The sequence below is a fragment of the Urocampus carinirostris genome, chromosome 12, assembly GCF_059441175.1.
Source record: "Urocampus carinirostris isolate Australia breed hairy pipefish chromosome 12, RoL_Ucar_1.0, whole genome shotgun sequence".
Taxonomy (NCBI): Eukaryota; Metazoa; Chordata; class Actinopteri; order Syngnathiformes; family Syngnathidae; genus Urocampus; species Urocampus carinirostris.
Genome location: NC_142360.1, coordinates 11,771,618 through 12,059,975, shown reverse-complemented (window position 1 = coordinate 12,059,975; position 288,358 = coordinate 11,771,618). Strand labels below are relative to the sequence as shown.

At 40.7% G+C, this 288,358-nt stretch overlaps 9 protein-coding genes and 3 long non-coding RNA genes across 22 annotated transcripts; 7 read left to right on the top strand and 5 right to left on the bottom strand.

The window, feature by feature from the left end:
- Positions 1-3,370: 3,370 nt before the first annotated feature.
- On the top strand, positions 3,371-22,551 carry LOC148354953 (desmoglein-2.1-like). Of its 2 annotated transcripts, none has more exons than XM_088349394.1 (14): positions 3,371-3,431; positions 9,079-9,207; positions 9,290-9,445; positions 9,545-9,686; positions 13,892-14,052; positions 14,122-14,256; positions 15,726-15,911; positions 15,980-16,245; positions 16,459-16,601; positions 17,345-17,566; positions 17,628-17,870; positions 20,040-20,170; positions 20,240-20,473; positions 20,543-22,551. In XM_088349394.1, exons 1-14 carry the CDS (start codon positions 3,390-3,392, stop codon positions 21,464-21,466), a joined length of 3,114 nt encoding a protein of 1,037 aa, XP_088205520.1. In that variant the 5' UTR covers positions 3,371-3,389; the 3' UTR covers positions 21,467-22,551. The 2 variants fall into 2 exon arrangements, with proteins under 2 accessions (XP_088205520.1, XP_088205521.1); XM_088349395.1 differs by lacking the exon at positions 3,371-3,431 and adding an exon at positions 8,025-8,210.
- A 9,773-nt stretch (positions 22,552-32,324) lies between these two features.
- LOC148354952 (desmoglein-2.1-like) lies at positions 32,325-45,568 on the top strand. The gene is made up of 14 exons (XM_088349827.1): positions 32,325-32,395; positions 36,283-36,405; positions 36,519-36,677; positions 37,705-37,846; positions 37,925-38,085; positions 39,373-39,507; positions 39,597-39,782; positions 40,312-40,772; positions 41,065-41,207; positions 41,706-41,927; positions 42,000-42,242; positions 42,435-42,565; positions 42,636-42,878; positions 43,317-45,568. Exons 1-14 carry the CDS (start codon positions 32,348-32,350, stop codon positions 44,445-44,447), a joined length of 3,528 nt encoding a protein of 1,175 aa, XP_088205953.1. The 5' UTR covers positions 32,325-32,347; the 3' UTR covers positions 44,448-45,568.
- Positions 45,569-50,740: 5,172 nt separating this feature from the next.
- LOC148354951 (divergent protein kinase domain 1A-like) lies at positions 50,741-78,209 on the top strand. The gene is made up of 5 exons (XM_088350552.1): positions 50,741-50,936; positions 57,607-57,741; positions 57,823-57,930; positions 61,604-61,783; positions 73,830-78,209. The coding sequence occupies exons 1-5, from the start codon at positions 50,838-50,840 to the stop codon at positions 74,631-74,633; spliced, it is 1,326 nt and encodes a 441-aa protein (XP_088206678.1). The 5' UTR covers positions 50,741-50,837; the 3' UTR covers positions 74,634-78,209.
- Positions 57,509-80,787, bottom strand: LOC148354950 (uncharacterized). Of its 2 annotated transcripts, XR_015852316.1 has the most exons (6): positions 80,701-80,787; positions 77,309-77,441; positions 59,622-59,777; positions 58,998-59,086; positions 57,835-57,961; positions 57,509-57,708 (listed from the first exon to the last, which is right to left on the bottom strand). It is a non-coding gene; the product is annotated as an uncharacterized LOC148354950 (long non-coding RNA). The 2 variants fall into 2 exon arrangements; XR_015852315.1 differs by lacking the exon at positions 77,309-77,441 and having other exon boundaries at positions 80,701-80,783.
- A 158-nt stretch (positions 80,788-80,945) lies between these two features.
- Positions 80,946-87,080, top strand: LOC148354949 (dynein axonemal intermediate chain 2-like). Its single transcript, XM_088350551.1, has 12 exons — positions 80,946-81,236; positions 81,488-81,649; positions 82,728-82,849; positions 82,935-83,074; positions 83,139-83,252; positions 83,319-83,458; positions 83,538-83,660; positions 84,258-84,481; positions 85,268-85,403; positions 85,482-85,628; positions 85,701-85,868; positions 86,153-87,080. The coding sequence occupies exons 1-12, from the start codon at positions 81,054-81,056 to the stop codon at positions 86,162-86,164; spliced, it is 1,671 nt and encodes a 556-aa protein (XP_088206677.1). The 5' UTR covers positions 80,946-81,053; the 3' UTR covers positions 86,165-87,080.
- Positions 87,081-90,318: 3,238 nt separating this feature from the next.
- fbxl5 (F-box and leucine-rich repeat protein 5) lies at positions 90,319-107,637 on the top strand. The gene is made up of 11 exons (XM_088350558.1): positions 90,319-90,484; positions 91,268-91,483; positions 95,611-95,706; positions 95,997-96,201; positions 96,946-97,131; positions 98,413-98,538; positions 101,185-101,339; positions 101,482-101,564; positions 106,043-106,576; positions 106,841-106,989; positions 107,087-107,637. The coding sequence occupies exons 1-11, from the start codon at positions 90,401-90,403 to the stop codon at positions 107,161-107,163; spliced, it is 1,911 nt and encodes a 636-aa protein (XP_088206684.1). The 5' UTR covers positions 90,319-90,400; the 3' UTR covers positions 107,164-107,637.
- On the bottom strand, positions 101,037-101,651 carry LOC148354948 (uncharacterized). The gene is made up of 2 exons (XR_015852317.1): positions 101,463-101,651; positions 101,037-101,382 (listed from the first exon to the last, which is right to left on the bottom strand). It is a non-coding gene; the product is annotated as an uncharacterized LOC148354948 (long non-coding RNA).
- cc2d2a (coiled-coil and C2 domain containing 2A) lies at positions 105,587-149,681 on the bottom strand. 4 transcript variants are annotated; one of them, XM_088350554.1, is made up of 41 exons: positions 149,501-149,681; positions 149,280-149,364; positions 146,447-146,500; positions 146,268-146,345; positions 145,958-146,078; positions 145,223-145,314; positions 145,044-145,145; positions 144,819-144,902; positions 144,541-144,729; positions 142,831-142,990; positions 141,269-141,405; positions 141,060-141,191; positions 140,791-140,994; positions 140,230-140,336; positions 140,013-140,153; positions 137,722-137,878; positions 137,350-137,609; positions 134,764-134,941; positions 134,414-134,567; positions 132,354-132,501; positions 132,140-132,272; positions 131,293-131,496; positions 131,092-131,184; positions 130,805-130,896; positions 129,881-129,985; positions 129,061-129,228; positions 127,451-127,508; positions 127,276-127,385; positions 127,099-127,195; positions 126,905-127,003; positions 125,511-125,687; positions 124,063-124,077; positions 123,792-123,986; positions 122,395-122,484; positions 121,564-121,677; positions 117,612-117,746; positions 116,313-116,435; positions 116,161-116,219; positions 113,119-113,317; positions 109,426-109,625; positions 105,587-106,267 (listed from the first exon to the last, which is right to left on the bottom strand). In XM_088350554.1, exons 1-40 carry the CDS (start codon positions 149,512-149,514, stop codon positions 109,440-109,442), a joined length of 5,049 nt encoding a protein of 1,682 aa, XP_088206680.1. In that variant the 5' UTR covers positions 149,515-149,681; the 3' UTR covers positions 105,587-106,267; positions 109,426-109,439. The 4 variants fall into 4 exon arrangements, with proteins under 4 accessions (XP_088206680.1, XP_088206682.1, XP_088206681.1 ...); XM_088350556.1 differs by lacking the exon at positions 129,881-129,985 and adding an exon at positions 129,686-129,700; XM_088350555.1 differs by lacking the exon at positions 124,063-124,077.
- A 5,819-nt stretch (positions 149,682-155,500) lies between these two features.
- On the bottom strand, positions 155,501-178,526 carry cpeb2 (cytoplasmic polyadenylation element binding protein 2). Of its 3 annotated transcripts, XM_088349276.1 has the most exons (10): positions 177,579-178,526; positions 175,965-176,231; positions 172,385-172,475; positions 166,295-166,345; positions 165,772-165,795; positions 162,938-163,102; positions 160,970-161,178; positions 159,356-159,470; positions 159,103-159,284; positions 155,501-158,294 (listed from the first exon to the last, which is right to left on the bottom strand). In XM_088349276.1, exons 1-10 carry the CDS (start codon positions 178,290-178,292, stop codon positions 158,067-158,069), a joined length of 2,046 nt encoding a protein of 681 aa, XP_088205402.1. In that variant the 5' UTR covers positions 178,293-178,526; the 3' UTR covers positions 155,501-158,066. The 3 variants fall into 3 exon arrangements, with proteins under 3 accessions (XP_088205402.1, XP_088205403.1, XP_088205404.1); XM_088349277.1 differs by lacking the exon at positions 165,772-165,795; XM_088349278.1 differs by lacking the exons at positions 165,772-165,795; positions 166,295-166,345.
- Positions 178,527-200,488: 21,962 nt separating this feature from the next.
- Positions 200,489-213,202, top strand: ndnf (neuron-derived neurotrophic factor). Its single transcript, XM_088349766.1, has 4 exons — positions 200,489-200,662; positions 207,678-207,884; positions 208,098-208,222; positions 210,517-213,202. The coding sequence occupies exons 2-4, from the start codon at positions 207,679-207,681 to the stop codon at positions 211,899-211,901; spliced, it is 1,716 nt and encodes a 571-aa protein (XP_088205892.1). The 5' UTR covers positions 200,489-200,662; position 207,678; the 3' UTR covers positions 211,902-213,202.
- LOC148354943 (uncharacterized) lies at positions 202,880-234,421 on the bottom strand. The gene is made up of 5 exons (XR_015852231.1): positions 234,327-234,421; positions 234,095-234,246; positions 231,571-231,668; positions 229,329-229,456; positions 202,880-204,002 (listed from the first exon to the last, which is right to left on the bottom strand). It is a non-coding gene; the product is annotated as an uncharacterized LOC148354943 (long non-coding RNA).
- Positions 222,758-282,813, top strand: prdm5 (PR domain containing 5). 4 transcript variants are annotated; one of them, XM_088349764.1, is made up of 17 exons: positions 222,758-223,078; positions 224,867-224,933; positions 225,014-225,072; positions 225,461-225,583; positions 229,044-229,215; positions 229,355-229,532; positions 229,737-229,832; positions 231,578-231,699; positions 232,495-232,574; positions 233,944-234,028; positions 234,108-234,265; positions 236,165-236,258; positions 237,835-237,995; positions 246,553-246,646; positions 270,156-270,241; positions 279,988-280,092; positions 282,181-282,813. In XM_088349764.1, exons 3-17 carry the CDS (start codon positions 225,064-225,066, stop codon positions 282,343-282,345), a joined length of 1,728 nt encoding a protein of 575 aa, XP_088205890.1. In that variant the 5' UTR covers positions 222,758-223,078; positions 224,867-224,933; positions 225,014-225,063; the 3' UTR covers positions 282,346-282,813. The 4 variants fall into 4 exon arrangements, with proteins under 4 accessions (XP_088205890.1, XP_088205889.1, XP_088205888.1 ...); XM_088349763.1 differs by having other exon boundaries at positions 224,998-225,072; XM_088349762.1 differs by lacking the exon at positions 224,867-224,933 and having other exon boundaries at positions 224,989-225,072.
- The last annotated feature ends 5,545 nt before the right edge of the window (positions 282,814-288,358 follow it).

The following is a 288,358-nucleotide window of genomic DNA, read 5'->3' as shown; positions in this document are numbered from 1 at the left end:
AGTTTGAAAACGCTTCAAATATAATGCTTAGCATTTTATGGAAACGTACAGCAAAATGCATTACTGGCTAGTATATGATGTCATTGGATGTTGATATCCTTGTGGAGCGACAACATACTACATTTCTAGGGGGAAGAGGGAATATTTAGAGTACCTTTGAGAAGTATTGCCCCTCCCAAGATCTTTTTGAAGTATTGCCATATTTCATGCTTCAAACTTAAAAAAAACAACTCTAAAAATATATAAGAATCAACAACACGTGAAGCCGACATCATGACGTTGTGAGGAGGAACCAAATGCCCTCAATATCTTGAATCGTGCTAACAAATGAAAAATGTAAAAGTAGGCGTTGCAAAAATATTGTCTCCCTTTGAGTTAACACTTAGTACAATCTAATTTTGCTGTGATCACAGCCACGAGTATTTTTGATTTGCAAATCTTGAAAAAAAAAAATGTTTGCCCATTCTTCCTTGTGAAACAGCTCAAGGTTTGATGGTGTTCGTTTGTGCGCAGCAATTTTTTTAAATCTGGGTCTCTTGCTCCATCAGTCTTCCCATCAACTCTAAAGATCCTCCCAGTCCCGGCTGAAAAAAGCAACCACAGAGCATGATGCTGCCACCACCATGTTTGACAGTAGGTATGGTGTTTTCAAGCTGATGTGCAATGTTATTCTTACGTCATACGTAAAGCTTTGCATTCGGCCCAAAAAGTTTTAATTTTGGTCTCGTCTGACCAGAGTTTTTTGTTCCACGTGGTATTTGCAAACACCATATGCACCTTTCTATGATATTCTTTCAGAAAGGGCTTTCTTTTTTCCACTCTTCCATAGATGGGCAGATTTATGCAGAATACGACAAACAGTAGTCTTATGCAAAGATTTTGACCATTTAGTTGTCATTGTGAGCTTGGTTGTTTCTCTGATTAGTTTTTTCCCCATTTGTGTCGACCAGGTCTTGGTGGGTTTGCATTTTTTTTATGCTCTCTTCATTTTGATATTTTTGCTCCGAGATTTGAGTTGTGACATCTTCTTGTATCCTATTCCTGCTTTGAACTTTTCCACAATTTCATTCTGGACCTGCCTGGTGGATTCTTTGTCTTTAAAATCCTGTCATAATGCTTCATAACCCTGTCTGTTCGGGTGCATTTAAACTGATACTTGATAACATAGAGGTGTACTCTGTTTGTCATTGTTAGTCACTTACGTCAACATTGGATCATTCAGAACATTTCAGCAAATCCAACTTTTCCGTTTTTTGGGGGGTTTTTTGGCATTTGTAAATATCATATAAAATGTTGAAACTAGGTTCCACTTCAGTATTGTGTCTCACATGTTTTTGATTCTTTATTTCTAGGTTTTTAGCTATAGGTTTGAAGCCTGAATTTGGCGAAATGACAAAAAGCTCTTGGGGGCAAAATAATTTTGCTAGGCACTATACTTACCAGAGCAGACTAAATAAAAGGTTTGTGAGAAATTCAAAAAGAGATTAGGAAGAGAAAACGACAAAGCTCTGTAGAACACAATTGTACAAACACAAAACATTGTGGAGTTATTAACTGGCCTAAATCTTAAATACAGGAATCCCGGAAACATTCAAGAGACACCACATACAGTAGGACAGTGTACTGCAGGGAAAGTGAATATAACATTGTGACACATGATACATTTGCTGATGTATCAGACTTGATCCGTCTGTTTTCATAACCAGGAAAGCCCCGACAGGTTGGGCCAGGTTAAAGTATCTTCTAGTGAAATTGCTGGGGATTAATGCAGGACAAGCTTGACTGATTATTGTATGAAAAGGCTTCAATTTGTTCTTCTGCCTTTTGTTAGTGTCAGTAGCATTTAAGGACATGTTTCAGGTAAACTGCCTTAAAATATGTATTGAATAAACACATGTTGAAATCTTTTTGTGTACGTATTTCTTTTGTTGCGTCTTACTCATATTACATGTCTTATTTACATAGAAAAATTAAGATGGGTGAGTACTGATAGCAGGTATCTATGCAAGCATTATTTTTAGGCATCGGTAAGCAAAACAGAAATGGTGGCTGGAACCAGAATCGGCTGAGACTAGTGGACATTCTACAATCCCAAAGTTGAAATGAGAAGTTAGAGGATTCATTTATTCTAATCAATTTCATGTAAAACAAGCAAAGGTATTAAATTGGCACTTAAATGTATTTCTTCAGTCTTTTCTTTTCAAAGGGGACGAGGTTATTGTGGGATTGGTATCGACTACATGTGTTGAGTGTCAGTATTAGTCGAAAAAAAAAATTGGTATCAAATGTACCCCCAAAAAATAAGACCGAGGGGTTACCAAACTATGGCCCGCAGCCTGCCAGATGATGCTGAGAGACGCATCAGAATGAAAGCCGCTTCTCTTCAAACAATGATTTGCCATTTTAATTATGTCCACTGAATTCGCCGAAGCCACGTGCCACTTGAAAATTAGGATATAAATGTATATTTTGTGTGTTTTAAAACCAATTAGATGGAATATTCCCTTTATAAACAAATAGGTAATAAAAAACAATGACAATGAAAATGCCAATGAGAAAAAATGGATAAGCTTATGTTATCTATTTTCTTCATGTATTGCCAAGTTATCGGATTTCAATCTCTATTGAAAACTATGCAAAATGGTCACTCGGACCACAAAGACCTGCTAAAATTGATTCGCTGTTGCCTTGAAACATAGTTACACACGTACGTATTATTTTTTTCTTTTTTCAAACCAATGCTGCCCATGGCTCAAGTTTGCCCACCCCATACAGTGTATTCAATAAAAAAATATGAATAAATATTTAATTAAAAGATCATAATGTATGTAAATGCAACTATTATAAAAGGCTACTCTAAATTAAATAAATACGAAATCTGAATTTTAAAAACAACCTAATCTTTAAAAATCAAATACAGAAAATAACAATAATAAAATGCTGTATATGTTTTTTTAGATTATGAAAATATTGAGACTCAGACTTGATTATGCCTCTAATTCCTGTTATCATTTGCACAATTGAAACACGAATGGGATTTATTCAGCGAGTGTATTGCATATCTTAAAATAAACACTGGCACACTTTTGAGACAACTTTTTAATACTGAAGAGTTCGTTAGGAGTGCCAATAAAGTATGGGCAAAACTGGCTGATAAAATGAATAGCTAAAGTGATTTTTTTACAAGGGTTTTAAAGTTGATTATTGATAGGCAGTCTTAAAGTCACAGGGTCACATTGTTTTATAAGTGTTCTCACAAATACACACAGGCACACAAAACTAACCCTCCCCGCACCCCTACTCCCTCCTGAGGGCGTTTTGCTGCACAAAAACCTCCCTCTACTCTTCTTCAGCACAGACTTGAAGACTACCTCCTGCAAGGCATCATTATGATCCGGCTTCTTTTTCTTGCAAGCGTTTTATTCCTAGTGGTGAGTCATAATGAAACATTGATATACAGTATATATATTTTATAGGTTACGGAGGCTTTGGGAAGTTTGGACTGGTGTATACTACTGATTTGTACCCATACATAAGAAGAGCTTCTTTTGATCTTACATAAAGTTGACTCCATAGTATGACAATATATTTTTTGTTACTAACCAGGTGGACAGTGTAAAATGCACTTTGATGACCTTTGAATTCATTTAGAGATGCGAGACTTGGAGTCTTAGGTTTGCAGGTGGACAGAATGGCCGTGACCTACTCAAGAACAATTGAGAATTAAATTAATTGTGGGGTACAGTGTACTTTTCCCTCACTGGATGTATTGTCTGATTAGACAGCGGTTGGGCACCAGAGTTTGGTGACGGATGGTTATGTGTTCCGGTGGACATAGGAGTGGAGACGTGATGTTCTTGCGAAAAGAAGGAAAGCTAAAAGTCAAAAGTCTTCAGCTTCAATTCCTTGGCAAATACAGGCAGGTTGCCATGGTGACCAGTCAGTTACATTACCGGTTGTCTTAAGTTTCGCACGAACAGAGCAGCATTGACTGACTTTTCATGAGTGGGACTATAGAAGTGTATTTGGTGTGTATAGCGTCAGTGGACAGAAAATTAACAGACGAAGCAGCCATTCTGGAAAGTTACATTTTGCAATGATTTATGGTAATTCATGGGAATTTCTAGAGGTGCTTTAAAAACAAAAGCCATTTTGTTTATATCCAGCCGCCATCTGGCGCCATTCACGTGCAACAGTAAATTTTCTCTTTTGGCGGTAGGTGTGTAGGGTTTTAAAGAAAACCGGTACGGCACCAAAGTCATTGAGTACCAAGATTGTTTTAACCTTTTGGGGATTGGTCGACAAAACCGTGTGTGAGGCATAAGTGAAAATGTCAGGATGCTCTTTTCCAAAACGCATGCTCTCTAAATACAAAACACCACGGATTTGCCTGAAAATATTTCAAGACACTTTTCTGGAGGATAAATTGGTGAATTCTTTTGGCAGCATAATTCAAATCATTTATAACAGGAACCAAACAGGAGGTTTGACAGTACTTTAATAAATATTTACTATCTACTCGCAATGTTTCAACATTTTCATCAATCAAGCAAAGTCCTCAATTTATACATCTGTATTGAAAAGAAGAGAAGTTATCTATCAAGCACATAACAATTCCCTTTTGGTTTTATCTGAGCAGTGTTGGGACTAACGTAAAAGCATTACTTTTCCAGTAAGGGGAATCTAACTCATTACTTCTTCTGCCATTACAAGGGCGTTATCGTTGATGACAATCAAAAGTGATGCATTACCATACTTTGGCTGCAAAACGCCAACGCCGGCGTTTCCCCGCACGCCTGTCGCTTTTTTCAACGGCGCGGTTTTTCCCTCTCCGAGTTTGTTACATCACAATTTTTTGGGATCATGTCACCACTCAAAATAGCATCATCACTATCATGAAGTTAGACAGCGATTATGAATACAGTACCCAGACGCTTCCCTATGAACGCATTCTACTTATGATAAACGGTAAATACGAACATTTTTTTTCGGGATGTCGAAAAATATCCAGACATTGCTGTAAGTTAGATTTTGTATCAAGTGCCCCTTTTTCCGAGTACAGGACATTACGGTAGTGCTTCTTTCCACTGCTACCGGCGTGTGGCGCTGTGAGAGGTCACCCAGCATCCACCCGGGAGAAAAAAAATCCGCTTACTCTTCCTATTTCGTGTGTAAATATTCTAAACTGTCTACACCATGTCTATGCTATCTCCACCGCGCTAAGAACTTTGACATTTCCATTGTTTAAAAGGCCATGCATCCATTCAATATGGTTGGTATAAAGTGTAAAAAAGAGGGAAAGCTGTTTCTTTTTAAACTAAAATGGAATAAGAAAGCTTGATGTGGTTGAGAAAATGGTTGGATTGCTTTTTTTTCGGCCACTCCAACACAGAGGAGGACCTTTTGAAGCTTATCTTCCAAAAGTTAGTTACATTTAATTTTATTTATCTTTACAGAGCATGTTATTTTATGAAATGTTTATTTTTAGTCCTAAACAAAACAGGTTAATTATGCAATCCATAATCATACTTAAACAAACCTTAAACATACAAAATATAGCACTGAAGCAACTTACGAACGAATTCAACTTACGAAAGATCGCCCGGAACCTATCTCGTTCGTAAGCAGGGCAGCGTGTGTTATTTACTAATGCACCAAGAGAAAGGGCAACCGACTCAAGTCGTTCGTAACCGAAACGGCTCTATGAGCCATCTCTTGAAAGTGGGAGACGGCTACCTACCAATCACGAGCCGGTTCTCTTCGAGACGCTGTTTTTATTTTGTGATTGGTCAAAATGTATTTTTTTCACTGATTCTAAACTGCTGACTTCAAATGTGTTGAGGATAAAAAAAGTTAAAATTATTTTGTATTTTATATTTTTTTATCAAGATTTGTACCTATTTTAATTTATGTTTCCTATATTTTTCAAGTTTAACGTGTGAGTAGTACTTTTGCTTGATTTTTCCCCTTTTTAATTCTTTCATAATAATAATAAAAACGGTAATATATGGACGAAACAACAAACACAACCAGAAGAGCCATTTGACAGCTACAAGAGACGACTCTTTTTTGGTGAGCCAAGCCGAAAAAAGCCGGTTCTCTAAATAAAGTCGGAATTAACATTTATACAACGGCCCATTCAAGTTAGATTCAAATGATAAAACTCACTTTATATTGTTTACTGCAGATTTTTTTATTATATTAATTTTTGTTTTTTTATTTGTTGTTGTTGCACATCAAGTGGAAGATAAATATGTTGCTGGTGAGAGGCAATAAATATTACAAGGTTCTATAACACAACTATCTGTTCTTCTTTATTCAACTGACTTTAATACTGCTCAGAAAATTTCAAATTCTTTGACATACAGCTTATTTTTAATGTAACGAAAATAGTTAACGTCCCAGGTATCTAGTTACTTTTGCTGTAGAGTAACTTTTTGGACAAAGTAGTGAGTAACAATACCATACCTGTCAACCTGTACGTTTTTGCCGTACAAAGTACGTTTATTGTGCATTTTAAGACATGTACGACATACAAGAAAATCTGTACGGAAAAATGCAAATTTGTCAATGATGGGTACCATCCGGTATAAACGGACTATCACGAAACGGAAAATCAATCAAGTCAAACGAGTTCAAGTTGTGTAGTGAAAGGAAGTCCGTCTCTTTTTAGAGAACCTTTTTTCAACTCATTAAAGAGAGCCGGCTCTCAAACGGTTCACTTGCTTTGATGCATTATATTACGAATTATTATGTTGTATAAAGAAGTTAAGAAAAAAGGAAATATAAAAGAAGAAAATGAAAAAAGACAGGTTTGTGGTTATCCCTTTAATCAGTATATTACCGACAATAATTTAATGCTGAAAATGAATTAATAATTTAAATAAGAAAATGTATTATTCTACTTAATTATATTTCCATGTATTTTTTCCTTCTACAGTGAACGTTCAAGCTACTTAATTTTTGAACTTTTTTAATAATAAACCTCGTTCATGTCGAGCAACTCAGTATCTCACAACAAAATGTTAATTAACAGTATATATATAACGAAGGCAGCACGGCGGCGCAGTGGTTAGCGCTTGTGCGGCACAGTTCATGTCATGGGAACCTGTCGTGGGTTCAAATCCAGCTCCAGACTTCCTGTGCGTAGTTTGTATGTTCTCCCCGTGCTTGCGTGGGTTTCCTCCGGGCACTCCGGTTTCCTCCCACGTTCCAAAAACATGCATTTCAGGTGAATTGGCCGGTCCAAATTGTCCCTAGGTGTGAATGAGCGAATGAGTTGTCTGTCCCTGTGTGCCCTGCGATTGGCTGGCAACTAGTTCAGGGTGTCCCCTGCCCACTGCCCGGAGATGGCTGGGATGGGCTCCAGCGCCCCCGCGACCCTAATGAGGATAAGCGGTATGGCTGATGAGATGAGATGATATAACGAAACACATGTACAATACAGTATAACATGTTAAACTACATAAATAAACACGTTTGAAAAATATTTGGTGTAAGATTTGTTTGTATTTTGTAAGGGAAAATACGACAGTTTCTAAGGGCATGGAGCCCTGGAGCTTGACAGGTATGCAATACAGTAACTGATTACTTTTTTAAGTAATTTGCCCAACACTGTATCTGAGTCATTGTATTGCCTCTAAGAGTTGACTTTAAACGAATAATGTGTGTTATTTAGCGCCTCCCAGTGTTGATTTGGATAAGAGGCACAAATACACGAACTATCCATTATGCGCCGCACTTAAATACACGAACTAATACATGTTTTATTAACACTGCTATTATTGCTGTGTATACACGTGCATTTTTTTAAATACTCATAGGTTAAGAAATGTGTATTTATTTTAAATAACATGAGCCTCGTGTAGAGGGAGCTGATATATTTGTCTGCCATATTGCTTATAAGAGTAAGACCAAAAAACAATAACCCTGAAAAAGGCTGGGCCCCAAAACAATGGTAGAAAATTTGTTTCGTTTGGTCACTTTGAGTCTCCGTAGTATGTAATCTATTTTTTTGCTTTTTTTGGGCAGCACTACACGATAGAGCAATATCTAGTGGTTAAATATTTCTCAGTGTCCTTTTAATCCTTGATGAACGATGACAAGCGAATGCAATTTGGTCTGATACCGTGGCAACCACCAATGACAGCGCAATAGGCGTCCTGCAGCCAATGGCGTCGACACGAAAATCCCCACGCTAATGGCATGAAGTGAGGACGGTGTTTTATTAGCACAATATTTCGCTGTCTTGAGTAGCACAGAAATATACAAGGGGCGATTTTAGGTTTAGATTTTTTTTTTCTCTGTTTCAATTGAAGGAGGGGTTTCAAACTCAGGGTCCACTTGCAGCCCCCAGGATGATAATTTAAGGCTTTAATGACAAAGTTAAAGGTACAGTGTGTATTATTTGACCACTACATGTTGGAAAATTCTGTTGCGGGACCTAAATTTTTTGTTAAAAATAACAAGAAAGAATGAAAATCATAAAGACTCAAGGTGACCATAAAGCTAGGAATCAAATCGACTGAACCATTTCAAGGCACTTGCATTGTTCACATTTTGATTTTGTTTTAACTTTTTTTTACATTTTAGCGAGCATTTTTCATAAATGTAGTTCTTTCCTGTCTTTTATTAAGGAAAAGAGAGTTTTTAAAATGCTATAATTTTGGAGGGTGCTTGGGTTGAATTTGGGGGTGCTTGAGCACCCCAAAAACGGCCTGATTACGCCAATGTTTGTAGCCAAAATTAACATGTCTATTTGGGGGAGGCGTCATTTTCGGCAACATAAAAAAAGTTGTTGAGTTTTTTTGTTGCGAAGAATGAATTTTGATATAATTTTGAGGGATCCTTCGAAGTCACTTCACAAATTTCTGCCCTTTTTATACTGATACTAGCATACTTTGTTTTCAATATGTGACCAGCAAACCTTTGAAAAAACAAAAAACAAACCATAAGCTGCTAGAAGTGGAACAGAAAAACAACAAATCATGCTGAAATTGGAGCTTAAAAGAATTCATGAGTACTTGAGTGGGCAACCTGCTCTAGTCCTACTGATGTCTTGGACTTGTTTGTCCACAGTTCCAGATCACACTTGTCCAAACACTTCACTCTGGTCCTAAACTCATCCGAAAAAGAAGAGAATGGATCATCCCTCCAAGGCAACTCAAGGAAAATCAAGATTACACGGGAATGGACTACATAGCCAAGGTAAAAAGACTCTAGACCCTGCCGGTCGGTGTTTAAAATTTCAGTAGTTTAGGTTCCGTTTTATCTACTGCGTTTGTTTCAGATTCGATCCGATTTCGAGGTTGACACAGACATCAGCTACACTTTGGAGGGCGTCGGTGCAAGCGAGTTCCCCTTCAATGTTTTTGTGGTGGACTCCAAAACCGGATTTATTCGTGTCACCAAAGTGCTGGATAGGGAGGCCATCGACACCTACAACGTAAGTGACTATTTAAAGTTAAAAAAAAAGACTTTGAATACCTGAATGATGATGTGAAATAGGCTATTTAAGTAAAGTTGCTGGAATTTGTCTTATCAGCTGCAGGGCATCGCCAGATTCAATGATGGCACAGAAGCCGAGAAAAAGATGAACATTCGGGTTAAGGTGCTAGACGAGAACGACAACAAGCCACAGTTTGAACCCATAAAGCCCGTGGATGTGTACGAACGCAGCCCTGCAGGTTTGAGCAACACAACACTAACATTTAATGGGAACAGTGTTTATGATTTAGCGCCTCCTAGTGGCAGAAAAAAAACTTAATTCGTTTGAAAAAAAACTATACATTCGAATAATAATAATAATACATTGTATTTCGAAGCGCCTTTCATGACACCCAAGGTCGCTGTACATATGAGTAGGACACAACAATAAACAAAGAGGAAAACAAGAGTAAAACAAGCTATTAATAAATCGCAAATAAAACACATTCGAGTTTAAGGGGCGGAATGTGAGGCTGATGGTCCAGAAAAAGCAAGTCTGGGGAGGTGAGTTTTAAATCCGGATTTGAAGGTGGACAGAGTCGAAGAATTTCGGAGGTCAGGCGGCAATGAGTTCCAGGGCTGGGGGGCAGAGCGGCTGAAAGCTCTGCTCCCCATGGAGCTGAGGCAGACAGGGGGTATAGTGAGATGGAGGGAGGAAGATGATCTGAGGGTGCAGGATGGCGGGGCAGTGTAAAGGAGGTTGGAGAGGTAGGGAGGGGCAAGGTTATGAATGGCCACTTAGGTGTAGAGCAGGATTTTGTAATTGATTCTATGGTAGATCGGGAGCCAGTCGAGTTGTTGAAGGACAGGGGTGATGTGATGGCGAGAGGGGGGTTTGGTGATGATGCGGGCAGCAGAGTTATGGACCAGCTGAAGTTTATGGAAGGACTTATAAGCAAAAATGAACTATCGAATATAAGTGCACTATTACATACATGTGGTTTTAGATATTTGGATCTATTTTACATAACATAATGCTCACATAGAGGGAGCTGATTGTCCACCGTCTTGCTGCGACGGCTACCCCCAAAAAATAAAAACCTTATGAAAGGAAGAGCAAAAAGTGGTGCTGTTTGTAATTATTTTGATTTGTAGCACTCTATTTCAGTTGCATTACACAATGCAGTGACATCTATTGGTCAAATATTACAATGTCCCTCTAAGACCCATCAATGGATTTTTTCAGTTTGATTAATGACCCTGGCTTGGTTTGAAACAAAGTCCCATACCGTATGAGTCATACAGGACAGAGAAGCGTTCACGTTCACATAACAAAAAAGTACTTACAATTAAAACGCTATGTTTAAAAAATCAATATCTGAATAATTATTTTAAGTATAAAAAAAAATACTTAAAATGTGAGCAAGCCTGCCACCATCAGCCATTTCAGATTCATTAGCTTAAAATAAGATTTCTTATTTTATGGAATTCTAAAAATAGATTTCTTATCTACTAAACTAAGAAAATGAGTCTCCATTTGAGCAAAATTATCTGAAGGTTCAAGGTCATTTTGTTTATTTTAATGAAGAAGTGTAGATCATTTAACTTCATGTAATGTGTAGACTAACTGTAAACAAGTGCTAAAAGACACATTATAAAATACAAACTTTGGAAACTCAAAGTGACTAAAAGCACATCATTTATTTTTATTTTTTTTCACTATCCTCCTTATTAAACGATAATAACCCTTATTCCGCTTAGCCGTCCACTAGTAAAGTTTTTGCTTTTTGGGGGACCTGTAGCAGCAAGATCAGCTCCCTTTAGGTGAAGTCATGTAATGTAAAATAAATGCAAATGTAACCTACGAGTATTTTAGAAATACAGTCTATGACAGTTCAAGTAATTTTGCTTATTTTTTGTTTTGTTATTTACCACTAGGAGGCGCTAAATAATGCAAAGTGTCTCTTTAAGTGTTAATATTGTGTCTTTTTTTTACAACACAAAACAACAACGACTAACAATTTACAAAAGGAAATTACAAAATATTTGCATATAATTAACTGTACAATAAAATAATAAAATGTGTGACTATAAGCCCAAAGGGATTAATCAGAGGCAGACGCTTTTGATTGCCTCGTTGTTACTATTTATCTGCCAGGCAAGACAGATTCGAAATTTAAAAAGGTAAAAACAAAACCCAACCCCCCAAAATACACTTAAGGCCAGCAATTGTATCCCTTACCCCTCCTAGAACACTCTTGACATATTTTCTTTAGCACATTTATAAAAAATAGTCATATCATACTTTATACAATGTTTTAAAATTAATTTTAGAATTAATGTTTTTTTCTATTAAAAAAATATTTATTTTCCAAGGTGTTAGAATTATTTTAGTTTTCAAGTAAACTAAAAAACGTTCTCAAAATTAGCGATGGGGTAAGTTTTTTCAAGAATTATCCCCAAATTAGTTGCAAAGACAAGAAAAACTATTTTTAAATTAACATTATTATCTTTTGAACTGCGTCATCAGGCTATGCCAAGGAAACTCGAACTAAGCCAAACATTATTGTTCCACTTCTATCCTGTAGATGGCAGTGCGGCATTACATACTGTAGGATGTTCCGAATGCCTACCTGTCAACTTTCAACCCATTATTAATCATTACAATTCTCCTTATTAAACGATAATAACCCTTATTGGGGTTATCAGTCCACTAGCAGCATTTATCACTTCCTTTTTACACGGAACAAAACAAAAATAGAGGTATTTTCTTGACGATTTAATCCATCCAGCATTTTCGTTGAGGAGAGATCCCCATTCTTTTTTGTTTCGACCTGATCCTTGAGTTACTTTCTTTTCTTAGTTGTCCCTTCTTCTATGCTCATTTTCACAATATTAACTTGTGGATTCTTCGATTATAACACGCCTGACTTCAAAATGTACGGAAACCAGTGGTGGGCCGTGGGTTTCAATCCAAGGCTTTCAGTAGGCTGAATCAATCCAACCCTCATTAACTATTTTATAACTATAAAACATTGCCAGCAGCTAAATCTGTAAAACCTATGAAAAGCATCAATAATACCTCATAAAATGTCAAGATTATTTAAGACTATAGCCAAATTTTATCCACTCAAAATAATTTTTATTTATTCTCAAAATTCATCTTTGAGAAGATTTCAAATACTCTGTCATACAGATTATCCATACGTTTCTCATCCATCAATAATTTTTTTTTCTATCGCCATTGAATCTAATGCTGGGAGTCGAGCCTATCCTGTCATATTCCTAGCATAAGTTTTTTATTCGATTTTAGCCTGAAAATGTCCGTTCGACAGAAGCAGTGGACACGGGAATACTATTTTTTCCTGACCTTTTTGGTGATACATTCGTTACTGCCCCCTAGCCAACTATAGTTTGTGAAACCACTGAGTTTTCGTTACGCCTTCTAGCAAGCCCTGACTCGCCAACTCAGAATCTGATTGGAATAAAAAACAGCTTTATTGTCCCCTATTTTATGCCTCAGGGTCTGCAGAGCTGATTGTGAAGGCCTTCGGGTAGATTTCTGACCCTGGAAACAAGTAATGCCTGAAATTTGATTGGTTTAATGCTTGAATATGAAACTACACGTCTGAGAGTAGAGCATCCAGGGTTTAAGCAATAAAAAGGACCTGACAGACGATTTAGAATTATTTAATAAGTAATCATGGATAAAATATAATTAACATCACTGCAATGATTACAGATTTTAATCACCTGTGCCCGTTCATTTGGCGCCAACTGTCGCAGGTTCTGATTGACTCCCTGTCACTATTTGAACGCAGTCCTGTCTGTCCCCTGTTGTCAGTCCATCTGCGAATCTCAGTGAATACTAGGCAAGCCTTTTTTCGACCATGACTCCCAGTTCTCCTCTTTTTTGCTCCCGTCTGTCCCCGGCTACGACCTGTTTTGATCCTGACCACGTCTGCTTTCCCGTCCCGGCTTACGACCTTTTTGTGACAGCCCACCACTGATAGAAATGAATATAAAGCGACGTATGTGCGCTTATCATGTTTTAACGACAAAGCCGGAACACATGCAGCAAAAAATGCTTGATTGAAGAAAACATTTGTTGGTGTACCGCGACAACATTAGCAATCTACGATGACGTTGTCTGCTACAAGTGACCAAGACGATCTGGATAAGAGCCAAAATGGGCAAGATGAGATCGATCTAGTGAAAAAGAGTTTGTTTTTTTTCCTTTTTGTTGTGGTTATGCAGCGTACACAATTTGAAATGGTAAAAAAAAACCTTATAAAATATGGGGAAAAGGTAGGAGTAGACAGGTTTGCAATTGACAGCTCAGCCATGGGTATTCAGGGTTCAATGTAATCTAGTCTTTGTTTGACCACGTTAGGACCACAGACATGTTTCCTTGATATTGGCAAAGACATTTGAAATACTTGACATGCTCGTTTTCATTTTGCAGGGACGCCCCTCACGACAGTCACTGCGACCGATGCCGATGAACCGGGTCACCTCAATTCTCAGCTGGTCTACACCATCATGAAGCAGGAACCACCCCACGGCATGTTCCACATGAACAGTGTCGGAAACATCTATGTGGACAAGTCCACTTTGGATAGAGAGGTGCTTTTCGGCTTCACACAAGGAAATCTTTTTCCAGAAATGTGTGCAACATTTATTTTGTGCTGTCAGATGGCAGATCGGTACCTTGTGACGGTGCTTGCTCAGGACCTCAACGGGGACCCTGAGGGACTCACAGGAACCAGTACATTGACCATCAATGTGCTGGATATCAATGACAACTTGCCAACATTGGAAAAAGACCAGGTGCTTGCTGAATTCTAAAAGACTTGATATGACAAAGTTGCTCATTTTAACTATTAGATTTAGAGATGTTCGAGCAATCGCCTAATCTTTAAGTATAGTCATCAATATCAATACCACATACCGACACCATTAGTACATTAAATTCAATTACAAAAAATATTAAATATTTTTAGAGAAATTCCTGTGAATCCTAACAATATATTTTTCTTAATATTCAATCCATTTAACAATTTCTTCAATTTCAGGTTACTGAGTTTTAAAATGACCTCTACAACGCAGCCAAACTTGTATATTGGCTACTGTGATTAACAATACCTTAAAGAAGCTAACATCGGCACTGATAACTGAAACTTGGTATTGGTGGCTGACCATCTTTAATATTAGGAATATAATTCTTAAAATGTCATTATTTAAAATAATATGTTTATTATTTTACTAAAAATACAAGTAAAATAAATACGGCAAAACCCCAAAAGTATTCAAGCAAGAATCTGGTAAGAATTAGTTGATAATTATCATTATGAGTTTTTCAGTGCATAGATGACTCAAAAGATGTGAAATCATACTGCCCCAAGATAAAATATTATTAATTATTGATGAAATACATTTTAATTAACAGTTGTACAGTATTTTATTATATTTATTCAGATGTCAAGGTAAAAATAGGAATATTAGTATTTAAGTATTAGACAGAAGTAAATGGAAGGAGACCAAGAGGAAGGCCGCGATTGACGTGGATGGACGGTGTAATGAGTGCACTTCAGGAAAGAGGTCTTAATTTAGTGAAGGCTCGAGCTCTTGTTGGTGATAGGAATGAGTGAAGGGTGTTGTGAAAGGATAGTAGGATGTTTGGACGCATTCTAAGGGACGGGCAGGGCACCTGTATGATGCGGCAGGGGTAAACCAGTGAAAGCCTCCTGTTGAACAAAAGAGTGTGTTATGTCACCCTGACACGAGTGACATGGCCGCTTTCTTGTGTCCCGTTTCATCTGGAGGGACAAAAACATGACCAACTTGAGTGCCGAGGTGCTTAACTTGTTTGGGTGTTTGGGCAATTGGGTTGGCAGGAAAAAATGAATAAATAATTGTGTGTTTTTTGCTAGTATTTCCCTTTTTCATTTTCTTTATTTTTGTGTAGGTGTTTGTCTTGCTGTCAGTCACCCCTCTCGAGGGATATGACCAGGGTAGATAGATAGAAGTATTAGACAGATCTAATTATATTGTGTTTGAGTAGTTTTTTCTCTTTTTTAGCGAAAAAAAAGATGTTTTTTTATTTGAAGAAGATGATTACTTTGAGAAAATGATCTGACAATGAGAAAGAAAGTTAATTTTGCAGTACAAGGTGACTAAACGAGCTCGACTAAGTTATGTTTTGGATGGACTAAGTTAGTGGAAGATGAAAAAAGCCATGTCAGTATTTTCGTCAATATTCGAAATGATAAACAATCCGCTGTGTGTTTTTGTTGCAGTACGAGGGCAGCATCATAGAGAACACAAAGGGTGTGGAGGTGATGAGGTTTAAAACCCAAGACTTAGACTTGAAGGACACTGAAAACTGGCAAACCGTGTTCGATATTGTGAAGGGCAATGAGGCCGACTACTTCAGCATCAAAACAGACACCCAAACCAACGAAGGGGTCCTCATGCTTGATAAGGTACGTGTGTAAAATAATCGTTATTATCTGTGTGCTCACAATTTGAAATAACTGAACTATATCCCTAGCCTGTGGATTACGAAGACGTGAAAGATCTTGAACTTGAGCTGACAGTGAGAAACAAGGCTCCTCTTTATGAGGGTGTTCAGCAAAGCAGCCCATCTAAAACCTACCCGGTCAAAATCAATGTACAAAACCAGTGGGAAGGTCCATATTTTGATCCCAAAGTCAAAGTGGTCACCATCTCTGAGGGAAGCGACCCTTCGAGTGCTGATGTCATAGCTCACTACCCGGCCCTCGATGGCGACACTGGGAAACCAGCTGAAAAAGTCAAGTGAGTGCCTCATTTTTTACCAATACGGTACTGTATTATCTTTAATAGAATCTCTTATATTGTAATTTCATAGTACTGATAATCATAGTTGTATTAAGGGGTGGTGTGACTTGGTTTAGTGGTCCCTACCGATGTTTAAGGTACCAAATGCACAACGCACTAGTGGGTGTGTTTTGCACTGGTATGAATCCAGGTAATTGATCTGTGTTGCAGATATGTTAAAGGAACTGACCCTGACAACTGGCTCACCATTGACCCAGAGACGGCCGATATCAAACTGAACAAAATGCCTGACAGAGAATCGACTTTCTTGGTGAACGGGACTTACTACGCTGAAGTACTCTGCATTTCCGAAGGTATGCCAACACGAGGATAGCGCTGCCTAACCACCCTGTTTGTAACAAAAAAGCACTTGCATGTTTTCCTGTTATTATTATTCATAATAATAACAGTGTCAGACGGCACAGTAGGTGACCGTTTAGCAAGTCTGGCTAAAGTTTAGAGGTCCTGGGTTCAACTCCAGCCATGGGTTTTCCCTGGGGACTTCGGTGTCCTCACACATTCTAAGAACCCGCATGGCAGATTGATTGATGACTCCAAAGTGTCCCTATTGATGCATATATGTGAATGGTTGTCTGTCTGTGCGTGTCCTGTGATTGGCTGGCAAGCGGTCTAAGGCAGGGGATTAAAACTCATTTCACTCAGGGGCCACATAGTTTTTCTCATAAGGGTCTGACAAGTAAATTAAAAGTATAAAATGTTAGCCTTAGCAGCGGGGTTGAAGGTCTTTTCGGAGGCTCACAATTAAATAATGTTTCAGGTATGTAATATTTGCTCATTGGGTTTTTCTTCGCCACAATTTTTTTACATCCTTTATAAAAAGGAGCTAATCCTTTCTTTAAACTGTATTGCCTTAAAGAGCGCGTATGTGACTTTTATGTCAGGTAAAATTACATCAGGATGGGGACTGTATTTCAATGTTCCCTGGTTAATTAATGGCAGGCTGCAGATACAGCCACAGTGGGTGCTTTGTGAGTGGTGCCTGGCCCCCGAGAGAATGTTTTTCCTAAAATGAGTTTGATACCCCTAATCTAAACAGACACCCCCTCGAGCACCGCCACTGGCACCGTGGCTATCCAAGTGGAAGACTTCAATGACCACTGCCCCACCCTGACCAACACCCTCGAGACTCTGTGCGTTCCTGGCGACGCCGTCATCGTCACCGCTACCGACCAAGACGACTTTCCCAACGGGGCTCCGTTCACTTTTCAAATAATCTCAGAGGAACTCAAAGAAAAATGGCAGGTGGAGCATCTCAACGGTGAGGAAAAAGGTTTGTCAATGGCTTGTGGCCAAATCTCATCTCACATTTTTGCCTGCAGATACTGCAGCCATCTTGAGGGCCCAGCGCTCCTTGTGGTCAGGTCCCCATGAAATTGAATTAATGGTGAAGGACCAGCAAGGGGGGGCATGCCCAGAAGCACAGAAAGTGACAGTCCAGGTGTGCACTTGTGAGGACGGAATCATTTGTGGGAGGAGAGGCGGAAGTGGTCAGCCGGAGAAGAAATCCGAGTTTGGACCTGCAGGCATTGGTCTTCTGCTACTGGGCCTGCTGCTGCTACTGCGTAAGTTACCTTGTGGGGGAGGAGGGAAAACTGCACACCCTGATAAGGTTCAAAAGTTTTACAACTAGAAAATAAGAGGCGGATCCAGATACATTTATGTGTGTGTGTTTGCCTGTATGGGGGGGGGGGTGCAACATGTACCCCACCAAAAAGTTGGCCAATAGGATCTTCATGCCCTCCCGTGTCTCCACGGGTAATCTGCTGGTGTAGAAAATGCAAGAAAAACTACAAAATGTCCCTTTGACTTGCTTATGGTAAGTGCGAACTTGATTGTTGAATGGAAAGCACATACACTATTTTGCCAGTAGGGGACGCTTTCGTCGCAAAGATGACTGTGACGTGTATTGATCATTTGGTTGCAATCCTATGTCTTTGAGGGTTTCAAGGTTTGACTTAAAATCAAATGGAAGGTATCTTAATTTCAAGTTGTTTTATGTTTTCAAGGACTGTCTTCAACGAAACTTGTTTGTGGGTCTATTTAAAGGGAAACTGCTTAATATTTGACCACTAGATTGACTACAACCCTACTACATACACAACATAGATGTCTTAGTGCAACAGAAAACGTGTGCTACAAAGCTCAAGTAAATATACAAACTAACAAACCACATTATTTCCCTTTTCATTTTTTGTCCAGCCTTTCATACGGTTTGGAGATTTCGGGGGTACCCTTAGCAGCAAGTGAGCAGACAATCATGTCAGTTCTATCTAGATGAGCCTCTTGTGTTTTTAAGTCCAAAAAATACAAATCTTTCGACCGACGAATATTTACAAAAATGTATGTTTACATGACAGTTCACTTATCCCATTATTTTATTTATATACTATTAAGATTTTATTTATATACTATTAAGATTTTATTTATATATTATAAACATATTCTTATTTAATGATGGTGCTAAATAATACACTGTCCCCTTAATGACACACATGCCCACCAAGCTTGATATTAAGACAGAGAGGATTTATACTGCACCTGTCCCCTTAAAATAGAAAAATATTATCAATTCAGATATTTTTTTTATTTAGTAAGTATTTTTCTTACTCTTAAAATTGTCACCAAAAAATTATACTTTTTTTGTAAAAGTAATAACGGCTTTAAAATGAACATAATTATTTGAAACAGTGTTTTTTTTTATCTCAATTGAAATACTTCTTGAAACTATTTGGAATAAGAAAATAAATGTATTTATACATTTATCAAACTTCATTTTACAGAACTAGTTTTACTAATAGTTATTTTACAGATTATTATGAAAAATTGTCGGATAAAAATCTATTTATCTACCTATCTATCTACCCCGGTCATATCCCTCGAGAGGGGTGACCGACAGCATGACAAACACATACAATAACAAAGAAAATAAAAAAGGGAAAAAGTACCAAAAAACACACAAAAAAATGACCATGGCCAACCCAAATGCCCAAACACCTCAAACAAGTTCAGCACCTCCGTATCCAAGTTGGTCACGCTTTTGTCCCTCCAGATGAAACGGGACACAAGAAAGCGGCCATGTCACTCGGTTTAGGGCCCGACAGCTTACCCTGGTTTACCCCTGCTGTATCATACAGATGTGTGCCCATCCCTTAGAACACGTCCAAACAATTTCTGTTTATGATATCTATATTAAACAAACACTTTGATATTTGAGAAGTCAAATTAAGTTCATAGGATTTACAGAAATGCCTATGCCTTAGTTATGCTAAAGCATATTAGCAAAAAAAACACACACAAATTTTTGGGGGACCATGGCCAACCCAAATGCCGAAATACCCAAACAAGTTAAGCACCTCGGCACCCAAGTTGGTCATGCTTTCGTTCCTCCAGATGAAACGGGACACAAGAAAGCGGCCATGTCACTCGGGTCAGGGTTACACAAGGCACCTTTCTGTTTAACAGCCGGGCCCGACAGCTTTCACAGGTTTACCCCTGCCGTTGAACAAGAAAATGTCAATAAACGGAAATTCAAATTTTCTTTATTGACATATTTGGGATTTTTTGTTGCTGCCAAATGTTATTGCAGTACTCTTTATTGCACTATTATTACAACTTCACCAGTCACCAATCAATACCTTTTAAATCATTTTTCCATTATTCAATAAGAAAATTGAACTCAATATAATAAATATCATATATTTATATGATAAAAAAAATCCAAATTTTTACAGTCCTTCCGCTGCTGTTGCTCTTTTTCCAATGTGGAGATAATTTGGGGCTCCCGTGGAGTGCTGCAGACATCCCGTTTGAAACCAAGTCCCACTTGGTCAACTACTGCACCGAAGGCCAGGGAGAAAATACGGTTAGTTGTAACCACATATCCAGCTCTTGAGGTCACCAATCTGCTCTTTGACCTTGGTTTTGTCAGCAGGCGGTGCCATTAAACCTGATCCCGACACATCAGTTTGCAGAAGATGTGACCGACCACATGAAGAAGTCGGTCTTTGTTGACAATTTCCAGGGAAACATTGAGGAGTCTTGGGCAAGAAAGCAGGCCAACATGAACACATTCTGGTTGGGGGGCGCATCAGTTGGACGCCAGGCCAGGGCAGAGTATGACAGCATTGCTCTACCCGACCACCTGATTGCCCAATATTACCAACAGGTGATAACCAATCCACTTTGACCTCCGAGCTATCATATTTGCTAAGATATCTTCTTTGTCATGCAACAGAGGGTGTACGGAAAAGGTGGCCGAGCCAACCTGGCTGTGAAGGACACTTACCTGAAGTACAGTTTTGAGGGCCAAGGCTCCTCGGCCGGCTCGGTAGGCTGCTGTAGCCTGCTGGAGAACGACAACGACCTGCAATTCCTTGACGACCTGGGTCCCAAATTCAAGTCCCTGGCGGAGCTGTGCGGTGGCAGGAAGATCCAACCAGATATGACTCCACCTCCTACAAAATTAGTCATTGAACCAAGGCTGAACCCCCCCGACCTGCCACCAGTTGCCTCCAGTATAGGACAGACCGCATCTCAGGTGGTAAAACAAACTATGGCGGGGCAGAATCAAGAGATGACTGCATTGAATGAAGCAATAAAAAACCAAGCCCAGGTGTTCATGCTTCAGCAGCAGCAGCCCATCTACTACACCGCTGCCGCTCCCATGCAGTATGTCGTCCAGCCACAAGTCCAGAATACAATGTTTCTGGCTGAAGGACCAGCTAATCTCCAGAGTGTGGTTCTAGCAGCACCTCCGCAAGGACTGCTCGTGTCTGGCAGACACTCCAAGGATGCCAGTGTGGTCTTGGTAGAGAATCCCAATGTAATGACCGAAATCCCAAGCAGAAATATTGCAAGCCTTCAGAACATCGCAGTGGTGGAAAAACTCCCCGCAGTGTCGGTGAAAGTTCACGGAGGGAGCCGAAGATCGCTTGTACAACAGTGTGGAGATGCCGAAGGGATTTCCGGAGCTCACACAGTTGTTTTGGTAGAAGGATCATCTGGTGTAAATGAAGCTTCAAATATTAACCAGAAGAGAAACAACTCTGGATCTGTAAAGTCTCTCAGAGCTCAAAGCACCACCGGAAAGCCTGCAGGACCTCAGGTGGTTTCTTCTAGAATGCACCGGAGGGTAGTTGTGGAGGAAACACGCAAATAATGTTTTTTTTTTTTGTTTTTTGTTTTTTTGGGGGGGTGGCGCGGCTATATGGTGTTCCTTTTGATTGTATTTGACTAATGGATCTTTTTTCAAATGGAATAGAAGTTAGTCCTGTTAACTGCTTGTATTACTATGGACCAAATTCCCTCTTTTGGGGGAGCTTATGTGTTTTTAATACACTCCAAACTCTAACAACAAAGGGACTGTACGGGAGCTTTTATAGTTGACATTTGCATTCTCTAGTCCAGGGGTCTCAAACCTTTTTCAAGCGGAGAGCTTCTTTTTTGTTACTTATTGGTGCAAAAGGCACCCAGTCTGAGATGCATTTCTAAAAAAAATATCTTGTTATTTCTGTGTTGTTTCTGTGTTATTACCAGGTTGATTAGTGAAAGTAGCGTTATACATTTTCGTTAACCACTAAAAACATCGGGAACTTAAACCTTAGTTTTAAACAGTGATTCTAGCGCCACCCTTTTTTCAGAACCCTAAAACAGGTTTGAAACCCTAACTTGCAGCCCAAACCCTCACTCCTAACCCTGGCCCTACACCTAACTCTAGCTGTAACCCTAGCCTTAACCCTGTTTCAAACCGTAACCATTGTTTTAAACATATTTTGGAACCCAACATTCAGTTTAGAACTTAAATATGGTGCTCAAACCTTAGTTCCTAACCCTAAAACTGCACCTAATAATAGCTGTAAACCCTAGCCCCAACCTTATTTCAGAAGCCTAAAGTCCCTTTAATACCCAAATACGAAGCCTAAACCTTAGTTTCTAACCTGAGCCACGATCTTATTTCGGAACCATACAATTATTTTGGAACCGTTATTTGAAGCACAAACCCAAGCTCCTAATCCTACCCAAACACCTCACCTAAAAACATTGCAACAATTTCAAGCATTTACAAACACATTACCCAAAATGTTTCAAACCCAGCACTCGTGGGCTATTTTCAGAACAAGTCCGCACGCACCTCAACTTTCCTCAGGGCCACCCTGGTGCCCATGGGCACCACGTTGGAGACCCCGCCTCTAGTCTATATCAAATGAATGGTGTCAATGATAATTGTTGTAATCATGTAAGTTTACTCAAAGTAAACATTTTTTAATAATTGTAATAAATGATTTTGAATTGGGGGCAGCACGGCGGCGCAGTGGTTAGCGCTTGTGCGGCACAGTTCATGTCATGGGAACCTGTCATGGGTTCAAATCCAGCTCCAGACTTCCTGTGCGGAGTTTGTATGTTCTCCCCGTGCTTGCGTGGGTTTCCTCCGGGCACTCCGGTTTCCTCCCACATTCCAAAAACATGCATGTCAGGTGAATTGGCCGGTCCAAATTGTCCCTAGGTGTGATTGAGCGAGTGAGTTGTCTGTCCCCGTGTGCCCTGCGATTGGCCGGCAACCAGTTCAGGGTGTCCCCTGCCCACTGCCCGATGATTGCTGGGATGGGCTCCAGCACCCCCGCGACCCTACTGAGGATAAGCGGTGTAGCTAATGAGATGAGATGAGATGAGATTTTGAATTGGTACATTTAAGAAAAGCTGCACAGTATAAGCCTAAAAAAGTCAAATATATTTTCGAAATCACCCAATCAAATTGTCTTGCTATGAATAAGAAAGACATTTTACTAATATTTACACTAATAAATGCAAAGTCTTACTTATAAATATTTTCAGTTAATCGAGTGATGTGATGATAGGAGAAAAAAATATGAATTGGTAAATGGAATTTAATAAGTTTAAACAAAAAGTCAGTTTAATCACCACGTCCATTTTAATTCTAAGGATTATTAAATAATAGTTGAGATTGCAAACACCAAATAAAAGAAAGCAAACGGTCGGTGCATACAAAACACGAGGGCTTTGGGTGTGTCGACTGAGGTTATGTCTGTGCATGTGCTTCAGTTGTAGAACCGGTTTGAATTTTTTTCAACCCCCAACAAATGCACGTACATGCACTTCACCGTCACTTATTTGCTGTCACTCTTGTCAACAGGAGAGTTCCCGATTATTCATAATCAGCTCGTTTTATTAAAGGAATGAGTTATTTATTTTTCTATCGTTGTTTTGCATGATATGAAGACATCTGTAGTGTCTTCCATGGAGATGATTTTTACTGTCAGCTCATTGACTGCTCAAACTCAAGAAACACCTTGTGGGGAAAAGGGGAAAAACTGCACGCTTTAAATCCACACCATTTTGTCTATGCTCAAATGTTTTGAAGGATACGGAAGAAATACTGCAAAATGTCCCTTTCACAGTCCTCAACAAGGATTCTAAAACAAATGGATAACACATGCCAAACTCAAATGTTACTCATTTCTGTCGTTTCTGTTCCTAATCCGAAGCACTAACCATTTGGGAAAACTTTCTGGCCAAATCAGGGGGAAGCTATTTTGTCATGCCCTGCGCTGAAATACGGCCGCGCTCAGGCAACGGTTGACACGGTTGACTAATTTTCTGATTATGATCATGCAAAAGCTCCAATAGATTTTTATTCGCTGGAAAGTGTCAGGCCAGGGCAAAATTGTCACCCTACCAATGAGAAGAGTTAGCTTTTGTTGCTCATTTCACAATGTCCATACTGAAATGGTAAATGGTCTGCATTTATGTAGCGTTTTTCAAGCCAATGAAGACCTCCCAAAGTGCTTTACAATGTGCTTCACACTTATTCACACACACACTCACACACCAATAGGGAGTCAGCCATGCAAGGCGCCTACCTGCTTACAAATCAGAATCACTGCATCAACATATGTTTTTGAATTGACTTGGCTTTTGGCGGTCAAACTCAATCTTCAGTTCCAGTTTTGGACCTTAAGGTCAGGCTGTCCTAGAAAGGAATTTTAATTCTTCTCAGATTTAAGATGGCTGATCCCATGAAAGTTCAATTGGCCCCTTATTCCCCCCGCATTTGAAAGTGACCAGGGTGGACAAATTGGTGAATCTAGGTGTTACAATGTATGTTAGTGAATGTTATGTATTGTGTCATATGATTTATTTGACAGGTGTGTGGACCAAACCCAAATCTGAAGGAAACAACAATTCAGATTGAAACTTTATAAATCGGCAACCTGTGAATAACCCACTAAGAAGTCTTAACAGTTGAATTTACTCACATGCAAAAAGACCATTACTGTATTCTGAGCATTTAAAATAGAGTCACCAACTAGCAAAACAAGTTGTTTTGATGGACGACTTGCTTTGGGCGTGGGAGCGACTCTGAAACTTTCATCCACACTTGGTCTTCTCTTCAGTCATCATCCAGGTGAGTCAATTCAATGTGACTCATCGTCTCAAGTCCTTGTTTTTTCTCTCTAGTCTTGGAAGCATTGATGACAACTCCTAAGGGGTTTGGCTACTTTTTGTCAAAACAGAAGATGCCAGGCCCAAACAGAAGACTTGCAGCCCCAAATGGTAATGGAGTCAAGAGATCATACTACGTTTCACAAAATTAACAGGCCACAAGTGAATGAACACCCTAGAAAAATGAAACACCGATTCTGGCAATCGATGAACTGCAATGAACTGAGGATCAATTGTACTTTAAACATTTGGGATAATACTGTACTCCCTTGAAAATCTGCATGTTGGCGTAGGCCAAACAATGATGTCCTATTTTGTTATTTCAAGACCCTGTGGCTTAAATCCAACAATACATATCCTTTTTCTTTGTCCATTTGAACACCTATTGAGACTATTGAGGTTTACAAATCCCTTAACCGCCAAGGTTGTCAGGACACCACTTCCTGTGGTATGTCTTGGGCAAGTACAGCCGGGCGGCACCCATTACCCTCCAGGCTGTTTTTTTGGGGTAAGGGTTGGCTTCACGCATGTAACAGATAGCACTGGTTTCCATGGTTACGAGTAGCAGGAGAAGCCTCCAGCTCTGACTCCGATACAGCTGCTTCATCATCTGTTCGCAGTTGATTTTCAGTGTAAAGCGCCATCTGGCTCTTCAGAGATGAGCTTGGCTTACGTATTGAATGCCAGCGGCGTATTATACTGATTTGAAGTTTTTCCTCTGTGTTTTTTTTTCTTCAAATCTGGGTTATGAGCCGATAGGTCGGTCAAAATAGAGCCTGGGGTGAGCATGTCCTTGATGGTTTTATCACAGATTATACTGGGCATAAATGAGCAACAGGCAAAGTCCGTAGAATTTTAAAAAAGCAAAGACTAATGTGGTTTATCTAAATACTTACTCAAAAATTGCACTCTATAAGATGATTGTAGATCCATTATATAGTTAAACATTAATCATCAAATGAGTACCACAGTTAAACAGAGCACTGTCCTAAGGACAATAGCGTCGTCATCCTTGTGGAAATCTTGCTCATACCGCTCAACATTTGCCTGAGGAAATCAATTGTATTTGGTTAACTGGGACAAAAAGATTGACTTTACTTAACGTGAGTTTCCGCACTGGAATTATTGCGCTAATTACATCTTTTTATGAGCTAAAAATGTCTCTCAATATTTTATGCAAATAAGTAAGGCAATAGAGTTAATATTGGAGTTAAAGGCTATTTCCGACTATATGATAGAACACAATTGGAATGACATAATAAAAACCAAATAAAAGGAGAAGATCGAAATGAAAAAATGTATAATTATGACTAAATATGGGCATTAACATATTCGACAATAACAACAAGACCTAAAGCGCCGAGCAACAGATCACATGTCCTAAGTGAAACTGATCCGATGATACATGATCCGGCAACAAAACAGGCCCGACCAAGCGGGCGTTTGTCTTCTAACAGCAGGCGGGAGCCCGAAATGGAGTGGAGAATGCATTTATTTTGCTGGAAGTAGCTGCCGTCATTAACCCACCTACACGACTAATGGAACTCACTTACTCACAGTCTTTGGGCGTGTCAGAGGTTTTGGTTGAAACAGCAATTCTTACTCAAAATAGATTTAAAAGATAGATAAAATATTTGTATTTACATTTATTTAACCACTGTATTGACATATAATAAATACGGTATTCCTTTGCTTAAAGTTTACTTGTCACGGTTTTGCTACTTCACGGATTTGCATCGTGCATTGTGTTCTGCATTTTTATTGGTAAAACAGTCTCCCCGCTTATTATCGTTTGACGGTACAGTCCTTATTTCTAAAAAAAAAAACTACGTTAAGAAAAGGTTTATACAGTACTTTTAGTTGTTACATAAATGCCTGAGCCTGTGTAAAGGGTTTGTTATCTGCTTTCAGAGTATTAAACCGTATAATACCGGTAATAGTAAAATAAAATTGTCACGGCCAGAACGAAATCAGGACCCAGACACGTAACGTTAACCACAAGTTTATTGAGAGAAAGAGGAAGGGCAGCGCCCGCGATCCGGTGTTCACTGGACTCGGGTAGCCAGCCGCTCACAGAATCGGACCGTGTTCCGAATGGGGAAGTGGATCTTCCGGAGTGGGAGATGGTGGTGCCGAAGACGAAAAACAGGTTGATAGCCGGGACAGGAGAGCAAAAACGTGGTCGGGATCAAAAACAGGTCGTAGCCAGAGACAAACGGGGAAAAACGGGTGCAAAAAGCGGGACGGACGGGAGTCAGAGTCAAAGTGCTTGCCTTGAAGAAACAGAGGTTCGCTGACAGACTAGCAACAAACGAGTGAAAGGAAGAGCTTAAAAAGGACGGGGAACCAATCAGGTAGCCTGCAGCGGCTGGCGCCAAACGAGCGGGCACAGGTGATACTAATCAGTCATCATGAAATAAATAAAGGTTTCTACTTTATAGATTTCACCTATCATAGGTTCTTGCTGTAACCCAACCCCTGTGATAATGAGGGATTACTGTACCTATCTATTTACTTTTCTACCTATTTATCTACCTACATACCCATCTACATACCTACCTATCTACCCACCTACAGTACCTACCTATGCATCCTTCCATCCATTTATCATCTTTTACAAAATAAAGTAAATATGCAGTGTATGGATATGAACTATTATATGGTTCATTCAAATGTGATGCAAATATGCTAGTTGTTATAGGCCACAGGAAAATGATGTAATAAATCATCAAATCCGTCATTCTGACAATTACATATTTTTTAATCGATTTTTCCGCAATATTGGCAATGACATCGTAAAAGTTTTGGTACTGACCACAGGGGCAAATGTTGAAAAACGACACATCCAAATGGAGTCAAACTATATATAGTTGACCAAATGAGATGAAGTAAAGTGTCATAAATTGTGACGTCAAACTGTCGTCAATGGCAAAAATGTTGGTCAAAAAGTTTTTTTTCAATGAAATTTGTTAGTTTGCACAATTTTTTGTCAATTGGTTGCAAAGTGGGGCAGCACGGCGGCTGAGTGATTTGTGCGTTCACGGCACAGTTCTGAGGTCATGGGTTTAAATCCGGCTACCAGCTTTCCTGTTTGCATGTTCTTCCATGCTTGCGTGGGTTTCCTCTGGGCCCTCCCACATTCCAAAAACATGCATGTAAGATTAATTGTCCAGTCCAAATAATCCCTAGGTGTGAATGAGTGAGTGAGTTGTCCATGTCTTTGTGACTGGCGATTGGCAAGCAACCAGTTAAGGGTGTCCCCTGCCCATTGCCCGAAGATAGCTCGGATGGGCTCCAGCACCCCCGTGACCCTAGTGAGGACAGGTAGTGAAGATAATGGATGGATGGGTGGATGGTTGCAAAGTGTGTGTCAAATATCATGAATTCCTTTAAATCTTTGAAAAGACGTGTCAACTGTAAAGTGTGGAGTAAAAACAGATTATGTTTTTGGTTCCAGGGGAGATATGTATAAAAAAAAATATTACATGTACCATTAACCAAATAGGATATAATGTTTGTCTTCACTTATGTAAATAATTCAAACATTTACAAAACATTTGCATCTCTTGTCACTGCAGATGTACCTTTGTTGTCTCCATGGCCACAAATAATCCACAGACAACAATTATGTTTGGTTTTCGTTCCTCATCATATTACAGTAGACAAGAAACAAAATCTAAAAGAAAAGGTTTTGATCAATTTTAAAAGTTTTCCCAGAAAGATTTGTTTTCAATTAGGCTCAGAACATGTGTTCCTCCCCACAATTATAAAACTACGTTGCAAAATATTCCATGCGCTAGGGGAATCGAGAAATGTAGTCTAATGGACAGAAAGTGGACGGATTTGGCTCGTATTCTCTATAGCTGTGATATCATTGAAAAAACACATCACTTCGAACATGGTGAAACCCATTAACAAAACAAGTGAGGCAGATCCGAATTAGACAACTATTATTGTAAACAGGTATAGCATACTGCTCCTTTAAGCTTGGAAAAATTGTGATTTTGCCTACCCTATTGCTGGGAGACTTCTGACTGTTTTGTCAGAGTTGCGTGCTTCAAGCTCCAAAAGTTGTGTGAGGTAAGTTTACCTGCCGTCGTGACAGTGTGTGTTCCTTCTTTGCCTTTGCTTGCGTTTAGTTCTCTAATTGATGCATTTGGTTTTAATCAATTGGTTGATTTGCCAACCCATAAAAATGGGAACACGCTAGACTTGATTCTGACTCGAGGAGTTTTAACCTCAAACATTATGGTGTTACCGTGTACTACCGTTATCTCTGATCATTATTTAGTGACATTTGAGGTGCTAACTAAATGTAGTGTTAAAAAAGCTGAGGGATTTAGCGGACGCAATATAAGCACTGGCACAGTTTCTGAGCTCTTTGAACTCCTTCCTGGAGCAGTTGCGTCCTTTCCTAAATACAATGGCTCGATTGACTCACTCATGAATGAGTTCAATACCACCCTGACTAGTGTGCTGGATTCAATAGCGCCCATAAAACTAAAATCACGTCCTAAAAGACGCACACCTTGGTTTACTGATGAAACTAGAACCCTTAAAAAAGAATGCAGGAAATGGGAGAGAAAATGGCGCGCTACCAAGCTTGAGGTTTTCCATAAAACCTGGTGTGACAGCTTGTTAAAGTATAAAGCGGCCCTTGCCTCTGCAAAATCGGCCTACCTTTCGAAGGTGATTGCATCTCAAAAGAACAACCCCAAAGCCCTTTTTGACACTGTAGCATCCCTTACAAGGCAACAGACTATCGCAGATAGTTCGACACACTCTGCTCAGGACTTAATGGTCTTCTTCACTAAGAAGATTCAATGCATACAGGAAGAAATTGCAAAAGATATTGTTAGTACCACACGTATTAAAGGACTGAAATTTACAGATGCACGACAGGGTGGCTGCCCTGGGAAAATGGCCGGTTTTAGTGAACTGTCACTTGATGATCTCAAACAAGTGGTGAATGCGGCCAAACCGACAACTTGCCAGTTCGACCCGCTCCCAGGTTCACTTATTAAAAGTCTTTTTAGCGTCCTTTGGGCCTTCAGTTCTAAATATTATAAATACATCACTCTCCTCAGGTGTAGTTCCAGCAGCTTTTAAGTCCGCCGTTATTAAACCCACACTGAAACGACCCAACCTTGATCCAGAAATCTTAAGTAATTACAGACCTGTGTCAAACCTACCTTTCCTCTCTAAAGTACTCGAAAGAGTAGTGGCACAGCAGCTGAATGCTTTCATATCTGAGAATAACCTTTTTGAATCCATGCAATCAGGATTCAGGGCTAACCACTCTACTGAGACAGCTCTGATCAAGGTAACAAATGATCTCCTAATGTCAATGGATTCTGGCGCTTCATCACTTTTGCTGCTGCTGGATCTTAGTGCTGCTTTTGACACAGTGCGCCACAATATCCTACTAGAACGGTTGGAAAAATGGATTGGTCTCTCAGGAACCGTCCTCTCGTGGTTCAGATCCTACCTCTCAGATAGGACGCACTGTGTTAAATATGGTGAAACGACATCTGAGCCCTTTAATGTTACCTGCGGTGTTCCGCAGGGTTCAGTGCTCGGCCCCCTACTTTTCAACATTTACATGCTTCCATTAGGTGATATCATTCGCAAGTACAATATCAGCTTCCACTGCTACGCAGACGACACTCAACTATATCTTCCGTTGGAGGAATCTTCCACACTAAACTGTGGAAATTTGGAGATAAAACTGAGATAAAAGAGTGGATGTCCCTCAATTTCTTGCGTCTTAACTCTGAAAAGACCGAAATGTTAGTCATTGGTCCTTCTAAATGCCGTGACTTATTCTCAAAAACTGCTGTGAACATTGACAAATGTCACATCACACAGAGTGACTCAGTTAAAAATTTAGGTGTCATATTTGACCCTGATCTATCCTTTGAGATGCATGTAAAGCAAATTACTAGAACTGCCTTCTTCCATCTTCGCAACATTGCTAAAATCCGTTCAATACTGTCTCAGTCTGATGCGGAAACAATAATTCATGCATTTGTTACCTCCCGTCTTGATTACTGTAATGCACTACTCTCCGGTCTCCCGATGTCCAGCATCAAGTCTCTTCAGCTAGTACAAAATGCCGCAGCGAGGCTTTTAACTAGGACAAAAAAGTACGATCACATAACACCGATTTTGGCTAACCTGCATTGGCTCCCAGTTAGCCAAAGATGTGACTTCAAAGTTCTCTTAGTATTGTACAAAATCATACATGGACTTGCTCCCTCTTATCTTTCAGATCTGATCTGCCACTATGTCCCGGTCCGAAGCCTACGATCTGAGAGTGCTGGTCTTCTGATGACCCCGAGAGCAAAGAAGTCTTCTGCTGGTTCGAGAGCGTTCTCCATCCGGGCACCGGTGCTGTGGAATGCTCTTCCCCCTGAGATCCGATCTGCAACCTCAGTGGAAATGTTTAAATCTAAACTTAAAACTCACTTCTACTCCATTGCATACGAATAACCTACTCCTCTTGTCGGTTGAAAATAGTTTGTGTAATATAGTGTAACAATCTGTGAAGCCCTTTGAGACTCTTCGTGATTTAGGGCTATACAAATAAAAATGACTTGACTTGACTTGACTATTGGGTAGGCAAAAATGGTTTTCGTTTGTGTTTTTTCCCCTCATGTGTCGCGGTATACATTTGTTTGGCTAGCTCTTTCTATGTTTTGGGGCTGCCGAGGGCTTCTCTGTTCTGTTTGCACCCAGTTGGCAATCGTTGACTGCCTACTCTGTTGTTTGGCTGGCTAGCTTGGCAATAGCGCCGGTTTTGCCGTGTCTGTTGGTTTATTCCTGGCTGGCTTCCTGTTTATCGCAGTAGCCGCTTTTCGTTGTTGGTTTCCACAAAGCCTCATTGCATGTTTTTTGGTTGGCCGGCCTTGCACTTTTCCGCCGAGGCTTCTGACACCTTTCGTTGATCGGTCCCAGTTAGCCCCCTGTTGTCAGTTCTCCCTGAGTTACTTTTGCAAGTTTGCCCCTTTTGGTATGCTCACCCTTTGCGACGCAAACACCTTGGCATTCTCCACAAAAAACAGCAAACCTTTACTTAAAACACTCATAACCTTTTTGACGAATTAACATGTACAACAATATTGTTACTGGCTTGCTAGGGTGTTGAGGTTCCTTCAATGACGTCATAGCTCAGGATGACAAAGAAAAGACATGCTGTCTTCAAAATGCATTATCTATGAAAGTAATTGGAATATACCAAAGAAATTTAGAGATACTTTATGCAAAAAACAGGTATTATTTTCTCACATTTTGCATGTTTAAGTATTAGGAATATATTTAAACGTGCTCAAGTCGTGCTAATTAGTTTGAGAAAGTGCACCGCGGCCTGGACAGGACCGACGTGTTCTCACACTGCTGGGAGGAAAAAAATATTTCACCGCACTTTCTCATCTGCACACATAAACCCGTCACGGCCTGCCAGGTGTGTTTTTGTGAGCGTGCTGTAAGAATTGAATACTCCTCCCCTTGATAAAAAAGGCCTCCTCCCAAAGCAGGTCATGTCACATTATCAGGAAGCAACGCCGGCATCGGTTCATGGATGCGTGTCTCAATCATGATCCTCAAATTTGCGTCGCTCTTGTTGGCTGTAAGTATAACCTCTGATACCTTTGACACTTTTTGATGGTTGCTCACCGTGGCAGAAAACCAGCGTGGAATTTTGGATGGTGATGTGTAGACCTCCCGGGTATGTGTTACTTGTCCGAACTGAGTGTAGAATGCAAGTGACTGTAAAAATAGAATATTGGTTGGGAGTATGGTGTGTTTATTTGACACTTAAAAGTGTTGATTCCTTACAAAATGTTTTGTCATGGTAGTTTAGATGCAGTGTACTTAGGTGAAAATATAGTGTAACAAATGGAGTACAAGCATCAGGTCATCAGTTCTGTAGTATCAAAGTTGCATATCTTTAAAATCGATTAAAATGTATGTTCGAGATATAAACAAAGTAAAATGCATTTGTAAATATTACAAAATGAAAAAAAATTGGACAAAATTGATTCAAATGAGGTAAAATATTGGCTTCAATCGAGTAATATATCTGAAAATGTAAATAATACACCATAGTAGGTTGTGTATGTTATGTAATTGAGTCAGTAAAATGCTTATACAAATTTTCTCAATGGAGTCAAGTGACCTTCAAAGCTCCTTAATTCATTTGCATTTAATAGTAAAAACTTTTACCCAAATTTCAAAAAATATTTAAAAAAAAAAATGTCTGACCACGTCAAACAATCGTCTCCTTTTCCTCGGTTATCATCAAAAGGGTTACAAAACCGAAAGGTTTGCTTGCGCTCGTTAAAAACTTGACCCAAGGAAATATGTTTGTGTGGGAAGTTTAGATAAACCGTATCAAGTTGCAAAGTTTACGTTGATACTAACCACGCAATACTGGACAAAGATGTTGATTGTACGGTAAAAGAGCGCTTCTGTATACAAGTGATTGCTGCTGTATTGATACTGTATAGACAATGGATGACATCATATTGTTATAGGCTAGGTTTCAATGTGTTTGAGCTAGTTTAATCTTAGCTTTCTGAAATCAGGCACTATGTAATGTAGTTGAATTCATGTACTGCAATTGAACACCAGGCAATATTTATCAGTGTATTATAATCATAGTTAGCTTTTCCCAGGAAAAATATTCTTATGAAATGCTATTACGGCCTCTTGAGTTTAGGCTAATTGAGCATTAGCATTTGAGTGTTTTGGCTAATTTATGGTTTAGGACTCTAGGCTCTGAATTAAAGGCTAAAACATTTGATTATTTTAGTGTCAGTATAGCAAAACAAAGAGTACAAATTAGCATTTGGGCATGCTTTATTGATTGGTTAAATCTTAACACTCTTGGGTGAATAAGCATGAGTATAAATTCCCTCCGGGGAAGTTCTTTCATGCAGATACTGTACATTCTTTGCTAACTGCATGTGCTGACTTGATAATTTTAGCAGCCAATGGATGCCACGCCTGCTTGCGTGAGTTTTTGTCACAGACGCTCGCATGCCCCGGCATGGAGTTCAGTCGGCGGTACGGGCGTGGCAGGTTGACAGACAGAGGGCTAGCTTGACAGCTAGGTGAGTGGGTAACTAGGGTGTGTCGGCCACTCCTCTCTGTGTTCACGTATCGTGTCTAAGAATGACATAAGTAGTCATTGTGAGTGTTTGGGTGAAAGTTGATGGTTTGGGCTGATATCTGGCTGCTAGGGTTGGTTGTCTGGACTTTGAGGTGTGTGAGTGCGGTTCCAAGCGTAAATGTTAGCATAATAGCAGATTTAGAATGTTCAAGATAGATAGAGAGAAAAATTGAGAGAGTAGAAGATAGAGAGAACGATAGAAAAAAAGAGGGTGAGAGAGTGTGAGAGACAGAGAAAGAGAGAGACAAAGGAGAAAGAGAGAGAAAAAAGAGCCATTAATAAAGACAGAGACATTGCAAGGTAGAGACAAAGAAAGAAAGCAATATCTTATTTTATTTAATTTTTTCCCCTTTCTTACTTTCCACTTTTTTCTTTGTTTTGGGATTTGTACTTTATTTTGTTTTTTCTTCCTTCTTTCTTTTTTCTTCTTTTCTTTCTTTGCAAAGGGCTGTGCTAACATTTTTTTCGACAAATACTGCAGTCACTTTGGTCTCCATAATTTGTAATCTTTCTATCCGTTCATACCTGCACTACACAATACAGTGACATCTTGTGGTCGGAGATTACACACTCTCTTTAATTTAACTCATGCAAACTTATCCAACATGGAAAATGACAAAAATAGCTGACAAAAAACTCATTTAAGTGAAAATAATTGAAATTATTGATTAAATAATTAAAAGTATGTTTGAGATTTTTATTTCCATGACTTGTTTTGTAAGTAAATAACATCAAATGTTCTCTAGTTGATAATGGTATTCAGCAAATACTGCTACAGTTGCATTGGAAATCGGCCTGGCTTTAGTGACATCAAGTAGAAATACTTAAAACTGCAGGCCATTGCATTTTTTTCCCCATCCTTGCACTTCTCCTAGCGTTGTATCGCGGATCAGATTCAATCTGTTGACGGGCTTGATCTGGCCCGCGAGCCATATGTTTGACACCCCTGATTTTGGACTAGGTTTTTTGGGGATCTTTTAGTTAGGATTGCTAGGCTAGGATGTCAGTGTTCAGGTTTTTAGCTTGGTACTGATTGTTGGTTAAGGTCAAAGATTATTGACAGGGTTGACATTTTGGATGTTTCATCACAGTGCGACTAAATTGCATTAAAAATAATAGACTTTATGAAATCATTTGTTTCAGTATCATCATGAAAATGACATTATTACCGCGCTCCTTGGTTTGGAATATTAGAGCAGTGTGTACAACTAGTATAGTCCACCTGACATATTGTCACCTGGCTACGCCTCGACTTTCAGTTGCAAGCCGGACCGGTTTGTCTGCATTCAGCAGCCGGCTAGCGCCTAAGGCAATGGTGGGAAAACTACAGCCCACGGGCGATTTACTGGTTCTTCATTCCGCCAGCCAAACAAAAATAGTAAAAATATGATACTATATGATGAGACAAGTACGACTAATAAATTGTTTTCGTGCCACACTTATATAATTTGACAGTTTCAGAAGTTATTTGTAGAAAAAAAAGAAAAACTTTCATAAAGTATAGTACTTGTATTAGTTACACAAATACTTTAGCCTGTTAATTGGGTTTGTTCTTGGGGAATGAATAAATAATAATAATAGAGATAAATAAAGGTTTATATTTTGCAGGTTTTCACTATCGGTAATGTTTTTGGAGCGTGACACCCGCAAATGAAGAGGGATTATTGTATTTCATGATATATTTATTGTATACATCAAAATATTAATCACATTTCATGCAAAAGAGAAACACATTTCTGCCCTATGGCAATTTGAGTTTTGAATGCATATGATCATATTTGGTAGTTGAAAATGGGCATAAAATATTGGTTTGCTTTAATTCTGAGGGTTTTTCGAAACCAATTTGATGAAATTGTCGATATATTAACAAACGTAATGTGGAATATAACACGAACATGAAGATGTCTGCGAGTACATTAAATCATAAATACATATGAAGAAAAAATCTTTTTCCTCACGCATTGAAAATGTAATCAATTCGAGACTGTATTTTTTTTAGTCAATCAGTTCAAAAAATTTCCTCCCTTCCATTTTTGGCATGTGGCCTGCAACTCAAAGTTTGCTCACCTCTGGCCCAGGAAGATCAGTCGGTGCCTCAGGCTCACACAACAGCGGGAACAGACAAAACACACAAGCATTTTGCAAGATACTGGGGAATAAAAGACAGCAATATTAATGCCCATGATGCAACCGTGCATGCTTGTGAGCCAGAGGCATTGAAGAAGCAAACTTCTCCTCTGCGTCTTTTGAAAGAAAATTGCATACAACGGAAATAATAGTTATTAGTTTGAGGAGGTAAAAACATACATTCGGTATTGTCTTAACGTGAATTCTCTTCTCAGCTCCTGGCGATTGCCTCGGTGGAGAGTGGTGAAGTGCTATCCAGGCAAAAAAGGCATTGGGTCCCACCTCCGAAGCCTCTGAGGGAAAACTCGTTAGAACACGTCAATAAAATTGTGGCCAAAGTGAGTATAATCTGGGAAAGATCATCAGCGCCAGGCATGTGATTTGGCCCTATCGTGTGGCCACATTCTACACAAATGGAAACCATTGCATTCAATGGTTCTGCGTGTTACAGATCCACTCAGACTTCGACGATGGTAAAGGGAACCTGGATTACTCCCTGGAGGGCGTGGGTGCCAACCAGTACCCGTTCCATGTCTTCGTGGTGGACTCCAGAACCGGCCAAATTACTCTCACCAAAAAGCTTGACAGGGAAGAGATCAGCATGTACAATGTGAGTTGACAAGGACCACTCAATGCCCTTGTTTGATAGAATGGAGAAGAACAATCATCGAACGGATACCAGATTTCAATTATCAATTTTCGAGCCCTGACATTTGTTAGAGATAGTATTGAAACCTATATACGTAAGAACATCCAAATCCCTACAGTGATATTGTTAGGTCTATCACCTTAAATCTCTGGATAAAACACACCAGGAGAGATAATTATAGTATATGAGGAGATGCGAACAGTTTAAGCCCTGATCTTCATCTGAGTTAAACCTCAATAGCTCCCGTTCTTTATTGCAAACAGTTCAGTCACAGAATTGGGGGAGGAATAACTAATACTTCAAGGGAATGCAATTGTAAAAAGAGTAATACCAAGCAGACTCCGAAATTACACAAACAGGAGAATGCAGCTTGTCTCAGCAGACAAATGATTAATTAACAAGATTTTAAGACTCTGGAGCAAGAAAAATGACTCAACTGTAAGGTCCCTGTTTTGTTGAATATTTGTAGCAAATGCTGAATACATTTACAATAATCCTATCAGATACACTTAACTAGGTTTAAAACACAAATTAAAACACAAATTACACTGCAATATTTTGACAATGCCCCAAATCCCTATTTTGAACAATACTTTTTAAAATAAATCTTGAACAACAGTAAATACCCTATTCTTAGCTTGAGGTACCAAGTTTATAATCCAAACCATTCAGCAAAAATCTAATTTAAGGCCATAGAAAATACGTTTCTTGCCTGAAACCTCAACATATAGTTCAAACCTAATCCAGACTCAAAACCATCATTTCAAGTCAAGTCACATTTATTTATATAGCCCTTAATCACAAAAATGTCTCATTTCAAACTTATACGGATCTGTTAACCACCATTTTAAAACCTGATCAAGAATTGTTACCATATACCCAGTTAAACTAAAATCATAACCCAAGCTAAAACATTCGAAACCTTTCTTCCCTTTAAATACCAAATTTAAAATCCCAAATTTGCACTCACCTGTCTCTGTGCTTGCAGCTGTCGGGCGTGGCGACTTACAAGGACGGTAGACAGGCAGAGAAAAACATCGACATCCGCTTCAAGGTACAGGACGAGAATGACAACTCTCCCATCTTCGCCGTCATCCCTGGCGCCTCGGTGAATGAGCGCAGCGGCGTGGGTGAGCAGACAGGTTGCCTGGGTCAGGTCACCATCTTCATTGGTGTCTGTCTGATCTGTTGCCCGCTTTCCATTGCAGGGGCCTACGTCATGAAAATCAGCGCGACGGATGCCGACGAACCAGGGAATCCCAATTCCCAGATCGCGTACAGCCTGGTTTCTCAGGAGCCAGCCGATGACATGTTCTACATGGAGAAGGACGGCACCATTTATGTCAAACGGACCAATCTGGATAGAGAGGTACAGTCAGAACATGCCTTTAATTAATACTCTGAAACCCAGAAACTTTTTTGTGTTCCAAAGTGGGTTTTACATTGCCAATTGAGACAACAGTCACCCTTAAGTAAAACCACTAAGAATGGTCACATAGATTACATTTTGAAATATTACAACTGGTCATTATAAATTTGAGGCCCAATTTGTTTTCGGTTAAAATATGAGTTTCTATCCTAAAATCCATTCCGCATATAAAAACATCAAATTTTATTTTGAAGTAGCAGTGAAAAAATATGCACAAGCTCCATTAATCAGTTAAGATGTTTAAACATCGAATACTGAAGACACAGGCTGGTAGAAAGCATTACGAGTAGGAATCTTAATTCATCTCATCTCATCTCATTAGCTGTACCGCTTATCCTTATTAGGGTCGCGGGGTTAATGAAATCAAATGAATTGATCTGCATTTCTATAGCGCTTTTCAAGTCAAGACTTCCCAAAGCGCTTATTGGGGGTATTAGGGGTTCAGTGTCTTACCCAAGGACACTTCGACATGTGACACGGAGGAGTTAATTTGAATTGAACATGATAATTTGAATTACCCTCAAAGTTTTAAACCATAATTTGAACAAAATTTTAAAGCCGCACCATATTAAATTCTAATTGAAGCTTGAAACCCTAACCCTCAAAATACTCATTTGAATAACCTATATTTTTTTGTTGACAATATCTCTGTATTATTTGTAATTGCAACATCCATTGCAGCCTGGTCATCTTGAAAGGGGGGTTACCACATGTGTGGTCCCTTCTCAAGGTTTCTTCATTTTCCTCATGTTGAGGTTTTTGAGTTTTTCCTTGCCCTAATGTTTGTTTCAGATCAGGGGATGGTATTATAATAGTCTGATATAATAGTCTGTGCAATAACCTGTGCAGCCCTTTGAGACTCTTTGTGATTAAGGGCTACACAAATAAAAATGACTTGACTTGACTTGACTTAATTAAAAAACTGTATACTTAAAGGCTTAAAAACACAACCTTTCTTAAACCCTTAATTTGAAGGCCCATGCTGACTATTGCATTAAAATTTTAACCAATGTTTTAAGATAATACCCGAACCCCGGCTTTACTTTACACTCTTGAGAAAACATCATCATTTCATAAATTTCAAGTGCAAACTGCAAATACAGATTTTAAACCCCTAGTTGTTATGTCCTTGGCTTGAACCCTGCCAATGCCCCTTGTTAACGAAACCCCAGGCTTGAAGATGCATACTCAGAACTTCTGACCATGTTTTTTTTTTTTTAAATACAGAAAACAGAGCAGTACACGCTTACAGTGAAGGGTCAGGACTTGAACGGCGCACCGGGCGGCAACAGCGCCACTGCCACCGCTGTCGTCAAACTGCTTGACGTAAACGACAACCAACCCACCCTAGAAAAAAGCATGGTGAGTTATATGCTAGTTCCATCAGCATTTATTGTTACTTCATAATATCGCAGCCTCCGCAATGATTTTCTGTTGTGGTCTTCCGGCAGTACGAAGGCAATATCCAAGAGAACACACAAGGTGTAGAGGTGATGCGGATCAAAGCTCAAGACCTGGACGTATACGGGTCGGACAATTGGAAGAGTGTCTTCAAGATTGTAAAAGGAAATGAGGCTGGGTACTTCAGCATGATTACCGATTCAAAAACCAATGAGGGCGTCCTCATGCTCGATAAGGTAGGAACCATCATGCAAGGAAGTAATGGTCAGGCATTCCAAAGTCTTATAACCTAGTACTGGTTGTCTCTTTGAGCAATGTAAGCCTCTACCTCCATGCTTGACTTCAGTCTGTTGTTCATTACCTCTAGAGGGCTTAAAATCTTAATTGAAAACTTTGTTGGAAGCAAACATTTAAAATCACAACGTATGTTAGAAACCCTGGCGCAGTATTGAACCCCTAATTTGAAATCTTATTCTTCATTGGAGATCAAACTTGGTTTGAGATGCTGATTTGAAATATTAACATAAACCTAAAACCCTGCACACATTTTGAAACCTTAATTCTAGTGCTAAAACATTAAAGCCTCATAGGAACCACTAACCAAGTTCTAAGCATATTTTTATAAATGGGTATGGCTATTTTGGGATGAAAGAATTTGAAAAAAAAAACTTAATAAAAATGCAAAAATTTGCAAAAACCTGTCTATAACTACAAGGAGTATGATACAACGGAATAGACTTTTGAAGTTACTGTGTTCTGTTACAGCCTGTGAATTACGAGGACATAAAGAACTTGGACCTAGGAATTGCTGTGCTCAACGTGGTTCCACCTTTTGATCCGTCCACTCCAACATCAACAACAAATATAGGTTTTGGCGGAGGAGGAGGTGGTGGCGGCGGCGGTGGTGGTGGTGGCGGCGGAGGTGGAGGAGGCGGTGGAGGAGGTGGTGGAGGAGGCGGAAGTACCATGACCAGTACCAGTTGGTTAGATGGTTTCAGCACCGGCATGACAAGTACAACTGGGGGAGTGACGTGGAAAGGAACAACGTACAAAACATATCCCATCAAAATCAATGTCAAGAACCAGCGTGAGGGTCCACATTTTGAGCCCAAAGTCAAAGTGATCACTATGTCCGAGGGAGGCAGCTCTACCTTCAACACTAACAACATCATCACTCGCTACGCCGCACTGGATGGTGACACGGGAAAACCAGCTGATAACGTCAGGTGAGTAGCTTCTGTAGTGCTGTACAACCTCACTGATACCTGTAAGCTTGAATGTTAATTCCCACAGAAATGAGAGGCAGTGTAGTTGTACGTCCTAATCAGTGACAGCTTTAATGTTGATCTTCTGAAAGAGGGTAATCAAAGGTGGTGTCTGTCTTTGGACTCAATTTAGAAGAGGGTAATCAAAGGTGGTTTCTGTCTTTGGACTCAATTTAGATCCAGCTTTTGGGGAGGAGCACTGTTAAAATGTCAACAAAAATAAATCAAGCTGAGTTTATGAACTGTGTTGCAGGTATGTAAAAGGTTCGGATCCTGACAACTGGCTCACGATTGACCCAAAGACCGCTGATATCAGACTGAACAAAATGCCTGACAGAGAGTCCACCTTGTTAGTGAATGGCACCTACTACGCAAAAGTACTCTGCATATCTGAAGGTACACAATAACAGCCTGCTCCTGGGCCCAGTATACTTTTCCGTCCTTCAAAAAAATGTTAATGTAGAAATAGTAAATTAGTTTCTTCTGAACGAATGAGTATTTATTTGACCCATTTTTCTGTCTGAGGTAGAGGTAAGATCTGGCAATTAACCCAGCCTAAGCCTAACCAATTAACTTGATTTGCAGAACCGAGCCAAAGACAGCCGGATTTTCACATTTTATTTGGGTGTTTTTGGCCAACTTCAAAGTAATAGTGAAGAAGATTTACTGTTCGGACCAATATGACTTAACTCTTTTCTGAGAATCCGGTTCGTGAATTCTGTATGTCACCAATTACTTTGTATGTGTCAACTGCCACCATACAAATAATGTGAAGACAGCTTCAGACTTCTTAAATTCGAGCTTTTCTGCTTATTTTTCATGTGTTTTTTACATCATCACATTTGCGCAATCCTCCCCTCCTTATTGAAACTCTGGTCCATTCATCACAAACAGATGTACCATCCAGCACCGCCACTGGTACTGTGGCTATTCAGGTGGAAGACTTCAATGATCACTGCCCCGTCCTTACCAGTACAATTGAGACTCTTTGCCTTCCTGATGATGCTGTTATCATCAGTGCTGTTGACGGAGATGACTTCCCCAATGCCGCTCCTTTCACTTTTGAAATCATCTCAGAAGACAACAAGGGGAACTGGCAGGTGGAGCATCTCAATGGTGAGGAGACACCATCTGGTCTGTTTTAAATTTATTTCATCGTAAAGCTGATGGTTGCATTTATCTGAACAGATACGGCAGCGATCGTGAGATACCATGGGTCCTTGTATGCTGGTCTCCACGATGTGGAATTATTAGTGAAGGACGCACAAGGGGAAGTGTGTCCAGAGCCTCAGAAGGTGACAGTGCAAGCGTGCACTTGCGAGGATGGAGAAATTTGTGGAAAACGAGGAGGTAGAGGTCAGCCTGAAAAGAAGTCTGAGTTAGGACCCGCAGGCATTGGACTCTTGCTACTAGGCCTGCTTCTGCTACTGTGTAAGTTAAAAAAAAATTCTATTCCTGACTGTTGATATTCGGTACTAGTATGCACAAATCTTTTACACTGGTGGAAGGCACAACGACAATCGGTTTTATTTATTTGTTATCTTTGTTAATGAGGATAGAGTGTATACTAGCATGTGCAAAAATTAATAAATTAAGTCTTAACAAAATGTTTCATTCCGGCAGTATTCCTTTTACTGCTGCTCTTTTGTCAATGCGGTGGAGCTGCAGGCCTACCAGGAAACTTTACCGATATGCCTTTCGACACTAAATCGCACCTTATTAATTATCGCACTGAGGGACAAGGAGAGAACACGGTGCGTACTGAAAAATATTGGGATCTTTAGATAGGGATAAAATGTTCTGACGTCATTTGAACTGTCACAGGAGGTGCCTCTCATGAACATGCCGACACAAGTTGATGCCGTGGACATCTCAAAAAATGATGCACAATTTTACGTGGATGGCAGGAACATGCAGGGTTTTCAAGATGAGTACGCCAGTATCAAAAGAGATACTATGATGGGAATGCGAAACCAGCAAAGGATTTTCTCAGAGTACCAGAGAGAGTCAGCAGCTTACGATGACATCGGTCTGCCGCAACACATCCTTGCACAGTACTACGCTCAGGTTTGGACTTTTCCATTCATCTGTTGCAATCATATCTGTCAGAAATACTTAAACTGTTTATGAACGACTTGAGGTAGAGAAGGACTGATAGACATTGAGATACTGAAAATACTCCTTTGAAAACACTCACTGTCGTTTTAAGTGTCCTAAAAAAAGTTGAAGTTTAACTGTTTTCTCGCTAAGGGAAAATATAAATCAAATATATAAAAAAAGAGCTTGCACGTTCGATTCCCGGCTCCTCCGAGTTAAATGTCAAAGTGAAGTTACTTGGACGCGCATCATAAACAAGCTGACTTAGGCTGCATTAATGACATATGCCAGGAAATGGCGGCAACAAGTCAAGAAGTTCCAAATTCAGCACAGCTCCTATAAGAAAGCTGATGCATCCAATGCTTGTGATGACATTAATCAAAACACGACTTTGTCCTCCATCAACAGAAGCTGAGTGGTGGGGGAGAGGACCTGGCAGGCAAAGATGCGCTCTTGGTTTATGACAACGAGGGCCAGGGCTCTTTAGCAGGCTCAGTGGGCTGCTGCAGCCTCCTGGAAAATGACAACGACCTGCAGTTCCTCGACGACCTCGGCCCCAAGTTCAAAACTCTGGCGGAGGTGTGCGGTGGCAAGAAGATCCAACAAGAATTCACCCCACCTCCCACAAAAGTTGTAATTGAACCGAAGCTGGAAATCCCCAAACTGCCTTTGGTTGTACCCAAAGTAGACCAGACCGTGACTACAAAGGTGGTAAAGGACAACACAATGACACGGAACCAAGGGAGGACCACTGTGATAGAGGGTGTAGAAAACCAAGGTCAGATGATTCTGCTACAGCAGCAACAGCCAGTCTATCTTGCCGCTGCCGCCCCAATGATGCAACCAGTGCAGTATGTGGTCCAGCCACAAGTCCAGAACACCATGCTGCTGGCTGAGGCACCTGCTACCAACCTCCAGGGTGTGATGTTGGCAGCTCCTCAAGGCATGCTGATGCAAGGTCAAACAGTTGTGTCTGGAGGACAAGCTCAGGCCCCTGGCATGGTTCTGGTTACGGGTACTCCTGGATCACCTACACAAGGAATGATTGTCCAAGGACAGACGATGGTATCCAGTGGACAAGCCCGAGGTCCTGGCCTTATGCTGGTTAACCAGGGCTCACCAACACAAGGCATTGTCGTTAAAGGAAAGAGGATGGTGTCCAGCAATCAAACCCAGGGTCCTGGTATGATGATGGTATCTGGTACACAGGCAGGAACCTTACCAAGTGTGACAATTAAGGGAAGGTCCACGTTATCCAAGGGAAAGGTTCAAACCCCCCTGAGTGATGTTGACAATCTGATCAATGCAGGGACCCTCACAAGCTCCCAGACCATCATCGGGGGCACAGTGCCTGTGGGAAATGTTGTGAAGACGAGCCACACCTCCGTCCAACAAGCTGGCGTCCAACTGCCAGACCTCGGCTTGCCTCCGATAGGTAACATCTCCGGAGCTACAAGCATATCATCTGGCGCCAGCATGAGCAAAGTTCCAACATACCGCAAGGTGGTGGTACAAGAAGAAAAGCTCACTGAACTGTGACACGGGACAAAAGACTCTTGAAAGCAACTTTGGCTTATGCAGTTCCTCAAGTATTTTGTTACTGTGCCAATTTTATTGGTGGTGGATGTTTTGCAGTAGCTTTGGCCCGAAGCGAAGCAACATGTGCCTGATCATTCAAGCTATGTGACCCCAACCCACATTTTGATATTTTTTTAATTGCGCACCCTTAGTAGCATGTCGAGACCTTACCTAGCACTTCATGGAGAACTCGTATCACTTTGAAGAGCACCTGAGGCAATGGAATTTAAGTTTTTATATGTTTCTTGGGCTCTGGTAAGTCTTTGTTCGATTTATAATCTGGACCTCCATGTTTCTGCAACTGTTTTTTCGCTAGCTTCTATCACCAACTAAATCAACCGGCTTAATTTTGCTTTTACGTACTTTTCACAGCTTTCTTTCTGTCATCTTTTTGGACTAAAGTGTTGCAACACACAAACATTACATTTATTGTAAGTCTTCTGCCTCACCTTGTTATGGCCATAGTAAGGTTTTATATCACATGACCCAGGTGTCTTAACAGTGCTTCTGCAACAAGCCTTTGAAAAACGATTCCAAGGATCAAGTATTAAATTATTAAAATTTCATAATAGGACAACCCATTTGGTTATTTTCCCTGGTGAAAGCAGGCACTGTACAGTATAGGCAAATCTAAATGTACTGTTGCAAATTTTAAAAGTTGCTTTTTCAGCAACTTCTAAAATTTGTATGTCCTGTATTCGACGTAAAAAATATAAGCATCAATAGGAACTCGAAACTTTACTTACATTTTGATAGAGGCAAAATTTCCAACCCTGACAAACTGATCAATTAGTAAATGAGCTTGACCTAAATGTATGTATTGAATTTGGCATTAAGGATTTATACATTTTATATTTTCTAAATTTTCTGCCGAATGTTGAGTAAATTTCTACAACAATGTCGTATGTAAATAGAATAATGGATGCTTATGGATGTTTATTACATCAGGGTGGTATGATTGCATGTTTTTGATCTGTCAATAGAAAATTTTGATGGATTTTTTTAAAAACAGTGGTCCTTTTTCTAATGGTTTAAAAATGTTTTCTACAGCAAAATAAAAGGAGGAGGCAGCGAGATTCAAACGTGTCATTGCTTCTTCAACTCGTAAAACGCAAGGCAACTCGTCACGTCTACGGTAACTTTAACTACAGTAAAAGACATGGGGTGGGGAGTACGTCCACAAAGGCCTTTTCATACTGCACTTTTTATTATTTTAATGGCTCTAACCGAGGTGGTTAAGGGGGATGTGATAGTGTCCCTGAGCAAGTCTTGCCATATTTGGAAGTAGAGAAGATAGTCCATTAGTACAGTATAGGCAGTACATATTTTTATCAAACACTTGATGCCAAAAGACAACAGATATCCTAAAATGTAGCATTAATTATTGTTTGACCAGAGTTGGGAATTGAACCACCGGCACAAAAACAGACTGGCTGTTTGTGAATCCACAACTGCTGGCAGACCTTCTGCGATTAGATGTCTTTATGTCATTAAAATAAAGCTGAGCAAAGCTTGGGTCCCAGAATCGCCATTCCTGGTTGAAAGAGCCTTCATCACAGATAGCAGGTAGTTGCCTTGCATGGCTGATGTGTATCAGGTAGTGTGTCAGAGGGAAAAGTGGATGATTTAAGCCAATAACAAACTTTGTTATTATTATTGTTATTATTATTATCATTGATACAATTATAATTTGTATTATCATAACTGTTATTAACTGTTATTATCGCTATTGTTGATATTATTCCCATTATTATTCCTGCCTGAATGATATTTCGTGATTCATAGTATTGTAGAGTTAATAGATGAGTAAAACTAATAAATGATCTGGTATTTTTATTACAACTATTATGATGATGATTATTGTTACTGTTATAACTGTTATGTGACTATTATTGTTCTTCATCTTTAATGAATACTATTATCATTATCATTATTATTATTTATATCATTATTGTTATTATTATTATTTTATTTTCTGTATCAAAATAATGTTAGTGAGCAGAAGCCTGGAAGCTGGTTCAAGCCTCGGCCGAGTCATTCATTACAACATTGGTACTCATTGCATCCCTGCTTGGCGCTCAGCATTAAGGGTTGAAATTGGGGGGTTTGGTCACCTAATGACTCCCAACACAGCAGTTGGGTCTAAAGACCCGGCACCGATCGAAGGCGACGCGTCACGTTGAGAGGTTCGCGTGTCAAATGATTTCCTGTATATATCATGTTTATGGTTTATACTGGCTGAATAAATAAATACAATACAAAACAAAAAGATCCATCACGCTAATAAATTAACTTGTTATTATCGTTGTATATTGCTGTCACAATTATATTATGTAAATTTATTACAATCTCGATATATTTATAAACAAAACAATGAGGTGGAGTAATATGTTGGTGATGGTGGTTAAAACTGAACAAAAACTTAATAAATGGAGATGCAATCACATAAATATAACTTTCAATAAGAACACAAAACAGACATACTCTATACTGAACAACTCATAGGCAGACACGTGGGAGCATTGATGTTGGAGGCCATTTGCTCAAGCTCCAATGTTTTGTCTGTTTAATGCACAGATCAAGACACTTAGGAATGGGTGGTCTTGCTGCCTGGAAGCGGCCCCCCTCTAGCAGTAGGTTCAAAGATACTTTGTATGATGAACAACACATACGACAAAACAGTCACTTTCACTATCAGCACCAATGAGAATTATGGTTATTATGATAGATCACGGTTCATGGATCCCTTAACCGCATGGGTCCTCAAAGCACCACCGAGGACTTAACTCTGGACAGCTTTCTCCACTGTTGACACTTCCTAGCCTGTTTTTGGGTCGTTGCAAAGTTGGCACCAGTCCATTCCTTAATGTTGTCGGCCCAGTTTTTTTTCTGTCTTCCCTTCCTCCTGCCCCTTGGACTGTGCCCTGGACAATTATCTTGGTCAGTTCTTATAATCTTGTGGCCATATCACTAAAGCTCCCATTGACAACAGTTCTTCATAGGGTCTGATGGTGTTCACATCTCTATGGTCTGTTTCACTTTTTCTGTAAAAGTCCATGTTTCACAAGCGTGGAAGAAGATGCAAGTAACCAGCATTTGCAGGAACTCAGAGATATGGTCAATCACCTGGAAAAAGCATCAAGTAAGTATGGGATGGAAATCAGCACAGAAAAATTGAAAGTAATAACCAACAATCCCCAAGGTATCACCACAAATATCATCATCAATAATGGAGAGCTAGAACCTAATAAAAATATCTTGGAGCTGTCATATTAGAAGAGGGGTCAGAACCAGAAAAAAAAAATTAAGGGAGGGACAAGAACATAGCAGTGATTATAATTGATACCCTTTTTATCTAGTGTGCTGAAAATGTATGGAGACAATAATGATGATGATGACGATTAAGGTAAAAATAGTGATGGTGATGATGATGATCCAAAAACAAATGCTATAAATAAAATGGTTGTCTAGCAGGACGGTGAACAAGCTTGTCAGCTTCCTTTAGATGAGCCTCGTGTTATGTATTTCAATAAATAGTATCCTTTGTTGAGCACATCTTCCTCTATTCTGGCTTCCCTGCATTGGGCTCCATCTCTACAAATGTGACAGTTGGTTTTTTTTTTTAAATAAACATTTTCTCATGTTTTTCCCTGGACTGATCATTTTTACCAGTTTTTGAAATATTTTTGCTGCTCTTGAAAACAGACTTACCATAAAATAAGAGTAAACTCTTGGCACAATAGCAAGGGCATAGTTTTGGTGGGGACGAGTCGCCACCAACATTTTTGGATTATTTAAAAAAATTGTATTATGTCCCCACCAATGCAAAGACCAAAACTACACCTTTGCATAGTTGCCATTAATCAGTGATCACTAAATTATTACTATATGATGTGAAGCTTGATGACTACAGTTTCATTGTTTCAGTTTTTCGATGAGAAGCAGTTCCAAATGAAGTGGCCGTCTTCTTGTTGCTTGGTTTAATACTCCCACTGAAGTTGCGCAGCAGTTAATCATCCTTGTGCTGACATAATGACAGGAAATGAGTGTGTTTGTGCTCCACTTTGGCTTTTTGCACACCCACACAGCCGTTTCGTTGCTGCTCGCTGCTAAAAATATTTTCTGCAACATTTGACGTAATGTGCACTTAACGCATTGCAATTTTTTTCCCCGTGGTGATAAAAAAAAATCTATATTGATATCACTTGAAATTTCTACACAGCATCATCTCCAGACAGAAGAGCAGTTTCAGCGACAGAATGTTGTCACAGTCTTGTTCCACGGACAGACGGAGGAGATCATTTCTCACACATCTACATGTTCACTCATTCATTCATTCATTCATTCATTCATTCATTCATTATCTGCAGCGCTTATCCTCAGTAGGGTTGCGGAGTGCTGGAGCCCATCCCAGCTGTCTTCGGGCAGTGGGAAGGGAAAACCCTGAACTGGTTGCCAGCCAGTTGCAGGGCACACAGAGACAGACAACCCGCTCGCTCATTCACAACTAGGGGCAATTTGGATCGGCCAATTATCCTGACATGCATGTTTTTGGATGTGGGAGGAAACCGGAGTGCCTGGAGGAAACCGACGCAAGCGTGGGGAGAACATGAAACTCCACACAGGTTCGATCTCATGATCTTAGAAGCACACGTGCCAACCACTGCACTGCAGTGCTGCCCACATCTACGTTTTTTTTTTCAATATTTGGTTTTAAATAGATTAGTGTCATCAAATTGGTTGAAACGCTCACAATTAAAGCTAAATTATATATTTGATCTTCGTTTCAAACTCTAATTTTGATATTTAGTTTTGTAATATTACTGTAGCACAAAATTGTACATTTAGTTGTATTTTTGTAGTATTTCTGCAGTGGTATCTTTGCTGTAGACCAGAAGTCGGGAACCTTTTTGACTCAAAGAGCCATAAAAGCAAAATATATTAATTTTATTTTGGGAAAGAGCCACACCATATACAGTATTATGAGACAAATTTACTAATTGCTTAGTCTTCAGCACATCCATTTTTAATGATTTGATCAGAATGATGAAAAGAGAATAATGCCAGACCCCTTCTCCCAACATACCTCTTAAAATCTGTCTCTTAATTGCAATTACTCAAGATCGGTTAAACTCACTTTGACCCTTTTTTCATACATATTGGTTTCAAAACCAGATGCAAGCAGTTATTTTGTAAAAAATGTCACAACATTCTGCAGACAGGGAGCCTGATGTGCTTACCTTTGGCGCAGACGGCATAGGGCGAGAGATGGGAGGGAGTGCTTGCATTTTTTGCATAGCTCCACCCATCCCTCCCACTCACCCAATCAAATAACTTTAAGTTCTCTTCCGGTGTTTTGGCGTTTTACAGTTTGTTCTGTGGATATCATCATAAGGTATCTGAACACAGAACACAGATTATATAGTGAGCTTTTATATAAAGGATTTTTTAGCATTGTACAGCCAAAACGATTTTTTTTATTTTATTTTTTATTTTTTCTGTGACACCTTGACTGTAAATTGTAGTGAAAAACGTGCCCTATATATTCTGTGAAGTACTGGATTGTGATTCAGCTTTGGTTTGGCTTTGCGTTTATCCGAACAGGATTAATGGCTCAAGTTTTGAAAGAGATGGAGAAAATTTGCATGCAATCAAATTTGTCTCTGAGCCACAGGTACTCATAGAAAGAGCTATATATGGCTCGCGAACCGTAGTTTCCCGACCCCTGCTGTAGACACACAAAGGGAGAATGGGGATAAAGTAATCACCAACAAAAGATGTTTTTTAGGGATTACATCATTACATATTATATATACAGTATATATTTATTTATATATATATATATATATATATATATATATATATATATATATATATATATATATATATATATATATATATATATATATATATATATATATATATATATATACATATATATATATAGTCATTATATTTTCACCATTTTCATTTAGTGGGCCGGATGAAAAAGTGTGCCAGGCCGCATGTGGGCCCGCGGGCCTTGGTTTGCCTAACGCTGCTTTTAATCAACGTATGTAATTTTATATTTTCTTGCACATTTTTAAAGATCAGACTACTTTTTTAACGTAAAAAATGTTCTTTTGGGGAAAAAATAGGATGTAATATTGGTTTCGGCAGAGCGAGAGTGCGTGTGTGTGCTTGTGTGTGGTGGGTGGGAGTCAGTGGAGTGCATCACCAGAGATTGGAGCCTCATTTCTAGGCAAGCTCTCAACACATCGCCTCTGCGTCTTCCTTCTTAGGGTGGGCGGGGGTCCGTGCGTCACATTACGGGCAGTCCGGTGCGCTCGACGCCAGCTCCATGCCCGTCCGATGCCAGTTTGCAGCTCTGCCATGGCGAGAGCTCAGCTGCCGTGGAGTGTTTTCTTCTTCTTGATCTTCTTCTTGTTCCGGAAGCCGCTGCACACGCAGGTTAGTGTGTCGTTTTTTTCCCTGAGGGATTTGCTCATCTCCGTTGCTATGGCGACCGCTTCAATGTTGAAGCACGGATGCATCGTGCTCGTCATTCGGCGAGGGGTTGACTGACTTTTGTAGACTTAAGATGCAGAGGTGTCAAACTCATTGTAGCTCGGGGTCCATATGGTAGCATGACCATTATCCCAGGGGCCGGACTAGTAAATTAAGGATATAAAAAGTGTGTCTTAGCTGAAGGGCTGGAAGTCTTTTTGGAGGCTCACTGTTAGGATCCGGCATGCCATCTTTCCTCAGAAGGCGCCAATCAGAAAGCAAAAAATACCTGAGCCCATTCTCCCCACACATGTCTCCAGATATAATAGACTGCTCGGACACCACAGTGGGGTCAGGTCATTTGCATTTCCACTGCCACGCCAGTTCTTTTTGTTTTTCTGGTTTGTACATTTTGTCAGTAGTTTAGTGCTTTGGACCTTACTTTTCCATTTCGGTCTTTGTTTTCTGTTTGGATCATATCAGGTTTGCTTCTGTTCGGATATTTTGCTGTTTTGTGACATGCTTGTTTGTTTCTAACTTTGTTCCTTGCATCTCCATTTCAGGTTTGGTCTTTGTTTCTGGTTTGCCTATTGTCAGGTTTTATTTTTTGGACATTTCTGTCACGACCAGAACGGAATCAGGACCCAAACGCGTAGCGTTAACCACAAGTGTATTGATAGAAAGAGGAAGGGCAGCGCCCGCAATCCGGTGCTCGCTGGACACGGGAAGCAAGCCGCTCATGCAATCAGATCGTGATCTGAATACGGAAGTGGATCTTCCGTAGCGGGAGATGGCGGTGTCAAGGACAGAAAAAACAGGTTGATAGCAGGGACAGGAGAGCAGACGTGGTCGGGATCAAAAATGGGTCGTAAACCGGGACGAGAGAGCAAATGTGGTCGGAATCAAAAATAGGTCGGAGCCGGAGACAAACGAGGAGATCAGGAACGGACGAGTGGACAAACGGGAACAAAAACGGGACAGGCGGGCGTCAGGGGTCAAAATACTTGCCTTGTAACAACAGAGGTTCGCTGACAGACTCACAACCGGAGAGTGACAGGACTGGGCTTAAAAAAGGACAGGAACCAATCAGGTAGCCCTCAGCGGCTTGTGCCAAATGAGCGGGCACAGGTGATCCAAATCAGTAATCATGACAATTTTATTGATTTGTGACTCCGTGTTTGTCTGTTACATTGTTCCCTGTTTTGTTATTAAATACCATACTTTTTTTTAGCACCACTGCCTCAGTTCCTGCTTCCCTTCACTTGGATCTGCCCCCCAAAACGTAACACTCACGGATAAATTATTTGAATATAAAAGGATTAATGAAGGGTTTTTTGTCCCTCAATATTTTTTAATCTCTTCTTAGTCTTCATCAACAGTGCATTTGTTTTAAAAAAAGCAACAATTGAATTCCTTTCCAATACAATTTATTTAACTCTGAGAAACTCATGCTGACTGGAAAGTGGCGTGTAAACCATACAAACACTTATTGAAATGATTGATTTAATGATCTAAAAGTCTTTCTGCTTTTTATTTTTTCATGAAAATGTTAACCTGAATTTCGGAACTCCGCTGTTAGATTTCACACCTATTATTGAAAGGAGCTGGAGCTTCTTTAAAATTGTGCTTAGTTTCTGTATTGCTTTGAACACTGTGTCCGTGACTTTTACTTTCGTATAATAATCTCAAGATGGCGGCACAGCAGCTGAGTGTTTGGTACTTTGGCCCCACAGTTCTAGCCTCCCTATGCAGAGTTTGCATGTTTTCCCTGTGCCTGCGTGGGTTTCTTCTGGACACTCCGGTTCCCTCCCGCATTCCAAAGGCATGCATGGCAGGTGAATTGGCGACTGTAAATTGTCCCTGGGTATGAATGAGTGTGTGAATGGTTGTATGTCTTTGTGTGCCCTGCGACGGGCTGTCAACCATTTCCATACCCACTGCCCGAAAATGGCTGGGATGGGCTCCAGCATTCCCGTGACCATAGTGAAGATAAACGGTGCAGAAAAAATGGATGAATAATATCAATATGGGTTTTCTCCATGTTGTCGGGTTGATTAATGGTAAACAGCAAATACAGCAGAGTTTGACACGCATGACTTAGAGAAAAGCGATTGTGATTTATGTATAACGGGTCTCACAAAGACTCTCATTGAGTTATGTAGACTACATACTCTTAACTATAGGAGTCTACATAGTGTAATTTTATACACACTTATGGTACATATCTTCATATCAATTTACCACACTCACTTATTTTACAAAGGCTGTGTTCAAAGCTTTAAATGACCAGTTGAAAAGTTGCAGGATTTGAGGGTGACTTGAGGTCGGGAGGTCCCCGGCGGTCTCATAGCGGTCCAAACCACGGAAACCAATGTCTGCTGGGAAGCACCAAAAGCCTCGATAAGAGATCACAGACGGATAAGAAGGTCCTGTTTCAAGTTGAGGCATTCATTTTTACACGTTTACGAAGCCACACAACGAGGCATAATGCCCAATAAATTAGGATTTACACATTGAAAGCATTTTATTACTCTGTTCTTCTTCTGCCATGCATTGTTATGTCAGAAATAACTACATTTTAGTTCTATCAATCACAGCCCCTTATTCCAGAAAGAAGCTAGTTTGTTCTAAAATGCTTTAGCATGTCTAAGGCAGAGACATTTCTGTAAATCCTATGAACTTAACTTTACTTCTCAAAAATCAAAGTGTTTTTTTAATATAGATATGATAAACAGAAATGGTTTGGACGTGCTCTGAGAGATGGGCAGGGCACCTGTATGATACGACAGGGGTAAACCAGTGAAAGCTGTAGAGCCCCAAAGCGAGTGACATGGCCGCTTTCTTGTGTCCCGTTTCATCTGGGGGGACAAAAGCATGACCAACTTGGGTGCAGAGGTGCTGAACTTGTTTGAGTGTTTGGGCATTTGGGTTGGCCATGGTCAATTTTTTGTGTTTTCTGCTACTTTTTTTATTTTTTATTTTCTTTGTTTTTGTGTACGTGTTTATCGTACTGTTGGTCACCCCCCTTGAGGGATATGACCAGGATAGATAGATAGATAGATAGATAGATAGATAGATAGATAGATAGATAGATAGATAGATAGATAGATAGATAGATAGATAGATAGATAGATAGATAGATAGATAGATAGATAGATAGATAGATAGATAGATAGATAGATAGATAGATAGATAGATAGATAGATAGATAGATAGATAGATAGATAGATAGAAACAGAAAATTGCTGAACCAAACAACCAATAATTTATATTTAAGAAAAATCTTTAAAATTATTATTTTCAAAGACTGTAGCTCCTGGACTGTGACTTAGCATTTTCGGAGTCAACATTAGGTTTGCATAGAGAATCATGTCAAAAATGGACGAAGCAAATATTCTTAACAAATATCTACGCATTTGTGAGAACAAACAAGGCCCTCACCCAAATCAGAAATAATCCATTTCCAAGTAAATAAATAGCTATATGCTTTGCAAGACGATTTCATGTTTTACTCTAATGACATTGCTTCATGGAAATCCCCTCAGCATCCCTCCCTCTTTTCCTTTTTGTTTCCATTGGGAGCCCATTAAGCTGCAAGCTTTATCGCCATCCATAATGCATGAAGGCTGAACACTGAAGCCAAACGCGCTAGCTACCCATCACCTCCAAAGGCACCGCAAGAGTACGTTAGCCAAAGGTCACTTCATTAGGGACGTTTTGCACATAGGCACAGGCTGAGTGCTTTGAAAAATTAATCACCCTAAAGTAGCATGGACGTGATTAAAGGCAGAAGACTTTCCTAATTAATAGCGTTTGTAATCAATATGCGATCAGTGATCCGTCTCCAAATTGTCATAGGAAGGCTGCTGAAAGCCAATGGAAGGCCAAGAAAATCGATTGTGGCCTTGCGGTAGCTATGTGAAATAAATCATACAATCGTGTGGCCCAACATGTTTGTGGCTTCCAATGAGGTTTTGAGACTGGGCTGGGGTAGGAAAACAGTTTCAAATTAAACCATTAAATCAATGGTTCTTGGCTGGAAAAATCGTTTTTTCTGATGCCTTGATTTAAGTTTAGTTTTAAACACTAGAGCAGGGTTGAATTATGTATGCTTTTCTAAAATGACACGGTTGCCCATTGCCCTCAATTGGCCTCGCCCGTTTGGTGCCAGCTGCGGCTTGTTGCCTGATTGGCTTCCATCCTATTAAAGCTCAGTGCTCTCACTCACCCTTTGTCAGTCCGTCAACGAACGTCTGCACCCGCAAGACGTGTATTTTGCCCGGCATCCTGCTTGTGTATCCTGCCCGGTATTGGTCCTGTCTGTCCCGTCCTGTCCAGTATCGATCCCGTCTGTCCAGTATCGACTCGTGTATCTGGTATTGATCCCGTCTGTCTCGTCCTGTCTGATATCTGACTCCAGACTCCAGTATCTGGTATCGATCCCGTCTATCTCGGCCTGTCTGATATCTTGCGCCAGTCTCCAGTATCTGGTATTTATCCCGTCTATCTCGTCCTGTCTGATATCTTTCTCCAGTTTCCAGTGTCCAGTATCGATCCTGCCTGTCTCATCCTGTCCAATATCTTGCGCCAGTATCCGGTATCGATCTTGTCTGTCTCGTCCTGTCCGGTATCTTGCTCCAGTATCGTTTATCGATCCCGTCTAGCTCGCCCTTGTCTGGTATCGATCCCGTCTGGCCGGTATCTGCACATGTATCTGGTATTTATCTCGTCTGCCTCTGGCTTCTTGTTTTTCCGCGCCGGTCTTTTGTCTCACTTCTTCCACCTAGCGATTGCCGAATCACTGGCGTTTGTGTTCACTCGCATGACTGCCCCATTCCCGTAAAACAAATCTTGAGTGAAAACGTTACACGTCTGGGTCCTCCGTCCGTTCTGGGTCTAACATAAAACCTCTTGATACAAGCGCCTTTAAACACGAGAAATCCGGTATATGAGTTTTATTTGCAATAAAAATCTTGCCTGCTACACGAAGGAAATTACAGTTCATAGGAAGTCCCAGAGGCAACCACTAGAGACCGCTCAAAACCGCTCAATACGAATGCTCACTTCCAACATCAGCTTGTCCAGTTTGCAGATGCAAACTACCACTGAACAAAATGGGCTGTAAAAATTGTTGTGTGTACATTTAATCAAAGTTGCACCAATTTTAATTTTAAGTGTACAGTAAGTGCTTTCGTATCATCAACGGTCTCTCGTTCTAATACCTGTCAACCTCAGTCAATTGCTCCCCGTAATAATGGTTGCAATTCCCCTTATTAAGCGGTAATGAACCTTACAAATATAACACGGCACCTGTTTGTTCACAGCAAGACAGACAATGTACTATACCTAAAAAAATAGTAGCGATCTATAATGACGTTGTAATTTTCTACCAGTGACATAGACGATACGGATTAGAGCCGAAATGGGCAAGACAAAATCAAGACTTTTTTTTTCTATGGTGAATTTTGGTCACTTTTAGTCTCTGTAGCTTGATTTCTCGCCTGTGGTTTTCAGCACACATTTTTGGTTGCATTACACCATACGTCAACATTTAGTTGTCAAAAAATACACATTGTAGCGGATTCAGGGGTCAATAAATAGTTTAAATAAATAATCAATTGATGAAAAAAACTAAAAAAGTGGGTTTATCCTGTGAAACTTGTCTCATCTTCTAGGAGCACTGCATTTGTTTTTTGACAATTAAACAGGAAAACAGATGAAAAACCTTGTAAATGATCTAAAGGTTGGCTACAATTTAAAGTTAGTTGTTTTTCACCATTTATGGTTTTAAATAACTGGGCGTTATTGCAATTCGATATAATACCCCTGTAATCACACCAATCGATACCTGTGACTATTGGGATGCATTTTGCTTGTGCGATCGATTTGATGATGGTTTAGGACAGGTTATGGAAGGTCCGGGTGGGAAATTGCAGTGCGGAATCCTCAAGTAGCATTTTGGCGTCTGGCAGGTCCTTTTTTTGTCCTGTTGGGCACTTACTGCCGGCATTTGTAAAAATCCCAACGCTAAATTTTGGCCCAACAGGGGAGGACCGTGCAGGCTAGACTTTTTCAGTCATTGGCTCAATCAGACTTGAATCGTAGAGTAAGGACCGTCATGTTCTCGCCTTTTTCACTGGGGTCCAGGGTTAATGCAATCTAGGAGTTGTCTTTGAGCCCCTCCCTTTCTGCAAAACAGAATGCCGTCTAAAGTTTATTTTACCGTACAACTCTGTCCCTTCAATTTGTGTTTTAAATTACACAGCGGGATTGTTTTGAAACAAAATTTTGAATAGCGCCTTGGGTCACTGTATGGATTTTCATATAGGGGTTTCAAGACTGGGTTTGTACTGAAAATGAGAGTTTCAAATTTAAGTGGGATGAAGCCTTGCTTTCCAAGCAAAGTTTGGATTTCTTTGATTTGAATTTCAGGTTTCAAATCAGGGTTTTAAGGCCCTGGTTTCAGGTTAGGTTTCAGTATCAGAAAACAGTCATAAAATGGCATTTGCAGTTAAACATAGTGCTAAAAGTTTATTTGGTTTCAAACAAAGACAGGTTTTTTTCATTTAGATTACAGGCAAGGTTTCCTTTTCAATTTAATTTTTTTCTATGTTGTTCTTTCCACACCAAAAAGGTGCGTTTGTCGTCAGCACACCTAAAGTGTCTGTTCATATGCTGGCTGGCGGTGCTGGTGGGCAGCTGGGTGGTCTACGTGCAGTATTCGTCGTACTCGGAACTGTGCCGAGGTCGCCGATGTACCGCAGAGATGGTAAAAAAAAAAAAACACAGAAACATTTGTGAAACCTTTTTGGCAAGGCTTGTGTTGTCTAATGCTGGTGTTGTATTCAAGTGTGCCAAATACCAACAAGGCCTGGTGGATGGTGCAGCTTGCAGCAGCTTATGCGACAAAAAGACCTTGGTGCTCAACAAGTGCCTCAGCTCACACGCTACCAAACAGGTTTGATGACTTTTCTCATGTTTCATGACACCTAAAAGCCAACAGTGATGTTAGATATTAATTGTATCATTTATATTCATAATATAACGTTCAAACTCAGCAATTACAAAAAAGAAAATTAAAAAAAAAATTGAAGTTAACCCTCATGGCATGCAGGTACATATTATGCAAATGCTCATGCTTCCAGTATTTTCAAATAAAGAGAGAGCAGTAAAAAGTAAACACTTAGAATGTCAAAATTCCCATGGGTTCTGAGAACATGTGGATGTTTTGGCATTGTGCTGTAATTTATGTTATTCCATTTAGGTGCCAACCACATACCATACACAAAGCATGGCATGTACATTATTTGGACATGTAGACTTACATTATAATTCATAGTCTTTAACTTATCCTAAACCTGGGGTATTTCAATGCATTTCCTAGGATTTTGGTGTTTTTCTCTTTAGTGCCGTGGGGTCAATTGTATGCCAAATAAACATTTTAGTTAACTGCCGCGAAAGTCCAAATATAATATTAATAATCATAATAATGGTTATAATTTTACCTGCAAACTACTAACTGCAGCCCCCTTGATGCTGGTATTGCACATCGTTTTGCATCACGCGCACGACAATCCATTTGCGTTGCTCTGCAGAAACTGCTGCAAAGCGATGCAAAAGAATTTTCATGCTTTCTACCTCATCTCATCTCATCTCATTAGCTACACCGCTTATCCTCAGTAGGGTCGCGGGGGTGCTGGAGCCCATCGCAGCAATCATCGGGCAGTGGGCAGGGGACACCCTGAACTGGTTGCCAGCCAATCGCAGGGCACACGGGGACAGATAACTCACTCGCTTATTCTCACCTAGGGACAATTTGGACCGGCCAATTTACCTGAAATGCATATTTTTGGAATGTGGGAGGAAACCGGAGTGCCCGGAGGAAACCCACGCAAGCAAGGGGATAACATACAAACTCCGCACAGGAAGTCTGGAGCAGGATTTGAACCCACGCAGGAGGTTCCCAAGACATGAACTGTGCCCCACATGCGCTAACCACTGCGCCGCCGTGCTGCTGCTTTCTACCTTGTTGTAAAAAAATCCAGTGTAGTGAACTTGAATTGCGTAGGTGCCTCTTGGCACAGCCAAAGCATTGGGGGCGTGTTCACTCTGCACTGCCAAAAGATAAACAACTGATTAATGGGAAACAAACATCTAAATGCATACCTATCAACCTGTACGGTTTTGCCGTACAAAGTCCGTTTTTTTATGCATTTTAAAATGAGTACGACGTACAAGGAAATCTGTACAGAAAAACGCAAATTTGTCAGTCGCATGCGTCTGCCGCCTGGGGATTTCCCATCATGCATCATTCCGAAAAAAAAATATTGTGTACGATTATTTTGTATTGCTTACCTCAGTATATACTAGGCAAGCTTTTTTCGACCCTGACTCCCACCTGTCGTTTGTCTCCAGCTTCAACCCGTTTTGATCCTGACCACGTCTACTCGCCCAGCTTACGACTTCTTTTTATCCCCGACTATGTCTACTCTCCCGTTCTGGCTCACGACTCATTTCCAATCCAAAACACATTTTTGCTCTCCTGTACCGGCTAGCGACCCGTTTTTTTCGTCCCTGACACCGCCATCACTCTCTACGGAAGATCCACTTTCATGTTCGGATCACAATCCGAGTACGAGAGCGACTTACTTCCCGCGCCCAGCGAACGTCGGATCGTGGGTGCAGCCCTTCCTCTTCCCTTCAATAAAACTTGTGAGAAACGTAACGCAATTGGGTCCTGTTTCTGTTCTGGTCCTGACAGATGAACCGGGTGAAGATGTGGAGGAAGAGGACATGGAAGAGTATCTGGAACGAGAATGTACAAGATGATGTGGAAGAGTGGATAAAAATTTGGCGATCCAAAAATGAAAACATCATATGGTCTCCATCACACAAAGTGGCTGGCCACTTTTTGCCTCCGACAGTGCCGGACCACGGGCCAACTTTGTATGCCATTGCCCGCATCAGTCGGCCTTTTACTGAGGAAATTATTGACCACATAGTTGCAATGACAAATTTAAAAGCGGGGAGAACGATAATTCGCTGGACCACGATCCCCGCATAGCAACATTTTTAGGGCTTCTCATTTTAGCTGGACTGTACAAGTCAAAAGACGAGTCTACAAGGAACCTGTGGAACAAGGAACTGGGTCGTCCGATGTTTACTGCAACAAGTGGTTGGAAAAAAAGTCAAAAAAATATTCATAGATGACTTCAAGGTCACATCCAAATAATGTACACTGACATGCATTGTGCAAGGTTTGGGGGGAAACTGCTATTGTAAAAAAAAAAAATAATAATAATCAGCATTTTTTTTAAAAATGGCACAACTTTTTGACTAATTCAAAGCTTTACTGTAGTTAGGCCATATAAAATATTTACCTCAAAATTTTATGTATATGTATGTGCAGTTCTGTTAGTTTTCTCTATCGTCACTATTAGTAAATGTAATGTCCTAAAGGGCTAGGGGAGGAATAAAAAAATGGAAAACTATACGAGTATGGATAGGTCTGATGACACTGAACATTTTGAGGGGTTGGAAGTGAAAAAATATTCCTAAAAGGCAGAGTTATTAAACATCCAAATCATGCACACTGACAAAAATTGTGTCACCCAAAAAATGCATGCCTCGAGGGTAAATTGAGAATGCTGAATACATATGTATGTATTCTTGATTCTGTATTCCCATGATGACAGGTAAGGCACAGATTCACTTGCCTCACCTAACTTCCCATCACTGTTTTGCACAATAATTTGTAGTCTAATCACCCTTTAAAATGAGTAATGAGTAATTGTATTTGTGAGCTCCCTTTTTCTAAGTCCCCTAAAATAGGACATTCTTTATGGAGTGGTTAAAAAAGAACCTAAAACTGGTTTTGATGTGCAAGCCCTAAATTATGGAGGACTATGCCGTGTTTTGTGGCTTCGTATATTTGTAAAAATGAATGCCTCAACACGAAGCAGGACTGCCTTATCCATCCATTCAGTTCATATATCCGTGATAACTGGCATGGGCGTGACCAGCCCGTTTCTGGAAGTGTTCAAGCACTCCAAATCGAACTCAAATCTTGTAGCAGTTCTTTTCCTTAATACAGGACAATATAGGTTTACCTGACAAATGATAAAAAACACTAGATAAAAAGTAAAACATAATTGTGAACAACGCGGACATACTACACTGCCTTGATATTGTTTAGTTCATTTGATTTCTAGCACAGCTTTTGCCCCACTTCCCGCTCCTCTTTAACCCCAACTAGTGTCACTTGTGACATAGCGGCGGAGTCTGTGGAGGCGCAGGTGTATTACAGTGGTTATGTTGAACAATTATTTTATCACCCAAAACCATGACTTTGTTATCACCAACAGATATTAGTCCTCATCTTAGCTGCATTGAATTGAATGCAACATTAATCAGCCTTTCTTGTTGCGTGTGTCTAAGTTATGTCCTCTGAGCACTAGTATGGACATTCGCTCCTGAATCGCTTTGAGTAAAATGAAAATAAAATAACTAGCCAGACACTCTGGTTGATCAGCACCCCCAAATCTCTAAACCTAAAATCGCCCCTGATGACAGGCGATGATGACCTGCCTGCCCTGATTGCATATCCCTGGTGTTCTGCATGCTTTTTGCAGGTGTACTCGATCATATGGGGTGACTTTGAGGGCGTTGTGAGGTGTCAGGTGAGCGAGATTCCCACTTACGACGTCGGGAGCCAAATGGAGGGCGGGGCGAGGGCAGCCGCCCTCTTCGACAACCCGCCCAAGGGGACTTCCATGGAAAAGTTCAGAGAGATGATCATGGAGTATTTTAAGGTAAGCCGTCCTAGCACTTTTAACCACTCATGACTTCTAGGACAAGTATTAGGTAAGGTTCATTTACGTGAGTACAATGAGGAAAGATTCAGACAGGACAGCATAATATAGTCGTATAGTAATATAGTTATTTAAAGGGGCAGTGCATTTGACCACTACCTTTCACTGTATTGGGTCGGTCAACCAAAATCAAGCGCTAAAAGCACAAGAAAGAATACAAACTACGGATATTTAAAGTGACCGGAACACAGCATTGGTCTTCTTTTTTTTTACCCAGCTCTCCACAGATTTTTGATTTGTACATGTAGTAGCCTAGTGCTAGACAATCACATCTCCCTCTCTGTCAGCCTCATGTTATGAAAAATGAATACAGATTTCCTACGAAGTCAACGTTTACATTTTAGTTATTGATTTCATTGCTTATTATCTTACATCAATACTGTTTTTGTTTTACCATTTGGAGGCGTGAAATAATACACACTGTCCCTGTGAATGAAGCAACATTGTACACAACACAAAAATTTGAGTTTGAGGGGCAAAATGAATGGGTTGACAAAAAGTGTGATTTTGGACAGGCCGCATAATGAGTCAATGGATAAAAAAAATCTAATATAATTAAAAAATCAATCAATGAATGAATGAATATACGTGTAGTTATTTTATTCATCTTAAGTAATTTAAAAATGTTTTACTTGTAAGATAAATGTTTTCCATATGCCATTGTCTGTCTTTTTGCATTTATGATGGTTGTTTTTGTACTACAAATGGGACTTAAAAATAGCAAAATCGTCTGCTATGGCAAATACTTTTGCTGGGATTTATTAGTTCTGTGATATATAATTTTTTTATTGCAAATGAAGAAAAAAGGAAAAAAGAAAGGAAAAAAAAGTTTGGTTGTTCAATGATGGTCAACAAATACAGCTACAGTGGGTGCTCTGTGAGTAGCGCCTGGCTTTAGGGCCCGGTCACACAGCCGTTTGCGTCTGTATCGAGGCTTAATCACGGCCAGAAATTTCTGCCCGGGAAGCAGACGCTGTTGGACGCTTTGAGATCGCCATAGAGACGAGATACAGCAGTGCTTTACTCGCGGTCGGAAATTCACACGCGGTTGGCCGCGCGAAAAAGTTTTGCGCTGCTCAAAACTTTAGACCACGTGTTAACCGCGGGCAGCACACGTGGTACACACAAGGTAATGACGCGGAAATTACGCGGAACGACGTGCTATGGCCGCGGCCAGGGCGTGGTTACACGTGCGTAGGACGCGAAATTTCAGCGGGTAATTGTGGGTGGAGCACGGTCATAGCATGTTCTGCGCCTGTATCGCGGTGTTATTACGTGAAATTAGCGTGTTACGCGTGTGACGGTCAAACGCCTTTCTCCGCGTATATACAGCGCGATTTGCCGAGCACACGTCAGTTGTGCTCGAGACGTCAAGGGGTGAACATGGATCCCCGTCATCGTAGTGACCTCGTCTTAATCCATTTTTATTTCTTGACATTTATTTTCATTTCATAACAAGATAATAAAATAAAAATGAAAAACTATTACAATAATAACATATTGGCTTCTTCGGTGCCATAGCTTGAAATCTTATTTCTTCACGGGACTGTGTCTTGAACGGTTATGATTTCTACAGCCCGGTGTTATGCAGAGAAATGCATCCCTGCCGAGATTTGCATCCCCTCGCTACTACAACCACTTTTACCTCGTTTTATCTCACTTTTATATCACTTTTAGGGAATGTAATGGCGAACATATAACCAAATCCACTTCGTCTTGCATTTGTTGGGAATGTAATACGACTTAAACCATTCCGTCTTTGTTTTTGTTGTGAACGTAATTGAACGGTAATGCACACCGTATATAAATGACTTTTGAGAACTGTTATGCACTCTACCGTAAAGCTTATTATGCAGAAATAGGCTTTATGGTAGAGTGCATAACAGTTTCAATACGAGCGATTTACATAGAAAAAGGCAAAATAAACATGTTACCTGCTCAAAAGTGATTTGTTTACGGCATGCATTACCGTTCGATTACATTCACAACAAACGCAAAGACGGAATGGTTTAAGTTGTATTACATTCCCAATAAATGCAAGACGAAGTGGTTTTGGTTATATGTCCGCCATTAAATTCCCTAAAAGTGAGATAAAACGAGGTAAAAGTGGTTGTAGTAGCGAGGGGATGCAAATCTCGGCATTACGCCGGCTCAACAGCTTTTATACCCGTGGTCCACACGAGAAAATGACGCGGAAATGACGCGATGAGGACGCGGAACAGTCGCCGGCGTCTGTTTTGCGGGCATACCACCGATGAACAGCGGGTTGGCCAATTTTGCGCATTTTCCATCGCGGGCAACCACGGGCAAAAAAAAAAAACGCAAAATTTTACCCGCGATACAGACGCAAACGGCTGTGTGACCGGGCCCTTAGCGACATCCATATATATATATATATGTAACCGCGTTGTACGTGTCCCACCAAAGATCCACATTCACGCTGGACTGGATGATGAGGTTTTTATTATTACAGTTCTGCAAATGGATGAGTCACAACATTAGCTTTTTCTGCTGGGTCTGATCTCTTTGATCTCTTTGTAGTACTCTGGTAAAACTGACAACAAAGCATATCAAAGAGCTGTCTTTTCACTTTACAGAAAATACATTTTAGAATATCACAATACATTTATAAATCTTTGCATTTTAACAAGATACTTTTAACAAGAGATCGTATAGTGGATTTTTAACGTTTACAATGAAGTCAACATGTTTTTCTTTACTCTGAATTTTAACCAACATCATCCTTTTTTTTAATGTATATGAAAAATAGGAATAAAAACAATAATGAGTATAAAAATGGGTACAATTTACCTGCAAATGGATGAGTCACAACATTAGCTTTTTCTGCTGGGTCTGATCTCTTTGATCTCTACAAGGGGAATTAATATTTAGTAAAACAGAAACAAAACGAAAATAAACCTAAACAGCTTGACAATATCAATCACATTACTATGCATGGTGAGAGATTTGTCAGCTGGGGTTATAAAGTTTAAAATTAACTTATTTTGTGGAGCACCAAAAGATATGTCTTACCTTTGTAGTACTCTGGTAAAACTGACAAAACCCCGCCTCCTGGTCACATGTTAGAAGCCAAAACCAAACCCCACCCCATACCAGCAGATGGCACTGTTGGACTCAGCATTGCAGGACATTTACCAAAAACTATACACATATTTTAGCAGGAATTTCAATAAAATAAAAGTTATTATTACACCCGTTACATACACCCCCCTGAAATTCTGCTAAATATGGGAGTGCTACACTAAACAGAAAAAAAAATCACATGCCAAAAAAGCAAATACTGATGAAAAAGAGGACACGAAAACTGGTACAGTATTACAAGGAACAAACTGAAGTGCATGTCAGTTCTAAAACTCTCCCAAAAAGGAGTGTGAAAAGAAAGGAGGCGATCAAACTCCTAACTAAGCACAGACTCAAAGATGCCTGTTACATCTCTGAAATATCAAACATTTTTCCTGTAGTTGTAAGTGCTCACATAGGCACAATTCTTGTTTCTTACTCAAGCTTTGTTACTCAAACTGAAAGTGCATCTCTACTGGACTTAAACTAGGAACTTGCAGATATTGCGGACAGAGGATTGTCACCTACCACATGGTCATTCATCTGACAAATAAGACGACTAGAAGGCCTGATGGACTGGCGGACCCTAAGACCATAACGGTTAGGTTGAGCACAAATAACCTGAGCTTGAAGGTCTGGGGCAGTCAAGTCTAAACAGTCAGTATCAGGGGAGTCTGCGTCCAGATGGTCAGTGTTCAATGGGGTCTCGTCTGGGAGACCCATACCCAAAGGGATCATGTTTTCAGAGCACTGTGATGGGCTTCCCGTATTGTCACTTGAAGTATGGTCAACATCTTGTTCGGGGATGTGCTGACTTCCTCGACTGGATGTATCAACACTGCGAGAGTCGGACTGGGCATCAGATCTGCTGTCTAGTGAGTTATCCTCTACCTCTGGATGAACTTGCTCTTCACCTGCCTGTATCACCCAGTTTACTGTACGGACATCACTGTCTTCAACCGCGTCAGGTAGATCAGGGCATACATCACTTCCATGCATAGCAGCGTCAGACTCTGAGTGTTCAGATTCGCTGGCCAGATCATCCTCACAGGGCAAGAAGCTAACAGAGAGTAGCAAATTCCTGTGAACTACCTTCTCTTTGCCCGTCAGACAATCCTTGACTCTGTAGACATTGAGATCAGGCTTGACTGATATGACTTCATACGGGGTTGACTCCCACTTATCTGCAACTTTGCGTTTCCCCGGGACACCTCTGTTGGCGATCAACACCCGGTCTCCCACGACGAGAGGTGATCCTTTGGCCCTACGGTTGTACAGCTTGGCATGACGAGTCTGTTCTCTGAGAGTATTCCTCTGTACAATTTGAGCAGCTTCATGTAGATCTTTCTTCAGATGGCGTACAAAGTCAGAGTAGCTGACAACAGCATCATTGGTATTAGCATGTTGAAACATGACATCGACAGGGAGACGAGGGATCCTACCAAACACTAGGTAAAACGGTGCAAACCCTGTTGTCTCATGCTCTGTGCAGTTATAGCAGAATGTGAGCTGCTGCAGCATTTGTGGCCACTTTGCTTTGGGCTGAGGGGGAAGGGTTCTGATCATATCTCCCAATGTTCGGTTGAATCGTTCTGCGATACCATTTCCCATGGGGTGGTACGGAGTGGTATGGGATTTCTGCACCCCTGCCATCTCTAGAAGCTCTTTGATCAGTTTGCTCTCAAAATTAGCTCCCTGATCAGAGTGGATACGCCGTGGGAAACCATAGACAAGGAAGAAATCCTGCCACAGACGGCGAGCAACTTGTTTGGCGGTTTGATTTCTGCAAGGGAAGGCGTGCGCCATCTTGGAGAAATGATCAGTTACGACCAGGACATCTACAGACTTGTTCTCTTGCTCAGCAGTCCAAAAGTCTATACAGACCAACTCCATAGGCTCAGAGGTGACTATGTTCTTGAGTGGTGCACGGTTGTGTGGTTCCGGTGTTTTCCCTACTACACAGCGCTGACAGGATTTGACATAATTCACAACATCACGTTCCATGCCATTCCAGAAGAATCGTTGCCTCACCAGAGACAAAGTACGGTTCTGGCCTTGGTGACCTGCTGAGTCATGTAAACCTTGAAGGACTTTCTGTTTCAATGAATCAGGCACCACAAACTGGAAGATTTTCTTGGCCATGTGAGGATCTTTCCTTATTTTGTAGAGCATGCCATTCTGTATGGTGAGTCTGCTCCAATGCTTCAGTAGTTTCATCACACTAGGCGACTCGACAGCTCTCTCACGCCTGGTAGGTCTCTTGTGTCTATGCACAAAGTACATGGTTCTGCTTATTGTGTTGTCCTGTTCTTGTAAACCAACAAGCTGACTCTGTGGGAGTGCCGTTGACTGATCTCCCTTCTGCAGAAGATTGAAGTTGGCATCTGTTCCCATCACTTGACCCACGCCACCAGTGGACTGAGCACTGAAGACAGCAGCAACCTCTTCTGATGTCACAGAACCATTGGAGCCTGATGGAATTGCCCTTTTTACTGACTCGTCTGATGTCCCAGCACTCTCGTCTACAACAGCGTGACAATTGTTGGATACTCTGAACACCTCTTGCACAGTACTGTTGTTCACCCTGTTGACTTGGTCCAAGAGCGAAGTATAGGGCTCGGTAACAAGGCGATGACCCACACATGACCGTACAAATGGCTCACGGCTCAGAGCGTCGGCTACGATGTTCTTTGGGCCGGGAATGTACTTCAGGTCAAAATTGTATGCAGCTAGCTTCGCTACCCACCGCTGTTCACACGCATCAAGTCTTGGTTTGGTCAAAATGTATGTAAGTGGGTTATTGTCGGTCCACGTGGTAAAGTGTCTTCCTTTCAACCAATGGCTGAATTTATCACATACCGCCCATTTCAAGGCAAGAAATTCGAGCCTGTGTGCAGGGTAGTTGAGCTGGGAGCGAGAGAGCGTCTTACTTGCAAAGGCGACTGGTCTGGCTACTTTTCCACCAGGTGGCAGCTGTGACAGGACTGCTCCAATCCCATCAAAGGATGCGTCGACAGCCAGAATAAACGGCGCATCAAAATCTGGGTGGGCCAGAGTGACACCTGTCACGAGGTCGTGCTTCAGTGTTTCAAAGGCGTTCTGGCATGCATCGGACCAATCTGCAGGCGTCAGCTTCACTTGACCTTTCTTGCGGGCTCTCTTGCGCTTATGCTTGTCACCAGATTCAGATGTGAGCCTGAACAGAGGTTTTGCCTTCACAGAACATGCTTCAATGAAGCTTTGGAAATACATCACCATGCCTAGAAAAGATCTGATTTTACTAGGGCATGGCGTCTTGCCATCCGACTCCATTAGATCAGCGACTTGTACGTCATTTATCGCTCTCACTTTCTCGGGGTCAGTCCGAATTCCATCCTCACTGATGACATGCCCAAGAAATTTCACCGTCCGTCTGAGGAAAAAACACTTTTTGGGTGCGAGCTTGAGGTTGTGTTCCTTAAGGCGAGTAAACACCATCTGCAGGCGTTGGAGTGCAACTTCCTCTGTGGGGGCAAACACCATCAGATCGTCGAGGTAACATAATAGGCTCATGAAATTCTGATCACCAAATATTGACATCATCATCCTCATAAATGTTGCTGGGCTGTTGCAAAGTCCCTGAGGGAGCCGGTTGTACTCGTGAAGGCCGAATGGTGAGGAGAATGCCGTGTACTTTTTGTCGTCAGGGTGCAAGGGGACATTGTAGTAGCCTGACGTCAGATCCATTGTGGAGAAAAAGGCATTTCCCCCAAGTGCGGCCAAAGCATCAGCTTGATGCGGTAGTGGGTAGGCATCCTTTATGGTTCTTGCATTAAGCCTTCTGAAATCAGTACATACCCTTAGTTCTCCATTCCGCTTCCATATGAGAACAAGCGCAGATGCATAGTCGCTAGTCGACTTCTGAATAATTCCTTTCTCTTCCATCTCATTCAGAGTCGTCCTCAGTTTTTCATACTGACTTGGTGGTATACGTCTGTAGGGTAGACGGAACGGCTTATCATCAACAAGGTGGATACGATGTACAAACTCTTTGGCCTCTCCACAGTCCATCTTATGGCGAGAAAAGATTGACTCGAATTGTTCGATGATATGAAGGAGCTTGTCTTTACACTGCAGCGAAACCTCACATGACTTCAGGTCAATGTCTTGCAGTCCCAGAGCTTCCAATGCACGCATCATGTCCTCTTCTGACCTGGGTCGGACCTCTTTGCTCTGTACACTCTGCACGTTGCACTTGACCTCCTCTGCATTGGGCAGGTCTTCCGCTGCGATACAAGGAGACACATCTGCAATTTTCCTGTTTCTTCTCAGCACCACAACTCTGTCCGTGGGATTAAAGACTTTAACAGGCACCCATCCATCTCCCCAGAGTGGAGTAACAACTCGTCCGACAAGGACTTGTCTGGGCGCAGCCTTAGATTGGGTTGGCTCAACGACCACTGTGCTGCCCGCTGATGCCCCGGCCAACTCAGGTAACTTGCCCCAAATAACGTACTCGGTCCGTGGATTCAGCGTCACGCAACTCTTGATCTTTACTGTCCCTACCTTGTCTGGAATGCAATCACCTCTCCATCTCTCTGTGTTGGAAAGCATTGACAGGAATTGACTGTGGTTATCGGACAGACCGTTGTCAGGAGTGGAAACTAATCTCCAATAGCCATCAGTACTTTTCAATTGAGTCAAAATATATTTGATGGCATTGCTGCCAAGGATCATCTGTTCTGTCTGGCCTGGCACCACCATTACTGGTATTATCATTTGGCACCCGTAAACTGTGACGTGAATGTCGTACATATCTCTGGGAGAAACTTGGTGTCCACCGCAGCCTACAATGACATAATCATCGGCCGTGTAACTCATCATATCAGGGAATTGCTGCAGGAGGTACTTAGCTGTGTCCTCACTTACTGTACAAGCCATCGACCCGCTGTCCAACAGCCGCTCTGAAAGTGGGGCCTTCTTGCACAAGTACAGGTGTGTAAAACAGTTCGTCAGTCTCCGCTATTCTCTGAAACCCCTGAAAGATCAGCTTCTTCGATGGAGGTATCTTGTTGCTATACAACTCATAAATTGATTTATTGTCTTGCATGTCAGGCTTCACATTAGTGGTGGGAGGTATACTCAGTTGATCTGCACTGTTCTCCCCTAAGCGCAGATCAGTTAGTTTCCCTGAGGCAGCGGGACAACTTTCGTCACTGGACAATCACGTCGAGAATGCCCTGGGGCATGGCAGTGAAAGCAAAGGTTTTTGTCTCGGCAATGAGAGAGAGCACTGTGTTCGACTTCTTTGCAAATGATACATGGCTTGGCAGTGAAACCATTTATTCTGGCTCCAGGTCGCCTGGTTGGAGCTCCCCCTCTCTCTTGAAACTGGTTCGAGGTAACACGTATCAGAACTTTCTCCAACATACTAATAACGTCCGTTAGAGAGACATACTGTGGGCTCGAAGTCTGAGGTGGCTCGTGCACGAGGGTTGGACCATGGTTCACCTCAGCTTTGTGTACGGCAATTTCCGCTCTATTCGCAGGTTGTTGTAGGGAATCTGCTTTGTAGCTCTTCTCAGCGTGGTATTCATTCAGCACCTCTAGTACCTCACATGCTGACCACTTTTCGATGGTTTTTGATCTGTAAGTGAGTGACAGTTCCTTGCATGGGCAGTTCCTAATAAACATGCGAGTAACCTCTATTTCAGGGTTGTCAAATGTTTTGCCCTGCTCTCTCAAGCACTCAGAGGCAAGGTCAGCTGCTCTGTTTAGTCTCAGCCAGTAGTCATAGGGGTCTTCCTGGTCTTTGGGCAAAGTTGAATAAAAGTCAGCTAAAGGGACAGCAGAGTACTTGGTACAGCTAAAGTATTTCCTGAGAAGACTATAAATCATGTCAGGGCGGGTATAGACGTCTATATTACTGTTTCTAATGCTAAACCTAACTACATCTTTAGCTTTTCCTCTCAAATGTATAAGGATTTCCTCTGCTTGCTCTTCAAGTCTCACATCACTCCTTTTTATAAATGTCCTCATTAGATCTTCCCACTCATGTATTGTTATTGAGTCTGAGCCATCCCCAATAAATGACGGCGGTTCCTTAACCTTTCTCTGCGTAACCACCTGACTCAATCTGTTTGCTACATCTTGTGTGGCAGCAGCGTTAGGAGCTACTATATTATGTGACTGTATATTTGAGAATATGCTATCAGCCAATTTATGTCCTATCTCCTGAATAATATTTGTCATGTGATCAGCTAAACCCTCAGAAATTTCACTCGTGGAATTTGGCGTAGATGTGGGTCTGACCTGAGGTGAAGGTAGGCTAGCATGTTGGTCAGCTGCATTATGGGTGCTCACACTGGAACTTGCCTCTACTCTATGTGTAGCACCACCTGGGGTAGAACTATTATCAGAGGGGATGGGGGTAAACATGCCCCTGCCCCTGCCAAAGTGAATAGGTGTGTCAAATTGTGGAGCTAACACATTGCTCTGATTAAACATGTTTCAAAGATTAACAGAAAAAAATGTAAATAAGTCAAAATCACAAAATAAATCAGCAGCCTTCGTATCACTGTGACACTGCACTGTAATGAGCTAAACAATATCGCTCATGTAACTAAAATTTCAAATACTGTGAGCTCATGTGGCAGGTAGGACAGTCCTCGGTTCGGCGAGTTTGATAGAAGTCACGGGTCACGGCACCAATGTAACCGCGTTGTACGTGTCCCACCAAAGATCCACATTCACGCTGGACTGGATGATGAGGTTTTTATTATTACAGTTCTGCAAATGGATGAGTCACAACATTAGCTTTTTCTGCTGGGTCTGATCTCTTTGATCTCTTTGTAGTACTCTGGTAAAACTGACAACAAAGCATATCAAAGAGCTGTCTTTTCACTTTACAGAAAATACATTTTAGAATATCACAATACATTTATAAATCTTTGCATTTTAACAAGATACTTTTAACAAGAGATCGTATAGTGGATTTTTAACGTTTACAATGAAGTCAACATGTTTTTCTTTACTCTGAATTTTAACCAACATCATCCTTTTTTTTAATGTATATGAAAAATAGGAATAAAAACAATAATGAGTATAAAAATGGGTACAATTTACCTGCAAATGGATGAGTCACAACATTAGCTTTTTCTGCTGGGTCTGATCTCTTTGATCTCTACAAGGGGAATTAATATTTAGTAAAACAGAAACAAAACGAAAATAAACCTAAACAGCTTGACAATATCAATCACATTACTATGCATGGTGAGAGATTTGTCAGCTGGGGTTATAAAGTTTAAAATTAACTTATTTTGTGGAGCACCAAAAGATATGTCTTACCTTTGTAGTACTCTGGTAAAACTGACAAAACCCCGCCTCCTGGTCACATGTTAGAAGCCAAAACCAAACCCCACCCCATACCAGCAGATGGCACTGTTGGACTCAGCATTGCAGGACATTTACCAAAAACTATACACATATTTTAGCAGGAATTTCAATAAAATAAAAGTTATTATTACACCCGTTACATATAGATAATGCGATTTTTTTTAAAGGAATTTAAAAAAAAGTAGAAAAAAAACACGGAAAAAAGAAGAAAAAGTTTGTGTTGCATTCAAATAATTTCCAATTACCGGTATATCAAGTGAATCAGGGCAGCACGGCTGCGCAGTGGTTAGCGCGTGCGCGGCACAGTTCTAAGGTCTTGGGAACCTCCTGTGTGGGTTCAAATCCAGCTACGGGACTTACTGCGCGGAGTTTGTATGTTCTCCCCGTGCTTGCGTGGGTTTCCTCCGGGCACTCCGGTTTCTTCCCACATTCCAAAAACATGCATTTCAGGTGAATTGGCTGGTCCAAATTGTCCCTAGTTGTTTAGAGCGAGCGAGTTGTCTGTCCCCGTGTGCCCTGCGATTGGCTGGCAACCAGTTCAGGGTGTCCCCTGCCCATTGCCCGAAGACAGCTGGGATGGGCTCCAGCACCCCCGCGACCCTACTGAGGATAAGCGGTGCAGCTAAGGAGATGAGATCAAGTGAATCTTGTTGCCAACATTGTACTTCCACTCAAAAATGTGATTAAATACAGTTCTGTATTGTGCCACCGACTAAATACCCCCCAAAAATGTTAGCATTATGCGACAAAAGATACCAGGAAAAAAAAAGTGGAAATCTTGTGAAAGAATTGTAAAAACAAACGACGTTTGTAGGCCCTACAACCTTTGCAATAGTACAAATTGTTTCAGACATTGGAGCGAAATGATAGAAGTGGTCTAGCCCCTCGCACAGGTTTGACAGAAACACTGGAGGACTTCTGAACTCTGCTTGCCGGGCTAGGAGAAACAAAGCGCTAAGTGCTGGCTAGTGGGAAAGGTGAGAGGAGAGAGAGTGGGAAAGGTGAGATGGCACAACATTCATTTGGACAGGTAACTTAAAATTAGTTTTACCTGGTTATATCAGTATCAGAAATTATTTTCCCCCCATTTTATTAACACTCCACTTATTGAAACATGAATATTTTGTTTGTTTGTTTGTTTGTACATGATTCAATTGTTTGTTTGTTTGTACATGATTCAAATTGAATCTTTTCTTCCGGCGCCGTCACGAATGGCAGCCACTCCAGCAGCTCCCGTGTTATTTTCGATTGTTCTCGATTGTTCTCAGCTCAGGGATGCTGCTGGAAATGTGAATTTCCCTTCGGGGATGAACAAAGTATCTATCTATCTATCTATCTATATTTAAATCTGTAAGTCATTGTTTGATGCATGTTTCTGTTGTGCTTCTCTCAGCATTGTCTAGCAGGCCGAATAAAATGATGTGGCTAGCCACATTTGGCCTCCAGGCCATGAGTTTGACACATGTGATCTCGAATTTGCGTGCCAAAAGAACTTTTTTGTGACTCACTGAGAAAGATGTTTTCTTCCCAGGCTAAGATGGACGATGAGCAAGTCAACCTGGCCGAGCTGACGGCGCGTACCCTGGCGGCGGCCGACGCTAACAAGGACGGTCACATTTCCCTGGCGGAGGCTCGGTCTTCGTGGGCGCTGTTGCAGCTCGATGACTTCTTGCTGGCCTTGGTGCTGCAGGAACGTGGGCACACGCCCAAGATCCTGGGCTTCTGCGGTGACCTCTACATAATGGAGAACGTGCCTAATGCTCCGCTTTATGGCATCAGGGCACCGGCGTGGGCGCCAACTTGGTTGCGGGGCACCACTGACCACTGGTTCACACCCGCTTGGCCCCACAGAGCTAAGATTTCAATCGGACTCCTGGAGCTTGTCGAGGACCTGTTCCACGGAGCCTTCGGTAGCTTCCTCATGTGTGACTTGAGCGCTTCCCGGTTTGGGTACACAGGGCGTCATGATTTTCGGTTAGTGGACACCCAGAACATTGTGGCAGAGACCACCTTCCAAAAAGCCATCAGGCGGCAGAGCTGCGACACGGACGCCGACTGCATTTACGGCATGGACTGCCACACTTCCTGCGACCTCACTAAGCGCCGCTGCACACCAGAGGTGACGGAGCCCAACCTGGCCAAGGCTTGCCGTGTCTTGGAAGAATACGTCCTGCAAGGGGCGCCCTCAGACATCCACCAGGAGCTGGAGAAACAGCTGGGTGCTTGCACAGCCCTCCGGGGATCGGCAGATCAGGCCGAGATCCAACACTCGCTGGTCCTTAACAATCTCAAGACTTTGTTGTGGAAGAAGATCTCACACAATAAAGATTCTTAATTTAAAGCGATCGGAACTCAGATGGAGGAGGATTCTAGTACTGATCTGGAATTTGGTTGGAATCTTACCTTAGCCTAAAAAGACTGATAACCAAAATTATTTGGGATTTTGCATCTGGATCTAGATGCAGCTACAGATATACATGTTCTGTTGTTTTGAAGCAAAAACTCTGGAGAATTTAAAATCGTTTTTGATCATAAGATTCTACTTTAAAGGCAAGGTGTGCCATTTGAGGTGTGCTTAAAAACTTGAAAGTAGAATATTTTCTCCATTAAGTATTATGCCTAATTGAGATCAAAGAGCCCTTACCATTTTTCCCCCACCACGCCTATGTTCATTTAGCTTTGTCTTAGCAAAGATGTTCAGGGTAGAACACTTTTGGTTGGGGAAGGTGTGTGGATTTTTTTCCATTAGTTAGTGTAGCAGTGGCAGTAGTTGTGAAAGTTATAAAAGGCCGTTTCGAGTTGAGGCCAAACGACAACCGCAACCTCAACAAAAAAAAAAAAAAAGAGAGTTTACCTGAGCATGTCTCATGCAACATAAAAAGCTTTACAGAGGCGGCAATCATGAAACAATCCAGAAAATGGAGGCAGCGAGTGAAAAATTTTCAAATTCTGTACAGCTCCTTTAAAGACACTCCTTCTAGGTTGCCATCTTATTTTAACAAAATTGGTTAGCTTCCACTTCAAATGAGTCCTTTTCTATGAACAAATGGGTAAATTCTTCTTATCTCTACTTTTGTTTCTTTATTGGTGTAATTTAGTCCTATGCTAAGCAGAGCATATATTTGGGGAATCACATGACTGTTTAATTATTTATTTTCACTGTTTTTTGAATTAAGGTAAATATTAACGATGAGTACGCTTTAGAATATGCCATAACAATAGAAGAGAATATATCATATCAATAATTCAGTTGAACAAAATGAATCTACAGGAAGCTGGCCTTCTTTTAGATGATGCTGACCCCTGTGGTCCAATCCCACCATCCACAGGGAAAACCTTGTGTTAGCATTAGCAATAGCGTTAGCATGGCAACAGGCATTTAAGTAGAAGTTGTTTGCCCAACCTACTTAGTAGGTTTCTTTTCAAAAATATTGTATTCCTTTCCTCAAACTGAAACAGAAGATGAGTGTATGGCATTGTCTTGGAATTTCATACTCAGTTTACATGATTCCTGGTAATGTTTTCACTATTTTACTGTCATTTGAGAATGAAACTAATTATTATGTCAATATTTATATATCTAACTTTACTAAGAGAATTTAAATCTGGCGTGTCTGGGCTTTTTTGCTGAGCAAACTCCTGCACAAGATGGAAACTGAGTGAAAAACCCAAAAGATCAAAAAGGTTATTATTAACCTGAAACAATTGATGAGTCGGAGTTTTTATCAGAAACTCATTTTAGTGCACTGGCCTTTTGACCATTTGTTTTTAATTTGTTTTAAAGCAGTCCGGTACTTTGAATACAGCGGTTTTCTGCTCTCTTCAGAGTTGTTACATCACGTCTTTTGCGATCATGTCAGCATTTAAAATAGCAACTACCATATCGTAGGTTATCAATTACGAATATAGTATTTACTAAATTGCAGAAAGAAAATGCGTATGACGGATGGTGCGGCAACCTGAAGAGACATTTGGGAGCTGAAAGAGCAGGGCTGTTTTTAGTGAGCCAAGCAAAAGTCAACTCAAGTCAAGTCATGTTCATTTGTGTGGCCCTTAATCACAGAGTCTCAAAGGGCTGCGCAGACCACAGATTATTGCACACCACGACTATTATTACACCATCCTCTGATCTAAAACCTACATGAGGGCAAGCAAAAACTCAAAAACCTCAACATGAGGAAAATTAAGAGACCTTAAGAAGGGACCGCACATCCCCCTTCCAGGATGACCAGGCTGCAATGGATGTTGCAATAACAAATAATACAAATATATTGTCAACATATAATACCTGTATAAGTTATTCATATGCTATAGAATAGAAGTGTGTTTTAAGCCTCAATTTAAACAGTTCCACTGAGGTTGCAGATCGAACCTCAGGGGGATGAGCATTCCACAGGACTGGGGCCCGAATGGAGAACGCTCTCAAACCTGCGGATCTCTTCTTGGCTCTTGGGTCCAATCACGAGTAGACCAGCATTTTAAGAGCAAAGGCTCCAGACCGGAACATAGGGCTACCGGTAAATTAAATCTGAAAGATATGAGGGAGCAAGTCCATGCATGATTTTGTATACTACCAACAGAACCTTAAAATCACATCTTAAACTAACAGGAAGCCAATGCAGCTTAGCTAAAATCGGGGTAATGTCATCAAACTTTCTTGTCTTGGTTAAAGGCCTCGCTGCAGCATTTTGTACCAGCTGAAGGCTCTTGATTTTGGACTTCGGGACACCGGAGAGTAGTGCATTACAGTAATCGAGACGGGATGCAACAAACGCATGAATTATAATCTCCACATCCGACTGAGACAGCATAGGGCGAATTTTAGCAATATTGCAAAGATGGAAAAAAGTTGTTCTAGTAATATTCTTAACGTGTGTTTGAAAGGACAGATTGGGGTCAAATATGACACCTAAACTTTTGACTGAGTCACTCTGGGTGATAGCACATTTGTCAATGTTCAGAGCAGTTTTTGAGAACAAGTCACGGCATTTAGATGGACCAATAACTAACATTTCGGTCTTTTCAGAGTTAAGGCGCAAGGAGTTGAGTGACATCCATTCTTTTATCTCAGTGAGACAGGCATCCAAGTTTCCACAGTTTAGGGTGGCGGATTCCTCCATCGGAAGATATAGTTGAGTGTCATCTGCGTAGCAATGGAAACTGATATTATACTGGCAAATAATATCACCTAATGGAAGCATGTAAATGCTGAACAGAAGGGGGCCAAGTACTGAACCCTGCGGAACACCACAGGTAACATTAAAGGGCTCAGATGTCATTTCACCATATTTAACACGGTGTGTCCTATCTGAGAGGTTCTGAACCATAAGAGGATGGTTGCTGAGAGACCAATCCATTTTTCCAACCGTTGTAGTAAGATATTATGGTCCACATTGTCAAAGGCAGCACTAAGGTCCAGGAGCAGCAAGAGTGATGAAGCACCGTTGTCCATTGCCAGTAGAAGATCATTGGTTACCTTAATCAGGGCTGTCTCAATACAGTGGTTAGCCCTCAATCCTGATTGCATCGATTCAAAAATATTGTTCTCAGATATAAAATAATTCAGCTGCAGTGCCACAACTTTTTTAAGTACTTTAGAAAGAAACAGTATGTTTGACACAGGTCTGTAGTTACACAAGCTTCCTGGATCAAGGTTGGGTCGTTTCAGTCTAGGCTTAAAAACAGCTGACTTAAAAGCCGCTGTAACTACAAAGCCGATTCTCTGAAAAGACTCAGAATTCCCATCTCTACAACGGACCATTAGAGTTAGATTTGATTTATTCAACTCACTTTATATTGTTTACTGATGATTGTTATATTATTATATTGTTCACTGATTCTTTTTGTTGCACTTCAAGTATAGGATTAACATGTTGCTGGTGAGGTGCAATACATATTAAAAGGTTCTATAACACAACTACCTGTCCATTCTTCTGTATTCAACTTACTCGACTACTCCTCAGAAAATTTTAAATTCTTCGACAGAAACATCTTTTTAAATTAACAGAAATATTTACTTTCTCTAGTAACTAATTACTTTTATTATAGAGTAGCGCGGTTACTAAGTCAGTTACTTTTTGGAAGAAGTACTGAGTAGTTATAGCTAATTACTTTCTTAAAGTAATGCACTCGACACTGACAATGATACAACTTATAATTTATAATATATATCCGTCACTGTCTTGTACTGGAAAAACAAACTATTGTGTGAATGTAGACAGATTTTTTCTTCCTTCCTGTGTCCGAATCAACATCCGGGGACCGAGATGAGATGGGTAATAACAAGCGCTGGAGGAGCAGTTTTGTTGAGCTTTTTTTACAGTGAAACAAATGAAATAATAAAACAGAATATTCTGGCCTGTGGTTACATAACAAGGCTGTGTTATTTGACAAGAGGACTATCAAAATGGCTGACTATCATTTATATGCCAGAGGGGCAGAACATGGCATATTATGACAAAAACAAATCATTAGACAGTGGAAAATTCGTCAACTCTTAGCTTCACACTAATCTTTGTCCAGACCTAATCTGGTACTGTTGTTGTTTTGATAGGATTCAGAGCAACCCAACAGTAAATCAGAACACCACTTAGAGAGAAACATTGAGACATTCATTGGACAAAACAAGAATTAAATAAGTAAATAACTGCATTCAAATATATGGATGATCATATAGTGCATTAATTATCAAAATGATTAACTTTATCAAATATTAATGTGATGATTAAGATAATTAAAAGGAAATAACTGGAAAACGTGTACAATTATGATCAAAGACTGTAGGTTGACAGACACTGGAGCACAAATACACGTTGGTGATCGCAATCATTAACCCCCCCTAAACGCACACAAATTCAACCAACAAAATAACATTCTTTTATTTACCGCAACACAGTGTTTGCGCCACCTTGTGGAGCTTTTGTGTGGGACTTTTTCGACGCTGGTCCATATCAGGTAAGTAACAAAAAATGGCCGAAAATAATTGTTTAAATGACCAGTTAATATTTACAGTCGCTAAGTACACATACTAACCTGCCTTGGCTTTCACCCACCTTAAATACATTGTTCTTGTTGGTGGGATCAATAATAATGTTGGTAGGGTCATTGTAATTTTCTTCTATTATGATTTGTTTGTAGTGGCTGTTAATTCAACCCTACTTCCAATAATTAGCCTAGTAATAACATACTAACAACAAAGTAATAACATGATAAGTTGTTATTTTACAAACGCATATCAAACTGGGGGCAGCACGGCGGCGCAGTTGTTAGCGCGTGTGCAGCACAGTTCTAAGGTCTTGGGAACCTCCTGTGTGGGTTCAAACCCAGCTACGGGACTTACTGTGCGGAGTTTGTATGTTCTCCCGTGCTTGCATGGGCGTCCTCCGGGCACTCCGGTTTCCTCCCACATTCCAAAGACATGCATATCAGGTGTATTGGCCGGTTCAAATTGTCCCTAGGTGTGAATGAGCGAGCGAGTTGTCTGTCCCTGTGTGCCCTGTGATTGGCTGGCAACCAGTTCAGGGTGTCCCCTGCCCACTGCCTGATGATTGCTGGGATGGGCTCCAGCACCCCCGTGACCCTACTGAGGATAAGCGGTGCAGCTAATGAGACGAGATGAGATATCAAATTGGTAGCCCTTTGTGCTAGTTTGTGACAAAAAGTTGGTCTCTGCTTGAAAAGTGTTGAAGCCCCCTGCTTAATGTATTGGTGTTATCCTGTTTTTAGGCAACAACAAGAAAGTCCTTTTTGGTCAAAGCTACGGCGAGAGCTTTGGGAAATTGTACCAGAACAATGAAACCATAAAGAACACACAAGTAATGTTTGTCAGGATTTGTTTTTATTTCGCTATCTTACAATAAAGAATGTATTTTTCTCTTCATTATTGGACACCTGCAAAGGAGATTGATTGTAATGCTAGTGTTGTTCCCTATTTTAAATCATAGGCACTGTTTACATCATTGTCACTATCGGCCAATTGTGTTGCTGTTCTTTGAGGGCCACACCATAGCAAAGTGTTTGTGACCTAGCATAGTGTTGAGAGAAACACAATTTCAATTCTCTGTTTATGCTGCAGAATTGACAACAAATCTGATTTGACTTTGACTTTGATCTGCTTTTTGTAACCTAGGAGATTTTATAAAAAGAAAGGTACAGTCTCTCAAGTTCTCTTCTTAAGCTAAAAATGAATTGATGTCCTTTCTATTTATCTCAAGTGTTTATTAAACTATAAACTTAATGATTGCTCATTCAAGCCTGGTATTATACATACTAGAGGTTTTTGTCCAATACGCTTATTTTCTACTAGAAGCTCAATAGTTATTCAGATTCAGATTCAGATTCAGATATACTTTATTGTCATTTGTGTATACGTGTATACAGAACGAAATGTCGATACATCTGACCCGCACAGTTTCCTTGAGCGTCAGCCGGGATAGCTTAATGTCCTCTCTTATTTTGAGTGTCTACTAAATAAACTGCCAAAAGGGATTTTATATCTGGGGACTTTTTATTTGGGCCACATTTTAGAATTGAAAAAGCCAACATCACAAACATGTCACAAACATGTTTGTCTTTGATACGATGATATAACTCTGTGACAAGTCTCAGGCTTAACAAGGGTTAATGGATTGGTCATCGCTATTCTTTAGATAATGGAATTTGTCAAGGTCAATGTGGAGGCTAAATCAAAGATAAATATCAGACTGTAGAGAAACCCAGAGGAATCTTTGCTTCTTCACAGGCATTGCTGATCACAATGGACATTTCTCATGAGTATGCCAAGGTGCGCAGTGATTTTGGCCGTCAGTGCCTGTTTTCCGACCGCCCTACAGAGCTTCTGGTGGATGTGGTTCCGAACCCGAAGCTGTCGCAGCAGTTCTTCGTGAAGGAGACCAGAGATTTCGGAGTGCAAGGCTGCTTTGAAATGTCGGAGCACGAGGTGACTCAAGTCCATCTCTACCTCATCTAAGGAGAATCTCATATGCTTTAATACTGTCAAGCATGCCGACAACCATATCTGGCACCCATTTTCAATAGATTTTTGCACATGTACTCATATTCCAAATTAGGGATGTCAAAATTAAAGCTTCACTTCTTAGATTCTTAGACAGCTCTGATAACTCATCAAGTTGCGGGTTATATGTTCGAAAGCTTTTTTAAACAGGCCTACTGACCATGTTTTTCTTCCAGGTCAACTCAGAGAGGATTGAGTTTGACCATCAGGGAGTAAACCACGTAGAAGGAGGTTGGCCCAAAGACATCAACTCTCTAGAGATGGAACAAACTATCCGTTTCCGCAAGAAAGTGGAGAAGGACGAGATCTACATGAACAGCATCACGGTGCTCGGCACGGTAAGGCCACAAACGGGTCTGCATGCAGTTCTGCTTAACACAAGTCCATGTGAAGCTGTGCAGCAAATGGGTCTGCCTGAGTCCATGCTTCGGATCATTACGCGTAAAAGCTCTGTTCCAACTGGTCAGCTTTAAACAGCGTGAAGCAGTGCTTCAAATCAGTCCGCGGGAAATTGTGCTTCAGATTAGTTTGCATCAAGCTCCGATGCTCTGTAACCATGCTTTAAGTGTGTCCGTGTGACGCTCCACTACAAAAAAGTCCACGTTAGGGTGTGCTTCAAATGAGTCTCCATGAAAGGCTGCTTTATACAAATTTGCCTTGGGTCTGCTTCAAGCGTGTTCAAGTGAAACCGTGCTTAAAGTGAAAGCGTGCTTAAAGTGGGTCCGCGTAATGCTCCGAATCAAACGAGTCTGTCTGAAGCTCTGCTTCAAACAAGTACATGAGAAACTCTGCTTCAAATGACATTGCATAACGCTCCACTTCAAACGAGTCAGCGTGAAGCTCTGCTATGAACGAGTTAGCCTGAGGCTCTGCTACAAACAGTCCACGTGAAGATTTGCTTCAAACGAGTCTGCGTGGAGCGGTTTCTTAAACAGGTCAACTTGAAGTTCTGCTTTAAAGAGGTATATATGCGTGAAGCTCTGCTTCAAACAAGTCCACGCAAATCTCTGCTTTAAACGAGTCCACGCAAAGCTCTGCTTCAAACGAGTCCACGCAAAGCCATGCTTCTAACACATCTGAATCAGGCTCTCTTTCAAACAGGTCAAGTGAAGCTCTGTTTTAAACGAGCAACCGTAAAATTCTGCTTCAAATGAGTCCACGTGGAACTTCACATCAAACCAGTCTGCTTGAAGCTCTGCTTCAGGCGAGTCCAAGTGAACCTGTGCTTTAAGCGATGTAAGCGTGTCCGCGTTAAACTGCTACAAATTAGTCCACATAAAGCTCTGCTTCGAATGAGTCCAAGTGAAACCGCGCTTCAAGCAAGTGCATGTTAAATGCCACTTCAAACAAGTCCACGTGAAGCACAGCTTCAAGGTGGGCCTGTTATTGCCATTAAGACCAGATTCTCTGATTCAGCTTGTAGGACAATGTGTGGGTCAGAACAACGCTGTGGACATCTACCAAGAATACTTTCAGAATGAGATCTTCCTGGATGAGATCCAGGAAGCACCGACTGTCAAGTTTGTCAATAAATTTCGGTACTCTCGGCTTGGTGTTCTTAGCGAATCAAATCCTGTACATTATGCTAATAGAAATAAATATATGTATAAAAAATGTTTGCAGAGACCAGAACAAAGTGAAGCGGAACATCTCAGGTCTTTCTTGGCAACTGGGAGGCTCAAATCTGGCAGCTGCTTACTCTTGCCTCGATTTGAAAAAAGCCCCCCCTGACATCAGCAAAGACTCATATATCTGGGACATCGGTGGGTCATTAAAATGGACACATTGGATCCCTGTCAGTCCGTTAGAACTTTTCATGTTTTTTAGAGAACCCAAACTATCCTCAGATTATCCTCAAACCGGCATCGCAGCTCATCTGTTTGTCTTACAACCCTGAGGATTCAAATCTTATTGTCAGCGGGAGCCTAAATGGACAGATAAGTGGGTCCTGAACAAAATAACTTTTGTTCCCCATGGTTTTTATTAATGAGGTTTTGTTTCTTACAGTGTTGTGGGACGAACGTGCGGGTGGACACGCTGTTGAGGATTCCTCTCCTGATCACAGTCACATGGACCCGGTCTACAAGATCAAATGGTCTCAAGCCTCACGTGAGACGGAAGTCTTCTCCGCCTCAACCGACGGACAGGTGAACAAAGCATGAAGGGACAGCTACCATATGCCTTGTTTGGATGTGCCCGTTGAGCTATCTCTTTTTTTCGCAACAGATACTTTGGTGGGATGTCCGCAACATGAGCCAGCCGACGGATTGTCTAATCCTCGACATTACCAGGAAGGACAATTTAGAACTGGCTTTGAGGGCAGTCTCTCTGGAGTATGACACCAAGAGGGTCAGTTTCAGTCGTTCCTGAATGTTCACCTTATTTTCCCCTGGATGTTAAGAAAAAACAATGTCACACTGTTAGTTCGGGGACTTAAGTTGGTGGGGGCAAGTTTATAGGCCGCAAGAAAACCCCCACAGGGCTCAGGGAGATTACCAGTCTCTTTGGAGTACAAGACCACCAGCGTTAGTTTTTGTCCTTCCTCAGCGTTCACCAAATTTTCATTTGAGAAGTAAAGAACGAGTCCCACTTTTTGGGGCAAGTTTGCTTGCTGCCTAAAACCACCACAAAGATCAGGAAGTGTCCTCGTCTCTCTGTATTATGACGCCACCGGGCTTGATTTCTATCCTTCCTGAATGTTTACCATATTTTCAGCTGGATGTTGAGAAGTGAATAATGTGGCATGCAGTTAGGTTGAGGACTTTTTTGGAGGGTGTAGGACTCCCTGAAACTGCCACAGGTATCAGGAACTGCAGCATGTTCAACACTCGGCCTTATATTTAGATTTTTTGACAAATTTCTGTCCCGTTTTCTTGGAGACTTTTTACCTGACAAAAAAGGTCTGAAAACTCGAACCTCACGCCCAAACTGTCCTTGTGTCTTTAGCCAGACATGTTCTTGGTTGGGACAGAACAAGGAGCTGTGGTGAAATGCAACAGGGCGGCTGCCACACCGGCCGAGAAGATCGTGTGTACATACGACGGGCACCACGGACCGGTCTATTCCATTCAAAGGAACCCCTTCCTTTCCCAAAACTTCCTAACCGTGGGAGACTGGGGGGCTCGCATTTGGGATGAGGACATCAAGGAGTCCTCTATCATGTGGACAAGGTACGAATTTATTTTGGATAGTGTTCTCTGCTTTAATCCTGTCTTGGTTTAGGGCTGTGGTTCTTCAATGGTGTGTGGGGGGGTGTTGTACGGGAGACAAGGCTTCGCCAATGCAGGCTTGTTTGACATTGGGGATTTTTTTTTTGTTTACTGTCGTTTAATTAAGTGGAATTGCACCTCCACTTCATTAGTGGAAGTGGCGCTCTCATTGGCAAATTGTTTTGTTTGCATTTAGCATCCACACTTACAGATAGCACAGAGTATGAGTATGAAGTGTGGATACGAATAGTTGGAGACTCCTGAAAAATATGAGGAGATGGACAGCAAGAAATGGGGATGAAGAGGAAAACAAAACTCTCCCGAAGCGAAGAGAAGGTTTGAGTGTATTGAGCTCTTAGCTTTACTGCAACCACTGTGTTAGACGAGGAAATACCAGTGTGCTTGCTATGTTCAAAAATGTCGGCAATGGAAGGCATGAAGCCAAATAAATTAAGCCGTAGACTTTACACCACAATCACACTGATGAGACACGTGAATTTTTCAGCAAAAAATCTGCCAAAAAAGGCGTAGAGTTGGCATAGATAGATGTAAAGTGTTAGCACCAACATTGATCAATCATATTTTTGTCACCAATATTATGTGATCACATTGACAAAAACTACGTCTTTGGTACCAAACATTGCCGGTTAACCAGCGAGCATTGTTGGCATCAAAGAACTGAGCTTATGCATGACAGAAAAAAATTGAGAAGCAGTGGTTTAGGGCAAGAGTTTTTCTTGTGATCAGGCACCAAACAGCATACTTAACAGATGCCCGCTGGAGTCCGACCAGACCTGCAGTATTTTTCACCGTGAAGATGGATGGGGTGCTGGACATCTGGGACATCTTGTTCAAGCAAATTGACCCTACTCTCAGCATTAAGGTTAAGAAGCGCTCTTGTGCCGCTTGGAAGACATTTTTTTCCATTGTCTGAATCAAACTGGTCTTTTTTGCAATCCAGGTCCGGGATGAACCTCTATGTGGCATGCAAGTTCACGAGAGTGGAGCCTTGATAGCTAGCGGCTCTCGGCTGGGTGTCATCACACTTATGGAAGTCAGTTCAGGACTCAGCACCCGACAGCATCATGAGGAGATCCTGCTGGCGGAGGTGAGAACGGACAAAAATTGACCGATTTACTCAACGGACAATGTCAGAAATGTGTTCGATCTGACGAGACAGATGTTGGAACGCGAAGCCAGGCGAGAAACGATCCTCAGAGCTCAGAAAGGAGAAGCCCCGAGCGATGCCCCCGAAGAGCTTGAGGAGCTGGTCCTCAAACCCGAGTTTGACTTCCACAACCTGGTGGAGTCAGAGCAAAGGAGGCAGCAGTGGCAGTCGAGGCGGCGGGTAAAGAGTCTTGATTCTGTTAAATAAGCTCTTTCAGATACAGTATTGAATAGAAGATTTGAGCTGAGTCCTGTGGTAGCTGTGTCCTTGCTTGGCACTTTCTGATCTTGAGACACTGTAGCACACATTATGCAGTTTGAACCAGATAAGACCATTTGGTCACACATTGGTGAGGCTTAGTGGTACAATGACTCACAATGTCAAATATTAGAGCAGAAAAATCCTGTGAAATGTCCTAGTCAAAATGTAATTTTAACTTCTCGTTCTCTGCTCGCTTCTCACAGCATTACCCGTAGATGGAGATATTTGACAGCACATGACGGCCTAAGTCTGAGAAGAAGACCAAGCAGGGAAACTTCAACAAATTAGTGCATGTTTCCCCAAAAATTTTGTGATGAGCAGTAGTAGTAGTAGTTCAAAAGGTCCAAATCTCTCTTCTCTTTTCCAACTTTCTGTCTCTCTCTTTATTTCATTTAGTTCTCTCGTTTTCTTTCTGTCTCTCTTTGTCTTTTCACTCTTCCTCTCCCTCTTTCTTTCTCACTTTCTCTCACTCTCTCTCTCTGGCTATTTGTTTTCTTTCTTTCTTTATCCCATTTTTCTCTCTCTTTCTCTCTTTTTTTCTCTCTCTTTTTTCTCTGTATTTCTTTTTCTTCCCCCTTCTCTCTTTTTCTCCCTCTCTCTCTCCTTGACACTCTAATATACAAACATCGGTCATCAATGATGCCTTGTCATCACCTCACAAAAACTGTAATATACAACGCCCAGAATATATTCCGTCTTCTTGTTTTAGTTTTTTAGTTGTACTTTGTTTTATTGTAGTAAAACACAGAAGTACCCGGTTTTGATTAAGTAATTTGTATACTTCAACAACACCTATGAACTGGCCGTGCCCTTCATTGTGAAGTGGCTTGGGTGAGGACCGTGACGACTCGACTCATCATAAAGGGGAGAACTGTGATGAAAGAAGGACGCGATCAAACAAGAACTAAAAGCTTTGGTGGAAATAAAGAGAAAAGGCAGAATGTCACACTTTCACTTTACCTCCAGAAACCTTGTTAGAACATGATATGGTGAAATTGTGAATGTGTTTAATTGCTGTTAGAAGTGTTGATAAAAATTGTTCAAACCTCATATTGTTAGAATATGATATAATGAAATTGTGAATGTGTTTAATTGCTGTTAAAAGTGTCAATAAAATTGTTCAAACCAAAACACTTTCACGTGCTCTTTGAGTCAAACGCTATTGAAATTCAAGCTTGAACTTGAAAAGAAAAATTGCGTATATTTACTATTCATCTTTCCAGCCATCCTTCTATAAATGTAATGTATAGTATGTAGTGAAAAATACCATTGTTGCAACGAAACCATGAAGGCCGAAGACCAGCAAGGTTTTTGGCTGCTCCTGGGACCAGAAGTGACAAAGTTCAAAGTTTATGGCCTCTTAAATTACAGCAAACACGGAGAGCTGCCAGAACTGTGTTATCCATGACACACCTTCTTGTCTATAAAAAAATTACAAACTTACGGAGAACTGATCGGTCACTTAGGATTCCGAAATGACAATTGGTTTCGAGTTTTAAAAATTCCAGATTTTTTTTTTCAAGATTGCCATCCTATATAGTCTAGAAAATGATTACCAGAAACTTGAAGACAACCTCCTTTTTTACAAGTTTGTGAACATCTAGTCTCGCAGGCTCCCCACCAATCACAAGACGGCTCCCTGCAAAATGATAATGTGTTGTTCATGAACGTAACTTCTGAATGAGCCTGCTCCCTACCAATCTGGAGCCAGCTCCTTTTTAGATCGTTATGTGTCCTTGGCAAATTAAGGATCTACAAGGCAAATTTTTGAAGTGATTGAGGGAGCCAGTTCCTGACGAGATAGTGACATGTCATTAGTGAGCGAAACGGCTCTTTGAAGTGAACAATGGGTGTGGCTCCCAGTTTACACCAGTTTTTCACCCTTTTTTTTCTGTAGAACCAAGATGGCCGACATTAATGTCAGTTCCCTCTAAGTGAGCCAGACTCTCATTAACAAACCTACATGACTGTTCTTACTTACGTAAGTTTTTTTTTTTTTTTTAATTTTTCTTCCGGCTCGGCTCCCTAAAAAGAGCAGTGTCTTTTGCCTCCCAAACTGATCTTCAGATTGTTTTGTTGCTTTCATCCCATCTGTCTAGTCCTGATCTCCCCGTTTGTCTCCGGCTGCGACCTGTTTCGATCCCGACCACGTCTGCTCTCCTGTCCCAGCTTACGACCCGTTTTTGATCCCGACCATGTTTTTGCTCCCCTGTCCCAGCTATCGACCTATTTTTCTGTCCCTGACACCGCCATCTTCCGCTACGAAAGATCCACTTCCGTATTCGGATCAAGATCCGACTGCGAGACCGACTTGCTTCCCGCATCCAGCGAGCACCGTCCTCTTTCTAGTCAATAAACTTGTGGTTAACGCTACGCATTCGGGTCCTGATTCCGTTCTGGTCGTGACAGTAATAGATGGTATAAAAACTGATGTGTGTGGGCCGTGCAACCTTTCAAATGTTGCATTAGTCAATTCGTTAAAATGTGTAGAAACTAACAATTGTTGTTGGAAACTCAGAAAACTGTAACTTGATTTAATCCCAAGGTTTTGGAGATTTTTGATAATGATTTTGGTTGCAACACACAGGATTGTTGTTGCTCACTGTTGTTCCTTGTGATGCTCACAAGTTGATTAGTTGGTTGGATCCCTTAACCATTATGGCCGAAGAGGCACTATTACCTATGGTGTGTCTTGGGCAAGTACAGCCTAATGGCGCCCATCCCACTTTGTGTTATTGCTCAGACAGGTGGAAGCTTGGAGGGAACATTGGGTGCGGTGTGTTAGAACTCAAGGCTGTAATCATGACTTTAAGTCAAGAGATAGCGGCAGAGTAACATATTATGTGTGTGCATTTCTTAGACGCTGTCAAGGTTAAAACTTGAGATTGAATTAGGATGAAGAAAAGAACACACTCTGAGTCGGAGATCTAGGTTTTTGATATCCCTACCATCGGAGGCGCGTGCTTCCAAAATTGGTTAAGGAAGGAATCACGCTCCGCCTGTGGCTAGAGACTCATTTCTTGGAAAGCACAGGCAGAACAACACGTCTGAATGGCTGAAGCAAGATCTTATGGATACAAGAAAATAATCTTATTGGTTTAGACAGTAAACAAGTGTTTAAATGAAGTGAATAATTCTGGTCGTTAGATGGCGTGTGAGCATAAAAAATGAGCAGGAAGGAAAACAAAAGAAAGGAATGTAGGGAGGAAAACTCTTAAGCAGCAAAGTGAAGGCCATTTTGATTAATAGTCAGCGGGCACCAACATGATACAATTGTTGCAAGAATACAAACAACACCTGGATATAATCTTTGGCTTTCTTGAGGCACTTTTGAGGATAAAATCATACAAAGGCACATTCAAACTGCAATCAAACTATAATTTCCCATACAACGCGCTCGAATAAACTCTTCGTTATTCATCTTTTGGGGTTTTGTTCCACCTCTGAAATGCCTGACAAAATTAAGATAAAAGCAGATAGGTGTAATGGGAAATAAAGCATAAGGGCTACTTGAACACACTAGGGCATTGTCAACACCTACTTAATGGAAAATATACTTCACTTTCAACTTTTTGAAGACACCTTAAACTAGTCAAGTCAAGTCATGTTTATTAGTATAGCTCTTAATCACAAGGAGTCTTAAAGGGCTGCACACACAACAGATCATTGCGAACACAGACTATTATTACACCATCCCCTTATCTAAAACCTACTCAAGGGCAAGGAAATGCTGCACTCCCCTGTTGAGATGTGTCTGTGTGTGACCGTCATCCACGTAATGCAAAATTGTCTTTGAATCCCTGAGGCTCCTGACTTATAGTATATTTGTAAACAGGGTTGGGTAGGGTTACTTTAACTGGATTACTTTCAGTTACTTTTGGATTACTCCAATACCAAATATGCTAATAAAAGACAAAAGAAACTAAATATGAATATAATGATGACTCACAACACGTGTTAAGCTTTCTCTCCTGGCTTTGATATCTTTGATCTCCGGCAAAACTATCATAAAATGCGACAGAAACAAAATGAAAATAAATCCAAACAGCTTGCCAACATCATTTTTGCCATTCCGTGTATTCCATTACTCCCCAAGCCTGCACAAAATTTAGTAATTTCATTCATATTTTACTTTCTTTTGTCTTTTATAAGCATATTTGGTATTGGAGTAATCCAAAAGTAATTGAAAGTAATCCAGTTAAAGTAACCCTACCCAACCCTGTTTTTAAATACCTAAAAAGCATAAATACCCACGAATGACATCACAACGGTGGGTTGCCCATTCAAAATGACGACCGACCCTCTACGTTTATAAATCAGGAAACCGCATTCTAGTTGTCGTATGTTTGTGTGATCTCGACCAGAGACCGAACCCCTACTGTGACGTCATCGAGACCAGAGTTAGAGCTAATGCTAACGTCGCTAAACACACACCTTGCAGTCTGGTCAACATGGCTCCCTTTCCGGACGAGGTAGACGTATTCACGGGCCCGCACTGGCGAATGAAGCAGTTGGTGGGCCTCTATTCGGAGAAGGTGAGGGCTTAATAATTTATTTTCATTATTTGTAGTCTGAATCACTTCTTTCCCCCAAAAGACGACGTTCGCCAAGGTTAGCATGTTAGCTTGAGAGGCTAGGAGATTATGCAACAGGCTTTATTGTTATTGAACGGGTCATTTGATTGAATTCTGTATTTGTAATTCTGTATTTTTTTAAGATGACAACAACGCAATAACATGCAAACCTCAAGTCAGTATGTGAAAGGAATTATTTCGCGCACCATGACGTAACTGTTTAGTGCGAGACCGTAAACATGCTTTATATTTACGTTTATGGTAATCTCGCATTGAAAGTAAACCAAAATCATAATGGGGCGTTGCCATACATGTCAACCTTAGTCAACTCTCCACTTATTAATGATTGATATTCTCTTTATTTAGCATTAATAAACCTTGCAGACACAAGGCGACACCTATTTACTCACAGCAAGAACGACTATGTAGAATAAAAGCAAATAGCTTAAGTGAAAAATTAGATGATTTACCAAGTAAGCGATACAAACAACTCCTCCAGCATCTTTCTTTGTTATTTACCCACTTGCATTATGTTTAGTGTTGGGTTTTATACGTTGCAGTAAACTTAAAGCCACTCGTTGAAAGTTGTTATACGGCGTACACAATTTGAAATGGTCAAAAAACATGCAATTCTGGCAAAATGTAAAATTTGACAGGTATGCGTTGTTACTAATTTCCCCAAAAGCATTTCACTTGAAAATTGTTTGACTTCTGACGTCAATCCATTTTGATTTTGATTGGTAGCTGTCAGAGACCAACTTCTCCAACATCAGCGACTTCCGCTCTTTCCTCAAGTATTTGCTGGTCACCTTCAAGGAGTTCAAGATGCACGAACAGATCGAGAACGAATACATCATCAGTTTGCTGGAGCAACGCTGCTGCACCGTTTACAACATGCACTCGGATAACAAACTCTCTGACATGCTGCAGCTCGTTGAGAAGGGCCTGCACAATGTTAAGGTTGGCCCGCCATCTTGTTGCTGCTTTAGAAGTTTGCTTGTTGAAACTTCATACGCATTTTTTGCATCATGTTGTAGTCTGGTGATATCTCCACGCAGTGATGTTTGGTGAGGTTAGACTATTTTACCAACATCTTATTTATAATTTGATTAGCAGAGCAAGAAAGCATTACATAAACTGTCATACAGTGTAGAAAAATACAAGTTTTATTGTTTACCATTAACTTAAAAATCACGTTTTTGTGCTGCTCCTTTTGAATGAAAGCATCAAGAGATAAGAGTTCCCCCAGTATGCAAAAAGTCCATGCAACTAATTCTATCTTTTGGGGTTGAGGTGTACGCCAAATTAGAAACCTTGGTCTCACTATCGTCCTCTGCAATGAAGCAAGAAGATGATGTGCCTCATTCTGCATCTTCAGACCCCCTGCACAGTAATACATTAAATACCAATTGTATAATCACTAATTGATAATGTCAAGGGCAGCACGGCGGTTCAGTGGTTAGCGCGTGTGTGGCACAGTTCTGAGACCATGAGATTGAACCTCTTGTGGAGTTTGCATATTCTCCACGTGCTTGTGTGAGTTTCCCCCGGGCACTCTGGTTTCCTCCTACATTCCAAAAACATGCATGTCAGGTTAATTGGCCGGTCCGTATTGTCCCAAGGTGTGAATGAGCGGGTGAGTTGTCTGTTTCTGTGTGCCCTGCGACTGGCTGGCAACCAGTTCAGGGTGCCCTCTGCCCAAAGATAGCTGGGATGGGCTCCATCACCCCCGCGACCCTACTGAGGATAAGTGGTGCAGATAATGGATGGATGATAATGTCAAAATTCTGCAATTTTGAAATAGGAAATCAAAAAATTGTGAAGTTATATGCGATATTACTATTATTGAATCAGTACAACCATTACTATAATTTCATTTCTATATTCCAATTCTGCCTCTCTTGACTTCATGTCACCGTCTCTGTTGCGCTCTGTTGATTGGTGGTGGGAGGGCTCACTCACTAAGGTGACCGTGATTGGTGGCACACGTTGTTAGCACGTCAGCCATAAAACCTGAAAGGTACTGCAAATGAAATCAATATTTATGCTGTTTCTTTGGTGTTTTCATTCTGCTACTTCTGTTATTTGATGTGATGGCCCGACGCTGGGCCGTCAGACTTTTGATAAACAAATACGTGTCTGTACGCTGTCAAAAGTCACTGAAAGACGTCATGCAACATATTATTGGAAAGCTTGAACTATTGGGATTCAAGATATTATGAACATGTCAAAATGTACTCATCAGAGAAACTTCTTTGATTGTCAGCAAAAATAGCTTTGTTACATCAAGGCTCGAATCCAACCGTGTGAAGCATTTATTCCAAACACACGATAATGCCAACAGCTAAATAGGAATCCGCCGATAACATTTCTGCTTCATTGAAGGTTGCTTTTTGTAATCCGTTCGTTTCGCCACATTATTTGCGTTTACAAATAAACTGACTCGTAAAATTATTCCTAATGTGGTAGTTAGCCCTGCCCTTTCGATTGACGCTTTTCCCATGATGAGGGTACAGTATATTCATGCTAGTTTCATTCATGCATAAAGCGCAAAGTTACGTGAATTAAAACTTGCCTCTTCCTCGACACGTACATTCCACGTGTCTCTCTTTCCTTTACTGCTCAGGCGCCCCCGGGCGGCCGCTTAAAAAAATTGCATAAATTAGCCGCACCATCGCAGGGTTGAAAGCTTGGGGAAAAAGTTGCGGCCTGTAGTCCGAATTTTACGGTATAGATTTATATCTATATGGATGTATTTTTTTGTATTTGTATTCATTAGCACCTTTTTATTTTTACGTCCTATTTAAATTAGAAAATTATGGCATTACATTGATCTCTTTTTCCGGGTTTGTAAACTAATTGCCTAACTATCAAATGTGGACAAGAAATAAATCAATCAACCCAGGGGAATTATTTTTTTAGTTTTAGCCGACTTTTTGCTCATTTGTCACGCTTTTCGGAGAGGGAAAAACAAGGCCCAACAATCTCCATGTTTCTTCAAAAATCAAATGGGTGAGTGAAAGAAAAAATATATCTTAACCATTTTCAACCTCAGAACCACTTTTTGTTCCTAATTAGTGCAAATCATTTTTATATGCATTTCTCAAATGACAGCTTATCGTGTTATTACTAGGTTAATTATTGGAAGTATGGAGTGGGCATGGTGTGGTGTTGGAAATAAGGTTGCATGGACAGGCGCTGGAAGAAGTTTTGGGTATGAAATTAAATGTTTTTGAGATGAAGTGTTTGAGGAGTATGTTAGGAGTGACGATATTGGATAGATTGAGAAATAAAATAGTGAGAGACAGAACTGGAGTAGTAGTGGAACTGAGCAAGCGTGTGGATAAGAGAGTATTCGGTGGGTTTGGACACATGGAGAGGATGGATGAGGAGCGAATGTTGAAGAGGATCTACAGAGCAGAAGTCAATGGAAGAAGACCAAGAGGAGGTTTTTTAATAAATACCGTATTATGGTGAACCGTGTGAAAGGGCGCAGATTCCGTAGCTGTTTCTATTTCTGTATTGAACACATACAAATACACCTCACGATAAGACGCGGGAGCCCTCTGCTTGCGGCTGCGACACAACATCACAACCATACAAGTGTGCGTATTTAGAAATACAACAGAAGCAAAACGGAGTTTCATTAGTTTATTTAGATTCAGATTCAGATATACTTTATTGTTATTCGTGTACTCGTGTATACAGAACGAAATGTCGATACATCTGACCCGCACAGTTTCCTTGAGCGTCAGCCGGGATAGATAAGTTTAACCATGTCTTCGTCAGAATTATAGCGCAGCAGTTCGTCATCTCGCAGATTTATTATTGTTTACTAGGTAAAACACACTAAGAAACCAAATTTTTTTTTTTTTTTTTTTTCAAAAGAGCTGGTGCAAAAAAGTTTGGCACTCACATTTTTTACCAGTGTTCTGCCGAAACATCCTACCAATCCCTAGTGTGCATGCGCACAAGGCTGATTGTGATTTCCGACAGAGAGTACTTACAACTTTACTATAGATTTAGTCTTATTTGACTCTTTCCTTGCTTCTAAATACTGTTTTATGACATCGCTTTTAAGCCTATGTGTTTTTCTGTGGTAGCTTTTTGGCATGGTGTTTGTTGCCTACAGTAATCACGCACTGTATGTATTTGTGCCAACCCTTGTTATATTTCATGAGTAAAAGTTGTGTTGGCAATAATTCAGAATTTCAGTGTTGCCAGTTTTACTTAATAAGAAAGGAAGCCAAATTCCCTGTCAGATTAGCCTACGGTAGGACGTCTCGGCAAGGTAGGACGTTTCCACAGAACACCGGTAATCCGGAACATAACCGTCAAAATCCTCGTCCTCTGTTTCCTACCAGAACAGTTTTGCTAAATCTCGACTAAAGGGTTCGCTTTCTCTACTATCAGAGTAATTTTCCTAAAGCTCGAATAACATTCTCACCCAATCATCTGCAACACATTATTTTCATTATAATCCGCTGTAAATCTTTACTCCACCGCAGTCCTGGTCTGGGTGAAACGAAAGAATCAAGACGATAACAAATCCTTTCGAATTGCAAGCTACCCTACAGCGTTAATATCTCTGAGCGCTTCCACAAAGTATGCATTGCGTGTGATGTCAGGTGTCCTCTTCTGCTTGGGGGAATCTTGTGGCATTCACACGGGAGAAGGCATAAAAGTGACAGGAGATCGCGTAGTTAGATATGTGAACGATCTCACAAAACTCCAGATTTCACCCAAAAATGTTTTAGGTCTTAACTCAGCCAAGGCTCTAACATGTGACCTCCCAATCTCGGGAGCCCAACCCTAAAACAACTGAGCTGGTCCCTGTCCGCCATTTTACAGGAGACACAAGGCGCATTACACGATAGGACGGGTTGCACAAGTTAAAGAAAATGTGAGACTTTTATTCGTCAAGATAATACGCTATATTTATTGTACTTATTTTAAAATGTGCGAGCAAAAAAGTGGAAATAAATGGCAATTTATGACTACTTAATAATTCCAGCTACCAGCCGGCCTCATTTGGGATCTGCAGCCAATGCACTAATACAATAAACAATACTTGCTTGTATTTTTAGAGTGAATATGAGCAGCTCAACTATGCCCAGCAACTCAAGGAGAGATTGGAGGCTTTCACTCAGGACTTCTTACCACACATGAAGGAGGAGGAAGAGGTACCATCAGCAGCACGTGGGGTTTAGCGGGACATGGGCTTTCAGTTTTTAAGTTTAAAGAAATGTACATCTACAAAGCATTGCAAAAAAATATATATATATTTTTTTAAAAAAAGCAAATGTCATTAAACACTCTTCAGTCTCGGAATTATTCAGTGTTAACTTCCGGAATTCAGATAAGACTTAATGCAGTTATAATTGGCATAAGATTGGCTGTCATTTTTTTAGAAGGAGCGACTGACCCCGGTAAAAAGGGATATAAGCTTGAAGTTCCTGTGCGATCCTCACAGGTGTTCCAGCCCATGCTCATGCAGCACTTCAGCTACGAGGAGCTGAAGGCCATCAAGAAGCAAGTGATGGCACAGCACCACACGCATCAGCCATGGAACCGTGCATCTGCCGCTGCTGACGTCCTCAAAGGTTTAAGTCTGTGGAGCCGTGCCGAGGAGCTGCAGAAGGCCTTCAAATACGCCGACCATGAGAAAAAACACTACGGTCGGTATCACAACTTTATTCCTACTTTGTAAGAACAGGTTATCTTATTGGAACCTTTTATGAAGGCGTGTTTAGGACCCAATTGGGAATTCAGACTCTGAATCAGAAGTTGGGCACCTATAGCTAGAGAGCCGTTTATGCCTCTTTTCATGAGCACATATTTGGCTCGGTGATAAAATGCTACTCATGCAAATTCCTCCGAGGCGTTCCAATTAATATATCCGACAGAAGCGCTAAGTCACGCCCATGATAGATATCCTTGTATCATATGTGAAGCAAATACGGCAGCCGAAACGACAGCGTAGCGATTTAGGTTGCTCTTTCTGATAGCATAGCCGCACCGTTTGTTCCTTATAATGCAAACTTAACCCACAAGCGCCCAAGTGAAATTTATCTATAAACTTTTCGTTTGCAGTCATTTCTGACAAACTCGCAATTGAGCTCTGCTTGCACCTTGTTTTGAAATTATTTATGAAAAAAAGTGCAGGTTTTAAATGAGCCTCACTAATATTAAGTAACTATAGGACGGAGATAAGTTTAAAGTGGTATGTTTGTTAATATGAGAAAAAAGCTCTGGCATTACTATTTTTCTGACATATTATTAAATCATTTAACGTCACACAGAGAAATAAAATGCACTGAAAATTTGCATTTTGGTGTGTTTTTTGAATGTTGTCTTAAAATATATGGTCAAAATATTTTGCTATAATGGGTATGCTCAAAATGATTGTTTTTTCTCTACAGAAGTGGAGGACGACGGGAAATTTTCCATGCATGTTTCCCAAATTCCGTCCGAAGTCATCCTGAGGATCTTCGGCTTTCTAGGCCCTCAAGATTTGTGCAGCTGCAGCCAAGTGTGCGCTTCCTGGTCTGAGCTGACCAGGACCGGTTCCCTGTGGAGGCACCTTTACCCTGTACGCTGGGCCAGAGGTAATCCTGTCAGCACACACAACAACATATTACAGAAGTAGATTCTGTGAATTGAGAGTTGATTGAATTGTTTAGTGCTTCGTGTAAACGATTGCAATTGCCCGTGGAGTAAAGTCTACGAAATGTTATTCAGATTTGTAAATGTGTATCATGACAAAATGGGTACTGTAAATTCTGGAAAACAAGCCACCACTTTTTTTTCTACATTTGAAATTCTGTGGCATATAATACAATGTGATTTTTTTTTTTTTTTAATTATAATTTTTTTATCATTATACATGCCAAAACTAGTAACTAAGGAAGGGTACAAGTTAATTATCAGGCCGACAGTTATCAGAGAGATAACAGCCTAATATGATGTCACAGTTATCGGTCTGCAAGAAAAATAGACCCATAATTAGTCACCTTTTGCCACTCTAAAATATTCAATTAGCCGATACTACTTTTTAGGAAGATTCCAAGCATCCATATATAATATATTTTTTATGTAGTAGTGGCAATACTTAAGTTTCCTCTCACTTTGTCTTGTGCGCAAGGGATGGGAGAGCTTAAGATCAATTACATAGATGTTGTGATTGAATGGGCTTCTGGATTTGAGTCAGTACAGTATATTGAGTTTTGTTTTCGTCACGTTGCGGCGTATATGTCCATGGGCAATTTCATTAATATCGACCCATGCACTAGTTGACTGAGATTGAAAGCTGCAGACACAGTCCTCAAACAAGTGTCTTCTTCGTGGCATAATGTGTTACTTTTCTGTACAAGACATTTCTCATTTGTAAATGTAAGAAATGGACGCGAACAAGTATGTTATTATGGTTGTTTAAGCCTGGTGCAGATTGAACAAAAATAAATAAATGTAAGGTTAATTGGTAAATGGTCTGCATTTATATAGAGCTTTTTAGGTCAATGACGACCTCCCAAAGCACTTTACAATGTGCTTCACACTTCACACCCATTAACACACACACTCACACACCAATAGGGAGTCAGTCATGCAAGGTGCCTTCCTGCTTATTGGGGGCATTAGGGATTCAGTGTTTTGCCCAAGGACACGGAGGAGCTGGGAATCGAACCTGCAACCTCTTGATCCAAAGACGAACGCTCTACCTCCTGTTGGTTCTTTCTTAAATTTGCACATGTGGTCTTTAGTCCAGAGTTCATGGTATAAAATATTAAAGTTTGTCTCATGTGGCTATGGAACTGATGATACAACAAAAAAACTTCATGTAAATAATGGGGGAAAACTCATGTTTTGAGAAAAATAATCCCAATCTCCAGGGGACTATTACAAGGGCCCGCCGGGGGATTACGACCAGGAACCGGAGGACAGCTGGGTGAAGAGTCGGGAGATCGAAGTTCGCGCCTACCAAGAGTGGGACGAGGATGCCGACATCGATGAATCTGGTGACCTTCTCGTGTCTTCATGACCGTATACAGGACAGCCATACCTTGACCTAACAGTGGAATACATTCCCTTGCCAAACCAAATTCAGATCTTCTTTCCCTCTAGAAATTAATTGAAATACGATAAACGTGTTTCTGCCAGTGTTGGGCGTGCTACTTAAGAATTTTAATTGGTAACTCCATTTAAAAGCAATCCAGAAACCACAGATTACTGACACCAAAAAGCAGCGCCTTACTCTGAAAGTAACTAAGCAAAATTTGCCATGTGTACTCGCTTTGAAGCTTCCCACCTTAATCTGTTTTAAAATAGCCACATAAAAAAATAAAACGTGTACATCAATCTGTGAAAGCAGTTAACCCTTCATATTCAGTCCGGTGCAATCTTGAGAGCTTGCAAACGATACATTAGACAAGACGCTCCCTATGCATTTTGTTTCTGGGCTTCAAACACTTCAAAGATTTCCTTCTTCATTTCTTTCTACTTTTTTGCACGGATTGTATATTGCCAAAAACAGTTTTACAAATGAAAAGACCAAAATTCAGTACACTTCTACCGTAAATTCCGTGCTCGCGTTTGCCTCATTGAATTTCCATCGGTTTGTACAAAAGTCAATTCCATTGAAGTTGGGAAAAAGTTTAAAATGTCAGTAAAATTAGAATAGAATGACTTGCAAACCTTTTCTAACCCATATTTAAATGAATACACCACAAAGACAAGATTATCCATGTTCAAACTCATAAACTTTATTTCCATAAGCAAATAATGATAAACTTAGAATTTTATAATTGCAACAAGTGCCAAAGTAGTTGGGAAAGGGGCTTCTTCACCATTGTGTTACATCACCTTTCCTTTTAATAACACTCAATAAACGTTTAGGAAGTGAGGAGACTAGTTGTTGAATCGTTGATAGTGGAATCCTTTCCCATTCTTGCTTTATGTACAGCTTCAGCTGTTCAACAGTCCGGGGTCTCCTTTGTCTTATTCTGCGCTTTATAATGCGCCACACATTTTCAATGGGAGACAGGTCAGGACTGCAGGCAGGCCAGTCAAGCACCCGCACCCTCTTACTACGAAGCCACGCTGTCGTGAGACGTGCAGTGTGTGGCTTGGCATTATCCTGCTGGAAGAAGCAAGGGCGCCCATGGTAAAGATTCTGTTTGGATGGCAACATACTTTGTTCCAAAACCTGAATGTACTTTTCTGCATTAATGGTGCCTTCACAGATGTGCAGGTTACCCATTCCTTGGCCACTCATGCACCCCCATACCATCACAGATGCTGGCTTTTGCACTTTGCGTGCATAACAGTCTGGGTGGTTCTGTTCTTCTTTGGACCGGAGGACACGACGTCCACAATTTCCAAACACAATTTGGAAAACTGACTCATCAGACCACAGAACACTTTTCCACTTTGTATCAGTCCATTTTAGATGGGCTCGGGCCCAGAGAACCCTGCGGCGTTTCTGGATGTTGTTGATGAATGGCTTACGCTTTGCAACATAAAGTTTTAACCCACACTTACGGATATAGCGTCGAACTGTATTGACTGACAGTGGTTTTCCAAAGTGTTCCTGAGCCCATGTGGTGATGTCCTTTACACATTGATGTCGGTTCTTAATGCAGTGCCGCTTGAGGGCTCGGAGGTCACGGGCATTCAATAATGGTTTACGGCCATGCCGTTTACGCACAGTGATTTCTCCAGATTCCCTGAACCTTTTCACAATATTATGGACTGTAGATGATGATATCCCTAAATTCCTTGCAATTGTACTTTGAGGAATGTTGTTTTTAAACTGTTCAACAATTTGCTCACGCAGTTGTTCACAAAGAGGTGAACCTCGCCCCATCCTTGCATGTGAATGACTTAGCTTGTTCGGGTCTCCCTTTTTTATACCCAGTAACAACTCTCACCTGTTCCTAATTCATCTGTTCACCTGCAAATAGTTGGTTGATTTCCATTCATCCACTTTCTGAGTAGTTATTGACACCTGTCCCAACTATTTTGGCATGTGTTGCTGTCATCAAATTACAGAGTTGATGATTTTCTCCCAAAACAATAAAGTTTATGAGTGAAGACAATAAATATGTTGTCTTTGCTGTGCATTCATTTAAATATGGGTTGAAAAGAATTTGCAATTTACTTGGATCAATTTTTATTTGCAATTAACACACTTTCCCAACTTCATTGGAATTGAGTTTTGTAGTTCCTGTGTAAGCCACACCCGCTTTCTCAGGCGCTCCCTACCATTTGCTGCTGGTGGCACACAACCAAATATGCACATATAAGCTGACTCCCCGATTTCAGTATTTTATTTTATAGTTGTAAATTCAGCTTATGTGGAAGTATATACGTTAGGGTGAATAACTCCTTGAGGAAAAATCCAGTGTTCTTGTACTCTGTGCTTGAGACAGCGCTGCCGACTTTGAACATAAATGTGCCCACCCTTTAATAAATGGGGGCTTTTATTTGACCTCATTAGGAATGAGAGGACACTGCAATACATCATTTGCATTTAATGAGTAGCAGAGTAACTCCATTGTAGTATTGGTGAAGCTTGTAGGTCAAGGTAGCGTACCTGAATAAGAGTCATCACTTTTGTTATTCTGATATGAATGCCACCAAACGCGGTGCTGACCGTGTCACAGATGAGTGCGGCGATGCAGGGCACTCGTTGGCCATCCGCACGGCAAAGCGCGAGAAGAAGCTCCTGGACGGAATCGTCCAGAATCTTCTCCCGATCGTCGGCTCGCACGTTAAGTCGCTCGTGCTCGCTTACGGTTCCACCGTCTCCAGCAAAATGGTATGTATGTGCCTCTTGAAGCGATGACGTGACACCGATATTTCTTTGCATTTAGGAAATGACACAATTGTCAACATTTATGACAAATCTTGAGTTCCAAAATGTTAGGCCTGCGAATGTTACCCGAAATCTTGTCGAACAGGTACGTCAGATCCTCAGTCTATGTCCTAACTTGGTTCATCTGGACCTGACGCAGACGGATGTCACCGATTTTGCTTTCGAAAGGTAAACTGCAACATTGTGTCAGTCTCCATGTTTTTACTCAAAGTTGAGTATTTGTCATCATCATTACAAAATTGAAGACGTGATGTCGGACTGAGGGAACGTGTGGTGACTACACAAAGCCTGTTAGACTGAAATAATTCCTATACCTTATTGTGTAGACCGTACTTTGTTGCCATCTAGTGGCCAAATCCTGTAGGTTATTTCATCCCTCGTTTTTTATCTGGACAAATACTGTAATCTAGGGGTCGGGAACAAAGATCCATGTAAAGCATAATATAATGACTTTTCTTTTTCCGAGAGCCTTAACTTGTATTCTTTAACCCGCTCACCAGACAAGAGATAATTCTTCAGCATCTTTTATTTACCTGTGTGATGTTTCATGATTCGATAAATCTACTAAATGATAATAATGCCAGAGCCTGTGTTCCATATCGCCAAATATACAACTTAAAATGCGTTTCCCTCCCACTGAGGCTCTACTCGTTTTGTCAATTTTGCACTAAATAAGGGTTTAAAAGCTAGGTGTGAGCAAAGTCAGGTCACAAAATACTGCAAAGGAAAGGTACACATGTGTTTACCTTCCATGTAGAGGGCCCTTGGTAAGATATGCAGAGAGATCTGTTCAGCCAGACCACTTCCATATCCAGTCAAATTGCTTTGGGATCTTGGCTGCCATTTTCAGGTCTTTACAGTTTGTTCCATGAGTTTTGATCATAAAACGTTAACATACATTCTTAAATGCGCTTACATATAGAGATTTACAGCCAAAATGGGTTCTGTTTGCTTAATACAAATTACTGTAAACTAGCTGGAACTATGCCCTATATCAGGGGTGGCTAACCCTGTCCTCAAGAGCCGCATGTCCTGCATGTTTTTGGTGGTTTCTCTTCTCCAACTCAGGTGATTTAAATTTAAAGATGTTGGGAGCTTGACAATGACCCAGGTAATTAGACTCACCTGTAATTGAGCAGAGAAACTCCAACATGCAGGACATGCGGCTCTTGAGAACCGGGTTGGCACCCCTGTCATATATATTTTGAATATGACTAATTGTTTACGGCATTGCTTCGTATATACTTTACTACAATTGGGACAACACACTGAATATTATCAGGACCCTCATTTAATCTCCAAGCTAGATGTACTCATAGACATACGTTCCCGACCCCGGCTATAATCCATCGTGTTTGCAGTTAATGGTGACCAGCCACGCCCCCGTGATATGCAAGCTCCACAAAATAGTGCTGCCGGCCCGACTCCCCTCTTCCTAAAAAGTTCATTAACGTGTGTATCACGCAACCATAAATTTTAAAAATCTAAATGTACATTTACTGTATTTTCTGGACTATTAGTTGCTCTGGAGTACAAGTCACACTGGCCAGAGAATGCATAATTAAGAAAGAAAAACCATATATAAATCGCATCGGAATATATCGCAATTTTTGGTGCGAAATGTATTTGATAAAATCCAACGCCAAAAACATATACGTAATCTTGAAAGCTGATCTAAAATAAAAGGAAGCAACAAGTTGAATGAGATTGTGTGTTATACGAACATAACACTACATGATTGACATGCGATGTTACATATTATTCAGATAACATGCTTGCCAAATTAAGTTTGACTCTAAATCAGTGAATTCAAAGGAATTTTCATCCTCGGTGTCTCGGTAGCTAAAGTGTAGCGCAGGGGTCGGGAACCTATGGCTCGCGAGCCATATATGGCTCTTTCTATGAGTACCTGTGGCTCGGAGACAAATTTGATTGCATGCAAATTTTCTCCATCTCGTCCAAAACGTAAGCTACTAATCCTGTTCAGAAACACACAAAGCCAAACCAAAGCTAACATTGAAGTAGTGCTTGGCAGAATATATAGGGCACATTTTTCACTACAATTTACAGTCAAGGTGTCACACGAAAAAAAAAAAATCATTCTGGCTGTACATCGCTAAAGAATCCGTTATATAAAACCTCACTATATTATCTGTCTTCAGTGTTCAGATACCTTATGATGAATCCACAGAACACACTGTAAATACGCCAAAACACCGGAAGAGAACTTAAAGTTTTTTGATTGGGTGAGTGGGAGGGATGGGTGGAGCTATGCAAAAAGTGCTAGCACTTCCTCCCATCTCTCGCCCTACGCCGTCTGCGCCATAGATAAGCACATCAGGCTCCCTGTTTTCAGAATGTGACGTTTTTACAAAATAACTGCTTACATCTGGTTTTGAAACCAATATGTATGAAAAAAAAGGATCTTGAGTAATTGCAAGAAAGACACAAGTTTAAAGTGGTATGTTTGTTGATTTTGGGACACGGGCTCTGGCATTATTCTCTTTTCATAATTTTTATCAAATCATCAAAAATAAATGTGCTGAAGACTAAGCTTTTGTCTGGGGCGCGGGTTTAGCAATTTAGTAAATTTGTCTCATAATGTATGGTGTGGCTCTTTCCCAAAATAAAATTAATATATTTTGCTTTTATGGCTCTTTGAGTCAAAAAGGTTCCCGACCCCTGGTGTAGCGTGTCGTTTGGGGAAGGTTCGTGGATCACACAGCTTTGTTAGAGAGTTGCACAGTCAGCACCCATTTATTGAACTCTTGCAAGTGAAGCTTTGCTTCACAAGCTTCACCAACCCAGCTTTTGGGCCAAATATTATACTATAGCCCAGGGGTCGGGAACCTTTTTGACTCAAAGAGCCATAAAAGCAAAAAATATTAATTTTATTTTGGGAAAGAGCCACACCATATATTATGAGACAAATTTACTAAATTGCTAAACCCACGCCCCAGACAAAAGCTTAGTCTTCAGCACATTTATTTTTGATGATTTGATAAAAATTATGAAAAGAGAATAATGCCAGAGCCCCTGTCCCAAATTCAACAAACAGACCACTTTAAACTTGTCTCTTTCTTGCAATTACTCAAGATCGGTTAAACTCCTTTTGACCCTTTTTTTCATACATATTGGTTTCAAAACCAGATGCAAGCATTTATTTTGTAAAAACCTCACAACATTCTGAGAATAGGGAGCCTTATGTGCTTACCTTTGGCGAGAGATGGGAGGGAATGCTTGTACTTTTTGCATAGCTCCACCCATCCCTCCCACTCACCCAATCAAATGACCAAGTTCTCTTCCGGTGTTTTGGCGTATTTACAGTTCTGTGGATTCATCATAAAGTATCTGAACACTGAACACAGATTATATAGTGAACTTTTAAATAAAGGATTCTTTAGCGTTGTACAGCCAAAACGAGTTTCCCCCCCCCCCCCTTTTTTTTGTGTGACACCTTGACTGTAAATTGTAGTGAAAAACGTGCCCTATATATACTGCGAAGTGTTTCCTTTGCATTTATTTGGTTTGGCTTTACGTGTACCTGAATAGCATAGACATTCCCGGTTTTGAACAAAATGGAGAAATTTTGCATGCAATCAAATTGGTCTCTGAGCCATAGGTACTCATAGAAAGAGCCATATATGGTTCGCGAGCCATAGGTTCCCGACCCCTGCTATAGCCTGTAAGCTGCATGTTTTTCTTTACGTTGCCATTTTGTTTGCCACCTCAGTTGTTTTTATAAATGACCAGTGTATGCTGAAAATGGTCACCCTGTGTAAAATGAAGCCCCACCTCCACCAAACGTCACTTAAATGAATTCATAACTCGTATCTTAGAGAAATGTAATCGAAATGTTAAGCACAAAGTATTTGTTACTTGTAAAAAAAATCCTTTTTGAGCATGTTGAAAATATTTACTTTTGCGAAATGACACAGAATATTCCGAAAATTAGTACCCGTTTTGTAAGGTTAGGTTGTAAGGTAAGGTTGAAATGATCAACACGGGTGGTTCAGCGTGAAAATAATGTGACGTTATATACCTAGTAAAGATGTGTTAATAAGGTATAAATCACACCCTTGGACAAATAATGGAAAAAAAATGTATAGTCTGGAAAATATGGTGCACAGTAAATGGAATCCATAATACAATTGGAAACTGAGCTCTGAAAACATTAAATGGTAGCAAAGTGATATTTCTCTGGTATCCAATGTAAATAGTTTTTATTTTTAATGAATAATTTTCAATCTGCAATGCACCGAGTCTACAAAGTAGCAAGGGGTTGCGGTACAACAATTACTAATTTACACTTGTATGTCAAAGTCCATTTTAACAGTTTCACAGAAATTGCTTCCTTTCAGACATGAGATGAGCTCATTTTGTAGTTTATGATTTCATGTCAACTGGGGCTGCACGATTTTGGAAAAAAAAAAACCTAATTGCGCTTTTTTTTTTCCAACCCAATTTTAAAAGAAAACACTATCACTAACATGAAAACTACACAACCATGTAAAAAATGCTGTGTCTTGCGATTACACAATCGCACTACGTCACCTCTCAATATCGATTAGATTTCGGTTTATCGTGCAGCCCTAATGTCAACTATGATTAGAAAGTTCCTGACCAACGGACACGTTTTTCCTCAGCTGGTCATACGTGGGGGCATGCGCATCCCTGGAGCACCTGGACCTGTCCGGCTGCGACAAGATCACGGACCGCGCTCTGAAGAGACTTTCCCTGGCACTCGGCGATCTGGGGCCCCCGTGGCAGTCGCGTCGCCAGCGGCCGCAGCGGACCCTCGTCCTCAAGCGAGGGTCCAAAAGTTGGCTCCCCGAGGACATCGAAGACTCTGCCGAGTGGACGCGGCGAGGCTGCGAAGAAATGGAGGAAGAGCGCTTTTTAGAGACTCGGCTGGTGGGGGGGCTTTGCTGCTGCAGGCGGGACCTCAGGACTTGCCACAGCGCGGCCATTTTGCACTTGGCTGTCTCGGCAGAAAGGTTTTGCGCTCGGCGCGCATGCTGCCGTGGCGATGAGAGCGACGCGGCTCTGAGGACTAATGGCCGCCGCTCGCCAATAGACTTGAAACGCCCCGAAAGCAGGACTAACCAATCGGGTGCCAGGCGCACGCTCAACTTTCTCAGCCTGTCTGGATGTTACCAGGTTACGGATGTGGGACTCGGGTAGGTTCATTTCTCCTATTTTGGTATTTCCCATAATAGTTTGTGGACCCTGGCAGATTAGTAGGCGTTTCCAAAAGTGGACATTTGGAGAAGACCAGTTTACAGTTATAAAATCCAAGCAGCTGAGTATTTTATTTTGGCCAAATTTTTTAGACATTTTGAAAGAGTTGTAAATGTTTGACTTCTCTTTCCGCAAATCTTGGTTGAATTTATAGTCTCGATTACACAAGTTGGACTTCATTTTGACCTGGAATGTTTTTAAAGGGCCCTATCGGAGCTGGGAGGCCTTCCGGACCTGGAGCACCTCAACCTGTCGGGTTGCCTATCGGTCACGGAGGCGGGACTTCACCAGCTGGTGTCGGCATGCCCCGCCCTCAACGATGAACACTTCTACTATTGCGACAACATCAACGGTAGCAAAGCAAATTCATTTAAAGAAGTACACTGCAATTCCTAAATTTTGCAAGATAACTGTTGATTCAAATGTCTTTTTCATTGTTTGGTTGCCAGGTCCAAACGCAGACACGGCGAGCGGATGCCAGAACCTGCAGTGCGGATTTCGCGCATGCTGCCGCTCCGGCGAGTGAAGCCACATAAGCCACGCCCCTTCCTGCTCCATAATTGCACTTTATCCAACCGGGTGTCACGCGCTGTATGTTTCTCAGTCAAAACTGTAAGACGTGGTTGCATCGTTAACACTCCTCGGAACAGTTTGAAAATGCAAGCTTTCAACCCTAAAAAAAACATCCAATCTACTACCCCCCATTATTCTTAGTCTCGTGTGGTCTTATTTTACTATAGGACAAAAGTTTAGAAGCAGTTCAAGGACAAAGTAAGATTGTCAATTCACGAGGGGGGCAAATGTTACCTGAGAAGAAAAAGAAGCTTGCACGAGTTAAATCTAGTTTTTTTTTTTTTCTTGTAATGAGGAAAAATGTTCTAAAAGTCAATATTTTCAGAGGGGAATTTAGGCTGAACGACATCTGTTGGGGGGGAAAAAAAGACAAGTTGCATGATGGGAATAAAGTTGTATCATTAGTGAATAAACTCCTGAAACAGTATACTGTACACTGAAGGTTGAATTATAAACTATCTGGATTGAAATTAGTTTTTTCAACTACGGTACATGACAAAATCTATTCATGAGGGAATTCAATATTCAGGGTGTGCAATTCCCAAGCAAGATGAAGTGCACTGATAATAATTACATTTATTGTGTCATGTGTGAGTCCAGATCAATTTTGTCAGCTCATTTATGTTGTCCTTTTCACAATGACAGTCTAATCTTAAGATTCTGAGCCGCTTTCTTCATTTGAGTAATATAAAAAGGGGTCTGCAAACTGCATGGGTTTGAAAGAAATTGCACAGGGGGGAAAAGGTAATGGGTGGATTTGATTATTTTGTATATGCTGATAAAAAAAGGTCTTTAATTCGATACCTCAGCAATACATGAGGAAAATGTATAACATGAGCCAATCCATTTTTTTTCTCGTTTGCATTTACCTCCTCAAGCTTTGTTTCTGTCTGTTTATAAAGGGATCATTTCAACTATTCGGTTTTAAAAAAATATAAAAAAAATTATTCATTAGCAATAAAAAACTAACAATAGTGAAAAAGTATCCATTCATCAAGCACTATTTTTGAATTGAAAAAAAAAACGGTGGCGCTACTTCAGAAGTCTGTTTTTGCATGTTTTGGAGACATCCAGTGGACATACAAAGAATTGCAAGCCATTGATTAGTAGCGGGTCATTTATTTCCCTTATGCTTATCTCGGCGTCGTCTAGTGGGCCTGACTTCAGCTCGCAGGCCATAGTTTGATGACCACTGATGTTTATGAAAAGTACCACTAATGAAATCAGGTTTTATGACTACTCTCTTGTGTTTTTTTTTTTGGGGGGGGGGGATATTTTACTCGAGTATCAAGATATTTATCAAATGTAGTGCAAAGAAACTAACACTTGCATTTTGATGTCCATCCATTATCTGCGTCGCGGCCATGTACCAATTTATAAAGCAGTATAAAATGAAATAAAACTCATAACTACATGTCTGCATATATCGCATAAACGAGTAATATAAATACAGTAGTTAGAAACAAACCGTGTTGTGAGTATTGGGAGTTTCTAATCACGTAACAACGTCCGGGCAACCTGAGTAGTGGCGGCAATGCTGGATGGATGTAAGTTAGATAGTCTGCATTCATAAGTCGGTAAGTTTACTTCATTATAATTTCCTTGACATTTGAAGAACAGACACCTTGCTACTTCGCACTTGAGTTATTGCTGGTTCACTGCGATATTGAATTATTCAGTGCTAGAGTTCTTATGCGTTTAACTTCACAATTTTTTCTTTTTCAAAATTGCTTAATTTTCACTTAGTTTTATGAATATCATTATTACAATTAGTGTACTTGTGTAAAACACGCGAACCCTTAACGCCCATAACTAGCAGGTTGGCGCCTTGCATGGCTGATGCCGCTATTGGTGTGTGTGCGTGTGTGTGAATGGGTAAGGTTGAAGCACATTGTAAAGTGCTTTGAGAGGTCTTAAGTGACTTGAAAAGTGCTATATAAATGCAGACTATGAGTCTTCTGGACACCAATGAGGATGCAACTCTGGACGGCTTTTTTTTCCAGTTTTGCTGCGAGAGTGTGATTATTATATTAATATCATATTTTGTCTTTTGCCGATGCAATTCTTTTGTCTTTTTCCTGGCCCGTGCCTTTCTGCCACTCTTTTTAACCGAATGCGGCCTGCGCATTAAAAAGTTATCCCGCCCCTGCTCTATTGTAATACCTGACAATTCAAACGCTTAAAATCAGATTTACAAAATGGCAGATATCGGCACCTGTTTTGCAGCGGTCAAGATCGCACAAGCGAAGCGAGGTACACCCATAGGGAGAGCACGTTGTTGGGGTACGGGTGCACGTAGACGGCCAGGGCGAACTCCGCGTTGGGCGTCTGAATGGTGTGCACGCCCGTGCTGTGCACCGCCTCCACCACGGGACCTATCTCCGAGAAAGCCATGTGCAGCGGGAACCCCGTGATCTGGCAAGGGACAACAACATGGCATGGCATACTGCTTCAAATAGTCTTCAAAGGGGGAGAAATCAAATCCATTTGACATGTTTTCAGTGAAAGGATGAATCCTAAAGGAATCATTCAGGATTCAAACACAAAAGCAGTCAGTCGTTCAAATTGTATCCTGCAAAATATTGGTATTGGCCAGGACTTGGTCTCTACTAGGAGTGCAGAGCTGGCAAATACTTAAAATGGTACTCCAAGATGAGTAAAGTGAACTTTCTGATTTTGAAAAACAGTTTCGCTTAGCCTTTGAGAGGAAAAGGGCTTCTTTGACAATGTTGTCACTTTTAAAAAACAGCAAGCAACAAAGTAGCGAGCATTTCTTTTTCTTACAGACGCTCCCCCTACTTACGACTGTTTGACTTACGATTTTTTTCGGGTTGTCGAAAAATATCCTGACATTGCTCTAAGTTTTGTATTGTGTGCACCTTTCAGAGTACAGGACAGAACTAGTGGCTCTGTGAGAGGCCACACAATTCCACCCCGAAGAAGAAATCCGATTCCTTTTCCTCATTCGTGTGTAAACATTCTGTACCGTATCCCTTTCACATTTTTATAGTTTACTATCTCGTGCATCCATTCAATACGGTTGGTGTAAAGTGTAAAGGAGAGGCGAGCTGTTTCATTTGAAATGAAAGTGGAATAAGGAAGCTTGATGCGGTTGAAAAAACGGTTGGATTGCTTTTTTTTGGGGGGGGGGCAAATTCTACCACAGAGGAGGTAGGCGCCTCACTCTTGAAGTTCATCTTCCAAAAGCAAGTTAAACTTAACTTTATTTATCTTTATAAGAGTATATTTTTCTATAAATTGTTTATTTTTTCATTACAAAACAATACAGGTTACTTATCCAAGCCTTAAACAAACTTATATAAACCTTAAACATACAAAATATAGCACTGAAGCAACTTACCAACAAATTCAACTTACGAACGATGGTCTTTCGTAAGTAGGGCAGCGTTTGTATAGTATTTTTGTTGTTGTATACTGTTTACTGGCCTCACCCACTGTTTACAGCAGGTTACTGCTGTCAATCGTGTCGTCGCATGGTTAAATCACGTTTGTAAGGGTCAATCGATCAAAGCACCATCCAGATGAGAAAAATGAACAATGCTTGAATTTATTTTTTAACAGAAAATGTGTACACATGCTGCCCAACTTATGGATTCCGGATGATCGTTTGTAAGTTGCTTAAGCGCTATATTTTGTATGTTTAAGGTTTATATTGGCATGTTTAAGGCTTGTATAAGTAATCTGTATTGTTTTGTACTAAAAAATATTTCACAAAATGATATGCTCTATAAAGATAAATAAAGTAAGTTTAACTTACTTTTGGGGGATGCGCTTCAAGAGGTTCTCCTTCCTGGTAAAAAGTGGCCGAAAAAAACCGTTTCAACCATATTCTCAACAGCATCAAGCTTTCTTATTCCACTTTTATTTCAACACTTTACACCAACTATATTAAATGGCTGCATGAGATATTAAACAATAAAAACGTTAAGTTCTGTGCACGCTAGATATAGTACACGTGGTACTGTATATTTACGTACGAATTCGAAAAAGGAGGCAGATTTTTTTAAACTTCTGGGTGGATGCTGGGTGACCTCTCACAGTGCCACACGCGTGTAGGGGCGGAAAGAAACACTAGATTAATGTCCTGTACTCGGAAAAAGGTGCACACAATACAAAATCTAACCAACAGCAATGTCTGGATATTTTTTGACGTCCCGAAAAAAAATGTTCGGATCAACCGTTTTACCTAAGTCGAATGTTAGAGGGAGCGTCTGTATTTCGTAATTTCCTCTAAACTAGTATTTGCTCTAGGAGTGTGAAATTCATTTTAGTAAATCTTACTTAAAAAAAATAAAAATAATGCTTTTAAGAATTAGTTTGAATTAGACTGTCATTTAAATAATTAACAATGTTCCTTTCCTCCCAAAACAGATCAAACATAAGAGTAGTTTAATTAATTAATCTTTTAATTATCAACGTAAATGGGCATAGTATTTAATAATTTGCTATGAACTGGCATAGTATATACTACAGAGTTAGGGTTTTGAGTATGTGGTAGCTCTGGGAGCATTAGTAAAAAAAACAATATATTACAGCTTTGAGACATCGGTTCGGATATGACTATTTGTAATACAAATGATAAAAAAAACATTCCCACTATTCTTCCAGAAATGTTCTTCTAAATTATATACAACAAACAAATGTTTTGTTGCTTTCATTCTTTGCGGAAGAAGAAGAATCCACAATGGTTCAAGGAGTAATAATGCTTCGCCTGTTGATAGCCTGCCTGTGATATATTTATCACAGGGCCGGGAACCTTTTTGACTCAAAGAGTCATGTAAAGCAAAATCATTTCATTTTTCTCTTTTTTAGAGCCACGCATATATGACAAAACTCAACAAATGCGCCTAACGCTCACTCCAGACAAAAACCAATTCTGCAGTGACATTTATTTCACTGTGTAAGGTTTGATGACGAGATCAAACCTAGGAAATAAGAAGGATGCCAGAGCCGGTTTCCCATATCAACAACTATACCATAAAAAATTGTCTCCCTCCCACAGTTTTAATATCTTTGAGGTTAATTTGAAATGCCATTTTTGTCCTAAATAATGGTGTAAGTTTATATTCTGCATCAACTAAAACAGTGTTTCCAAAAAGCAAAACTAACAGAAATTATTTTTACTTATGCTAAACTCAATTCATTAAATTTTTAAGTGACATATTTGTTTGGGCTAGGGGCTACCCACTATTCTTCTATATGATTTAAAACAAGGGTCTCAAATCTTTTACAAGTTGAGAGCTACTTTTTGTTACTAATTAGTGCAAAAGGCACCCAGTTTGATATGCATTTCCAAAATAACAACCCATCATGTTATTACTATGAGGTCACTATGTTATTACCAGATTAAATACTGTAGGGAGGGTTAAATAGACTCAGTCAATCACTAAAAAAAATCATTTTACTAGAAAATCCCAATGACCCAGCACGAGTGAGCGTTTTTCAGAACAGGCCCGCAGGCCCCTTAGCTTAGGGGGCACCACGTTGGAGACCCCTGCACTACACAACACACAGGGACAGCTAGTGGTTAAATATTAGTGTCCCTTTGAAGCGGTGATTTTCAACCATTGTGCCGTCAGGTGTGCCGTGAGAAATTCTCCAACGTCACTTTTTAAAATTTAAAATTTTATAAAACATTTATGAATCATTTTCTGCAAATATTATGTCATTGTCAAGTATCTGTGCTGTAAAAACTGGGGGTATTATAAATAATATTGTAATTAAACATCCTGTTCAGTGTCATTTTATAACATTTTTGGTGAGTAGTGTGTCGCCAAATTTTTGCAATGTAAAAAACATGCCCTGGCTCAAAAAAAGGTTGAAAAACACTGCTTTAAAGTAGCGCTCAAATTGTTGTCGAGCGTGCTTCGATGTAGTCGCCACCTACCCGGTTGTCTCCAAGCAAATTCTGGAGCTCGTGTCTGTGGCCCTCTGCCAGGTCGCGACCGGCACTGTTGCCTGCGTTGTTGGCGCCTTGCTCCAGGCTGGGCAGGAAATGCTTGAGGGCGCTGGTGCAATAGCGGTTCCAGCGGGTAGGCCGGTGGGGGCGCCACTCCATCAACTTATCTCGCAGCAGCTTCTCCAGCCTAAAAGTACATACATACACTTTAAAAAAAAAAAAAAAAAAAAAAAAGATTTCCCTTAAAATTGTATTTTAAGTGGGATGCGTCGTTTGAGCTGTTCTTAACAGTAGAAATCCAAGGGATTTTCTTAAACCTCCAGAATGACCAACAGACAGCCAAAAGGCTGTGTTATTTAAAGCTAACAAAATGAAACGGTGCCCTGCGATTGGCTGGCAACCAGTTCAGGGTGTCCCCTGCCCACTGCAGGTTGGGATGGGCTCCAGCCCCCCCGCGACCCTAATAAAGATAAGCGGTACAGCTGATGAGATGAGATGAAAATTAAACGGCCCATCTCGTCACATTGTTCTGAAAATGTGGCAAGGTGGGCTTGTTCAAATGGGAGGTGGTGGGTTTGGTGTTGATAGGATAGAATAGAATATAATAGAATATACCTTTATTGTCATTGTTACAAAATGAGTTGAAAATATTGTGACAACAAATTGGACGTGGCACTCCAGTTACACATTTAGACTGTAAAGGCGTTGGTCAGGAACATGCTTGGAAGCGGTGGTGCATCAAGAGCTTGTGCACAATTAGATCCGAAACACTCCATAAAATTCAACTACAATGATAGTAAAAAATATTAATGAAATACTAGCATCGAAACACTTGAAAATACAAAATACTACAGTAATACCAAAATAATATCGCTACATAAATGTCACAGCATAAATACTACAAAAGTACCACCCATCCATTCATCCATTGTCTTCCGCTTATCCGGGGTCGGGTCGCGGGGGCAGCAGCCTTAAAGAAAAGCCCAGAATTTTCCACCCCCAGCCACCTCTTCCAGCACATCAGACGGGATCCCGAGGCGTTCCCAAGCCAGCCTAGAGACAGTCTCTCCATCGTGTCCTGGGTCGCCCCCGGGGCCTCCTGCCTGCGGGACATGCCCGGAACACCTCCTGAGGGAGGCGTCCAGGAGGTATCCTTATCAAATGCCTGAGCCACCTCAACTGGCTCCTCTTAATGCGGAGGAGCAGAGGCTCTGCACAGAGTCCATCTCGGATGACTGAGCTTCTCACCTTATCCCTAAGGGAGAACCCAGCCACCCTGCGGAGGAAACTCATTTCAGCCACTTGTAACCGGGATCGTGTTCTTTCGGTCATAACCCACAGTTCATGACCATAGGTGAGGGTAGGAACATAGATCAACTGGTAGATTGAGAGCTTTGCCTTTCAGCTCAGCTTCCTCTTCACCACGACGGACAGGGTCCGAATGACGGCAGACGCTGCACCGACCAGTCTGTCGATCTCCCCTACTACAAAAGTACAACTACTACAAAACTACTACAGATATACTACAAAAACTCCAATGGAAATACTGCAAAGAAACTGTGTAGAATTACTACAATTACAACAAAATAAAAGTACATTAAAACTTTAAAAAATAAAAAAATAAAATATAATATGAATATAAAAAAAAATATAATGCTTTTATCATTAAAATATTTGTTTTCTAAGGAATTATTTCTCATCAAAAAAGCTTCATGAGGTCCTCCTCTGTGTTAAGAGTGGCCAAAAAAAGGCAATCCAACCATTTTCTTAACCGCATCAAGCTTTCTTATTCCACATTCATTTCAAAAGAAACGGCTCGCCTCTTTATTACACCAACCATATAGAATGGATGAGCAAGATAGTAAACAATAAAACTGTCAAATTTCTTAGCTAAAGCTAAATATAATGCTTTTAACATTAAAATATTTGTTTTCCAAGGAATTATTTCTTATAAAAAAATAAATAAAGAAAGAAAACCACAAAATTTTGACACACGACTAATACTTTTTTAAAAATAACATTTGACCATGGCAATCAAAATACTGTATTTTCCGAACTTTAAAGTGCACTTGATTAGAAGGGACATTTTCAGATTTCTGGCACATTTTTGTTTTTAAGGTGTGCCTTTTAGTCAAAAAAACAATGGTGAACATGTGACTGCAAAATTAGAGAACAGTCGAACACTTCTGCAAAGAAAATGTTCACGCTGTTCTTAGAATTTGCAGGAATAATGCAGAGTTCTTTTGCATATCCAATTTTAAAATTCTATTTTTAAGAATACCAATTTAAAACCTAGCATATTTTCTGGACTGTAAAGCGCACTTTTGAGTTTTGGGGACATTTTTAGGTGCTTTATATTTCAGAAAATACAGTATAGTATTTCTAAAAGCACAGTATAATCCATCTATCCATTATCTGCATCGATTATCCACAGTAGGGTAGCGGGGGTGCTGGAGCCCATCCCAGCTATCTTCGGGCAATGGGCAGGGGACACCCTGAACTGGTTGCCAGCCAGTAGCAGAGCACAGAGAGACAAACAGGTCACTCGCTCATTCACATCTAGGGACAATTTGGACCAGCCAGTTAACCTGACATGCATGTTTTTGGAATGTGGGAGGAAACCGGAGTGCCCGGAGGATACCCACGCAAGCACGGGGAGAACATGCAAACTCCACACAGGAGGTTCGATCTCATGACCTCAGAAGTGTGCCGCACACGCGCTGTGCTGCCCTGCACAGTATAATGTTTACATTTATTTCTTCCATATATATGTCAAAGTTTTGATACATATTTAGAGGGATTTTTACGTGATCTTTACCACAAAACAAGGTCTTTGTATTGTTCATACTCATGTAGAAAATCCTTTTTGGGTAAGGTTTATGTTCATAACAAATATGTAAAGTATTAAATGTATTTTAGAGTTAATTTGTCATCAGACACCGGACTAAATTTCGCCTTTAGTTTTTACATTGTAAAGAGTAATGATTTTTTTTCAAGCCCCTGAAAAAATGTACTGATTTCACCTCTTACCTATCTTGAAGCTCCACTGCTGTGGCTTTGTCAGAAGGTCGGTACACCAGCTCTTCTGGCTGCATGTGCATATTTTAAACATATATAATAGATAGTAAGATAGATATAATACACGGCCAAGCATGTCCACACACAGATGTAAATCTTGTCACCTGGACGCTGGATAGTCCAGGGTGCACAAAGGAGCGAGTAAAAAAAGGCCTCCAGCAATTTGCCCGGCTAACGTCGAAAGTGATCCTCATGGGGGACACGTGCTCCTGAACGTTGAACCACACCTGCCACATGAATATTTTAGTTTTTAAAACATTGTTGTGTCGTTTTGTTACATACAGCGAAGAAAATAAGTATTTGAGCACACTGCTATTTTGCAATTTCTCCCACTTTGAAATCATGGAGGAGTCTGAAATTTTCATCGTAGCTGCATGTCTACTATGAGATAAACTAAAAAGAAAAATCCAGAAATAACAATGCATGATTTTTTAAAGATTTATTTGTGTGACATAGTTCTTCTTTGAACACCTGTCTATCATCTAAAATTCTGACCGTAAAAGACCTGTCCACCTGCACTCCATGTATCATCCTGAATCAGATGCACCTGTTTGACGTCATTAGCTGCATAAAGACACCTGTCCACCCCATACAGTAAGACTTTAACTTGTAACATGACCAGCTTGGTAAAAAAAGATCCACTGTTGGAGCAATTAATAAAAAATGGAAGAAGTTTAGCTTCTTCCATTTTCACTATCCCTACTGTGAAGCATGAGGGTGGTAGTATCATGCTGCCTTGGGGTGTTTTTCTGCACATGGGACTGGACAAGTGCACTGCATTAAAAAGGAGGACTGAGGCCATGTATTGCGAGATTTTGGGGAACAACCTCCTTCCCTCAGTCAGAGCATTGAAGATGGCTTGTGGCTGGGTCTTCCAACACGACAATAACCCGAAGCACACAGTCAGGAATACCAAAGAGTGGCTCCGTAAGAAGCATATCAAGGTTCTAGCATGGCCCAGTCAGTCTCAATACCTAATCCCAATCCAAAATATTTGGAGGAAGCTCAAACTCTGTGTTTCTCAGCGACAGCCCAGAAACATGACTGATCTAGCGAAGATTTCTGTGGAGAGTGGGCAATGTTTGCAAACCTAGTGAAAGACTACAGGAAACGTTTGGCTTCTGTAAAAGCAAACAAAGGCTACTGTACCAAATATTAGCATTCATTTTCTCAGGTCTTCAAATACTGATTTGCAGCTATATCACACAAATACATTGTTAAAAAAATGCATTGGGATTTCTGGATTTTTCTTTTTAGTTTAGTTCTCTCTTATAGTGGGCATACACCTATGATGAAAATGTCAGACTCCTTCATTATTTCTAAGTGGGATGAATAGCAAAATAGCAGGGTGTTCAAATACTTAATTTCGTCACTGTTTCACAGCGAAGCAGTAAATCACGGACGTTGTCAGCGCTGACGAGGCAGCCGACTGCCTGCAGGGGGCAGAAAGTGTCGTATTGGCCGTAGTACTGCCCGCTGCTCGGGTTCCAGATCAGGTAGCGGCCTTGCTCCAATGTCAGCACGTACGCACTCGAGCCCTGTCCGACAAAAATTGTATGAATGAATGAATGAATTAATAAATAAATGGAATTTTTTGGTTTAAGATCAGGTAATGGTATAATTGTAATCCTGTGCAGTCCTTTGAGACATTTTTGTGATTAAGGGCTATATAAATAAATGTGACTTGACTTGACTTGACTTGTCATCTACTTTATAAATCCGGATTTGTGTGTGTGTGTATGAGACTTATCGGCTCCAAAGGGCTGAACCGATTTTCATGAAAACTTACACAGGTGTATTTTACGCCTCCTAGATTTTGTGTCAAAGCTCTAGAGGTAAGATTTATGGCCCGAGCCCGAACCCGAACCCGAACCCGAGGCAATTTCGGGCCGGGTCGGGCCCTGAAATGTCAGTCATACGGTCGGGTCGGGTCGGGTTCGGTCCTGCTTTTTTTTTTTTTTTTTTTTTTTTTTTTTTTTTTTTTTAATTAATTAATAATGTGTTAAATGTTCATTAAAAATATATACTTAAACTATGTATGGATACTAGACCAAGGAATACTTGTTATAAAATAAATAATTTGGATAAAACGGAGAAGGAGCTGTAATCGCTATTTTTCCGACTCCTATGGAAATTCCTCCCCCCCTCCGATTTTAAATGAAAAAAACAACAATTTGTTTACACCGCGGGATCCAATGCAACCAGGGTTTCATTCACAATAAAAAAGACATTACGTACGGATATTATAGTAAATCAAATGAATATTATTTGTGTACAATTAGTTGTGGTTGCGGAAATCATAGCGTACAGTGACGTTGGTGACTTTTCCATCCGCGTTAAAAAAATGCATTTTGTAAAATACGATCGCGCTTTATTGTTTAAATAAACGCGATCTCCCAATGATTATAATTAGCTCGCTTTATTTTGTTTTAAAGCGTATTATATAGAATACGATCGCTTTTGTCGGAAGCGTACATTGACGTTGGTGACATTTTCATCCGCGTTAAAAAACGCAATTTGCAGAATAAAATCACGCTTTATTGTTTAAATAAACGCGTTATATAGACTAGGATCTCCCAATTATTATAATTAGCTCGCTTTATTGTTTTAATAAGCGTTTTATATAGAATACGATCAGGGGGGGGGGGGGGGGGTTTGCATAGGAGTCGGCACAACACGTCAACATCCCCTCTCAATGAAAGTGCTGCGCTAAAATCTTAAAGGCGTACTACTACTGCTGCTGTGGATTATGGCCCAATGATCAAGTCGTCAAAATGACGGACGCCTTTAAATGTTTTCGCTACCTCAAAAAAAAAACCGTCAATGACAGATTGCAGTGCAGACACAGAAATATAAAAGATGTAAATGTTTATACAGTTTTATTTAACTTAGGCCTAGATGTTGTAACAAAAGGCAGAGTTTAATTTGTTATCATAAATCACCCCTCCTTATAAATAAAATATGTAATTTCGGGCCCCCTCGGGCCGGGCCAGCAAATCCAGTTAATTAGTCGGGCCGGGTCCGGGTCGGGTTTAATACCCCCCGGGCCTGCGTCGGGTTCGGGTGCTTTTTTTGGGCCCGATCTTACCTCTACAAAGCTCCCCCAAAATATACCAACAAAATCAATAAGCATCTGCTTTTGTGTACAAGCAGCTGCATGCAGCTCTTTGGCGCTCCCTTGTAGCTCCCTGTGGCTTTTTAAAAAAAAAAACACAGCTAACAACTTGCCCAAGTAGAACCCTGAGCCAAGCAACGCCGGGCCATTATGCTTTTACGATAGTGTAATGAAGTTGGAGGGCTTAATACAACAAATTCCAAAGATAAAAATGTGCAAAAGGATGAAAACGTCAAAACAATATAACAATATAATATAAAATTGTGCAAAATTATAGTGGCAGCTGCAAGCATTGCTGCGAGCTCGCCTCATCAGTAAAGTGCACAGAATCTCCGTGTGTGAGCATTTTTTGGATCCCTAAGTAATGATATCTGCAATTTATTTACTTAATAATCTGCAATTTATTTACTTAATAACCTCCCAGGTAAATGTTCTCCTTCCTTTACATAGATATATGGTTGTTGTTTTTTATAAAGTCAAGCACACACAGTCAAACTTTAGTGTGTGTATTATTGTCATTTTTTTTATTGTGAGTTTTTTTTTGGGAGGGGGGGTACCCACAGCAGCAAGTCGGCAAACAATTATGTAAGCTCTCTTTAGGTGAGGCTCATGATATGTAAAATAAATGCAATATTTTAGAAATGCGTTTCGTTAAGTTAAGTTTTTGTTTTGGTTATCCCTTAACCACTAGGGTTGTAGCACTAGTGTTTATTATTTTGTTCTTCTAAACAAGTTTTTTCACCCACTAGAAGTCTAATACACACAATCCCTATAATGTTCGAGTTAAGGAGTCAGTGTAGATGTCACTGTATTATGTAGTGCTACAAAGCACAAGGAAGACTACAAACTGCAGAGACTCGAAGTGACCAAACCACACCATCTTTCTTTTTGTTTATTTTCTCCTTTGGGGTACCCATAACAGGAATCTGGCAGACAATCTTGGTGGGCCTCATGTTATTTAAAATAAATCCAAAATTATTGACTAACGAGTGTTTAAAAAGTGCAGGTTTATATCAAGTACAACATTGAAGTGCGAGGTATTGCACAGAGTGAATCAAGGAAGCAGGGTTTTGGGAGCTCTGAGGAGTGACAAGAGTATGAGTATGGATGTTAAGAGGGGACTGTATGAGAGTGTGATTGTGCCGACTGTGTTGTATGGTGTAGAGACTTGGAGCCTAAATGCAGATTTAAGAAGGAAATTAAATGTTTTTGAGATGAAGTGTTTGAGGAGTATGGTAGGAGTGACAAGATTGGATAGATTGAGAAATGAAATTGTGAGAGAGAGACAGAACTGGAGTAGTAGTGGAACTGAGCAAGTGTGTGGATAAGAGAGTACTCGGTTGGTTTGGACACGTGGAGAGGATGGATGAGGAACGAATGTTGAAGAGGATCTACAGGGCAGAAGTAAATAGAAGTAGACCAAGAGGAAGGCCGCGATTGACGTGGATGGATGGTGTTTATGAGTGCACTGCAGGAAAGAGGTCTAAATATAGTGGAAGCTAGAGCTCTTGTTGGTGATAGGAATGAGTGGAGAGGTGTTGTGAAAGGATAGAGGGATGTTTGAACGCGTTCTAAGGGATGGGCAGGGCAGCTGTATGATGCGGCAGGGGTAAACCAGTGAAAGCTGTCAGGCTCTGCTGTTGAAGAGAAAAGTGTGTTGTGTCACATGGCTGATTTCTTGTGTCCCGTTTCATCTGGAGGGACGAAAACATGACCAATTTGGGTGCCGAGGTGCTTAACTTGTTTGGGTATTTGGGTTGGCCATGGTCAAATATTTTCCTTTCTTTCTTTTTTGTTTATGTCTGTCTTGTTGTCGGTCACCCCTCTCAAGGAATATGACCAGGGTAGATAGATAAACAACATTGAAAAACAATTGTGCCACCCAAAAATGTATTTATTTATGAAATTAATTAGATGATGACCTTAAAAATGTCCCTGATTTATATCAGTTTAAAACACTTCTGGGCCTGAATAAAAAGCTAAGAATAAACAATAATTGATGGTTCATATATCAATCAATATTGTTTTTCTTTTTAATAATTGATTTTGTTACCGCTATACGTCTCCCGTTTTTTTTGTTTTTTTTGCTTCTTTTTTCTTTTTTGTGTATGTGTTTGTCTTGCTGTCGGTCACCCCTCTCGATATGATAGATAAATAGATAGACCACTAGAAGTTACTAAATAATACACAATGTCCCTTTAATTAATGTCTTAATGTGTACAAAAGGCCAGATTCCTTACCTCAGGAATGGCAGTGCCAATAACTAGCCATGCTTTTTTGCCCATGAACAGGAAGTAGTTGCACAGCAACACGGCGTGTTCCTCTTCGTCTCCTGCCAATAACGTCAGGAATTGCTTGGGGAAGAAAACATAGAAATACATTTACATTTTGTGTGGTCCACATGGTTCAGGTGTTTTTTTTTTGAATGTATAGTGGTTTTTACATTTTTAATGCAAAAAAAAGTGATCAAAAGTTTGTAATTATACATCTGAATTGAACAGCAGCGGAAGTTATCCATTAAAATCGCTACACTTCTTTTTCCGTATCATTGGCATCAATGTCAGGTCGTTGAAGCTTCCTTTAATCCCCGGGGTATGATAACAAGCGAATGTAAATTGGTACATTAGCGTGGCAATCACCAAGAACAACAAGACAAAAATACACGTCTGTGTTGCAATCTGGCACTATTCTCCAAAGTAAAGTTGCCCTAGTGCGGCTGTCTACAAATATAGGGTTTACCGATAGGCAACACAGCCCTCATTCAGGTTTTATTTCGGCGCAGTGGTAAAACGTACTCGTCTTTATAATTGCCATCTTAAACGGTCACATGATTCAAAAACATGTGACGTAAACAGCTCAGAGCAGAACTGAACTTGACACAGCTGAAAATGACGTTAGGTGAGCATTAACGAACAAAGATTTTCTTTTACTACGAGGGAGAGCTCAATAATACAATGTTTCTTTAAAGGTGCATGAAATGAAATACATTTTCAAATGCAACTCCTTGTCATGATAATAAACACGGCTACAAGGGAGCACTGTGTCATTATTCCAAGGTAGCTGATACTTACGTCACAGGTGCTCCACAAGTCGCAGATGCCAGCAAAGGAGACTCGGTCCGGTAGGGATGGAATGAGTGAGACAAATCGTGCCACTTGAGACTGTGTAGACAGAAAACAAATGCCACAGACATGGACATGTGAAAATCTTGGACATATCTACGCCATCCATTAATCAGGTTAAAGGGATTACAACAAAATATCTATCTGTTTCAATTAGCCATTAACATGTAGTGTTTCTCCCCACAATTATGCAGATATATTGTAATATATTTCGCCATGGATCTTGAGAAATTAATTTTCAAAATAGACAGTTTGACCTCATATCCCCTATAGCTGTGATGTCACCAGATGAAGATGAAAACCAAAACAATGGGGCATCCCGTTGAAAAACAGAAGGCAATTGTAGAAATCAGCGAATGCATAGCGCTCATTTCCCCTTGGAGTAATTGGAATTTTGCTTACCGTGTTGCTGGGGGACTTCTAACCGTTTTGTCTGACTTATGTGCTTTGATCATAAAAAGCTGCTTGGGCTAAGTTTTCCTGCCGCCTTGTACCGAGTGCGTCCCTTTTTAGCCTTTGCCTTCTTTTAAGCATTTGATCGTTACTTTTCCATCTTTTGACAACAATTAAAGCGTCTTAGCGTGCTGGGGATACAGTGCAGTGTGTATACAGTGGGACCTCGCTACTTCGCGATTCCACGTTCGCGGGTTCAGGGCTTCGCGGGTCTAAAAAATAATAATAATAAAATAAAGTCATTAAAAAAAAAACTTTTTTTTAAGCATTTTTGAAGGGGCTTCGCTACTTTGTGGTTCCACGTTCGCGGGTTCAGAACTTCGCAGGTCTAAAAAATAACAATAATAAAATAAAAAAACAAAACAACAACAATATATATATATATATGTATTTTTTTTTTAAGCATTTTTGAAGGAGCGTCGCTACTTTGCGGAGTTTCACTTTTCGCGGGTGGTTTTGGTCCCCATTAACCGCGATAACCGAGGGATTACTGTACACACAAACCAGGAAGTAGAAGCCGGATTTCTTCTTCGGGGTGGATGCTGGGTGACCCCTCAGAGCGCCACGCGACGGAAAGAAGCACTACAGCATTCTCCTCTACAATACAAAATCCAACTTACAGCAATGTCCGCATATTTTTCGACATCCCGAAAAAAATGTTCTTATGTACCGTTGTTCGTAACTCGAATGTTCGTAAGTAGGGGAGCGTCTGTATCTCTGAAAATAATTAGAATGTACCAACAACATATATATATATATATATATATATATATATATATTATATATATAAATGCAAAAAACGTACTATTTTCTCACATTTGGTATGTTTTACAATTTGGTTATCTCTTTGAACAGAACTTTTTTTCACATCATAGTGGCATGGAGAGGCTCACCGTGGCGTCCTGCGCTTCGCTGGCCAGCAGTTCCTGGGGCGGGTTGAGTGGACGCACGTAGCGGGTAATAAAAACCGTCTTGCCATTGAGGTCCACTACAGTGGTGGCACAGGGGCGGCCAGGGAACTCTGCAGCTGCTGTGCGCTCAAAACGCTCTGCCGCCTGAAGTAGACGTTCGTCCTCTTGGCTGTCGAACTGGGAAAAAAAAAATCAGTGAGTTTACTGACGAGAAGACAGGAAAAGAGCGCGATTATCTCTGGCGGTTGGTTACCTTTAGTTCCTTTATCTATAACATGCAGAGGAACAGAAAAGAAAAAAATGAATGACTAATGAGTGAGTTTCAAAACAAGGGACGGCATTTACCGTATTTATTATGGTATAACGCACAATCGTGTATAATGCGCACCCCTATTTCATTTTATCTAAAAAGGTGTAAAACGTTTCACTTTTTCTCAGGCCAAACTAAACACTGTAAAAGATAAACGTTGAATACAACAACTTACTGACAACGTAAACTCATAACACAATACCTACAAAAAGTTTCCAGTGTATTTAATGTCCTTCAAAGTCTGAGTCATCATCAGATACACCAGAGTTGTTTCACTCGCTATGCTTTTTTGCTTTCATTTATATCTTTTAGGACGAGTTTCAGTTTTTCCATTCGACTCTGGTACCGTGAATAAAAATAGTTTGATAATAAGATCAAATGTAACTCCTTTTTATACGTAATCTATATCAGTGGCCGGAACCCTTCTCTGTACCTCGGACCAGTGGTATATTCTTGCAGCCCGGCACAATAATGAAAATAACAATAGCAATAAGCCTATATTTACTGTGTAATCACTAGACCATTAAGGATAGAAAAAGGCATTAGATATAATCACATCATCACACTATTTACTAATAGAACTATGTTGTACAATGTTGTTTTGGCCAAACTCTTTTCCCTAAATGCTCAATTACAATTTTCATACTATATGGATCCATAAGTAAATATAGTGTGATGATGAGATACAATCTTATGCCTTTTCCTTTGTCATCTATAAACCTAGTGACCTCGTGGTTAGGAGTCTTAGTGCTCTCACTGCCGTGATTCGGGTTCAATTCTTGTTGCATCCAATGTTGAGCACAAGGTCAACGATACTTGTCGACTGATCAATCGTTGCTCAATTACGGCGATATACTACCGTGTACCTTTGGAATAACGCGCACCTAAACTTTAAGTCTTGTTCGCCACCCCTGGTATATACGAATTAATACAGAACAAATAAAACAAGGCAAAGTTTCGTTCTGTCTAAGGTCCGGTACCAAACAATCCATGGCACCATAACGATCCTCAGCCTGGTGGTTGCCGACCACTGATCTTTATCAATGGCAGTCTGGCGCTCTCACCGCCGTGATTTGGTTTTGCAGCCAATGTTTTGCGACTGATAAATCATATTGATGTAAAACCTTGTGAATTATGCGCACCCAAACTAGACTTCATTTTTTTATGTGAGAATTTTTTTTTACGTTGTACAAAAATAAATACTGTATGTTGATCTAGAGTCCCTGGTATTGAAATATAAACATGCAAAAAAAAAAAAATTCCAAAACCAAAGGCAAGCTATCAGAAATAGAGGCCACCTTGTCTCGTGAGTGTTCGGCCACTATTGGAGAAATTGAGGAAGATGCATGCAAAGTATAATAAGCTTTTGGAGTGGTCTTTAAGAGCCGAACCTTCTCCCTGATGGACTCGCCAGGCATGAGCTGAGGCTCAATGGTGATGAAGAGCGTGATGAAGGCTCCCTGACACAAACTCTGCACGGACTCGTATGCGCTGGCGTTGCCAAGCCCGCGCTCCTTGCAGTAGCCCAGCAGCACGGCCGGCGTATTCACCTTGAACGTGCCGTCGATCTGGCATAACACGCAACACAAACATTAGGATTTTACTTTTTTAACATTTGCCGTTCAGTCATCAACCAATTCTTTTCAGCATGTTTGTGTACCTTTTGTATAATTTTTGTAACTAAAATTGTCTTCATTGTCATTGATAACAACGTAGTTTACGACGAGAATAGACATGAAACTCCAATGTAATAAAGAGGAAAATAAGGCAAAATATTCAAATTCTAAGTGTATCAGAACAAGTGTACAATGAAAAGTAGTGCTTATCACATTTAGCAGTTTTTGTAGGTTTTAATATAATCTTTTCCTTTTATTTTTATGCAAGATTTGACAATTTTCTTAATTTGTATTTAATACACTGAGTAATATTTTTGTGATTTTGTTTTTGTCTGTTGCTACACTTTACCATTTGTCTATTTCATTATTTTTTGATTAGGATTTCCTAACTTTTGGAAAGTTTGGATTTTTTCAAGCAAATACAATAGTGCGAGGTTTTGGTTGTCTTACTATTTTTTTGTGTATTGAGTATGTGATGTAATATTTTTGTTGCCAGTTATTTTTTTTATCCAGCACTGTGTAATAAAAATGTTTAAATCATAAACAAACAAATAAAAAATGTTTTCAATTTTGGGGGACATATACTGTATTTTAGTTACACCCAGAATATTTATTTTCTACCAGATTATCGGTTGTTTTAATACATTATCATTTTAGGGGAGTGAATTTTCTAAACTTTGGTGAAAAACAAATGCATGTCCATTTGATTAAGAATATATATTTTTTCCCTAACATTTGCTTGTTTTTATTATTTTTGTAAACATGGGCTCACTTTTTGTGAAAATTTAGATTTTTTTATGCACATGAATTGTAAGTAACGTTTTGTCAGCTCATTTTCTTTAAGTGTTTTGTGAATATAATGTAACTTGTGTTACTCATACAAATATAACTGTTTTGTTTTGTCAATGACAAATGAGTAATAAACCTTTTTTGGGCCATTTACATGTAGATTTGTGTTGCTTTTTTTTTACCCCCAAGATGTATATTTGGGTTTCATACCTTGAGCACCCTTCCTCTCATATACATTTACGGGATTTAAATATTTTTCAAGTTCTCAAAAACGTTAAGATTTAAAATGTTTTAGTCATGTGATAGTGCACTGATAACATTGTTACTAATATGATCAATATTCTGTGACTTCTCGGAGAAACAACAAATATCCATCTGACCCTTGACTGTGAGTAAATGGTGCTGAAAGGAATCTTGACAGAGCCCAGCCAGTGCTTCTCCACGCGAGTATGCAGCGTTGCACCTTCCTCTTTGTCGCTCTGCCAACATATGTTGCACTTGAGTGCCGTTCCAGCTGACGGCATGGATTGTGATGGTTGGAAGAGAACAAAACAGACAAAAAACACTCGCTCACCACCCCGATTTCATGAACCACTTCATCAAATATGTTGACAAAGACATCATCCTTGACCGACTGCAAACTGGCGATGCTGTAGTCCCCGTTGGGTGCACTAAAATGCAGATCGGCAAGTGTTGATGGGTCATACTGACGGTATTTGGAACGGAATCATCCAGTACATTTGCAGTTTACCTGAAAGGAAGCTGTAACTCCTCATTCCAGCAAGGGTTTGGCCCATCAGCAGTAGTGGTTTGGAAGACGTTGCGCTGGAAGGAGACTTCCACGAAGGGCCTCACCTGAACCTGCGCCACAACAGAAAATCATTGTCGCTTTGATCAACATTCACCCGCCTGGGCATTCTTCTTACCTGACTGATGAGCCAGTCACTGGCCTGCATGGCACCCTGCGATAGCTGTCCTGCTTTGCTAAATAATGAAGACAAAGTTACATGCCAGGGACCATATTGAAGCAATTTCCTTTTTTTGTCGGATGTGCTGATGTTGCAAATCAATTTTCTTTATAACGATCTTTATGAAAATTGAACTGAAAATCAAGTTCATGCATTCTGTTGTAAAATGGTGGAAGTGCGAAATTAACTAACAATAGTATTCCCTTGCAATAATGTGGTTCACATTTCACCGTCTCGCTGCTTGGTGGATTTTCATTATGCATTGTGTACTGCATTCTAATTGTCTAAACAGTCCCGAATAGAGTAGGTATTGAAATGAAATGATCTGCATTTATATAACGCTTTATAACGTCAATGAAGACTTCCCAAAGCACTTTACAATGTGCTTCACATTTACCCATTCACACACACACTCACACACAAATAGCGGCCGTGCAGCCATGCAAGGCGCCAACCTGCTTATTGGGGGCATTAGGGGTTCAGTGTCTTACCCAAGGACACTTCGACATTTAACACGGAGGAGCCGGGATTCGAACTGCGATCTCTTGATCCCAACACGAGCGCTCCTGAGCTACTGCCGCCACGTATTCATAAATGTAAATACCGTTCTTTTATTAGTTAAACAAATGCTTAGTCTAAATGTGTTTGTTCTTTGGTGTTAATGTATTGTAGGGTATTTAGTTGTATATTAATTGAAAAAGAGTTTTCTACCTCGTAGATTTACTTTATCACGGATGCTTTTTGGAACGTAACCTGCAATAAACGGTTTACTTCATGGATATTTGAAAAAGATGGATGTAGTAAGACAGTACTAAAGAATTGGAGTACAGATACATAACAAAATGTGGATTCAGAGAAATAAGTAAAATAAGAAAGGATCATTTCTATTAGGAATTTTTTACATTCTGCTTGCAGATAATAGAGCTCAATTAAAAAAGTTATATATTTTATTAATCAAATTTTTTTTGTAATCTAAAATTATTTAAAAAAATAAGCAAACATATCTCGGATAAGATTTTTTAGTTTAAGAAATATAACTGTGAAAGTGAAAGATAGATAAATATGCACAGTTAAAATACTGTTTTTCTTATGTTGGTGTATTTTATAATTTTGGGGAAATGTGTTTTATTTATACAAGAAAATACTTTTTTTAACCATTTCAGGTAAGATTACTACATTTTTAGAATTATTCTGGCTTGTTTTTCTTAACTGGAGAACCTAGTTAAATATAAATACTTTTGTACTGTTAAAATATTGATTTTCTCATTCAGATATATTTTGAGATTTTCTTAAATAAACTAAGAATATCTTGGGTAAAATGAGCACTATTATTGCCATACATGATACATTTATTCGTTTCGAATAATTCTCATGGTAATGGAAAATTAAATTAAATAAATGGAGACAAAATTAATCAAAGTTATATTTTGCCTACTTTTGAAAACGTGTTAACATACACATTGTAAAAATGATACTAAAAATTTCGAAATGTATCCTTATCGATATTATTTCATTTTCTTTTCAATTCACCTTGAACACAAAATTGTCAGCCTGGGAAGGCCACTCACCCGCTCTGAGAACGTCGCACTGGGATGTCGTACGCCCGCAGGATGTTGACCAGCAGCTTGATGTCACCGTCCGACAAATTCTGAGCAGTCACTTTCTTCCTCTCCTTCCTCTGAGGTTTCAGAGGACGTTTGGGTTCGGCCAGGTGGAAAAGGTTTAACCCCAAAAGCCTGATGGTTGCCAAGAAAATATTTCATTACCAAATTGGGCAACAGTGAAGTCATGTTCATCTACATCAGGGGTGTCTCAGACAAAAAGCGACCAACTAAAGGAAACACTTGTTTCTAAACATAAAAAAGATGTGTGTTACATTAATCTGGGACTAATTTGACAGATGTTTGAGAACAGGTCTTTACATGCTAGCATTCATCACACCCGCCAGGACTTTCCATTTAGAAAATAAGATCTATTTGGAGTACTCAGTTGGCTTTAAATCATTAACAGATTCAAAAAGGAAAAATTGGGGGTAAAAAGTGGGAGCTAGACTGGAGAAAACATTAAAGCAAAGGCAGGGCGGGAGTGATCAATGGACAAAATCTGTTGCTACAACTGGGTTGGCTTGCAAGTTCAAAATAAAGGTAAAATCTGAGGTTGGGGCATTAGGGAGGGTTTAAGAAGCGAACATACCCTGGACCCGCACCACTGTTAATCATGCATAGAAATAGAAAACAAAGGTAAGTAAAGTAGAATAAAATCATAATCAAAAATAAAGCAGCAAACCCTGACAACCTGCAAACTCTTCCTTGACTGTTTCCTGAATAAAAAGCTTTAAGATCCAGTTATTAAGACTTCAAGACGTAGACGCTCACAACTCGTACTCACATCAGCAAATCTGCCCTGAAAGTCATGTGCTCTGTAGTCCTCAGCTCTAAAAACTCAGTGCCATCTCGAAGGTGACGATCTGGCACTCTTTGAATATGTGCGCTCCTTCGCATTTTGTGTGTCGTTTGTTGTCATTTTTGTTACACAAATACAACAAACATGCACAGGAAATACAACACAGAAAATTAAATTAGTGCTTTCTAGACAAGGACATGCAGCATGCATTGAAAGACGGACCCAAAAATAGACCTTTTCACGATGATGCTACATGGTAACAGCACTCATTTACAACTACATAGTATATTCATTATGTAAACAGTACATAGAATATCTACGTTTAAGTTCCAACTATTTTTCTAACAGTATAGGTATAAGCTACTTATTGTTTCCTTGGGGCTAACCAGTACCAGAATTTTGAGATTTTATTTTCTTTGTTGGTTAAGTTGAAATTAATACAAAAAGCAACCTTTCAACTTTCTTCAGACATATAAGCCGGATTTAGAAGTATAAAATACAATAATGAAATCAGGGGTTTGGCTTATATGCGCATAAAACAAAATAAACACAAGTGTGGTTGCCTAAGGCTCCCCCCTCACCAAATTTTATTTTTCTGTTCAGTCAATCAGCAGTGTCTTGATTGTGATTGAAAAAGACCACATCCCATTTCATTGTGATTTAGTGTGTTTTATTGCTTTTTTTAGTATTTATTTATTATTGTCTGGTATCAAAATTCATTTACCCATCCATTTTCCCAAACTATTATCAATTGCTAGCTATGAGGAAAAATATATATTTAAAGCTGATCCTTTTTTTCTGTGACCTTGGAAGTACCCTTTGTTTCTAATCATTATGAAAAGGTCAATGCCTGAAATGAACCAAAATGATATACACGTAATGGGATTTTGCAACTTTGGATTGAGTTACCCAAAAATTGGCATCTCTTCTTCGATGACCATGTCGGAGAGCATGAAGTGATGGCTGGCTAGGAGGAACCGGTGGATGACCGCTTCACGAATCTGCAAGGAGAAATTTGAGCCCAGTTTTTATTGTTGCAGAACACATAATACAATTGGTGATAAAAGTAAATTAAATACACTTAATTTATACGGATTTACAACTCCCGAAAATTTAAAAAAATCATTTGACAAGATTCTAGTTAACAAACATATCCCAAAATTCTATATCTTTAGTGAAAGGTTTTGCTCAATCACCTTCTGGAGGTATTTAGCCACCAAGGCTCTGTGGGAATCCAAATGATCTTTAGTGTCAATTATTTCGCCTTCCTTTAGTCTCTTCTCGTAATCCTGTTAGGGGAAAAATTAACAGAGTTTGATTGAAATGTCCCACGTTACTAAAAGAACATGTATAAAAGAGTATTTCTTAATGACATAAGTTGAGTGGCTGCAAATTACCGCAAACACTTTATCCGTGACTTCCCTCTCACGAGAGGGCACGCACTTGTAGTTGCGAAACTCAGGCACTTCCTGGTTGCGGAGGGCCAGTAGACGAAAGCGCCGAGACTGTGCCAGGTCTTCGTCGCTGGCAAAGTTGAACTCTTCCTGCAGCTGCTCCAGACGAAAGTAATCGGGAACTGTCACCTCGCCGCTGCTCGCGACCTGACAAAAACAAATGAAACAAATGTGACAAAATAGAAAGAATATATGGTGATGCATTCCTTTATATCGCCAAATTCCTCAAGTGTGCAGAGGATCAGAGAAAATGGAACCTCAAATTATTCCACGACACATGCGCTCTTCATACAAAACACTGCAGTGACGTCTGAAAACATTTATGACACCCTTCTAGAGGAGAGACTAGTTGAGGTTTTTGACATTATTCATATAATATATAACGGGAGCAATATCTGGTTTGACACTACTTTACTCACAATATTTCAACTTTTTCACCCACAAATCTAGACCTCAATTTATACATCCGAATTGAACAGCAGTGGAAATTATCTATCAAAAAGGCTTTTGTTCTCTTTTCGTATCATCGGATTTATCGCCAGGCCGCTGGAGTTTCCTTTAATCCAGAAATGATGACAAGCTAATGCAATTTAGTCCATTACTGCGGCACCCAACAAGGACAAACACAAGAACCATGTCTGTGCAGTAATCTAGCAGCCCTCGATTGGGATTTCTTTTAGTGAAGTAGTGAATTAGTGCTCATTTTTGTAATCACTCCAATAGTCTCAATCTTGAATAGTTACGAAATAGTCTGGAAACACGTAACATAAACAACTTGCAGTAAAGCTACCTTGAGCAGCTGCATAATGGAGGCATTTTTGGGATCGTTGGGATCCAGTCGTGCCTGCGAGGCCCACTCGCTGATCTTTTTTACATCGCCAGACGATCCAATATGAGAGATGGCGTCCAAGCGAGCAACGTTGCTGAGAAAAAATAAATGCATTAACATGTACGATTAGAGTTGCAGTCTAAATTCTCAAAATGTTCGACCACAGCTTCCTAACCCGTGTAGGGCAGCGGGATGCTGAGACATTGGCGGTGCCAGGGGGACGCCGTCCTCTCCGACACCCCAGCAAACGCTACATGACACCTTGCCGGAAGTCAGGAGGATCATGTTGTCGCTGCCATCCGCCGTGAAGGAAAGGGGAACATCTGTGCATTGGGAAATGTACTCAAAATGCAGTAACAATAACAATATGAACAAAAAATATTGATTTTAAAGGGACAACCTCTAATATATGACGAGGTGTCACTGTATTTTCTTGTGCAACCAAAAACAAGTGCAAAATATTGCTTTATAAGAGAAAATTCTGTAAAAAGAAACATTTTTGAAAAGATTATTTCAGTTAAAAAAATTATCTAACTTGACTTTTTTTGCTCTTACCAATCTGACGATACCTAACCATTTACAATAGCATTGTTTTTTTTCCATCATGAATGTTTGATACCACTTCTAATTAGACAAATCTCTCAGTCTCTTAATAAATAAATGAATCAAATATTGTTTTTAAAGACCTGTATATCTGCATATAACATTTAACCTTTAAAAGGACACTGTAATATTTGACCACTAGATTTCACTAAAACAACCAAAAACGGGTGATACAAAGCACAAGGTAGATTACAAACTACAAAGACAAGAAGTAACCAAACGAGTATTTAAATAAATGCACATTCGTATGATAGTTCATCTATTTTTCCTTATTATTCAAATCAATATTGTTTTTTTTAATAAATGGGTGTTTTTTAGCACTAAAAGGCACTTAATGCAACAATGCCCCTATTAAAAATAAAGATAAACTAAATCATCTGACAAAAAACAAACAATAAAAGTATTGTGTTTGATTATTGAAAATATGACCAAAATACGCTGCTCCACAGCTAAATGTTGAGTTGAAAATGCAGTAAAATAGGTAAAATATTTTTTCCAGGTAAAAACCAGCACGGTGGCCTTGGGGTAGGGCGCCAGTCCGGGAGGTCGCAAGTCATACCCAAAACTTCCACATTGGTACCCATTGCCTCCCTGCTTGGCACTTGGCATTAGGGGTTGGGGTTTGAGTTGGGGGGTTTGGTCCCCTAATGACTCCTGACGTCAAGTATTGCGACACATCGGTGGAGTAGAACTATTGTCGCATCATTTTCTGTGCACAATCTCACAAATGTGAGCCGGCCCCTGATTAATTGGGGATGAGGCGAGGAAAAAAGTAGAATTTTTTTCAAGTATAATTTTCATGATTTATTATTTAAATCACAGGTGTCAAACAGGCGGCCCGCGGGCCAGATCAGGCCCGCTATGGGGTTGAATCCGGCCCGATAGAGAACACTCAGAGAAGCGTAAGAGAAAAACAAGCTGCAGGTTGAAATATGTCAACTTGATGTTGTCAAAGGCAGGTGCCTCGAAACAAAGACACTGTACTTGTATTATTTCTCTCTCTCTCTTTCTTTTCCACCCCTTTTCATCCACTCTCTCTTTCACCCTCTGTGTCTCTTTTTCCTCTTCCTTTGTTGCTCTTTGTCTCTTTCTCTCTCTGTGTCTTTTAACCTCTTTTGTTCTAACTTCCTTTTTTCCTTTTCTCTTTCTCGCTTCAGACCCTTCGCGCTTTCTTTTCTCTTTTCTCTCCTTCTTTCTTTCTATTTCTCTTTGGATTTCTTTCTTCCTCTACCCTTTCCCCCTTTCTCACGACTTTTTCTCTTTTTTTTCTCACGCTCTCTCCCTTCTCTCTCTTTTTCTTTCTTTGTCCCGCCCTCTCTCCTTTTCCCTCCCTCTTTCTCTTATTTCTTTATCTCTCTTTTTCTTTCGCTTTAATCTACTACCGACAGAATGTTTGTTCTATCGTGTGGCCCCCGATTTAAAATGAGTTTGACACCCCTGATTTAAATCATAGAAATAATTCAATTCAAATAACGTTAGATACATTAAATATACTACAAAAACAAGTTAGAAACATTTTAAAATAGGAAAAATACTGAACAAAATGATCAACTTTAATTACTGCAAAATAATTTTTGCAATGAGTCTTTTTAAAATTCATGGGTAAAAACACACACACTGACAGACACTTACCACTGCCCACACCCTCGTGATCAAACATCACCCTCTGGTTGCTACTGAACTCAAATTCTTCGATGACGGAGTTTGCCGGCAACACCGAGGAATGCGGCACGGGGACATAGACTTGTGCCAGGATCGAGTAGGATGAGCCAAACTCTTCAAAGAGCTGCATAGCACAAACACACAGAAAGAAAATCATGACTCCAGTAAAACTGATAAGTGAGGAACTGACATCAGATGGACAATTGTTTTTTTTTTCAGAAGAGGTAGGAAAACGGGTAAAAACATTTCATTTAAAATATTTAAATATTTCCGCGACAGGCATTATAAACTCGTTCTGGTGCAGATGAGGCAAATAGCACCTGTAAGGTGATGCTGCGTGGACAGTTGACAATCTTCAGGTTGAAAATCTGCCCAAAGTGCACTCTGAAGTCAGATGTAAGGATGCGGCTGTGAGTCTGTGACACCTCTTTGTCATTGTAGAGGATTTTGATGAAGATGGAGCGTCTGGCGACATCCTCTCGTCGAGCCACTTCGCCCCTGGCGAAACAGGAAACAAAACATGTGTAAATCCTAACACACACACCTGGCGCCAACCGCTTGGGAAATTTAGCATGGAAGCTTCTGGCTGCAGAACGGCAACGGTGCCGTGCCCCGACACACCTGAGTCCGTTTCCAAGTTTTCTTGGTTACGTGTTTTCGGATCACGTGACCATTCAAAATAGTGACCACAGATTTAGATAATGATTACAAAGATGAGCACATCTTTACTACTGCGCCGAAAGACAACATGAAGGAAGGATGCGTCACATAAAATGTGAGCCCTATAGTTCTAGACCACAGCGCCAGGGCAGCTGTACAGTGGAGAATAGTTCCATATCGAAAGACAGACGTGAAAAGTTGTCTGTGGTGTTTTGATATCATTTGTGGTTTCCACAGTAATGGACAGTATTGCAGTCACTTATCATCGTTCCTCGAGGATTACAGGAAACTCGAGCGACCTGACAATGCCTCCAATGATACGAAAAAAGAACTGCAGCGTTTTTGATGAATAATTTCAACTGCTGTTTAGTTAAGGAAGTGATGTCCCCAAAAATGAGTATCTTTCTTCAGTTTTTCGTTCTGACACGATTTTCGGGTGTTCCGTCCAGGCAACCAAGTTGTTCGGAGACAACGGCAGTATTATCGCCTTGGCACATCCCATCAGGTCACTGCTTTTCAATATGGAAGATGACCTGGACCCCAACTTGCAGACAGGATATTTTGAGGCCCCTACCTTAACATGAGCGTTAAAGGGTCAGTGTGTATTTGCCCACTAGATGTTGGTGAATTCTCTTGTGCCACCGAAAACGAGTGCTAAAAGCACAATGGAAGAAAACAAAATACGGAGACTCAAAGTGACCAAAACACAAAATAAATAAATGAAAAATGAAAAGGCCAAAAATGGTAAATAGTCTGCATTTATATAGCGCTTTTCAAGTGAATGAAAACCTCCCAAAGCGCTTTCCAATGTGCTTCACACTTAAAAAATAATAAAAGAAAAAAAGAGAAAACTGCATTTTTTTTTATATTTTTCTTTAATTTTTTTTCTTTTTTACCCTTTTCCTCCCTTTTACATCATTGTTTTCTATTTTCCTACTCTTATTTTTATTCTCGTTTTTTCACGATGTTTTATTCAATTTTACAAAAAAATATTTTTTCCTTCTTTTTGTCTTTCTTTGTGAAAGGCTGGGTAAATATTGGAAGTGGTGGTTTTTGCTCACTTTCAGTCTCCGTAGTCTTTCTAGCAGTACAAGTAGTGGCACAGTTTTGGTCGCAGTGCACATTTTAGCTACATCTAGTGGACAAATATAAAATAATGTCTTTTTTAAGAAGAGCGGAAGCTTTTTGCAGAAAACACCATTTGGCCAAACCTCACCTGGACCCTAGGTTTTGTGGCCCTTTTAGTTGGTGGTTCATTCAGTCAAATTTGACATGTATCCAAGCTACAGAGTGCATCTGAATAAAAGCTGTGTGCTGAAATTTAAACTTAATTTTGTTTTTAATCCACAGACTTAAACAGCCATAGAAATGAACAAATTGATGTACATTTCTCTTCAACAGCGGCGTTCTAATGCGCACAACGCCGTTTACGAGAGCACTATTTTCAGTTCAGCTCCGACTTTCTTTAAGGTATGTAATCAATCAAGGTGGCCATTATAAAGAAAAATATATTTTTACTACTGCACCACGTAAAATTTGAGGTGCATATTTCTAGACAACAGTGCCAAAAACACCGTACTTTTGGGTGTACTGCCAGATTGAAACACAGACATGTCTTTTTGTGTTGTTGTCATTTGTTGTGTCCGCGCTAATAGACGAATTTGCATTCACTTGTTATCGTTCATTGAAAATTAAAGGAATCTTCAGCAACCTGATATTGACACCGGTGTACTGGAAAGATGAGTAAAGTGTTTTTTCATAGATAACTTTCACTGCTGTTCAATTCGTATGGATAAATAGAAGTCTTAAATTTTTGGGTGAAAAAGTTGAAATATTGAAAGTACGTGGTCAATAATGAATATAGTACCATCAAAGCTCCTGTTATGTATGATATGATTAATGCGGGCAAAAACAGTCTTATATCGGCTCCAGAGTGGCATCTTAAATGCTTTAAGATGTCACCACAGTTTTGTATTTAGAGCGCATGAGTTCTGGGATAAGGAAGCTCTCCGTATTCCTCAGTGCCGAGGGACACATAAGGAATATGGCAACCAATTGCTAAATTTATCAAACATGTTTGATACCCAACGCCATCTGCACCGTGCCGTTTTCCTCCAAACAGTGGCCCCAATCCTGGCATTAAAGGCAAAGTGCCTTTTGCCAGTGGCGGGGAATGGATGGCACCAGGTATGCGCGGGGGTTTAATGCTATTCTTTTCACATCGGAACTACCCCAACTCCCCGTACCTTGGGCAGCGGTCAACCTCAGAGACCTTTCCAGACGCCGTAAGCTCGGGGAAAAGTATGGCTTCGCCGGGCCTGCGGCGTATCCGGGCCGCTTTCTCGCGGACTTGCTCTTCGATGGCCTCAAGATCAGGTTTTTCTGGGGGCACCGGCTTAGGTGGCCCTTCGTCAGAGGGACCCTCGTCGTAGCTCCCCTCCTGCTCTTCTTCTTCCGTATCATCCTGAGCTTGGCCTTTCTTCTTTTTACGCTTCTTCTTCGATTTCTGGCGAGAAGATTGTAACATCGTTTTGAAACACTGGCAGCTTGAAACGCGGTTACAAGAAAAAAAACAGCAATACTACACAAAATATGACATGGAAGAAGTGTTGGGTCACCTGTTTCTTTCTCCAGGCCTTCCATTTGTCTAGCTGCTTCTTGTACTCGATCTGATTCCTTTGGTAGTCTACTTCAGCCTCGGCCTCCAACTCCCAAACTTCGGACAAAATGTCCTTCTCATACTCGCGCTCATCTGACTGGCGGTCCGAGTTCTCCCTGGGGTCCATGCATAAAAATATACAGGCATTCTTACTGGCGGGTTGTGTCAATTAAACATGCCAAGAAATGGGAGAAATGCTGTGCATGTACAGCGAATGACACCATTAACTAATTATTAGAAGAAATAATATAAACATTAGATATTGATACCTTTTAGGGTTTTTTGTATACCACAATTAAAAAGGGGATTGCAAAGAATTTAAAAAAACGATATAAGTGAAAAAAAGAAAAGTTGAATGTACTCTAGGTCTTGCCGTATTAGGCGATTTTATTAGGCGCCAATAATCCGGACAATTAAAGTAACTGCAAGGAATTCTAAACTTTTTTACTCACTCCTGCTATTTTCTGGCTTGTATTATCATTGCAGCCTCTGTAGGCTCATTCATGATGCACGTGCAGTACTTAGGCACTCTGGAATAAACTATTTTTCCTCACCTTTCTTCGGGTTTGGGTTGGTGTTTGGATTAAGCTTGAAGAAGGCCTCTTATTACTGTCACCATTATCATGCACCATGAACAAGAAAAAAGACCCCGCAGGGACGAGCATGACGGCACTCTCCAGCACTTTCCTCAACCCCATTCCTCACACCTAATGTGTTCCGCCCCAACAGCTTTGCTAAAAGAAAGATGAAGGTAAATAGGTGTGGTGAACAGTAAAGCAAACGGGCTCTTGGAACTCAATTGGGCATTGTTAACACAAACTTAATATAGGAATTATTTAAATTTCAACTTTTTTAAGGACACTTCAATTGATACACTCCACCTTTAAGATCAGTCTATTTCTAAAAATGAGTTGAGGCGTGGGTAGCCGCAGTTGACAAGTCAGGCCTACCTGGCAGGTTCAAGGAATGGATCTATCAACACTGCATCCTCCCACAGATCCCCTGGCCCCTTTTGATCTATGAGGTTCCAATCTCTACCATCAAGGGTTTTGAGATGAGAGTCAGCTTGTTTCTACGGAAATGGCTTGGCCTACCTCAAAGCCTGAATAGCATTGTCCTGTATGGCAATAACCACAAGCTGGAGCTCCCCATCAGCAGCCCGAATAAAGAGTTTAAGGTGAGCCGTGCCGGGGAGGTGCTTCAATACAGAGAGTCACAGGGTCCAGAGGACTGGTGGGGACAGTGACTCACGGCAGAGTTTGCCTGGGTAGCAGCACAACATCTAACAACAACAAGGCGAAGGGGAAGTTCCAAATTTTACCGGTGCAACAAGAGGTGCGGGCAGCAGTAGAGGAGTAGCGGGCCAGCAGGACGGTTGAAATGCGACAGCATGGAGCCTGGACAAGGTTGGAGCATACAGTGAACATCATAGTCCCTTGGGGTAGAGTTGTGGGAAGCTGAGCCTCATTGAATACGATTCTTGATCCAGGCCGTATAGAATGCACTACAGAGCCCATTCAAGCTGTTCAGCTGGGGTTCGTGGTCACTAGCTTTTAACCTATGCTCAAAAAGGGGGACTCTGGAGCATATCCTCAGCTGCTATGCAAAGGCCCTGGGTAAGGGGCGCTACCCGTGGTGCCACGACCAGGTCCTGAGAGGCAAAGTAAAGACCCTCAGCTGTGCAGGTGTCTCCGCCCAATGAAGAACTCAATCACTTTCTTCCGGGCTGGGGAGAAGCCACCATCAGAAATTCTCAGAATCAATCCTACCACATACTGCAAGCTGACGTTGTACTCATTTCAGAGGCCTCCAAGAAGATCGTTCTCCTAGAATTTACTGTACCATGGGAGGACCTTATCAAGGGGAATATGCTCAGGAGATGGAGGAGTGCCAGAGGAATAGGTAGAAAAAAAGGTGGAATGCAGCGGGTTCACTGGCCAGTCTCTCTGCAGGGCTTACAACATTTTCATCACAGGGGCCAACAAGCGAAAGCCTATCAAGGATGTCACAGAGGCAGCAGAGTTTGCCTCAAGGAGATTATGGCTAAGAAAAGGTGAAACATGGGTGAGGTAGGACTACCTGGACACAAGTTGGGGTCTGATCAACCCCAGCTGGGTTGCCTGGGTGAAATTTTAAGTCTAAAAGATCCGAATCACTCTGTGACCCCAGTTAAAATCACTGGTGATTTGTCCAGGTTGCATCAATATATTGCAAATGGTCAGTATATTGCAAATGGTAAAAATTATGTACCGTCTCAGAAAGAGCTTGTGAGGCGTGTTGGTGAACCTCTGAAATTCCCTGAGGGCCTTGAGCTCCTTCCACACTTTAATCATGTTCTTCAGCAGAGTCCTGTCCTTCTCCTGCTCACCGTCCCGCAGTTGCCGCGTGTTTCTGCGGCAACATGAGGAAAGACGCTGTAAGAAAATTGCTTGGGAACGTGTAGTCATGTCTGATAGGAAGCACTTACTTGACCTCCAAGCTATACTCCACGATCCTCTGCTGCATGGCCTGCGAGAGATTCTGCTCACTGTGGATCTCCAGCATGTTTCTCATTGTGTTCCTCAGCCCATTCAACTGCGGGACACATCCACAGGTTCAATTTCAATTGTTCATTTTAACAATAAACAAGAACACACCACCATTACTATGTGAATGTGAACAAAACAGGCCTACTCAAAATTTTGGAACAAGCTTTTTTCCCCCTTCGTTATTATTGAAAAAAAAAAAAGAAAACGTTTTTCCCCAGTTATTTTGGATCTGGTATCCGTATCGTCACACGTGTATCAGAAGGCTTTAGGGGCAAATTGAGCTGCAATGGCTTGCAGGAGACATACTCGCTAGGGCTGCTGCAAGTCAAAGCTGAGGTTAGGCTCATTTGCAAAGAGCAGGAGGAAGCTTCACACCGCAAAAAAATGCAAAAAAAATATCAGTTTGAGAATTAGAGTATCAAAAATGAAATATTTTTATTCTAACAGATTATTTATTTAATTGACAAAATATTCACCAAATAATTGGAACAAAATAAAACCTTGTCGGTGAGGTGCTCCGCAAGATTGTTGCGCTGCCGGGTAAGGTACTGGTCAAAAAGCTGAGCCAGGCGTGATGCAAGCACGTGCTCGCGACTGAAGAGCGGGTGATGAGAGAAGATGAGTCCGGACACGTCCACGTCCAGTTGGTAGCCCGCCTCAGTGCCCGCAGCGGTGCCCATGAACTGATGGACACGCTTGAGGGCCTGAAGACTTAGAACAAGACATGTTAGATTTGACAAAAAACAACATTAAAAAAACTACAGCTGACCTTCCTGTAAACTGTCTGCAGGGCGGGGTCCAGGTCATCTTCCATATGGAAAAGCGGCGGCCTAGTGGAGGATTCCTTCATAGGGTCTGCCAGGGCAATAATTCTGCCGTCGTCTCCGAACCACTTGGTTCCCTGGAAGGAATACCCGAAAAAGGTTTCAGGGGATAAATTGAAGAAAGACGGCGCTACGGCTTGTTGGGGGACATTACTTCCTCCATTTTTAAAAGGCGATTTTCCAGAATGTTCTCATTGGAGGGCATCACAACGGGTCGCTCTCCCACGTAGAGACCCTCGTCCTCCAAGTAGCGAGGCTTCATGTTATTTGGTAGTTTGGTTGAGATCGGCACTACAGCGCAAAAAGGTCAAAGAGTTGTTTTGGGGGAAGAACACATTCATACAATTGGAAAAAGATTTCAAACTTTTTGACAAGTTTCCAATATTGGTAAGTGTTAACAGGCATTTATACAAAGAATTGGTAGTCTGAATCCCAGTGTTAGTCGCCTTAAGGTGGTTTATTTTTTTATTGTATAAATGAGTAATTAGCAATTACCATAAATTCCAGACAAAAGGCCCGGTCACACAGCCTTTCACGGGCGTATCGAGGCTGAATCACGGCCAGAAATTTCTGCCTGTGAAGCAGACGCTGTTGGACGCTTTGAGATCGCGATACAGACGAGATACAGCAGTGCTTTACACGCGGTTGGCCGCGTGAAAAAGTTTTGCGCTTCTCAAAACTTTAGACCACGGGTAACCGCGAGAAGCACACGTGGTACACACGAGGTAAAGACGCAGTATGAACGTGCTAGGACGTGCTACGGCCGCGGCCAAGTCGTGGTTACACGCGGGTAGGACGCGAAATTTTAGTGGGTAATCGCGGGTGGAGCACGGTCATAGCACGTTTGTTACCCACGATAAGGATGCGGAACAGTCGCCGGCGTCTGTTTCGCAGGCATACCACGGGAAACAGCGGGTTTAGCCAATTTTGCACATTTTCCACCGCGTCTGCTTCACGGGCAGAAACTTCTGTCCGTGATTCAGCCTTGATACGCCCGTGAAAGGCTGTGTGACCTTAAGACACACCCAACTATAAGCCACACACAATACACTTATGAAGGAAAAAAAAAAAAAAAAACGTTTTGTGCATACATAAGCCGCACCTGACTATAAGCCGCATATGCCCGTGTGCAGCAGTAACACCATGGAACGTGTTCCAGTTCAGGCCACCAACTTTTGTCACCCCTGAAAGCTTTTTTTGGACTTATTATATTTCTTCAGTTTTTCGCACTGCTTTTTCTAGCGCCTCACCATTATATTCATCAATGCGAAGTTTACGTGCACCAGTTCCGTTTCCTTCTTTATCCGCCAGCTCGATTGCTTCTAACTTATAAGCTGCATCATAAGCTTTTCTTTTTTTGCATCTGTTATTTTGAGGGTCTTTTCTTCGTGTACAAAGCAACAAAATTCTTCTGTGTTGTATATTGGCATTTGTGACTTCTTCGTCGACACCACCAGCCTCACTCTTACCGTTTCTGCCCGAGTTTCACGGGCGGCCGTTAAAAAAAATGCATAGATTACCCACGTATCTGCATAAGATGCACGGTTTAAAAAAGTTGCATCTTGTAGTCCGGAAATTATGATGTTGATTGTAATTTTTTTTTTTGGGTAAAAAATCTATATATAGAGGCCTTTCTGAGATTTGAGACAATGAGTACATTAATTAACACACTTAAACAGACAATATACCACTATACACAAGAGCAGGCCTGCGTACCAGTCTGTGAACTGGGAGAATAGACAAGAGCACGATGGCGCCTCGCAAGCGCCCGCAGGCCGATATATTCAGCTTTCTTGACTTCCACAAAGTCTTTGGCCGTCTGCTGGATGGAGAAAATGTTGCAGTCTTGGTCTTGCATGAGAGGCACTTCTTCATTCTGAAGGTGAAATATAAAAAAGAACGTCTTATGAAAGCCAAACGTCCACTGTTGGGTTTATGGAATTTTTTGGGTTATCACATTGGGTCACAAAATTGGCAAAAAGACCATGAGGAAAAAAAAATATTGATTTCATTAGCTCAGGAGGTAGAGCGCTCATCTTGGGATCAAGAGGTCACAGGTTCGATTCCCAGCTCCTCCGTGTTATATGTTGAAATGTCCTTGGGCTAGACACTGAATCTCTAATGCCCCCAATAAGCAGGTAGGCGCCTTGCATGACTGACTCCCTATTGGTGTGTGAGTGTGTGTGTGAATGGGTAAGTGTGAAACACATTGCAAAGCACTTTGGGAGGTCTTCATTGACTTGAAAAGCGCTATATAAATGCAGACCATTTACCATCTTAATATACGGTCTCAAAACTGATACCTTAGCAATAAAAGATAATGTAAGTCAATCCATTTTTTCAGGAAATTGACTAGATCTCTAAGTTCGTGTCAGTTTCCTGCCAATCCGGCAGCGAAACAAATGTCAGTGATGTTGTCTCCCCCAATACTGACTGTACGTTCATGTTGCCCCAGAGCTTCAGACATGATGCGCTCCAGGAAGATGTTGAATAAGGTTGGAGAGAGAATGCATCCCAGTCTCACATCGACTGTGGTTCGAAACCACGCTCCAATGGTACCATTGATAAATACTGCACTGGTGGGATTGTCATACTGTTGTTCAAAGGTCAGAACTAGTTTCTGGCCCATGTTGTACATCTGCATGGTGGCCCATAAAGCGGCTTGCCACACTTTGTTAAACGCTTTCCCAAAATCAACAAAAACATGATTTAAAAAAATAAATAAAAATCATTTTATTTTATTATTATTATTATTATTATTTTTTTAGACCCTCGAAGCTCTGAACCCGCGAACGTGGAACCGCGAAGTAGCAGGTCCCACTGTATATATGTATGTATATATCCATCCATCATCTGCACCGCTTATCCTCCGTAGGGTCGCGGGGTCGCTGGAGCCCATCGCAGCTATCTTCAGGCAGTGGGCAGGGGACACCCTGAACTGGTTGCCCGCCAATCGCAGGGCACACAGGGACAGACAACTTATTCTCCCATTAACTCCCAGGGACAATTTGGACCGGCCAATTAACTTGACAAGCATGTTTTTGGAATGTGGGAGGAAAGCGGGGTGCCCGGAGGAAACCCACGCAAGCACGGGGAGAAGATGCAAACTCCACACAGGGGGTTTGATCTCACGACCTCAGAACTGTGCCGCACACGCGCTAACCACTATATATATATATATATATATATATATATATATATATATATACACACATAACATTTGATAAATGTTATCATCATATTTTTAACATTTGAGTTTGGCTGGCCAGATGACAAAGTCCAATGTGGTCATTTGTCAAACCATCCCACTCGCTGACAGGAATACTGTCATTCTGCGCATGTTACCTCCAGAATATCCTTTTTTTGACGCCGTGCCCTCAAATGGCAGCAAACTGGAGCACAAGAAAGTCTACAAAAATATCTTACGTTGTCTTGTTGTTGGTCCTGGCTGTTTTCTTCAGCCTCTCCAAGGTCCTGGCTGCCGCTGTCGCTCGTTTTCCCCTGCTTTTGACTGATCCCGCTCGTGCCCTCCTCCGGATCTGGCTCAGGCTCCGGCTCAAAGTTGAATGTGAAGAAGTTATAGGCTTCCTCATTGCTTGGACGCACCTTGTTTACCTGTTTGAATTTCCCGTGGGCAAACAGCTGCATAACCCACTCATAATGCACAGACACATTTAAAACCAACTGAATAGTTTCAGTCTTACTTGTTTAGTGGTTTCTCTGAACGTAACTCTGGTGCTGTTGGCTTGAGGAACTAGCTGTGTGCTGGAATCACCTTCCGAATCAGCCTGTAGTAGTGCAGCAGCATTTCAGCCGCAATCATATTGTGCACAACTGTACTTTCTTAAAATCCATTATTATATATCATTGATTAAAGATATCAAATTGTATTTGTTTTGAATAAATATTGCCCCTATATAAATACCCACCTCTCTGTCTGACCTAACTATTATCGGTCTGTCCCGCAGACTCTGCCGGTGACTGGCATCGACGGCAGATGCCTCTTGACGCTGTAGGCTCTCGCCTTGCGACTAAAGCACATGACGAGACACAAAATCAACAAAGACGTGCCAATCTTGAACAAAACAAAAATGACTTTCTCACTCACCCTGGCTGCTCTCAGCTTCTCCTCCAAACGTCTCGTCACGAAGCGGTCGAACTTCTGAGAAGTGCGACTTGATGAGGCTTTGGAAGCAGGGCCTAGAAAATGAAAAACATTGTGGTGAAAACATTTGTTTTTTAACTGCACATCATGAAGAACTGTCACTTAATCTACCAATTTGTGAATTATAGATTACTTCAAAAATGTTTGTATTGTTTCTAAATAAAAGAATAGTCTTTGAGGTGTACACTCTTCTTAAATTATATCTGAACAAAATGTAATAGTTTTGATGGGTACTTGCTTGTTTAAGTCAAGTCAGGTCATGTTTATTTGCATGGTCCTTAATCACAAATAGTCTCAAAGGGCTGCACAGACCAAAGATTATTGCGAACCACTGACTATTACGGCACCATCCCCTGATCTAAAACCTACATGAGGACAAATAATACACAGATATTGTCAACATAAAATATAGGTTATTCATATGCTATAGAATACAAGTGTGTTATAAGCCTAGATTTAAACAGTTCCACTGAGGTTGCAGATCGAATCTCAGGGTGAAGAGCATTCCACAGCACTGGGGCCCGAATGGAGAATGCTCTCGAACCTGCGGATCTCTTCTTGGCTCTTGGGATCACTAGTAGACCATAAGTTACATAACTTTATTTATGTAACTTTCCTTTTTCATTCCCAGCGGTCCAAATTCATCTTTTGGGGACTTGTCGAGGTAAAAAGACTTACTGGCTGATGGGCGGTTCGCCGTCCTCCTTGAAAAGTCGTCATCTTCACTGAGGCGCTGAACACTAGGGACTTCCTCCACTTCGTCACCAGTAACCTCCTGAGCTGAAATCTGCTCCAACAGCTGTTAGAAAAATAAAAATTAAAAGTCCACTAAGTCAATCCTGCCATACACAATTATGATTAGAAAACAGTTAACGTTATTTGTGAGAAGAAAAACAAATTTTATGGAGAGTTTTACAATCTACTGTCACTACCTTATTGAAGATTGCGTGACATTATGGTGAGGAAAAAAAGTAAGAACAAGACAAACCTTTTTCCTTCTCATCTGTCTTTGAGCCCGTAATTTTTGTTTCAAAGTTTCTCCCGGGTCTTCCTCGCTGCTTGGATCCTCCAAAGTAACATACAATACAAAGTCAGCGAGCCTAAAAGAAATACCTAAAATTGCAAGCAAGAAAATATAAAAAAACAGAAACTGTACTTTTCACCTACCTTCATTGGTGTCTGTAGCGACTCTTGGCTCAATCTAGAAGACGGAACCAGAGCCTGGAAAGAACATGTTTGGTCACGTTTGACATGATGCGTTCAAGCATGCTTGAGTGTTTTAGGCGTCCGAGGTAAACACAAAAATTACACTAAATTCAGTGGAACTATCTTAGTTTGGCTCTTTTGCTTCATCGAATGCCAAACACCATGACCCACAGAACTAACAAGTTAATAGAGGCGTAATAAAATAAAAAGTCGGGAAAAACAGAATATACTGTCACAAAGCTTACAAATGATGACCACACATTTAAAAATGGGGGATGATACATTTCCGGATGAAATTCTGACATAAACACAGCAAACATGTCTACGGAACTAAAAATACAAATACATCGCAAACTTGTGAAAAAAAAAAAAAAAAAAAAAGATTCTAAAAATGGAAGAAAATCATTCACAATTACAAGGAAAAACTGTCTTGAAACACAAAAACAGAAAATGAAACCTGACATAAATTTGGCAAGAAAAAGCAAAATGCAATTTATCATTAAACAAAAGAAGCTTACATTTGTTTTAATTGAGAAGTCGAAGGAAAGGCTATTATTTAAAAAAATAAAATAAATGTTCCTCCTATAACGAAGAAAGTCAGAAAATTAACACAATTTTTTTGCAGTGGTAATTTATATCAGGTTTTTTTCCAATTTATTTGAGCCAAGGCAGAATATTTGCATTGAAAGATCTTTATCACATCATTTAAGCTTAAATTATCAAATTCAAAGTATAGAGTTGTTCTTATAAATAGTGCTAACTGTGGCTTAGTTGGTAATACATGTCATTCAGATTGGTTATAATCTACACACAGTTTGGGATTTTAATATATTTTCTTAACCTGATTTTCAAGTTTTCCAATTTTTGTATCTTGTCTTTCAAGAAACATTACCAAAAATACAATTTACAATTAAAGAAAAACATTTTTTTTTGTAAAATAAGAAAATAAATCAAATCAGCAACATTATGAGCAAGATTTTTACTTTATTTGACTCATTGTTTGCCATTGTAATCTTAAACAGCTCCTTCTCAATGTTTCTTAATTTTTCTCATGCTGAGGTTTTTGATTTCTTCTTTGCACTCGTGTAGGTTTTAGATCAGGGGATGATGTAATAAGTTTGTAATAGTCTGTGGAGCCCTTTGAGACTCCTTGTTTTTGGTTTGAACAAATTTATTGACACTAAAAACAGAAAACAATCATGACAATCTCAACAGCAATTAAGCACATTCACAATATTATATTCCAATATTACGTTTTTAACAGCAAACACAAAGTGAGGTTTGAACAAACCTTCTCGAAAATCAAACATATTCACAATTTCATTATATAACATCTTTGTTAGTGTCAATAGATCCGTCCAGGCCAAAGTCGATTGTCCTCGGTCTGAACAAATCCACTGACACCAACAGCAGCAAAACACAGCCATCAAGCATATTCACAATTTTTTTATATTTGACAATATGACGTGACGATATGACGTTTTAACATTTTTTCCTGACATTTTCAACATCAATTAAACAATTTCAGAGTTATTTTCTTTTAACAGTAGTTAACCAGCGTGTAAAAGGCAATACTATTGTGCAAGGGCATAGCTCTGCCATCCCACCCTCCCAAGCAGCATTCTTCCAGTCCTCTGTGTGGGTCCTTTCCCTTCTGCGTGGGTCCTCTCCCTTCTGGGTTCCACAACCCAGGCCGTTGCTGCCGGGACTCCCACAGTGTAGCTCCGGCTCCCCCCTCCGGGTGGGTGCAGACGAGTCTTCTTTATGGCTGCGTCCTAGGCCCGCCGCTCGCAGATTGTATGGTATCTGCAGCCATTTGGAGCACAGCCACGGGGGGGATCTGCCTGCACCTCCATACCAGCAGGTTTCTGGAGGTCCAGATGGCGTCCTTGATGGCGGCGAGAGTGAGCCAGTCCCTGGCAAAGTCGTTCCGAGGCCTCCTCGACCGACTCACCCCGTAAAGCACGTACTGTGCATCAGGGACCTCTCCTGCTGGCAAGTCCGGGAACTTTCCTAGTTGTTCGGCCATTGTCCACAAGACCTGGGCAGCGCTGCACTCACAAAAAAGGTGCCTCACCGACTCCTGGGCGCCACAGCCAGGTCGAGGGCACGTCGAAGTCGCTGACATTCCTCGGTGGTGCATTACAGCTCTTGTGATTAAGGGCTATACAAATAAACATGACTTGACTTGATCAACCTCCATCCATCCATCTTCTGCACTGATTATCCTCAGTAGAGTCGTGGGGATTCTGGAGCACCTCCATCTTCTGGCAGTGGGCAGGGGGACAGCTTGAACTGGTTGCACGCAGTTGCAGGGCACACAGAGACAGACAACTCACACCTAGGGACAATTTGGACCAGCATATTAACCTGAAATGCATGATTTTCGAATGTGGAAAGAGAACCGGAGTGCCCCGATGTAACTCACGCAAGCAAGGGGAGAACATGCAAACTCCACACAGGAAGGATCGATCTAACAACCTCAAAACTGTGACGTGGACGCGTTAACCACTCATCCACCAGGCTGCCCCTCACTAACCTCATTCATTGTTTATTGTATTTCCATGAACTATTTCATGAGCATACAATAAATGTAAAAAAATTGCTGCCACCTAATATGGATAAATGTTAATTATTTAGATGATCATTGGGAAAAAAGCAAAGATAGTGATCAATGTGGTAGTCGAGGTAAAATCTGGTATTTTCCTTCGGCACACTAGTCAATGTCTCATGCCATGGCAAAATGGTTAAAAACACACAGCTTCAGATAACATGTACTCCGACTCATTTTGACCTGCTCATCGTCGTCTTCGTGTTTGAGTTTCCCCAAAGTTTCTTTCAAGGACCGCCGCTGCTGTCGCAGTTTATCTCGAATGGCGCTAGGAGAAAAAAGGGATGCAGAACAATTAGCGTTAGCTTAGCCCCGTGGCTAATTATTGCAATTTAACGTGGAATTACAAATGTTTCGTGATTGGCTAAAGCTAAAAACATGCTAACTCTCTTACTGTACAATACCTCGGAGAAGCCATTGCGAAAGGTATAGTTCTCTTTCACGCGAAATCAGGGTTAATACATCGCAACTGTTGCACTACAGAGTTATTGTATGGGTGAAGGGTACTCGTAAAAAATGTTGTGTTCGGTAAAATGTAATCCTAAAATACATTGTTATTCCCAAACTATTCTGAATGGAATTACGGTAACAAAGTAGTGATTTTGTCTAATCCCCCGTTTGTGCGACACGCTGTGACGTTTGACAGTTTTAAGTCGCTCATTGGCTGATTAAAAGTGTCTGTCATGAAAAACCGCTCTGCAATTGGTGTATGTAGGATTGACCTTCCCACAAGGAAACGGTGCCTAGTAACGCAAGGACGCCGTCTCTGCCAGACGCTCCTGAATATCTAAAATAAATAAAAAAAATTGGTGAAAGTATTATGATTATTATTATTTTATACGATAACTTTCTATGTGTTAGTTTTTTTGTAAACTGTTATTGGAAAAAATAAATAAATAAATAAATAAATAAATATATATATATATATATATATATATATATATATATATATATATGATCTATATATATCATATATATATCTCATCTTATTAGCTGCACCGCTTATCCTCAGTAGGGTAGCGGGGGCGCTGGAGCCCATCCCAGCTATCTCCGGGCAGTGGAAAGGGGACACCCTCCACTGGTTGCCAGCCAATCGCAGGGCACACAGGGACAGACAATCCGCTCGCTCATTCACACCTATGGACGATTTGGACCGGTCAATTAAGATGACATGCATGTTTTTGGAATGTGGGAGGAAACCGGTGGCGCAGTGGTTAGCGCGTGTGGGGCACAGTTCTGAGGTCATGAGATCGAACCTCATGTGTGGAGTTTGCATGTTCTCCCCATGCTTGTGTGGGTTTCCCCCGGGCACTCCGGTTTCCTCCCACATCCCGGCTGTCGCCGTCCTTACCTGTATCCGGCTCGTCTGCCCCTGGCTTCCCGATCGTCTCCGACTCCCTGACTTTTTCCTTCCTTCGACCACGCTCCAATCTCCTGCCCCGGCTACTCGACCCGTGTTTGCCCACCGACCACGCTCTGATCTCCCGTCCCGGCTACTCAATTCGTTCCCGCCTTCCGACCACGCTCCGATCCCGTGAGCTCCCTGCTCCTCCTGCCCAGCGATTGACGGATTGCTGGCGCTTGCTTTCCCATACTTAACTTCTTAGCTTCCGTAATAAAGTTTGTTGTGAAACATTATGCGTTTGGGTATGTATTTATGTTTGTATGTAACATATCCTGCTCTCTTCAGGTATTGTTCTGACAGCTTTTAACTCCCGTGTCATTAAACACATGTATAAACGACTCATGGTTATTTAGTTTTCCTCATCCCAAGATTTTTCAAGTTTTTCCTTGCCCTCATGTAGGCTTCAGATCAGGGGATATTGTAATGGTGGTCTGTGCAGCCCTATTGAGTTTTGTGATTGAGGGCTATAGCCGCTATACAAATAAATGTGACTTGACTTGACTAATAGTGAGGCACAGTGAAAGACTGGTTTGCATTTTAGACGGTTAGGATAATCTCCAGAATGAACGAATACATATGAATTGTCCGTGTGGCGCCAGCTGCGGCTCATCGACGGATTGGCTTTCCGTCTATTTAAGCTCAGTGCTCTCACTCTTCCTTGGTCAGTCCGTCAACAAACCTCTGCCCCGTAAGATGTGGGGTTTGACTCAGTCCTGTTTCCTGTTGGTATTTCCTGTCCGGTATTGTTCCCGTTTATATTTGTCCTGTTTAATATCGGTTTCCAGTTTCGTTCTATTTTTGTCCTGGTTATTATTCTCTCCAGTTTTTGTTCCCGCCTAGTTTGTCCGGTTTAATTTCGATATCCTTTTTCATTATCAATCCTGTCTGTCCCGTCCTGTCTGGTATCGACCCCATCTGTCCAATATCTACTCAAGCAATTTGTATCGATCTCCTCGGACTCTGGCTTCCTATCGTTTCACGCCAGACTGCTGCCTAACGTGCATGACTTCCCATTTCCCATAAAATAAAAGGCTTGTGTGAAAAACGTCACGCGTTTGGGTCCTGATCCTGTTCAGGTTAATGACAATATATCACTATACTCAGACAGTACAAAAAAACACACAATTTGACCGTAAATAGCACACTTGTTGGGTTTTTATTTAGCAAGTGATTTGAAACCAACAAAAACAACTGCAATCACCAGATAAATACAAAACAAGGCCAAATAAAATACAAAATGCAATGTTCACTTTGCATACCAAATTACCGCTCAGTTATAATTGTTACCATCTGAAAAACTCAATCAACTTGTGTGTTGTATGTAAACTCTGATTTAAGAAATCAATCAAATTAGAAACAGGTAGCTTAATTCAAATATCTTAGCAATTATTATATTTTGCAGTTCCACATAATAATATAAAATCATACGAATGGCATTTAAAAAATTCCAAGAATTCAGCTACGGTTGCTTAAAAAAATCCAGAAGGTACAAACCAGGTCAAAATATGCATGTAAAAGTCTCTCTTTATGTTAGCAAAACACTATCCAAAATAACTACAATCATTTACATCAGTACAAAGATATTTGGATTTAAAAATAGTTGCAATGAAAAAACGGGGTCTGGTTTTACTTGCTTTTTTTCCTTCCTCATTGGACAGTAAAAAATGACACTGGATCAGAAAAATTCGCAAAATATGCCATGAAAAAAATAAAATCTGCATCTTAAAAAGGTTTAACACGGTTAAGTCTTACTTTTTATACAAACATTAGAAACGGTATTGCACGCCACAACACAGAATCGAGCTTAGTCAGCCTTTCATAATGTGTTATTCTAAAGAGAGAGAAAGAGAAAGAAGAATTCAAGTTTCAGAGCGGGAGAGTTTCAAGTGTCTTCCGGAAACTAGAAGAAGAACAAAACCTTCATGTTGCCTTCTGTCAAGAGTGTGTAGGAAAGTAAGAATTATATCAAAAACTGCGGATGTGTGTGCATGTGTGAGTGTGTATGTATTAGCTTGTGTTGTGGTAAATAAAGTTAGGTTTTGTACATTATCAACCCTCCGTTACCGGTGCAATTTGACCCAAGGCATGTCGACTTATTAACTTTTAAGATTTTTCTGTTAATATTTGTTTTCAGAATGTCCATCATGATGAATTCATTGCACTACTTCGCCTAGGAGACACAGCATAATGGAGTCATAACACAAATCCAGAAGACTTTTGCAGCAACGATAGTCATGTGACGGTGAATTTCTCTGTAGTGATGGTTCATATATATTTGGTTGCATTAATACTGACTAAAGACTTGCCTGTTCAAATATTTTTTTAATAATAGTTACGTGTAATGTGAACGTACACATCTTGCAATTGTTGAACATAAAAGTACAGTAATCCCTCGCTACGTCGCTCTGCAGTTATCGCTGGTTCACTGCTTTGCGGATTTTGAATGGAATAGGTTTTTTTGTCATATATATATCAAAGTATTGTCCATTGTGTTCTGCACCAGACAGCAGACAGCAACTGCTGTCATGTGGGCAGGTTGTATGTATGTGTGTATTGAGTGGGCGTGACCGCCTATGCGTGCTACTGTAATAGGCTGGTGTAAGCTGTCAGTGAAACAGCAGGGCAGGTGCACAAGTCAACGTGGCCACCAAAACAAACTGCGAAGCATGACCACAGTTAGCTTTTAGTGCAGGGGTCGGGACCTTTTTGACCAAAAGAGCCATACAAGCAAAATCATTCTTATAAAAATGAGAGAGCCAAAACATACAATATATTTTAAGACAACATTCAACAAAACCCGCTCTCTAGACAAAAACGAATTTGTCAGCGCATTTAATTTCATTGTGTGTCATTTGATGATTAGATCAAATCTATGAAATAATAATAAAAATACCAGCGACTGTGTCCCATATCAATAGAATTACTAAAAACAATATACTTCAACTTTGCTTCACAGCTACTTAGGAAACTCATTTTGACCGTCATTCTTGTTCTAAATAATGGTTTGAAGCAAGTTTTTTCGTGAAAATGTCACAGAATACTGCAAACGATAAGCATATCATTGTATTAATCTACGGCGCTGACCATACTGAGCAAGAGAGCAAAGGGAGAACCTTTCGCTGTGAGCAGAGATCCGCCTACCTCTACTGCTCACCCAATCAAACTGCTGTCAGTGGTTTGCTGGTGTTTTTGGGTGTTATCTCAACAGGGAACATACATAGTTTAATAAGCTTCCATTTAAAGGATTTTTTAGCGACCTACTGCCAAAACGGGGTATGTTGGTGTGACCAACCAGTGTAAACAGTAGGTACAACAGTACATGGCTTATACAGTATATACTGCGCTGAACTTGACTGACTCAGTGTTGCCTTGAAATGTTTAACCTTTTAGATAGTGAAATTTCCAGGTTAGGTTAAACAAGAAAATTGTTGTTGTAACCGGAGGGTTGATAGAGGACAGAAGTACCACTTTTAAATAGAAAAATACAATCAAAATCAAATATTTTTTGTCTACAAAAATAGTGACATAAGTGTGATCTTTTTCTTTACAAAATATGACAACAATTATATGAAAACAAAACAAAAGGGAAAACAACACAGATCAAGTTTTACAGGTGACCGTGAGCAAACATTAGGGACAAACGTTTTGTATAAATTAGAAAATATTTAGTTTCTTCTGTAGCCACACACACATACACACGCGATTAAATTAAGACTTCACAAACTGCACGTGAGAAAAAATAAAATTGCACACTAAATCGTCGGTTGGACAATAAATAACAGGAGGCTTTCGAAGAAAATCTGCACTTAAATCACATATGGTAAGAAAAAAAGTAGTGCATCAATATATATAATATATATATATATATATATATATATATATATATATATATATATATATATATATATATATATATATATATATATATATATATATATATATATATATATATATATATATATATATATATATATATATATATATGTTACTGTATGTAAAAAAAATGAAATTAGGTCCAGTGTGGGGAAGTAGTTAACACGAGGATAGTGACATAACTATAACAACACATTAAATACACTCGTGTAACTTGTACAGGACGGTCCGAGCAATATTATTTCGAAACATCGTCCGATCAAATCCTTCGTGTCCAGGTCACTATAGAAACGCGAGCCTCTCACTGATGTTGAACAGACAAACACACGCACGCAAACATACATGGACGAGATAAAAATAAAAAAACAAAAAATCTAAAAATCTAAAGAAACACGAAACCAAAACAGCACTCTATTTGTTTTCTCGTCCACTAAAGACTACAGGAGATTTTACGCTTTTTTACGTAAGCACATATAAACACTGAAGCATGCAGATATAAATCTGTAATTTTTAGAAAATATGATTTTGCTCAAGAATTTAACCCTAACACACGTTTGTTTTCAACCCAGAGCTACTTTGTAAACTGAGTCGTCTATTTTATTTTTTATCATTTGTTAAGATTGTAGTTCCATCTGGCATGCTAGCTAAAACATGCTCTGCCATAAATGCATCATATGTTTCTTTCTTGTTCATCTAAATGTATCTAAGTTACTGTATAAGGTCATTTTGTCTCTAAAGGAGATATTTTCAGTTTTTGTATGCTCAGTTTTCGAAGTAACATGGAAAAATCCTCATAAATCTTTGCCAGTTCCACTGACACATTTTATAAATGTGTAAAAACTTGCACAATTTGGTTTTAGCTACACTAAGTCCTAACATCATATGTTTAATTGAAGTAAAACTTTAGCCTTTTTTTCTATTCACTACTCATGACAAATGCTGACTTTAAAGGGACAGTGTGTAATTCAGTGCCTAGTGGTACAAAAAAACTTTCATTCATTAAGAAAAACATTGATTTGACTTATAGGCAAAATTACCTAAACAATCATGCCAAAGTAATTTTTTTTTAAAACATCGTAGGTCGAGAAATGTATATTTTTTTTATATAGTGGAATCCCTACTTAGAAGTCATTGCCATGTTGGTTGGGCATCTTGCTGTGACGCTGTGTTCTTGGCACTGGTTTTAGTTCGCATTAAACAATACAGTGTCATCTGGTTGTCAAATATTACACACTGGGGCTTTGAAAATGTTAACATAAAGAAGTGTAATCCGCATTTTTCTTGAATTGTCCGGACAAAAAACAGCTAGTCTTCTTTAGGTATTCTTATCCTTTCCAGAGCTGTTTATCTGCTGCATATTTTATAATTCAATACTAATGAAAAATGCCAAAGTTCTTCAACCTCAATATTAAACTTGGCCCACGATGAAACAGGAGGGTTAAACAGCATCAAGTATTTGTCCTACACCACTACTCTTACAGTATACAGTATATGGTTTTTTTTCTTACGCTATTTGGTTGTCTATACAGCCAATGTGGAATATTGTGAACTATGAAACGATTCGGAGAGCTTTGTCTGCTTCATTTTACTAGGGGCTAACGGGACAGGCAAGCTAGCTATCAAGTTAAGTATATGCACACCCCAAAAGGTATCTTCCCTTCACAAGGTCCAACGTGGCTACTCTAGAGCGCCTTATTGTTGTGCCCTAAGTGCACGTAGCTTTTTAAAAATGTTTTTTAATTTCTATTAAAGATTGGCCAGAAAAAAAACCATACAAGGTTAATTAAGTAGCATTTCGTCACTGTGTCACTTGAAAGGGAGTAAATTTTGTGTCAATCACTAAGTTGTGTGTGTAAGGTAAATGCAGAGAAGTTCTGTTAGAGGTCTGCGGTATGCCAGTGCTTTAGCAAAAAAGGGTTTGGGATCTTCAGCGGCAATTCTGTAAGACAATGCTTACAATGGAGTACAGTAAGTGTTAAACCATTTGTGTTCAGTCCATATTAGCCTGCGGTGTTCTTATAGGTAAACTATATTGGGCATTCCAATTTCTGTGTGCAAGGCAAATGCGGATAAATTCTTCAGTTACAACTCAGAGTTAGCAAAGACTGTCCTTATGAAAGAGGCCGAAGGTGAGTTGTCTGCCTGAAAAAGCAAATGTCAACATTTCGGCTTTATTTTATGGTTTTCTACCTTTGGTTATTGTCCTCAGCAGGCCTGAGCGCAGGTGGGTGGCTAGTGACAAAAAAACCAACCCGTGCGCAAACATTCTTACATCTTGTTTTTTTGTTTTTAATCTCACATAAAAAAATAATAACTTTGAACATTTATAAAATCAATTTCTTTTTTCATTTATGTAAAGAAGAGAGTATCAAAACAAAGAGCCTGAGATGCAGGGTGGAAAAGAAGCGATGCTCGTGGCTGCAAAATGAATTCGGCTGTAAGATAGAGTGCCTCATGAACTGGAGTCTAAACGTTTTTCTAAGGGGCTAATTGATTATAACCCAATTTACATACCGTATTTATTCCTGTGCACGAGCTTTTACCCAGATTGATCAGTGATTGAGCTGACCTCAATCTTAAAATGATAGCTGCAGCAGGATTCCAACCCGCGGTGGTGAGAATCCTAACCAGAGGATCACGAGGGATAAATATGACATATGAAAAGGCATAAGGTTTTATCTCATTATCACACTATTTCTAGTCACGGCGCCAGAGACAAATGCCAGAGATGAATGAAAATTGAAAGCAGATAACCATAACATAACAGCTGTTCCCTCAGGTGCATTTCAAGAGAGTTTTAATGACACTTTATATTGATTGTATGGTATATTGCAAATACGCACATATCCTTAACATTTAAATCCATGTTTTACTGTTATATCAAATTTATGTTAATCATAGAATTAGAATAGTCTCATAGACATTGGTTCGAAACTAAGATATTTTACCTTCCTATTGTATATTGAATGTTTTATACAGCACTTTGAGTTGGAATTATTTGCCTGAAAAGTGCTATACAAATAAATTATGATTGATTGATTACATCTATCGAACAGAAAGTCATTCTAAAAGTTATAAGTAAACACAAAAAAGCATGACGAGGGAAGCCACTCTTTTATGTATGTGATGACAAATGGAACTTTGAAGGACATAAAATAAATAAATTGTAAAATTTATGTTGGAATTGTGTCCAGAGTTTATATTGTCAATAAATCATTTTAATCACGGCCGCATGTTTTAAACAACGTTTGTAATTTACAATGCTTAGAATAGAATAGAAGAATAGAATATAATTTATTGTCAGAGTAACATGTAAAATGCACAACAAAATTAACATTCGTTTCAGGTACTGTGAATAAAAACAGTGTGGTGATGAGATAAAATCAAATGCCTTTTCATATGTAATCTGGATATTGTTGGTGCATTGAATGTGATTCGCCGCTCTTACCACCGTGACCCGGGTTTGATTCTTTTTGCATCCAATCGCAAAGTTTAAGCTTGGAAGTGAAACAACTTTTATACCGGTTTTTAATAGAAAAATTAGGGATGAGTTGCACGTTGTACACAAACAAATACGGTATGTTGAAAATAGCGTGGCAGGTTCCCACACAAAAAATATAGAGGCAGGCTCATGGTATGGACACCCATGGTTTAGTGTTATAAACTGTAGTGGAGGGTCATACTGATAGCTTCTAGTTCCAGCGGAAGTGGATCTGACGAGGGCGGTCGGCACCTTCCTTGACCAGGGGCTTGTGGAACTCACGACCAGCTCGCGAGTGAATGTTGGCCCAGCAGAACTCGCAGTAGTACTGCAGGCAAGTGACGTTGGCGCAGAAGAATGGAGCAAACTTGCCACCGCAGCGAGCGCCCTGGCACTCGTCGCATAGCTGGTCATCCAGGACGTACGGCTTCACTTCCACCTGCGGCACCAAAATGGAACATGGAAAATAAACTGTCTCGTCAGTTGTTATGTGGGTTTATCATTTGATCAGCCGATATTTCGACAAATTTATTTACCGTAAATTCTGCATAGACAGCCATTAAAATTAACTATTTTGCATCTATTTTGTACATTATAAACCTGGCGCACACCTTGCGCTAACCGTATAGGGAATTTACCTTCAACACCTCTGGCTGCAGAACGCCAACAGCGCCATGCCCCTGCACACCTGACGCCGATGTCGACTGCTTCATTTTTCAGTTATGCTCAGTGTTGTTTTCGTCACGTGTTTTTGGATCATTCAAGATAGTGATTATGAAAACGAGCACATGTTCCAAACAACGTTGCCAGGGCAACCATATTGAGGAAAAGTGCCAGATTGCAACAGAGACTTGTTGTGTTGGTGTCATAGGTGGTTCTCACAGTAATGCACCGAATTGCATTTGCTTGTAATCGTTCCTCCAGGAGCAAAGGAAATTTCAGCGACCTGACATTGACGCAGATTATACAAAAGGAGGAGTGAAACGTTTTTGATAGATAACTCCCTTTTTCTGTCATATCGGATGCTTAAATTGAGGACTTCATTTGTAGCTGAAAAAGCTTATATACCGTAAGTACAATGTAGATATAGAATAAAGTACGTGATTAATCTTACTTTAGTCTGTCAGTATGTCTGTTGATTATATCATTGAATAACAACCATCACATCACTTTTTTCCATTGAAATGTCAGGAACTACCACCTTAATGCTACAGCAAACGGATCAATAAAGGACAAACGTGTCTTACCCGCTTGTCGATGTCGCCGTGCTGCAGTTGCACAAATCTGGCACTGATGGCGGCGATATAGCTCTGCTGGTTGGAGAAAGCAACCCGCCCGGCCCCTTTTGGGTACTTGAGCTCTGGGTCCGTGTCAATGCCGGCGTAGCAAACACCCCCATAGAGGCGATCCATGATCATCGCCAGTTCGACTAATTGAAAAGGAAGTTGTTGATCTCAGGGATCATAGTGAAGAAAAAGTTATAGAAATAGGGGTCATTACTTGCTCTCAGAGGACGAGGGACCCCTCCCACAAAGATGGTTTTGCGTGGGTCCAAGGGCTGAGAACCATCCATTACAAAGTCACTGTCGCTCAGGTTCCAAGGGCGGATTTGGACCTGCAGATGAAAATTTGTTAATGGTGATGTTTTCAGTATTTTGTTAATTTCTTACTGGATAACACCTTGAGATGTAGCATCTTATTTTCATGGGGTCCTTTCAACTTAACACAAAACACAGAAGGAGCACTAACAAATACAGATGCTGCCCTACTTACGAACGAGGTCCGGTTCCGGACGATCTTTTGTAAGTTGAATTTGTATGTAAGTTTTTTCAGTGCTATATTTTGTATGGAATGTATGTTTAGGTCTTATATACGTATGTTTAAGGCTTGTATAAGTAACCTGTATTGTTTTGTACTAAAAAATAAACATTTCATAAAATAATATGCTCTACAAAGATAAATAAACTTACTTTTGGAAGATGTGGTTCAAGAGGTATATATTTTATATCGTTGCTATTATGTGAAGAAAAGTACCTTAATCATTTGTTGTTTATATTTGTTGCATTTGTATACATTTACATGGGGCCTCTTTTTTGCCTTTATGAAAATTTTCTCTTCAAACGTGAAGCTGTTTATGTGGTAAACATTTTATAAAAGCAATACATTTTAAAGGAGGACCAAAAAGTGAGGAATGAAAAAAAAAGTATTACCTTTTCTTCTTATCATTCTTTATTTGCGCAGATTTTTTATCTTTTTTCCTCTCCTTATTTTTTGAATAAAATCGTATTATTATGCTTTGTAATGTTTTTTGTGTCTTTTGGTTTTCTGTAAAGTGTTATTTTTTTCCTAGACTTTTAAAAAAAACACACTCAATTGCTAACTTGCTCACATGCTCGATCACTCGCTCAATCGATCACTCGGTCAATCGATCACTCACTCGATTATCCATCCATTATCTGCACCGCTTATCCTCAGAAGGGTCAAGGGGGTACCATAGCCCATCCCAGCCATCTTTGAGCAGTTGGCAGGGGACACCCTGAACTGGTTGCCAGCCAGTCGCAGAGCACACAGAGACGACAACCAATTCCTCACTCATTCACACCTATGGACAATTTGGACCAGCCAATTAATCTGACATGCATGTTTTTGGAATGCAGGAGGAAACCGGAGTGCCCAAAGGAAACCTACGCAAGCACGGGGAAAAGATGCAAACTCCGCACAGGAAAGGCTGGTAGCTGAATTTGAACACATGACCTTAGAACTGTGCTGCGAACGAGCTAACCACTTAGTTGCCGTGCTGCCCACTCACTCGATCAATCAATAGTAGTAATAATAAACTGATAAACTGATCAATAATTAGTAATAATAATAATGATAATAATAATAAAATAAAGACGGTGAAAAAAAGAGATAAATTACAGTCGAAGTATACACAGGAGATAATCCTAACTACAGTTTACAGTCAGGGTGTCACAGTACCAGACCTCGTTTTGGCCGTAATTTGCCAAGAAATCCTTTCTATAGAAGCTCTTTAAACAATCTATGACCCCTTTTTCACTACACGATTCTGACCTTCCTTGCCCCCTTCTGTCATTCAAATGCTATTGGGCTTACTGGTTTATCTTTGATAGTGGGGCTGGAGACACACAGGTAGAGCTTGCCGTCCTCTTCCATGCAGGCTTCAATCAAGGCCTGCACTGACGTCTCTTCCTGGAAAAGTAGGAAGGCATACCCTTTCGGCGGGAAGTAGGACTTGCTTTCAGCTTTGTGCGGCCAGTCCACAACAAGGTGCCCAAAGCGGCGGAAGCTGGAGGTGATTTCATCTGCGGGGAAAGCAGAAATGTCACTTTAAGAGTCTTCGCACGGTTTGTACACCCTTGTCATGGCCAAATCCCAGCAGTTCGTAGGACATTCAAAGCCAAATTCTACAGTGCAATTAAAAGAAGATATCAGGTGTAAATCAATACACAATCCTGTTTTTGAGTGCTGCCTGTCGTGTTGTGCATTGCCTGGACTAATATTTGTAGTCTGTGCATTTGCTATCAGATCCGCTGTGAGAGCGCATGTGTTTGTGTGTGTATGGTCATTTAGTCCAGAGTTTTGTGAGTCGGTGCTATGGGGAGAGATTTTTCTCAAAAATATCTACAAATGTCTTTTTCAGATCTACAAATATATACACAATTTACTCATGTATTTTGCAAATCGACAAAAACATTTGCGATATTTTTCAAGACTTCAAATATGTCTGAAATCTGCATCAGTGTTTTTCAGGTCCAGAAATATATCCGCGATTTACATATGTGATTTTTATTCATCCATGTGCATTTATCAAGACATGATTTCTTGATATTGGGTAAACTGCAAACACATTTGAGGATCTGAACAAAACGCGTGTAAATATTTTGAGACAAATCTCTCTCCGTAAAGGTGTTGGGTAAAAATGATGGTAATATGTAGATTACATTTTCGGTTTTGGGGAGTTTTTGCCATTGTTATTTACCACATTAATTTTGACTAGAGAGACATGACCTTCCAATTGCATACTTTGCATCGTGCAATGTGTGTATTTGTTTGACGTTTCAGCCATTGTTTGTGTTTGTCATGATTACCGATGTGAATCACCTGTGCCCGCTCATTTGTCACCAGCCGCTGCGGGCTCTGATTGGCTCCCTGTCCCTTTTTAAGCCCGGTCCTGTCATTCGCCTTTTGTCAGTCCATCTGCGAACCTCTGTTGTTACAAGGCAAGCTTTTTTTACCCCGACTCCCACCTGTCCCGTTTTTGCACCCGCTCTTCCTACTGTCCGTTCCTGATCTCCCCGTTGGTCTCCGGCTACGACCGGTTTTAATTCCGACCACGTCTGCTCTCCCGTCCCGGCTTACGACCCGTTTTCGATCCGGACCACGTCTGCTCTCCAGTCCGGGTTTACGACCTCTTTGCGATCCCGACCACGTTTTTGCTCTCCTGTCCCAGCTATCGACCTGTTTTTCTGTCCCTGACACCGCCATCTCCCGCTACAGTAGATCCACTTCCGTATTCGGATTATGATCCGATTGCGAGAACGACTCGCCTCCCGCGTCCAGCTGCCCTTCCTCTTCCTATATCTCGATAAAATTGTGAGAAACGTTACGCGATTGGGTCTACCCTGTGTGCTGGTCGTAGCCAATCTTTGTCTAAAGGACCTGTCCTCTTGGGCGCGACGTGAAGGGGACAATGATGAGTCACATGACAACGCCATACAAACCAATTCCAAGGAAGACGAATTTCAATGGTACGCGTTCTGGCGTTTTGTTTTTCTTTATTCTTATATTCGGTATTTTGTATTCTAGATCTCGTATTTTATTTTATTCTAAGGATCCTGATGGTAATGTAAATTTCTCTGCGAGGATGGATAAAGTATCTATCTATCTATCTATCTATCTCTATCTATCTATCTATTCGATGCGTGGTCTATGGATTCAGACTGCTAAGAAACATGACGACAATTTTCGAGCATTCAATCAAAATTTAAGCCCTTTTTAACAGTTGAAAACAAAACATTAAAATTCAATCCCTGAAGGCCAATCGGTGTCCTTTGTCCTCACCCTCGTCGATATCAGGCGGGAGACCTCCCACAAACACCTTGCGTGAGAAGCGCTCGATGCAGTCGCCGTTCTGATGCGGGAAGCAGCCCAGGACCCCCGGGACCGCCTGGTTGCCGTGACCGTCATCCAAAAGATTGTCGTCGATGGGGAAAAGAGAAGAACGTCCTGAGCAGGGGATAGAGAGAGCAGGTAACTTCAAGGGCAAAGGCATCATCATTTTGAGTTAATTTTCCTCCTGTGAGGATTATCCACAATTGGTTTGAAACATAAAGCTGGTAAGAACAAGACCTTCATGCTCAATCCACAAACATCAAGCATGCCCTTCCTTTAAATATTGCACAACACTGACACAAAAACAACACAATAGAATCACGTTATATGATATTGTGTAAACTGCACATTTTTCTTATCATGGATCAATTTTTTTTTTTTAATTTCCCTAAAACAATTGTAACATATAGTCTCTCACTCTGTGTCCAGTGTGTATATATATATATATATATATATATATATATATATATATATATATATATATATATATATATATATATATATATATATATATATATATATATATATATATATATATGGTAAAGTGTGCTAGAGCAGTGTTTTTCAACCAGTGTGCCGGGAGACCTTTTTTAGTATGCTGCACAAAATAGCTCAATTTTATCTTTACAAAAAAGTATGGTATTGTTCAGTATCTCAGCTTTCTTCCTTATCTCAGCAGAGTTATTGCAACATTTTTCCATTTCAGTCGTTGGCATCACATCTTTCTTTTTCTTCTTATCTACTATCGTAATTTCCGGACTAGCAGCAACATTTGTCCCAACATTTCAACTCTGCGGCTTATGCAGAGTTGTGGCTAATGTATGCATTTTTTGCGTGTTACTTGAGTTGCTGTTATTTTTTGTTATGTCACGGAACTTGTGCTGCTGTGTGTCTTTTACTTGTGTGTGTTATTTTAACCAGCCCTGTAAACAATGTCTGAAATAACGTCTGCCTGGACCCCCGGGGCGTGCATCTTTTACGTCGGGCGTACAAATTACACAATTTTTCTGCCCGGGTGGCCGACAACTTTTTTAAAAAAGGAAAGAAAAAAAAAAGTTTATTTTATTTTTTTTTACATTTTTTTTAAATCAAACGTTTGCTTTATTCCGATTTCAAAATCTTCGTTCGGTTTGGAAATTTCTGAATTTCGGGTTCGTTTGGCAATTTGCATACTCTGCAGCCAATAAGAAGCCTGCATCGAATGACTTCGAGCTTCCGGACTTTCCCGAGCATTCTAAGGTCGTGCATTTGCATATCATTTTCCAAAGTTGACCCACAGAGAACACAAAAAAAAATTGAGAAGTGGTTTGGAATCAAGCCAAAACCTCAGCCCCAGAAGAAAAATTCAAAAGAAGCTAAAAATTTATGACGCTACAAAATATACATTAAAAGCATCGTAGAAAGAGGAGTTCACGTGGCTTGTAGCAGACGGCGCAATGCAAACATGGCCTGAATAAAGATGAGTAAATACAGGTACATACTGATGGCAGATGGAAAACGACGATGTCATATACATGCAATGAATGTTATAAGTAGATTTATAATAAACTTAATTTTAAAGTGTTGTTCTGTTATATATTCTGATTATCAATCCTTAATATCTTGCAACAGTGTTTTTTTTTTTCGATTAGTCATCTTATTGTGTTTCAAGCTGTGAAAAATGGGGCAAGCAACTTTATGGCTGGTGTCCGGTAACTTTTTGTCATGAGTTTCAGACGCTGCCTGTAAGCGCTGTGTTACTTGTGTTGCTGAGCCTCGGTGCCTTTTACCATGTGTGTTTGTTAGTAAAACGTTGAAAACTAATTATTTTTACTGTCTTTCATTGTAAATATCTCATGGTTCAAGATGGACACATGCAGCTTATAGTCAGGTGCAGACTGTCCATGTACAAAATGTTTTTTTTTTCTTTAAAATTGTTTTGGGTGTAGCATATAGTCAGGTGCGCCTTATAGTCTGGAAATTATGGTGGTCATCTGCTCGTAAGGTAGTACACGGAAATATAATAAACAACTTGTTTTCTTTTATGAAGTCAGGTCGAGTCATGTTGTTTAAGATTACGCTACAAAAATAAGAATCTTGCAAATCATTTCTCTGATTTTAATTACTTTATTTTTTACTAAAAACATTATCAACCTGGGCAGCACGGCGGTGCAGTGGTTATCGCGTGTGCGTCAGAGTTCTGAGGTCATGAGATCGGACCTCCTATGTGGAGTTTGCATGTTCTCCCCGTGTTTGCGTGGGTTTCCTCCGGGAACTCCGGTTTCCTCCCACATTCCAAAAAGATGCATTTCAGGTTAATTGGCCGGTCCAAATTGTCCCTAGGTGTGACTGAGCGAGCAAATTGTCTGTCCCTGTGTGCCCTGCGACTGGCTGGCAACCAGTTCAGGGTGTCCCCTATCTACTGCCCGAAGACAGCTGGAATGGGCTCCAGCACTCCCGCGACGCTACTGAGGATAAGCGGTGCAGATAATGGATGGATGGATTATTAACCTGTGCTACCTCTCAAAACCATGGTGACCACAAAACCCGTATACTGTCAATTTAGGAAAAGTGGTATTATTATTATTATTTTCAAATGCATTGAAAATGGTAGCATTTTTTTATATCGACGGACGGTTTGCCTAAGGATTATTGATGAAAAAAGTGCCTTGGCTCAGAAAAGTTGGGAAACACTGTGCTAGAAGTTACAAGCCCCACCAGGATTAGAAATGCAATCTGAAATGAAAAAAAAAAACACGAAAAACATTTGATGATCATATGTGCTTAATGAGTTTTAGGTTTACCTCGACGTCTCCCATAGCTCCTGGCTGCGTGTAAATGTAAACAATGCCTCAGTCCTTGAAGTTAAAAATATAATAAATACTCATAATTCCTTCAAACCCTTTACCAGTGGATGGAAAACCTTTACACCAAATTCCACACAAAAATCTACTCATGATCTTTGAACTTTGATGAAATCACATCAAATTTTGTATCGGGAATTAATTAGTACATAGAAATAAATGTGTAGTTAATGGAACAAAATGAATTTGAACAAATCTATGAAACATACAAAATCAAAGGTACAGAGAAGTGTATATGCCTTTTGAAATCTACAATTTAATGGATGAGAAAAATCTAATTAACACAAGACAAATACTCTGACAATTCCATTTAGTGACTCATACCATTAAGGGAGCATGCATACATACTTCCGTTCGAGATGGTTAGCTCAACTTGGTACACTAGTTACCATCATTAGTTCTGCTTAAATAATGTGTGATCCTTGTTGAAGGGAATACGATAAAGACTCTATGCGATAGTTACCATTGAGCATGAGGAGCCCTTCAGTTGCCTGGTTCAGGCACCCAATGCGGCCTGGTCAAAGAAACACACACTTAGTCACACTGTGCTGGAACAGCTCATGATAACTTAATTTGCTATGCATTAAAATAAGTACACTGCAAAAGGGTAACGAACCAGTCACGAAAATTACAAATATTGACACTCCCCGCAAAAGAGTTGCATTGAATGGCAGCAAAGTACTATTATTTTGGATATATTTTTTATCGTTGCCTTGCCCATGTCAAAATATGCTAGCTAGGGAAAAAAACCTTTGGATGTTTTCCACATCGAAATGTGTCACTACTTATGTTTGTCAGGACCAGAACGGAGACCGGACCCACTTGTGTTGCGTTTCTCACAAGTTTTATTAGAACAAAGGGAAAGGGTTGCGCCCACAATCCTGGGTTTGCTGGATGCGGGCAGCAGTCGCTCTGAACGCGGAAGTGGATCTTCCGTGGCGAACGATGACGGTGTCGGGAACGGAAAAAAACGAGTCGGTAGCCGGGACAGGAGAGCGAAAATGTGGTCAGGGTCGGAAATGAGTCGTAAGCCAGGAGAGGAGAGTAGATGTGGTCAGGGTCAGAAACGGGTCAAGGCCGGGGAACAGACGGGAGTGGGAGTCAGGGTCGAAAAAGGCTTGCCTAGTGTAAACTTAGGTTTCCAGACAGACTGACAACAGGGGACCGATAAAGGTGGGTTTTAATAGGGACAGGGAGACAATCAGAGTCCGAGGCAGTTGTCGCCAAAGGAGCGGGCACAGGTGAGTCAAATCAGTAATCATGACAATATAGTCATGGTTGTATGATTTTTTTTCATTCATAACCTCTATATTATTTTGTCATTTGTAGTGTATTCATTCCTTCAACCATAATTAAATAGTTATTGATGTATTAATTTATTTAGTTGTATTATTCAGCTTCTGTTTTATCCAGCCATGTTTTATTTTTAGCCAGAAGATGGGCTCAGCATATCAACACCTGTTAGAACTGGTTTTGACAAACAATTCTTGTTTTGGGGAATTTCCACTTCAGCTCACTGGGAATTTCCCATTACCTCTCCACTTTTGTTTTGCTTATGTTCTGCCCTTATAGTATTAAAGTTATTGTCAGTCATTTTGGTCTTTGCATCAATCCAACAAGCCTTTGGTTTGTAGCTAATTCGTGCCCGAAATATTCTGTAATAAACTTTAAAGGAACTGCTCATTTCGGCTATTATTTTGACCTTGTCACCACCCGAATATAAAAACACGTGTGGAGGAAGAAAAAGCCTTACGTATTCACTGTTTATCACATTATACAGTGAAATTTATATTATCCTCAAAGGGTATGGACTATTCTGTGATATTTTGTTAGCTTTTTGAGTTGTTGTGAATTTCTGTGAACCTCGTCATTTTCTTTTCAAAGAACAAGATGGATGCTATTATGTCACTTGGCCTTGCCTGGTAAAAAATGAATCACAATGTTTTTCTAATCTCTTTTATATTGTCCCTTGGTTGCTCATTAAAGTATTGTTTGGCTCTCAATCAGATATTAGCCATTATGCTACCTAGGTGTGTAGCATCTTTGAGATAGCTGGAATGTATCTCTAAGTACATATACAGTACAGGTAGAAATATTTTTATTTAGCAGTTTGGTTTCAGAAATTTTATTGTTAGATAACATAAATGGTATTTTCTGGACAATCTAAAAACACCAAATCAGCAAGAAATTTGAAAGTGTGTCTTATAACCTGGTGCGCCTTATATACCGCAATATACAGTGATTAAGATAGGAAAATGCATACAGTATTTATACGTAACGCACAAGAATCCCTGAGCATTGTTTGCAACGACTACAGTTCCTAAGTGTCATGATTACTGATGTGAAGCACCTGTGCCCGCTCATTTGGCGCCAACCGCTGCGGGTTCTGATTGGCTCCTTGTCACTATTTGAAACCTGTCCTGTCAATCCCCTGTTGTCAGTCCGTCTGCGAACCTCAGTAAATACGACCCTGACTCCCACCTGTCCCGTTTTTTTGCTCTCGTCTGTCTCTGGCTATGACCCGTTTTGATCCTGACCACGTCTGCTCGCCCGTCCCAGCTTACGATCTCTTTGTGTCCCCGACTACGTCCGCTCTCCTGTTCTGGCTTACGACTCGCTTCCGACCCTGACCACGCCTTGCTCTCCCAGTCCCGGCTATCGACCCATTTTTTCCATCCCTGACACCTCCATCGTTCGCTACGGAAGATCCACTTCCATGTTTGGATCACAATCTGAGTACAAGAGAGACTTGCTTCCCGCGTCCAGCGAATGCCGGATCATGGGCGCAGCCTTTCCTCTTTCCTTCAATAAAACTTGTGAGAAACGTAACGCAATTGGCTCCTGTTTCCGTTCTGGTCCTGACACCTAAGTATCCTCTAGTGCTGTTCAGTTTGTTACTATTAAATAAAAAAAAGCTGACAATCAAAAAAATGGTGTTCTTTTACTTTTTACTGTGATTTTAATTATATGGATGCATTTGCAGATTACCATACTTATCGTGGCAGTGAGAGCCCTGACTAATGTTCCCTCTAATTTTCCACGGGTCTGAGCGTTCACACAAAGTCGTTGAGCAAAGCTTGAAACAACAGTGAGCAACAGCAATCCCAAGTGTGACAACTAAGTCATAATCAAACATGTCCTAAACATCACGTTACATTTTGCTGAGTTTCCGGCAATGCAAAAAATGTTTCACTTTTGAATGAATTGACTAATGTATTATTGCAAAGGTTGTACGGCCTACAAACGTCATTTGTTTTTACAAGAATTCTTTCACAAGATTTCCATTTCTTTTTTTTCCTGGTTTTTTGGTCACATAATACCAACATTTTCGGGGGCTTATTTAGTCGGTTGCACGATACACAACTGTATTTAATCACGTTTTTGGCAACAAGATTGACTTGGTATAATAGGAAATTCTTTGAATGCAACACAAACTTTTTCTTCTTTTTCCCTGTTTTTTTCTTTTTTTTTAAAATTCCTTTAAAAAAAATCTCATTGTGTTTATTTTTTCCTCGCTGTTACTTTTTTCTTTTTGTTCTCTATTTACTTTTTTTCCCTTTGTTTCTTTCTTTTCTTTTTTCTGGCTTTTTTCTGAATTATTCCTTCTTTTTTCTCTTCCTTTTGTTTCTTTTTTTCTCAGCTTTTCACTACTTTTTCATTTTGGTATTTTTTCTTTTTTGTTCTATTCCCCCTTCCTTTAAGTCATTTTGTGCATAATTTTACATAATATTTGGTCATGTAGGGATGAAAGAAGCAAAAATAACCCGAAGAGCCGTTTAGGACCCGAAAGAGCCGATTCCTTTTAGTGAGCCGAGCCGAAGAAGCCGGTTATCGAAAAACTCTACTGACTTTACTCAACTTCGTTCTACTTCGACCTTAACTTAAAAATACCGCATTTAGAACACAACGTCAGGAGAACTTGGTATTTCTACCTTCATGCACTGTAACTTTGACTTAATTTGCTTCTTAATTAGAAATTTCGAGCCCTGATTTTTGTGAGCTGGCTAGATTTTCTTGTGCGCGGAAAAGCTCTGGGTAGTGCGCAATTGCGCACACACGCAGCTTAGAGGGAACATTGGCCCTTACACCTTCCAATGGACAACTAGTGGTATAGATGAAATGTGAAATTGCTTTTCAGCTTATCTCAATATCACATTATCTTAACTCACAGTGCCAGAAAATCCAATTTGGATAGGGCATTTTGTCCTGCATTGCAGGCAGTCTCTCCATATTTTCACCTGATCATTGTTTCTGGCGCCGTAAAAATAGTGTGATAATGAGATAAGGTCTAATGCCTTTTCAAATGTCATTGGTACCAATGGTGGTCTTGTGGTAAAGTGTCAGCGCCATCATCACCGCGACTCGGCTTCAATTCCTGTAGCAAACAATGTATTGCAGAAGCTAGTTCGGTTTTAAAATTGCATATGAAGCCCCCTGTGTTTGCACACTGCTAAAAATAGCAACATCAGCCCACTATGGCCATCCCTCCAACTCCCCCTCCTCTTCCTTCGCCTCATCTCTCCCGGCTGTCAAACGCAGCGTGCGAAAGGGCGACAGCGTCTAAAATTAGCCTTGCCCGTTATCCCCTGCACTCCCCGCTCGGCCGGTGTCCTCTCCATCTGCTGCAGCAGGAAGGACAATAAAAAGATGCCAGTAGAACCAGGTTCACGTCCTGTAGGGTTTTTATGACCTCCCCCGAGGAGGTTGTGTTTAATACGTCCCTGTTTGCTTTTAAGCAGGATTATGCATACTGTAGCATTGCTTTTATTGACAGAATGCCAAGAAATACTGGAATGTAGAAGCTTTGTCGCTCTTAGGTCAGGCTGTTCTGTTTGCATGCTTACGACTGTCCAAAATAGGGCACAATTGAAGGCTAAAGAGGGGGGAAGGTCCAGGTAAATTTCCGAAAAAACATGCTTATGTAAAATACTTGTATCTCAAATTATGCATGCTCAACCTGTTTTTTTTCAGTTATTGCTGAAGATAGAGCGCGTTGTTTAAGGTGACCTTAAAAAGTAAAACTAGACCATTTTATCTTTAAGTATGTGTTAACAATGCCCAACTGAGTTTAGAGAGCCATTATAGTACTTTTCCACCTCACCTATCTGTTTAAGTATTAAGTTGCGGCAATTGGGTGTAAGAGTGGTTGTATGGCAAGAAAGGGGAAAGTAAGAAAATAATGGACATGAGAAAAGTCCTGTTTCAAATACAGTCTTAATGCTAACCCAAGCCCTAAAACAGATGAACAGAGAAGTTTTTATTTAAACGCAGAGTGGTTATTAGACAATCTCTGTCACGGTTGCAAAGACGCCCAATTGGCCCTGCCCGTGTGGCGTCAGCAGCGGCTCATTGACAGATTGGCTTTCTGTCTATTTAAGCTCAGTGCTCTCACTCTTCCTTTGTCAGTCCATCAACGAACCTCTGCCTCGCAAAACGTGGGTTCTGACTCGGTCCTGTTTCCTGTTGGTATTTCCTGTAAGGTATTGCTTCCGTTTATTTTGTCCTGTTTAATATCGGTTTCGAGTTTAGATCCCGTCTATTTTTGTCCTGTTTATTATTCTCTCCAGTTTTTGTTCTCGTTTAGTTTGTCCTGTTTAATTTCGATATCCTGTTTCAATATCAATCCTGTTGGTCCCGTCCTGTCCGGTGTCGACCCCATCCGTCCGATATCTGCTCGGGCATTTGGCGTCGATCTCGTCGATCTCTGGCTTCCTGTCTTTGCACGACAGACCGCTGCCTAACGTGCATGACTCCCCATTTCCCGTAAAATAAAACCTTGAGTGAGAAACGTCACACATTTGGGTCCTGAGCCTATTTCGGTTAATGACAATCTTATCGCAACAACAACTGCAAACAACAAAGAACCAATCATTCAGAACTTTGCTGTAGAATTTTGTTATGAATGTAACTGTTAAATATTGATATCAACCTGTTTGTGAAAACCAACATCTTTAATACAAATATGTTTCTATTTTGTAGTTTTCATGTTTGCAAGGAAATAAATGGAATAGTGGCAGGCAGTTAAAAGATTCGGCTTTAGCCTACTCCCCTTGGACACATTTTTATTGTACAGCAGTTTTTTGTGCAGATGTTTTTGTGCAAATATTCTGCTGTTTCCAATTGTTAATTAGTAGTTGATGTTGTATTTTGTGCTGTGCCTAAATAAAAGGCCACAAACAAACATACTCTGTGTAGAAAGTAGTTAGATTTCCTTAAATGTCTGATTTTTCTTATGGTAAAAACATAAATAACAATGGTCAGAAATGTGTTAATTAGTCTCAAAACAGGAATTAAGATTATAAATTTGTAAAAAAAAAAAAAAAAAAACGTAATAAGATCATTTTACCCATTCTCCCACCTGCTTGCTTCCTCCGTGTTTTCCAAGTTAACCGGCTCAGAAACGCTTGGTGGTGTAAATACCCAGCAGGAGGCCCACAAGTATTAGGCTCTCAGCGGGGAGAGAAAATAAGCTTTGGTGCAGTAATACTACACAGCTTCTCGGGAGGCCTCAAATTCGGCACACACACAGAGGAAAGTGATAGGCAGCGCTCACCTTTCATGGGATCCTGCTCGGCTCGCATGATGTCAATCAAGGAACTCTCCAGTGAATGCATGTTGATACTCTCATACAACCTGGAGCGGTCCTGAAAGCACCCCAGATAAGGTGTGAGAGCCTTTAAAGTCATCACAATTCCTCAGAGAAAAACTTCTAAAAATATATAGAATAATAATAACAATATGAGGTTATCCAGTATTCGGCATGGGCACAATTAACATTCTTTCCGTATTTATTCAGTTTCCAAGTCGGCAAGGTATGCTGTATTGTCATGATTACTGATGTGACTCACCTGTGCCCGCTAATTTGGCGCCAACCGCCGCGGGTTCTGATTGGCTCCCTTTCACTATTTGAACCCAGTCCTGTCTGTCCCCTGTTGTCAGTCCGTCTGTGAACCTCAGTGTATACTTGGCAAGCCTTTTTCGACCCTGACGCCCACCTGTCCCGTTTTTTGCTTCCGTCTGTCTCCGGCTATGACCCGTTTTGATCCTGACCACGTCTGCTCTCCCGCCCCGGCTTATGACCCTTTTTGTCCCCGACTACGTCTACTCTCCCGTTCTGGCTTACGACTCATTTCCCACCCCGACCATGCCAGAATGGAGACAGGACCACTTGCGTTGCGTTTCTCACAAGTTTTATCAGAGAAGGAGAAAGAGTTGCGCCCACGATCTGGTGATTGCTGGACGCGCGAAGCAGGTTGCTCTGAACGCGGAAGTGGATAGCAGTGTCGGGAACGGAAAATTGTGTGGCGTCAGCTGCGGTTCATTGACAGATTGGCTTTCCGTCTATTTAAGCTCAGTGCTCTCACTCTTCCTTTGTCAGTCCGTCAACGAACCTCTGCCTCGCAAGACGTGGGTTCTGTGTCGGGAACGGAAAACGGGAGCAAAAACGTGGTCAGGGTCGTAAGCGAGTCGTAATCCAGGAAAGGAGAGTAGACGTGGTCGAGGACAAAAAATGGTCGAAAGCCGGGATGGGAGAGTAGACGTGGTCAGGATCAAAAATGGGTCAAAGCCGGAGGACAGACAGGAGAAAAAAAAACAGGTAGGGGTCAGGGTCGGAAAGGCTTGCCTAGTGTTAACTGAGGTTGGCAGACGGACTGACAAAAGAGGACAGATAGGAGAAGTATAAATAGGGATAGGGAGCCAATCAGGGTCCGAGGCAGTTGGCGCCAAAGAAGTGGGCACAGGTAGATCACATCGGTAATCATGACACAATACTCTCCCAAAGAATCTTTTTCACATTAAATTTAGTGTAATCTGACAGTTTAATCAGCCATCTAGACATGCCTCGATGATACATGCAAATTAAATACTTCACGCCTCTTCGCAGCATTTAAAACATTAGTTAATTCGAGTTTTCTACATCAAACTTTCTACAACAATCCAAAAACGTGTGCATTTAAAAGAAACAATGTGTATTATTTAACCACAATATGTTGATGTCTAGTTGTAAAACCGAAAACGAGATGCAAATCATAAGGAAGATTACAAACTACAGACACTCAAAGTGACCAAACAACACTACTTTATTCTCATTTCTCCACCCCCATCCTTTCACATGGTTTTGATTTGGGGGATACATGTAGCAGCAAGATGGCGGTCAATCATGTCGGCTTCTCCTAGGTGAGCCTCATGTTGTGTAAAATAGTTAACAATATAAAATAATGCAAATTGCCTAACATATCATATTCCTGATCTTTTTCCCCATTCCCTTCCCCCAGTTGACATCTTCTTGATACCTTGTTTAGAAGATAATAAGTCTTAATAATTGGCAATTCCAATCAGACGTAAACACAGATATCGCAACTCCTGTGTATTTTCATGTACAATAAACGTGTTCTCATAAAGGGCTTCGGTCAAAGCAGAGGGAAACCTCGGCAGCGCTTGCCACCGGTGGACAAACATTAAGCAGAGAGGAAGGAAGGACATAGTCTTGGAATCGGAACAATTCCTGCTGTGACAGTGTTTATGAAAATGAAGACCAGCGCCAGCCGCACAGTTGTTGCTGCTTCCTCAAACAGGAAGTTTTGTGCTTCATAGCACTTGCAAGTCATTGACAGCATTAAAATACTGTATTCAAATATATATATTGATTCAACTAATAAGTTAAAACGCATGTGCCATCACATACATATTGTAGTCGAGATTTGAAATGCTCTTGAAAGTTGGTGCTTTTTACACCGGTATTACTCACTTATCATCAAATATCCAGGCCACGCACGTGTTTGGCGCCTAGTCCTGTAATGCAGCCATCTGCCGCTTGTCATCTTCTTCTTTGCTTAAAGGAGCTTATACTAGCAGTTTTTTCACTCATTTCTCTTCTTAGCTATTCATGTTAGCCATATATCTGCGGGCTACGGCTTGCTGCTAGTTACTATGGTTAGCTACTCCATGTACATAAAGCTTGCTTTGTCATCTGGTGTTGGTGGGTATGCTTCCATGCAGGGAATAGGATGACTGGGATTAAAAGTTGGATTGTTGGACCAAACAGAGAGAATCGTTTGCACAAGAAGTGAAAAACAAACAACGCCATGGTGTTTACTAGCAATCCGATCGGAATTGGTAAAGTTGGATCAAAGGGACTTTGTTTTCACATTTACCTTTTGACATTAATTCATGGCACTAACCAAAATCAACAAATTGCTCAACAAATTGTCTCGTGTCTTTATGAATCATGCTCGCCAATTCTTTGCTGCTGCTTGTCAGAAGCATGGATGTACACTATATATCGCATGTAAACGTACCCATTGTCCTTGAATCATTTCAAACAGTCACTGAGAATTGCTATGAAGTGTGCATCTTGTAAATTTTGTTATTATTCATTCATTGATTATTTGCACCGCTTGTCCTCAGTAGGGTCTTGGGGGTGCTGGAGCCCATTACAGCTATCTTTGGGCAGTGGGCAGGGGACACCCTGAACTGGTTGCCAGCCAGTCGCAAGGCACACAGAGACAGACAAGTCACTCGTTCATTCACACCTAGGGACAATTTGGACCGGCCAATTACCCAGACATGCATGTTTTTGGAATGTGGGAAGAAACCGGAGTGCCCGGAGGAAACCCACGCAAGCATGGGGAGAACAAGCAAACTCCACACAGGAAGGTTCGATCTCATGACCTAAGAACTGTGCCGCATATGCGCTAACCACTGCGCCACCTTGCTGCCTTTATATTTATTGTATCAGTAAAAAACATTTCTTGGGATAAGTATTTTTTTAAGCTCTGATCTGAACATATGGTGACAATTCACTAGTGTAACGCGACTGGTAAATCGACAGAATGAGTTTAATGGTCTTTGTTCTCTCTGAGAGCAGAGTACTATAATTCTATTGTAGCAAGATATGATCACTAAACCAGGATGACACAAGAGTCCTTTTTCTGCTGATCACGCCACTCCCTAAGCCAGCCGGCGGCATGAAATGACATCATTTTATTTTCTGGGAAAGACATTAAACTCTCCATGTATTGGGTTTCGTCAGATCGACCAATTCGATTGTGAGGAAAAGAAGGTTTGAACAGCTTGTACCGAGACCATACATGAAAAATATGCGGGCATTGGGATTGGAGCTTTCCACATACCTGGAGGGGCATCAAAGTGTTACTGTTGCCGTCGGTGCGAAAGACATTGTCGTCCATCCACGATTTGTTCCCAAACAGGCCGGCCGAGCGCGGGAACTTGGGCGGGGCAATGACGTTACTCTGGAAGGCCTTCTTGAGGGGCGACGAGGAGTGGTTGCCATGCCCATGGGGGCCCGACCCTTTGCGGTGGTCTCGTCCCCAGGACACGTTTCCAGAGCTCCAGCCGTTTCCCTGGTGGGCACCCCAGGGAGACGACTTCATCACAGGCTGTGGAAGGATGGCAAAACTGATTAGGACAAAGATGTTATAGATTTGATAAGCTTTGTATAACAAAAACAATTTGTTCAGCCAAGGTGGGAAATGCTTGATATGGTAGGATTTCAAATACGCAACACCTCAGAAGCAAAGGGCGACATTGAAATAAGAAATGTACGTTACACACCTACGTGTACCAACATCGGTTTGTTGAGGAAAATGCATATAAAATAAAAAAAAAAAAATTTTGGACTAGGTGTATTTCGCTTAGGAAATAAAAATGTATTCAAGTATTTCATTGAGTTACAATGGGTGTAAAAGCGTAAATTTTGTTCTATTCTCAGAAAGACCTGATGTAATTAGCAGTGTTCTGATGTATCATGTTAAATTGTAATATCGACATTAACCACAAGATGGCAATACTTTGGTGACCCTAAATGGTAAATGGTCTGCATTTATATAGCGCTTTTGAAGTCAATGAAGACCTCCCAAAGCGCTTTACAATGTGTTTCACACTTACCCATTCACACAGAGACTCACACACCAATAGGGAGTCAGCCATGCAAGGCGCCTATCTGCTTAGCCTCTGACTTGTCTGAAGCTAGTTTTATGTTTCCCCCACCATTGCTCTATCTCTGCCAATATTATGTGATGACATTAAAAAAGCGCCATCTCTCGACTAATGCACGAAAAGCCCAAAAAACAGTTCTTGTTTTTAAGTTTTGTTTCCTGTTAAGGAATTGTATTTGTCTTGAATGATAGACGGACGGACGGACGGACAGACAGACAGACAGACAGACAGACAGACAGACAGACAGACAGACAGACAGACAGACAGACAGACAGACAGACAGACAGACAGACAGACAGACAGACAGACAGACAGACAGACAGACAGACAGACAGACAGATAGACAGATAGATAGATAGATAGATAGATAGATAGATAGATAGATAGATAGATAGATAGATAGATAGATAGATAGATAGATAGATAGATAGATAGATAGATAGATAGATAGATAGATAGATAGATAGATAGATAGATAGATAGATAGATAGATGGATAAGAGTGTTTCTGATAAAATAATGTGTATGACTACATACGTTTTGCTCATTTTTTTTTTCTTCTTCAGGACCTTGCTAATTAGATTGCATTTCTTCCAGTAAATCTCAGTTCTGCCTGGCGTATTGCAGCCCAGTGCGGTACCACACTGAAAGCGCACCACTCTTCACATTGTACTTTTAGAACCCTTTGAATAAATGATTGCCTAAAAATAGCTACACGAAAAATATTAACCCAAACCTTTCCTGTGTACGGATGGTGGACATACGAGTGACAAATAATTTGGAACCCACCTGATGTTGGTTGTAGTTGTTCCTGTGCTGCAGGAAAGCACCCTGCTGGTTGTACATCTGCGGACTGACCGGCGACCGGCGGATTTGAGGCGAAAATGGCCCGCCAAAGCTCTGCACGTTCATCCCAGAGCACGGATTAGCCGAGAACCCCTGGAGAAAGGCCGCGTTGACGGACGACGACGCCATCTCCGCGTAGAAACCACCGTTATCGGCGGCGGAGCAGGACGCAGGTGGAGCGGGAGGAGGAGCGGGGTGAGGAGGCGGAGGGGGTGACGAGCCGCACGTCTGCACCGACCAAGGCGTGACAAACCCCGGGAGGGAGGGCGAGGACGATCCGCGGATTCCGGTGCCCTGTATCTCGGCGAAGGCGGGGCCCAGACCCCCGTTCAATAAATTACAGTCGTGGCCATTGCTGACGTGGTGGCCGCCGGGGGACTCCATCTGGACGACGTAAGGTGAACTCACGGGAGTCGCAGGCAGCACGGCATCGGCAGAGACTTCGAGAGGGGAAAGGGCGGCCGATCGGAGGGGGATCTCGCCGGATCGCCGCTGACTTTCCCCACCGAGTTGAAGGTCACGGGCAGGTCGCGTCGGACAGAAGCCTAGCCGCTCGTAATCCGGTGGCTCTGTGGACGCCGGTGGTTCCTGGCCGGGCCCCTCGATGGTGGACAGCGGCGTCGGAGTGCGTGTCACCCCTGCGTGCTCATACTGCATGTTTTGCAGAACAGATCCGCCTCGTTATGCTTGCAAAGAATGACAATGTGGAGGATGACGGGGAGGAAGGAGGGAGGGGGTCTGACCTACAGAACCGGCACCCGTTTGGGTTTGGGTCGCTATAGCGAGCTTTCACCCACCCATCGGTGTTATTTAATAACGGGAGGGGGATCTTGCTCGCCGTAAGCTCAAGCGGTCCCAATCGGTCGCTGGCTGCCCCCCTCCTCGCTTCTCTGCTGCTGCGGCAGAGGGATTAAAGGTCTCAGACGGAACCGACGTCACGGGCGCATCACCGCCGGGTGCGCGCGCCGCGCTGAGACGCCGGCTTTGCCTCGCCTCTCTCGCTACCTGCAAAAAGCGCCGCAGAGTTTACGTCATTTTTCCTCCTCGCTACTTCATTATTCATAAAGTGCAGTATGTGGCCGACACCCCTTTTTAACGCCAAACTTTCTAGCTACAAAAATGCGTTGTAAATAATTTAATACTTATAGGTAGCAGGGAATATGAAAAAGGTCATCCAAGATAATTAAATCTGGGTTGAAAACTTGTGAATAGAAGAATAGAATAGAATGGAATTTACTTTTATTGTCATTCTTTGTAACAATGCACTCAGAACGAAATGTCGATACACCTGACCCGTACAGTTAAACTGTAGCGAGCCGATACAGTCACAGTGGCTTGACTTTAACACATTAACCTTTGTTCAATGACCTATCCCTATCATATCAAAGTAAAAATCACCCCCAAAATATATAATCTAGACCAAAGGTCGGGAGCGTATGGTACTTGGAACTAGATATAGCTTGCAGTGCATTTGGCCCTAAGATAAAATGAGGGTCTTAGCAATATTCTTTGTGATTTTCCGATTCAAGTGTGTGCAAAGCCGAATCAACAAAGAAAAAACTGTTTGTTTGGTTCAAAATACGTACGTTCAAAAACTCCACTTTACACCACAATATTGCACCAACAGACGTCCCTCAGGAATCCTTTATATGAAAGCCCGTTAAACAATCTATGGTAACTGCTGAAACACTTTATAATGAAAACCAACAAAACAAACTGTAAACAGCCAAAAATGTCGGCCAAGCACCCAGAGCAATTGGTGAGCAGTAGGGGTGTACAGATCTCTACACACAAAGTGCACCCCCCTGAATACATCTGTATAGTTCTCATTTGCAGTATTTTGGGACACTTTTACAAATACTCTGCTTGCACCTGGTCTGGAAATTATTATTTGTGATGAAAATAAATGGATAAATTGAGCCTTGATCATAAGTAACTGCGGGGGAGAGACACATTTGAAATGGTATATTTGTTGATATGGGACACAGGCTCTGGAATGGGAGGGAGAAGTTTAGCTGGGGACCAGGAGAAGATGGGCAGTGACTGGCCATCACTCCTGGCCGAGCAACTCAATGACATCTTCTCCTGGTTAAAGGTTACATTCACTTTTTGAGTGACTGGAAGAGGTAGCACAATAATAACTTGCAAAAAAACCTCAGTATATAGGTGGCAAGGAATATTAAAAAATGTCATCCTTAAACTCACTTAATGTCGTTTCAAAGCTAGTTTGCAAGGTGAATACAGCCGCTAAACCTCAACACCTTAACCATTTTTAAATAACCTATCGCAATCAATTCAAGGTTTACGGATCCCTTAACCATCTGGGTCGTGGGTCACTGCTTCCTGTGGCTTGTCTTGGGCATGTACAGCCTGGCGGTGCCCATCAAGCTTTAGGGAATTTATTTTAGGTAGGGGTGAACTCCACCCACATGAATCAGATAATTCTGGTGTCAATGGTTACCAGTAGCATTAGAGCCTCCTGTTCTGACTCAGGTGGAACAACTTCATTATCTGGTTGCTATTGTTTTTCTATGTAAAGTGTCATCCAGTTCTTCAGAGTTGAGCCAGAACAAGCAATTGACGGGCAGCGGCACCCCAAAGACCTCTGGTACATGTGTGAGAATACTGATACCAGATCCTAAATCACTGGGGAAAAAGTATTCCAATCCGAAAGGTTGAGTATCACACAGTACAATATGCCAGGCAAGAAATGTGGCTTTCATTTTTTTGTTGAAAAGCAAACTTTGTGGCGATGACGTGACGTGACATCCTTTGTATTTGCACGGCTCTTTTTACAATACAATCCATAATGACAATTGGATTTTCTTTCTTTATTGGAAACAATTTAGTGAACGCTGTTTAAAACTATAGTAGACTTTTATCCACCCATTATCTGCACCGCGTATCCTCAGTAGGGTCGCGGGGGTGATGGAGCCCATCCCAGCTGTCTTTGGGCAGTGGGCAGGGGACGACCTGGACTGGTTGTCAGCCAGACGCAGGGCACACAGAGACAGACAACCATTCACTCACTCATTCACACCTAGGGACAATTTGGACCAGGCCAATCAACCTGGCAAGCACGGGGAGAACATGCAAACTCCACACAGGAATGTTCGATCTCATGACCTCAGAACTGTGCCGCACTGCTCCGCCGTGCTGCCCCTTTATTGGACTTAATGATAGTAAAATTGAGAAAACATTTAGTGCTTGGAGACTGCCCTACATTGTAAAGTTATCAGAATAGTGCAATGAAAAATAAGCGCAATGACATTTAGCAGCAATGCAATTAAAAATAAGAGATGAATCACATTTTTCTTGCTTCACTCCCTGACTTTTCAACTCCAACTTTGTCCTTGGACCAACATTTGAAACAAGAAACCTTACTTAAAATACTAAACCAAAGTAAAACTCTACTTTGCAATTTCAACCCAACAATATTAAATGTTTTTTTACATGCTTAGTCCTGTTTTCTAAACGGTCTAAACACTTTTGCAAAAAGTGTTTAGACCGTCAAGGGTAGGGGGACAAAGATGAGGTCTGGCTTTTTTCCTCAAGTGGTTCATACAGTTGTAGAGTTTGAAATCATTGTAACCTTGTATTTTGATAAACAGACGGTAAAAATGTAAATCAATCAAAACACTATTTTTGAATTTTGCTTTTCTGGCACTGTCCTTAAACACATAGTTTCCTATTGCAACTTCACAGAGGCCAAACCCAATTTATAACCTGAAATTCTCTCTTTATACGTTACTTTAAAGCCCTAACCCTGATATAAACCCAAATAGAGTCGATTAAATGAACCTATAGTCAGGAATGAGTTGGGCATTGGTGACTGTCCTCTCTCTTGTCAAACTGGCAACTGCACCTCATGTTGGTAGGGTACTTCTTGGTGTGATGTGAGAATCTTTCCTCCCCTAAAATGTACCAAACCACCTCCACACTAATAAAGCACGGTTGAAGTCCTAGGCATTTGCCAATTCTGAAGGTTGAGATGGGGACAGGCTACCGGTTGATGAAAGTTGGTCTGCATTTTTAATGCAGTGGTGTGTGTTTGTGTGTCTGTGTGCATAGAGTGGGTGGGTGGGATTCCTCTTCCCATTCCCAGCTGCCTCCACCACAAACATCATGTGACATAGCAATCAATAGGAGACTTTAAAAAGGAAAATGTATTAATCAAGTCACAAACCTATTTCAACCATTCTGATTCTGTAAAGTTGTGTCTAAATTAAAGATTTTATAATTTTGTAAGATTATTTGAGATACAAGTGGTTATATTTTAAGGGGGTCCTCACTTTGGTGCTATTTTGAGTGTGTGAGTGAGCCCTTGGCCTTGTAGGATGCTTATCAAATGTCGCCATGTTTGCAAAGCCTTCCGTCACCCATCCCGTCGTCATCGCAACAGGTCATCTGCATGACTTTAGCTGTGCTTGATCACTCGACGGGAGCCTTCGTGTTAATGTGAGTGTGACGTATTGATCAGTTCATCCGGTTTGGTCATCGGCCGTGATGACTCCATCAATGGGAGTGGCCCTTGTACCTGTAATCCCATCTGTGAGGAAGCAGGAAGTCGTCTGGAATACACAACATTACTGCTGATGTGGAAGATGACATTAGTGCACTGATTTGATATTCATATAGTCCTCTGGTCTTTTTCAAACAGATACTGACTGTTGCATACCTGTCAACATATATGTTTTCAGCATATTTCATACGTCCTTTTTTAATAATTTCAAGTTGTATATGCCGTAAGACAATCTTTGTACAGAAAAAACTAAATAAATTCTGTAAATAAAACTTTTTTTGTCAGAGATCACGTCTTACCCATTTAATTTCGAATCCGGATCGTCTCGGTCACTAGTAACAGACGGCAAGTTCATCGAAGATTTCACATGAAGATGAAAATGGTGAAATCCTGCACTTTTGATTTTTGAATGCTTAGTCAAATCAAGTCGTGTTTATTCATATAGCCCTTAATCACAAAGAGTCTCAAAGGGCTTCACAGACCACAGACTATTATTACACCACCCCCTGTTCTAAAACCTACATGAGGGCAAGTAAAAACTCAAAAACCTCAACACAAGGAAAATGAAGAAACCTTGAGAAAGGACCGCACATGAGGTAATCCCCCTTCCACGATGACCAGGCTGCAATGGATGTAACAATAAATACCATTGCCTCTTGTGGGAAAAAACATTACAGTGTTCTAACAACAAGCCCGACCGGATTATGGTGGACTACAGAGGTATCACTGTATCCTGAAACAAACCATGGGCATAATCAGCCCATTTTTTGGGGTGCTCAAGCACCCTCAGAATTACCCCAGCCTTCTCAAAAATTACAGCATTTCAAAAAAAATTTTTTCCTTCACTTAGGCCAGGATAGGCTTAAATATGGTGAAAAACGCCCCAAAACAAAAAACAAGAAAGGAAAACAAAATAAAAATGTGAACAACGCACAGTTGGAAATAATGCAATGCCTTGAAATGGTTCAGTCCATTTGATTCCTATTACCGCTCCCACCCCCTTTCCCACTCCTCTTTGCTCGGCTAGTGCCTGTGGAGGCTGCGGTGTATTACGGTGAGATGTGATAAGATGGTATACAGTGGTTATGTTGAAAAATATTTATGACACAATTCCATAAGGAGAATGTTGATGCCAGAACCTGTTTCCCTTATCAAATATATCACTTAAATTTGTCTCGATCCCTCAGTAACTAAATAGTGTTTAGGCTCATTTTGACCATCATTTTCGTCTTAAATAATGGTTTCAAAGCAAGGTCACAAATACTGATAACTATAAAGATTTTACCGTGAGAGAGCAAAAGTAGTGCCTTATGCTGTGTGCAGAGATCCGCCCACGTCTACTGCACGCCCAATCAAATCGCTTTGAGTGGTTTACTAGCATTTTGTTTTTTTTTGAGTGTTTTCTGTAGGTTTTCATCATAAAGTTGTCACGAGCAGAACGGAATTAGGACCCAGATGCGTAAAATTAACCACAAGTTTATTTAGATAAAGAGGAAAGGCAGCACCTGCGATCCGTTACTCGCTGGACGTGGGAAGCAAGCCTCTCACAGAATCGGAACGTGTTCGGAATACGGAAGTGGATCTTACGGAGCGAGAGATTGTGGTGTCGAAGATGGAAAAAACAGGTCGATAGCCGGAACATGAGAGCAAAAACATGGTCGGGATCAAAAACGGGTCATAAACCGGGAGGGGAGAGCAAAACGTGGTCGTGGTCAAAAAACAGGTCGTAGCTGGAGACAAACGGGCAGAACAGGAACGGACGGGTGGAAAACGGGTGCAAAAAGCGGGACCGAAGGGAGTCATAGTCAAAGTGGTTGCCTTGTAGAAACAGAGCTTTGCTGACGGACTGACAACAGGTGAGTGAAAAGATTGAGCTTATGTAGGACAGGGAACCAATCAGGAAGCCAGCAGCGGCTGGCGCCATACGAGCAGGCACAGGTGAAACTAATCAGTCATCATGACAAAAGTATCTCATCTGTGAATATACATTGTTTAATGAACTCCCATTTAAAGGATTTCTTAGAAACCTACAGCCAAAACGGGGTATGTTGGTATGACACCCTGACTGTAAACTGTAGTTAAGAATGTGCCCTATATATACTCGACTTAATCTTATTTAACCTTTGTGTAATTTTGGCTTCACATGTACCTAACCGGGGTTTAATCATATGACAATGAAACACTGCAGTCAAATTTGATCTCCAAGCCATATGTACTGATAAAAAGAGCTCTATACAGGCCATAGGTTCACAACACCTTATGTACAGGTATGTCTACTTTGTTAGGCTTACAATTTTGGTATTTATGTGAATTAGAAGATGGCCCAAAAGAACAGGGCAAATGAATTAGCCAACAGATGGAGCCAAAGCTGCACAAACGGAAAACAAGTGCCTTACCTAATATCTTTTTACCGAATCGTGAAATCATGACTGAAAAATAGTGTCAGTATCACACTATTGTTTGCTTTTATGTTTTTATGTTTGTGTTTGTCGGCGTTGTGGCTTTGTGTTTTTTTGTAGGCCTCTCCCTGGGAGCTGAATAACCGACTGTGACGGTGACTGTTGCAGCCTTTTTCCTTTTCCTGTTGTCGCCACACTCACCATAACGACGTCAGATCAAAATCTTGCACCATTATGTTTTTATCTGCGAGGGTCACACTTACTCTGGTGCATGCACGCCTTTCGTCTCCATGCGGTGATGCTATTAGGGCGGAGATGGCTAACAGTCAGCAGCGTTACTGGAAAATGTGACAATCCAAATGCATTTTGCATGTATTAACACACAGGTCTTGTCCAAGTAAATTAAGTTTTTATTCAGAATCAGGTTATGCAAAAAAAGCTGTGGTTTTAAAGGGACACCAAATAATATTTGACCACTAGCTATCGCTGTATTGTGTAGTGCAGTGCTTCTGCATTATTTTCTGTCACGCCTCCCCTTGGATGAAGAAATCCTCTTGTGCCTAATATACTTTAGGTTGCCTTATAGTCGGGATTTTACGGTAAAAAAACAAGAAATATGGGTCAACTTAGAAAAAAGAATAGCTTTATTAACTGTTACAGATAAGATTTAAAGTGCATTTGAAATTCAAAAATCAAATACAAATATTTAAACTATGAACATTTTTGACTGACCATGTCAAACCATACACCAAAAAAAAAGAAATTGCATACTATCAATAAATACTCGGGATGTCGATCAAATAAAATATGAATAAATCAGCACGCTTACACACACGCTTTTGAAGCAGGACCAAGCAACTCTCCACTCCTGCTCAATTAAATGATGCCACTGGTTTACTGACCTGGGAGTCAACATTAGTACCAAGAACATAGGTTAGACATTAGTGAGGACCAAAACCCCAAAAAACATAAGTCTCACTTGAAATAGGGAGAAGGCCCCGCCAATACATGTGTCCTATGCGTCAGCACGTCAGGAGAGAGCGTGATTTAACCCTTTCTGCGCTGCTTTGATCGATCGATCTTTTTTTTTTTATTAAGTGATCCCATGATATTGGTGGTGACAAAACAATAATTGCTCGATACTGGTGGGAATACGTCCCCATGGCAAGTCTCCGCTTTTCAGCATGTTTCGCTGAAACAAACTCAAGCATGTGTATTGCTTTGAAGTGACAGCGTATTTTATTTGGCTTTGTGCTGTCTGCTGCCAACATTTTTTTAACATAGCAAGCATGTCTCCCTCCGTAGAGCCGACATGCACTTCGCCTCGTCTCAGGTTTAGGGGTCAGGAAAAAGCTTTTGTTTGTCTCGTAATCCCATCTCTTTCCGTTTGTCTCCTCATCCGTGTTAAATATTTTTTCATTGGGTCACTTGAGGGTCCACTCTACTTCGTGCCAACACCTCATACTAAATGCTCCATATGGAGGATAAATGTAATCATAACATTCTGCCAAAATAATGCCACTGTTCCTCTAGTTATTGATGTGCTCCTCGTTTCGAACCCCTGAAGCATATGCAGAGTATTTTAGATGAGTGGTTCATGAACCACGAGTCAAGGTGTGTGTTGATTACCTAAGCAATGACGTTTGAAGGCACTGTTCCCCAAGTTAGTGATATGCTCCTCGTTTCGAACCCCTGAAGCATATGCAGAGTATTTTAGATGAGTGGTTCATGAACCGCAAGTCAAGGTGTGTGTTGATGACCTAAGCGGTGACGTTTGAAGGCCCGGTGTACCATGTGATTGATTCAGGACATGATTCGTTAGCTTTGAGTGTGATTCGAAATAAAAGCCTCAAAGAAACGCCCGCAGTGTTCAAAGTCCCCTCACAGAATTAAGCACTTACAATTCTTTACTAACTTGCTATCACACATCTATGCACCCCTGCTTCATCTGTACCTTATGAAAGTTTTCTCATAAGCCAGTGAAATCCTCTTCAAAAAAAAGAAACTGCCTTGATCCAAAAACTTTGGAAAAAATATTGTGTTAAATAAAAATGAATAGGCACTTGATTTAAAGTCCTTTTCTTCACTTGTTGCATATGCACCAAGTATCATATTATACAATTTTACTCTGTTACTCTCTTTAATACACTCTTCAAATATAGTTTTTGTATTCAAAATGTGTTTTACACAAGCATGTTATACATTTTTTTGTCCACATGATAGCGTAGTCGAGATAACTAATCGTCTTCTGCAGGTATATATGTGTGGAGCATTTCCCTTGAGTGCTTCACCGCTTTATGGAGCGCCATTTTGCGATCACTACCATTAATGTAGTAAAGGTGGAATTGCACCTGATTCTGGGAATGTAAAAAAAATAAAATAAAGAAAGTTTGATAGTGCCCACGCCGCCCTCTTACAGATAGGGGTGCGCCCCAGTATGAAAACCATTGGTGAACTGCAACCGAAAACAAGTGCTACAAAGCACAAGGAGGAATATAAACTATGGGGACTCAAAGTGTTTTTGAGGAGTCCCTTCGCAGCAAGATGACAGACAATTATGTCAGCTTGGTGAGCTTCACGTTATTTAAAATAAAAAAAGTATTTTTTTGACCAACGAATGTTTAAAAAAATTACGTTTATATGATAGTTTGTGTATATTTGCTGATTATTTAAGTACCTTTAGATCAGGGTAAAAAACTGGGCTTTGGTTTCGAATAAGTGTCGCAAAATAAGGCTTGAAACAAGTGTTAGGGTTTTAAATTTGATTAAAAGCTTTAAAAGGTTTTACGTTAGGACAACGGTTCAAAACAAGCGTTTCAAAATTAGTGTTTCAAGCTAGAATTGGGATTTTTCGGTAGAATTAAAAAATATATTGTGAGCACAAACGTGGTGTATAAATACTCATTGTTAACACCTAAAAGTTTCTAAAACAGAGGGTCTCAGAATGACGATAAACCTGTCTGTCACATTGCCGCCATCTAGCGGTTATTGAGGAGAGAGCGTTAGACCAGTCTGTGATGTCATTTCAGTAGTAAGATAATAATAATAATAATAATAATAATAATAGTACTACTACTACTACTAATAGATGGTCAAGAAAATGCAAGTTTGAAGAGGTGAGTTTCGTTTATTGTTAATTTGAATGTGGCCTGGGTCGCAGAATAAGCACCATTCTTGCAATATATTTATTCGTAAGGAAATGCTTATTCCAAGACATTTAACCGATGTTTTTGATACCATGCATTGTCAACTGGTTGCCAAAACATAAACATATTTCTCATGCGCTTATATACTATTAAAGAAGCATCAAAATCATGATTACCGTCTTTAATTAAAGTCATTAATCCGTTGACACATAAAAGAAAATAACTAGCAAAAATAATAATTCAGTGCGTTACGACAGGACAGTATTAGATTTTTTTTGCGCGTAGCTAGACGTTGCAGCAGCAGGGGGCAGTGTCCATTAACTTAATAGCAATATGAAAGAAATGCCTTAAATTCCTACATACATACAGTGGCTTGCGAAATTATTTGGCCCAATTGAACTTTGTGACCTTTTGTGACATTTCATACTTCAAACATAAAGATATAAAACTGTAATTTCTTGTGAAGCATCAACAATAAGTGGGACAAAATCATATTTTAAACTTTTTTTAACAAATAAAAAACGTAAAAGTGGTTTGCAAAATTTTTCAGCCCCATTGAGTTAATACTTTGTAGCGCCACCCTTTGCTGCGATTTCAGCTGCAAGTCGCTCGGGGTGTGTCTCTGTCAGTTTTGCACATAAAGAAACTGATACTTTTGCCCATTCCTCCTTGCAAAACAGCTCAAGCTCAGTGAGGTTGGATGGAAAGCATTTGTGAACAGCAGTTTTTAGTTCTTTCTACAAATTCTCAATTGCATTAGGGTCTGGGCTTTGACTTGGCCATTTTAACACCTTGATATGTTTTTTGGTGAGCCATTCCATTGGAGCTTTTGCTTTTTGTTTTGGATCATTGTCTTGTTTGAAGACAAATCTCCGTCCCAGTCTCGGATCTTTTGCGAACTCCATCAGGGTTTCAGAATGGTCCTGTATTTGGCTCTATCCATCTTCCCAACAATTTAAACCATCTTGCCTGTCCCTGCTGAAGAAAAGCTGACCCAAACCATGATGCTGCCACCACCATGTTTGACTGTGGGGATGGTGTGTTGAGGGTGATGAGCTGTGCCTCTTACGCCAAACATAACGTCTTGCATTGTTGCCCAAAAGTTCGATTTTGGTCTCATCTGACCGGAGCACGTTCTTTCACAGGTTTTCTATGTCGCCCAGGTGGCTTGTGGCAAACTTTAAACGACACTTTTTATCGATATCTTTAAGAAAGGGCCAGATTTGTGCAGTATACTACTGATTGTTGTCCTATGGACAGATTCTCCCACCTCAGCTGTAGACCTCTGCAGTTCGTCCACAGTGATCATGGGCCTCTGTGAGTGTGTGTTTGTGTGTGTGTGTTTGTGTGCGTGTGTAAAAACTGTTCTTAAATTAGGTACATTTACCATTTAATGTTATGTAAAATGAATTGTCTAAAACAAATGAATTAAATAAAAATGGCAATTCACAATTTTAATTTGATACAGTCTGAATTTAGTATGTCATGTTTTTCTCCTTTTTATCATCTCACCAACTAGACTGTTCTCCCTGTCTTCTTCCTCATCTCCTTTCCTTACGTTGTCTGTGTTTACACATTCCTTGCCTGGAGGGATCTGGCACTAAAGTTTCACAAAAACGACTCAATAGGGTTTGGACCATTGTCGATGTAAACTCTGGCCTTTTGTTTACATGTTGCACCGCTCCTTTACCCCCTCCTCCGGCCTTCCTTTTGAGGCTAATGTCACTATCTCGTTCCCTCTTATTGGATAATGGCAACATGCAGTGCTCGCTCTTGTCCACTCCAGGTCTGCTTCCAATTGAGCCACTCAGGGTCTTTGGACTCATCGCCAGCCAAAAGACGCTATGATGTTGACTTAGAGCCAGCGTGGGAAACCTGCGGTTCCCGGGGCCATATGGGGATCGTTAGGAGCATCATGTTAGCGATTTGGTTGACCAGCTGACAGCTATGTAATTCAATATTGTGGAATACACAAGTATAGGAGAACAGTTGAAGTGGAAACATGACAGAAACTATAAGGATTTGAAAAAAAGAAATCTGATTAGGCCACAACATTGTGGTATTAGAATCAGGACTGTCTTTGTCATTGATGACAACCTAGTGAATATTGTTTACAACAAGTTTAGACACAGGACTCCAGGATAAACGTGTAATTAAAACTTAAAAGATAAAAGAGAAAAAAATATAAAAAGGCCGTCAGCATGACCTGGGAAAAATATTTACAAGGTAGTGCTCGGAGATGGGCCTTAGCTCTAAGAGCATCGTAACGATAGTGCAAAGGAAAATAGTACAATAACATTTAGAAGGAACAAAACTCCCAAATACCGTAAGTCAATAAATAAGATATAAATGCTACGGTTGCCATGGCGCCCAATTGGCTCGCCCGTGTGGAACCAGTTGTGGCTCGTTGACAAATTGGCTTTCCTTCTATTTAGGCTCAGCGCTCTCACGCTTCCTTTGTCAGCCTGTCAACGAACGTCTGCCCCGCAAGACGTGGGTTCTGACTCAGTCCTGTTGTCTGTTGGTATTTCCTGTCCGGTATTGTTCCGGTTTACTTTGCCCTGTTTAATATCGGTTTCCAGTTTTGTTCCCGTCTATTTTTGTCCTGTTTAATTTCAATATCCCGTTTCTATATCAATCCTGTCTGTCTCGTCCTGTCAGGTATCGATCCTATCTGATATCTGCTCGGGCAATTGGTGTCCTGTCTTTCCACGCCAGACAGCTGCCTAACGTGCATGACTCCCCATTTCCCGTAAAATGAAAGCTTGTGTGAGAACGTCACACATTTGGGTCCTGATCCTTTTCCAGTTCTTGACAATTTTAATATGCAACTGCTAAGATATATATTTTTTTACATTCTTGCACATTTGTTTAGGGTTAACAAATGATCAATAAATGTGCAAATAAACAGCCTGTAGTAGTATATTAATCACAAATAATGAATGTGCCATTCATGTTAAAAAATGCTTTAATGTTTTTGAAGAGTATGTTGCGTGTAAATGTCTTGTCCTTACTGGTAGGAGCAGTTTTTATTTCATTTTTGCCATTCTCATCCCATTAAGTAACACAATTACAAACAGATGCAGGATTCTGGGTGACAGGCTAAACCAAGGAAGATTAATCGAGTAAGAATTACTAAGGATCAGAGAAGATTAGCAAAAGGGCATCATTTCAACAGTTGGACCACTAATAATCACACAAGGAGTGTTGCATGCATGAACAATATGAGTCAGCTTGCTTTGACAGAGAACCAAAGGGACTGAATTTGATTTGCTTTGGTCATTGAGCAAGCTACTTCCTGGTTCAGTGGGAATGGCTGTACAGGGATCAATTATACTAGGAGTCTGGAACCTATGGCTTGCGAGCCATATATGGCTCTTTTCATGTGAACATATGGCTCTGAAATTAAATTGAATTGACGCAATGATAGAATGTCCTGGTTCCCACAGAACTGCTAGCAGCACATGCCAACCCAAGGCAACACTTGTAGAAGGCAAGGTTCAGCCCATTCTATATGGGATAACATTTTAACAAGAGTTTGTAGTCAAGGTGTCACACCAACAGACCCCGTTGTGGCTGTAAATTGCTAAATAATCCTTTATATGGAACGTCATCAAACAATCTACAGGGATCAGAATGGAGATTTTCATTTTCAGCTGAAATAGCCAGGGTCCAGGAATAAAGCAGGGCGGAGCCCCCCCTAAACAATGCGGCCAATTTTTCTAACGGCCGCCAGGGTGCGCCAGAGCAATAAAGGAAAGAGTGAGACAGTCGGATTTTGAATTTGTTTGCTACGCAAGAGAAAAAGTGAAAAAGTCGGAATGCCTTTGGGGTTCAAAAACAGCGGAAATCCGCGGAAAATTCTGATCCCTGAATCTACACGATGTTTATTGTTGAGACACATTGTGATAAAAAGGCACGGAACAAACTTTAACCCAGAACAAACGTTTTACCCAGAAGCTCTAGAAAAGCACCAAGATCAGTTTGATTGGGTGAGCGGTAGGAATGGGACAATAGACAGGGCGCACACACTCTTTCTTCTTGCCCAGCGCTGTCTGCACTGAAGCTAAATACAGTGTTTTCCCTGTTGCAGTATTTGGTGACTTTTTTTGGAAACCATTATTTGGGACAAAAAGGACGGTCAAACTGAGCCTCAATGCTCTTAAGTAATAGCTGGCGAGAGCCAAATTTTAAGTGGTATATCTATATTGATATGGGACACAGGCCTAGACATAATTATTTTTTCATAGATTTGGCCAAATTATCTAACATCACACGGGGAAATAAAATGTGTTGAAAAATTAGCTTTTGACTAGAGAGTGGGTTGTTTTCATTTATTTATTCTGAAATTATATATATATATATAAATACATATATACATACAAAATATAGCACTGAAGCAACTTACCGTCAGAACCAGAACAAATGGTAGACCCAATTGCCTAACGTTTCACACAAAGGTTTATTGGGATAGCGAGGAAACAAATGCCAGCGATCCGGTGCTCGCTGGACAGGGGGAGCAAGCAGCTCACGGGATTGGAGCGTGATCTGAATGCGGAAGTGATTCACCGGGACAGAAGATCGGAGCATGGTCAGGGGCAAAAACGGATCGTTAGCCGGGGCGGGAGACCAGAGCATGGTCAAATGGATAAAACGGGTTGATAGCCGAAGACAAAAGGGAAATCAGGAACGGACGAGTAAGATACGGATGAAGACGGGACCGACGGGAGCCAGAGTCAAAGTGCTTGCCTTGCGTATGCACATACTGACAAGGAGTGACTGGAGTACTGGGTACAATTAGGAGGGGAACTAGGATCAGCTGGCGCCAAACGAGCGGGCACAGGTGAGTGCAATGACTAATCATGACACTTACGAACAAATTCAACTTACGAACAATCGTTGGGAATCTTGATCGTAAGTAGGGCAGCGTCCGTACACAAATAAGAACACGTCACAAATAAAGAATAACATACAACACACATTAGTAAAGGGATAAGACCCCAAATTAATTCAACATAAATTGACTCAACACCCGGTTTGACAAGACTAGACTCACCACAACACATGCGGTGAAGGAACTGACCAGAAGCTAGCATAGCTCCGTGCTTGACACACCGTGTGCCAGTGCATCACTTCCACCATCTTTTAATAATGCATGTAACACTCCAAAATATTTCTCAAAATACCCTTTTGTTTATTATCAAAATGTTGAAAATTGTTAACGGTTTATTAATCCCTTAACCTATCTCGTTCATAAGTAGGGCAGCATCTAAAACTACATTATATATTGTAAACAAGTAAAATAAAGATACAAAAGGAAATCTTAAACATACACAGGCAAAATAACCCCACCCCAAAAAAACATTGAAAAACTTGACAACAAATAAAAATCAACAGATAGCTGACAAAAGTAATGTAAAAATACAAATCTGGACCAAATCAGCTAGAAAATAATTTTTTAAATCTGGTATGTTATATTAAAACTTAACCACCCCAAAAACAGAGACGAGGAAAAAGAGTGAGGCCCCCTTTTAGGTAATGTGGGACCAGGACGTCCTGACTGGGTCCGGTACCTTTCCTCTCCCACATGGTTCCGTGTGCCCACCTGGCGGTCGGCAAACAGCTCGTCCATCAACGAACGTCCACCATGTGACGACACACAAATAGAAACGGGAAAAGCAGTCTTTGTTCTCCCGGGGGCCATTTTGGGGGCAAGGTCCTCTTGATATTCATTTCACTTTCCGGCCTTCTCAATTCTCAAACATTTGGGAAACGATAGCCCCATGGACAGTTTCATTTTGCAATGCACAACTTTGCAGGCCAGCAAGTTCTTTAGAAAAGGCTTGCGAATTGTATTCGAAAAGTCAGAGACTTTTCGGCTAACTCAATTATCCACTCAATTGAGAAAGCATGGCTCATAAGTAAAACTCTTCATAAGTGGCAAACTGATAAGTTTACTCTGTTTTTAATACTTGACACATGCAAAGGAGATTGCATTGGATGCCAGTTCGTTGTTTTTTCTATTATACCTCACTGATGTTAGTTATTTTGACTATTATGCACTTTTCACATCATTGCCAATAATGTTACTGTTCTTTAAATTCCACACCCCTTAGATCTGCTTTTTTCTAACCCAAAAGATTTAATAAAAAAACAAAGGCTTTGGGATGGGGGGGAGGGGGTATTGTTTGGGTGTTAGGGCATTTGGGTTGGCCATGGTCCAAAAATGTTTGTGTTTTTTTGCTACTTTTTGCCTTTTTTTCTCTTTGTTTTTGTATCTGTTTGTCTTGCTGTCAGTCACCCCTCTTGAAGGATATGACCAGGGTAGATAAATAGATAGATTTACATTTTATTATTCCCCCTTTTTATTTAATACTAAAAGATAAAAAAGGCACTGACGGGAAATAAACAGAACTTTTTTTGGTCACGTCCCCTTTCAGAAAAATAACAATATTCAGTGAAACAGCATTGCTTCCATGTGATGGTTTGGGGGTTTCTTTGTCTCTTTAATACCTTGGAAGACTTGCCGTCACTGAAGAAAGCTGTTCACTCAGAGAATATTTTCGTAAGAGGCGACTGTCCACCAGAGTGCTCTGTCCACCATCTCACCACCATCCACTCCGACAAAGGTATACTTATTCACGTCCCTCTTTTTAAACAATGTATTTGCAATCACCAACTCATTTTCCTCACATAACTCAATCAATTTTTTCCCACTCTCATTTCTTCCTGGTACTCCATATCTAACAATCACATTTTCAACCGTTCCATCACCCCTCTAGCATTCAGGTCACCGAGTATTACCACTTTCCACCTTTCTTTTGCACACATTCGGACAAATCCTTCCAAAAGTGCTCTCTCTCCTCAGCACTTATTTCTGAACCAGGTCCATATGCACTTATAAACATCAATACTTCTACACCCCACTTTAACCTCACCCACATCAATCTGGAAGATATCTTTTTCCACTCCACCAGTTTTTCCTTTGCTTTCTCACTCACGAGCACAGCCACTCCTTCTTTAGTATGTCCACCCGTAACTCCAGACTTTTTACCATACATACCTCCAAGCTGTAATTCACCCTTTCCTTTTATCTTTGTTTCACTGAAGGCTAACACATCAACCTTCCTTTTAGTCATCATCCTTCCAATCTCCTCTTTCTTCCACTCAGTCGCTTTACTTCCACATCCTCTCACATTTAGTGACCCTATAACTAGGGTTTGCGAGACCTTTCGGTCCCCTGCCCCCCTTTCTTTGCCTTGCTGTCGCTTAGGGAGTAGAGATAGAGAGGAGAGGATCCCCAGTCCCCTCGCTCCCTCCACTTTAGTCGCCTCTTACGACACGCAGCGGACGACGGTGGGAGAATTCTCACACCTCCCAGGGGGGAAGCCCCCTCACTACAGGGTGATGTTTCTGTTACTGTGAATTACGCGGATGCTAAACCCTCACAATGGCCGAGCAAAAAATTGATTCGGAAAACATAGCCTTTCTAAACCGAGGAAAGGCTGAATATTCGGTAACAGACATTGCCGGTAAACCCGTGTGTCTTCTTCGTGGAGCTAATGTGGCCGTAAATAAGGATTTTAATGAAAAATGTCTTTACAAGACAAATACATTTAGAGTTAGCTGATACACCTGAATGCAGTGCAGAAAATTCAGAATGTTGAAGATTATAAGAAGAATAATATGATCCAGCATATGTTTTTCCACCAAAGCAAGATCTCAAAGTGAAAAGCACAACTTTTATTTATATTTCCGTTTTCTTTCATATTTTGAATTCGTTTCGTTTTGACTGGACATACTTTTATGGAGAGCGTAGTTTTTAAGTTATATAATATTTGAGTTTGTTTGGTGTGGAATAAAATTCCTGTCTGTTTTAATTTCATATTCATGTGCAATTGAGTTTGACATCCCTGCTCTGGACATTACACTGTTGATCCCTGTATATCCGCTAGATGCCGCCTTTGCATCATGAATTTCGGTGTGATTATATGGTAACTTTTAATTGATATTTCTCATGCAAAGTGTTAAAACGTGATAACAAGAATTCATGTGAATAGAATGTGGAGCAGATAAAGAGCAGGAAACGACGGCATCTCATAATTGCAACTTGTGTGCCCCCCACCAGCACTGAAAGCATCCCATTCACTCTTTATCACAGCGCAAATATTGACTTAGGCGTGTTGCTTTTTGTCTTCTCAGAGAATGACCAACAAGAGAAACATAATGGGAAGCTGTGCAGACCAAAAACGCGAATGCTCGAATTCTTTGGCCTCTTACCAGACCGAATTTGGGGAACACTGATGAATTCAATTAAAGATATTCCTCATAACAATTCCTGACGACTGCCAGAGACAACAGCACAAGACTTTCTATTGTTTACTGTTTTTTAGTGTCAATCTGTTTTATGTCATTGATTTATTGTTAAAGCTGTCTTGCTTTTATGAGTTATTCTTATTTTATGATTAAAACAAAGAATGCTCCTATACTTATTTTAAATATTTTATAAATAAAGTTAAGGGAAATATATTTTATTTCTTGTACTTTTGCAATGTCTGGTACAATTGCAAATTAATTTTTGTAGATTTATTGAAATATTTTCCCCAAAGTCACAGGTCAAATCACATTTATTTGTATAGCCCTTACTGCACAGGTTACAATTACACAATCCCCCGATCCTAAACCAATATGTAGTGTATAAATTGTGATGGAAAAAAATACTAACTTATTTAAAATTACTTAATTATTATTGCAAAATTGCAACTTTGTCATAATCCATGTGTAAAATTACAAACTTGTCTAATACCATGAATTAGTTGTTAAATATTAGAAATACATTCTCATAAAAACTGACAACATAAGCCGATTTTGGGCAAACTAAAGACCTAAAAGTAATCCAAAAGTTTAAACAAAAATAGAAAAGTATTTTGGGACAGTGTGCATTATTTACAGTAGTCTTAAAAAACTTCAATAGTTTAAAAATAACCCCGATACTGATTTTAATAATAAGCAATAATACATGCACTATTGTATACATTTGCAATTTTAAAAATACTCCTAGGTCAAGAAATTTGCATTTATTTTATATAACACAAGCCTCACAGACAGGGAGCTGATAATATTTGCCGCCGTTTTGCTGCTACGACAACCCCAAAAAATAAAAACCTCACAAAAGGCTGTACAAAAAATGAAAAGAAAAATGGTGCTGTTTAGTCACTTTGTGTCGCCTTAGTGCTTTTTAGCACTCTAAGCCCTTTAGTGTTACCTGTGGTGTTCCGCAAGGTTCAGTACTTGGGCTCCTTCTTTTCAGCATTTCCATGCTTCCATTAGGTGATATTATTCGCAAGTATAACATCAGTTTCCGCAGATGACACTCAACTATATCTTCCGATTGAGGAATCTGCCACACTAAACTGTGGAAATTTGGAGGTCCGCCTCGCTGAGATAAAAAAATGGATGTCACTCAACTTCTTGCGCCTTAACTCTGAAAAGACCGAAATGTTAGTTATTGGTCCATCTAAATGCAGTGACTTGTTCTCAGAAAATGCTCTGAACATCGGCAAATGTAATATCACCCAGAGTGAAAATTTAGGTGTCATATTTGACCCCAATCTGTCCTTTCAAACACACGTTAACAATATTACTAGAACAGCTTTTTTCCATCTTCGCAACATTGCTAAAATTCGCCTTATGCTGTCTCTGTCTGATGCAGAGATTATAATTCATGTGTTTGTTACCTCCCGTCTCGATTATTGTAATGCACTACTCTCCGGTCTCCTGAAATCCAAAATCAAGAGCCTCCATCTGGTACAAAAATGCTGCAGCGAGGCTTTTATCCTGATTTTAGCTAACCTGGATTGGCTCCCTGTTAGCTTAAGATGTGATTTTAAGGTTCTGTTGGTAGTATACAAAATCATGTATGGACTTGCTCCCTCATATCTTTCAAATTTAATTTCGCCCTATGTTCGGATCCCTTCGCTCTGAAATTGCTGGTCTACTAGTGATCCCAAGAGCCAAGAAGAGATCCGCATGTTCGTGAGCGTTCTCCATTCGGGCCCCTGTCCTGTGGAATGCTCTTCCCCCTGAGATTCGATCCGCAAGGTCAGTGGAACTGTTTAAATTGAGGCCTAAAACACTTGTATTCTATAGCATATGAATAACCTATATTTTATGTTGACAATATCTGTGTATTATTTGTTATTGCAACATCCATTCCAGCCTGGTCATCCTGGAAGGGGGATTACCTCATGTGCAGTCCCTTCTCAAGGTTTCTTCATTTTCCTCATGTTGAGGTTTTAGAGTTTTTCCTTGCCCTCATGTAGGTTTCAAATCAGGGGATAGTGTAATTATAGTCTGTTGTTTGCAATAATCTGTGGTTGGTGCAGCCCTTTGTGATTAAGGGGTATACAAACAAACATGACTTGACTTGACGATCGGTCAGATAATACACTATGTCCCTTTAAGTTTTGCTTGAAATAGCAAAGACTTCACGGCAACTTGTAATCGATGCCTGAAGACGGCTCTACGTTACTTTTTTTCTTATAAACATAGTTATGGCCCGATAAACCAAAGCCTTCCCCCATTAAGTTGATATATGTGCTCATATTCCACTAGGTATACAAATATTTTCAAATGAAGACATTTAGTTGGCAGAGTTAATATGAGTTTTTGAGAGAACAGCTGAGTAATTCAGGACTTGGATTTGAGTACTGGCCCTGCATCAACTGGTACATTGTTTACCTCTTTTTCTTCTCCTATTCGTTCCAGAATTTTCCCAAATTGCTCGTGTGCTCATTTCACAGTGTGTACGCGGTATATCAATCTGTATACAGTAATCCCTCGGTTATCGCGGTCAATGGGGACCAAAACCACCTGCGAAAAGTGAAAATCCGCGAAGTTGCGACGCCCCTTCAAAAATGCTTAAATTCTTTTTTTTTTTTTTAATTATTTTATTTTATTTTATTTTTTTTTTAGACCTGCGAAGCTCTGAACCGGCGAACGTAGAACCGCGATGTAGCGAGGTCCCACTGTACACGAAAAAAAAAAAGACTACCGTAAATTCCGGACTATAAGCCGCTACTTTTTTCCCAAATGTTCAGCCCTGCAGCTTATTCAGTGAAGCGGCCAATTTATGTAATTTTTCCAACGGCCACTAGCGGCACTCGAGTACAAAAGGTAAAATTTCGACCGGTGGAATTGTGCGCAGAGGTAAACTGCATCCTCTTAGTTTATGTTCAAATTGTCCGTATGACAGAGGTTTGTTCCGATTATGAGGAAGACGCCCTTGATGGCGATAGTTATGAGGAGAAAGACGAGGACGGTTTACCGTGAATTTCGCAATTGCGGTACGGCTCTTTTTAACAGCTACGCTTTGTGCGTTGTTAGGAGTAGCGTGGTGGTACCTTTCACAGGCACGGTTTGGGATGAAAGTCATATTATTATTATTAAAGCTTTGAAAACTCTCTCGGTGTACTGTCTTTCTTTGTAAATATGTGTAACCATGTATAATATGTATTTTGCAACTGTATATTTTTGTAATGTATTCATTTTAGAGACTTATTGTGATATGTTTTCTACAAGCGAATCAAAAAGAAGGGGCGGAGCAAACGCGGGCTGACGGGAAGTGGGGTAAAGCTGAGTCAAATATCTTTGTTGTTGCAGCGGACAATAGTGGATATATATTTTTCCCACCCTTAACTTTGTAAATATACATTTTTTTCGTTGGATTGTTTTCAACGGGACCTGGACTTTAAAGGTTTGCATTAAATTCTAACTACCTGTATCATTTTCCTTTCATGTGGCCGATTGTGGTGGATGGATTGTGTACTATAATTGCAGTTATAATCGCGGCACCTAAAATCAGGTTTAGGACAAACTTGTGACTGTGTTACATGTTTAAATGTTTGTGCATGCGGCTTATATACAGATGCGGCATGAGTAAGGAAAACCGAATAATGTCTGCAAAATGTGGTGCATGCAGCTTATAATCAGGTGCGCTCTATAGTCCGGATTTTACGGTAATCTTGTCTTGCCTATTTCAGCTTTCATCCGGATCGTCTAAGTCACTGGTAACATACCACAGCTTCATTATAGACTGCTAATATTGTCGCAGTATTGTACATTGTCTTGCATTAAATAAATAGTTTCCCAAGGGAGTATCTTTAGAATACATTTAGAATTTGGCATTGTGTTACGTTTGAAAAGGCTTATTGTTGCTTAATGACGACGGTTTTCAATTATTTAATAAGTGGAGCAATTTGTTGGAGGTGGGTAGGTTTAAGAGAATAATGATGATGCGCACATTTTCTCAACGTAAAATGAAAGTTACTGTAACTTAAAATGAACGTATACACATTTTTACAGCACCCTTTTTTTGTCTTTAGTAGTTTGTATTTGCAAACTGGGCCAGCTTATGCTGGAAGTGAGCGGTCGCAAGCAGTGAGAGGTCTCTAGCGGTAGACTCTGGGACTGCTCATGACCTTGATTTTTTTTAAATGACAAGCTAGATTTTTATTCCAAATAATAACTCATATATCGAGATGTTCGCATTTTGAGGCGCTTTAAAGAGGTATCACCATAGTTGGATTTGAGTATTGGCCCTGCATCAACTGGTACAGAGTTGGGACACGTACTTGCGTCACGACTTCTACTTTCTCTGAGTTTTCCACGAGTGGGCTGGCGCATCCAATCCACTGGAGGTCTCAGGAGCGGCGGGGGAGGGACGCCTGCACGCGGGATCCCCTCTCACCCGCTCTCTCGCTCCTGGACCTCATTTGCGCACTGGCTCTCACTCAGGCACACACACCAAGCAAAAGGAGCAGGACGCTAGGATCCTAAAAGATAGAGAGAGAGAGAGTGGGAGAGTCGATGTGAGAGAGAGGGACAATTGGTAGGGATCGGAACTTTTTCTTCAGTGGCGCGCAACATCCATTGGAACCAGCACGCTCGTGAATGCAAAAGGTAACTTTGGTCTTCTTTGCATCTGTGCTGCGTACAAACGGCTTATCCCTCGTGGAACATTTTCACACTTCTCGTTGTTTTCCTTCAAAGAGAAGATAAGCAGATGGGAAGTGGCTTCGTCTATGTTTTATTTTTTGTGCAGTCTGCATCCCCGTTTCTCCTGGATCAGTTAAAAAGTTTCCGAGAGTCCTGACGTGCCTCGCACGCAAACTTTGACGAGTGGAGCATGGAAGCAATGTTAGGTTTTGGTCAAATGTGGACTCGAAATGGAACGTTTTGGGTTCCATTTACTCGTAGGGAGTGAATGCAGAACCAGAATTTGTTAAAACTGTCTTGATTTTTGATTTGCTGATCTTGAACCTGACTTTAGTGTTTTCATTCAACTTTCTTGAAGGGCACTGAACTCAACAAAGGCTTTAAAAAAATAAGAAAACGCGTTCAATATTTCAAAGACCACGAGTGCATTTCGAAAATTTAAGTTAAATAATTAATTAATTAATAATTGTTTCATTTGCACACACTATTTTACTTGCAGAGTCGGGATGTTTATTAAGTGTATTCATTCAATGGGCGACATTGCTGAATACAAGGAATAAGCACCACCAGCGTTTTTTGTAACTTTCCTTTTATTGTGCTTCTTTCTTTTTCAAAACATAGGTCAAAACAGTGATTGGGAATATCTAGCATGATCAAGTCATTTTCAAAGTCCAGTCTTTATTGTTGTAGTAGTGTCCTTCGTTTTCCAATAGTCAATCCATTTTACCCGTTTCTCCTTGAATTGGGTCTCATGTATTCTTATTCAAGATGTTGTCCTCTCCATTGCAAATTATTCCTCCACAGTGCACACCCACTGCTTCGCGGCGGGGAGCTCTTGTTTATACCATAGTCTTCCTATTACTTTTTGCTTACCGTCATAAGAACTTTTACCAGATATTCAACTTATTTCTGAAATATTTCTTCTGTTAAATTACCCAAATATAGCACCTTAAATGTGCAGGGTATTCCATAAGAAACAATTTTCTTCAAACCGTACCATAATTGATCCCAGTGTTCTCTTAATTATGAAAATTGCCTTTCTTTCTTACTTCAGTTCAATTAAGAGTTCATTTGTTGACCCTAAAAACTGCATTTTTAATACAATAAATCCTGTTATGGATGTGATGACCATCAATGTAGTTCTTGTGTTTTCATGTTTTAACTTAAGAAATGACATCAGTGCATTCCAGAGCTTGAATCCACCGGTCATTCATTAACATTTAAATCTCAAAAAGTACTTATGCTGCCCCTCAAAACTCTGAACATTTGTGTTCTAATTTAACAGAATCATGCTCTGCTTTTAACTGCACTGCAAAATTGATATGAATACTGACTTTTGATTTACAGGATTTCTATGTCTTTAATTTACTCTGGTTAAAGCATACTTGTTACAGTCTGGAAGTTGTGGGTTTCAATCCAAGTGTAGTGTTTGCATGCACTCCCGTTCGTGTGTTGGTTTCCCCGGTTTTCCTCCTGCTACATTCCAAGAACATGCATGGCAGGTTGATTGAAGACGAGACCGTCTCTTCGGTGAGAATGTGGGTGTGGATACTTGTTTAGTTTTGGATGTGCTTTACGATTGGTCTGTTCTGGTTGCACCCGGCCTTTTGCTTAATGTGAGCTGGGACGGACTTTTTGGGAGGATGAGTGGTAAAGAAGAATATCCATTTAAGTAAAACTTCAATTAATTTAAATACATATATATATATATATATATATATATATATATATATATATATATATATATATATATATATATATATATATATATATATATATATATATATATATTCAGCTACAGTGAACACTTGTTTATTGTTTAGGTCACAACTCAAAATAAAATGATAAGTGAAATCCGTGCAGTAAAAACATTTGAACTATTATAAAATTAAATACTGTATTACACACTAAAACCAAAAAATAAACTCTCGTTGCAGGCCCAAACATACATGTAACAAATAAAAGTACAGCATACTGTACCTTTAAAATTTATTTCTTCATATTTTACACATACCCACTCTTTCAGGTACTGATAAACCAATCATAATGCAAGACAAAATGCATGATGTAAATCAGTGAAGCAGCGAGACCGTGGTGAACCGCTTTAGAGCGAGGGATTACTGTATACAACAGTTTATCCGTCACTAGTGGCATGGCTTAAACTGTACATCAGTGCTTTTCCTTATTTTCAATGTATTGACATATATCTCCCTCATAATTGAGGTGACAAGTAGGGGAGTCACCCTTTAATCTTTATCTCTGCCTAAAAACTGTGCTGACCTCAAGGATAAAGATTAAAATGTAAACATTCCATAGAGGGGAAAAAGTGATTTACAATGACCGGAGCGATATTATACTTCACAAAATCCTTTTATGGTGGTTGTCAAGTATGGGATAATAACTAACACTAATCACTGCAAGGGGATTTGTTGTGCACATTTAATGGAACTATCAAGGTCCGCAATATAAATATGCCTTTTGAGCGATTAAGGAGTAGGGAATGGTTAACCGATTGTCATGGCTTGCATGGGTGGGTGGGAAAGGAAGTAGTGAGGGTGTTGGTAGGGTGTGTGCATGTGTGGGGGGTGAGGTTGGGGTTAAAGTGTGAATGAGTGAGTTTAGTGGTGGGGGTGAGGCCACAAAGAATGAAGAAGAAGAAGAACAACAACAAAAAAGTGAAAGTGTTGAACTGGAAAGGTCCGAATGGCGTAGCGTAACTAAAGCCACATTTGCATATGAAAACTCGCCGCTGAATGAAATTCCGACAGCGTCGCTGCACTGGGGCTCACCGCTATTGCCGACATCAGTCATTCCTTAAGTGCGAACAATCAACGGATTAAATGTCACTACAGTGCAGAATGTTAGGGTTTCAATCTCCGACGGCACATTTAAGTTGCGTTTGACTTTATTATAAAAAAGAGTTTCACCCACGCTGAACTTTGGACGGTTGTGTTGCATTGATAGATACAAAATGATGAATCCATTGGTCCTAGCGTGATATGCTTTACATCATGTGCGGTTTCCTTTTGTAGTGAGATGTGAAGTTGCATAAACAGATGTAGGACATGAAATGTGGTATGCTGTAGATTACAGCACATACAATGAATGGATGAATCATCTTACTTAGTTCCAACCTTCGTCTCAGTCAGTCAGCAAGGACGATCAGGGATCGGGGGTGTTCTCCCAAAAGGCCGTTAGGGGACGTTTTCTTTTTTTACTCCCGTGGGCAATCTTTCTTTGGTCGGGCCCAAGAAGCCCCCACATCATTCCGGCATCCCTAACTGCCCCTTTTCTCTGAAGTTTTCTGTGAAAAAGGAAAATATGGTAAACACTGACCAGATAATTCACAGGAATGTGTCAAAAGAAAGACAAAAAACTGACATGAAAACAAGCAAAAATAAGGCAAGAAAACATGGAATGAGAGAAACCCTTTCCCTCCTGATGACATTTTGTCAGCAGCTGACCCCGCAAGTACAACATTCCCGCATTCAACACTAAGTGCAGAGCAAAGGAAAAAGGACAGCAGGCCCATGCCACCTCACTCAGGACCGCCCGTATATGTCAAGAGTGGCGTCGAATGATTGTTTTAGATGGTAGGACAACAGCCATGACCCCCAACAAAACCAGAAACAGTCAAGTCAGACACCGCTGCCCTGAATCTTCAAGCCTCATGAATAGCAGGCGGGCTTTTGATGCCCTTTTGGCCTCAAACTAATACAATGGCAGCCGTAAAATCACAATAGCATGTCTTAATTTGATGTAAAATCAAACTCCACCCCCCCACCCCCCATTCGTGAATTCTTCTGGCTGAGATTGAAATGTGTTTTTATCCTGAGTGGTTGAAGGGAGAGTGCAGGTAGGAGAAAGAGCAACCTTGTTTGTACAGTAGTCCCCTGTTTATCCCAGGGGTTATATCAAAATAACACCTGTGATAGGCGGGATAACTGAAGTAGAAACATCTAATTTTTAAAAATCAGTATCTGGTTAAACACTCTGTTATCCACTGAAACCAAAGAACAAACACATTTTATAGGCGGAAGCAATACAAGTACTTGTATAAATGTTGTTTCTGTCTCTATTTTACAAATAACTACTGTACCTTTCAAATAATAATAAGCGAGGAGACTATTAAGCCAATCCCAATGCAGAACACAATGCAAAATGAAAATCTGCAAAGTAAAAAAACCTTGAAAACTAAAACGCATTATACCGAGGGATTACTATTTCGGTTAATGGATATAAACAAGACCAGCAATACTCAGACAAAAACATCTAAACAAAGCCATAACAGATTTGAGGCAAAACATGTATATACTATTTAAATTGATTTTCCAAGCAAAAATGATTCATAATATGAAGGAAAGTTCTAAATATATAACAAAAATTGATATACATTTGATCAGTGAAGGACTTTTTGTTCCTCTTTGTCACCTAGAGAGAATTTATGTTTTTTTTTTTTTAATTTGCAATCCAACTTTTAGCCGCCAATGCTTTCCAGATTCAAAACCGTTTTCTCTTGTTATGTCAGCGTGTGTGGATGACTATGTTAACATAACAGTATATTTCAGCACGGCTGCTAAGCACGTGCGCAAATGTGCTTCCTTATGGCGATGACATCATGACACTCAAGGCACAGTTCTTAATATGACAGGATGTGACCTAGGCGCTAAAAGTCAAATGCTATGCACGTGACTGCATTCCTATTAAGCTGTTGGTTCTTTGACAGTACAAATATGTTCCTAGCTTAATGTGACCACCTTTGTGAGGAAAAAAATAGAACGTTTCATCTATTTCAAAAGGGACAAACAATGAAATTTTTTTTGCAAAGTTCTAACTTTACTTTGTGCTACATATAGTGCTATACACTAATTGGACACTTGATGTAGTTTCCTATGTAGTATAAATGGCAATTTTCTGTTTTTGAGGAGGCAGTGTGTGTGTGTGGTCAGCATACAAGGGAGAGGCTGCCCGGCTGGTGTTTTCCTTGGTTTGGTTCTTTAGTTGGTTGCACGAGTCATTTAAAGGACACGGTGTGGACAGCGGTAAAATATCCAGCTAATCTGCCGCCATTACACTGATTAAATCACCAGAGATCTTAGCGTTCCCATCAGCCGCAATCAATGGCTCCAAAATCAATAGGACATGTGAGATCCTCTCAGCAACTCGCCCATCTGTGTGCCAACAAAAACGTCAATAAATGTTAAACGACACGGATTTGGGGGATTTTTAAAAATGTATTATTAAGCGGTTTATGAACCTGCTGTGGTGTCCCTCCTCCATGCATCAGTGTTTTAAAATTTAATCCCCGCGTCCGCATTGCCGCTCGCCATCCTTTCACTTTTTATCTGTCACGCAATAGCTAATCTGTCTCTCTGCGTTTAACGGTAATCAAGGTCTCACTTTCCTACATTGAAATACAGTAACATTTGTTTTGAGTGCAAATCCGGTTACAATGAGTGGAATAAAACAATAGGCAACTGGCTAACACTTAATTGGCTATCATTACTTATTTGAATATTGTCAATACATAAACAACTCCATTTAGCGGTTGATTATTCTCTTTTAGTAGAAACGTAAAGAAAAATTAGCATAGCTTTTGTAAAATAGATTTAAAAAAAAATTGTTGAAAAAAAATCATTTTCACGTTTTTTGGGTTACAACATGTGTACAAATTTCACATGTCGCAATTGAGTTGTTTATGTATTTGAATTCTTTGTAAATTTTTACTGATTTTTTTAAACACCAGGGCATTTTATCATCGTATGTTTTTGACATAGTGTTGATTTGAGTTGCTTTAACTAAAAACATTGGCGATTGGATTAGACATGGACAAACTCATGGCCCACAAGAAAAGGTTGAGAGAAGCAAAAGTGAAAAAAATGAGGCAAAATCAATGACCTGCAGTTTTAAATATGTCCACTGCATGTCAGCAAAGCCAGGAGTCACTCACAGTACACCCACTGTAGCTGTATTTGCTGACTACGATTAAGCAACCAGAAAATATAAAAAAACACCCCAATTGTTATTTTACTTTAAATGGTCTCGCTGTTAAAGGTAATACGAAAAATGCAAAATTAAAAATTTCTGTCTTAGGTATGAAATCTAATGGCAAAAATCCTAAATTAATGTAACGGGTGTAATAATAACTTTTGTTTTATTGAAATTCCTGCTGAAATATGTTGTATAGTTTCTGTATAAGTGTCCTGCAATGACGAGTCCAACAGTGCCACCTGCTGGTATGGGGTAGGGTTTGTTTTGGCTTTAGACTTTGCTACAGGAAGGTGGGGGTTTTAAGGCAGTCTACAACGAGCTGCCAACGGTAAGACACGATCTTTTGGTGCTCCGCAAAAAGTTAATTTTAAACATTAAAACCACAGCTGACAAATCTCTCAACATGCACAGTAATGTGATTGATGTTGGCAAGCTGTTTGGATTTAATGTTTAAAATTAACTTTTTGCTTCCGGTCACATGTCAAAAGCCAAACCAAACCCTACCCCATACCAGCAGGTGGCACTGTCGGACTCATCATTGCAGGACACTAATACAGAAACTATACAACATATTTCAGCAGGAATTTCAATAAAACAAAATTATTACATCCCTGAATCGTAATCTAATTGTGAACCTCTGAAAGGAAGCCCAGTACTTCTGCTAAGGCTCCCTTTTCAATGCAAATAATTTAATAGTCTAGCCCTCGCGAGAATGTTTTGGCCCCCAAGCTAAAATTAGTTTGACACCCCTGGGCTAAGTCATTAATATACAAGTGTTGAACATGTGTAAATCAATTTACAAAAGGTATAACAAATGTGCTTTAAAGGGACTTTATATCTCATTTCTTTTCAAAGCAATGCCAGCTGCTGATTGCTTTGGTTTGTAGAGTGTAACAGAGCTAGCATGGCAGCTATTATGAAAGTTAGCATAAAAAGCCAGCATGAAATGTGCGATCAATGTGATTAATGTGTCATGTATGTGTGCCAGGATGAGGCAGTGTAATAGCTGGAGGACTGGGCTGCCGCTTCTGCTAGTTCTGCTGGAAGTGCTGGGGACTTTGGCACAGAAGCTACCCACACGAGATGAGGGACTTTTCCAGATGCAGATCCGAGACAAATCTATCTTTCACGATTCGTCTGTTATTCCCGACGGGGCAGAGATCAGTGGATATCTTTTCAGAGACACGCCCAGAAGGTATAAAAAAATAAATAAATAACATTGCCAAATTTAGTGGATGTGTATAACATTTTAGAGCAAGTAAATCATGTAAGATCAATTCTAACACTTTGGGTTTACAACAAGAAAAGTTATTCATCTGTTGGACTTGTCAGTGATGGTTTCCAACACATGGGCTCTCCTCTCGATTTGAACGATATCTGACGCCAGTACATGTGCTGGTTCTCCCAGGTACTACTTTGTGGTGGAAGAAGACAACACGCCACTGTCGGTGACAGTCACACCATGTGACGCGCCACTGGAGTGGACGCTAACTCTCCAACAACTGCCAGAAGAGGCTAGCGGCGAGGCGTCAGGTAATGTACCAGGAGCAGCGCAAACAGACCTTAATGACTAGTCTGATGTGGAAAAGTGTGCGTGTTGGCTTGGTTTTCATTTGTGTCTGACCGCTCGTGGGGCAGCATGCCTTTAATTTGACACTTGGCTTGCGTGAACAAAGCCATCACGTCCCTTTACTTTGGCCGTCCTCCTCGTTTCAAGTCCGATCCCACTCTTTCCGTCTGTGTCTGCGTTCCCTTAGTTTCCTTTTGCATGCCACAACTCCATTCCCTAAGCATCCTTTAGTGTTGTTTAGTTTGATACTGTTAAATTAAAAAAGATCTTGGCAATCAAAAAATGAGTATTCTCTAAATTTCCTGGAATTTTAAGAATATAGATGCATTTGCAAATTACCGTATGATCTAGACTATTAGGCACACTTTGTGTTGGTTGTGTGTTGGATCCCTTAACCACTAGGATCATAGGGGCACCACTTCCTGTGGTATGCCTTGGGCAAGTACAGTCTGGTGGCGCCCATCCCTCTCCAGGCCAACAAATGTTTTCCACTCGGTCTCAAAACCACAAATTGGCTAGAAATTTGAATATGGTAACCAGGTGCTTTATAAATGCCGCTGAAGACGGTGGACAAGATTGGATATGCACAGAGTATTAAAAGGTGTGCACGAGGTTTTACCAAACACTGCATTTGAGCAAGGATTATTCACTCTATGTTGCTGATCCAAGTTGCAATTTATTGTATGCAATGGGATTCAAACCGGGGTTATGGCGGTGAGGGTGCCAACAATTTCCACTAAACCACAAGTGGTACAGATGAAATGCATTATCACACTACTTTAACTCACGGGGCCTGAAAATTAGATGTGGGTAGTGCATTTGTTTTGCATTTTGGTTGGTTAAAAAGTCCTTCCACGTTTTTACCTGTGTACCAATACCATTGCATAAGGCAGAAACAGAGAACAGAAAGTATTTTACCAAAGTACTCTACAAGCTCTTTTACGTATGTATACATAATAAAGCCCTACGTTATTAACACACAGGTGAAGAAGTGGAGAGACTGTTTACTTTTCAGAATGCAGACAAAATCCACTATGGAAATCACTGTTTCTGGCACCGTAAAAAATGTTATGATGATGAAATATGGTCTAATGCCTTTGAATATGTCATGTGTACTGGTGTTCGCCTTGTGGTAAAATGTCACTACTGAGACTTGGGTTCGATTTCCGTAGCAAACAATGTCTTGCGATTTTAACCAGCAACACTTATCGGCTGATCAAACACGGTAGCTCTTACTGTAGTCTCAATTTCATATGCCTGGTAGTTCAGTGCACCTTATTTATGAAAAATACAGGACAAAAGACTATTTTTGGGGTGTTAGAATATGGTGCTCCTTATAGTCCCAAAAATACGTTACAAAACTACAAAACAAATTGTAAATTATGATACTTATCCATCTATCTTAAAGGGACAACATACTATCATGATACTTTACCATGCAACAGCTGTACAGGTTGTGCAACCGAACACAAAAGATTCTTTAAACTGGGGTATCCAAAGTCCAGTTTGAAGGCAATTCGCCAACACCAGCATCTCTTAAATAAAACTACAAGCCCTGTCAAGTTATTTTCAAAAGGATGTTTGGGTTAGTATAAAGGGGCTAGGAAAGTCTTCAGGGTGTTCGCTCTGTGACAGAAGCGACAGAATATTGATGTATGTCAACACCTGAACAGACGTCATGATCAACCTCAGCCAGTTGATTAATTGCTTGCGTTCAATGTTGAGAGCTTGTTCCTGGCATTAAATGGTGCAGATTTGCTTCTCTAAGAGGCGCGTTTCCAATTTGGACTAGGGAGTTTGTTCTCATGGCTGTGTTGGGAGCAGATGACTGGAGCGTTGATTTTTAGTACACCGCCGAGAACACTCTCTGGTTGTCAAACATAACATTATGGTTTCACTTGCAAAAGTTTGAACTTTTTCCGAAGCCGCAAGGCACTCCTTTGTAGCTGGGGCCAAGTCAATGATGAAGGCTGTGATCTTTTTGGGATGTTTGCAGTGAAAACATGGCGGGTGTGTTTCGGGATAATTGTATGCATGAGCGTTCCTCTTCATCTCATCTGAGAAAATTCTCATATCAGCAATCACTAAATTATCAAGATACTTTGCTAACCGCACCAGTAGCATTACAAAACTTTAGCAACAATATTAGCAAATGAAACCAAGACTTTATAGTATTGTGTACAGCATCTTAGCATGCCAACAATATTATTACTTCGCCATTCAAGCTCATGACAGGTTGTTGCACTTTTACTTTCAGGAGAACCTGAGCCATTGGACCAGCAAAAGCAGCAGGTGACAGTGGATGAGGGTACGCAGCTGTTCACCTACAAGGGCAACGATGTGGAGTCCTATGTAGCCACCAGCACGCCATCCGGTCTCTACCAGTTGGAACTGCTGTCCACCGAGAAAGATAGCAACTTCAAGGTGTACGCGTCCACTACGCCAGAATCCGACCAACCCTACCCGGAGCTGCCCTATGACCCACGTGTGGACGTTACCGCGTTGGGCCGCACCACTGTCACCCTGGCCTGGAAGCCTACACCCACAGGCTTTCTGATGGGCCAACCTGTGCAGTACTGTGTAGTCATCAACAAGGAGCATAACTTCAAGAGCATGTGCGCTGCTGAAGCCAAGATCGGTGCTGATGATGCCTTCATGCTCGCTCCCAAGCCAGACAGGGATTTCAGTCCATTTGACTTTGCCCACTTTGGCTTCGTCTCCCATGGCAAAGACCGGGGTTTGACCAGCAACAAGATCTCAAGGGCATATCCGGCCAAGCCGAGAATGTTAGACATTCACAAGTTGTGCATTGGGAACAAAAACATCTTTACTGTGTCCGACCTGAAGCCAGATACACAGTACTACTTTGACGTGTTCGCTGTCAACTCAGCCACCAATACCAGCACGGCCTATGTTGGTACCTTTGCTCGCACCAAAGAGGAAGCCAAGCAGAAGACGGTGGAGCTCAAGGACGGCAAAGTCTCAGATGTGTTCATCAAGAGAAAAGGAAGCAAGTTCCTTCGGTTCGCCCCTGTGTCGTCGCACCAGAGAGTAACACTTTTCGTGCATGCATGCTTGGATGGTGTACAAGTGCAGGTGAGGCGAGACGGCAAGCTGCTGCTCTCACAAAACGTGGAGGGCGTACGACAGTTCCAGCTGCGCGGAAAGCCCAAGGCTAAGTACCTGATCCGGATGCGGGGAAGCCGAAAGGGTGCCTCCACCCTAAAGGTCTTGGCAACAACCCGGGCGAGCAGCAAACAGCCTTTTCCGTCCCTGCCAGAAGACACCCGGATCAAGGCCTTTGACAAGCTGCGCACCTGCACCTCTGTTACAGTGGCCTGGCTAGGAACACAAGATCGGAACAAGTATTGTGTTTACCGCAAAGAAGTGGCAGATGACTATGGCGAGGAGCAAAGGCGGCGTGAGCAAAATCGCTGTGCTGGGCCTGAGACACGGCGCAAGTCGGAAAAGGTCCTCTGCAAGTACTTCTACAGCCCCAACCTGCAGAAGGCGGTGACCACCGAGACGGTGGCAGGGCTGGAGCCCGGAAAGAGCTACCTGCTGGACGTCTACGTGGTGGCGCATAGCGGCCACTCGGTCAAGTATCAGAGCAAACTGGTCAAAACGAGGAAGTACTGCTAAATTGGACTACACAAAGAGGAACATATCTATTATAAATATATATATATATGGAATAAGTTTATTTAACTCTTTGAAAGATATACAGACTGACTACTCACTTGTGGTGGAAGCTGGAACTGTTGCTGGAGGCATCCACTTGTATATTTATGTTTAAGATTCCCCCTCACCTCCGTGAGCAGGCTTGTCTTTTATCATCACATAATGACTTTTGACTGTCGGAAATCAAAACACAAAGAAGTGACTGATTATTTTTTCTTTTCTGATGGACACACAACAGAAAAGCCACAACCACCACTTCTGAGAGTGGGGTTCTAACCTGGGCATTAATTTGTGAAATTGGGATCGGTATTTTTAAGTTGAAAGTGTACTGCTTGGACCTGGGTCTTTTTTTCCCACCCGAGTATCTATCTGTATTTGATGAGGCAAAGTATGCCACAGTCCTGAACCATGATCATAATTCATCCAGTGACTCATCTTCTGGCATCGTATCAAAGAAAAATGTGTTCTAAGTGTTATTTTACAGTTTTTCTTGACTATCATATATCTTCAAGCAATCATTTTTTGTTGTATTCTTTCTTATTGTAATTCCCGTGCATGTGGGAAAGAACAGTCATAGTCGCAGATGCACTTTTCAGCCACCTTATAAATGAAGAGTAAAACAAACGCTGTTGCTGTCGGCCACAGATCACACGAAGACACTCAGATGGAGACGTGGCGATATTTAACAATACCAATGGTATTCTCTGTATATTTTATTTTTGGGGGTGTTCAAATTTGTACAACTGTGTTTAAAATGTGAGTTGCATTAAGTTCAGTTGGATGATAATATGTTTCATATGGTGTCTCTACATTTCAGAATGTTACCTGTTTGCAAATGTGCCCATGAGGGTAGCATGACATTCTTGTTCCTTTTATGGGTTAGTTAAAAAAGAAAAAGAAAATAATCAGTCACTTTGTTTTAAATTTCTTTAAGCAAATTAAAATAGAAAGAATAATTAACAAGTTACGGAAGCCATCGATACAGAGTCAGACCTCTAGCTGCCAACACTCAAGACTTTTAAATTATTTTATACTCTTTCTCTATGTGTTTTTCTTGATAACCATGACATTCCCTTCTGTAATCTTGTAATTGTGTCCTTTGCTAGGCAATGTTGTGTTATTATCACTGTATCAATGTGCGTACGTTGTTTGTGTGCGTGACGGCCTGGATGTGTGTGTGATCTACGGACGTGTGTACAAAGTTGTCCTGCTAATATTCATGTACATAAACACTAAATATAGAAGACGTAATCCTTGTGTCACACCAGCTGTCGTGTTCTTTTTAGGCTCAGTACAATCAAGATCAAAGTGGATGATGTGTATGTTTAATGTGTTAGCACTCCGGCCCATTTGAAATGATCATATAGAGGATCATTTCGGACAAGTAAACTTGACTGTTTACAAGTTGACCAGATTTTAAAATCCGGTGTGTTTTCCCACACGTGTTGCAAAACCTTTGTTGGGCCCATTTTAAAGTTAATGTGGGAAAACGCCCCGAACAACAATTTCAAAATCCTAAAGGAGCAATTCCCTAAATCAAAAATTAAGTCAGTTTGGTATGAAATAGGAATTTTTCATTTCAGAATATTTCTTGTGGCAAGTTGGGGCGGCAGTAGCTCAGGAGGTAGAGCGATCGTTTTAGGATTAAGGGATCCCAGTTCGAATCCCGGCTTGTCCGTGTTACATGCCGAAGTGTCCTTGGGTAAGACACTGAACCCCCAATAAGCAGGTTAGCGCCTTACATGGCTGCACAGATCATGGCCGCTATTGGGAAATGTGAAGCACAATGTAAAGCGCTTTGGGAAGTCATTGACTTGAAAAGCGCTATATAAATGCAGATCATTTCATTTCAAGTAATGCAGTGCGACCAATCTACACAAGATTGTTTGGACATGTTTTTTCTCGTAACAGAGAACAAATAAGTCTCGAATGCCCATATTTGATTGCGTTTATGTCCAACAGCATGGAAGCATCTGAGTGTCACTGCATGAGATTAATCAGGGTCTTGTTAGTTTTTGAGGGAATTAGTAATTTTTGAATCAGTAACGTCCTTTGTAAATTTGTAAACCACATTAGATAATCTAAGTTACAGCTACAATGTGTTTAGTATGCATCAAATTGCAATGGTTAGCTCTATAATTTGCCCTCCGAAATGACTTCTTTAAACCAAACTATTCAATTTCAAGCCACATTAAATCAATATTTGCATTATTTTTGCATTTTTTCCAATTAGATTAAACTGGTGTTTTGGAGAACCCTGAAAAGTTGTTACTCAAATATAATTTTGCCTATTCCTTTTTACACAACTGCAAAATGAATGTCATAGAAATTAAAGAATTATCACAATGAGTTCATACATTGAACATTTTGCTCATTATCTTTTTGAATTTTTTTAGAGGGCTGTAAAAAATGACAGTGTGTAAAGTTTGAATAAAAATGAGGTAGAATCAAGCAAAAAGATTTCTGTAGATAGGTTCTGAAGATCGGGATGTGGTCTCTTTTCAGTTCATAGCGTGGGTGTAGTCTTGTAGGTCACCCACATAGCTCCTGCCACCTGAATACCATTAACCTCCTGTTGCACCACAATAATGCAGAGGAGCCTCCAAGGAGCTGCCCGGGTGCTAGGCAAAGCTGAGGACACCACGGCTGATAAAAGCAGATGCATACCACAAAGGATCTATTGTGTCTACATCTTTGTTCAAGGCTTCTGCGCTGTAGAGTTTACAAACATCGGGTAAAATTCATGCACAAATGATTCATCTTTGACAACTATGGTGTGCCCTATATTTTCACACAAAATCATAGTAAATGCATGATGTTATACACACACATATTTGTGTCAATGGTAGCTCAGATTGGTAGAATACAATGTGATCTGTAGAGGTGAAACTGTTAACTGATGACAATGACCTTTACAAAAATAGCTTTTACCGTACGATAATCAGTGAGTAGCTTTAAAAAGAAAAGGGGGGATATGTCATTTCTCAATAGCTTTCTTAAACGAAAACAATGGTGCTGATTTTCAGTGGCTTTTGGAGAAGAAAATTGGAGCTGAAAAACAAGGATCCCGCTTGTAATTTCTCCTGCTTCATCAACACTGCAATTCCCCCAAAAGACGACACAAGCTTGTCCAAATGAAAACATGGTTAATCCCGTGACCTCACCGCTGCAGGAAATGGTTCATTCGGCCTTGAAATAGGGAGTTGCGGTAAGACGGGAGAGCGTGGGTTGCGGGGCCCCCTCTGAATGAAGCGGTATCAGGTTTGGGCCATTTGAAGGGTGGAAAATGCACACATCAATTTTGGAAAATGGCTGTATGGAGGCATTTGTGCGTTGGCCAAACGGGAGGTTTTCCCTCCAGACAAAATATTTGCTCCAGTGTAAAAGAATCTCTTCTCAACCGTGTCCTAAATGTGATTTGTGTCGTTTTTGGCGCGGGCAGACATCAGTCAGTGGTCAGGACGGCTGGCAATGGTCCCAAAGACTCTTGAGTGTTGGTCAAGAATGTCTTTAATTAAGAGACAAATTGTCTGCTTTTTCAATTTGTCTAACACATAGCACCATCATCGTTCATCAGGCCGAAGCAGTTGGCTCTGTCTGGACAGGATCCCATTGGAAATTTATGATAAACTGAGGAAGAAGCATGTCATTTCAAACCCCAATACCTTCATCCATGCCAAAGAATGTGACGCCTGTCCGTTTAGTAACAAAAAAAAAATATGCTTGTACTTCAATCATAAAGACGTTTGAATTCAGGACAATTCTCAAGTGTTCAAATCATTGGTGAATTCTAGAAAAAATGACCGAATTTACAAGGTATTGGGCCTGAACCTATAAAACTTTACTGACGGAAAAGGGTGTTTTTTAAGGAAAAAAATGTCTGGTTAAAAAAAGTAAGTCAAGTCAAGTCAAGTCATTTTTATTTGTATAGCCCTAAATCACGAAGAGTCTCAAAGGGCTTCACAGATTGTTACACTATATTACACAAACTATTTTCAACCGACAAGAGGAGTAGGTTATTCGTATGCAATGGAGTAGAAGTGAGTTTTAAGTTTAGATTTAAACATTTCCACTGAGGTTGCAGATCGAATCTCAGGGGGAAGAGCATTCCACAGCACCGGTGCCCGAATGGAGAACGCTCTCGAACCAGCCAAGGACTTCTTTGCTCTCGGGATCATCAGAAGACCAGCACTCTCAGATCGTAGGCTTCGGACCGGGACATAGTGGCAGATCAGATCTGAAAGATAAGAGGGAGCAAGTCCATGTATGATTTTGTACAATACTAAGAGAACTTTGAAGTCACATCTTTGGCTAACTGGGAGCCAATGCAGGTTAGCCATAATCGGTATTATGTGATCGTACTTTTTTGTCCTAGTTAAAAGCCTCGCTGCGGCATTTTGTACTAGCTGAAGAGACTTGATTCTGGACTTCGGGAGACCGGAGAGTAGTGCATTGCAGTAATCGAGACGGGAGGTAACAAATGCATGAATTATTGTTTCCGCATCAGACTGAGACAGTATTGAACGGATTTTAGCAATGTTGCGAAGATGGAAGAAGGCAGTTCTAGTAATTTGCTTTACATGCATCTCAAAGGATAGATCAGGGTCAAATATGACACCTAAATTTTTAACTGAGTCACTCTGTGTGATGTGACATTTGTCAATCTTCACAGCAGTTTTTGCGAATAAGTCCCGGCATTTAGAAGGACCAATGACTAACATTTCGGTCTTTTCAGAGTTAAGACGCAAGAAATTGAGTGACATCCACTCTTTTATCTCAGTGAGACAGGCCTCCAAATTTCCACAGTTTAGTGTGGAAGATTCCTCCAACGGAAGATACAGTTGAGTGTCGTCTGCGTAGCAGTGGAAGCTGATATTGTACTTGCGAATAATATCACCTAATGGAAGCATGTAAATGTTGAAAAGTAGGGGGCCGAGCACTGAACCCTGCGGAACACCGCAGGTAACATTAAAGGGCTCAGATGTCGTTTCACCATATTTAACACAGTGCGTCCTATCTGAGAGGTAAGATTTGAACCACGAGAGGACGGCTCCTGAGAGACCAATCCATTTTTCCAACCGTTCTAGTAGGATATTGTGGCGCACTGTGTCAAAAGCAGCACTAAGATCCAGCAGCAGCAAAAGTGATGAAGCGCCAGAATCTATTGACATTAGGAGATCATTTGTTACCTTGATCAGAGCTGTCTCAGTAGAGTGGTTAGCCCTGAATCCTGATTGCATGGATTCAAAAAGGTTATTCTCCGATATGAAAGCATTCAGCTGCTGTGCCACTACTCTTTCGAGTACTTTAGAGAGGAAAGGTAGGTTTGACACAGGTCTGTAATTACTTAATATTTCTGGATCAAGGTTGGGTCGTTTCAGTGTGGGTTTAATAACGGCGGACTTAAAAGCTGCTGGAACTACACCTGAGGAGAGTGATGTATTTATAATATTTAGAACTGAAGGCCCAAGGACGCTAAAAAGACTTTTAATAAGTGAACCTGGGAGAGGGTCGAACTGGCAAGTTGTCGGTTTGGCCGCATTCACCACTTGTTTGAGATCATCAAGTGACAGTTCACTAAAACCGGCCATTTTCCCAGGGCAGCCACCCTGTCGTGCATCTGTAAATTTCAGTCCTTTAATACGTGTGGTACTAACAATATCTTTTGCAATTTCTTCCTGTATGCATTGAATCTTCTTAGTGAAGAAGACCATTAAGTCCTGAGCAGAGTGTGTCGAACTGTCTGCGATAGCCTGTTGCCTTGTAAGCGATGCTACAGTGTCAAAAAGGGCTTTGGGGTTGTTCTTTTGAGACGCAATCACCTTCGAAAGGTAGGCCGATTTAGCAGAGGCAAGGGCCGCTTTATACTTTAACAAGCTGTCACACCAGGTTTGATGGAAAACCTCAAGCTTGGTAGCGCGCCATTTTCTCTCCCATTTCCTGCATTCTTTTTTAAGGGCTCTAGTTTCATCAGTAAACCAAGGTGTGCGTCTTTTAGGACGTGATTTTAGTTTTATGGGCGCTATTGAATCCAGCACACTAGTCAGGGTGGTATTGAACTCATTCATGAGTGAGTCAATCGAGCCATTGTATTTAGGAAAGGACGCAACTGCTCCAGGAAGGAGTTCAAAGAGCTCAGAAACTGTGCCAGTGCTTATATTGCGTCCGCTAAATCCCTCAGCTTTATTAAGTCTACATTTAGTTAGCACCTCAAATGTCACTAAATAATGATCAGAGATAACAGTAGTACACGGTAGAACCATAATGTTTGAGGTTAAAACTCCTCGAGTCAGAATCAAGTCTAGCGTGTTCCCATTTTTATGGGTTGGCAAGTCAACCAGTTGAGTAAAACCAAATGCATCAATTAGAGAACTAAACGCAATAGTAAGTGAACTGTGTGGGGAGTTCATATGAATGTTAAAGTCTCCCATAATTATAATTTTGTCTGCATAGGTTACTAGTTCAGACAAAAGTTCAGCAAATTCGTCTAAGAAAGTTGTGTATGGCCCAGGTGCACGATAGATAGTTATTACATCAATTGACAATTGAGGGGACCGCATCACAAGAGCCTCAAACGTTTTGTAATTATTAGAGGTACGTGTAATAAATTTGAGCGATTTTTCAGAGATTAGCGCAACACCACCACCTCTTTTCAGCGTGCGTGCTATATGACTACTCTCGTAGTCTGGGGGAGAGGCATAATTTAGCGCTAAGTGCTCATCCGGGCGTAACCACGTTTCACAAAGACCCATACAGTTAAGTTTATAATCACGAATAATGTTATCAACAAGTAAAGCTTTTGGAGCAAGCGATCTAATATTTAACAGACCAAATTTCAGCTTTGCTGAATCATTTGACTTAGCTGAACTCTTTGTAGTCTTTGTCGAGATCTTCAAAAGCTCCCGGCGTTGTGGCCGCTCGTGAGCGCTGAGTTTAAAGCGTCGGTTGTCCGGCGAGGAATGAATGGTGGAATTAGTTACATCCTCGCGTCCATCTTGCTGCTTGGACTTCACACGCTTCACACATCTACCTGCACGGCAACCACGTTTCTGTTTCCTTTCTTTACGGGGCCGTCGGCGTCGTTTATTAAGAGGAATAGCTGTCCACAAGGATGCCGGGTCTCTTTGAAGTTCGCTCGGTATATCATGGGCGGTATAAAAAGTGCCCGAAAAATCGAAATTTAGACGCCCACCCAACCGTATAAGTTCGTCCCTACTGTAAGTGTTTTTGGCCACACATGTGTCCAAAAGTGAAAGCAAAAAAGACAAGAGAACGGCAATAAATAGAAGATTAGCTGGGGAGCTAGCCGCAAGCATGTATCCATGCGCAGCCGCAATGTTAAGTGATTTACTGAACAATTGGCCTGATGACCAACAAGTATCAACCTTTGGCAAGACAGGTGGAAATTAACTATTTTTATATTGTGTTTTTATTATTATTATTATTATTTTTATTTTTGAAGAATAACAGAATATTCTTTCTCGGGGTGTTTGTTTACCAACCATGTTGCGAGACGTAAGGGTTAGAACAAACACTGGAGTGAGCAGTTGCATTGAGGTTTTTATTTGAAAATCATAATTAACAGATTATTCTGGGCTTGTGAGTACAGAACAAGACTGTATGGTTTGACAAAATAAGCTAACACAATGGTTGACAATCACTTTTATAGTAGGCGGGCAGCTATGACAAAATTGTAACTTTAGAGGTGGCAGCAAAATCTCTACTTTCCCATACCTATCAACCTGTACGTTTTTGCCGTACAAAGTACGTTTATTATGCATTTTGAAACGTGTACGATGTACAAGAAAATCTGTACGGAAAAACGCAAATTTGTCAATTATGGGTACCATCCGGTATATGCCGACTATCACGAAACAGCAAATCAATCAAAGTGTAACGAGTTCGCCGCAGATGCCTCTATCTCGGTATCGTTATTTTTCGTTGCAAACGAAGCGAGCGGTTTGGTGCTCCTGTGCGCATGCGTCTGCCGCCTGGGGATTTGTATTTTGTACGGGAAAATATGTCAGTTTGTACGGGCATGGAGCCGTGGAGGTTGACAGGTATGACTTCCCACCAGCCCTCTTGCAAGACTGGGTCTGGGATTTGCTAACAAACTCAAGGCCTCCTCACTGCAAACAAAAAAACACCATGTGAAACACTGTCGACTAGACCGAATAACATAATGAATAGATGTGTCAAAGAGTCTGGTGATTATATCAAGGAGTAAATAATTCCACCCAAATACAATAATAATCAGGGAGTGCGTTAATTATGACTTAATAAGTGAAGGATATATAAATTTATATCCATCCATCCATCCATCCATCCATTATCTGCACCGCTTATTATCAGTAGGGTCGCGGGGTTGCTGGAGCCCATCCCAGCTATCTTTGAGCAGTGGGCAGGGGACACCCTGAACTGGTTGCCAGCTAGTTGCAGGGCACACAGAGACAGACAACTCACTCGCTCATTCAGACCTACGGACAATTTAGACCGGCCATGCATGTTTTTGGAATGTGGGAGGAAACCGGAGTGCCCAAAGGAAACCCAAGCAAGCACGGGGAGAACATGCAAACTCCACACAGGAAGGTTCGATCTCAAGACCCCAGAACTGTGCCGCACACACACTAACCACTGCCCCACCGTTCTGCCAGATATATACAAATGAGATAATACAAAAGGTATGCCAACACTTTGACATTAAAAAGCAGTAGACTCTATTACACACTCTACTTTTACGTACAAAACACAATTCAGAATATTGAAAACAAAACAAAAAAACAACAAGTTATTGTTAAAAACCAGAAGGGAAAAACTTTATTTGAAACAGAAATTGAATGCGATCGTTGGAGTGGTTCATTCACGCACAAAGACTTATCCTAGGTCCCATTTTTCTCGTCTTCCCTCGCTATTTGCCCAAGGAACTCGGTTTTGCGCGTGCACGTTTAAGTGTAATGTGTCCAGATATTCATAAGACAGAGGGAGAAGTGCCCTTCAACCCATGAAATAACCCCTTCAGATGGAGGGAGGTCAGGAGCTGAACGAAATGTTAGTCCTACTCGAAATTCGATCAGCCATAGACTAAAACACTAGTCTCGATTCAAGTTTTTTTGAAAAAAAAAAGGTGGTCTAATGCGTAAAGCACAATTGAGGCAGGTATGAAGTAATGGGAACAAGACAACGAGTGCAAGGTATACATCATAGTCTTTTATTTCACAAGATACAAAAATAGTTATACATTTTAATAAAACAAAAACATATGCAATATAGATAATGTATAAAACAAAGACAACAAAAATTTCCAACAAATCAGCGGTCCCCAAACCTTTCTGTAACACGGGCTGCTTTAATGTCTGACAATATTCTTGTAGCCAGGCCAAATAATAAAATTGTTAATAATAGCGATGAAAATAATAGTAATAGTCATACTACTACTGCTAATGGTAAATGGTCTGCATTTATATAGCGCTTTTCAAGTCAATTAACCTCTCAAAGTGCTTTACAATATGCTTTACACTTACCCATTCACACACACACTCACACACCAATAGCGGCCATGCAGCCATGCAAGGCGCCGACCTGCTTATTGGGGGCATTAGGGATTCAGTGTCTTGCCCAAGGACACTAATCATAATTAGCCCCAATCCAAAGTGTAATCACAAAACCACTAGGGATGTAAACGACATAAGAAAAGGTATTAGAATTACAGTAATCTAATCATCGCGCCATTTTTACTCACCGTACCAGGGAAAAGGCTCTTTGATGTATCCGACGATGAATCAGACTTTGAAGGACAATGAATAAATACATTGTGCATTTTATTTTGGTGTTGTCTTCATAGTTTATGTCGTTTTAATCATTGCCCCACATTCAACAACGTGGCACTGTAAGTAAAAATAGTGTGATAATAATACAATCAAATGCTTTTTCCTGTCATCTACAACCCTAGTGGTTAAGATTCGGCGCTGCACCACTGCGGTACAGGTTCAATTCTTGTTGCATCCAATGTTGTGCAAATGTGGTAAGCGATATATTTCGACTGGTCAGTCGTCGCTCAAATACGGCAATACACTACCATAAAACCTTGTGTTTAATGTACACCAAAACTTTTTAAAATGAGGTAACTTTTTTTTCTAAAATAAGGCAACTTTTGTTTATTTGTATGCAGCCCAGTACCAAATAACTTACGGCCCGGTGGTTGCTGACCACTGTAATAAATGCAACCTAATGAATAACTAGGATAATAAGCAAACAAACATTTGAATTTAAAACACTCCACAAGTTATTGACAGGTCAAAACAAATGTTTACTAAGGGTAATGCTTCTGGTAGCAAATATAATGTTTAGTTTCCTGGTTGAAACCACAACCTCCTGACATAAAACAATGGAGAGAAAAATTAAAGCAAATGTACATCATTGAAACAAATCACTGCAAGACTTCAACTGAAACTCCATCAATTTGTAAAAAGATGGAAGCCTATCACACAATTTTTACTTGATGTCTAAACGCCTTATTTTTTAATTTTATTTCTTTTGTCATCACTTTTTGTTGTTTTTGGTTTTGTCATTTATGGGAATGTCAATTGTAGTTATTTTTTGTTTGTGTTGCTATATGATGGGTGACTGAACCCTCTGTCGAATTGTGTGTGAGAAATAAAAAGTTATATATAAAAAACACGCACACAATTACTGTTTATTTAAGAATATATAATTGTCAAAATATTTGATTATGTTACTCTGGAATAATCCGGAATGATTTATTTAATAATAATAACAAGCCCGCATCGATTGGAGGCTGGGATAGGTGCAGCGTCTTGTTACAAACTTTTTGGACCAATCAGGATCCGCTGTTTGCCTTTCCTGCCCTGAGCACAGTAGCAACAAGTCCGACCTGGACCAGGACCCGCACCTAGACCTGGATTATCCCCGCCGTGAAGGACTTGACGAAATCCATATTTCGAATGCTGCTTCGGCTCTGACCTTCTGCCTCCAAAACGTCCATTTCCTCGACTTTTGGGGGCTTGTTTCGCTCATGACAGAGCACCATGTTGGGGATGTACGTCCCGGACAGATTCTCCCTGCAGTCGTCAAAAGTCCAGGAGGGAATCGGTCTATTCACAGCGCGGCGGGTCAAAAAGGTTTGTCATCCTTTCCCCACTTCGACAAACCTTACTCAAGAAAGGAAGGTTTTGTTTGGAGTTGACCACTCTTATAAAAGTGGCTGTCAAACCCGGGAGAATTGTGACGCGAACTGCCACGTAGCACCACAACTTTTTTTCCCCCTTCCCACTCGACCATTATTTTCACTCTTCACATTTTTTAAATTAAACCTCACTATATCATCTCAGCGCATAGGTTAAATTTAACATCAAGTAATTTGTAAATAATCCAGAAAGACACTTACAGAGTATGTCCTGGCTGTTTTTATGAAGTAGTTCTTTAAAAAAGAGGGGGAATATGACGTATGTGGTCAACACGCCCTCTTTTGCCTGGAGATCGGGAATATGGTGCATTCATGTGTTGCACGAAAGCGTGGGACAAAGAGGCTTACATTCTGACACTGCAAAAATAAGATGTAATGTTTAGCACGGGGGCAGCAGGGCGGCGCAGTGGTTAGCGCGTGTGCGGCACAGTTCTAAGGTCTTGTGAACCTCCTGTGTGGGTTCAAATCCAGCTACCTGACTTCATGTGCGGAGTTTGTATCTTCTCCCCGTGCTTGTGTGGGTTTCCTGCGGGCACTCCGGTTTCCTCCCACATTCCAAAGACATGCATTTCAGGTGGATTGGCGGGTCCAAATTGTCCCTAGGTCTGAATGAGCAAGTGAGTTGTCTGTCTCTGTGTGCCCTGCGATTGGCTGGCAACCACTTCACTGCCTGGTGATTGCTGGGATGGGCTCCAGCACCCCCGTGACCCTACTGAGGATAAGCGGTGCAGCTAATGAGATTTTAGGGGTGGCAGTAGCTCAGGAGGTAGAGCGCTCGTCTTGGGATCAAAGGATCCCAGTTCGAATCCTGGCTTGTCCGTGTTACATGTCGAAGTGTCCTTGGGTAAGACACTGAACCCCTAATACCCCCAATAAGCAGGTTAGCGCCTTACATGGCTGCAAGGCCGATATTGGGAAATGTGGAGCACATTGTAAAGCGCTTAGGGAAGTCATTGACTTAAAAAGCGTTATATAAATGCACATCATTTCATTTCATGAGATGAGATGAATATTTAGCACTTAGCTAAGATGTATTAATTAAATGTATGTTGTATGTGGCTTTACATTACGAAAATTAACTTTGACTTATATTCACGCTAAAAAAATAAAAGTCATATTTCAAAACTGTCCATTGCTTCGCCTATATGCTGCATTTGGGGAACTTGGACTTTAAACATCCATCCATCGAGCCAGCCATCCATTATCTGCACTGCTTAGAGATCGGGAATATGGTGCATTCATGTGTTGTGGTTATCCTCACTAAGATTGCAGGTGCCGGAGCCCATCCCGGCTTTCTTAGGTGAGTGGGCAGGTGAAACCCTGGACTGCTCGCCAGGCAGTCGCAGGGCACACAGAGACAGACAACTCACTCGCTTATTAACACTAAGGGACAATTTGAACCGGGAATTAACCTGACATGCATGTTTTGGAATGTGGGAGGAAACCCACGCAAGCATGGGGAGAACATGCAAATTCCGCACTGAAAGGCTGGTAGCTGGATTTGATCCCATGACCTCAGAACTGGGCTGCGGACACGTTAACCACCCATCCGCCATGCTGCCCGACTTTTAACGTATGACTACAAAAACTGCACTTGAATAACCCTCAATACTTTAAAGAAGGCATGGGCACATTTTTAAAAAATCCCATCAAAAATCTAGTTTAACTACAAAGATTTTAGATAAACATAACAATTTTTAATTTTATATTTCTCTGGTGATAGGTGAGGCACAGCCTACCTGCACGTCACAGGTTTTGAAGTTGATGTTTGTGTTCACAATTGAGCCTAAGTGAGTAACTTTTATCATTGATGATCGATGTTGATTTTAAATCTGGTACTCAAAGGGAGAAAAGTTTGGCCCCTTCGCAGGTGAAAGGAAACTGCCATGTGAACTGGATGAAAGCTCCGACACGAGACTCATGTGGGAGGTGAGTCAGAGTTTTTGTTAACTCGAAACCACTTGCAAATTAGTGAGAAATTAAACACAAGTCAAGAAAGTGCTTAACCAGGTATAATAACAAATCATTGGAAATATTTTCATTGGCATGTTTGTGTTGATTTGTAATTGAGCATGTCAATTCTCGGCTTTTGTTTGTTGACACAAGACATAATTGGGTAGACTGACTCCATTGTTATGTTTTTTTCCCTTGTGATTGATGCAGTAACCACATCATGCAGTAGCAGTATTTCAGGAATTCAAAAACTTTTTGAACAGCCACAACTTTGCCTTTGGCTAACATCGAATGAAGATTACCGTAATCGATTGAACAAGACCAGCATTGATGCTGTTATGCAGTAAATTTATTTGCGTTACAGGTCAGGGGCAACAAAGGGGACGTCCTGTATATCCTGGACGCCAGCAATCCACGCTATGCCAACTGGCTGCGTTTTGTCCACCAGGCGCCCTCTCAAGAGCAGAAGAACCTGGCTGCCATTCAGGTACGTTTCCTCTCTCCAGAGCACACAATGGAGCCTTTTAAAACAACCTTTCCTAAGTCACGCCAAGCCCCTACTCCAAAAAATGGACTGCGTATCCTGCAGTTATTATTTCGGTGATGATTAATATCCCTGTCATTTGACAACCTCACTAACTATTAAGTTTATATTTTTCTGCAAAATGAGTTTAAAGGGACAGGGTGACTACTAGACTTTGCTCTATTGTTTACTATAATGTTTGCAACCTTTTCTGTGTCACGGACCGGGTAAATGTTTAAAAATATTCTTGTGGCCTTGCCCAAGTGATAATAACAATAAGTCTAAATCCATTGTGTAATCACTAAACTCTTACGGATGTATATGACATTGGAAAAGGCATTACATTTTATATCATCATCATACTACATTTACTCACAATGCCATGTTGTACAACATTGATCTTACTGAACTCTTTCCAATTATTCTCCATTACAATTTGGCACAGTGAGTAAAAAATAGTGTGATGATGAAATGAAACCAAATGCCTTTTCATATGTCTTCCATATTTTGATTGGACCAGTGGTTAGGATTTAGTACTTTCACCATCATGATGTGGGTTTGATTCCCGTTGCATCCAATTCTAGGAAAATATGGAAAGAAGTAATTGTTGACTGCTCAATCAATGCTCAAACACAGATATATACCTCCGTGAAGCCGCGTGTAAGCGCACCTGAACTTTTTTTGGGGAGTAAAAATACTTCGTACATACATGGTTAAATATAGTTTAAACATAAAGTCAGGCAACGTAGTTTTCTTTCTGTGCGGTCCGGTACCGAACGACTAATATCTCAGTACTGGTCCGCAACCAGGTGATTCTTGACCCCTGACCAATTTAGTACAACCAAAACTGAGTGCTAAAAAGCACAAGGAAGTCACCAAACCGCACCATTTTTCTTCCGTTTTTTGTTTTTTTGCTCAGCCTTTTGCGAGATTTTTTTTTGTAAGGTTTTAAGGTAGCAGCAAGATGGTGGACAAGTATGTTAAATCCCAATGGGTGAGGCTCGTGTTATGTAAAAAGTCCTCAACCTACGAGTATTTTAAAAAAAAATGTGCGTTTTTTTTTGTCATAGTTCATGTATTTTTGCTTATTTATTTAATCAACATAGCTTTTTTAAATAGTTTTTTTTAAACACTATGGGGCTCTAAAAAAGACTCGATGTCCATTTGATTGATGTAAAATAATTCATATGCTACACAAATGAAAACCCAAAACAAAACAGGAATACTTTCTCCATATTTTCTTAAATAATTATATTTTTGTACTTAGCTTACTTGTTTTTTTAACAAATGTAACTAATAAAAAGTTTCTCAAGGGTAATCATGAGTTCTGACTGGGCCGCCAGTTCATTTTTCAAGCCTAAACACACAGAACCTAGATATCAAAGGGGTTGCTTCAGTGCAGCGCTGTCAATGTCCTTGAGTGGCCCCGACACAGCCCAGACTCGGATCACATCCAACATATCTGGAAAGATCTCTAGAATTGGCGGACACCGAGCTGCCCAATGAAAGGTTCGCCAATGTTGTGGCGTCAAAGTCCCACGTGACAGGCAGTGTGAAGCATCAGCCCATATATTCCCCCAAAAAAGTGATATATTTTAGCCTTATGAGCATGTTGAGTGACAAGGGAGCCAGGTTCAGAGGTTACCAGATCAAACCCTAAAAATTGCCTACATCAACTTTGTTGTCCCGAGACATCCGGCCAATGACGTCAAACTTCAATCCAGTACAAACAGAAAGGATTCCAAATACGCATAAATAACGATTAAGAGGAAGAATGCAGCACAATAAATGTCAGCGCTGACGAAAGGCAGAGCTTTAGGATGCACACTGGTGACCTTTGGGCAGCCAATCACAAGGGACGTTTTGGGTATTAATACCGAGAGGTGCGCCTCTTTGACCTTTTTTTTTTCCTTTTTTGAATTTACTGACAGATCATCTCTTTGTCACCAACACCAAAGCTAAAAGTGAATGAACTCATTGACTCGCAGATGTTTTTGAAGCACTTGTGATGATCTATAGAAAATTGGGTTCTATGATAGTTTAAGATAAAATCAAAAGAATTCACTCGTTAGAGAAAAAACATTTGTTTCTAGATATTTTTCCATTTAGTCATCAGCAGTAGAGCATGCACTTTAGCATGCAAAAACCGTGCTTAATGTGAAAATTAATGAACAGTTTGGAAAATCATTCAACATTACTAGTGAAAAAAAGAATCTAAACAAAGCTGACAACAAAGCAAAATCTGTCATGATTACCGATGTGAATCACCTGTGCCCGCTCCTTTGGCGCCAACTGCCTCGAACTCTGATTGGCTCCCTGTCCCTATTTAAACCCACTCCTATCTGTCCCCTTTGGTCAGTCCATCTACAAACCCCACCTAACACTAGGCAAGCCTTTTTTGACCCTGACTCCCACCTGTTTTTTTGCTCCTGTCTGTGCCCCGGCTTCGACCCGTTTATGATCCTGACCACGTCTACTCTCTCGACCCGGCTTTCGACCTCTTTTTGTCCCCGACCACGTCTATTCTCCTTTCCTGGCTCACGATTCGCTTCCGACCCCAACCACGTTATTGCTCTCTTGTCCCGGCTACTGACACTTTTTTACGTTCCCGACACCGCCATCGCTCGCCACGGAAGAGCCACTTCCGCATTCAGAGCGACCTGCTTCCCACATCCAGCAATCACCGGATTCTGGGCGCAACTCTTTCCCTTTCTTCCAATAAAACTTGAGAGAAACGCAACGCAAGCGGGTCCTGTCTCCGTTCTGGTCTTGACAAAATCAGTACCTTTAGTAAAGATCTTGGTGGATCCCTTGTGAAATATACAAGTCGTTTTCTTGTAAGTAATCAGTGTTTTACTTTTTTTTTTTCTTCCTGATATAATGATCACTTCGAAAAAATATTGTCACTATTTTCAGAGAAAATCAAAGTGAAAATTGTAGTATGATGAGGAAGGATGTCAATTAAAATGAGTGATTGATGTTACTAAAACTTGGTTGGTATTTAAAAAATGAAAAATATGTCCCTTTTGTCGTAACAATTTCTATAACACTGTTGATCTCAAATCCAAGGAGATATCTTGACATCTACTGGAACCTCCCAGTTGTTACAGTAGCAATTTATCTTTATCTTAATTTCACAGATTTGTGTGACAAACCCTTCAAAACCCATATGTTGAAAAAAGTATTTGCAGAAAATATCCCCGTTGGCTGCCAACAGTGGGATTTTTGTAGGTGCATTTAAGTGTCCATTGCAGTAAGTGCATTAATGACTTGTTATTCTTAGTCAGAAACTGTAGAAGGCTCAATATGTTGTTTATCACTCAAACATTTGTCGGAATATCGCTACAATTTTGTCATTGTTAATCCATGTTAATATTTCATAAAGGTTTTCCATTTGACTGTAAAACCGCTCCATGTTTTCCAGGATGGCGAGAATATCTTCTATTTGGCCGTGGATGATATCGAGACTGACACAGAGCTTTTGATTGGCTTTTTGGACAGCGACATGGAGGAAGAAGAGGAAGAGGAGGAGGAAGAGGAAGTCACCAAAGATGAAGATGAGAGCAGCAAAGAGGCAAAGCATCAGGGGGAAATGGGTAATGCACAGTTTCTGGCGTTTAGATCATGTAGCAGAAATTTAGAGGAACACCCAATATACATACGATGGGATTTCAAAAGTATTAGCTCTACTGCTGCTACATTAACTTACCTTTGAACTGACTTGTGGGGGGCCAGAACTGGTGATCAAGAAGGAGGACCATCCATGTCTGCTTTGTGAAAGTAGTTTCCCCAGCGAAGAGATCCTGGCCGCTCACCTGCAGAGCTTGCACCAAAGGCCTAGCACAGACGAGAAGGAGTTCAAGTGCAGGAACTGTGGCAAGAAGTTCCCTGTTAAGCAAGCCCTTCAACGCCAGTGAGTCCTATGCTGTACATCGCCATGACAGTGTAGACATAATGAGTGAGAATGTTATAGAACACGAGTCATTAAAAAAAAGATTGGTTCAATTTTAGGTCAGAACTACAACACATGAATGAAGATTATTTACTGTTTGACCAAGAGCTTACAAGCCTACACACAATACTTGCTAGTAACTTATATATAAATTCTTATTTCCAGTGTGCTGCACTGCTCTGAATCAGTGGGCTCCCCAGGAGACTCTAAAGCACATCACCAGTGTTCCATTTGCCACAGCTCTTTCACTTCAGAATCAAGGTAGATGTTCACATGTCCCACATTCCGCATGTCATTGAGTCTGTGCAGGTGTCTGAAATTAAATTTCATGATTCGTCTTCATTTATTCTGTAATTTTTTTTTTTGTTGTGTATGACATTTCTTTTACATAAGGGGTGAAGCTAACACTTGTGCGGTGATGCTCAGTCAGATTTACAAATAAATAAACGTACATCCTATTCACCATTTGCTTGGTAAAGCAAGGACACAATATATAAAATGTGGCATAGAAAAGAATATTTCATTACTACTACTACTTTACAAATGAAGCCTAGACGCAGCTCTTTTTGAAGAAAAACATCAAAAGAAGGATTATACCCTATTATGAAAAAAAAATCCATACAATGAGAAAAAATACTGGACATGCTGATAGCTCGATAATACTATAACTGATTTTATTGTTTTGGTTTGAGGTGTGTGCCAAATCTGAATCTTTGGTCTCACTATAACCCTCTACCACAGGTGTCAGGAACCTTTTTGATCCAGATAGCCATAAAAGCAAAAATATCTTGATTATTTTTTCAAGAAAGCCGCACCAAATATTTTAAGACAAAATTTAATAAAATTGCCAAAACCAGGGAAGTGTGTGTGGCACAGTTCTGAGGTCATGCGATCAAACCATACTGTGTGGAGTTTGCTTGTTCTTCCCATGCTTGCGTGGGTTTCCTCCGGGCACTACGGTTTCCTCCCACATTCCAAAAACATGCATAGTAGGTGAATTGGCCGGTGCAAATTGTCCCGAGGTGTGTATGAGCGAGTGAGTTGTCTGTCTCTGTGTGCCCTGTGACTGGCTGGCAACCAGTTCAGGGTGTCCCCTGCCCACTGCCCCGAAGATAGCTGGGATGGGCTCCAGCACCCCGCAACCCTACTGAGGATAAGCAGGGCAGATAATGGATAATGGATGGATGCCAAAACCGCTCTCTAGGCAAAAGCTAATTCTTCAGCACATTTTCTTTCACTGTGTGATGCTTGATGATTTGATGCCAAAGCCTGTGTCCCATATCAACATAAATTTACCACTTGAAATTTGTCTCCCTGTTTTGAGCTCTGCCCATTCCTACAGCTCACCCAATGAGAGCTCCTGGAAAAAAATCTTTGGGGTTAAAGTTCGTTTTGTGGTTTTTCATCATAAAGTGACTTAACACATGAGATTCCATATAAAGGATTATTTAGCAGTTTGCAACGGGGTCTTTTGGTGTGACACCTTGACTGTAAACTATGATTTAGAATTTGTCCTTATACTGGACAGAACACCTTATGAATCCGTATGATGTTGGACAGTCATTGCTTCATAAATCAAGAAATTAGGTAAATGTACAAGCTCCATTTTATCTCCGAGCCATATGTACTCATGAAAGAAGCCATAAATGGCTTGCGAGCTATAGGTTCCCAACTCATGCTCTACCAAGAGCCAAGAGAATTGCGTGCCTCACTCTGCATCTGCTCAACACAGCACTACATTACATACGAATTGTACACTGGCATTTGCCAACAATGGTGTTTTTTCACTTTTGGTGAAGTTCTAAAACTGTCGTAGTGGTGTTCTGTCTTACCAGCTATCTAGTGAAATAATCTATTGGGTTTTGCAAACTTAATTCTTAGTTTTTTCTCAGTAACTTGGTCTTTTAAGGTTAGGACTTGTGACTTACTTGCTACTTGCTCTTTACGTATTTGTTTTACTTTGTCTTTCATATAAAAATGCTTGCTTTTATTGTCTTACCATTCAGTTTCGAGCAGCACAAAGAAGCATGTAAAGGCGACGCCTGCTTCATCTGCAAGGAAGAGAGCTGCGGCAAACGCTTCAAAAGCAAGGACGCGCTGAAAAAACATAAAGGGAACGTTCACACAGGTCAGGGGCACTTTTACGACTCCTACAGTAGTTCTGCTGCCCGCCTCTAATTACTACGTAATTGTGCAGCGGCACCTTCTGGGCTCTAGATAATTTGGCTATTTAGGGCAGGATGTAGGCCACGGGTGAGTCAAGATGGAGACTTTGATATCATCGGGTGATTGAGCTGAGATTTAGGGTCCCAATTGTGGTCAGGACGGTGGGTGGGGGAAGTAGATCAGACAGGACAGATTGGGATCATGTGATTACTAAATAAGATCTAATCGCTGTCGCTGTTAAAAAAAACAGTTCTTATAATCCTTTTATTTCTCTGTAGCTTTTTCCCCCATTCATTTACCCCAACCGCTTATCCTCTTGAAGGTCGGCGGGGCAGTGGGGATGGGACACCCAAGACTGGTTGCAATCTCATCGAAGTTGCCTTTTTGTCCCTCCTACTTTATTTTAAAATTTGTCTCTAAGCCTACAACCGCAAACGCATTCAGATTTTAACCAAAGAGCGTTTTGTCTGGCTACAGTTTGCCAGGAAAAGCTTACATACAATGTCACAACTTTTGGATGGACTAATTCAAAGGTGTGGGTTTGGTCTTGGCTTTGGCGGGGTTATAGCGCTTTTTTTAAGTAATCACATAGTCTTGGTGGGGACAAAGCAATGATTTATCGATATTATTGGGGAACATCAGTATTTTTTCTCATTTTTTTACACAAGAGGGTAATTTAGGGAGCAGTAAACATTCAGTCAGACTATGTTGATTAAAAAAAATGTTCATATTGATATTTTTGTGCCCTTTTTTTAAGGAAGTGCACGAAGGAAACTGACTTGCGCCATATGCAACAAGAAATTCTCATCATCTCTAAATCTGCAAGAGCACAGAAAGGTAAAAAATAAATTAGAATTAATTAAGTATAAAAAATAGTACAAGGCAGGCAGCACGGCAGCACAGTGGTTAGTGCGTGTGTGGCACAGTTCTGATGTAATCAGATCAAACCCTCCTGTGTGGAGTTTGCATGTTCTCCCCGTGCCTGCGTGGGTTCCCACCGGGCACTCCGGATTCCTCCCACATTCCAAAAACATGCATGTCAGGTTAATTGGCCAGTACAAATTGTACCTGGGTGTAAATGAGCAAGCGAATTGTCTGTCCCTGTGTGCCCTGCGACTGGCTGGCAACCAGTTCAGAGTGTCCCCTGCCCACAGCCTGAAGATGGCTGGGATGGGCTCTAGCACCCCCGCGAACTTACTGAGGATAAGCGGTGCAGATAATGGATGGATGGCTAGGTTGAAACCGGGCAGTAGCTAAAAAACAGCTATTAAAAGAAACTAAAATACTATTGGTTAAAGGGTAAAATATTAGATGAACATTAAGTAACTACCAATAATAGATAGGGGCGGCAGTAGCTCAGGAGGTAGAGCGCTCGTCTTGGGATCAAGGGATCCCAGTTCAAATCCCGGCTCATCCGTGTTACATGTCGAAGTGTCCTTGGGTAAGACACTGAACCCCTAATACCCCCAATAAGCAGGTTAGCGCCTTACATGGCTGCAAGGCCGCTATTGGGAAATGTGGAGCACATGGTAAAGCGCTTTGGGAAGTCATTGACTTGAAAAGCGCTATATAAATCAGATCATTTCATTTCATTTCATAGAGGGAGTTAGGAAAAAAAACATAAAAAATTAGATTATGAATATCAAAAAGAGCCCGCAATAGGTCAAATCTGTGATGTACATCATAATTTTTTATTTTTTTACAATCATAATAAGAAATACATTGCATGGAAATTAAAAAAACGAAACTTTTTACTGGCCCAAATATTCGTCTAACAAATACAAGTACTGTAGACTGTGCTGTGAACTGTTCACCCAATCAAAATGCAAAACACAATGAAAGATGAAAATCCATGAAGCAGGGAGACCAAGAAAGGTGAACCCTGTTTAAGCAAGGAATTAGAAAAAATGAGAAAAAATACTGATGTTTTTAAATACAAACACCTATTTGGAAAGCAATTTTGCAAAAAAAAAAAAAAAAAAATGCTATCTGTAATATTGTTATACCACAGGCTAAAATTAGCTAAATATTTTTGCACACAAGAGTATAACTCATTTTTCCAGGGTTAATTTATTCCCACAAGGCAAAACTATTTAAAAATAGTTTTTACTGGAAAAACTCAGCTAATGTAATGAGTTATTTTACCTCAGGAAAGGTTTAACGAGTGTACTGCTACTAACCCCCCCGAAATGAATGACTCTCACAGATACATGAGATATTCGACTGCCATGCATGTGACAAGAAGTTCATCTCCACGAATCAGCTCAAACGACACATGATCACGCACTCAGGTGAGATAATCCAGCCTCATTTGAATCACTTGACCTTTTTCTTACCTTTCGTAACATGTTTTTCACCTTGTTCTGTTAGAGAAGCGCCCGTACACGTGCGAAATCTGCAGTCGGTCATTTAAAAGGCTCGACCAGGTGACGGCGCACAAGATCATCCACAGCGAGGACAAACCGTACAAGTGCAAACTGTGTGGCAAAGAATTTGCGCACCGCAACGTCTACAAAAACCACAAGAAGGTCAGAACTTCACACCAAATAAAAACATATACACGCCTGCTTATGAAAAAAACTCACATACTGGAGTTAAACTCAATAAAACCCTTTAATAGTTGTTATTCTCTTGTTGTCTAGAGCAGGGGTGTCAAACTCATTTTCACTGAGGGCCTAATCAGTATAACTGCTGTCCTTAAAGGGCCAGGTGACAAATATAAATGTAACGAACTGTAATTGGTAAGTAAAATAAATAATAATACTCCTTCTTGTAAAATAAATCTGAATTGATTAATTATTCAAGTCACAAACATTGCAGTTGCATCGAAAAAAATGTCACAATACATATGATATGTTATTTTTTAAATACAGTGGCTCCTCTACACATAGAAAAAATGTTGCCTCACCTACAAGAGTAGATCCAAGTTACGGGAATTTCCAGACACCACCACTAGGGGGCCAAGTGCTCCAGACCTTTCTCAACATATGAGCTAAACTAGTTACAAAAAATTCGAGATACGAGATCTTTCAAGCAAAAATCTTGAATTATTAGAAAAAGTCCAACGTATGAGAATTTTTGGATCCTACCACTACAGACCAGGGCTTTAAAGTAATTTTATTATCTTATTCATCTTGTGAATGTATTTTGATGTTTAAGTATTATTTGAATGTGTTTTTAGTGATCAGGAAGATGTGTTTCATCACTATTTAGGGTTACATTGGATGCGTTTCGAAAGCTGGGGACAAATAATTACTCTTCAGTTATTTTATATGGGGAAAATGTCACGACCAGAATGGAATCAGGATCCGGTGCTCGCTGGACGCGGGAAACAAGTCGCTCTCAAATCGGATCGTGATCCGAATACAGAAGGGGATCTTCCGTAGCGGGAGATGGCGGTGTAAGGGACGGAAAAACAGGTTGATAACCGGGACAGGAGAGCAAACGTGGTCGGGATCAAAAACGGGTCGTAGCTGGAGACAAATTGGGGAGATCAGGAAGGGACAGGTGGAAAAACGTGTGCAAAAACGGGACAGGCAGTTGTCAGGGTCAAAAATACTTGCCTTGCAACAACAGAGGTTCGCTGACGTACTTCCAAGCGGAAAGTGGCAGGACTGGGTTTAAAAAGGGACAGGAAACCAATCAGGTAGCCCGCAGCGGCTGACGCCAAATGAGCAGGCACAGGCGATCCAAATCGATAATCATGTCGAAAAATTCGCTCAAGATACGATCAAATCTATTACAAGCATGATCCGGGAAAAAATAATCTCATATGTAGAAGTATCACTGTACAACAAAATAACAAAATCTTCTTGGACATTTTTAGGATCATTTATTTCTCAATTCTCATCAATACGGATATACTGGTATATTGTGGCGCTGAGCGGTAATTTAGCAGATATCGTAGTCTAAGGGCATTGCGGGAAATGTAGTTTTCACCTGAAGCACTCTTTTGACCCGTTATGTTTAGACCCTCGGACATTTTAAGCTTACATAAAGGATGTGGCAGGCCACATTTTGCTCGCGGGCCATGTGTTCTACACATATGGTCTAGTTTTTTCACTATGAGTATATCAGAAGGAGACTTCTTCATGCCAATTCAGAAAGACTTTCATCCGAGTTGTTTATCAGGGTGTTTCTGGTGGCTACAAGTATAATCTGCGCTCACTGCCACGACCCCTTGGTCCCCCCAATGTTTACTTTGGGGATGGAGGTGTCACTCAGACAGATAAATAGAGGGCTCGGTGAAGGGGCAAAAACAGAAGCGCTTTGAACTTTAATCCGCTCCGAGCCGCTCGTCCTCATCAAGTCAAAAGAGCTGAGCCGTGCTAGTGGCGAACCTCGTGGATGATCCCCCTCACGTTGACTTGGATAAACATGCTGACGCTGCTCTGTTGTTCTCTGACTCTCACATTTCTGGCTCATAGACCCACTCTGAGGAGAGACCGTTCCAGTGTGACGAGTGCAAAGCCCTTTTCCGGACTCCTTTCTCTCTGCAGCGCCACCTACTCATCCACAACAGTAAGGGCGGTTGCATCATCCCCAATTTGAATTTTTTTCGTGTGTTGAATAAAACGATGAATAATACAAATATATTCTTGCAAGTGTTCGGAGGGAAGTATTTACAGTTTTTGCTGAACTGTGAATGAATAAGCCAATAGGGGCACATTAAAGAAACAGCCACATGCTAACTCTCTGCAAATAAATATATGAATAAAATCTGGCAGCCCAGTGGGTGAGTGATTAGCATGCCTGCCTTACTGTTTAGAGGTCCCCGGTTCAATTCCAGCTACCAGGGCCCATGTGTTGCATGTCATGCCCATGCCAGCATGGGTTTTCTGCTCCCACATTTCAAAAAGGGTTGTTGATTGGCGACTCTAAATTGTTCCTTCATATGGATGCGTGTGTGAATGGTTGTACGGCTATGTGTCGTAATTGGCTGGCAATATGGACAAATGAAGAAATTAATAATAGATTAAATCTTGCCCCATTAGACTAATTGAATGCTCCTTTTAAGTTATAATTTTTGTAAATCTAAGCAAAAAATCTCTTGCAAAATGATAAAAATTATCAAAATGAAAAAAAAATCTGATATGTCAGATATTCTTATTTCCAGAATACAACATAAGCTACATTAGAAAAATGTGCCCACTGTCAGACCTAATTTTTAGTATTACTCAAAAATATATTCGAAAATATATAGTTAAATGTGAATCCCCCCATTTGAATAAGTTAAAATATTGTAAAATAAGAACACTATTTTCCTATTTTACTTGAAAAACAATGTTAATCAAACAGTAAAATAAGAACACGAAAACTTCAAACTTTAATATTTATATGGTGCAATGAGTGAACTGGGAAAAGAAAGTAAAACGGTCCTAAAATTCATCCCTGTGTATGCATTAGTATACTGATATGTTTTCTAATGCTGGAATGCTAACACATTCCACGTTGATAGCACAACTGTAACCTGCATGGACCTTTTTACAATGGTTAAAGTCAACGAATCTCTGTTAGATTACCATCAAGATATTTTGTTCGCTGTTGGCCAGGCCACTGAATTGTTTTGCGCAGTTCTCATTGTTGCAAACGACAAAAGACGCGATTAAGCTCAAGGCATTACTTACCATGGTAGTATAAAGAGGCAGGCTATATGATAGCAGTATTCCTACAATGTATCGGTATATGATGTCGCTGCAGGGAGCTCAATAAGATACTGATAAATCACTCATGCATTATTGATTAATGAATTTGGATAGTGTGTCTTACTCCGTTAGCTGGTTTTCTTGCAGTCTTTGCAGACTTGGGTTAGTCTGATACAGGGAGATTCTCACTTTTCCTCTAATGCAACAAGAGAGATAGATCAGTAGAAATTTGTTGATAAGGCCCAATGTACTGTCTATGATTGGGTCTGTTTTTAGTTCTAGTCTATCAAACAACCATTTCGTGTACACTTTAAGCTTATATCGCACACAATACAGGTTGATGTTGTTGGCTGAAGGCTGTCCTTTGTACTCACTCTAATAGCTCCAGACAAATTGCGCTGTTGCGACAAAAGAAAGCAGCTTTTGTTGACAAAAAAGCCCTCTCGCCGCAGGTGAGAGGACATTCAAGTGCGACCAGTGCAACGCCACCTTCAAGCGCAAGGACACGCTCAACGTGCACATTCAGGTGGTCCACGATGGACACAAAAAGTACAAATGTGACTTGTGCGAGAAAGCTTTCGTCACACCTTCTGTACTCAAGAGCCACAAGAAGGTAAGTGATGGGGATTTATATTTTGGAGTATGTCAAAACATTTGGGAGATTTTTACCTCATGTGCAGTCCCTTCTCAAGGTTTCGTCATTTTCCTCATGTTGAGGTTTTTGAGTTTTTCCTTGCCCTCATGTAGGTTTTAGATCAGGGGATGGTGTGATAAGTCTTTGGTTTGCAATAGTCTGTGGTCTGCGCAGCCCTTTGAGACTCCTTGTGATTAAGGGTTATACAAATAAACATGACTTGACTTGACATGATTGTCAAACAAAACCATCAAAATATTACCTGTACTGTCATATATACATATACAGTACCAACTGTATGTATTATTATAGTATTTTATTAAAAGGTAATGCAACTGCACCACCAAAATGTAATTGATAATGGATTAATATACATTAGTACATGAAACATTTGTTTCAGTTTTTAGTATTTCAAAGAAAAACATGTTTAGCGAATTATTTTAAAAGGTTTAAAAACATACAAATGTGTCTTGAACTGGGAGGGGACCGGACCGGACAGGACGGGACAGACAGGATTGATATCAAAACAGGATATCGAAATTAAACGGGACAAAAATAGACGGGAACGATACCGGGCAGGAAACACAGCCAGGAAACCGGACATAGTCAAAACCCATGTCTTGCGGGGCAGAGGTTCGGTGACGGACTGACAAAGGGTGAGTGAGACAACTGAGCTTAAATAGAAGCCAAATAGGAAGCCAATCTTTCAACGAGCAGCAGCTGGCGCCACACGGGCGGGGCCAATTGTGCGCCATGGCAACCTTGACACAAATGGATTAAATATATGAAAGTACTCATAAACAATCCCAAGAATTTAATAGACAAATTTCTCTTGTTGTAGAAAAGTTTGGGAATACATAGTAGAAAAAAACAAAACAATATGAGACTACGTAAGAAACATGAGACTAAAAACATAAAAGGATAACATTGTGTCACCAAATCAAATCCCAACTTTAAAACTTCTAGTAAACACAAGAATTGACCCCATGATAGAGTAAAAAATGTCACAGCGGCAAAACTAAATATTTGAAAACAATCCGAATAAAATTCTAAACAAAAATGTCTCACTACTTGTGCGTTATCAAACATTTTAACGATTGTTTTTTTTGCCCAAAATACTGTACAGTAAACCCTTGTTATCAAGGGTGTTATGTTAAAAAATAACAGGCAAAATCAGTTAATGTAGAAAATGTTTATTTTTTCAAAAGTATTATAAAAAGTCCAAGCATTAATTTAAAAAATAAAAGTACAGTACTCTAAACGGTACCTGTAAACACATTTTATTTATTTTTAACCAATACCTATTCCCTTCGGGTTAGCCAATCTGAACTATAAAAATAATAAAAATCTGTGAAGCAACAAGCTTGTGAATGGTTATTCGCTTCATAGAGAGGATTACTGTATATTAAATATAAAATATAGGTTGTATTGCTTGGCTTGGCCACGTCAGCGACCTTGGTAGTAAATGTAAACACATATGTATGGATTGCTCTGAAAAAAAAAATGGTAATCTGGGGCCAGGTAGGGAGGCCCATATGAAAACTGAGAATTGATCTCTTCCTTTATTGAAAACGACAGCCAGTCCATTAACTCAACAGGGTTCCAAAACCACAACTGATCCGGTGACGATTCCCCCTGATCTGACAACTCGCGCCCAAATTGAAATCGTCAGCGGATTTTTGCCACGTGGCCTACGGATGCAGCGCGGCAGTCGCCCCCAAACAGTGGGGACTGTGGATGCTGCAGCGTGGTCGCGGATTGTGATCAAAGTAGTCCTTGTGCAGGCGACGACAACCTGCTGGTGCCAAACTTTGCCTCGTAGAAAATAATGGCAAACACTTATCAATGCCACGCTCACTCAGGTTCACCATGCCCGGTTTCGGTTTGCACAAATGTTAAAAAAAATGAAAAGCATAAGAAAGTCGGACGCCCTCAAAAGATCAAGAACAGTGTAACAATTGACGAAAATACAAATATGTGAGAAATTGAAACGATTATCGTTTGGGAAATATTTATTTTGTGTTATTTCTTTATTTTTTTCACATAAAAAGAACTCAAAGTTTGGGTGCGCATTACACAGAGACTTTATGGTAGTATATTATTGTATTTGTGCAGAGAATATCTGACCACAAACGCAAAACAATAGATGCAAAGGGAACAGAAGCTAGGTTGTGGCAGTGAGAGTGCTGAATCTTAACTACCATATCACCAGTGATATAAAGGATACGAAAAGGCATTATATGTTATCTCATTGTTGCACTAATTTTATTTACGGTGCCAGAGACAAACGTTCGGGAAGCACAGCAGAGGAAACAACTCTTTGGTGTATCTTCTGATGAATCAGACTTTGAAGGACATTAAATAAATCATAATTTACGTTGCAGAGAAAGTATTTTAATCATGGCTGCACGTGTCCAACAACATTTGTTGCTTACAATGCATAGTTTGAGCTGAGAAAAAGTGAAACAAAATGTTATCCCGATTTTTAATACAACATTAGGGGGGCGCGTAATACAATAACATATGGATAATTGAAATCAGACACTTAGTTATTTTTAAACTAAAATGCAGAACAATTATGAACGATCATCATTATTTACTAATCTAGTAAAATTATGTAGAAACAGTGTTCAAATCAAACTAAATTTTATTAGGGCTTACTAAATAAATTAAAAATAATATTGGTTGAAATAAACGTTCTCATCATTATTGGTGAGGTGCATTGTTTGAGTTGTCCTTATAAAAAGTAGCAAATTAGATATTTTCTCTTAAGTATGTGTTAACAATGCCCAACTGGTTTCAAAGAGTCCTTATGCTTTTATTTCAACAGCGCCTAAATGCTTTTATCTTACTTTTAGCAGAGCTAATCAGGGAAGAAAACAATTTAAGAGGAATAGGGTAATCAGTGGTGGTAGTGGAAAGTGACGCCATACTCTTGCCGGTATTTTTTGTTTCTATTTGTCAAATTAGCATACTACACTGCATAGAGAAATATACAACCGACTTTCAACAATGATGGAAAATGCCGAAAGTACATTGGTAAGAGCATTATTATGTTAGGTGCACGCACCAAAGGCACTGAGGGAAAGTGACCCCAAGAATTAAGTGATTTTATAACAAGAACAGCAAATATCTTGTTTTTTCACGAGAAGGTATCCATTAAATGCCTGTGCATGATTCCAACTGGCTTTGTAACTCAGTATCAATCTTGCTAGATGAACATATCAACAATTATGCAACATTTAATCATGTAGCCCTTTGCTAATTTACCAGACCAATGCACTTTTGATGGGCAATCCAGTCTGCCTGTTGCATTAATTATGACACAAATCCCGCGTAAGTTGTAATTTTTCTGCTCTCTTATCTCTTTCCGAACAAGAACATTGCATTGAATTCAAAGCTCCGTCTCATGCAAGCGATAGTGACTTCCATCAAGCTTGTGAGACATGGACTCTCACAAAAAAGCTGGAAAAGGAAAATCCAGTCCATTGAGATGCAATGCTACAAGAAACTTCTATGCGGGAGCTACATAGCCCATGTGACAAATGAAACAGTGCACAACACCATCAAAGGGCACATTCGACCCTACGAAAAACTGTTGTTAACTGTGCCCACGAAAACTGCAGTGGTGCGGTCACGTCACAAAATCATCAGCACTGGCCAAGATCCTTCTCCAGGGCACAGTGTAACGGGGTGGGAGAAGAAAACAGGAATAGAACTGGGCCGACAACATCAAGGAACGAACTGGTGCCACATTTTCCACAACACAAATTTAGTCCAGGAATCGCCAGTAATGGAAAAGGTTTTCCAGAGTTGCGTCCTTGGAGGTGCTCTGACGACCCAAGCGGTTAAGGGATCCTTGAACTATAAACTTTGGACAGGAAATGATTCACTTGAATCTTTCATTGTATGGTGAACCAAAATAAAAGGTTTTATATACAATGTTAGCCAAACAAACCGTGGATGAAGATACAAAACATGCCGATGGCGACACTTGAAGATGAAAGGAATGCCAATAAGTTACCATGCCAATGCAGCATTCCACCATCTTGTTCTGGGCACCACAAAGTGGCACTTGATCTGGCGTTCTAAACGACAACCTGCTGGCCGCTTACGTTGCCCATCACACAACGTCAAATATTCCTCAATGCCGTTTTCGCTACGGCTTGCTTCAACGCATTGCATTTTTCCCCGTTTCACGCAAATCAAAAGTAATGGTGCTGACGAGTGAAGCCAAACAGCTCGGAGCACGTTCAGCGTTTGTTCTCGTTGCCATTACTCTTCGAAAACGTCTGCTGTGGAACGAGAGGCCTTCACGGGCTATCAATCATTATTTCGACTGACAAATGATTTTATAAAAATGAATAACGTGTTTAAACGTACATCTGGCTGCCATCTATTCGGTATATATTAAGTACAAACATTATGATCAACTAGTGAGTGTCGGCAGACATTATTTTGACGTTCCCAATCGCTTGATAATCTTTGTAGGCCCCTCCCTGACAACCGAGCTCAAAATTTACCAAAATCCAAGTTGTTATTTAAGAAACAACTGCTCTGCGCCAGTTTAGCCCTGCCACACATACTGCAATGAATGCTCCATATATTATTTCTTGACTCACAAAATCACAGCTTTAATGTCAAGAAAGTTGGGAATCCCCACAAATAAAAGAAAATGGCCAACTTTGAGAAACTGTTGGCGTTACTTGATTTTTGTTTTCTGTCTATCCTCATTTGTTCTGACAACAGAGGATTTCTAAATTTTAACCTTCTTGCCAATGGTATATCAAGTTGAGTGTTTAAAAACATACTTGATAATACTTAAAATAATAAAAGCCCACATTAAACCACACCACCTTCATTGCATATTACCGAATTTTATTGCAATATGTATTCTGTGTAGCACTATTTAGATATTCTATATAACACGCTACAGTGGGCATTTGCACGTCACACTGGGTATTTGTATATTGTATTCTTTTTGCTTTATTATTGTATTGTTCTCAGCTCAGGGATGCTGCTGGAAATGTGAATTTCCCTTCGGGGATAAATAAAGTTTCTATCTATCTATCTATCTATCTATCTATCTATCTATCTATCTATCTATCTATCTATCTATCTATCTATCTATCTATCTATCTATCTATCTATCTATCTATCTATCTATCTATCTATCTATCTATCTATCTATCTATCTATCTATCTATCTATCTATCTATCTATCTATCTATCCACTTTATTTTGAACCATTAGGCAAAAAATAGTGAGTAATTTGTCGATTATTTCACTCCACAACAATCAAAAGTTTAATACACTATGTGGCAATAAAAAAAATAAACTTGTTATGGTCATTCCCAGCGTAGATTTAATGTGAAAATAAAGTTAAATGCAGTGGCTCCTCTAAATACAAGATTAATTAGTTCCCGGATCAAGTTCTTGATACATTTTCCCTATAAAAAATAACTGAAATTCGTCTATCGTGCCCAGCCTCCCAAAATCATCCAAACTAGGTCTAAATGGGTATAAAACACATATTCCTGATCACCAAAAACACATTAAAATAGTAATTAAACATAAAAATACAGTAATAAGATAAATAAGAGAATATTATCAGAATAAAATCCAAGTTTATCATAAGCACATACCATAAAGGAAGTCTGTGTTTGTAAAGGGAAATGCATGACATGTTGTGGAGGAATGAGGGAGAGAGGTGCGGAAGGTGTCAGGAAGAACACAACCCACAATGCAAGGCGCAGGATCAGATCTAGATAGTGGAAATGCACTTGCTAACTGGGCGGAACTGTTTCTGGCAGTGAGCACTCAGCCCTATAGCGGTAGCATCTGGTAAATCTCGTAATTTGGATTTTCTACCGTATGTCGGACAAGACATCTCGTATCTCGAATCTCTCGTTATTATAGTAGTTTATATGTAGAAGGGCTACTCTATTATGAATAACGGTCACGGTTGCCTTGGTGCCCAATTGGCCCCGTCCGTGTGGCGCCAGCTGACGCTTGTTGACAGATTGGCACCCTGTCAGTATTTAAACTCGGTCCTGTCAGTCCCCTTTTGTCGGTACGTCTGCAAATCTCTGTTTTAACACGGCAAGCCCTTTTTCGCCTGTTTTTTTTTGCTCCTGTTTGTCTCCCATTACGATCTGTTTTTATCTAGACCACGTCTGCTCTCCCATCCCAAATTACGACCTGTTTTGATCCCAACCACATCTGTTCTCCCGTCCCGAATGATTATCCGTTTTTGTTCTCGACCACGTCTACTCTCCTCTCCTGGCTTTCGACTTGTTTCCGATCGTGATCACGTTTTTGCTATCCTATCCCGGCTACTGACCCGTCTTTTCCGTTCCCGACACCGCCATCACTCGCCACGGAAGTCCCCCTTCCGCGTTCAGAGCGACCTGCTCCCCGCGACCAGCAATCACCGGATCGTGTGTGCAATCCTTTCCCTTTTTCCCAATACAACTGTGAGAAACGAGTGGGTCCTGTTTCTGTTCTGGTCTTGACAATAACACACACACACACATTTTGTATGTACAGTATATACATATATATATATATATATATATATATATATTACAACTACATTTTACTTAGAAATCCCTGAGTAGCTGTAACCAATTTCATTTATTTCTTCCAAAAACAAAATGTACTGTTCCCCCCTCAATCTGGCGCTGCAGCTGGTACTTTCCCAAATGGGTGAAAACAAGTACATGCACGCATTATTTTTTGCATGCCTCAATTTTGTCAGAAGTGCAAATGACAGGCTTTCTAGGTAAGAAGTCACATCTATAACGGCCAAGCTATAAAACATATTTCCAGTAAATTCCCCTCATTCCAATACACCTCCACATTTATGATGTAGTAACACAGGTGGGATTTGTTCGGCAGATTTTGTCAATTCAAATTGGTAAAGGTGGCTAGGGGGAAGGTCTGCAAGGGGTGTGGGGAGAATATAGGAGATGGAAAACAAAAGAAGCACATGTACACCATGAGTTATATATTCTTCTGTCAAGTCAAGTCATGTTTATTTGTATAGCCCTTAATCACACGGAGTCTCACAGGGCTGCACAGACTATTGCAAACTCCAGACTATTATTACACCATCCCCTGATCTAAAACCTACATGAGGGCAAGGAAAAACTCAAAAACTTCAACATGAGGAAAAAATCAACAAACCTTGAAAGGGGACGGCACATGAGTTGACGCCCTTTGCAGGAAGACCAGGCTGCAATCGATATAGCATTTACAAACAATACAATTTAAAATTAAATATCAAATAATGAAATATAAAATAAAAAATCAAAACAAGCTCCTCAACTTACTTAAACTAAGATTTCTTGGCCACAGGATACCAGATACCTGTCAATTTATATGTTTCTCGATAATTTTAAATTGTGTATGCCCTAAAGTGTACATAACTTCTTGTACCATTTTTTTTTTTAAACTGTTTTTTTGTTAGACCGATCTCGTCTTGCCCATTTTCGTCTTACTCCGGATCATTTTGATTCCTGGCAGCAGACAACAACGTTGTTGCAGATTGCTAATATTGTCGCACTAATATTATTGCTCTAAGTAGGTGCCGCCTTGTGATTGTAAGGTTTATTATCGCTTAACAAGGGCAATAGTCATAATTAATACAAGTAGCAATTGGCTGATGTTGACAGGTACGATATCCAGACGTTAAAGGGACAGCGTATATTATTGGTAGCGTTATCTTCACTCTTTAAAAATAATAATACTTTAAAATGGCAAAATACATGAACGATCATATGAAAATGAAATTTTCAAATAAACATTTCTGATTCTTGTTTGCATTTGTAATACAGTACTGCATTATTCATATATATATATATATATATATATATACAATGAATATTCAGAAAAATATGAATCATGCCAAAATATTTTTAAAAATGTGTAAGGAAATTTTGCGTAATATTTAGTGCCTTTTTGTGGTAAAAAAAATCCCTTTATGCATTAAAAAAACAATGTTGATTTAAAAAATAAGCAAAAATACATAAACGACTATGTAAACATGCATTTATTTAAAATACTAATAGGTCTAAAAGTTAGCATTTATTTGACATAATATGAGCCTCATGTAGAGAAAGCTGACATAATTGTCTGCCATATTGCCTCTACGGGAACCCAAAAACTTCAAAAAGAATGTGGAAAATATGGTAAGTAAAATGGTGCGTTTTGGTCACTTTCAGTCTCTGTAGTTTGTATTATTTCTTCCTTGTGCTTTTAAGCACTTGTATTCGGTTTCAAATAATAAACACTGTTCCTTGAACATAGCACAACACATGAATTTGCTCCAACACAGCCTCTTGTCACAAAGTTTGAAATTTCTGACTGACAACACAATGCAATAAAATAGATTAGGTCACAGCTTATCAAACTTTAGGAGCTGTTTTGATACAGAGGAAGGAGGTTTATAAGACAAATCATTCACTTCGTTGTCATCTGTTAGGAAAAGCAAAGTGTTAAAAAGTGTATTAACACAATGAAAAATCTGTTACAGACACACACGGGTGAAAAGGAGAAGATATGCCCATACTGCGGACAAAAGTTCGCCAGCAACGGTACGCTGAGGGTCCACATCCGCAGCCACACAGGTCAGTCTTTTTATGCTAAACGTGATAGATAGATAGATAATAGCTCTCTCTGTCTGTCTGTTAGTATCTGTCAAAACCATATCCCCTCAAGGGAAGGTGGCTTGAGTCAAAAACACACTAACATTCACCAAACATTCCTTCCCCTTCGCTCTTTCGAACCTGACACCAAATATGTGCTATGACATTTTAAATGATATTACAACAATTCTGCGTAATTGTCCAGATATGTGCATTTGGATTTCATGTTTGTTTGTTTCATGTCTGTGTGTATTGTGACTTAGCAAATTGAAAGTATATCTTGAGAAAATTAAGACAAAATCTTGGTGATCAAAAAAGAACACAATTTCCAGAAAAAACACTTAAACAAATACAAATAAGTAATTTGATATCTTTACCATCGTTACATTTCTGACAATTTTTTTCCTCCACAACGTGATATGGAACACCATTTTCATATGTATTGTTGGGCTCATTACTGAAAACAAGTATTTACTGTTGGTATTTCCATAATTTAAAAACTAATTGCGTTACCCTCCCGAATACTGAGACTCTGAAAGTAACTAATCAAAAATTACTGTATATCATCCCATCCAAGCCTTCACCCTAAAACTGCTAAAAAAATACCCACGTAATAAAAGAAAAATTGTGAACCCTTCATATTCCTTGGCCTTTGAATTTTGAGAAATTTCAAACAAACACAGCCGCGACTATTGGTATCTATTTTGCCTTTTGTCTTCAAATCATTTGAACATTGCCTCCTCCATTTCTGGGTAATGTTTAAGACATCTTCTAGTTTCTCAAGGAATGGTGAATTGCAAAAATAATTTATTTTGTTGTTCCTTTGTAAGACCGACTCCCTCCCCATGCACTGCCTACCATTCGCTACTGGGGACACACAACCAAATATGTGCATCTAAACAGACACCCTGATGTCAGTATTTTATTTCATAATTGTATGTACGTCAGCACGGCGGCGCAGTGGTTAGCGCGTGTGCAGCACAGTTCTGAGGTCACGAGATCAAACCTCTTGTGCGGAGTTTGCATGTTCTCCTCGTTCTTGTGTGGGTTTCCTCCGGGCACTCCGGTTTCCCCCCACATTACAAAAACATGCATTTCAGGTAAACTGGCCTCTCCAAATTCTCCCTAGGTGTGAATGAGCAAGGGAATTGTCTGTCCCTGTGTGCCCTGCGACTGGCTGGCAACCAGTTCAGGGTGTCCCCTGCCCGCTGACTGAAGATCGCTGGGATGGGCTCCAGCACACCCGCGACCCTACTGAGGAGTGAGGATAAGCGGTGCAGATAATGGATGGATGGATGGATGTATATAAGGCTTAGATGTGAGTATACAGGCTAGGGAGCATATCGTTTGAGTGAAATTACACATCTGTGCTTGAGACGGCGCTACCATAATTGTATTCGGTTGTATTTATTAGGTAGATATAAACATGGTCACCCCCTCTCGAGAGATATGACCAGGGTAGAAAGATAGATAAAAAGATACAAACATGTTCACGCTTTCCAGTTGTATTTAGCGCTGCTGGCAGATTGAGGACAATTTGGCACTCTGAAAGCGATGGAAGAACAGTCAAACTGCAGAAGATATTATAATTGTTGAGCTGCTTTTAAAAAGTCGCAGAGCAACGCACCGCGTTTAAGTTACGAAAATGCATTATATATATACTATCGGCATCCACTGTTAAGGAATGTCACTGACCCTCAATATTTTTTACAATTTTCTTTGCATTATTTTGGGTTCCAAGAACACAATCACTTTGTAAAGCATTACTCCTAACACTGGTCAACACACAACTTCAACATCGAATGGAGCGCTTGGATGTTCATTAAAGCGCCTTAAAATGCAAAGTTACACATTCCTACACATCTCCTTACCAACTGACTGCTGCCAGACCTGGCATGACCACACACACAAACACACAAACACACATAGATACTTGGCTCCACAACTCTCGCCCCCATCTTTCTTATATCTTTATTCTCTGTGGTGTTCAGTCCCGCCATGTCGAGACAAATGATGCCAGTTAATTCATGTATATGAGTTTTGCAAACACCCATCCATCCATTATCTGCACTGCTTATCCTCAGTAGGGTCGCGGGAACCCTCAGTGAAATCCATAATAGGAAGCACTTGTTGGCTTACTCAAATTCAATTTGGGAGCTTTCCATATTTTGCAGCCTTTTGTTTTTAATTTGATTTCTTTGTTATGTAATGTCACTTGAACAATGCGGAGCGATTCCAAAATCTGACGAAATAGCATAGTCCCAGAACAGTCTTGTTTGATTGTATAACAAGTATCACTTCAAATATATTCCATGAAAAAAATGACAGGAGGGATGAAATGTTGCTCAAATAGTCAAAATCATTAAAGAGACCATTTAAATACTTGCAAATTAATGAACGCTTCTGTTGTCAGTTAGCGAACATGCTTTGAACATGCTGTCATGTTTTGAAAAATAACCTGCGAACAAACATTATATCCAAACCTGCAAAGGAAGGATTTAGTTTACACTAGTTTTGGTTCTCCTTTTGCCCCTTTTAAAAGTTGCTTCTGCATCATCTCATGATTATCTAATTTTCAACTAAATCACCTAAATGGAGCTACCTCAACCAAAAGTAGGTTCCTTTTAAAACAGATCTCATGCATCAACCTCTAATATGGCAAGTTTATGACATGGTTTCAGTTGAGCTCAGCAGCAGCAGTAAAATACTATGTAACTGTTGACATTAAGAAATGGTCTGTTTGATATAATGCAAAATCAATCCATGGAAATGGGATTTTACCTATTCAACCATTTTAGTGCAGTTACTCCTAACTAGGATTGCAAGATAACTGTTTTTTTTTCTACTGAAACAGATAACTGATATAATCCTGCTTCTGAAAAGGGATATGAGAAGTTTTTTTGAACTGCATACTATGTTTAAAATAAAACAATTACAATAACAGCTTCGGAAAACAAATATCCAGAAAGTAGTGGTGGAGAAACAAGAGTTTGACTTTATAGGTCAATAAATTAATACTTACTTTGTCAATAATAAATATAATAACGATACATTATGAGCTATTATGATACTGTTTGTATGATATAATTATGAACACCTTAACACTGACCAAAATTGCAGAAAGTGCATATGATTATGACTGTTATGACCGTCATTATGTGAAATCGTGTCTAAACATTATACAAGTGGCCAAATAATAAACTGTACACATACTTTGGCAAGAAAATATATCACTTGTTCTTATCAAGTGTTAGCGATCCGAATTCCTACCTACAATAATTGAAAATCAATTTAAAAATGCTAATGCAATGAAGAAATACTACATTGGGCAAATGGAAGTTTTTCTCGTAGCACCCTATTCAAAGCATATCTATGGCAGCAATGATTTGTTGAGTAGTACAAAACATTACAATATATACAGACCGCTTTGTGTACGTTTAGTAAAGATAAATAACTCATTGTGTCGCAATTAAGACGCTAGTTTGCGGACTTTGTTGGGCAACTCTCAATCTTAACCAACAAGCTATCAATCTTAATAAAAAACGGCGTTCATAAACGCAACAAAAAAAGAGAACATCATAATAAAACCAAAACAACCCATAATGTGCTGCCTAAAGTTCAGATAAACTCATAGAATCACAGTGGCCTGGACACATCCTGAGCAAAGCAACTGATTATAGCCAAGCTATACAAGGCCTTGCAGACATTAGGAAGACATAGTGGAGAAACAGACAAGTTGTGCTACTTCTTCCGTTGAATATAATAGCGTGCTGTTAGATGACTAATTATTTCAACCTGTCCAGTATAGTCTTTACGATGCTCCTCTAATTACCTGTAAGACTGGAGGAAAGAAAAACATTTATATACTGCCTGTAAATAGGAAAACAGTCTTTCAAAAAAAAGATATTCAAGGTATCTTGTGAGACATACAAAAATGCAAGGATGTCTGAAATGTAAAATATCCCAGTACAGTTGTTTCACACTATAAGTTCATGGATCATGTGTGCTTACATTCTCACACACATACCATATTGTGACTCAAAGAAATATTATTAACCTTCAATTTAAATATGAAATGTACTTGTTTCATTCAAGTTCACATTATCACCCTCCTTATTAGGATTTTAATTTGGACGTCATGAATTAAAGCAAGAAACAACCAAGAATTAATCAACACAGAGCAAAACAGGAAGTGCCCACTGAGCTTGGAAAGGCATCAGACTATGATCAACAGGTTGTAAAAAAAGAAACGGGGATAAAAGTTGACTTCCCTGGATATGGATCAAACACCTGTTGTTAATTTTACCGTTCAGCACCTTGTTAGAAAACTAGTTGTGCAAAAAAGCATAAACATTTGGATCACAGTTGAACATGTGCGTTCAATAGATTACACATGTAATTGTATTAAGCTACATACTGAACTTTCATTAGAAATTTGACATGTTTGTAGTTTCCGTGTGAAAAATGCTTGCACATAAAATTCAAGTTGATTTTAGGAAGCCTATGCTTTTATCCAAGAAAGAGTTGAAAGGAGAATAAAGGCTACCCTTGGCACTTTTTTATAGCAGAACTGTTTTTATGGCTTTTCCCAAAGAGACAATTTTTTGTCAAAAATGTTGTTCCAGGGCATTATTTCAGAAAATTCCAGGCAAATTTGGCTTAAATGGTTTTACCCTTTTCACATATAACAAGACTTAAAACTTCTTAATATCTGAAACTTTTATGCAACTCATTCTGGAATCAGCCAGCGATTTCTCCAAAGACTCATGTGCACCCACATAAGAGCGTTAACTTTCTTTCGTCATTCTCTTCTCGTTGCCGATGCAATGAAGTTTCGGATTTGTTTTCAAATCCATTAAAAAACACAAAGTTATAGGAATATCTCAGGATCTGTGCTTGAAAAAAACTAGCTTGAAAAAAGGTGTGAAGCTGACTCACACATTACAACTGGCGGTTGACCCTGGAACTCAAAACCTCTGGACCAAGAAAAAGCTGGAAATGTTTTCATCCGTAAGATGCTCTGGCTTTTTAAAAACAGGATCTTCCGTTTTATTGGTTGGCTTCAGGTGTTGCTGCGCTCGGTGTGGTCTCCATCTTTGTCAACAGCTTCCTTTGTCTGAGCGTGTGTGTCTGTGTGTGTTTGTGTGCATTTGTGTAAAGCAGTAGTGAATGTAAAGCCGTGTGGTTCGGTCTGATCTTATTTATTTAGAATAAACAAAAGCGAGGAATGCCGGGGGAGGGCTGGGAGCCAAGGGAACACCTCAAAGAAAGAAAGAAGTAAAGGGAGAAAAGACCACTCCAAGAAAGCATCCAGCCGGATGACCCGTGACCCTGACTGGCTGTAAATCTGTCCCCTCTTTCTATAGGTGGAGATTTTTGTGTGCCTGTTTGTTGAATGTGTGCGTGTTTTTGTGTACGAAGAGTCAGCGAAAGGCTTGAGTCGTTCTCCGAGTGGAGATCCCAACAAGGTCATGTTGTTCTCAGACAGAAGAAGAAAGATTCGGGACATGTGTAAATGTTGTGTCGGAGTTGTGAGAAGTGTAAAATTCTACCCGGCAATGTAGTAAGAAACAACTTGAACCAGCCACTTAGGTTTTTATCAATGGATCCTAGGTCAAAAGGACATGCGCATGATTAGGATATAAGCAGTTGATGTCACTGTAAAGAACGTCAGCCACCTGCCAGTAAAATTCATGGGTCAGATTGACTCATTCTTAGACGGAAGGACTCCAACACCGTTCACATAACAGGAACAAACTTTACACCTCCGTTTTCCGGGTCAAATTGACCCACATATTTATTCATTCGTGAGGGTGGTGGCATGCATCCCGACTGTCTTTTGCAGTAGGTGGGGTATACTCTGAACAGGTCGTCAGCCAGTAGAGGACCTACACAAATATATTATGCATATTTATCGTTTCACCCTTACTATAACTGCTACGTCCTGGTGTGATTGTTGGAGTTGAACCCATAAAAGTGCATACTTTTTTAAAAAAGCATTTATATACAGGGCAGTACTGTATTTACTTAAGTATAACGCACATCGCAAAACATTGAATGCAACGGGACGTGAGAGCCCTGAATCCTAACCACTAACCCACCAGTATTGTAGATCAGTGTTTTTCAACCTTTTTTGATCCAAGTCACATTTATTTCGTTGAAAAAAAAAAATCCTGCTGGACACCACCACTCGGTGCCGTTGCATCTCTGGTAAAAGTAAATCCAAATGAAAGATAGCCATGCTAGAGCGCACAGGCACACAAATTGGATAAATTCCCACAGCACAGGACGACAATTAGACTGGGAGGTTGCTGGTTCGCGCCTCGGCCGAGACATACCTAATTGGTATAATGGCGGCGCCCTCTGTTGGCTGCGGCTGCATCGACCCGCTACAACGGGTCAGGTGTATCAACATTTCGTTCTGTGTACATTGTTACAAAGAATGACAATACAAAGGAAATTATTATTATTATTATTAATTACTGTAGTTAAAAAACACTGATTTAGTAAGAGAAAGCAGAAAACAGAAAGTCGTCCTGAATGATAAAATTAAACGCAAAAAAGCACGACAAGGGTAACAAATCTTTGCTGTATTTGATGATAAATTGAACTTTGAATTATATTAAATAAATAATTTTTTAATTTTATGTTGGTGTTGTGTTCAAAGCATTGTCAATCAGTGATTTCAATCCTGGCACGTATTCAACAACGTTTGTCACTTACAATACTAAGAATAGAATAGAAGAATAGAATAGAATTCATCGTCATTGTAACAAGTTAAACATCCGTCTTTAGTACGTGATTAAAAATCTTTACCACTGGTCGACCCGGGTTCGATTTCCTTTGCATCTAACTGCAAAATTTAAGCTGGGAAATTGTGAACAAATACAAAGATTTTAATCAAAAGTTAGGGGAGCAGGTTATACACAAATAGGTAGCTAGGGAAAGGCTGACGAAGTTTCAGTATTTTAAATCATGAAAGTAGTCAAGGTTACTTCAAAGAAGGCTTTGTACCCATCACTACGACAACTAACTCAAACCAACCAAAAACAAGAACGCAAGGTGACGCAGAATGAATAATTACACTTACAACAATGATGAAAAACACCATAGCAACAAGACCATGAATTACAGGATTTAAAAAAAAGCTTGGCATGTTGGCAGTGAGCAAGAAAGAGAGAAAATAACCTGATAAAGAGGTAAAGGCCGTCAGGTCTCTTATATAGTCCCTAGGAATCTTTGAATCTTCACCACTTTCATCTTTCGCAACAAGGCTTTAGGGCTAGGACCTTAGCTTGGCCTTTTGGCTGAGAGTAAGAGTCCCGGCTCCTAGGCTTTGTAGCGTATTATGAACTGACCGATAACGGATAATGGATAATGAATAACGAAGATAGAAGAATAACCCTTAAAAACCCCAAAACCCCCTCATCTTTTTGAACTCTTGGTGACATCACCTCAAACACAGACATGACAATAACATATATTTCAGGAATAGAAAAATTGTTGAGGGTCAAAATGGGCATACCATATTTAAAGAATGTAAATGTAAATTGTCTGCATTTATATAGCGCTTTTCAAGTCACTTAAGGGCTCTCAAAGCGCTTTACAATATGCTTCCCACTTTCCCTTTTACACACACTAACTAGCTGATAGCAGTGTCAGCCATGCAAGGCAACTACCTGGTCATCGGGGACATTAGGGATTCAGTGTCTTGCCCAAGGACACTTCAACGTATAACACGGAGGATCTGGGAATCGAACTTGCGACCTCTTGATCCCAAGACGAGCATGGTACTGCAAAAAAAGACTAAACAAAACGAGTAATAATTAAAGTATGAACACTTTACCCAGTAAATAAGTGTGACGCTTAGGAACAACAATTTGTCATGGGGCAAATCATCCATCCATCTGTTAAATGCACGACTTACCCTCAGTAGGGTCGAAGGGGAGCTGAAGCCTATCCCAGCTATCTCTGGGCAGTGAGCAGGGGACACCCTGAACTGGTTGCCAGCCAATCACAGGGCACACAGAGACAGACAAGTCACTTGCTCATTCACACTTGGGGACAATTTGGACCAGCCAATTAACCTGACATGCATGTTTTTGGGATGTGGGAGTGCCCGAAGGAAACCCGTTCAAGCACGCAGGGAGCATGCAAACGCCGCACAGGAAGGCCGGTAACTGGATTTGAACCCATGACCTTGCAACTAACCCAAATCATTTTTAAAAGCATGCACAGTTAATGTAATGACACAGCACAATTTACATTTTTTCATATCATATTGTGCTTGGATCAACATGACCCAGGCATGCTAACAGAACAGCCATTGTACAACGGGACGGACACCCAAGAAAGTTATGTGACTTTACTGAGGTATGAAAAGACCAATTGACCAGGGTTTGTTTAAAATATGCTTTTATGTAATGTTCAAAAAGGGTCTCTTCAGATATATTTCCATGTTACTGGATTGAAATGACCTGGTCCTATTTAGAACATTTAATGTCGAATTAGGAAGAAACTACCCAAGAAGGTAATGATGGTCCTGGATCAAATTGACCTAGGGTATGTGAACTTTTCCCCGGGCGAAACATTTTGTAAAATCAAGATTCAATCCCAGCAGGCGAATGTTCTATTACTCCACCAAGCCATATGAAAATATACAGCACAGACATAAAATGCAGCAAAAACAAACTAGACCTCAGAAATGTTGAGAGATGCCGATCTCAAATGAAGATGTCAAGTAAACCTGCGGTGACTGTTTTATTTCGAATTGCACAGTTCCACCATCTGTCGTGATTTTTGAAAATGTTTCCAGAGAAAGCATATTTTTAACATATCCGCAAATTGTCTGACTGGCAAGGGAAGCTCTGGCAACTGTGCACCGCGGGCCCGCCTGTCAGGCATGTGCAAAAGACGGCCTCCAGCCGAGCTCCAAGCCGCATAGAAGGACGACTCAGGGCTCATCTTGTTTGTCTTCCTGCTGCACAGGAACATCTTGCTGCTGATTATTTATCTGCTACACACGAATGACTTTGTATAGCATTCCCTGGAGCTTTCTTCTCCGTCATCTCAGTACCATCAAACATTGGTTGGAGCGATGATAGAGAAAGGTGGAAAACATACTCAGATTCTGTATGCACATACATTTGAAAATATCTGTGTAAAAACAAGTCAAGGCTGACTTCACAGTATAGAAATTGAGATTATTTATTTCTTCTTCGTTATCAAAATTCAAGATGAAAAAACAATCACCAAGGCATTTATACTCTTTTACTTCCCACCACTGATGAGAGATGCGGGTCAAGCAGGGAAAGAAAAATCTTGTCACAGTGGCTGTATATTTAGCTTGTATTTAGTTTCCCTTTAATGGTGTTTGATCACGCTCAAGTCAAACAAATTAGTCTTCTTCCCGCGGCGGCTGAGCCGAGTTGCCCCGTTATGAGATCACCAACCGACCATAAAACGCCAGCTGTCAAAAAAGGTCGGACGGAGCGCAGCCACGACCTTGTGGAACTCAGTAGTCTTGATGGATCTTATGCTACTTTTGCTGATTTATTTTCTTGGCCCCCACACTGGCGCAAAAAATGGGTCCGTTGCTGCTCCATAACGTATTGAGGGTGGATTTTCCCAGTGTGTGTGTGTGTATGCACAGATCATTGCCAGAAACCAAAAGTGTGATTGTGGAGAAAAAGTTGTAACGCAAGTGTCACTCTGACATCATTGGAAAAGTTTCGTTCAGGCGCAGTAAGCTTTTTAAATCCATAGTAACAAGGTTCGAAAAGAACATTTGCAAAAATTGCTGAGCAAATTCATGAAGAATGTCAGAAGGCTCAAGCCATCTTTAGAGCCATCTGCAAAGGGCTTTGCAAATTGATTCTTCAGAGCAACTGCATACCAGAATATCCAAGGATGCAAATACGACTGGAAGGTAAAGTCACACTGCTTTAAAAGCAAATTATACATGCACAAAATGATTGCGGACACAGAGGATACCTCTAAACTATAAAACATTTTAAAATGGGTGCAACAATTGTAAACACCTATGCAAAAGAGTCAATCAAAACTTGGAAACTTTCCACACGTGAAACATAACTCTTCCCCGGCAATCTTTGGAATCATTGGAACACAGTGGTTTGTTTGACCCAGTAATTAGTCACTCAGAGTTTTGATACAAACACCAAATGACATTCCAACCCTAAATAGATCAACAAAATCATTTTATCAACTAGGTCATCGCTATTCAAACCACTGTCACTGTGTCAGCTGGAGTGTAATCATGGCATCAGACCCTGTTTCCAAATCAAGCTCAAGAGGCCGTTCCACAATCCCCCCGAAAAGAAAAATGATTTCACTTAAGATTAAAAAGCATTGCTGTAATTACACAAACACGTTTGTCATTGAGCCTAATGTCCTACAAATGTCTGCCGTGTGTGCTGAGCAGGGGCTGGCTCACCAGCAGAGAGCAAGCCAGTGCAAATGTTCAAACAAGATTATATATACTCACTTTACGCTGTTTTTAGGTTCTACCTTGCTGTCATTTGTTACGCTAATTGTGCGCAGACCAGACTTGAGAAGTACGGAAAGACAATTTAATCGGGAACATTGTTTGTTTGGTGGCTGTTGTTGTCATAGAGCTGAAAATGTGCCATTAGTCTAGAAAATAGAGAACAGCATTTCAGTCCAAGGTTTGGAGTCCAAACTTCTGATCCTTCAATCTCATGATGGAGTATTGCACAAGCATTTCCAAGTCACTACTTTTTTTCTACATTTTATACACTGCGGCCTACAATAAGATGCAGCTTATTCTTTAAATATTTTGTGCGAGAATGGTAGTCGCAAGGGCGTCGGCTGTCACTTCGGTCCGCCCCGAGGATCTTACCGGCTGAGGTGTCAATTGGACCCGCACCTAGCAGCTGGCTTAGAACTGGTGCAAAGTGGTGAATCCGACTGTTTAGTTCAAAGAATCACAAGGGGACGCAGTGGGTGATTTCTGCCAAGTGCTCTAAATGTCAAAGGGAGAAACTACAAGTGCAGGTAAAAGGAGGGAGTAACTTTGACTCCGTTCGGTAGCCAAATGCCTCGCCATCTAAATAGCAACATGAATTAATAGATGAACGAAATTCCCACTGTCCATATGGAGTAAGATCGCGATCTTGGCAGAATCAGTATAGAACAGTAACACATTGTGCCGCGGTTAAGATACTCGTGTGTCCACAGCTGTCAATCTCAATCAACTAGCAATCACAACAGCCTGTACACTTTCTTTGCCATGTGACTGATCTTAAGCTCTTCTTTCCCTTGCGCACATGACAAAGACATAGCGAAGAGACCAAGTATTGCGAATACTATGTGAAATCATTATACATGCTAGTTCTAATGAGGGGTACATGATTATTATCTGACTGACCGTTATCAGATTAATTACAGCAGACGTCACCAGTGTTCCCTCTAAGCTGCGCACAAGAAAATCTAGCCAGCGCACAAGGGTCCTAAACGGCTCTTCAGGTAGTTTTTGCTTCTTTAATCCCAACATGACCAAATATTATGTAAAATTATGCACAAAATGACTTAAAGGAAGGGGGGAATAGAAAAAAAAAAGAAAAAAATACCAAAATGAAAAAGTAGTGAAAAGCTGAGAATAAAGGAAGCGAAAAAAAAGAAGGAACAATTTAGAAAAAAGCCAGAAAAAAGAAAAGAAAGAAATGTAGGCAAAAAGTAAATAGAGAACAAAAAGGAAAAAGTAACAGCTCGGAAAAAATAAACACAATGAGATTTTTTAAAGGAATTTAAAAAAAAGTAGAAAAAAAAGAGAAAACAAAAACACAGAAAAAAGAAGAAAAAGTTTGTGTGGCATTCAAATAATTTCCAATTATATCAAGTGAATCTTGTTGCCAACATTGTACTTCTTGCAACCGACTCAATAAGCCACTAATAATGTTAATATTATGCTTCAAAATATATCAGGAAATAAAAAGAAATGGATATCCTGTGAAAGAATTGTTAGAACAAACGACGTTTGTAGGCCATACAACCTTTGCAATAGTACATGAGTCAATTCATTCAAAAGAGAAAAATAATTTTGCATTGCCGGAAACTCAGCAAAATGTAACTTGATGTCAAGTTTTGGACATATTTGATAATTAATTATAGATAGATAGATAGATAGATAGATAGATACTTTATTCATCCCCGTAGGGAAATTCACACTTCCAGCAGTCTACCCCGTTGTTTATTAACAGATTAACATGATGCCCGAGGGTGCTTGTAGCGGAGTGGATGACGTCACGCCAGTCCAAAAGTTCGACATTCCTGCGGCAGATGGAAATCTTTTCTTTGTGAAAATCCAGGGATACACCACCTCGTGCAAGTCCGCCTCCTCTCCGATTCCCCCCGGCTTTCATGTCTCTGTTTAGCGACGTTGAAGCCGGATTTCTCCAGGTGGCTCCGGGTGGCTACACGTTAGCGTCCGGAATGCTAAACGTGAGCCACGTTTCCGCAAAACACAGCAACTGCGCTCCCTGTGCGCTTCGATGTTTTCAAAAAGCACTCGATGATCTTATTTGGTCGTGAATTCGCATTTACCATGATTACGGATGGTACCGAAGACTTATAACGCCGCTAGCCGCTTCGCTAGCTTCGGCTTTTCTTCCACCATGGGCCCCTTCATCACGCCGGCACGAGAATTCCTCAGGGCAAGGAGTTGAAATACACGCATTTCTTGTGCGTTAAAACCCATGTCCATAGGATAGAAGTAATCCATAGTGTAGTTGTCAAAACGGGAAGAAAAAACACCGAAGATAGGAGCAGACAATAAAACAATTGGGCAGCTGCTGGAAAAGGCAGCCGCTCGTGGCAGCGCCGCTTTGATCTTTATCTTGCCACACTTGGGATTATGGTTGCTCACTGTTGTTTCAAGCGTTGCTCACCGACTTTGTGTGAATGCTCAGACCTGTGGAAAATTAGAGGGAACATTGGACGTCACCGTTTTCGTCCCTTTAGGAAAAATATACCCGATAATTTGTCACTTTTTGCCACACCAAAATATCAGCCGACACTACGTGTTAGAAAGATTCCAAGCATTCATGTATAATAGAATAGAATAGAATATAATATGCCTTTATTGTCATTGTACAACATGGGATATGCTGTGACAACGAAATTGGACGGCTCCAAACCCACCCAGATTTTGATGCGCCGTTTATTCTGGCTGTCGACGCATCCTTCGATGGGATTGGAGCAGTCTTGTCACAGCTGCCACCTGGTGGAAAAGTAGCCAGACCAGTCGCCTTTGCAAGTAAGACGCTCTCTCGCTCCCAGCTCAACTACCCTGCACACAGGCTCGAATTTCTTGCTTTGAAATGGGCGGTATGTGATAAATTCAGCCATTGGTTGAAAGGAAGACACTTTACCACGTGGACCGACAATAACCCACTGACATACATTTTGACCAAACCAAGACTTGATGCGTGTGAACAGCGGTGGGTAGCGAAGCTAGCTGCATACAATTTTGACCTGAAGTACATTCCAGGCCCAAAGAACATCGTAGCCGACGCTCTGAGCCGTGAGCCATTTGTACAGTCATGTGTGGGTCATCGCCTTGTTACCGAGCCCTATACCTCGCTCTTGGACCAAGTCAACGGGGTGAACAACAGGACTGTGCAAGAGGTGTTCAGAGTATCCAACAATTGTCACGCTGTTGTAGACGAGAGTGCTGGGACATCAGACGAGTCAGTAAAAAGGGCAATTCCATCAGGCTCCAATGGTTCTGTGACATCAGAAGAAGTTGCTGCTGTCTTCAGTGCTCAGTCCACTGGTGGCGTGGGTCAAGTGATGGGAACAGATGCCAACTTCAATCTTCTGCAGAAGGGAGATCAGTCAACGGCACTCCCACAGAGTCAGCTTGTTGGTTTACAAGAACAGGACAACACAATAAGCAGAACCATGTACTTTGTGCATAGACACAAGAGACCTACCAGGCGTGAGAGAGCTGTCGAGTCGCCTAGTGTGATGAAACTACTGAAGCAGCTGGAGCAGACTCACCATACAGAATGGCATGCTCTACAAAGTAAGGAAAGATCCTCACATGGCCAAGAAAATGTTCCAGTTTGTGGTGCCTGATTCATTGAAACAGAAAGTCCTTCAAGGTTTACATGACTCAGCAGGTCACCAAGGCCAGAACCGTACTTTGTCTTTGGTGAGGCAACGATTCTTCTGGAATGGCATGGAACGTGATGTTGTGAATTATGTCAAATCCTGTCAGCGTTGTGTAGTAGGGAAAACACCGGAACCACACAACCGTGCACCACTCAAGAACATAGTCACCTCTGAGCCTATGGATTTGGTCTGTATAGACTTTTGGACTGCTGAGCAAGAGAACAAGTCTGTAGATGTCCTTGTCGTAACTGATCATTTCTCCAAGATGGCGCACGCCTTCCCTTGCAGGAATCAAACCGCCAAACAAGTTGCTCGCCGTCTGTGGCAGGATTTCTTCCTTGTCTATGGTTTCCCTCGGCGTATCCACTCTGATCAGGGAGCTAATTTTGAGAGCAAACTGATCAAAGAGCTTCTAGAGATGGCAGGGGTGCAGAAATCCCATACGACTCCGTACCACCCAATGGGAAATGGTATCGCAGAACGATTCAACCGAACATTAGGAGATATGATCAGAACCCTTCCCCCTCAGCCCAAAGCAAAGTGGCCACAAATGCTGCAGCAGCTCACATTCTGCTATAACTGCACAGAGCATGAGACAACAGGGTTTGCACCGTTTTACCTAGTGTTTGGTAGAATCCCTCGTCTCCCTGTCGATGTCATGTTTCAACATGCTAATACCAATGACGCTGTTGTCAGCTACTCTGACTTTGTAAGCCATCTCAAGAAAGATCTACATGAAGCTGCTCAGATTGTACAGAGGAATACTCTCAGAGAACAGACTCGTCATGCTAAGCTGTACAACCGTAGGGCCAAAGGATCACCCCTCGCCGTGGGAGACCGGGTGTTGATCGCCAACAGAGGTGTCCCGGGGAAACGCAAAGTTGCAGATAAGTGGGAGTCAACCCCGTATGAAGTCATATCAGTCAAGCCTGATCTCAATGTCTATAGAGTCAAGGATTGTCTGACGGGCAAAGAGAAGGTAGTTCACAGGAATTTGCTGCTCTCTGTTAGCTTCTTGCCCTTAGAGGATGACCTGGCCAGCGAATCTGAACACTCAGAGTCTGACGCTGCTATGCATGGAAGTGATGTATGCCCTGATTTACCTGACGCGGTTGAAGACAGTGATGTCCGTACAGTAAACTGGGTGATACAGGCAGGTGAAGAGCAAGTTCATCCAGAGGTAGAGGATAACTCACTAGACAGCAGATCTGATGCCCAGTCCGACTCTCGCAGTGTTGATACATCCAGTCGAGGAAGTCAGCACATCCCCGAACAAGATGTTGACCATACTTCAAGTGACAATACGGAAAGCCCATCACAGTGCTCTGAAAACATGATCCCTTTGGGTATGGGTCTCCCAGACGAGACCCCATTGAACACTGACCATCCGGACGCAGACTCCCCTGATACTGACTGTTTAGACTTGACTTTCCCAGACCTTCAAGCTCAGGTTAATTGTGCTCAACCTGACCGTTATGGTCTTAGGGTCCGCCAGTCCATCAGGCCTCCTAGTCGTCTAATTTGTCAGATGAATGACCAGTTGGTAGGTGACAATCCTCTGTCCGCAATATCTGCTAGTTCCTAGTTTAAGTTCAGTAGAGATGCACTTTCAGTTTGAGTAACAAAGCTTGAGTAAGAAACAAGAATTGTGCCTATGTGAGCACTTACAACTACAGGAACAATGTTTGATATTTCAGAGATGTAACAGGCATCTTTGAAACACCATAAATAACATGTTAATGCCAATTTAATTAAGATTGACTGCTGCAGTAGTCGATTACTATTAGACTTTTCTGTACTTGACATTTATCCACTGATTTTTTTTTTTTAAATATAAGAAATGGGCATGATAGAGTTCACTTTTATGGCTGTTAAAGCCTGCCGCTTAAAACCGATGCGGTTCGTTAATAAAAAGAGTGGGGTTTCTTCCTTAAATTTGCAGCTTTTAATCAGGTATGCTCTGTAGTATTGAATTAACAATTCTCTGTTTTTTGCCACTATTGAAACTATTTTCTTATAGTCTAAAAATCATGTTTTAGGTGCATTCAAGCTCAACCACGCACTGCTCTAAATCTGGTGACGATAAATAGTCTTACTTCTGGTCTAGGCCGGCAAGAAAATGAACGCAGTTATCTCAGATGTCTGATATGGATATGTCACACGTGCTGGGGTGTGAGAAGACTTTGCGGAAGCGGGAGGCACTTGTGTGCGGCGTTTCGGGTCAAGTTGAGAAAGTTGTCAGGCATTCCTTGGGGCGGATCAAAGGCAATCTCTTATCCACGATATCGTATTACCCGCCAGCCCCCTGTTGGCATGCGAGGAGGACAGTGGACAGAGAGGACTGTGGCTCAAACGGAGGAAGCCGAGGGATTAATCGTGACAGACAGCGCTAATGTATTTCAGGCCCCGCAGCGCCAAAAGCGCAAACCACGACCAGAATTGACCATCTGCTAACCAGACCCGCCGACAGCAGCGGGAAGTCAAAAGTACTTCGTTACTAAGGCGGGTGAAAAGTGAGGCATAAGTCTTAATCCCAGGGGTTTCGACAACAGTATGCCACGACATTTTGTTTAGACTATTTGGAAATGTATTTAATGGTTATTTACAATTAATTAGATTTTCTGCTTGATATTTGAGGCAAAAAAAACTAAACTTTAAACCAAATGTGCACATAAAGTATAAAATCCTCATTCCACTACCTACTTTAGTTTTTCTCAACTTTCTAACTACCGTAAATTCAAGACTACAAACCACTAATTTTTTTCCACAGTTAAAACACTGAGGCTTACAATACGATATGGCTTATCATCGTTTATTTTTTCCTGTAAGGCAGATTGTTCCGAATGTGCCGCAAGCAAATTTTTATGTAGCAGTAGCAATACTTAAGTATATATAAGTCTCCTCACTTTGTCATGTGTGCAGGGCTGTGGATGTCTATAGGCTGTTGTGAATGTACAGGCTTCAGAATTTTAGTCAGTACACAGAGTTGGTTATGAAGGTTTTTATAACACTGCTGCATATATGGTAATACCAATTTACTGTAATTAATGTTGAATGCTCAGGACACAGTCTGCAAACAAGTGTCTTAATCGCGGCACAATGTGTTACTTTTCTGTGCTGGACATTTCCCCTCTGATTTAAAAAAATGTACAAAATGGACATGATTGAGTCCATTTTTGCGGCTTAAAATCCGGTGCAGCTTGTACAAAAAAGTTGAGTTTCTCCCTTAAATCTATGCTTGCGACTTTTAGTCTGGTGCGCTCTGTGGTCCAGATTTTGCGGTATGTGGCATCCATTTGAAAATACTTAATACGTTATGTCAAAGGATTGAGACAACAGTAACCTAATTCAGGTTATGACAATGCCCATGGGTCAGAAAGCTACGGCCCCTGAAACACATGCGGTCCGTCAGGTTTTTTAATCCGGCCCGCGAAACAAAAATTTGAGAACTATTATTATATATGTTTAACAGTCAAAGAAGTAACCCAAATTAAACCGTGCCACTCTTGTCCCCGGTGTCCCTTTCTCTGTACTGCTCTCAAGGCCAATGTACCAATAGCTGGATGTATTTTTCTGTACATGGTATTTTTTTTAATAATTTGTATAAAGACATTTATCATACTTCATTTACATTTTTTTTTAGCTTTACCTATTGCATATTTAGGTATTCAATGCAAATGTATTCCCCTAAAACGACTTATAATACTTTAATTCTGAGTGATTTGATACCAATTTGATACCAATTTGAACTAATGGTCTATTTATAAACAAATATAAGAGAATATGAGCTGTAACTACAGATGTCTGCATGCATATTTCTTCGTGAATACATCTGTATGGATTAGGCTTCATTTCATTTTTTTATTCATGTATTGCCGAGGTATTGGATTTGAGACTCTGTATCGGTAGATTCAAAAATTGGATCAATTCAAAAAATTATTTTTCTCCTTTTAGCTTTCCCACCCATGACGTAACCTATAACTAACCTATACTAGCGGAGTTGTTAAATCATAACTACTGTAATGCTAAACCTAATTCACCCTGGTCATCCTGAAAGGGGGATTACCACTTGTGAGGTTCCTTCTCAAGGTTTCTCTTTTTCCTCACGCTGAGGTTTTGAGTTGTTCCTTGCCCGCATGATCAGGTACTTGTGTAATTGTAATCCTGTGCAGTCCTTTGAGACATTTTTGTGATTAACGGCTATATAAATAAATGTGACTTGACTTGACTTAAAATAAAAACCTTTTTATAAGATAATTAGTATATACATACTTCAAGGTTATTTTCCATCTCATTTTGTGGTAAAACTGGACACAAAACTGATGCATTGCCAGAAGACTGCCAGAAGAGGAGAATGTGGTGGGCGAGAGATTTGTTGCGTCTAGATGCCCAGGGGTCAAATAGACGGTGTACCGTTTCAGCACATGCTAAATCAGTTAGCGTCACGGCACTCGTAAAGCCGCCGCCGCCTCCTCGTAATCCCTGAGCAATCTGGCCCAATCTGGAGTATAAGTGCAGGTTTCCCCTTACGTTTACTTCTGCCTCGCTGGTGAAAGGCAACACAGTTACAGAGAGCGGCCCCAGTTGTTACTTCCGACTGAAAATATCAAATTGCCCCCGCTCGTAATGAAAAATCATAGACCGTGTAAAGAATAAATATATGTTTATATATGTATGTAGTATATATGTTTTTATGTCTAACTTCTGTGCTATATTTCCACTAATTTACAAAGGACAATGTATTTTCCTAAAGCGTTTGTCCCATTCAACATTTTCTCCCCTCACAAATAGTTTTTTTTTCCCTGTTTTGGTTCGCAACCAAGCTAACAACTGATACAGTTTCAAGTGAACAGCACACCCAATAGATGCGAAGAAATTCTATACTATAAAAACCGCAGCTTGTATCCGATTTTGCTGTGGTCTATTTTCAACCGTTCCACAAGGTCTGTCTTTTCACTCAAATATCATAAAAGCTTCAAGGTTAGCAAGATTCCCCACCAAAGCGTTTCAAAAGAGCCATGGTGTGCCACAATAGAGTTAAACACGCAACCCCACCTCAAAACGCAAACATTGGTTGATGTCGGCTGACCTTGTGTCCTGTAGTGACCGGTGCATTTTCCGTCCGACAGCTTTTTGTTGTTGTCAACAAACAGAAAAATGCAAAAGCCAGATGTGTTTTGAAAGTAAGTAAACCCAATGCTTCGTGTAGCGTGCGAGCGCGTGAGGTTTCAGGTTGAGTCCTGGGGAAGGCATTAGCGTGCAAGTAGCGGTGTGGCACACTTTGCCAGTGTACGTCGCAGCTTTGGATGACGGCCATCCCAAAAATTGGCCATTGTCCGCTAATGTGCAACGCAGACGGCCATGCCCAGCGTGTTGGCATTCGTCCGCTATAAGACTGTTTCCTACTAGCACAATGACCTAACTATCCGGTCCTTAACAAAATATGTTTATTTTATTTTATTTAATTCATTAAATATTATATAAAGGAAGTTCCAAAAGTCCTGGACATTGAATATCTCAGAAACTATTGTGAGCACCATTGGTCTCACAACACACATCAAGCTGACAAATATTTACCAAACACATCTCAGCATTGCCTTGTCAATGATTGCAACAGCTTCTTTTATTCGACTTATGCAAGTGTTATGCTTGTCAACGTTACCATCTACGCTTAAAGTCGCCTCATCGCTAAAAACAAGTTGGTGGTAAAATCCGTCATCTTCCATCTTCTGTTGAATTGCTATGCAAAAGCCAGAATGAGCTCCCTCACCTGTTGGATTAACTGTAGCTTGCAAGGTGGCATCCAAGACACGCCACACAGTTGTTTGTTTGTTTGTTTGAAATCAAATTTTTTTTAAGGAAAGCCTATTCTCATTATGAAAAGAGCACATGCAGCTAATCAAAGACGCTCCTAAAAAGCGGTTGGCTACAGATTCACCCACCAGCCGCAATAGAATGTTTTTTACATGCGAGCTGAACGATGTTGTCCTTATTCCGTGAACGGAGGCTTAATGGGTGAACTTGCAGCTGACCTAGACCACGAAGGTTCGCAATCCAGAAATATATCTGAAAGCTTTTGACACACAATCGCAACCCAATTGGGATAGCTATGGTTCCTCCGTTGTGGTAGATCTAAGGTTAGGTCCATTGTCTGTCCTTGGGAATCTAAGAGGGAGCTAGACACGGGTACCACAAGCTAGGCAACTCAAGGATATCTAGCCTCCCAAGAAAAGACTCAATATCGCCCAACTGACAGAAGACCCTTGCGACATAGTCAAGGGTACTGTGCCCAAGTGCCACCAAAGAGTTGTTGCAGGACACTGAAGTTATTTATCATCAAATATTGTTTTTTAATAAACTGATTTTCTTTGTAAAACTAGTGGGTGCTAGATAATAAAAAATGTCCTTTTGAGTAGTTTTCTTATCTAACATCTACAATATTAGACAATTTTATTTATTCTAAGTACCATTTTTTTTATTTCATAAGTAAACATAGTTTATGAACTTCTTCTTTATTTCGCAGCGGGCCATTGTTTAATTTAATTTTATGATTTAGAATTTGAATTTAAGAAAGGCAAGGTTTTGTTTTATACAAAATGTGGGATGAATATATGTATTTTTAAAATGCATTGCAGAGGTCCAGGGTTCAATTCCAGCTACCGCAGCCGTTCCGTGCAGTGTTTGCATGTTGTCCCTGTGCCTTTGTGGGTTTCTTCCAGATTTCTAGACCTTACTTAATATAATAGATAATATATTTTAACCTGAATGACAGTTAAGCAGAATGAAAAACAGAGTGGCATATAGTTGTTTTGCTAACCGTATGTATACAAAGTCAACACTTCCTAATTGGATTTTAATGAAGCCATGGAAGCGATATTTTACAACATTGCCATCATCTTCGAGGCTTCATGTCTGCTTCGCTGAGAGAAAGGCAATAACCCATTACAAATGGTTTTCCCCAGGATGCCTTCATTTTTATTGGGAGCACTCGCATGCCACGTCCTCCAGCGAATGCAGATAATTAACCTCGAATGAGGAAATCGCTTGTCTTTGCGAAAATTAACCTGTAAGAGGCATATGAAAAATGTATCTTCCACCATCGTCTGACATTCGCTACAGAGATAAACCATTAAAATGTTACTGACATTTAGAATTTTTTATGGGTTATGTGATACCTAAGTGTTACATGTGGTTGACTCGCTTCAGTGCGTTCAATCTTCACAATGCAATAAAAAATGCGAATTCTGTATCATTTTGTGTGGATCTTGTCAAAATGTTTTCATGGCTCATAAATAGTGACCTCATGCTTCTTTTTTGGAAAGATCAGCAATCAAATGTGGTGCAACTGGATCAAGCATGCGCTAAAATAGATCCATGTGTCTGTGCAGCCTTTGACTGACAGCTTGTCACTTACCCTTTGTCATCATTCGGCGGCACGCTCAGATGGGGATCATTCAGGGAGGGATTCTCGGTTTTTTTCCTGGCCAGTGAAGCTTTTCATGTGCCCGCCTTTGCTCGAGGACTTGCATCCAGGACGTTATCTCCCGGCCAAGACAAACGCTCGTTGGGCAGCAGAGTTCGCGTGGCTTGGAAAGCAAACACTTACGATCTGCCGGTAGCTAAGTCAAGTCCGCTCTAGAGATCACACAGAGATAAAGCAGGCGCACAGTCCAAGCAGCTGTTTCATGATTACCTGATGTAAGACGCATGTTCTGCTGTTTGTCTTTATGTGCTGCTAGGCCATCAGAAAGTACCGTATATTTTGGACTGCAGAGCGGAATCTTTTGCCATGTTGACTAAATTTTGAAGGCCTATGGAAAATGTTGTTTTTTAGAAAGCGTGAACCCTCGTCTTTTAATAGAAATAAACTATGTTTTACAATTGTTTTGTCAACAACAGTGGAACATTATTACGTTTCAGAAAAATACTCGTGAGAAAAACTGTGTTCTTTTAAAGGAACTTTACAAGCAGAACATACACTTTGAGGTTTTTTTCAAGCCTTTGTATTACTTCCACTAGATAAACAATGTTTTCCATAAACACAAGGGCACTTTGCTTGTAAAATAAAATTGTATTGCAAGAACACTGAACATGGACAATGCATGGAGTTTACAAGAACTTTCAGCACAGTGTCACCAATGGTGACCATTTTCCTGTGGATGTGCACAAAACGTCATCCCTCTCTGTCATGACAATCCCACGTGACAATGGGACTTATTCATCTCTTTTTAAAGGAATAAGCTATATTTAACAGTTAACTGCCCATTTACTATTTCACTACGCCTACTCACTTCGTGGGTCCACCCACACACACTCATTCGCCATTTGCCGGATACAGGAAGTTGTGGACAAATATGTGATCAAAGCCATTCCTGCTTCTAATTGTGATTTATTTATTTACATTTACAATGCTTCTAAAACATATGAGACTCAGGATTAAACAACCATAAAAATGACAAAATTTTTGTCCTTTTCTTACATTTCAAGCCCGATGCAAACCTTGTCCGGGGAATTTGGTGTTGATGCCTTTGGCTGAAGGCCAGCAATGGTGCCGTGACCCTGCACACTTGACCGCGTTAATTTCAGTTCTGCACCCAGTCGTTTATGTCACGTTTTTCAGACCATGTGACCTTTAAAGATGGCGATTACAAAATGAGCCTAGAATTACTACTGCGCCAAAAGAAACCGCAAATGGGGGCTGTGTTGTGTAAAACGTCAGCCACAGCACCAGGGAAACCGTACTGTGGAGAATAGTGCAAGATTGCAACAAAAAGCGTCTTTTTGAGCAGTTGTCATTGGTTGTTTCCGCGGTGGCATACCAAAGTGCATTTACTTGTTATTGTTCCTCGTAGGTTAAAGAAAGTTTCATCAACCTGACAATAATGCAGAAGATACGGAAAGAGAATTTTAGGTTTTTTTTTTTTTGTTTGTTTTTTTTTAAAGATAACTTCCACTCCTGTTCAATCCGCATGTATAAATTGAGGACTTGATTTGTGAGTGAAAAAGTTGAAATATCATGAGTATGTTGTAAATATTTAATAAAGTATGATCAAACCTCCTGTTTCACCCTTACTGTATCACTAATATAGTGAAAACATGGACTGACTTTTCTCAAAGGACATCATAAATGTTTCCAGACATCATCGTAGTGTTTTGTATCTAGAGCGCATGTGTCGTGAAAATGAGCAGCTCGCCATTCTCCCGTGTGCCGCCATTAAAATAAAAGAATAAGCCACGGAAGGAAACATTTTTGCCAAATGGGAAGTGGATATCGGGTGCAAACTGCTCTTTTTTCAAAGTTGATTACTCGTCTAAATGTGTCGATCTGATCCCACAGGAGAGCGTCCCTACCAGTGCCCATACTGCGACAAAGCCTTCAGCAAGAACGACGGCCTGAAGATGCACATCCGCACACACACCCGAGTAAGTCTTGCACCTTCCTCTCTATCCTTTTGCATGCTTATACTTTTGTTTTCTAAATGCGCCAGTTCAATCGGCCGACATCTCATCGCATTACTCACTACAAAAGTGTTGGTAGAATTAAGAGCCAAACGTATGGGCAAATCCTTGACTCTAACTAGTTTAGTGATTTGATCTTGGATGGTGGAAGTCCATGGACTTGGAAAATCTGCCGTAAGGTTTTGGCAAAACATTTGAGATCTCCATGGAAACCAGTAAATACAACCTTCTACTAATGTTCTTTTTCAACAATATGTCTTTAGAAAATGTATAACCTTGTTCCTAGTATTTATTTTGGAGGGTAGTGTCAGAACCAGAACAGGAGGAGGACCCAGATGCGTAACATTTTCACACTAGCTTTATTTTACGGAAATGGGGCAGTCATGCACGTGAACACAAACGCCAGTGATTCGGCAATCCGTGGGCGGAAGAAGTAAGACAGAAGTCCGGCGTGGAAAAACAGGAAGCCAGAGGCTGACGAAATCGATACCAGATACTGGAGACTGGAGTCAAATATCAGAGAGGACGAGACAGACTGGATCGATACCGGATACTGGAGACTAGAGTAAGATATCAGACAGGACAAGACAGACGGGATCCATACTGGAGACTGGCGCAGGATATCGGACAGGACGAGACAGGCGGAATCGATACCGGAGACTGTAGCAAGATATCAAACAGGACGAGATAGACGGGATCGATACCCGGTACTGGAGAATGGAGTCAGATATCAGACAGGACGAGACAGACGGGATCGAAACCAGACACTGGGGACTTGAGTCAGACATCAAACAGGAGGAGATAGACGGGATCGATTCACAAGCAGGATACCGGACAGAGTCAAAACACATGTCTTGCGGGTGCAGAGGTTCGTTGATGGACTGACAAGGGGTGAGTGAGAGCACTAAGCATAGATAGAAGGGAAGCCAATCAGGCAACGAGCCGCAGCTGGCGCCAAACGGGCGGGGCCAAGTGAGGGCATAATGATTTAAAAAATGTCTTCCGTGTATGTATGCTGTTCAGGAAAATCAACAAAAATATAATTTTGATCAGTGGTCTCAAAATTAACTCACACATCCGAAATCTTGTTTTCAGCCCAGCCTATTAGAATTTGAGGCGGACGACACCCCGTGGCTGCTGATTTAGGTCGGCAATCTTAGTATTACAAACAATGCACATGTGATCCACAAGCTTGGACAGTGTTTTATATCAAAATGGTTAGACGGTGTGTCAGGGGCACTCATAATGTAGATTACAGGCATCCAGAATGATTCATAGATCCAACAGAGAGTGCCAAACCACACTCACCATAGTTATGGTATCCATCTATCACAAATGAAGCAAATACAACAGCGATCGACTCTTTAGTCGATATTCCTATTGCCGTATAATATCGTCCAGATTATGCGCGATTAGCTCCAATCAGTAGAAAAAGGTCTGAGTTATATTATGAGGAGTTACATTAATGGCATCAAGGTGTCCAAAGACGCTAACCTTGTAAGAATGGATGGAAAAATGTTGGCGATGTATGAGGAAGCTAGTACCCCTGTACCAAGTAAACATAGAAATTGAATCATATTTTGTGTGATTCTTTTCACCGTATACAGTGTCTTTCTAAACACAATTTAGAACATTATTATTATTATTTTTTTCATTTATTTATTTTTGGGGGGTTTATGACGTCTTCCATTTATGTAAGCTTTTCAGGAAAATCAGTATCTGTTAAAATTAATAATTTAAAGCTTTTTCCCCCAAACACTTCAATTTAGTTCAACACATTTGATAAGTTTACAGCTTAGTAGATACTCAAAATAAGGAGAGAAGACATCAATTGATTTTATACTCGCAATGAGAACAAGAGCGAAACAAACCCTTAGATAAGAAATTCCAACCTATTCCAAAAGCCCTCGTCTATTTCCATCTAATCTCCTAGGTTACAAATGCTGATCTTCCATAGATATGTGCGAAAAATCAAAGAACAGCAACATGTTTGGCTAATATTGATATTGATGTAAACAGTTCATAATAGTTAAAACAACGAAAAACAGTGACGTACAATAATAAAAATAACGACTATGCAATCTCCTTTGGAAGTGTCCATTAATAAAAACAGAATACATTTATTTACACCTGTTAAAGTGTCAATTGTTTTGTTTTTGTTGATGGTTATAGTAAGAAAAGAGTTTTTGAGCTTGGCAGGAAATCAGTTTCCCCCAAAAACGGTTGTCTTGTGTCCTCCCTGCGACCTGCCGTCCGGCTACTCTTCGTGATTCACGCTAAATGACTCACCGCACATTTACCCCCAATAAAGCTTCCTCTGAGCCACAAGATGTAGCCTGTGAATAAATACACATGGGAAGCCACTTACACTGTATGTGTTTAGCTTTTATCTTCACAGGCCTGTCTTCCATGACAAAAACCTCACTATTATACGTATATATGTATATATAGGTCACATTTATATAAACGGGTGCAGTATATACAAGCTTGGGAAAGTAGCCAGACTCGTCATCTTTATGTTGACTTGCTTAAAAGAAGCCTGTGTTTACACTTTTTTGTAAACACTGGACTCAACAAGGCAACTGTGAACTTTTCATTCGGGCGTGTGAACGTAAATTTCTGTTGCTGAGCAAGCGAAATTCGTCCGTGATTTTGAATGAGTTCCAGTTATTTTTTATGGGAGGTTGTTTAAGAAGTAAATCATACTTACTCTCGCATACATCATCTTTCTCTCACACATGCACAACTACACTCTCATACAGTCATACAACTCTACTATAATCTCATACACACTACTACACTCTCTCACGCATACCATTGTATCCTCATACTCACACTACTATACTCTTACACACACTACTATACTCTTACAAACACTACTACAATATGCTTTCACACTAACATTACTATACTCATATCCACACTACTATAGACTCTTAATCACATTATTATACTCTTTCAGCCAACCTACTTTTCTTTATCCCAAACCATTCAAATTGCTACTACTATAGAGGTTTCTCACACCTAGTGTTGTGATCACCTCACCCCTAAGTGAGAGTATAGTCGTACCCTGAGAGAGTATAGTAGTGTAGTAGTATGTCTGAAAGAGTACAGTAGTGTTTGTGTATGGGTATCACTGTGTCTGTATGAGCGTTTAGTTGTGCATGTGAGAGAGTAAAATATTATATACGAGAACAAGTATGATTTACTTCTCAAAAGGCCTCTCATATTTTTTCCCATGTTTATATTTATCAGGGTCAGGCTTTGTCCTGTGTTTTCGAACCAAAAACCACATCAACAGCAAGTCATAATAAAACACATTTTAACAGCCGCGGTTCTGAGGAGCTTTTTAATAAAGTTTTTTCTAAACCGGTCGCGTGGCTTTGGCAGCTCTGCAGCGCTTCTATCAAAAGGTGCCCCGGCGGGTCAACGGGGGAATCGTCCAGAGGGAATGTTTTTGTTTGATTTCAACGGTGACCTGCAGCAACCTCAATGAAAGACGAGCGCACGCCGCCGCGTGTGTTTAAAGCGGCCTCGAAAGGACACTTCCGTGTGTAATGAGAAGCTGCGTGACCGCACGCTGCTCGCAGTAAAAACAAACCGCCGGTGTGTTCAGGCCAAACAAAACTATAAGGTTTTGCCTGGATCCAGTCAAATGGGAAGAAATAAACCTCTTAAAATAAGCATTTACCTGGTAGAATTTTAGAAATACATTATAAGTCCGTGTCTGGTGAGGCGCAGACAGATTTACATAAAAATGGACCGACATCCTATTCGTAAATTGATCGGAAAGCAATTCATGAACTGGAGCGTAGAAAAAAAACGTGTATTGTCTTACATTAACTTATAAAGTCTATGCGCTCCTCCATTTAAATAAAAGCAAGTGGAACGAGAAAAAAAATACTAGATGGATTGATTCACTGATAACCTGATAATCAAGAGAATTGTTTGCCTCACTCTGCATTTGCAGACGCTCGGCACAGTAACATGTACGTACTAATTGTATTAACAATATTCGTAATATTATGTGAAAATTTAAATATGCAGTTTCAAAAAGAAAATCCCCAAATTAAAAACAGCCGAGTAGCCCGTGATACGTTTTCTGAAAAAACGCTCAGCAGCGATTAGTCATTGTGAATTTCTAGAAAATATCCAAATATAAACACTGAAAAGATTTACAGGTATTTTTCTATATGGTCATTTTCTAAGGTTAGCGTTTTTACATACAAGATACATTCTTGATAAAACCTCTAAATGGGATTTAGTAAATGGGAACTTGATAGTAACATAGTAACAACATGGTAACAACATAGTTACTACTAGTTTTTAAAATGCATATCAACCTGGTAGCCCCTCGCGCTAATCAATCACAAAAAAGTAGCTCTTTGTCAGGGAGACCAGAACAGAGCAGGAGACCCCAGAGCGTTCGTTACAAGTCTTTTATTTGGGGAAGCGTACAGGGTTAGCGGGAGACGCGATGACCGTCGAACGTCAGCAGCAACGCCGTGAAGACAGCTTCGGGACACGTAGCCAATCGTAGCGTGGGACGGAAGCAGGTCGAGTTTACCGGGACTGAAAAGAAGATCGTAGCGTGGAACGGAAACAGGTCGGATCGGAGGCATGCAGAATCAGGTAAACAAGTAAAAAAAAGACACAGGAAAATCAGGCGAGTCAAACGGGGTAAAAGGTAATCCTCCGACAAAGAGTTCTCCGCGTAACACGTTTAAAAAGGGAGCATTAACCAATCAGGAAGCACATTCCAGCGCGCCACATGATTACCCCAGGTGGCTCCACTTGGGTAATCATGACAGAACCCCCCCCTCAAGGAACGGCTCCAGAAGTTCCCCAGGAAAAAAAAATAAACCCACGGCACGTCACAGGGTAACACAGGAAAATCAGGAGAGTCAACTCAGAAGAGTCGGACTCAGGGGGGTCGGATTCAGAAGAGTCGGACTCAGGGGGGTCGGATTCAGAAGAGACGGACTCAGGGGGGTCGGATTCAGAAGAGACGGACTCAGGGCGGGCAGGCTCAGAAGAGTCGGACTCAGAGCGGGCAGATTCAGAAGAGTCGGACTCAGGGGGGTCGGATTCAGAAGAGTCGGACTCAGGGGGGTCGGATTCAGAAGAGTCGGACTCAGGGCGGGCAGGCAGCGGAGTCGAAGTCGAACAGGCAGGCATGGGAGTCGAACAGGCAGGCATGGGAGTCGAACAGGCAGGCATGGGAGTCATTGCGCAGTCATACGGCCGGAGGTGCCTTAGCCAATTTTGCCACGTCGGAAAGGACTTGCCGAACTGCACATTCTGAAGGGGAATTGCGCTGCTGATTCAGGCTTTCATAGTGGTCAGGGGGCAAATGCACGAACGCGGGGTCCATTCTGGTCGGAGGATTCTGTCAGGGAGACCAGAACAGAGCAGGAGACCCCAGAGCGTTCGTTACAAGTCTTTTATTTGGGGAAGCGTACAGGGTTAGCGGGAGACGCGATGACCGTCGAACGTCAGCAGCAACGCCGTGAAGACAGCTTCGGGACACGTAGCCAATCGTAGCGCGGGACGGAAGCAGGTCGAGTTTACCGGGACTGAAGAGAAGATCGTAGCGTGGAACGGAAACAGGTCGGATCGGAGGCATGCAGAATCAGGTAAACAAGTAAAAAAAAGACACAGGAAAATCAGGCGAGTCAAACGGGGTAAAAGGTAATCCTCCGACAAAGAGTTCTCCGCGTAACACGTTTAAAAAGGGAGCATTAACCAATCAGGAAGCTCATTCCAGCGCGCCACATGATTACCCCAGGTGGCTCCACTTGGGTAATCATGACACTCTTAGCTTCTAAAAAGTTTGTTACCTTCGATTTAATATTTTTGATTTCATGTTCACATGTTGGCAGGTGAGGCACAGCCTTACCTGCCTCCCCTTACTGCAAGGCACTGATATGATAAAATATAACATCTATTATATAGATATAAAAATAATTACTATATTAAACCCTACAGGCACAAAGTCAGCACTTCCTGTTTGCACGTGCTGTTACAAATGAGGACGTCAAGCTCGGAAGTGAGCTTTTATTCCCCGTAAACAAACAAGCACTCTAAGCTCGGCCTTTTCTTCGGGGTCGGAGGTCAGGCGGCTCAACAGCTGGCGCGGGGTGAAGGTCAACAGGTACAGATGTTGCGTGTTAGCGAGGTCATGCGCACTGATGCATTGTGGGTATGCTAAAAGTTCTGCACTCATGTGTGTTACCTGACCTTTCACATTTAACCTTCTTTTCGTGGACAAGAGAAATTCCATGCCATCAATGTGCTCTAACTGTGGCCTGGCGATGGATTGCGGCCTAGCGATGAATTGTGGGATTCAGTCTTTCTACCAATAACACATATTTTGGGATTGTAAATTCGGGACTAAAAGAAGCTACTTTTTTGCTACATTTTAAACACAGCAGCTTTAAATACGGTGTGTTTTTTTTTGTGGCGGCACCGAGGAAAACAGCGAGCTCCACCGTTCCACAATGCATGCACTTTAAATATAAAACAATGCGGTGACGACGTGAAACATTTACGATGCCCTTCAAGAGAAATTGGTCTTTTTTCCAACATTATCTATTTAAAACATCACAGGAGAAAAACGGGAGGTTTGACAGTACTTTATTCCATATTTGCAACGTAATCACGATATTTCAACTTTTTCATCAGCTAGTCCTCAATGCATACAACCGAATTGAACAGATGTATCCATCTAACATGCTGCACCTCTCTGTCTGTATCATTGGTGTCAGGTTTCTGAAGTTTCCTTTAATCTTTAAGTAACAATAAGAGGGGAATGCAAGTTGGTTTATTAAAGTACCAACCACCCATGACAACAACACAAAAAGACACGAGAGTGTCGCAATCTGGCACTATTCTCCACAGTATTGGTTCACATTTTACGTGACGCAGCCCTTATCCATGTTTTATTTCACCGCAGTAGGAAACCTGCTCTCTTCTTTGTAATCGCAATCTTGAATGGTCACATGATTCAAAAAAACGTGACGTGAACAGAAGGGAGATGAACTGAAACAGCGTAGCTGAAAACAGCATCAGGTGTGTGGGGGTACGGTGCAGTTTTTAGTTTCCCCCTGTGGTTGGTGCTAGGTGTGCAGCTGGCTAATAATGTAAGAAATTGACAGGAATTACTTCATTTGTATGGCTGTTTAAGCCTCCAGATTAAAATTTGGTGCTTGTTCATCCATTATCTGCTATGAGTAGGGTCACGTGGGTCCTGGAGCTAATCCCAGCAGTGGGCAGGGGACACCCTGAACTGGTTGCCAGCCAGTCGCAGGGCACACAGTGATAGACAACTCACCCACAAATTCATACCTAGGGACAATTGTAGCCGGCCAATTAATGTGACATGCAGGTGTTTGTGGGAGGAAGCCAGATTGCCCGGAGGAAACCCATACAAGCACAGGGAGAACATGCAAACTCCGCACAGGAAGGCTAGTAGCTGGATTTGATCCCATGACCTCAGAACTGTGCTGCGGACGCACTAACCACTCGGCTGCCGTGCCGCCGGTGCTGCTTGTACAAACACAAAATTTAGTTTTTTTCGTACATTTGAGCTTTTAAACAGATGTGTGCTGTTGTGTGGAATTTCTCATCTCACCTCATCTCATTAGCTGCACCGCTTATCCACAGTAGGGTCGCGGGGGTGCTGGAGCCCATCCCAGCAATTATCGGGCAGTGAGCAGGGGACACCCTGAACTGGTTGCCAGCCAATCGCAGGGCACACAGGGACAGACAACTCGCGCCTCATTCACACCTAGGGACAATTTGGACCGGCCAATCCACCTGAAATGCATGTCTTTGGAATGTGGGAGGAAACCGGAGTGCCCGGAGGAAACCCACGCAAGCACGGGGAGAACATACAAACTCCGCACAGGAAGTCTGGTAGCTGGATTTGAACCCACACAGGAGGTTCCCAAGACCTTAGAACTGTGCCGCACACGCGCTAACCACTGCGCAGGTTTTTCACATTTCTGAAAACTGAATTTTGATCTTGTTAATCCACAGTTTTTTTTATTAACAGGACAGACTATAATTATATGGGGCCTAACTTCCCCATGTCTGTTGTTTGGCCTTTGCTGATTGACGTGAGGAGAATGAGATTCACTGCAAAACTTTGATCCGATAAAGACCAATCGATGGCCTATCAATCAATACAAATTGAAATTAAGACATTGTAAGGAAAGATACGTTGTAAACAGGCCAACGTGGCCTTTCTAAATCCTAGAATTTTCTCTACGGCGCCTAAAGAAGAAAAAGTCTGGTCATCCTTGAATTAGCACAAACACAAACCCGTAGCGCCTTTTGTTTCCCGTGTCAGCCGTGCCCAGCCCACTAGATAGCGTTTTTTTCCCAGGCCCACAACTTCCTGCATTCAACCCTGTTTCCCTGGCAACTGTCCTCAAAACATGCCCATAGACTTAGTTATCGCACCCACGCCGACCGAGGGGCGCCTAGTACGACCAACGGTGCCGTCCAATCAGGGTGTGGGTGAGCCACGCCCTGGCAATAGTGACGATACCAAATATCTTCTGTGAGTTTGAGAATTTCTTTCCCGCCTGAGTGGGCGCTCTTTATCCTTACTACAATGTTACTTCTATATACCAGCACCTCTAAACATGCAAATTTTGGTACAGAAACAAAAATCCAGTTCACGAGCAATCCCAGAGGTTACCACTAGAGACTTCTCAAGACCGCTCATAACTTCAACTTCAGCTCGTCCTTCCACTTCTGGTTGGTGGGTGAATCCCTTAACCACTGAGATCATAGAGCACCATTTTCTGTGATGTGTCTTGGGCAAGTACAGCCTGGTGGCGCCCACCCCTCTCTAGGTCAACAAATGTTTCCCCTTGGTTCGAGACCAAGAACCAGGAACCTTTCACGTGTTAGGCAAATGTGCTAACCACTGCACTACGGAAACACCTGCAAACTACTACAGGCAAAAAATAAAAAATATGTAGTAAAAGTTTCTTTGTGTACATGCATTTAAAGTTAAAGTAACTTTCTTTTTATGTGTACTGTAAGTGCTTACCTATCAAGTCTATAAATCTTATACTTCTCAATTTGCGGCAATTGCTCAAATCTTCCTTATAAAGCAATTACAATGAAGTACCAAGTACTCTCTAAGTATCGTTAATATTGATATTTATCTGCCCACCAATCGGGTCAGCAACCCCAAGTGCAGACTTCCTTTAGATTATGTGATCATATCTGGACTTCTGAACTTCTAAACTGCTTTATAAATCTTGATTTGTGAGTGTGTGTTTGTATGTGACTTAAAGGCTTTGAAACAGCGGAGGTGTATTTTTTTAAAAGGTACACTGTTGTACTTTTTCTCTCCAAGCGTCTCTTTTGCTTGGTTTCGTGTCACAGCCCATCAATAAATAACAACAAAATCAATAAACATCTGCTTTCACATGGTCTTCTTTCGCGGGGGTCTCTTACGCCCCAGGCGGCCAAATTGGGTACTGCATCTCCCAACCACCAACTCCTCCAAGTAGCCGAATCCCATCTTCTATCAGCCCTGCAATGCCTGGCAATTTTGGTGGTCTAATATGACATATTATAATAGATTTCAATGGATGTTGTAATGCCTAATAATAAAAACATATCATAACAACATAATAATAATAACGCAATGTGTGCATTATGTAATGTTGAGTGTGTATATATTGCAGGAGAAACCATACAAATGCAGTGAGTGCAACAAGGCCTTCAGTCAGAAAAGAGGCCTGGACGAACACATGAGGACGCACACAGGAGAAAAGCCTTTCCAGTGTGATGTCAGTATCCCGCCATTTCACCTCCGTGCATATTTGTTGGCGATAAGCGCTAAATCTCACAAAAGTGAATGGTCGGCTAGCATCTTAAGTTATGCCACTTAGCTTTCAGTTCTTAGTATGCTCACGGTCAGTGTTTTCTGTGTAGGTTTAAACATTTCAGTTGTTGTCACATGAAAGTTTTTAGAATGCTAATTGTTAGCATAGCATTTAGCCCCATATTTTGAATTATACCTAAGGTGTCTAGCATGAAAGGGTCATCCGTGATTGTGTGCATATGTTTGCTTGTTTGTATGTTCGAGTGATGCTCTGGAGCAATGCCAGATGTTGGGTTGAGCCACAAATGATAGCGATCTCACCAGGGCCTGATTCCCTGTAAACACAGGGATACAATCACAGGGAGGAATTAGCATTCCTCGAACAAAACCTTTTTCCGAAATGGAGCATATAGAGCATATGACAAGCAAATGGAAGCTAACATAGCGCTTTAGAACTTTTAAAATAAGAGTCATGCATTCACAAAAAATGCTTCTGATACTAGAATGTCAACAGAAAGCGAAGCCCATCAAAATAAAGCAGGTTAAGATCAAATCAAGGCGGTTGTTAAGATTGAAACGTTAGCATCCGGCCTTTTCAGTCTGAAAGGCCAATTTTGCCGTCACTTCAGATGTTTGTAGATTACCTTAATTTCTAGACTATAAGGCGCACCTAAAAACCCCAATTTGAAAGTGCACCTTATAAACAAGTGTGCTTTAAACACCAGATAATTTGGTGGATAAGATTGCTAATGCATACAGTATAGTTATGCGTTACCATTCGAGATTTTGTGGTACACTACCACATTTGTGCAATGATTGATCAATCGATGAAATCGTAGACAAAAATTGCAAAATATTGTATGCAACGGGAATCGAATCCGAGTAGTGATGGCGAGAGCACAGACAGTTTTTCACTAAATCACCATTGTTACAGGTGACTTACGATAAGGCATTAGACCTTTTGTCTTTATCACATTAAGTTTTACTCATGGTGCCAGAAACACTGATTTGCCTAGTTAAATCTGATAGGTTAAACAGTCTCTCCACTTCTTCGCCAACGAATATTAGAGAATGGAGAAAGCGGAATATTTCAACAAAATTCTGTACAAGCTGTTTCACATACGTAAACATATTAATGTCACGACCAGAACGGAATTAGGACCCAGATGCGTAACGTTAACCACAAGTTTATTGAGATATAGAGGAAAGGAAGCGCCCGCAATCCGGTGCTCGCTGGACGCGGGAAGCAAGCCGCTCACAGAATCAGAGCGTGCTCCGAATGCGGAAGTGGATCTTCCGGAGTGGGAGATCGTAGTGTCGTAGACGGAAAAACAGGTCGATAGCCGGACAGGAGAGCAAAATGTGGCCGGGATCAAAAACGAGTCCTAAGCCGGGACGGGAGATCAAAACCTGGTCGGGGTCAAGAAAAAGGTAGTACCCGGAGACAAACGGGAAATCAGGAACGGACGGTGGAAAACGGGTGAATAAAGCGGGACTGACGGCAGTCAGAGTCAAAATGCTTGCCTTGTAGAAACAGAGGTTCGCTGACGGATTGACAACAGGCGAGTGAAAGGACTGAGCTTAAGTAGGACGGGGAACCAATCAGAAAGCCAGCAGTGGCTGGCGGCAATCAAGCGGGCACAGGTGAAATTAATCAGTCATCATGCCAATGAAACTGCAATGTTTTTGACTCACAGGTGAAGTAGTGGAATGACTGTTTAACATAAAGCAAATCAGTGTTTCTGACAGTGTGAGTAAAAGTAGTGTGATAATTATATGAGGTCTAGTGCCTTTTTGTATGTCATCTGTTCCAATGGTGGTTTAGTGGTAACGTGTTCTCACAACCTTTAGCCGGGTTTAATTTCTGTTGCATTCAATATTTTGCAGTTTTGGTCAGTGACACATATTGACTTATTTTTTGGGGTGCGCCATATTATCCAGGGTGCCTTATACAGTGATTTAGATGGGTTTTGCCAAAGCCAAGTTTTAGCATTGTATTTGTAAGCATCTTTTGGATGTTTTCATTTCATTTATTCTTCTGGTTATCTCGCAGGTGTGTGACCTGTCCTTTAGCCTCAAGAAGATGCTCAGTCGCCACAAACTAACACACAACCCCAACCGGCCCATGGCCGAGTGCCAGCTTTGCCACAAGAAGTTCACACGAAACGACTACCTCAAAGTACACATGGAGAATGTCCACGGAGAGACGGATGGATAGACAGATGCGTTGAAGATAAATTCTTCAAAAGGCACTTTTAACCAGACCTTTGCCAAATTGATAAATTAACGATGAGTTTGCTGTGCCGTGTTTTTCTCAGTTTTCTGTGAAAACTGAGCATCCGTCGGCTACATTTTCTTCTCAAAAATGTAAATGAAAGTTTTTGTAGCTGCTTGTTTTTGATAAAACATGCAAATAGGTCCATTTCAATGTTATTTATCTTTGTTTACTGTATGTACAATCGTGCTTTTGCTCTGTAGAATAACAGTTATCTTAATCTTCCGGATCGCGGAGCAACATCTGTAGCTTATGACCTACCAACAAAATGGCCTAGAATTTTAGCTTTCTAGCGTCATGCTTTCGTGTGTATACTTTTTCGGAATGATGTCACGTATTTCAGGCTGGCAAATGAGTTTTGAGAAACGATTGAATGAATTGGTTTCAGTGCAATATTAGTTCAAAGATTGATTCAAGAGGAAACATTTTGAAAATAAAAGTTTTTTATCATGTCTTAAAGCTGTATCATGCAGATTGTTTACAAATATTCTGAAACGTTTGGTTTCTGTCAAGAACAGGAACTGGAGGAGAACCCAAATGCGTGACGTTTCTCACACAAGCTTTTGTTTTACGGGAAATGGGGCAGTCATGCACGTTAATCCAAAAGCCAGTGATTCGGCGATCGTTGGGCGGAAGACGTTAAGGCAGCAGTCTGGAATGGAATGACAGGAAGCCAGAGGCAGATGAGATCGATACCAATTGCACGAGCAGATATCGGACAGATGGGGTTGATACAGGACAGGACGGGACAGACAGGATTGATATTAAAACTGGATATCGAAATTAAACAGGACAAACTAGATGGGAACAAAACTGGAGATCGATATTAAGCAGGACAAAAGAGACGGGAACAATACCGGACAGGAAACACAAGCAGGAAACTGGAGTCTAAACCCATGACGTGCGGGTGCAAAAGTTCGTTGAAGGACTGACAAAGGGTGAGTGAAAGCACTGAACTTAAATAGAAGGGAAGCCAATGCGTCAATGAGCTGCAGCTGGCGGCACACAAGATGATAAATATGTAAATGTAAATATCTACATGCATATTAATTCGCAAATGGTGGGTGGGTGAGTGGTTGGATCCCTTAACCACTAGGGTCGTAGGGGCACCATTTCCTGTTGTGTGTCTTGGAAAGTACAGCCTGGTGGCGTCCACCCCTCTTCAGGTCATATGTAAGAAAAATTAGGTAACTGGCTGCTGGACTTCCTCTGTGACAGACCCCAATCAGTGCGGATAGGTCAGAACAGTTCAGATGTCATCTACCTCAGCACGGGCTCCCCCCAAGGCTGCGTCCTAAGCCCCTTGCTGTTCACCTTGATGACACACGACTGCGTCCCTAGGTCCGCCACAAACCACATCGTGAAGTATGCTGACGACACAACAGTGGTGGGCCTCATCAGGGATGACAACGACCTGGCCTACAGAGAGGAGGTGGAGCAGTTGGTGGGCTGGTGCAGGGACAACAGCCTGGTCCTGAATGTCGACAAAACTAAAGAGATCATTGTCGACTTTAGGAAAAACCAGCCAAACCATGCCCCACTTTGCATCAACAACAAGGCTGTGGAGGTTGTCAGCAGTATCAAGTTCCTAGGGGTGCACATTACAAACAAACTCACCTGGTCCGTAAACACTGCATCACTGGTTAAGAGGGCACAGCAGCGCCTGTACTTCCTGCGGAGGATGAGGAGAGCCCACCTGCCCCCACCCTCCCTCATTACATTCTACAGGGGCACCATAGAGAGTATCCTGACCAGCTGTATCTCTGTGTGGTGTGGAGGCTGCAGCGCTACCGACTGGGGTAGTGTTAGGAGGGTAACGAGGACAGCAGAGAAAATAATCGGGACTACACTTCCCTCCATTCAGGACATTGGCCAGAAGCACTGCCTATCCCATGCTAAAAACATTACCGGGGACCCCTCTCACCCCCATCATGGACTGTTCACTCTGCTAGCCTCTGGGAAGAGGTACTGCAGTGTGCGGTGCAGGACCACCAGGCTCCGCAATAGTCTAGTCCCCCTGGCCATTAGACTGTTAAATGGTCAATCTAACATATAGTTAACTTAAATCTAAACGGCTGCTAATCTGACTTTTGCACTACTGGCAGTTTTTTTTATAGCTTGCCACTCCTTGCACATTGCTCTCTGCACTATTGTAATTACAGCGTTATTGTTACAGTGTTAATGTTACTGTGTCCCTGACTTGTTAACCTGACTGCCCATTTTGCGCATCTGGTTAGCTACTCTTCTTGCACTATCGGAACTATGGTAAAATACTATACGTAGCCAAAATACAATACAACATTATTTATATCTGTACATTCAAGGAAACTGTGGGGGTCAGATGCATCGACATTTCGTTCTGTATACACGTGTACTAGAATGACAATAAAGTAGATCTGAATCTGAATCTGAATTATCCTTTTCTTCATGCATTGCCCAGCCAACAGCTGCAAGACTGTATTGACATATACAAAAATTCAATCAATCATTGCCTTTTTTACTCGTAGGCGGGGCAATGTGGCCTGGGACCCCAAAAGTTTGCCCACTCCAGAACTATCACAACAACAATTCAAATAAGGAGATGACACATTGTTTCATTTGTGGGGCAGCAGTTGGGGCGTGTGAACAGAGACGCAATTTCACTCGTTTGAAGTCTCACCAGCAATTCGACAACTTCATGTAATGGCACGTTAGCGAGACGCTGATTAAAAGCGTTTGCGTTTTGTTGTTAATCTGTCTTCTATTCCGGGCCGGGCTAATTGAGGCCTTTCATTGGGGCTGAGCGGCGTCATGCTAAGGTGCCTCTGTCATCTGCGCTTCCCAGCATCTCCGTGCGCAATCGTGACGCTTTTAGCCGTGACAGAAGATGCCGGCTTGTCGATAAACGGTGTTTTGTGCGGTGAGAGGATTCGACGCTCGCCGGGTTTCGGTCGCGGTGCGCGGCTGCGTCTGCGTCACGGAGGGATGACGGGAGATGCGGCCGGGTCACAGCTGCCGGGAGCACAATGTTGTCTGTGTTTGCTGGTTTGGGAGACGAGTGGAAAAACAAAAAAAAAGGGTTCCCACAGACGCACGTAAACACGCTGTGAAAATGACTCGCACCAAAGTGTTAATATAGGGATAAGGTCAGTAGAGTGCAATATGACGTCTTATCAATGTCGTGCAGTGTATGAATTAGGGCTGTAACCCACAACTATTTTACCCATTATTGAAACAGCCATAGAATAATCTGATAATATCCATCCATCCATTTTCTTGACCGCTTATCCTCAGTAGGGTCGCAGGGGTGCTGGAGCCAATCCCAGCCATCCTCGCGCAGTGGGCAGGGGACACTCTGAACTGGTTGACAGCCAGTCGCAGGGCACACAGAGACAGACAATTCAATTGCTTATTCACAACTAGGGATAATTTGGACTGGCCAATCAACCTGACATGCATGTTTTGGGAATGTGGGAGAAAACCAGAGTGCCCAGAGGAAACTCACGCATGCATGGGGAGAACATGCAAACTCCACACAGGAAGTTTGATCTCATGACCTCAGAACTGTGCCGCACACGCACTAACCACTGCACCGCCGTGCTGCCTAATCTGACAATAATTAATTTAAAGGAAAAAAAAATGTATTGTGGGGGGCACAGCGGCTGACTGGTTAGCCGACCGTGGCACAGTTGTGACGTCTCGGATCGAACCTTCCTGTGTGGAGTTTGCATGTTATCCCCGTGCTTGCGTGGGTTTCCCCCAGGCACTCCGGTTTCCTCCCACATCCAAAAAACATGCATTTCAGGTTAGTTGGGCGGTCCAAATTGTCCCTAGGTGTGAACGAGCGAGTCAGTTGTCTGTCTCTGTGTGCTCTGCAACTGGCTTGCAACCAGTTCAGGGTATCTCCTGACCACCGCCCGTGGATAATTGGAATGGGCTCCAACTAGCCCTTTACCCCACTGAGGATAAGCTGTGCAGATAATTGATGGATGGATATGTATTGTATGCATCTTGTGACGTTAATTCAGTGGTCAACAGCAACGTCTATAACAAGTACTAAATGGTTCTCAACAGTTTTAAAATCAAATTGTTTTAACCATTTACGATTAAGATTTTTTCACAACTGACTTGTACTTAGGATTGGATGCATTTAATTTCATTTACGTTTGTCGAACACAGTCTGGCATTACGCTCAACTCTCTTTAATAGTACAATATACTGCTACTGATAACCATGGAACTCGTACTAGTACAATTTGTTTCACATGGGAGAAAAAAAACCCAACACAAAACAAAACGACCTGGAGAGAGATGGGCGAAACCTGGCTGTACTAAAGACACATCACAGGAAAATGAGGCCACCGGTTAAGAGACCTGTGAACCGTGAACACGTATGGATGTCCTCAAAACTATATTAGCTTGAACATTACTTGAATCTCAAAGAGGCGAGTCGGATTCTGTTTTGTTCTATCCAACGTGAGTTATGTTTATTTGTTAGTGCATTACCGACCTACTGCCATGGTAATACACGTACCTCTAATAATTACAAAACGTTTGAGGCTCTTGTGATGCGGTCCCCTCAATTGTCAATTGATGTAATAACTATCTATCGTGCACCTGGGCCATACACAACTTTCTTAGACGAATTTGCTGAACTTTTGTCTGAACTAGTAACCTATGCAGACAAAATTATAATTATGGGAGACTTTAACATTCATATGAACTCCCCACACAGTTCACTTACTATTGCGTTTAGTTCTCTAATTGATGCATTTGGTTTTACTCAACTGGTTGACTTGCCAACCCATAAAAATGGGAACACGCTAGACTTGATTCTGACTCGAGGAGTTTTAACCTCAAACATTATGGTGCTACCGTGTACTACTGTTATCTCTGATCATTATTTAGTGACATTTGAGGTGCTAACTAAATGTAAAGTTAATAAAGCTGAGGGATCTAGCGGACGCAATATAAGCACTGGCACAGTTTCTGAGCTCTTTGAACTCCTTCCTGGAGCAGTTGCGTCCTTTCCTAAATACAATGGCTCGATTGACTCACTCATGAATGAGTTCAATACCACCCTGACTAGTGTGCTGGATTCAATAGCGCCCATAAAACTAAAATCACGTCCTAAAAGACGCACACCTTGGTTTACTGAGGAAACTAGAACCCTTAAAAAAGAATGCAGGAAATGGGAGAGAAAATGGCGCGCTACCAAGCTTGAGGTTTTCCATCAAACCTGGTGTGACAGCTTGTTAAAGTATAAAGCGGCCCTTGCCTCTGCAAAATCGGCCTACCTTTCGAAGGTGATTGCGTCTCAAAAGAACAACCCCAAAGCCCTTTTTGACACTGTAGCATCGCTTACAAGGCAACAGCCTATCGCAGACAGTTCGACACACTCTGCTCAGGACTTAATGGTCTTCTTCACTAAGAAGATTCAATGCATACAGGAAGAAATTGCAAAAGATATTGTTAGTACCACACGTATTAAAGGACTGAAATTTACAGATGCACGACAGGGTGGCTGCCCTGGGAAAATGGCCGGTTTTAGTGAACTGTCACTTGATGATCTCAAACAAGTGGTGAATGCGGCCAAACCGACAACTTGCCAGTTCGACCCGCTCCCAGGTTCACTTATTAAAAGTCTTTTTAGCGTCCTTGGGCCTTCAGTTCTAAATATTATAAATACATCACTCTCCTCAGGTGTAGTTCCAGCAGCTTTTAAGTCCGCCGTTATTAAACCCACACTGAAACGACCCAACCTTGATCCAGAAATATTAAGTAATTACAGACCTGTGTCAAACCTACCTTTCCTCTCTAAAGTACTCGAAAGAGTAGTGGCACAGCAGCTGAATGCTTTCATATCGGAGAATAACCTTTTTGAATCCATGCAATCAGGATTCAGGGCTAACCACTCTACTGAGACAGCTCTGATCAAGGTAACAAATGATCTCCTAATGTCAATGGATTCTGGCGCT

Bases quoted from the DNA above. Each gene is read 5' to 3' on its own strand.
- LOC148354953 (XM_088349394.1), top strand. From the start codon at position 3,390: ATGATCCGGCTTCTTTTTCTTGCAAGCGTTTTATTCCTAGTG. The intron at 15,912-15,979 runs GTACGTGTGTAA...CTATATCCCTAG, and splicing joins GGGTCCTCATGCTTGATAAG to CCTGTGGATTACGAAGACGT. The intron at 16,246-16,458 runs GTGAGTGCCTCA...TCTGTGTTGCAG, and splicing joins AAACCAGCTGAAAAAGTCAA to ATATGTTAAAGGAACTGACC.
- LOC148354952 (XM_088349827.1), top strand. From the start codon at position 32,348: ATGCGTGTCTCAATCATGATCCTCAAATTTGCGTCGCTCTTGTTGGCT. The intron at 37,847-37,924 runs GTGAGCAGACAG...TTTCCATTGCAG, and splicing joins GAATGAGCGCAGCGGCGTGG to GGGCCTACGTCATGAAAATC. The intron at 42,566-42,635 runs GTGCGTACTGAA...GAACTGTCACAG, and splicing joins AGGGACAAGGAGAGAACACG to GAGGTGCCTCTCATGAACAT.
- LOC148354951 (XM_088350552.1), top strand. From the start codon at position 50,838: ATGCCAGTTTGCAGCTCTGCCATGGCGAGAGCTCAGCTGCCGTGGAGT. The intron at 50,937-57,606 runs GTTAGTGTGTCG...CACACCAAAAAG, and splicing joins GGAAGCCGCTGCACACGCAG to GTGCGTTTGTCGTCAGCACA. The intron at 57,931-61,603 runs GTTTGATGACTT...TGCTTTTTGCAG, and splicing joins GCTCACACGCTACCAAACAG to GTGTACTCGATCATATGGGG.
- LOC148354949 (XM_088350551.1), top strand. From the start codon at position 81,054: ATGGACATTTCTCATGAGTATGCCAAGGTGCGCAGTGATTTTGGCCGT. The intron at 83,253-83,318 runs GTGGGTCCTGAA...TGTTTCTTACAG, and splicing joins GAGCCTAAATGGACAGATAA to TGTTGTGGGACGAACGTGCG. The intron at 83,661-84,257 runs GTCAGTTTCAGT...TTGTGTCTTTAG, and splicing joins TGGAGTATGACACCAAGAGG to CCAGACATGTTCTTGGTTGG.
- fbxl5 (XM_088350558.1), top strand. From the start codon at position 90,401: ATGGCTCCCTTTCCGGACGAGGTAGACGTATTCACGGGCCCGCACTGG. The intron at 97,132-98,412 runs GTAATCCTGTCA...CCCAATCTCCAG, and splicing joins CCCTGTACGCTGGGCCAGAG to GGGACTATTACAAGGGCCCG. The intron at 106,577-106,840 runs GTAGGTTCATTT...ATGTTTTTAAAG, and splicing joins GTTACGGATGTGGGACTCGG to GGCCCTATCGGAGCTGGGAG.
- cc2d2a (XM_088350554.1), bottom strand. The intron at 129,229-129,880 runs GTGAGTACGAGT...GGCAACCATCAG, and splicing joins TTCAGGGCAGATTTGCTGAT to GCTTTTGGGGTTAAACCTTT. The intron at 127,386-127,450 runs GTAAGAAGAATG...GTTGTGGCGCAG, and splicing joins GTGACTGGCTCATCAGTCAG to GTTCAGGTGAGGCCCTTCGT.
- cpeb2 (XM_088349276.1), bottom strand. From the start codon at position 178,292: ATGCAGTATGAGCACGCAGGGGTGACACGCACTCCGACGCCGCTGTCC. The intron at 172,476-175,964 runs GTATGTGGAAAG...GGGTGCTTTCAG, and splicing joins ACACTTTGATGCCCCTCCAG to GACCGCTCCAGGTTGTATGA. The intron at 158,295-159,102 runs GTAAGACACGTT...TTGGTGCCGCAG, and splicing joins ACGGCGACATCGACAAGCGG to GTGGAAGTGAAGCCGTACGT.
- ndnf (XM_088349766.1), top strand. From the start codon at position 207,679: ATGAGGCAGTGTAATAGCTGGAGGACTGGGCTGCCGCTTCTGCTAGTT. The intron at 207,885-208,097 runs GTATAAAAAAAT...TGGTTCTCCCAG, and splicing joins TTCAGAGACACGCCCAGAAG to GTACTACTTTGTGGTGGAAG. The intron at 208,223-210,516 runs GTAATGTACCAG...TTTTACTTTCAG, and splicing joins GGCTAGCGGCGAGGCGTCAG to GAGAACCTGAGCCATTGGAC.
- prdm5 (XM_088349762.1), top strand. From the start codon at position 222,986: ATGTTGGGGATGTACGTCCCGGACAGATTCTCCCTGCAGTCGTCAAAA. The intron at 223,079-224,988 runs GTTTGTCATCCT...TGGTACTCAAAG, and splicing joins CAGCGCGGCGGGTCAAAAAG to GGAGAAAAGTTTGGCCCCTT. The intron at 231,700-232,494 runs GTCAGGGGCACT...CCTTTTTTTAAG, and splicing joins TAAAGGGAACGTTCACACAG to GAAGTGCACGAAGGAAACTG.